The 203908-nt window shown below is 38.6% G+C and overlaps 1 protein-coding gene and 1 long non-coding RNA gene across 5 annotated transcripts; one reads left to right on the top strand and one right to left on the bottom strand.

The window, feature by feature from the left end:
• Nucleotides 1–41219: 41219 nt before the first annotated feature.
• On the bottom strand, nt 41220–50376 carry LOC130249506 (uncharacterized). 3 transcript variants are annotated; one of them, XR_008839808.1, is made up of 6 exons: nt 50231–50376; nt 49629–49697; nt 48391–48459; nt 47058–47162; nt 46178–46282; nt 41220–42107 (listed from the first exon to the last, which is right to left on the bottom strand). It is a non-coding gene; the product is annotated as an uncharacterized LOC130249506 (long non-coding RNA). The 3 variants fall into 3 exon arrangements; XR_008839807.1 differs by lacking the exon at nt 48391–48459; XR_008839806.1 differs by lacking the exons at nt 48391–48459; nt 50231–50376 and having other exon boundaries at nt 49629–49915.
• Nucleotides 50377–68971: 18595 nt separating this feature from the next.
• CDK6 (cyclin dependent kinase 6) lies at nt 68972–203071 on the top strand. Of its 2 annotated transcripts, none has more exons than XM_056483231.1 (8): nt 68972–69704; nt 72168–72642; nt 101034–101169; nt 126789–126956; nt 162715–162824; nt 185348–185398; nt 189248–189383; nt 190484–203071. In XM_056483231.1, the coding sequence occupies exons 2-8, from the start codon at nt 72410–72412 to the stop codon at nt 190628–190630; spliced, it is 981 nt and encodes a 326-aa protein (XP_056339206.1). In that variant the 5' UTR covers nt 68972–69704; nt 72168–72409; the 3' UTR covers nt 190631–203071. The 2 variants fall into 2 exon arrangements, with proteins under 2 accessions (XP_056339206.1, XP_056339207.1); XM_056483232.1 differs by lacking the exon at nt 68972–69704 and adding an exon at nt 70039–70258.
• The last annotated feature ends 837 nt before the right edge of the window (nt 203072–203908 follow it).

Genomic DNA, 203908 nt, shown 5'->3' on the forward strand with positions numbered 1-203908 from the left:
GTATTTGATTATATATTACAGAAAAAGACTGACAGAATTGCTGTTTACAAGAATTTCCTATTTTCCAGTATTCTGTAAGACATTTTTACATGATGTGTGAATTGATTGATCTTTGTATTTTGAAATCTAAGCTCTCCCACACCAAATATCTACCTCAGATGTGTTTCATGTTAATTAAAGCTAAAAGGCTCAGTAGCCTTCAAATGTGAGGTTGAGAAAAAAATATATTGTATTGCCTGTGTGAAACAACTCTACCAGCTTTCCCCAGCATGCTCAGGATTTTTTTGCAGTGTGTTCAAATAAGGCTTTATCCTGCTAAAAGAAAAAAGGTATATGTGAGGGGAAATTTGTCTGCACAGGCCTAATTTTGTCAAGTTGCAAGGCCAGAAAAGACTGCCATTCACATGCAGGCTAGGTGGGCATATGCAAACTCAGGATTTAAGAGCTATACACAGGTGACAACCCCACAAGTCCCAGATTTGGGCTGTGATGGGCCAGGTGAGTGCTGAGAGCTCAGCCCTGCACTGGGAAGGGAAGGGAAGGGAAGGGAAGGGAAGGGAAGGGAAGGGAAGGGAAGGGAAGGGAAGGGAAGGGAAGGGAAGGGAAGGGAAGGGAAGGGAAGGGAAGGGAAGGGAAGGGAAGGGAAGGGAAGGGAAGGGAAGGGAAGGGAAGGGAAGGGAAGGGAAGTTCTGGGAAGGGAAGGGAAGGGAAGGGAAGGGAAGGGAAGGGAAGGGAAGGGAAGGGAAGTTTCAGGGAAGGGAAGGGAAGTTTCAGGGAAGGGAAGGGAAGGGAAGTTTCAGGGAAGGGAAGTTTCAGGGAAGGGAAGTTTCAGGGAAGGGAAGGGAAGGGAAGGGAAGTTTCAGGGAAGGGAAGTTTCAGGGAAGGGAAGTTTCAGGGAAGGGAAGGGAAGGGAAGTTTCAGGGAAGGGAAGGGAAGTTTCAGGGAAGGGAAGGGAAGGGAAGTTTCAGGGAAGGGAAGTTTCAGGGAAGGGAAGGGAAGGGAAGGGAAGGGAAGGGAAGGGAAGGGAAGGGAAGGGAAGGGAAGGGAAGGGAAGGGAAGGGAAGGGAAGGGAAGGGAAGGGAAGGGAAGGGAAGGGAAGGGAAGGGAAGGGAAGGGAAGGGAAGGGAAGGGAAGGGAAGGGAAGGGAAGGGAAGGGAAGGGAAGGGAAGGGAAGGGAAGGGAAGGGAAGGGAAGGGAAGGGAAGGGAAGGGAAGGGAATACTTCTTGGACTGAAGACCCTCAAAATTGCAGCCAGAGCAGAGACAGTAGGACTCATGAGGTAAGACAGAACAAAAAGATTTTCAAGAAAAGAGAAATAGAGGAGAATAAAGTGTCTTCTAGCAGATAAAGGCTTCTGCAAACAAGTGGATAAAAAGGAAGGTAGAAAAATATTTTCCGTGCCCAAGGTGGCCATGGAGTAAGAGTAAAAACATACCATAGGAAAGATTCAAGCTATACCAGAATTATTAAAAAAGAGGTATCAGTGAAGGTGATAGACTGGGATAGGCTGGATATTCCTAGGGAAAGCATCCAAAAAGGACATTTCCTAGCTTTTCAACACCAGAGGATATTCTCTTAGAGGCAGAGGTGAAACTTGTGCAAAGAATGTGCCTATGAAAATGTAAATAATTCAATGTCCAAGTACATGCAAAAGCATGTCTTTTCTCTCCAGAAGCTATTGTGATTAGAGACTGTGATAGTCTTGTCCCCAGGACCTCTAGAGCTCCAGCTATCCATTTCAAAATTTTAGTATATCTCTGCAAGAGTGTAAGATTTGAGTAATGCATATTAATATTTTTATGGATATTTCTTTACAATCACTATCTACACTACAGGAAAAACCCTCTTTTCATAAACTTTAGGTGGGTAGCCACATGCACCACATGTGTTATCTGCTAATGCCTGAAAACTGAAATCTTAGGTCTGTCATTTAATCTCCATGTGACATAAGGGAAGCAATTTTATGGAGGTATTTCCGTCTGTGAAATGAAACATATTCATATTTGCTCATACCACACATGTAACAATAACTTGGTATTCGTATGTTAAAATTTTACACAGTGCTGCTGCCTAGTCCTCCCCTCACCTCTGCCTGGTGCAATGAGCAGTGTTGTACTCACACTCCACACTTCCATTCCAAACCAAAATCGCGTGGCCCAAGTTTTTCTATAGAACAAATGTACCTCTGATTATTGATGGGTTCTCGTGGCTTTTTCTCACACAGATCTGGGCAGGAATTAAAAGATGCGGGGGCTGGAACCACCTAGTACATCCACGGAAGGAGGAAGGAGTGCAGGGTTTTCGGGAGCAGCAGCGCCGCGGTTCCCGCAGGAGCCGCTCCGGGCCGGCGGCTGCCAGGCGCGGCGGGGCCGCCAGGGGGCGCTGCCGCCCCGCGCCACGGCCGCCTGAGGCGGCCGTCATCGCAGCCTTTACAAAGAAACGCCAATAAAAATAGTAGTGTTTTACTCAGGTCGTACACTCTTGCAGGGATATGTTCCAAGTGTGTGGCTGAAGCAGTGAGATGGCGAGACTGTCACAGCCTGTAATCACAATGGCCTCTGGAAAGACGCGCTCTGGCCACATTCTTCGGTGGCTGCAGCAGAAGACCCGCTGGCCCTGCGTGGGGCGGATGTGGAAAACGCCATCCCCACGGGGGAGTCCACAGCAGTGGGGAAACCGCTCCAGAGTATGCACAAGGGCAACCGCGAGCGAAATCCATCCTGGGGGCACAGGGCCCTCCCCGCCCCGACTGCGCCGCGAACCCAGGGGAGAGGAATTAGTGGCACCGAGAGGGGTCTGGGCCGGACCTGTGCCACCTGTGCCAGGGCCGTGGCACATGTCCCTCTCCATCGCTGCACAGTTTGGGAAAATGCTGAACAGGAGGACCAGAGACCGATAGGGCTGCGACGAACGGCATGGACTTTGTCCAACCACAAACATCCGAGTTGGGAAAATTCACATGGGGCCCGGTCCGGGTGTCAGTGTGGCAAGAGTTAATGCATCCTGAGTGATGAGAGTGGCTGGGCTCAGCTGGAGGGACTTAGCTTGTCCAAAGAGAATGAGGAGAGCCAGCACACCACGAGGAGTTTCTCACTGGGCTGATTCCAGCTAGAGGCATCAACCCACCATTCAGTGAAAGGAGTGTTGGCTGTGACAAATCCATATTGCTTATTTGAGGAGTCTGCTGCAGAAAGCTTTTTCTGGTTTCCCTTTCCCTATTGGAACCACAAATCTGCACTTTATATAACCTGTCACAAGATGACTTTTGACTTCCCCTTTGTAGGCCCTTGCTTGTTCTTTGCTGTTGCTTAAGAGTTCAGTATAAAAACCATTCTGTTTCCTACTCAGCAGCTGTGTTCCCTGAGAGCAGCTCAGGGCTCCACCACTTGCAGCTGAATTGTAGCACCAGCTTCAGTGCCACTATGGTTGCATTGGGAGAGGTCTCACTTCGCAGCACATGATGACAAAAGAAGAAAGTTGCAACAGCAAAGAATATAGTAATAGTTACGAATTAATAATGGTAATAAGAAGTGAGAAAAAGGGAAGAAGGGAGACCTGGTTTTGTGCAAATTTCGCTGCTAAGTTCACTGTCTTCAATGAAAAGTCCTGTGTGTAAGTCTTGTAACTAAGGGAAATGAGAAAAGAGCATAGACTGGTTTAGTACAAGGAGTCAAGATAGATCCCGTTTATGTATACAATGGGATGTGTGTGCTCCATGAAACAAAACCTTGGAAGGGTTACAAAACATACCTCAGACATTAGTTACCATCTCATGATAGATTGCCCAGTGGACTGCTGAGAACAGAAACAAGAAAAAACAGCTGAGATCCTTCATAAAATTCATATTGGCATCGATGTATAGATTTCAGGATAATGATGATCAGCAGTGATGAACATTTGTAAGTTACATGTTAGTTATATAGACCTGCTCTCCCAAAAGGCCACGTGAAAGGCAAAGGTAGAGCAGGTCTTTTAAAGGGAGGGTGTTTTAAAGTCCTGCCTAGTGAAGCTGTTCATAACTAGTCTTGCAAGTAGGGGTTTTATATTGTAACAACTAATCTTCATTTCATAATTTCTTCAATCTGCAGTTGCCACGAAAAAGGCCAGTAGCAAAAGAAATAAAATAAGCATAATAGCAAAGAGAAATCTTTTTTGAGAACAAGCTGAACTGTCAAAGACTTAGGGTCTATAGTGTGCGGATAAGATACACCGTTGTGTGAACTTTCTCTCCCAGAGCCATCCATCTCTATTATCAGAGCCTGGAGATGGTTCTGTGTCAACTTTACATCTGCATCAGTAACTCATTCTGTTCAGCCATCTGTTCCACAGACATCAAACTGTTAAGAAGCCCCAGTACGGCACAATCTAGTCCAGTAACACAGAAACAGAAAAGAAAAGATCTCATTACCATTTGAATTCACAGGCTCTCCTGTGATACACATACAATATTTTCTTATATTGACACGAGAATGGTAATTTGGTAAGTAAATTCTCAGTTATAACAAAGAAATTAATATGCAACAGCTTTATTCGGGGGCAAAAAAGTTAAACTAAGATTTAAGGAAGTTTTTTCTCATTTTGCAGATTTTAACATAATTAAGAAAACATTAATGTTAACTAGGATGATTATTACATATTGCCCATTTTAACTTCTAAAGATTTCACCACTAATTTATAATCTAAATTAAATAAGCATTTAAAAGCTAAGGTCTCAGAAGAAAATTAAGACAGTACATTACTGACAGTGCAATTTGAGATTGCTTATTTGTTTCTATTTATTCAATTCCATATATGATTGAAACTTAGTATTTTTAGTTTTGATTTGCCATGTTTTCTTTCTAAATTAATATGTCCCAAGAGCTTGTAAAGTTATATCTGCCTAATTCAGTTGCTTTTGATACTTTTTTCCTAGGTTTTTCAGTACTATAGAGCTAAGATAATTAAAGGCCAGAGAGCTGGATTCCATTCTGGCCTGTAAATCTTCAACAGAACTGGTGCTGGAGTTTCAATAACAAAATCATTATTGTGAATGATTACTGAGCCAGAGAAAACTATTGATTGACATTCAGATTCTTAACTGAATTTGCAGATGCTGCGAAGCGAGATTTGGTGGGAGGTCTGTGAGTCATTGAGACAGGATCTTAGTCTCACAGTTTTAGAGAGCTCTCCTTCAGAGACTCACTGCAGTCCAGCATTGCTTTTGGGTTTGGGGAGACAGGGACTGAAGAATCATGCATGAGCAACATGCTCAAGTCTCGTTCAAAGGAACATGAATGCTGTGTTTAAAACAGTAATCCCTTTCACTAATTAACGTGTGATCTGATTGGTAAATGAAGTTTTTGCTACCACAGCTCAAGTATTTTGAGGACCTAAGGGCTTTTATTTTTGAAAGGAACTCTCCCAGGAGAGAGGTAGAGATATATATGATTCCCTTCTAACTCTTAACAAATTATGAAATGTAATCATCTGCTGTGACATGGTTTCCACTGAAGAGCTGGATATACAGTCTGATACAGCTTGGGATTGTGCAGCACGCATGCCATTAGATATACTATACTCTAAGCCATGTGTTAAATTCTATTATGTTCTAAAGAATTAATAAAACCTTTTTGTTTTTGCACAACACTCTGATCTACTCATATTTTTAGTGCACAGAGCCTGTCTTTGGAGCTGAAACTTGCTCAGCCTTGTGGTATATCTTTCATTTCACCTCTAACTTTGTTTCATATAACTTTCCCTGCACTGTCTCTGGGGAAGAAATACACCAGACTTGTGTCCCCCAACAGAGCTGTGGTCTCTAAGGAAACTAGTGCATTAATTAAGGAATAGTATAATGGGTATGGTTTTGTTTTGTTAACCAGTGCCCCAAGGAGCATCGTTTCACTTACTTGAGTATTTTACCCCCTCCCCCCACTAGTAAATATCAGCATTTTTCTGTTAACTGTTCTGTGGCTATGTTCAAAACACAATACTTACAAGATAAAATTTTGTCTTTTGAAATAGCAAGCAAATTGGCACATGAATTTAATTTCTGTAGTAACTTGGCACTGTCTTCTCTGGTTACTGGTTGTTAGCCTCCCCCTCAAAATGTTCTAGTATTGAAGCCAACACCCATGGCCACACACTGGGTGTGCTTGGCAGCTGCAGGGCCCAGATGCCAACCACTGGAATGCATTCTATGTACCAGTGTCTCTGCCTGTGGCTTGGTTTCTTGGCCAGCCTTTAGCAAAGTCTCTTTTCTGGACTCATCTGACTCCAGCGCCTGCTGCTCTTGCAGCTGTGGAACTGAAGCAAAAGCAATTTACAGAAGATCTGTCTCACCGTTCCAGGAACCTCTTGCCTGCACCGTCTCCCAGCAAGATACATTCAGTGAGTCCTTTTAACATGTGAAAGAAAGATGTCCCACCTGCCTGTACTCATGGTGGAGGATTGTGTGCATGGATTGACAGGGGTCTGAAAGGACAGAGCACCCTGGTAAACCTGAGAGACACCGCTGAAAACTACTTTTTAATGTCTCACAATTTCTGTATTAAATGTCTATTTCAAGTTTCTTCTAACTAAGGCCCCTGAAAAGTACAGTATTGGCTCAGCATGAGATATTTTTCATATATGACTTGCATCATTTTCTCCATCAATTAGTGATTATCTAGGCATGAAGGAAGGAAGGAAGGAAGGAAGGAAGGAAGGAAGGAAGGAAGGAAGGAAGGAAGGAAGGAAGGAAGGAAGGAAGGAAGGAAGGAGTAACAGAGAAAATTATATTTTCACAGAAGACCAGTTGGTGTAGTAAAAATTAAAAATACTGCTTATTTCCATAAGTTATTTACTGAGTAGCTTTTTGTAGAATAGTTGTTAATGTTTTATATTTTGTAGTATTTTCAATCTTAATGCTTTCATTGTAGCATTCCACTGTGGTTTCTTTGCTACCCTCTACACTTCCACACTTGCCTGGAAAGCTAGCAGCTCTCTAAAGAGGAACCAAGCTGAACACTGGAGGTGTGTTTGGCTACACACCCACAATACAGAAATTACCTTAGCTGGATTACATGCCTCTGACTGCACTAGAGAAAGACACAGCTTCTGGTGAGAAGCTGCAGTAAGCAAATGAGGATCTATCAAATACTGAAACACTCACCAAGCTGATACTGAATTGCAACCATTGACTGAATTACTTTTAAGTATCTACAACACTACAGAAATTAATTTTACACCCCTAATTTGTGCTTGCTTTGATGTGTACAAGGATAAGTTCATTGAAGGATAATCTTAACTTCCCAGGCTGTGTTTAAGAATGGCTGTAACTTGAGAAAGTGGACAATTAGTTCCACTTTTTAATTGCATTTAAGAACAATTATGTTGACAGTAGAAGAACACGTTGAATACATACATTTTGGGACCTGTGTGCACACAGGATATAAAAGATGTACAAGACATCACTACATGCTCATCTGGGAGCTGTCCTTTAGGGGAAAAAAATAAATGTATGGTATAGACTTAAAATAGTGTTGTTCAAAAATAAAACCAATTATTATGGAACTGATTATTTTCTGCCTTAGCAGTGATACAACTATGTCTTGTAACCACTTCAGAGCAGTATGTATGTAATGTTGGTATTGGTGCCACTGGGAGCACCATTATCTACTGGTGTTATAAGACATCTTTGTGCAGATTTCTCAGCATACCTTTTTCAGTGACTTTTTTAAAAAAATCACGTTAAAATATTAAAATTGGTTAGGACTCTCTAGATTTTATTCTAAGTGAGAGTTTCTCTTTTGATATAGGAAAAAATAGTCTTGTGATTCAGTACAAGGATTGGTAAAAGAGGGAAAAGGTGCAGAAAAATGGCAAGAAGCTAGTGAAAACTTCAAGGGGAAATAAGAAAAAGTAGAAACATGACAACATAGAGAATTCAGTGTAAGTGTAGGTAAGCCAAGGAAATCAAATTACTTGTGCAGGTTGATGTGCTGTAAATCTGCTGAGAAAACCTGTATATTATTACAAACCCAAAGAAGATCCACTCCAATTTTAACACTAATTGAAAAGCAAGCAGTATATTAAGTCACTCTAAGAAAAACATTGACAATAATTTTGGGGCAATTTAGTTTAGGCAGAAGGGATATCAGAAGTGAAGGTGAAGTGTAGAACATAATGGTATAGAGAAAGTCACTTAGACATCTGTATTTTGCTTCTTATTTTCCAAAGAGTATAGCCAGTCAAATCAATAATAAAGAATGAGTATTAGTGAGTGATGTTTTCTATGTAGTGAATGCCTGAAGCATGCTACTGGAGTACCTGCTGAGAAAAAAAGCCTTGCATTTTTTTTTTTGTAAAATGGTTCAAACATTTATTTACTTCAGGCAGGACAAAATCCATCAGATATATCCACCTTTGTAAGAAACACAAGCTAGTTATGGGGTATATTAGTCAAAAAGGTCTGTTATGACATAGCTCTCAATCATCAGTGTTCTCATTCTGTAGAATTTGATTTTCACTATATGTAAGGATATTGCCAATATTGTGAACCTGTTTATCACGATTTATGTTACACACTTTCTCCTAATTTTAATGCCTGCAAAACAAAACTATAGATCTATATAAACATAAGTTTCTTTTCACCAGGTAAAAATGAGCTCAATATAAAATTACTTGAGGGGGCATTAAGTCTGCTTGAAGCTTGTGCCAATTGGTTCCCTTTGACAAGAAGGGTAAAAGAAATAAAAAACTGAATAGTGAATAATCTCAGGGAACTTTTTTTAATTACTCCCCAGTGACAGAAGAGTCAGAGTTCTCATTATATAAGCTTGTTGTGGTTCAACAGATAGGTTCTCTCTCATTTTGGTATTTCAGCTTTTTTTTTTTGAGCCCACTTGCATCTTCTCATGCACAGAGGCATTTGACACATGGTCCAGAGTACTTTACGCAGCAGGAGAGAAATAGAGAACTTATTATAGATGTTACAGAGAAAGGTAGGATTAGATTGCAGGTATATTCTCTTGATTTCTGATATTAGGAGAGCTCATCTCATAAGCAGACCTACTTAATATTTTAAACATAAACCTCTGAGGAACTGATATTCATGTTTCAGTGAGTATCATGACACAAAATATGCTGACATCAGGCCACAAGTGAGTTAGAAAACAGCTTCCTTGCTGATGATAGCCACTGTAATGTTCACGATGACATTTTCTGACTAGTGTATAGAATAGGATCCTAGTCTTAGATAACATATTAATAATGCAGTATTTCAACTCATTCAGAAAAGCTGATCTTCACTTATGGTGGTATCTTAACACTTGCTTGCTTACAGTGTTGTTTGATTTTTAGTACTGTGAAGCAGTCTTTCTGTTCATGCATTTGAAAGAATGAAACAAAATCCCACCAGCATGAAATGGCAGAATGAAGACTTCAGGGTATCCTTGCATTATTTTTACTTCTGTGAAGGTGCATTACTTCAGTGGAATCAATCCTGGTTTCATGCTTTGAATTAGAAAGACTAGGAAAAACAGGCAGTGCGTTTCAACTATATATAATAAAAATCAAAGTGGATATATATCTCTTTTTCATCTCTATTTTTCATACAAATTATTGAGATATACAGTACTGTTCATATCTGAAGGTGAACATTCTTGTTTCTTCTGAATGAAAGTGAAGAATCCCAAGCAACCTACTATCAGAGTAAAATTTTCTTGTGATCCCTAGACAAATTCTCATATCCCAGATGCACAGGTATCCATAAGCAGTTGCACATACGTGCAATGTAGATGTAAATATTCATAGATATTGTATATGTGATGCTCCTACATACACAGTTTCCCACTATGAGGATAGATACTATGTATACATATAGTATTCATACAATATAATAATTGTGTGTACAATATCTTGGTGCTATTAGCTAGTATGAACAGAACATCGTCTGTAAGTTGTGTAATGAAGGCATGGTATTACATGGTAAATATGGAATTTGTTGGATTTACAGCACAGTCAGTTGTAACAGTACAGCTTGGATCCATCTCCTGTTTCTTGGAGGCAGCAATAGTGGTGGGAGTAAATCTTCTGACAAGTCTCAGTAGACAGATTTTGTTCCCATCTTTCTGCTTCATCCCTGCTCATATGCCTCCACACTACTTAGACAAATTACTAGTTTTTCACTTGTCACTTTATCTATTCCTGCCCTGAATCTTAACTGGTTTTTCATCTTCTCTAGTATTCTTACCCTGGAATTTTATGCTGAACGTGCCATGTGTATGCATTTGTGTGCGCATGTGCAACTGCCACAAACTTTTCTTTATATTTATTACATTATTGAACCTTTGACATAAAATGCCTGTTAAAATTAAGGGGCCTTATCTAAGTGCAGTCTTTTAGAGCCCAGCATGGGTTTTACAGCTCACAGAAGCATGTGGTCTGACCCTCTTTTCCTTCTTTCATGGAGGAACATTGCCTAGCAATTGGTGGTATTGTTTACTGGACTCCACATCTCACAAAGCAGTTCAAAACAGAATGCCAAGGAAACTAATGTGCTAGCAGAGAAAAGAATATGAAGAAGTTAAATAGTTAATTTTTAGTAGGCACAAATCACATTTCCATCAAGTGCAAGCAGTCAGCTGTTATTGTAGGTCACTAAGATACAATGAATTATTTTCTGCAGTTCGTGGAAAACATTAGGCAGCTGTAATAAAGTCAATGGTATTTCCTTCCTTACTGAAACATTACTTCAGCAAATCCCCCTGTTTTGTTAAAACACCATTTCATGCTTGATAAAATTTCATTGATTTCTTCTTTAATATTTTTTAATTTCTTTTATTGATTGCTTCAGATAGAGAAAACACTGAGAGAAAAATATCAGAAGTGACTTTTCATATTCTGATGGATGACAATTGATCTAAACCAAAAAGATTGTAAATGGAAGGGGGAAGGGAGCATTTCAGTGGCCTTTATATAACATAGATATTCAGTCCAGGAAGCATACCGCAATATAAATGTCTTTTTAAGACATTAAAGCTTAGGTTAAGCAACAGTCAGATTATTTATACCATAGTTCACCACATTTGTTCTTCCTTACATCTTTATCCATGGGTTATCTGTAGTTACATACAAAGTTATATTTTCAAATTTGAGCTTGCTTTATAAGCTTCTGTTTAAATCCTGCATGAAGTATCTTTAATAAATCCCTTTTGACCAGATAGTAATACATCTTTTATTCTTATTTTCTTTTAAGATCTGATGAACACGAACAATTGAAGGGTTACTTGGAATTCTGAATGAATGGAATAAATGATGGTTTTCTTTTGGGACACTAATCAGTGGTGAATGTCTCACAACATGTGAAATGAAGAATAGACCTTGACTGTACATATGCAAAAACTGTTCAGCCAGCTGGTTGTGCATTATCAAGAAACACTTTTACTTTCTACAGGGAAACAGCAGCCTCAGTGTTTTAAAAATATGCACTGTCCTATGCATTGGCTCACAAACAGTAGCAGCTGGACCTCAAATTAGGTACCCACACTTCAGTAAGGAAACTAACACTACAGCAGAGGAATGAGAAAAATGTAGGAATTAGTAAGGGTTAGAGGGGCATGTTTGGACGAGAAGTTATAGCATTTTCTCTAGCTGGACAGGGACCAGCTTGGATAAAACCTGCAAGGACTTTTGTAAAAGGTTGTATTAACAATTTCATACTCACTTTTCTTCATAACACTGTATTAATAAGATGAAGTTTAACTCCTCTCCTCTCTTTCAAACTATTTTATCTACTATTTTATCTATGTATGTCCAACTGAATACTAATTTAAAAATGCCAGATCACATAGCAAGTCTTCCTGAACATTCAGGGACAGTGTCCTTGATTTTGGAGAACTAGTGACGTTTTATTAAAAAAATATAAAAAAAATCTGAAGTTGATAGTTGCTGGCCCTCTCTTAAGAGGGATTGGTTAATTTAGAAGATATAAAAAAATGGTAAATCATAGATTCTGGACTAGACATGCATCACAAGCAGCAGTTTAAGGGTATACCATCATATATGTACGCATCACATTCAGATATGTTTTCTTCTGATCTTTGTACTCACTGCTGAAATATTCATTCCCTATTACCAGAGTTCTGTTCACATTTATCAGAAGTGATAGTGGTAAGTGGCTCACTCTATATTAGTGCTACTTTCTGTGTTCAGTTCCTAATCTGTTGCATATTTTACAGGGCCTTGAAAGTATATGTGATGAAGTTAGCATAACCAAACATTCTCCTGCAAATCTTTTCTGCTTATTTTTTTCTACACACCATTCAGTTTCTTACTACCTCATTGAGCATACTAATGCAGCTTGCTGTAGTTTCTTAAAAAGAGCTGATCATTGAGAAATTCATCTGCCAGTAAAGCAGCCAACCCAATTGAACTGACCAATTTTAAGGTTGGAGAACTAATAGGAGCAGACTTGAGCCTAGTATGGGGGTCTGCATGGACATACACATACTCTGCTGTACCCTAAAGCAAGCTGAAGAGGTACAGCTGTAGCTTTCAAGGCACAATTGACAAAGCTGTGCCTTGGTAATACATTAATGCATTAACAATACAAAAGACTGCTTATCTATACCAAACATTTCCAGAATATAGGCAAGGGGTTACTAGTCAACTATTTAGTTAAGTCAAGCCAACATGGGAATTATCTGACCTTTGTTACCACTTGCCTTCCACTTATGGTCTAGAAATTATTTTTCTCATTCTCTCTTGTCTCTACCTCATAGTAAAACACTGTTCATGCTATAGCTTTAACACTAAGTATACCCACAAAAAACTGAGAAACTTACCTCTATAGAAAAAAACACTATTAAGTAATATACAATCAACTTTAAATAACAGGTTTTCAGCTTGTCTTAACTAATTTTATTTGCCAATAAGAATGCCTCCATTCTTATAATGAGAGCATTTCAATGTCAGAGCCTTATCTTTCCTGCAAGTAAACTGAGAAACTCATTGTCTTATCAAGGTTAAGATCACTAGAGGTCATTGGATCATTCAGTGTATCACTGATATTAGAAGGACAAAGACCATTGCTCTTCACTCCTTCACCACTGTTCTCTGTCTTGTCTTCAGCTAAACCACATATTCCAAGAAGATATCTGATTGTACTTCAGGCAGATTTCTCAATTTCCCTTAATAGTTTCCTCTCTGTTTAGCTACCACCAATGCATATTTTTGTTATTCTGCTTCTTCATTCTAAGAAGCAGTTTTTCAGCTAATCCAACCCTTTATATATTAATTTTTTTTGCTGTTTCCCAGTCAGGAGGTAGTGTTGTCATATCTTCTTCTTCTATGTATACTTTCTGTGTGATTTAACTGAGCTCTAATCTGGGAACTACAGAAGACATGCATTCTTTTACTAGCTGTCTGTAGCTATTTTCACATAAAATGTCTTTAGAAGCAACCCTTATGATTGGTCTTGGTTTTAGGGGTAAGCAAATGGTGAAAGTTAATTTACACCATTTTAAAAAATAGCCTCTAGAAAATACTGTGCTCAGAGCAATGAATATGAAATGAGCCTTTGTATATATCTATGTTGGATACCTAATTTTATTTATTCCTTTGAGAATAAAAAGCCCCAACCTCCACACACACATACTTCCACGCACTTCATTGTGCTTCAACAAAGTGCAAAATGCAAAATTCAAAATATTCCACCCCTGCTTACTCGGGGGTAAGCCTGAAGTGGTTTCTTCTTCAGTCACCCCACCTACAGAGATACTGACGTTGCTGTGATGTTATTTCAGTAATGGGTAAGCAGTGGTAGCTCCAACTGCACAAAACATCTTTGAAATGGGTTTATATAGAACTTAATCATACAAGATCACCATACACAATTAAAAAACAATAGTCATTTTTTCAGGAGTTCACCCACAAAAATCAGCTGTTAGGCTGGAGGTTCCAATACTTCACCTCTCTTGTGTTGTGGAGATTGGGTTTTAAATTCTCGTTTCAGCTTCTTAGGTACCTGGACAGTCTCCTAGGGCTTCCTAGCAGCTAGGAAAAGATATAAGCCCTCTCAGAGGAGTCAAAGCATGCATTTCAGTCACCATTCTGCTATGATCAGCTTCTAAATCCTCCCCTCTCATCCAGTTCTTGCTTACAACAAAAAAAAAACCACAAATCCATGGTGAGCACCTGCTTTGGTAAAGGTCATCCTTGGCCTGAGAGCAAGTCAGTCACAGCCCCACTCAGTCACATCAGTACAGATCTGATACTGGATAGCTGGAACTGGAATGTCCTCTGGAAAGCTCCACTAAGAGAGAGTGGCAAATGCCAGGGTTGGTATTTGTGGTCAGTACTCCTTCAGGCAGTTTGTTATCAGCAGTATAAGGTCATTTGGTCTAACGGGTCATTGTGATGGTTACTTAAACAAAAGAGAGAAAACAGCACGTCCCCGGTGTAGGAACAGACCATGCAAACAAGGTGTTTTGTTAGAATCAGTGTATGCTCCCCCTCACACAGAGCCTGCAGTCAACTCTGAAGGTATCAGAACACCTGTCAGCCAGGATAAATGCATTCAGCAAATTTAAACAGAGAGTGACTATCATCCAAAAGCAATAATAAGAACCTAAGGACTTCTAGAGAGCCAGAAAGTCTTTATTATTTCAACTGCTCCTAGAACACGATATTGACTTTTTAACAAAAAACAAAAGAATAATATACATTCCTCCCAAAAAGGCAATCAAGGCTAAAACTATGCCTGGTTAGGAAGCAGAAATTTTTAATATTTCTAAAACAAAAAAGTTTACTGTGGCAATCTTTAAGAGAGATATAGCAGCCCAGGTGTGTAAACGTTAGTCACACAGCCTGAAAAGTATTTGCTTACACCTGAAAAGAAGCTAACTCAGTACTGTGTGTTCCATCTTCTGTACAAACATTTTTTCTACTTTTTTTTTGTAGTTTTATTTTCTCCTTACAGTTTCTTTCTGAGTATATAACATAGAGGGGAAATAGTCTCATATACCAACAGAGAGAACAGGTACTTCAGTATAACAAGCCATGTTTTTAGTCCTAAGAGGATCTGGGTTAAAAAGATAAATGTTCACAAACAGCCTAATAAATATATACCTATATATATGTATATATATATATATATAGAGAGAGAGAGAGAGAGAGAGAGAGATAGCATTAACATTTTTGTGTCCTAGAACTAGGAATCAATCATGCCTCTTGGCTGATAGACTGAGTGCTTAATCTTGAATATAGGCCCCAGCAGACAGTTTAACTTCTGGATACTCTCCATTTGAGAGAAAGGCAGACTTAGACTCTTGCCACATGAGATCCTCCACAAACACAGGAAATTATTTTCTTTACAGCATTTCCACTGGAACTTTACACACATCTTTTCACTGCAGCTGTACTGGGTAAGGCTTGCTCAAAGTGAAGTGAAAGCCATACACCTATTTCAGCTCACATGTAACTGCAGAAACACGCCTCTGCCTATGACTTGAACAGAACCCTCATCACCACTATTGTGACTGTTCAGGAAGCATGTGGATACCATGCAACATCATAACACAGATGTATCTTATCCTATTTGTATGTGACGATTCTGTTTAGTTGTATAAATTGGGTCACTCTGCTTACAATTTACTGCAGGAGGAAGACTGGGAGTCAAAGTCCCCTCCCTCAGAGAACTGCTCCAAATATGTCCCAGTCTTTAGGGAATAGTCTTGCATTTAAGAGGTGAGGATCCCACAGCTGCAGCATTGACATGCTGCAAAGAGACGGGCTATCTCAAGGGAAGGGTGTGCACTGAAATGTGCTTATCCCAGCTGCAGTCTGGCACTAAGACTCTTGAACAAAGCATGGAAACTACCTCCCTTCTGCTCCATACTAAGACATGTTGCAAGGATTCTCATGGGTGTTTTTTTCTTACCTGTAAAGAGATACTTAGACCTAAGCTGTCCTTGTGCAACTTAGCTAACTCACATCCACTGTCTCAGATGGGGTATGCAAGAATCACCCTGAGCCAGGGGAATTTACCAAAACCTCCACTTGCATTCCTCATGGTTAGTGCCAAGCAACTAAAGCCTCCACTCACCTCCAACTCATCTGTACCTTCCAGTTTATTGCTACAGAAACCAGTTAAGCATTCAGGTCCTTACACAAGACATTATCAGAGCTGTAAAAATAAAATGCAACAGCTTAAACAGAAGTTCTGCAGAGATGGTTACCACAGCTTATGCCTTCAGTTGACTAGGTTAAAAGATTTTCATTATGCCATTGTAGAAGTGTTTAAGCAACAAGAAATAAAAGGTTTTGCACATGCTTTTTCACAGTTGTGTACATTGCACAGCTGTGTACATATATGTGGGAAATACCAAATTTGCAGCAGATGTAATTAAAAAATAGAGAACTTTTAGAGTTCAGAGAGTACAGAGATCATAGTTCCCTTACTCCAATGAGTGGACAGTTTACAGTGTTTAGTATAAAATACGGGTCAATCAGAGATTCTTATGTTCAAAGCTCATAGCAACAGTGCATCTTTTAAGAATCTGCTAATTTTCTTTTACCATGGCCACTTACAAGCTTCCTCACAAATGTTTATCATCCTTCCAATATGAATCTTAGAAATAACTGCTGCAAACAAACTTGTTGGCCTGACCTACCAAGTCTGCAGTATTTGGATTATTTTGTCTCTTTTTATGTCATCCTGGCAATCCGTATGTTTCATCAAACATGCCAGCCTGTTATTTCCAGTTATCTGCTCTTTCCAATTTGTTTTCCACGCTTTCCTCCCTGGTGTTTCCTATGTGTAATCTTCACAGGCTTTGTTCTTCAGCTGAGTCAAAGAACTTTTATTTTCTGCACTGTAACTCTGCAAGAACTGTTTTCAGAACAGTCTCTATATCTGTAATAATGTAAATTATTGAAAATAGCAAACCTGAGGAACACATTCTCAAAATTGTCAGGATGCATTTGATTGGTGTTATGGCTATTCTTTTTTTCCTGTCTCTTGAATCTATCTGGGCAGTCTTGAAAATAGGATACCTTCTCTGGTGTATGTATAGCATCCATGAAAACAAGTTTTTTTGTTTGTTCTAGTAAATATGAAAAATAAATAAAATAGTTACTATAAATAAATACACTACTGTAACAACCCTAGAAAATGCAAACTTCGTCATTTATATGGAAGTCATTGAAAAAATAGTAATTCAAAGCCTTCAGTTCCAAATGTGGTTTTATAGACTTCCCATATCACATTTTATTCTGAAAGAAACCTGAGCACCACACAGGATCAGGCTTTTACATGAAATCAGTGTGATAAATTTATGTTTGGCCAAATTTTGTGAGTGGAATTAGGCCAGATACAGAGTTGGCTCTGTGTCTCTAGTCCTAGCCTGCCTGGAACAAAAGTTAGAAATCATAACATTTCTGTTAAAGGTCTTGGATTTGTCTTACACGTATTCAAAAGCATCAAGAGGCTGCTATTTCTCTGAAATAACAAATAAGTGAAGTCATTATTAGCATGTCTTCCTTCCAAATATAGGTCTGGTGTAAGGATTTAGTGTAATGCCAGTTAATTATGTTGACTTCTGTAAATGACAAGACTTCAAAAATTATTGCTCTATTATAATGAAGTTATCCTGAACACTCTACTAAACTGAAATTTCATTGAGACACATATTGCTAGTTTATTTAATCTCTGTGTTATTTGATGCCAAATATTGACATTTATTACAGCAAATTTAATTATTTTTCATATGATCATATTTGAAAATATGAATATTTTCTGTGTCCATACCTCTTCAACAGTTTTAGTTTTCTAAATATTTTGTCTATGTGTTGTAATGTTAGTTTTTCATAGTAGATTTTTTTAACATAAAAATGAATTACACTGATAAAGAAAAATATCTTCCTTTTACATTGGACTTTAGAAAAGAATCTGAAAAATATGGCTGTAGTCAGATCACTTTTTCAAAACAAACAAACTGAGTCTAGGTTGTTCAAGTTCTTACTAATTGGCATATTTGGTAAGTTTTTTCTAGACTTTAAAATTTATGTTTTTCACACATCACTGGTGCAAAATATGACACTTGGATGTATTCATGAAAGCACTTTTAGGTATTTATAATGCAAAGATAATGTACTGCTGGTGAACTATATCTTGGAAACATCAGAAATGTTTCTGCTGCAACACAGACTAACCAGAATGAAACAGACGATGTAGATAGTTTCATTCCAGAAGTAATATTTTAATGAAATTGTTCACCACTAGTAGCAGTCTTATAAAGTGTCAGAATAACTCAGCTGTAGGTGGTGTTATTAGTTCTACCTACAGTGCTGACAAATATTGCTGTAGTTCTGTTTCCATTAAATACCAGCTAGACCTCATGACGTAGTGTCAAGAAAAATTAAAATACTGCCTCAGAAATATGACTTTTCAACTGCAATTCCTTGATTACAGAGATGATGAAACTTCTAATCTTTGACAACTTTTAGTACATTGAAGCTGAATTGCAAAACTGAGTAAGTTTCAAATAAAGCATTTAAGGTTTATGGTGTTTCTTCTAATTGTGCATTAAATTTCTATTGCTATACCTAAATCCAGGTGTAGCACATATCAATCAGGTCTGTAGCATATGTATAATAGTCATTATTCTTTTGTTAGTCTTTATAATCCCTTTATGAATGTTCCCTATTATGCAATATGTGAAGAAACTGAAGGCTAGATCATGAGAAAGCTTACATTGCTTCTCCGTCATGGGTTGTATTTGAAGAATTGGAAGTGACATGCAATTTTTAGGATCCTTTTAGAAGAATTTTGCGGTTATTCTCTCCATCTCTTTACTTTCATCTTCTCCTTTTTTGTGTCCATTTTCACTTCCCTTCCTTTTCATTTCTGTCTCTATATCTCTTTCCCACTCAATTCCAAATAATGCTAGACAGAGGGATAGAGAAGGAGTCTGGAAAGATTCATGTCAATAGACATGAAAAACTGAGGTTTTGTTTACTTTTTAAATACTTGGGCCATTCATAACAAGTTCATCTTGCAGAATCTTACACATTCTCTCCCAGATAGGAGTTTGTTATTAAATTGATTTTCAATATGACCTAGAGTACAATTGTTTATTTACTCAAGTTAAAAATAGGACTCGGTTCTGTTCTCTTATAGTGACAGTCACCCTGGAGACAGGCAGCCAGGTGTAATTCAATGGGCACCATCCCCGCCCCCTTTACCTTTGCTGCATCCTCTCTGTTCCCTTCATAGACCTGTGTCCATTTGCATCTCTTTCCCTAATCTCTCTGAAATCAGATCAGGTAAAGCAAAATAAGCCAGAAATGTCAGCCTGAGTGCCACCTGCTAGTTTCTCAGCAAAAAGCTCTCACATGATGAACAACACAAGAGCACTCTCAGAATAGATCCCTGTAGAAGAAAAAGTCATATTATATTCTTCTGCCTTTCCATTCAGAGAAACTTGAGAGGATCATATTCAGGATTTGCACCACGATGGCCAAAGTCAGAATCAGGGTTTTGCTGCACTCTTTGTAGTAATTATTGTCCTAGACTTGCTTTCAGTCTCTTGTGGAAGATCATTTCCTGTCCAAAAGCAGTTCTTTCTGTAACAACCCACTCAGCTGCAGAAGGAGATCTGAGTGTTGAAATTCACAGATTTTACTCATATGTGGCACAGAGGAATTGTGAGCCTAGTTGAGGGATTTGGCTTGTGGTTTAAAATTAGCAATAAACAGTAATAGGATAGGAGTCCATTACCACTGAGATTGGAACTGTAAAGGCAAAACAAATAAAGAAGGAAACAAACAAAAAATAAACTAAACTAAACTAAAAAAAAACTAACAAAACTAAAACAAACAAACATAACAAAACAAAACAAAACAAAACAAAACAAAACAGTGATAACATTTAAATATTACTCCAAACCACAAAACTGGGAGGTGTCATCTTTCTCCTCTTCCACAGTCCAACATCTAGTTTTAGATTCTGGCCTCTGAAACTTCTGGCTCTGCTTCTTTGATTTGTTTTTAAAAGCAGGAAAAGTGAAAGAAAGAATACAAGTTCATAGATACAATTTATTTTATAGTCAAATAGACATTTATTATTTGTGTCTTGATTTTTAACCAAAAAGCCCAAATCAAAATGTATTGCCACCATACAGGGTCTGGGTCAATTTATTCTTGTCAGGTCATGGAGAGTAAAAATAAGTGGTTATTGTTGGAGTCTCTGCAGTACAATGTGTCCAACACTGCACTGAGATGATGCAAGAAAATCTGCATTTTTTTCCAATTATGAAATTAATTATGGGAAGTTAGCTTACCACAGGCAGAATTGTTAAACCAGCTATTTTGGCTGATACACTGTTGTCCAGCCAGAAAACACAGGTGCTTTGGTTTTAACTTTTTTTTAAATACTTCAAGATTACAATGACCATCTCTTCCTCATGGTCTTCAGAATTTAACAGTAAAAGTCCGATATGTTGAGAAATATCTGAAGAATTCAATCATCTACTATTTTCTAAAAACAGATCAAAGGAAATCTACAATGCTCAAACAACTGGTAATATCTGCAATGGCCAGGGTAAATTTGTCTCTGAATGAGTTGTCAGTGTTAGATTTTAGCTAATCTTTTTAGTGGGAGATATGAGGTGTATTTCCTCCAGTTTGACTCACAAACTCCTTAAATACATGGCATAAGTTTGCCTAAACACCCTCAGCCATGTTAAGGCCACTGTAATTCCAGAGACTGAGAGACTGTGTTAAAGTTACAGCAGAGATGAAGTCCAAACTCATTCAGATGGTTTCAGATCAGCAAATTCAACTAGTTTCTGAAAAACTGGTGTACATATTCATTGAGTTATTCTCTTAAGTTTTTAAAAGTGGAATTTTTCATTAGCTTTAAGTCATCCTTAAATGAGACATCCGGGTTGGATTAATCCATTTTAGGAATTTGGTTAGCTCATCCATCTATGTCATTCTGAATCACATATTAGTAAAATATTCAGGGAATTTAAATATTTTGTTTTCATCAAGGAGGAAAGTATGTCCCAGTGTGTCTTTAGGTAAGGAGCACTGCGCCAAGTGCTCTGCTGCTTTAAATCAGCCCTGCTCAGGATCGATCCTACATCTCTGATTTGTAGTACCATCTCCTTCTTATCACTATCTATCACGCCAAATATCACAAAAAGAAAACAGAAAGGGAAGTGGTTGTCTCTACTAGCAGATGGTGACTGCTGAGGATGTAGGCTACAGTCTGAGACACCATTCTGCTGCCTCACAGTGAATGTAAGAGTGCACATACAGATATTATAAAAGAAAGACAAACTCTTCGATTTCAGCACTCTTCTGTCCTTCTTTAGTGTCTATTTATGACATGTGAAGATCTCTAAGAAAAAAAATTCTCTGACCCACAAGTGCTTCTCCAAAGAAAATCACATCTTCTGGTTGAGTAATCCGTAGGTTAAATGCCGCTGCTCCTGGGGAGAAGACAGTATCCTGGTCAACTGAGACACACTGGGCTGAGGTGAGGCTGCTTTTGGTTGCTGGTTTCTGCAATCTTGTTTTTAAAAATAGTGAATTGTCTAGTTAGCTTTTACCCTTATTTCCTTTTTCTTCATTTGGTAGTGAGTTTTTAGGTTATTGGTGGTTTTTTTTTTGTTTTTTTTTTTATTTTGGGTATTGTTTGTTTTTTGATTGATTCATTCATTTGGGATTTTTTGTTTTCATCTTCCAGTGACTCCAAATGGGCTGTATATTTTCCTAAAACTGTGCCATTTGTATAAATAGCATGTAAAACATCTGGTCATTCCCTCTTCACCTGCTCAAACATTCCTGATTCGCATTTTACTCTGTGTAAGTAGCACACCCTCTCATACTTGCCCAGCTCTTCCATTCCATTACAGTGAGAAATATGAGTCCAGCACCAGCCATGGGGCCAACTAAAAGATATGTTTGGAGAGAAGGAGTTTTATCTAAACTGCAAATTAACTAAAATTACCAAATGTAGTAACATCTATGAGAAGTGGGAGACTGAAATCAATGTAAAGCTTCAAATTTCCACAGGCAATGAACACATTTGATGTCCACTTGTAGGTACATACAGGATATGTTTTCTTACCTGCCCCAAAGAGAAAAACAGTGTGCTCTGCTTGTGAAATATGGAACTAGGTATCTGAATCCTAGCTCCTTGTGTTTTCCATGTTCTGAACAGGATATCTTGCTCTATCTGACTAATACGGCAGTCAGTTGTGGAATGAACTAAAATTGGAGATTTCTCAGATCCCTTCCCTGAAAAGATGATGGCTGAAATAGATGGCACTTGCCAATGTTCCTGCAGGGGGCATTCTAATACATTATTTATACTTTTCATGTAAGATAAAAGAAAGCCATGCAGAGTTCTGGTTTATAAATGAAAGCCATGCGGATTTCTGGTTTAAACCAGAAATTTAAACTCAAAATAACTTCTTTTTTTTACAAAGTGTAAATTAGTAAGAAGAAAAAAACCCTGAGAATTTTAAATCTTTCAATAAAAGTCATTTAAGTCTACAAACCACACAATCAAAGCCCAGATATTTAAATTCTGTTAGCAGGATCGGACTATTTTTAGATTTTGTCCAGAAACAACTCAACTCTGTGACTTTTTGGATTATAGATATTCCCCTAGTAAGACTGAATTAATCAAAGGTAAGAAAATAAATGAATACTTAATACATTATCTATGGAACCTACAGAAGATTATTGCTAAAAGGCAAAAGATTACAGTTAATTTACTTTAATTTAGTGGAATGTCCATGCTTAAAATGAGATTTAAAAATACCTATTGAATTAGGATATAGCTGAAAAGGAAAGGAATGAAATTAAAATCAATAAAGTCAGGAACACTTCAGACTATATGGGACTGCAGTCATTTTTTATTGGAGTTACAAATTTATGGTAATGGCTGTTCTTAGACAAATAAGCAAATCAATGTCAGATGATGCACCTTTACAACCTAAAATTAGAAAAATCTTAAAATCATTCTAAATACTGGAGAAATATTACTGGTATTTGCTTAAGAAAATATTCAGTACCATTAATAAATGCATACCCCAATCTACTAGCAATAATTTCACAGTATTTTAATATTCCCCAGTAGCTTTATTTATCTAAACCAAGTAGAATTAATTTATAACAGGCTGTTCTGTAATGCTGTAAAACAAATGTAAAAAAATAAACTATAATCCATAACTGTTGTTCCTTGATCCTGAAGAGGCATTTGAATGAGTCAGCTTAAAGTTTGTCTTCTGCATTTTACAGTGGATACACATCTTCTGGTGCCTAGTTTCTCACAAGAGCTTCTTTTATAGGATTGGGCTCCCATATAACAAGCATGCTCATGTGTATATGCAAAAAAAAAACCACTGAAGCCTTTAGTTCTTATAGAAGAACATGCCAAAAATGTCAGTCCTTCATTATCTTGCTTTACATAGCCATCTTTTACGTGTGAATAAAATTATTGACTGCAGGAAATTACCAATATATTTATAGCTTTGATATTAAAAGGGAATGTAATATAAAGGAGTAACATAGGCCAACAACATCTAAGAAAGTAGAACAAATATTTTCCAGAGAACCTGATGTTTACAAATTAATTAGACTGTATTAGACATTTTAGTAATCTCCAGTACTTAAAGATACAGATTCCAGCTCAGTTTGAAGCAGGTATCCAGTTTTTTAAGGTATCCAGTTTCTCAAAAATGATAAATATTTACTAAATTAAGTTTTTTTTAGAGGACTGCAGTAAAAAATACAAGGATCTGCTAAGGCAAAAGGTTTTATGATATAAATAATTCTTACAGAGGTGAATTTTTTCCATTTTATGATTCCATTTTGCACCAGATCTACACCTGGCTAATTTATATAGTCCCAAGTAGGCTGAAATCAAATCTCCTTTCATACTTCTTTACAAATTGTGCATTATTACATGAGGAAACTTACACTGGATCAAAACTTACACTGACCAGAAACATTGGATGTGGCAGCTCTGCTGTATAATGTGATTATAAAATTATCACATAATATTTTTACTGTAGATTGGTGTTTTCAAATGATTAGGAAATGAAACTGGACAACCAGTGCCTTTCATATTTACTTGAAGGGTTTCTATGAAATAACAGAAGTTAGCGATACCTTCAGAAAATCTTCTGTCAACTCAGAAGGAGTCCTAAAATTATCCTTGGGCTAACAGATTTTTTTCCTACTGCTAAAATTTCTAATGATTTGGCAAAAAATGAGCCAGATGCCAGTTGGATGTCCTGCACTACAAATTCCAATCTTGAATTGGCAGTCAGGCTCAGGGAGGGTTCTGCTGTGAAGAACACCAGGAGGAGCCTTTGAATTAAACAGCTAACTAAGTGGATAACACTTCTTGCATTTGTAATACACCAGGCCAGAAGCCTGAAACTGAAACTGGATAGAGAAAAACAAAACCCAACTTGTCTTTCAAAAAGAAGTCAACTCTTTGGAGACGGTTATGAACTTAATAGTTATTTTCTTTCGCTGTGATTCCTAAAGAAATACCTATTAGTTAAGTGACAAAGGTGGACTTTTTTTCATCAAACACAATCACTACCACAGAGATCTAAGATCGCTACATTCTTGTGAGAAAGAAGCATTCCTGAAATCGAGAATTACATTGCATCAGACAAACTACCAGCCAGGCTCAGTCATAATTTGCTTTGCTATAATGTCATGATGAGTGCAGTTAAACAGAATCAAAGCCATTTTCATGTATAAAGATAGGAATTGCACATGAGGAACCCCCTCTTTTCAACTGGCCTTCTCATACAAACTCTTTATATATAGTTATAAGCTTCTTTTTAAAGCTGCAGTCCTTGCTGATTTCAAATATCACTGCTCTTTCTCATGATGTTTTATCTTCATTCCTGCTGAAACACATCTAGCAGGATAGAGTGCTGCTGCTTTTGTTTTATGCACAGATGAGAAACTATATTTTCTAAGGCCGCTTAGAAACACCTGGAAAATTTGGTATCTGCACTTTGAATACAAGACTAGCATAGTTGGGAGCCATAAAATCAATACCAGAGACTAGACCATAAATTTTTCTCTCCTGCTTTATTCCAAAAGACATACATTTACCTGGCTGGTGTGTAAAGATTTCTATGGACTGCATTTGGAGCCTGCTCTATGGCATGGAACAGGGAGCACAGTTTTAGAGGGTCATCATAAGTGAGTCCCAAGGAGAATACAACAGAGTGCCTTGGATGCCTCCAGGAGATGGTGTTAACTGCAGGTTCTCGCAGGAGACGACTTCGCTGTCTCCACTAGAGTAACAGTTTTCCACGTCTAAAGTATTAGTGTGTAACTTTGTATCTCAAAAGTTGGAACAATTGCTGAGTTGTTTGGGAAAGCTGAAATAAAGCCAGTGCTTTCGTTTTGTGAATTTTGTTCTAGGCCTGTGTGCTAGAACTCTATACAGCTAGCAATTAGGAAGACTGAAGTTATTTTTTCTGGGCCTTATTATATGATACATTTAGTTTTAAGACAGATATTATAAATTAGTGGCAACAAAGCTTGTCAAAATTAAAAATGAGCAAGTAATACCTATCACTCATGGCTAGTCAGCTATTCATTTAAAAAGTAGGGCGATGTTTGAACTGCAACGATTGAGAGGTATAAATTATCCCTGGCTTACTTCTGTCTAGAACAACTACATTCAGCAAAGCTTGCAAGACAAGTGCAGGAGATCTAGCATGTAACTAACGCAGAGAAGGTAGAGATGCATTTTAATTAAAGATATGGAAGTATTGTTTGGCAGTGTGTGGTTTTGACAGCTCTGCAAAAGTGGCTACTGCTTCCAAATTCACACTTAATTTTGCTATTTAGCTGCCTATGGAATAATGTAACAGCATAATGTAACACTGCATAACTTGACTGGGAACTGAACACAATGGACTAATTGCTAAATACATGTGAGAAGAGGTCCGAAACTAAAAGATTGTCTACAGATATTTGACTTGAACTGTTTTGTATTTCTACTTTATGTTTCTTTAGCAAATGTGAAGTTACCTTAGGAAAAGAAAAAATCAGGAAGAATAGCCTAAAATAGTTTTTTAAGCTAAAACATCAGACAAGTGATGTCTGATGGACCTCATAGCACGTATACAGAATAACTCATTTACAACTATCAATGCATTCAGACTACTGAGATGAAAAATGAGACAATGTTTGATCTACTTGTAAAAAGTTTAAATAATGATGAGAGAAGTATCTGTCTCATATATCACTGTCTAAGGTGCCTCAGATTTTGCAACTCTTATAAAATAAATCAAAGAAATCTATCACCCTGTCTATGATGAGAAAACTGGTATGAAGAGTGAAAGAATGAACAGAGAGGTTAAAAGGGCCTGTCTGAGAAAAAGGAAAGGGAAGGGCAGACTTCTGTCTCATGGGATAGTTTTAGTTTGCCCCGAGAGGATCACCACAGAAACCTGGAAACCCTGATTAAAACAACTGCTACTTCCCTCCTATACCCTATTCCTTCCTATTTTGAGGTCCTTTGCCCAGAAATTAAAGTCTAGTGCCTGTCTATGATTTTGTGCATAATTCATTGGTGCACCCAAACTGATGAATACAGAAGGGCTCTAAGGGCCTCAGCTGGAGTTAGTCATCATACTGCTTTTGGTTTAGAGAAGTTTATTGGAAACAAGATTTTCTCCTTTTTTTGTTTTTTAATGTCCCAGAGAATGTGATTTAGCCAAATGTTATTTTTTTTTATATTAACTGATCTCAAAGTTACCCCAAATTATTTAACAGGTGTGATTGTTCCCACATGCTTTAGACACCTGACTGGTGGGGCACAAGGAATTTCCTTCTGAAGGAAGGACTCCCTCTCTAGGGAGTCAAAGAGTGCTTTGAGGACTTTCTTAAAATAGACACCTCACTTGGCCAAAGTCGGGTTAAATAAAACCTGCCCATGACTGTTGAGACACAGGGCAGTGAATCCATTAAAAGATTCACAGAAACCAATAAAGCCAGCAGGTCTACTTAAATTTAATCACCTGGCATAAGTTTTCATGGTTAATTTTAAAAGCAAAACTGTTCAGCACCTTGTAGAACCATTACTTGGTTTACACCTGAATCATACATAAAAATGTAAGTACATGAATATTTATGTGCTGAAGAAAGATCAGGTCATAAAGGCTTACAAGAAGAAGTGCTGGAGCCCAGCTGTCAGAAACTCCTGCTGAGCTAACCATCTGTCTGTAATCACACATCTATCAGTTTTCTATCTGTAATTACATGTCTGTCAATGGCCTCCTCATCTCAAATGCAGACTTCAAAGAATTCAGGTTTTTTCCTGAAAATCTGACCTTTCCTCTGCTTTCCTCAGCTCTGTGCACCTTGATTAGTTCTGCTTTTTTTTCTACTTGGGACGATTATGGCATCTTACAAATGGAGAAATCCGTATATATTCTAAGGATTCAGGATGCCAAGACAGCATTTATAAGTAAGGTGACATGGCCCAAAGGGAATCTGCCTTCTGCTTACAAACAAACAGCTATGAAAGCAATTCTCTGTATACTTAATGCCAAATTTTAAGTAGTTGTTTAGGGTTTTGTTACATTTTGCTAGTACTTTACAGGCTCTCAGATTCACATTAGTCAGAAATGTGAAGGTACTAAACTGATGCAACACAAAGATGAACTTGTGTGTACAGTTGTGAGTAATTAATGTAATATATACCATTCTAGTGCAGGGGGCTTGTGCCTTATAAGATTAATATTAAGGGAAACCATTGAAGATAATGAAATAAAATCCAACCTAGGCTGGTTTATTTTTACTTAAAATGTATACTGTTTGGAGACAAGATCTTCCAGAGGATTTTTCTTTTTCACCTGGTTATCTCCAGCTTGCTCAGTCAGAGTAGGTGGTGTCTTTTCAGTATGTCATTAATATAGCTGCCAGGGCTACTGAAAAAATCTGAGCTTGCAGTACTTACCATGTTTTCTCATGCTCTTGCCCAGTAGTAAGGATGTGATCTCAGGACTCAGTTTCACATCTCCCAGAAGACTCCTGCTGGCTTGTCCAACATCTTCTGGCTTTTTAAAAGAAATTGAAATAAACTACATTTCCTAATGATTTGTACAGGATTCACACTGAGAAATCTCATTTCTGTGCCCACCACTTGGATTCATTGTGTCTTCCAAGAAACACAAAAAATGCCCTACTTTCCTTTGATCAAGATCCACACCCTTCATCAGCTTCAAACTTTTTCAATGTCCTCTGCATGGATGCAGCCCATTCATTAAATGGCTGCAAATATTACTCTCTCCTTCAAGGAGTACCTTCAGCTCAAATTCCTCCTTCTTGTTAGGACCCTCCCTAACACTTCCAAGAGACACTTCAACACTTCTAAATAATGTGTTGAAAACTCAAAGAACTGAGGAAATAAGGGGTGGGGAGGGAAATAAAGAAAAATCTTGAAATGTTCAATATTATCTAGTTAAGAGTAGAAGAGCATTTAGAAGAGAAGCATAAGAAGCAAAGTGAAAACTAGAATGGTAGAGTAGTTTATTTAGAACAAAAAGCTGGAGGAAGTACATATCAGGGCTTTAGAGTGTGGTAATATGCTGAAAAATAACTGTTAAAAAGTTGCAAAGGATTAATTCATTCTTTGAACTGTAAAACTTTATAATGCTGCTTAGGAGATATGGGATGCAAGTTTATGCTGTGTACAATTGAAAAGATTCCTGTCCTTTTCCTTATATATTCTCTCAAAAGAGAAATGAGAGATAATATAATTCTATTCTTTACTTGGAGCTGCTCTTCAGCAATTTGAACAAGGAGGTACATGTGCTTGTGCCAAGTGACTTCTTCATCTACCCCACTGACAGGATAAAAAGGCGTTTTAGAGTTAGGCACTGAAAAGTCAGCATGTGGGTTAAAATAATTTTTGCTTTATGTAGGAGGGACACAATATGCTCCATACCTGAATAATAATGTTGTTGTTTTGTAATGAAGCTATAACACATGTTTCTGGTGCAGGAAAAAAAAAAAAAAAAAAAAAAAAAAAAAAAAAAAAAAAAAAAAAAAAAGGAAAATAAAAGGAAAAAAAAAAAAAGAAAAACCCTCCCAAAAAAAATAATAAAAACGGGGGGAAAGAAAGATTGGTAAAAGCACTTTGTAGAAGTGTTGTAGCAGGACCTTTTGGTTCCTAGAATACTCCTCCATCCTCCTAGGATCTCTCTGTCTTCTAGGATCTGAGGTTCAAGTAATGTTACTCAAAATGTTGGACAGTAATGTTGCAGAAAATGATAGAGACAAGTAAAATATCAACTCTAAGAAATTTTTTCTTTTTTTTTAAGAACACAATAGACCAAATACTGATGATGTTATGCTTTAAATCTCTCTGAGAGTGGGATTGTCTGGCCTAATTATTGATTTAGATAATGAAAACATTGTTTTGCATGTGTACATGGTCAGGAACTGCCAAATTACAAACTTGCTGTCACTCCCACAGAACAGAGGTTATTTTCCGTGTTTCCTGTCTAGCACTGCACCTCTTTGTCAAACTACCAAACTTATTGCCCTGACCCCAGATTGTTGCTTTAGGTTTGAATTGCATCAAACTTTTTAAATCAAGTTATTAACTGGAATGCTCTTGTTGGAATACATTTGTCTGGGTGTATGGGATTCATCACATCTACATTTAGCCACGTAGGAGTTGTGTTGAATCCAATCTCATCCTTATCACTTTCTCTCTGGTGAGCGGGGAGAAAGAAGCCCCATAAGGTAATAGTGTACGGTGGGCTGGATAAACTGCCTTCAGGAGCTACTCATGTTTGTGCATTGACTGTAAAAGGATGCCTCTAGATGCCTCTACAGCCAGGTACAGTTCTGAAATGGCTGAAGTTAGGCATGATAAATACCATCAATCTCTGCATGGTAGTTGAAATTCATTACTGCTGCTCACTGCGAGGGTGCTCACCTCACATTTTGCAGTTTTGCCTTATGATAATTACCCCTTTGGACCCCACTCCTCCTATCCAGAAGAGAAACAAACAGACAAAACCCTCAGAAGTGTCTGGGTAGCAGCACGAATAAATAGATATTCAGAAGGTAAAGGGCTCTGCACAAGCACTCCTTGCAGTATTCACTCAGCTCTGCTGCTATGTGTACATAAACTGACTAAATTGAGTCTAAACTTCTGTATTATGTTTTTAACATCCCTCACACCTGAAAGGTAGCGCTATCTCTGAGGAGTAAAACCAGATAAAATTCCATCCCTGTTTTTGGATTTTAACACAGAGAGGATTGCCAGCAAATGTATTGGTTTGTGATGTGAACACTTGGACTGAAACATATATTTCATTTTGCTGCTGTATGCTCATTAGATAGTAATAGCTGTCTATCAGTGTTGCACTGTGCTACACACAACTCTGTGACTGGACCAGGAAGTCTTCACAGCTGTCTTCCAGTCCACAGTCATACATCACAGAAAAAATTGATCTAAGCATGAAAAGGATCTTAAGAGAAAGAAACTGAAAAGATGCGTGTGCCTGTTTGCAAATTGTGCTTATTTGCAAAAGTGTGTTTTAATGTATTTGTGTTGCTATTCCTTTGACATTAAATCAAATGGCTAATATTTGTTAAGCTAGCCTTCTGTATTTTTGTCACAAATGGAAAAAAATGCAAACTACATAAAAAATGAGACAGATAATTTTAATTTTTATTTTTAGGTCTACCAGAAGAAATGTGTTTTGTCACTTACAAAATACACGGTAGTTCAATTTAGACTGGGGGAGAAAGCATTTTTTTATAGAAACTGGAGGAAGATGACCATGTCCAAAAAGCATGGTTTTTTTTTAATTGGCCAGTTTATTAAAACAGTTTATTTTTCTGAACCTTGATGATCTCGGGTCTGCTTGGCATGTCACCTCATTCTTTGTTCTTTCAGTGTATAAACCTCAAAGGTTTTAAATAAGTTAGTTCAAATACTCTATAATCAAACAGTTGGGTAGAGAAAAATGAGCTGAAGTGCTCTGCAAGTTATGCTCTTCTTGAAGCAGCTGATTTAATATCTGCAGCTGCTTCTAACAAAGAGAAAACCTGTCTCCTTTGTAATTCCATTTTATTGTATGTCAAACCACAACTGCAAATATTTTTTTTTAAGTAATCAAGTGCAATCTGATATGCCTGAGCAGCAGCACTTTATTGACATTTTATCAGCCAGAGTTCCTTTGAAGGGATACTGGTGACCAAGGAAATTAGTCAGTTCAAAATGGCTATAGTTGTTCACTTATTTAATCATATACTAAAACAATGCGTGTAATTGTATTGCCAGTTACTATTAACAAAATTTTTTTGCAGTTCTTCCTACTTTATTGATGGTTCTTTTCTATCTTAGATTAGAAATAGGAGTTGAAAGGAAATCTTACTTGCATGGATCAACAAATTTAAAAACATAAGTTGCCTATTTGCTTTATTGAACATAGTAAATCTACCTGACAGATACATCTTCCTTGCCTTTATGTGTTTCTGTTGACAGCCTTTTCCAGCCTCAGTCTCTCAGAGCCATCGTATTATATTGCATGTAGGTCGTCACGGGCTTTTGCAAAAGGTTCCAGACAGCAATGGACATTATGTTTTCACTTTCCCCTGTGATTTGATGGTCATACTGTAGAGTTACTATTGTGAACATGACGAGGGTAAAAGTGTGTTTTTTCTCTAGAACTTGGAACTATTGAGATATTTGAAAGAAAAATCCAACCACACCAAATGCATTCAGAACCCTCCAAAGCACAGTTCAGGTAACCTTGCCTCCAGCACAGCTATCTAGGCTTCTTCTCTGCATTTTAATAGAATCAGAATCATTAAGGTTGTAAAAGACCATTAAGATCATTAAGTCTTACCCTCATCTTAACATTACCACCAAGTTCACCATAAACCATGTCCTCCGGTGCCATAGCCACACATTTTTTCATACCTCCAGTGGTGGTATCTCTACAACTTCTTTGGACAGTCTGTTTCAATGCTTTTCAACCATTTCTGCAAACAAATTTTCTTAATTCTTGATCTAAACTTTTCCTGGCTCAGCTCGGGGCCATTTCTTCTGGTGCTGTCACTTATTATCTGGGAGAAGAGACCAACCAGCCAACCAACCTCCACCTGTCTCTACCCTCCTTTCAGGAAGTTGTAAAAAGTGATAAGGTCTCCTCTGAGCCTCCTTTTTCTCCAGGCTAAGCACTCCTAGCTCCCTCAGCTCCTCTTCACAAAACTTGTGCTCCAGACCCTTCACCATCTCCATTGCCCTTCTCTGAACTCTTCTCTGAGCTGCTTAATGACCTCCCTGTAGTGAGTGGCCAAAAGTGAACCAGTATTCAAGGTATGGCCTTGGCAGCGCTAAATACAGGGACACCGTCACCTCCCTGGCCCTGCTGGCACACTATACAAGCCAGGATGCCAGTGGCCTTCTTGGCCACCCAGGCACCTTGGCCACCTGGCCACATACATTTCAAGTCACATTCCCCAGCACTTCAGAGAAAAGAGAAAAAGCCCATCACAATGTAAATGAAATATGTGTATTTCATTACTCCTGTCACTGGAAAGTGACAGCGATATCTGAGGGATTTACAGGGAAGAAATAATTTCCTTGTCCAGAGTAGCTGTTTGTATGTGCTAGAGGTTACAGAGAAGCAGGGTAAGCAGACATTGAATCACCAAAACAGGGAGAATTAAGCAGGCTATTAACAAGCCTGTCTGGAGAATATGCAAGCTGGTGTGGGGAAGACCTCTGGGAGTATATTTTGAGGAAGGTTTAAATGTGAAGAGTTACTGGTATCTCATGGCTTTACAGAAGGACATCTAAAGACAAAGATTATAAAGATGGCTTAAAGACAGAGCTGGAACAAATTCTGACTTAAGGGAAGTGAAAAAAACCTCTAACAAGAGAGGTTAAAAAATTCAAAACTTGTGGAAGCACTAGTGTAGATTGCTCTGGAAAGTGTGAATCCCTGTTGTTGAAGGAAAAAACAGGTTAGACTACATCTGGTACTGATGAGACAAGTCTATCTGATGCTGCTTTGAAGAATGACTCTTTTTATTACTTTTTTATAAATAACTGCACAGTGATAAAGAGTCCTGGATGTAGGACTGGTTTTGTTTTGGATCTATTTCAATCATGTCTTCATAATGGAAGAAGTCAGTTAAAGTTTTTGTTGTACTTAATGTAAAAATATTTCTTATTCTAGAGCTAACAAGGTTTGATTTTAAGAACACATAAATAAACAAGATAATTTTGCAGCTTTACAAAGGCTCACAGTTCAAGAGGTTGCCCACTCTAAAGAAAAAAATTGTACTTTTTCCCAACTTTTGTTCATATCCACTTTTGAGTATCCTATGATCTACCTTCATATTACTTTGGAAGACACATGAGTTAGAAAGCAGGCAAGATGTTTTTCTTCTTTTTTATGGTATTGCTTCATTTTGGGCCTATCTAGAGAACAACAATCACATCAAGAGTGTCTAGAACTCTGTTCAGTGTTGGGAAAATGGGAAGAATTAGTTCACTGTTCAAATTCATTCTGAAAGTCCATTCTGTGTGTTTAATTGTTCATGTTCATGACTGTCCAAAATCTGTGTGTGATTTCAATCCACTGCTTCTGAGTGGTGCTCATTGCTGAATTTTGAAGCCTGTACAAAGAAAACAGAGTAGGCTGTCAATTCTTATTATGATTCATGTCATTCTAGCTGATTAATTCAGTGAAACATGGCATAATCACACTAGGCTAGACACATGTCAGCAAAACAACATTTGGGAAAAATACAGGACAGCCCCAGCTTTACCCTATTTTGGGGGGGTTTGTTTTTGAAGGGGGCTGGGTGAGCTTTCCTAGGAAATAGGAAGATAATTAGCTTCATCACTCTCTCCAGACTGATAATTTTAGTGAAAAATATTTGTTTCTTACATATAGCAAATTTTCTTTTAGCTATCTTGACCTTTTTTCTCAAGGCAGGTACAGGGCACTCCTTTTCCTAAAGCAAATTTTGAAGAGGGATAAATCAAAGAGACTTCAGGAGCCTGCCAGATTCTTTTTCAACATTCATCTTTCCTTCCTTTCCCCAGCTTACACAAGAAGGATGTCAAAGGTGACAGCTCTTGGAATTTTACAATTAGGTGCTTGTGATATGGGACCACCTCTTTCATTTCCAAGGTAGAAGATGACCATTTTGTTCCAAATTTCAGGGTTCAAAGGAAAATGGTGTTGGAGAATATTGCTGATGTCTGTTAGTTGAAGTCTAACATTAATGGTCAAAAAAATCCAGTCCAGAACCTGCAGATACTCATCTTTTCCATATAAAATGATGCAGAAATTGCAGGTTATTTGTTGGTTTATTCTGTATTAAGATCTATAATAACCATGTTTGTCCTCATTTTCCTATCTCCTCTACTTTCAAATTTAGTTTTAAAATGTGACCTTTTAAAAACCTCAAACACAAAAAACTTGTGTTGTTCTTAGTGCTTAGTGCTTAGTGCTTTGCTATGTAAGAACTTTACAACATTAGACTGTCTTTTGCCCTGTGTACAGCACAAGCAGTAGACAAACTGTGGCATGCAGCCATTAACATATTCAGGGAACTTTGGGTATGGGGCACTGCAGTGGTCAACAACGCAATGTCATTATGGAAATCAGTGACAAGTAGCATCCCTCAGGAGTCTGTGTGAGGATCAGCACTGTTTAATGTCTTCATCAGTGACACAGACAAAAAAATTGAGCACACCCTGAGCAAGTTTGCAGAGAACACAAAACTCTGTGGTGCACTTATGCATGCCATCCAGAGGGACCTGGAAAAGCTGGAGGAGCTCATGTGAACCTCATGAGGCCCAACAAGGCACAGTGTAAGGTGCTGTACCTAGGTCAGGAAAACCCCTGATGTTAATAAAGCTGCAGGATGAAGGAACTGAGAGCAGCCCTGCTGAGGACTCAGGGCTGCTGGTGGATAAGAAGCCTCATACACGAGTCATGAATTTGCACTCACAACCCAGAGAGCCAAACGTGCCCTGGGCAGCATCCAGAGATACATGGCTGATAGGGTGACAGAGGTGATTCTGCCCCTCTGTTCTGCTCTGCTCTGGTGAGACTCCATCTGGAGTGCTTCATGCAGCTCTGGGGTCCCCACCACAGAAAACGTGTGGACCTGTTGGAGTGGGTCCAAACAAGGCCACCAAGTTCATTAGTGGGTTGGAGAGCCTCTCCTATGAGGAAAAGCTGTGGAAATTCAGGTTGTTCAGTCTGGAGAAGAGACAGCCCCAGGGAGACTTTCAGTTTTTGAAGGGAGTTTATAAGAAAGATGGGGACAAACTTTTTAGAAGGGCCTGTTGCAATAGGACAAGTGCTACTCATTTTAAGCTAAAAGGGAGTCAATTTAGATCAGATATGAGAATTTACATTTTTTTTACAGTGAGTATGTTGAAACACTGGAAAAGGTTGCCCAGAGGGGTGGTGGATGCCCCATGCCTGGGAAAATTCAAGGTCAGGTTGGATGGGTCTCTTAGCAACCTGATCTAGTCTAAGATGTCCCTGCTGATTGCAATGGGGATTTGATGAGATGACCTTTAAATGTCCTTTCCAATCCAAATTATTCTATTACTGATTCTCTGATTCTCTGAATGATTCTCTGAATGAATCCTGCTTACCTTTTTGATATTATACTAAAGCCATGCTTTATTTCTTCCAGAGTTTTGTTTAAGCAGGTATGTTCTCCTTATTTGAGCAAATAACATTTTTCTAATCATTTTTGTGACTGCTTCTTTGCAGGTAACTTTCTGGAGTTAGATGCAGTCACAAAGAATGATTTACAAGGTCCTTGATAATCACTAAAAATTTAAGTTACTGGTGGAAAACTGATGAGATTAGAAGATTTCTTTTTCCTGGGATCTCTTTTTTGTGTACCCCGGATACTGAGATATTTCTCTGAGCCTCTGGATTGGTCTACATCTGCTTACATCTCAGAAGTAGAATTCTGAGATTGAATTGTTACTTTTTCCAAATATAGTATTATTTAAGAAAAAAACTTACATTTGGGTAACGTTTTCAAAAGCACATCAGTCACTTCGGAGTCTGAGAGGAAGTATGTCAAAGACTCGAGAGACATACGGGATACAATTCTCATTAGCATTTAACTGGACAGATATTTAACTTCTGTGCCTTCAAAAATATTGCATTAGTTTCACTTTCAGGAGGTCAAGGGGCAGAGGCAAAAGTGAACTAGAACATTGTATTTGCATATTCACCTACACAGTGTTCCCTGTCCATGGATTCAAGTATTTTCTGTTTAGACTTCCTAAGGGACCCTAGGTGAACCTGTAGTTTAGCTACTCATAAACTAGAAGTTTACAACTAAACTCTTCAGTGACCTCTGCTTTCAAAATTTAGTCTCTTACTTCAGAAATTATTTGCACTAAATTTAATCTCAGAGATAAACAAATATTTTAATCCTGCGAAGACAAATTCTAGTTTACCTCTACATCTTGGCCAGTTTCAGAGACATATCTGTTTTAACAATTAATTTCAGGGACAGCTTGTAGACTCCAGGTTTGGTCAAATTTTGATATATGCCATATTGGTTTTGCATGGCCTGGTTTTTGGTAGTGGGAGACCACAGAGGTGGCTTCTGTGAGAAGCTGCCCAAAGCTCCCACCATGTCCAGAAGAGCCAATCCCTGATGGCTCCAAAGATGGATGGGCTGCTGGCCAAGGCTGGGCCGATTAGAAATGGTGGTAATGTAGAACATTCTTATATATTTAGGAACATTCTTAAGTATGTTATCACAGAGGAGTTCCCAGCATTTCTAACCCTGCTACCAAAACCAGGCCATTCAAAACCAATACACATGCTAAGAATACAATTTAGCTTTGTGAAAGAAAAAGTTACAGAGCTTAAACTTTGCTCTGTTAGGTTTTAGTAGCTTTTAAAGACTAGCACTGGAACATCATAGATTAAAAGAATTCCACACATTTCAAATACTAATTTAGCTAAATTAGCTAATTTTCAAACCTTACAACATCTGAAAAGCAATTCTTTTACTTCCTGCTGAGGTGTTTGGCATTGTGGCAGTGGTTCTTTCTTACCATCAATGCAACCAGGAAAAACAGCAAACTAAGTTGCAGTGCATTACAATAAAAGTAATAAAGGAAAGAAGGGATTGATTTCTGAGGGGAATTTTTTTAATAAATAGAGCAGGAAGGATGATCTTCATTTAAACAAAAAAGGAATCAGGCTGTTGACACTAAAAATAGAAAAGGTCAAATGGAATTTTTTTTAAGTTTGAAAGAAATCTGGCAAGTGAGGGAGATTTTGGAATGCTGCATCCTCTAGATAGGAAGTTATAAATGCCTGTATCCTTAAATAAAAGATAGAACAGAAGTTAATGCAACTAAAGAAGAATGCAACAAAGAACAGCATTACGTAAAGTATTCTTTAAACAGAGGATGTAAAAACAGACATGCAAGCTAACAAGGAACTTATAAGATACAAGTCTAACAATGGATGAATTAGCTGAAATACAGAAGGAGAAATTAAGATATTTAAAAAGCAGGTAGAAGGCAGAAACTGGTGAAAGTCATGCGCATAATATCAGGTCATTCTCACCAGTCATCCAGCTTAGAGAGTAACAATGACTGTGATGCAGGAGGGAGACACAAGGGGGGCAAGGGACACAAGGGGAGCCAACAGGACAAAAAGCATGGTAATACCTGCAGAGCTTATTTATATTCATGTAGATTGTGTAAGAAAGGTTACAGTGCAGAGACTGGATTTTTTATAACCCTCCTAGATCAACTAATTAGCAACTGATAAGAGAAAAGGCAACTCTTGGAGTAGTTCTAAGCAATACAAAGAGGACCAATGAAGGACCCACAGAAGAGGAGGGATAATATTTTTAATTAAAAACCCTTTTTGCAGCAAAACTGCAAGTTTCACAGAATCACAGAACAACTTGGGTTGGAAGATATGCTTGAAAGATATGCTACCCTCCTCAATAGCATTTCATTAAACTGAGGGCACATCTAACAATAAAACCAAAAACTGTAATCTAAAAGAGCAAAATGTTTGCATGTACCATGAAGCTTGTTTACTGGCATCATATAATCTCAAGGTGATTGAATAATATCAATGCAAAGGGATTTTTGAACAGTCACACAAAGAGCCTGACTGACCCTACCCCGCAAAATCACTGTATTTAAACAGTAGATGAGAGTATTAGAAATTGAAAGAGAGCGGTTGATCCTGCAAAAAGTGAAAGTTGTGTTCAGGTAAGGAAAACCTTAGAATATGGAAGACTGGCCAAGTAAAGCCATAATAAATCAGGTCAGATAATATTTTGAGGAATAGCTAGTTGAGTGGATAATAACTAAGGCTACAAACTTTCTCAAATATATCAGAAGCAGAAAGCCTGTCAGACCCTGCCAAATAGGTGATCACAATTTAAAATAAGCACTTGAGAAAGATAAAGCCATGGCAAAGTTGCTAAATGAGTTATTGTACTGATATTCATCACAAAGAGCCTTAGGGAGAATCCACACAGCCTTTCTTCAGAAGGGAAGAATTTGAGGCACTGTATCAAATTGATGTGTCAGCAGAAGTTTCAAACAAATCTATCCAATAAACAGGAACAAATCACCAGAACCAGATGTTGCTGAACTATGAGATGTACTACTTAGCTATGTCATCACTTAAGTTCACCCAACAACAAACTAAATTAAAGGAACAAAAGCCGACCAATATGTTTCAATTTTTAAACTGGTTTTAGTAAAATTTTAACAAATCTTCCTTCATCACCAGAAAAAGGGCATGAAAAGATTGAATTAAAATATATTAGAAGCTATCAGAAGAGACTTTGACAAACCTTTTGCAGAAAAATCACGTCTTCTGGCCACTGAAGGTTTTGCCAGACTCTATTTTAGAAAAGCTCTGATAGCTTACACAGTCCAGTGAACTTCCAAAAAGCCTTGACTGTACTCCTCAACAGAAATTGTTGTAAATGCTATTGGAGGAAGCTAATTTCATTAATTAAAAAGGTAATTAGCAGTTAGGGGACATAGGTATAAGTAAACAGTCTTCACTACAATTAGCAGTTAGGGGACATAGGTATAAGTAAACAGTCTTCACTACCTGCAGTCTCTACAGAGTTATAACACAAAGAGGAAAAAATCATGTTCTTATTTCTTGATAAAGTAACTGTGCACTAAAAAGGGCACTGAAAATAATAATCTTGGACTCATTTTGGTTAATTCTCTGAAGATATTGGTTCTGTGCCTAAGATGTCTCAAAAAAATCAACACACCCATATAAACCTCTTGGGAAATTAGGCAAGAATAAAGTGGGAGAACATTATGCTACTATGTTATCATTCTGTGCCAAAAAAATATGAGTACTGTTTACTGTTCTGGGAAGTCTTCTCTAAATATTTATGACATAACTAGAAGAGGCACAGGGATACAATATTGATAATCAGAGTATGGAAAGACTTCTATACATGGAGACATTGCTCAGTTTGGGACTTTTAGACGTGGTGAAGAACAATTTATGCAGAGTGGAGTAGAAATTCAAAGGGTAGTGAAAGGAGAGGATACATAGGAACAGTAATCTTCTCATTTACACCTATCCTAAAAATAATCATCAGACAAAACTCTCAGACAGCAGATTTAAAACAAACAAGAGGAATACAAAGCACGTAATTACATCACACAGCTCAATGTCCAAGGATGCCTAAAGTACCAAAAGTCTAATAGGTTTCAAAAAGCCCCTACAGACAAACTATGATGAAAATACATCATATGGCTCAGGAATTTCAAACCCACAGATTTCCAAAAGCCATAGTCCCATTGTTTTTCACAGTCCACACCTTTGGCTATGTGTTTTGTGAGACCATTGATTAACCCAATGTCATTATGTATTTCTGAGGGATCTCCACACACCAGGATGTATACTGAGGTACATATTCTTTATTGCCTTCCATCTTTCAACTGACACTTTCTCACTAGAGACATTCTGTGTAGCTTACAAATCTGCAAGTGGGCTTATGTACTATCTTGGTGGAAAATAGAGAAAGGACTCCAAGGTTACTGGCTGCATTTTCAAAAAGGAAATTGATGCTACCATTATAAGTTTATCTTATAAATTCTTTGGAGCAATGGTTGCTTTCTTTCGCTTTTCCCTTCTTCCATGTAAGGGGAAAGAAGTCACCAAAATAATTCTTCAAGGTTCAGAGGAGATGTCTCTGCTCTTTCTCCTCCCAGGTAGCTGTGCAGAGACCTCTTATAAGCGGAGAGTTCCAGGCCTTAGAACTGTGTCTTCCTGTGCCATGGCCATACTGCTCAATGATTTCAGAGGTTGCCACACAAGCAAAAACATGTAGAGACAAATCTAAAAGCAGACACTCCTGAGTATTAAGTTCTGTAAACCTAACATGAGCTTTTCTTCTTTTAACCAACCTAATCTGCCTCCATGGGAGTATATTTTTCGGTTTTACGTTTGGCCTCCTTTAGCTGGCTGAACTCCCCCTAATTAAGCCAACTCATTGGAGGGACAGTATCTTACAGCTTCTGAGACATCCATGGCCAGAAAGTCATGTGTCTTTTCTGCTTGCTCTGACCTTAAAATGAGAGGAGAAGGATTAAAAACAAGCAAATTACTCCCCTAAGAGAGAAGGGAGAAAATCCAGCTGCTGGCAGGAACAGAGCAGCAGCAGAGCAGGAGTGCACTCCCCCTGCCTTCAGCCTGGGCCCCTTGTGAGCGCTCAGGGTGGTCCCCAGGGAGCTGGTAGGGACACCACAGCCCAGGAGAACAAGCTCACTGACTCTCCCACAGGACTGGCTGCACATGCTCAGCACCAGTGTGGTGACGTTATGGGAATGACCGTTGTCTTAGGTGACGGTGATTTTTATCACTGTGTCAAGACACAGCAGAGAGAAACCATTCAAATAATTTAATTAAAGCATTCAGCACTGAGAACAGGTGAAATTACAGGTTTCGTATTGCCACCTCTGCAAACATGTTAGAGAGAAGGTATTTCTAGCTACCTCCACACAAAGAAAAATCAAAATATAGACTCAATAATTTTGATTTAAATATATCTTTTTTTATTTTCTTGTTTAAGGAAGCAATGATAAATCTACAAGACAAATTCTACAAGACTTTGCCAGTACTATCATCTGGAAATATACATATTTGAGTATGAATCCAACCTTAATTTTTTCTGCCAAATAAGCATTTGGTACTGTTCTTTTAATCAGTTCTTCCAGAAAGACATACACAGGAAAAAAAAACTAATCTTATGTAGATGCACCTGCTTCCATGACTGATGACTTTGTTCCATTGTTTTATCTCTACACTTATCTTTATTGCAGCAATGAAATAATTCTTCCAGAACAAATTCTTGAATTGACTAAATATTTACAGTACATAAAACCACTGAGAAATTTACCTGCCGATTATCCCAATCACATACTTCAATACTTCTTTAGATACAACAGGCAAAGATAGATAGAATATAGCTTTTAATTCAAATAAGACATCCAGTGTTTCAAACTGTTTCAAAACTATATTTTTTCTCCAGCAACAACATGCTTTTGTGCCAGCTCCTAAATAACCATAAATTTCTTTTTATATAAACCTCAATGAATACTTGGCCAAGATGCTGTTGGCTTCTACCTTTGAGCAGAAATGGAAAAACTGCACACTGAGCAAAATGGAAAAAGAGATCACAGCAAGCCCAATGTTGCATTTTGCATTTAATGTGAAGGAAGCCTTGTTTTCATGGTGTTGCAGTTTTCAGTGTTTTTAATCTTAAAGTGGCTGATCAATTTAAGGTAAGTGGCAGGCATTTGGCCTAGTTCCCAGGCTCTGCTTTCCTCCCAGAAAAAAAAGGATTCAGTCAGACACACAGACAAGGGGCATCATCGGTGGCTCTCACATTCCAAGCATTTTAGCACAGATTAAGTTGGAATGGTTTTACTGTTTACTGAAATCTCCTAGGTGTTGCATTTTATCCCCCTCTGGCTGTGGTTATCCAGGTTGAGCTTCCCAGGTCAGGACCTCCATAATCAAAATGGCTTGTAGAGCCTTGAAGGGAAATACAAAGTACAGGTCAAGACTCCTTATTAAAATGCAATTTCAGCAGCTTATTGCAAAATGTTAAGTCCCCAGACAACAGGTAATTTAGCAGTGAACTTTTTTCCTAAAGCTTGAAGCAAGGCAAGAGCTGTTTTACATGCATTCCAGAGGAAAAAAGCGAAGATAATCTTCTTAAGAAGGACAAAACCTCAGCACTTTGTGAGTCTGGAAATAGCCAGAAGATAATTAAGTGTTATTTTTAGACTTTTTTCCCCTTTTAGGTGCAATAAAGTGCAGATTTCAGTGTTTAATAACAAATTCAAATTTGGCTTTATTATGTAACTGCGAAAATTTGTTTGGTTGTTTTAAGAGCTCCTATCTACAATCAATAACTGTTTGCAGTCCCAGGAACAGAGGCTGTTCCTGGCTGTTCCTGTGTGAGGCTGCTTTCTTGTTGATAGCTTTAGGAAAAAAAATCTTCAGCTTTTAATCTAATTTTTTTTTCAATTAGCTATGCCTTTAAAATAAATTGATCACCGGATTGAAATGGACAGTATTTCTTCCCAAAAGTGAACTAGTAGTTCTGAAAATTTAAGCAGAATAGGAACATGAAAATTTAGGGGCTACACTTCTTTTTTTACAAGTGAAGACATTTCTCAGATATACTCCAGCCAATTTGTAAACAGTTTCCCTTGAAAGTGTCAGCCTTTCCGCAGGCCAGGTTTTAATGATCCCTAATTACACATTTGAAGATATCCTGTTCCTTGAACCACTTATTGAAGACTGATGTTCTAGATGTATGCATGAGCATGCATATGCATGTCAGTGATTTAACAGGACTGAACTGACCCTGCTGGTGCCTCTGGAATCCCAGTTGCGCAGCAACACTCCGAGAGGTATCGACACATTGCAGCCAGGTGCCAGTGCCTTACTGGGAAGCATCATTACATAGTCATAGCTTCCATCATTTATGCCTTTTTTTCCCAGGTTCTGTCTTTAAATAGCAAGGAGTAAATTCAATGGGAAAGGCTGCTTGTTTAATCAAGCAAGTTAAATTATGAGAGAATATGCTCAGAGTTTTTCGGTTGGAGATAAAAAAATAGTGGTGCAGTGAGAGTTTGTGAAAGCTCAGATAGCCATGGAGAGCAGAGCAATGCCAAGGACAGTGAGGAGCCATGTACAGTCCACACACAGAGTGAGAGGCAGGGAAGGAGTTAACTGCAGCCCCAAGGAGGGGCAGGAAGCTGACCAGCTGTGTGCAATTGCAGCTGCTGCTATAAAAAGGCTTTGCCTTAGCGGACAGGGAGTCACAGTTGAAGGGAAGGAAATTCTTCTTGTGAACTTACAGTTTTAAAGGGAAGGAAGTGGATTCTTGATGATTGGCTACCTGGAATTTGTAAGATCTTGCTAGTGTGTGATGGATAGACTGAGTTTATCCACTTGGTCAACAGCTCTTGTTTGCTGTTAGTGCTGTCTAACCAATGTGTGTCTTAAGCCTTCCTCAATGTTCCCATTTGCCACAAAATTGTTGAAAATTGTAAAATGCTGTATCTCATACTGAATTTTTGTCCACTGCTGTGCAGAAGCCTGATGCTGACCCTTCTGCAAGGAGAGATGGTTTTATTATTGGACCATTTCTATGAGGTCTTTGAAATAGAACTAGGTCTGGGTAGGTTGGGAGGGGGTGTAAAATGCTAACTGGGTAAGTTTGTAGCAACACTCTCCCAGAACAAGGTTACCCTGATAGAGGGTTCAGCTGTAAAGGGAAGGAAGCATCTTCCTGACAATCCTTGAGGAAATGACTTAACCCTCAAGGGGAAGAGAGCAGAGGAAAAAGACTGCTTTATATAGCCCAATAAATACTTTCATGCATACAGGGATGTTAAAGCAGTTTTGGACTTGATATTGATTTATTCCACATGTTGCTGTCCTCTTCCTCCTCACAGTATTAATATGAATTTTCCTGTGAGGGATAACCTTTCCCGAACATGTCCTAGTAATACAAATGGATTCTTTTTTAAAAACTAAATAAAATAGATTAGCATGTTATCACAATCTCTAGGTGAGATTTTTCCGTCCTCATTTTTAAGGTGGAGGCATATATGGAAGTCAAGCAAAAACAACCACCATAGGTAAACAAACAAAAAAAATTGAACCCTGATGCTGCAGTTCAGTTCAGCTGCTGAAACACTGCAGGTATGGCATGTGGCACACAAGCCCCATAGCCATTCTTGGACAGCAGCTTTCTTCTGCTGGCTCTACAGGCTGGCTGGCTCTTACTTTCCCTTTGGCTGGTCTATGGGAAACAGAGAGGGTTTTATTAACCAGGGTTGCACTGCTTGGGAATGGTTTGTAGCTTGCCAAACTAATCACAGCAAAGTGTCACAAGATTAGATTTGTCCTGGCTGACTAATTCAGACTTGTGAGACAGCAGGAAAAAAGTAGTAGAAAAGGACAAAGAAGATCTAAATAGGAATTAGGGCTGGTTGTGCTGCAGGGTGCAAAAGAAATAGCAAATCCAATTCCCGTTTGTATTTGAGATCCTCTGATACCTGTAGAGGAGAATATAATGGAGTTGAGCACAAATGAGGTGCTGAAGTTTGCCTCCCAAATTGCTGGGATTTTAAGTGGTTGTGTTAGAGACAGCTTTCCCAGAGAGAGCTAAAGTCTTAGTTCCTTTCTCTTTCACCACATATGATTGCCCGGCAGGTATTGTACCCCTGGTGTCACACACAGTGGTCATGGCTGATCCTGCCTGTAGCAAGGCACAGTGCAATGGTAAAACTGACTCCAGCTGGTGATGTGCAGGAGAAATGCTGATTTCATGGGCACCATGAACCACGTGTGGCATGGTGGCCATTACTCAGCAGCTGACTGGCAGTTTTGCTTCCTTCCTCTTCTAGCCTAGATCATCAGATCATTCAGTCACATTCAAAAGAGGTTTTTGAAGAAGGCTTCTGTGTTTGCTTGCTCAGGGTTTGTCTACAAAAAGAGCTCTGCTTTATGATGACCCATGTATAGTACATGCATGTAACTGTTATGGAGAAGACATAGATAATTAATGAAACTGCTACACATCCCACATGAATACTCTTTATCTACACCATACATAAAGTATGAATTATTGGATTTTCTTAATTTAATTCAGTTCAATCATTAATCTAACTCTGGGCATAAAAAGACCTCTTCTTGTTAAACTTGTTCCTGTCCAAATTGCAAGAACATGAGGAAAAATTATATTGCCTTTAATTCATATCCTATTTTGACACAAATGAATATTCAGCTGTGGACCTCCTTGAGAACCTAATATTCCTATATTCCTATATTATGGAATACATAATTACATTTAATAAATGAGGCAGGAGAGGAGGTGTAAGCTCTCTTTAAATGGTTTATTTATGCTGATGTGGTTTATTATTTATTTATCTACCCAAGCAACCTATGCTGTGATATCAGGCTGTCTTGCAGACTTCATCTGAAGTTATAGGCTTGGTGAATGATATAAACAAAGCAAACATTAGGTCTGACATATGTCTTAATGGTTTGGTTGACAGAATAGCAGTCAAAAGACCTTAAATTAATTCCTAGTTAGGTCATTTATTATTATTTATTTCTCACAATAACATTATTATGATTATAGAGGAGACTCAAAATTTGAATTATACAGCCCAGACACTCACTGGAAGAAAATAAAAAAATGGGACTGCTGATTGCTAATAACTGAGCTGATCTCCCAAGATGATGGCATGACAGGCAGTATACTTCGGAGTTCATCCAAAATTTGCAACTGGAAAATCCTATGAAAAATCCCTTTCTCCTGTGAGGTTCATAGGAGCAATGCTGTATGGATAGCACCATTAAATGAGAAGGTCACTTATATATTTACCAAACTTCTCTATCGTTTCAAATTAGTATGTGAAAACTCCCTCAAAGATAAAATGGAATAAAATATATTGTGTTTGAAATCCATTACCCCTGCACTTGTTTAATAACCTATACCAAATATTTTAATAAATGCACTCATTCTCACAAAGTCTCTGTGATTAGTCACAAATAATTATACCTATATGTACACCTACCTTTAGGAGGACAGGTTCCCCTTATAGGCAGTTTTCCATTGTTTTAAGGCTGTATAGCCTGACATTTCTTATGCTCCAGGTGACAACGCACATTTTCTGAGGAATCTATAAATTGTATTAATAAAACTGCTTTTAGAAATATGTATCGACTTTCTAAATATATAGTGGTTAATTTTAAAAAAATTAAAGGTTTCCTATTAGAAAAGGTTTTCAATCAATGGCTGGAAATCCTTGAAATGTTCAGATGATTGAATGTCAATCAAATAGACCAGAATATTTGATAATTAATTTGCCCACCAAAAAGCAATGAGAGGAATTGTGGAATTCAGATGTTAGTTCTCTCACACTGTAACCATACCACATAGTGCATCAACTTTTCCAGATAAAATTTAGTAACCAAGTTTTAAAATTTTAATTAAAATTTTAAGCTAAGCCAAATTTAGCTTAGCTAATTCATTCAATGAAGAACTTCCAAGCAAATTTTTAAGCCATCAAAAACATGACAACGAATTTCTCTAGAGTATTCATAAAATTTTTGGTAGATCTCACCACTGCTTTAAGGTCTTGGGGCTTTATAATTATTATTTATTTATATTTCTTTTGTTTGTTTGCTTTTTTTTCTTCCTGATGAGTTTTAACATTTTCCAGGCTTCTAGTTTAATGTAAAATCAGAGCAGGGGAGAAAGGGAAAAAAAGTACTGTGACGTCCATTTGATAGATGATCTAATAAGACAAACCTCACTTTTTCAATAATTTTATTAAATTGATCCAAATAAACCTGTATGTAGTTTAATTGACATAAGCTTGAAAATTCACAAAGGATTAAGTTACTATGAAGTGCCATAAAATGACCTTCTTATTTTTTTTTTTTTTTACATACCATTTTAATAATATTTCCTTGTTGTTTGTGCAGCATGGAATGTCATCTTTATGTTCACAGTTCTTGAAAGAAGGCAGATAGCTTCTCATTGGTTTCCACATTTATCTAAAATAAATTACAGGTGCAGCCAATGGTACCTGGTCCTTCCTTCCCTTCCTTTCCCTCTTTCCCTTTTTTCCCCTCTGTCTTTGTTCTGGGTTATTTTTCCCTCCTTCTCTTTGGCCCTCCTCTAATGATAGCAAAATTCAGAAAACATTTGCATTTTCAAAGTTTTTTTGTTAATCACATTATTTGTAAAAAAATTCAATATAATTTATTAATAATTTTTCCTGCCTTAACATTGCAGATTTGTACAATGCACTCAATAGCTTGCTAGTAAAAAAACTGCATCATAAATGAAAATTTCAAAATTGTCATGAGCTGTTTTTCCTGCAAGTGACATTTTATTGGTTTTTTGAAAAAGAATCATCTGTTGTGCACTGTTGGGATTTATCTGGCAGGATAATCTTGGTCAGACAGTCTTTAAAGGAAATGGAGGAAAAACCCCAGCCAAGAAATGATGGATAATATAGAGATGAACAAATCTTCAGTTTATAAATGCAGATTGAAAGCTTTTGGTTCAGCTTGTTAGAATAAAGATCCCAATACCCTGCACGTGAGTGTGTAACTTAATCTTGTGCAATGAAAATAATTGATTCTCAGTCTCTTAGTGTATCTATTAAAAAAAAAAAAATGTTTTTGGTGAAAGTTGAAATGTAGTTGAACACAAGGTATTATATCCAGCACATGCTACGTGATACTCACTGTGATGCAGGTAGTGAGAGTAAAAAGATGTGGCTTGTAGTAAGAGATCAAACAAAGTCCCTGTGCCCCCTTCAGTTCCTAATGCCTGTGATTAAAGCATGTTAAAGCCCAGTTTTGCACTAATGAAAACAGAGAAGAGTCAGAACACAGGATAGTGTTCTCAATCAACAATTGGCAAAAAACAAGGTTATTGTGACCCTGTTTTAACTAAATTTCATAGGATTAATGGTCAAGACATCTAGTTCTCCCTGATTCAAAAGTTAATAGCATACCTCCTTTAGCTTTGCCCCAACAGTGAAGAAAAAGTCAGAGAAGTCACCACTGAAATATCTCTTTCAGCACCATAGCTGGCAGCCTCATGTTTCAGTTTTATCCTAACCTAACTGAAGACTAAGAGCATGTCAATGTATATAAATTATATAAATAAAGCCAAATTGAGAAGTCAGGTAAAATATTTCATATGAATATCAGAGCAGAAAATTCTAGAATAGTACTATAACAAAGGCACAAAGACTAATAATCTTCGTACCTTTTATCCTGGAAGACCTTCTGGGCAATCAAAAAAAATCAGCTGATATAACTCTCTGGAGTGGGTAACCTTAAGAAATTAAGTTGTGAAAAAGTTGAGATTTAAACAGTATAAACAATATACTCTTCAGTCATATCCAGAATCCTAAAAACTACTGCAGTGCTGTTATTGGATGTTAAAAAAATGATCAAAAATGGGATTTGGAACAACATGTCTACATGGCCTCACCAGAATCTGAAGGAAACTGCAAAGTGCAAGTAAACATTGTATAACCTGACAGGATCTAGAGAGGTTATAAACCCACAGATAAAAACAACGTGAGAGGTATAATTTATGTGGTTTTCAAGAAGTTTTGATAATAAATTAATAAGGAAGTCAAATAATTGTGGATCATTGGGCAAACGGCTTGTTTTTATCATTTTTTTTTAAATGATAAAATCAAAGTAACAATGAACAGGTGCTCTTTGGGGTGATAACTGGGGAGATTTCCCAGTTGCTGCCGTGGGCATGCTGTTGTTAGATACACTTAGAGTTCATGCCTTGAAAGAGGAATTTTTATTTTGAAAATATATTATATGCAAAGTTGAACATCAACTGGAAGAATAGGAGATTTAATTGCTTATTAAAAGCATTGTAGCTTTCAAAAGATTCTGATAACACCTGAAAAAGGAAATAAAATAATCTTCATTTTCCCAGCTGTTTTCTTCATTAGAACAAGATAAAAATGAACAAATATTGTAGGGAACAGCAATTTCTGCTGCACGTTCTCTAGGAATTCTTGTACCATGGCTAAAGGTGTTTGAATACTGGAGAATCCATCCTTTTTTTGATAAACATATGAGAAATAATATTTTTAAAATAGATTTTTTTCTCATTAAAAACTTAGATTCTTTTCAAAGGAAGATAAAGAACTGCAAAAAAATGCATTATTATTTCTTGTCAGCAGCTAATGTTAGCAATAGTCTTTTCTCTGTATAGTGGTATTAAATGCAATTCTGTCTTAGCTCATTTTAGGTTGCAGCAAATCTTACCCGCTGTTCAAGATATAGAACAAAAAACCTGGAAATTGTATGCTCAGTTCTGCTAAGGTGGCCTTTGTGTATTAACTTACCTTTACAGTCCTCTACTACAGAGTGAAATGATGGATAACACAGAGGATAAATAGTCTCAGGTACACACAGACCTTGTAAAGGTGAATAGTACTTTAATCCTAAAGAAAATAAAAAGTTTAAAGGTACCTGACTGAAATATTGAGAGTTCTCAGGAAAACCACAGAAACTCACAACTCATCCATCTGCTGTCCCCAGCTGTGCAAAAAAAAGAGAAATGCAAAAGCAGTGCTTTTCCAAGAAATAAAAGGAAATGTCTCCTTCAGCAGTATGCAGCCAGACTGAAATTCAGTAGGTAGTTGCAGGAGGTATTTGAAGATTGCAGTTGGATTTTGTGAAAGGTTTTTCATTTGTTGTTTGTTCGTTAATATTATAGCTTTCCAAGTCAATCCTGTGATAAGAGTGCACAAACTTCCAACCTCAGGGCATAGGCACTCAAGATTAAAACTCCCTGCCCACATAGTTTTTGAAAAGTATAGCATCATTTTTGTTGGAAAATACCTCTAAGAATCATGAAGTCCAACTGTTATCTAGCACCACCATGTTTACCATTAAACTATGTCCATAAAAGCCACATCCAACACCTCCAGAGATGGTGATTCGACCATCCTCCCTGGCAGCCTGTTCCAATGCCTAACTACCCATTCAGTGAAAAAAGTCTTTCCTGATTTCTAACCTAGCCCCTTCCGGTAAAACTCGGAGCCATTTCCTCTCCTCTTGTCACTTGTTACCTGGGAGAAGAGGCCAACCCTCATCTGGCTGCAACATCCTTTCAGGCAGCTGTAGAGAGTGATAAACTTTCCCTTAGCCTCCTTTTGTCCAGGCTAAACTCCAGCTCCCTCAGCCATTCTTCATAGGACTTGTGCTCCAGACCCTGGAGGTACCTGCATCACAGCAGTGTTCTCTAGGCTGCAGAGGAATCTATAACATATAAGTATGCCAGTACCCAATACTTAGATTGTGTGAGTCAGCAGCAAAATCTCAAGATGGCATTGGCTGCCCAAAGGATTGAGAATCCTTTTGCAGGTTCTACAGTCCTAGGTTAATGAGCCATCAGCATGAAAATACATTAAGAATTCATTTATCCTGGTGAGAGAAGATCCAGAATTAACAGTCTCTCGGATGTCCATAAGAGTGACAGCAGAAGCACGAGCAGAAGGATCTGTTTAGCGAGCCCTAGCTGAGTATTTCTTCTGGATGCTGACACCAGGGCTAAGAGTTTGGACAAATGTACATTCAGCATTAGCAGATCTTATGAAACTTTGGGAGTGAGCCAAAACTGAGCTGTGCCATCTGAAAGATAGAGAACATCAGGATTTTGATTTCATAATTTAGCTGGTCTTGAACAGATATGCATAGTTCCCACAAAAAGGGTTTTCTTGACTCCAAGACTACATTGCCACCAAATTTCCAAGACTATTTGAAAACCACAGAAATACGTGAACTTCTCAAACAAAATTAATTATATTTTAATGTGGTTGAAAGCATTAGCCATCCTAGAGATAAGGGGAACTCAAACTGCCCATGTTGTAGTTCAACTGTTTTAAAATAACACAGAGATCCTTAGACAGTAGGCTTGCTCTTTGTAGGCATTGTACACATTTTTTCAGAAACTGCTGAAATCTAGAAATAAGCAATCTATTATTGCAGTCCTGTTCCATGTTGAGAAAGACATATTCATGTAGTTCTGCATGCAGCACCAGGAAACACAGGTTGAAGAATTGGGTGAAAGGATAAATATATTGTTTAAAGCTCAGGGATGAAACTCATTTAAGCCAAGGACACTTTGCTCTCAGATCATTACTAGCAAGCAAATCAGGCAATGCAGAGGGAATCTGCAGTGAAAAGGATCCCTTTCAGTCTATATTTCATGGTTCTTTTTAAGGAGGGGTCCCCTCTTTTCTTTTATTTTGAAATCAGTGTCTTTCATAGCAGTCATTGTGCTCCCTGTCCTCCCCAGTGAAATGACAGGATGGGTTTCAGTTTATCCCAGTGGGAGCCCAGCAGCCTGGAAGCCAAGTGGTGGGATATCTTTGTAACTGCTTGGCAATTCTGATCTAGACAAAAGTTCTCCAGCAGGTTAGAAAGATGGATTCAACAACTACAGGACCAAACCAAACTGAAAAATATTGACCAAATTAACTCCTCAGTATAAGCTATTTATTGTGCAATAGCATGATAAACCAAAGAATTAATCTGGTACCTGATGTCTAGCAGTTCTGGCTTGAAAGAATTCTGACCTGATTTTCAGAGGTACCCACAGCCCATTCTGACTAATGTGGGAGAGTATGCTATACTTCCCACCAATCCCCAAAAAACTAGCTAGTAATTAACTGTAAATTTTCCCACAGCATAAGGGGCCTTTTAAAATGCTTTCTAAGGCACTTTTTTTAATTCTTTAACATTTATCAAATCTGTAAAAAACTTATTTGGAAAAAAACCCAACAGAACATGTGAGCTTGGTTGTTTAGCTTCTCTGTTAGTTGAAAAAAGTGACTAGAAACCCAAAACAATATACCATTACTAAAGCCTCTAGCTCTGTACACATATTATGCCCATGGGAGGGGAGGGAAGAAGGTGCCACACCCAAAACTTCACTTTTCCTCAAGCAGTGACCTGTTTTCTATTTTTTATGACTAGAGGGGGAAAAAAATAGGAATGCCCTAAGCCAAATATGCACCTGTGTTCTGCTGCAGCTTTAAGTCACTCCCTCTCAGACATGACCACGTCTTTCATTGTGTGTATGTTTGTCAACAATTTCTCAATTCACAGGTTTAGCATCTTTTAGGCTTCAAGGTAGTTTTTTATAATCTACTGGAGCTACTGTGGTAAAGGGACACCTTTTACTGACAAAGGAGTTACAAAAGCTGTAGAAGGATATTGGTTTAAGTATTTACTAAATCTAGTGCATTACAACTAAAACATTTATCATCTCTTAACATACTAAATATTGCACATTTACAAATAACTGAATAATTTTAAAATTTCTTTTCCCACCACACCTTACAAATGCTAAGCTTTACTCAGGATATCAATTTAATTCTTGAGCAAGAATGGAGTTTCTCTCACTACCCCAGTATTTCCTCTTTATTTCTTTGTATACTGAAGTAATTATTCAGTTAACAGAAACAAATACGATTCTAGCAATTATGCTCATTAGACAGCTACTAGTCCAGAGCCAGAAGAGGGAGCCTAGAGAGCAATTCCTATTCTTCTGTTGGCCACTGGCTTCAAGGCTGGGTTCTTGGGGTTTGAGGGCGGTTTTTTTGTTTTGGTGTTTTGGTTTTTTTTTCCTGTACTGGTTTGGTTTATCTTTTTTTAATAATTGTTCCACAATAGAGCTGCACATAGCAATGGGGATAATAACTTTCCTTGTCAAGTTTCTCTGTTAAACAAAACACCATCAAAAAGTATGAAATGACCTTTGATCATCGGATTTGGAAAGGACATAAAGATGCTATAGTGCAAAGCTCAGCTTTTTACTGTGGATCTCAACTGCTCCACTTGTCATAATTCCACCTTCTTTTGTATACACTGGCAGGAAATAAAAAGCATTTCTATTAATAATGTTAATATTCCCCAGTCTCACCTCTGAATCCTTATTACAGTGTGTGTTTTTTCTCTCTTTATAGTTCTTTTCCTTATTTGGCCACACAGAAGTGAGGAGGGGTCCTACCCGGTGCCATGTTTGCTCAGGTGTCCCTATCCTGTTTTGTATGGGTTCCAAAGATCACTCTTGTAACAAGCACAGGTCTCCTGCAGTCCCCAACCATCGAGAGGAATTCCCTCAGCTCCTCTGGATTCCATCAGGCACACACAAAGCCCTGAAGCTCTATTTGTGGCTCCAGAGCAACAGACTAGGTATTATTTTGTGCAGTGGAAGACTGTTCCCTCTTCAGAAACAAGTATCTTTAGACTAGAGGTGAAGTTCACTAAAATCAGTTTTCCCTGTATCTTGAGTCCATTAGGTCACCAATATCAATTAAACACGAAGAAGAGGGAACGAATCAGCTGACAATTCACAGAAGTGAGATGTACTTTTGCAAGACCTGTCAGAAAAAAAGGACAAAGTCTTTCTTTTCACCCATTTCTTTTCATGAACAAATGCTGCAGTTTGCCTGGAGAGATCATGGGGCTTCCACCCTTAGAGATATTCAGAAGCCATCTGGACATGTCCTGGGCAACTGGCTCTAAGTCACCCCACTTGAGCAGGGGGCTTGGAGCAGATGACTTTCAAAGATACCTTCCAGGTTTGACCATTTTGTGACTCTTTGAATAATAGGCTGTTGGGGGTTGAGTGTTTTTTCTATTACTGTGTCAATTTAAAGAATTTTTCCCATTGCATAATTTAAATTTAATTGAAACTAAAAGGTAATTGCTTTTTTTTCAATTTATGCTGGTTTATGTTTATAATGTAATGAAAATATATTCAGCTTTCTCTTGCTTTTTGTTGCATTTTTGCTTCCCTACTTCTTCATTTTCTTAGATAGATTCTCAGAATGCCACAAGAATGATTCTCTAACAATATTCTTGACCTAAGTAAAATTGTAGAACATCTGGAAGTCCTTATTTTTTTCTATACTGCAGCAGCCTTTCAGGACCAAAAGGGCTGAGAAGGAGTCTGGCCCAACTATAGCAAAACTCCCCTGGAAAATAGCTTCTTTCCCAAGCTGATCACAGGATGTGTTAACAGCTTCAACAGTAATTCAGATGCTCAAGGAAACTGACCTTAAGGTTAAATAAAAGAGTTTTGCAATTCCTAAGTTGTGTGTTTTAAATTACTACAATACTTTGAAATATTATCAAATTTTGCAGGACTGCCTCTCATCACCAACCATTACCCTGTAAATTGCACTGAAAAAATCCTGATTGAAGGACTTTGTTTTATTGGAAGTGTGACACTGACAAAAACCTTGAATTATGAGCCCTGTAGTTTAAAGACTCTATTTAGATAAGGCCTGTTCCAACAAAAAATACCTACAAAAAAGCAAATAATTCACACAATTATTCTAATCCAGATTTTTTTACAGAAATGGGTACAAATCAGAAGAGGTTCCCTTCTCATATTAAATGGAGCCAACTTTTGAGTTGTACTCATTCCAACTCTTATTGCAGTCAGTGGCTCAACCAAAAATGTCGTCAGTACAGATTTTGCCCATAGAGTGATGATATTCAGCTACCTTTTATGGCACACTTTCAGGCACAGTATTTTTGCTTGTTTTCTAACATTAATCTCCCATTCATTGATAAAATGAACAAACACAAAAAGAATGGAGAGTCCTGGCAGCCATTTCTAAAGGTAGTTAGTGGAACTAGGAGCTAAAAACAAACTTTTGATAAGAAACAAAACATGCTGATTTGAAAGAATGTTTAATATAATAGTACATTTCCTGTAATTCACAATCCCCACTTCCTTGAGTCTAAAGTATTTCTTTACCTTTTATAATTGTCATTCTTCCTTCTGAAAGAAGATACCGTGTATCATTATTTCCCTTTAATTAAAATCAGAAGCAGTCCAGAATTGAGAGATTTCTGAAAGAGTAAGAGAACAGAACACTATGGGAGGCTTTGGTACGGGATCCAGAGGCTACCTCAAATAACCTAATTGTAGACCTTAAGAAAAAATTTGGTTTTCAGGATTATAATCATGCATGCATCATTTCTTCAAGCTGTGTATTGCCAGCACTGAAAGTTTTTTCAGACTGAAGCCATTAGAAATATTTTGTTTGTACCAAGATAATAAGAAGTCTTCTTACTTGTCTTTTAAATCTTTCAATGGTCTAAATTCCCTTAAATCTCCTAATCACAGTTTTAGTTCTGATGCCTCTGGTATTAGAGACCTAGGGTTCAAAACCTGAGGATGTGGTTCCAAAACTAAACTGCTTAGGTTGATTTCCTGGTTTAAATCCTACCCCTGAAAAAATGAACTTGTTGCTTTTAACTACCACCACCCACGCCAACTGGGAGGGCACAGCATTCATGGTGTTTTTTGGTTAGTCACAATTCCCTTAAGGAAAGGCACATTCTCCTACACCAAAGAGGGCATGTATCTCACCTCCCTTTAGTGATCAAAAAGATAGGTGTTAAGTTTAGAAAGACATAGATACTTAGAGCATGAGTCATCTGGCCTTAAAACAAGATGGTAAAAAGCAGTAGTGTGACTAATTCTCAGGAAGTGCCTAGCCCCAAGTGACTATGGAGGGAAAACAGCTTGTTCACTTGGATAGCTGTCTAAACTTTAGACAGCTAGAATTCAGAAAGATAGACCTCTCCACAGTGTCTTTCTACTACGGGTGTCTCTCAGCACAGCAACATAAGCAGACAGCTCCTATCAGACGATAATCTGCAACTACAGGAAATGTTTTGGAGGTGTCCCTGCCTGATGGAACTGGTGTTTGTTACCATCATAAGGATTGACCAGCTCCTGAGTGTACAGCAAGCACAACTGCAGAACCATGGTAAATTCCTCAGTAGCTGGTGTATCTGCAGTGCTGGAATACATCTTAGAGATCCATTCTTGCTCCTTTATGCATCAAAATGCTTATTTAACTCATAATTATAGTTATTTATATTATATTTTCAAAACGCAAATGTGGAAACTGATGTTTAGGGAAGACAAGTTTGCATTTTTCTGCATTGGTTATTTTTATGCCTTTCCAAAACTTATTTTAATTAGCTCAGACTGTCATGTATTTCCAAGGCAACAAGAAAGGTCTAGCCTCTGACTCAGTGGACTTCAACAGAGCTAGTGGGAACCTGGCTCTCCAAATCCATTTTTTCTCATATGTTTACCCATGGATTCAGCTTTTGCAGTTACAGGCTTTCAGATGCTATTATACAGATTGATATTGTTTCCTATCAGCAGTAATTTGCTCCTGAATGTCTAAGCTGGTACAGATATACTGCAGGAGTCCTTATTAGTTTTCTTTTGCTGTCAAGTAGAATGCTTGAATTCAGAGTAACCTTGTTAATTGTGTTTAAAACTATAATTTTACAGATTCATTGCAATGGATAAATTGAGCAACAATTCACATAATCTTTTTCAAGAACAATGTGTATTTTCCTTTCCACTACAAGACTGAACAACTAAATAAAAATCAATTTCCAAACACCCACCTTGTAGCTTCATTTTAAGTTATTACATAGGTTATTACCCAGCAGTCAAAAGGCAGTTGTGTGCTTAATCTGATGTGTGCACCACTGACAGCTTATTTTGCTGAGTCAAATTTCTTGTTGTGTAGCTGATAAGAAATAACCACAGTTAGTGGTCTTGTTCCTATGGGTTTTTTTGTGATGAAAAATTAAGGGTTGATTAAACATTGTACAGTGAGTCTGTTGCAGCACTCCTAAATTCCCATCTTTTTAATTTGTTCTTTTCGATGACAAACACCAAAAATTTCATTGATGGATAAAAAATGAAATTAGTCAGTAATCTTTGCCCTCAGATCTCTTTCCTTTGGTGCATGAATAAGTCCCCAACCTATTATGGAGATATAAAACATGACTTTGAAAGCTGGAGCCTCAAGTTAGACATCTAAATAATAGACTTGTTTTTTAAAAACTTTAGAATCCTTGAAAGCCTCTGAGTTCCCAGCAGCTCCCCTGGAAGCTCTTGCAAGCTGCTGGATGGACTTTTGAAAACCAGACATCCCATTTACATGCTTTTCTCCCTCAAACCTTAATAGTTTTTTTAGAGAAGCTGTCACATCCCATACAAAAAGCTGTCACTTTTAATGCATCCTGGTGTCTATAGATTTCCAGTCAAGTCTGTGCCTTCTTCCCTTAATATGGTGGTTTCTACTTGGAGAAAAAAAATTAAACATCATAACTATAAATGCAAACAGCCCTGTTAACTAATTGTAGGTTAAGTCTGAAAAGGTACTGAGCCTCTTTTGGTGGTGCAAAAGTCTTGAACTTTCTTTGCCTTCAGTGAATGGTAGTTCAGCTCCTCCTGGCAGTCTGAGACTCCCCCTGAGCAGTTTTATGGCAGGCTGAACCCAAACTCTTCAAGAATGATCCCTTTTACTCTACTGCACCATTGTTGGGCTCTGTATAAAGAGCCTGAGACATACACAAGTACCCTTTCCTTTCCTCTACATTACTCGGCTGCTTTACTTGTTTTTATACTGTAGCTTCTGATACGTATGGACAACTTCTGTTTGGGGGATGACAATGCACTCCACACCCAGGAAATCATGTACATAAGCTAGAGGAATGGTAAAACAGCAGCAAGGGATCCCCATGACTGCAACAGAGGAGGGAATGGTTCTGTCAATAATACTTTTATTCCACAAGCCTAGTATACCACAAAGTGGCAAAAGGGGGAATGGGTTGTGTGCAGAGGGGAGGAATGGTGCAGCACTGTGTCTGTGGCCTCACTGCCTGCTTTGCCTTTGCCAGAAGATGGGGGTGCAATGGCTCTGCTGGTGCCCAAGCTGGGCAGGCTGGTCCCAAGCCTGCAGGCCTCCAGTGTCTCTGTTTATCCCTCCCCTTCCCTCCTGCAGTGGAAGCTGGATTTGGCTGAACTCAGCAGAGTCCTGTCCTAGCCCGTCCCTTAGCCCTGCCACTCCCTTTTCTGTGGCAGGAACAACCCACTTACAGACCAAGATGGCAAAATTTAGTTTTTCCTCCATTGTCTCTGCCTTGCACTAGTCTTTTTGGCTCCATTTTCCTATCCTTAAATTTCATGTAATGTCTTTCCTGAGTTTAGCAGTTCTGCAGGGCTTCACAAGGTCTTTATAGAGTACATTGAGATTAGATATGAATGATCATTACCTGGACCTCAAAACTCACTGTGTCTCTACCTAAAACTTCAAATCTATGAGCTTTAAGCTGTTTCCAAGTTCTTAAAGAGTTATGTCAATTTTTAAATTAACAACTGAAGGAAAACATTGATCTTCTAACTGCTTTCTCAACTGTAATATGGCAAAGAGGTCAGGGAATGCATCCTTCTCTGATGCAAAGCATGGTAGGAAAATCATCTGTCATGTGATCCCAAACTTTTACACCATTTTGAGGACAGCAAGTGAAATGATTCATCATTTTCTAAGGAGACTGAAGCTGATAGAAGGAGCCTTGTCTGAAGTAATATTTTCTGTGGTGCCACATGACTTTTTTTTTTTTCCTTTAGGCATGGTTTCAAGAGAAAACCCAGTCCTATGCAGCATGTTTGTATTTCAGCTACTGTGTGCTTATGCAACGCAATAAAAGAGGTGAAAAATGCAATAAGATTCTTATCTTGCAACAGAATCCTTTGAATAATTAGTCTCTGATAAACAGTAGTTTAAAGTACTGGGAAACTACTCTATACAATAAATACAAGAACACCTTTAGCTTTTAACTGCAACTATCTGGTTTTCTCTGAATGGCAGGTGTTATGGCAAAGCTGTTACTCATAACCGTTAAGAGCTTTCAAGGACTGTGGAAACAATATGTAAACACATACTTGGAAAGAAACCAGTCTAACTTCTGACTTCAGATAGACTTATGAGAAGCCTTTGTTCTTTGAAGAGTTTTTAAATTACTGTCCTAATAACTTTTGTGCTACATTACTACTGTACATTTCTGGAAACAGCTCTGTCCCCAAATGCAGAAACCTGAATTACTGAATTTGGTATGCTTCAGTTTAGGCAATAGGAGAGTGGGAGTTTTTGGGACTGTGACTGCAAATCTGTGATTTGTACACTCAAATTCCTTGTAAGTTTTATTTTGAGGCATTAGCCATTCCTGGAATGGAGCCATATATAAGAATAAACTGATACATTCAGTCATAAAATTAGTATCGAGAGGTTCACTTTTGAACTGTCAAGGGGTAGAGCTGGTTGATGTTTTCAGCTGTGACATGAAAACAGATCAGTGAAGCAGAGAGATTTAAAAATATTTCAATAGGAGTTATGCTAATAATCGACCGGCTGGATGAAGCAGGCTGTGCACACTTATCTCCTTTATTTGCTTCTGCTCTTGCCTTTGGTTTATTTTTTCTCTAAGTACTTAGAAAATATGTGCAGTAGATTATGACAAGGCAAAGCCTTTACAAAACAAAGAAGTACTACATTAAGTATATTAGTTGGGTGTTAGAAATCTCAAAAGCACATCTGAGCTGATCAGTAGTGAAGAACCCCAGTAAGTTACTGGGTTCTGGTGGAAAGTTTCCACAGTCCTGTCCAGCCCAGAAATCTGAGTTTACCTTCCACAGAAAAGTGAGGCATAGAGAATAGGGAAAGGAAGAGAGAGAAGGAGCTGTACACACCCTGGTCTTGCCCTGACATGGGAGTACTGCAGCTATCCCAGGTCTCTCAGCACAGGAGTCCAAGTATTCAGTACAATTTTGTTCATAACTTTGTCGTTTATTAATTCTGATTTCAATATATATACATTATCACAAAATATGCAATTATGTAGCTTAATAATAAGGTAATTATTTTGCCTTTTAATCTCATCTCTTTTGAATACCTGGTGAGGTTTTGTCAGCAATGTTAGATCTTGTCCAGGGAAAAATATTTGAGCTGTGTGTATACATGTATGTGCACCTATATACACCCACGCTTGAAAGGTGATGCAATTTTCCATTAAAGTTCAGAATATTCTTAGCTAGGGAGAGGTAAATAATGGTTTTACTTACCTGTCATAAATAATGACAGTGACTAATGACAGTGCTCTCTTGTGAAGGACCTTCAAAATCTTCACACTGTGAAACAGGGATAGGGGATTCATGTAAGCAGTGGCTGGGTTGGTGCATGCACTGTTTCTTATTTGCTCAGCTTTATGTGCTAAAGGCAGAGGCAAGGCTAGGAACTTCAGCTGTGGGGGTTTAACCCCTAGTTCTAGCTGTCAGACAATTTCCTTTATCTTGAAAGTGTTAATAGTAGAGTAGGGAGGTTAGAGTACTATGCTTATTAACTATTGTCAGGGATCCAGGGATCTACAGAGATCTTTGCTCTGACCCTACTACTTTCTTTTTCTTTTTTTTTTTTTTTTTTTTTTTTTAATGTTGGCTGCTGCCATTATCTGGTATCTGAAATCCCATGTTTACCTGCTTGGTTGAGAAATTAGAAATGCATCATCCTGACATCAATGTTGGTTTTTAATAACCACAGCACATTGTGTGCATCAGGCATGAAAACAAAAAGTAAATTTTCTGAAGCAGTTTCATGAAGGCCAGAATAGACACTCAGAACAGACCATTCTATAACAGTGGTCACACAAGTAGGGAATATTGGCAGCTATCCATTGTACATTATCTACTGCATAATTATATTTGATAGAAGCTTTCTGGTATGTGTGGATAATAAGCTCATGTATCTATGAATCTGGAATGTTCCTAAAATGAGTTAGTGCATGCTCGACATTAGTTTCCCAAGTTTTTTCATACTGCAATATTACATTACATTTACTAAATTCTGTTGCAGCCTTAAGGGACACAGTATTCCAGTGGACAAGCAAAAGGATTTATGGTAGGAATGCTGATTGATTGTAATAGAAGTTATGTGTGTAAATCTATGTGCAATGAGATCACATCATACTCTAGAGAATACTTATAGAAGTGTTTTTATCCTGAAAACACAGCTGCCCATATTTTCAAAGCCTAATTTACCTTTAAACAGTAGACAGCAACTTTTTATACCCACTATGGTTATCTACACGACTTCAGCATGCATTGCATTTTGTGCCTACTCTAGAAATATTGAGGTCTAACCAAATTTTTGCAGTATAGTAAAATCAATAACAGTTACAATTTGGATTCAATGACACTCTATTTCTAAATCTCTGTTATGAACAATATTAAAGAATTGTTTACCAGAAGATATCAGTTCCTACCCTATGGCACCATGGTGATATGAATAATCCTCAACAGCCTCCATTCAATTAAAAAAGAGAATTTTTTTTCAACATTGTTTAGATTGAAGAGCTGAGAAGGGATTCACAGCTATAATACAGTAATTTTTTTAGGCAATGTAACAAATGTAATGTAGAAAAATATATCTTTAATAGAGTTTCTAATGTAAAGTGCATGGCAATTTTAGATGAAAAAAGTCATTACTGGATACCCAACATGGACAAATCATACTGGCTGGTATTATTTGTGGTCATAACTACTAATTTGGATTTTTCTTAAAGTTTTATCTTCTCTTTATCCCACTTTTTAATCCGTTGAATTGTGTAAGGAAGACTGCGTTTTCCCCTTTGAAAATCACTGCTATGTATTTACCAAGTAACTGGAGAAAACAGAAGTGGGTGCACTGATGTGACACCATAGACAGAATGAACACACAGCATTAAACACTTGCTATTAAATGCCAGAGACCAGTTAGCTACAGGGTCTCCACATTCCCAGTGCTTTTCTAGAATACATAAAATTAAAAACCTTTTTCTGTCATGGCTGTTGTTGAAGATTAAATGCTCTTATTTTGTCTACACTCAGGAATGGTACCCTATCAGAAACACATACAGCTAGAGGGGAGACGATCTCAGAATGACCTAGTCCACCCCAGGTCTCTGGAGCAGAATTAGATCATTCCCAAAAGATGTTTAACTCCTGTGGTTGCCCGACCCTACACTAGAATACTTGTACTTAACTATATATTTGTCTTTAAAAAGTGTTTCTTAATAGATCTGTGCTGTAAATTAAGTCAATTGTTTCTGATAGGGATCAGTAACCAGCACAGATCTGATAGTCAGGTTGGATGGGGCTTTGTACAACCGGGTCTAGTGGGAGGTGACCCCGCCCATGGCAAGGGAGGTTGAGACTAGATGATCTTTAAGGTCCATTCCAGCTCCTAAGCCTTCTATGATTCTGCGGCAGATCAGCATAAATCAGTCAATGAGACAATGTAACCTTCAGTTATTTCTACCCAAGAAAACACTGCTGCCTGTTGCAGCTGCTGAGGGACAGCCATTCCTCATCCCCTTTATCACCTCACTGATAGGACACGATGCTGCTTCAGAGGTTTAGCGTCTTACCAGCTCCCAGCAGTTTCACACCATTCATTTCTTCTGCAGTCAAATGCTACGTAGTTTCAACTTAATATTCATTACATTTATATTTGCTGACTGACACCAGAGATCATATTTGATCATATTTCAGTTTAATTTTTTTGGTTAAATATTCATTAATTGACAGCGGCACCATACTTTGGGCAGGTCCCTTTCCCATACACCAGTTTTTATAGCATGCTATGAAAAATGCTACTACATTTTTCATTAAACAGAAGCAAACAAGCCATAATAGGACAATATACATGGCATACCAGGGTTCTGGGTGAACTGGCAATTTTCAGATCAAATTTACCTAATTTCCAAGTGCAACAAAAGAAAGGCTTATTGGCTATCCACCACATAAACACCATGTGGGCTCTGGGGTAAGGTCAGTTCTTTCTGCATGACAGAAGGAAGCCCACACTTGGAACATCCTTAAGAACCTGGTCTATGCATTATCCACACTCAAAGTCTACTCCCTTTCTGTGAAACATTGACAGAAGAAAAATACATAAAATCTTGTTTTAGTCACTGTTACCGATAGAGAAGACTAAGCTAATTTGGCACCAGATCAGCTGAGTAAAGTCCTGTTTTCTGTGACCAACTTTCCTGATCATAGCTACATTCTAAACTAAGTCATATTCTGAGTCATTTTTTAAGATGTGAGTGACTCAAAAGATTTAGGATTAGGGCGTACAAATTGAACGGGGTGTTCTTTGAAAGCTTCCACAGACAACAGTTTTCACAGCAAAAACTCTGTCTCTGCTTCTTTTCTACACTGAATGGAAAACAGAGATTAAGAGTAAGCATTCTGCAGATGGCATGAAGAAAGAATGCATGCAATGAATATATAGACACATATGTAAATACATTTACCTGAGCAGATGTAAAAGTCACTAAAACAAATAGAGCTGGAAGGAAGAGGGAAGAACATCATCCATGCCACCTCATTTCCATAAAGAAGTGTAGAATATAACACCAATGAGGAGCATCTGCAAATTAGGAAAAACACTTGGAAGCAAATAAAACGCAGGTCCCTTCTCCATCATGTCCCTCAATTTTTGGCTATTGTCAGCTTCAGGGTGGCTGATATTTCTGTCCCAATGAGCCCCCTTTCAAAAAAATCCAAATGTTGAGGCCAAGAGAGATAGACAGATACCCTTTCAGCTCTGGGCTGAAAGGAAGAGTGCTAGCGAAAGACCACAGATGGGAGATGGCATCAGCTCCTTGGGAGTTCCTCCTCACGCTTCATGCCGCAGGATCCCAGGATGAACTGGCAGTGCCCCCATTTCAACAGACTCTGCTGGCTCGTTTCCCCAGTGTCACTCCTGTTAGGGATTTGGATTACCTACAGCTTCCACAGTGGCACAGCCTGGCTGCCAGCCCTGTGGCATAAAGCATGCCACCAGGACCCCACTGCCTTTGACACAGTCTGCAGCGTATATACTGTATCTACCTCTGTGCAAGACCGCAGGATCAGGACTGCAGATGAAGATCCATCTTCTTGCTGTGCTCTTCCACTATTGTCCTGCAGTGTGATTGTCAGTGAATCTGTTCACTCCTCTGTCTGTCCTTCCATTTCCCTGGCTCTGACTGCAAGCTGTGTGCTGCAGACTGCCTTTCAGAATGAAGCTCCACAGTGTGGAGCCAGCCCAAGATGGGACCCAGTTCTGAGCTAAAGCTTCAGGGAACAAGGCAAATGCAGATAGCTGTTTTCTTTGCACTAGGTATACATTCTGCACTTGATCATCCATTGCACTATAATCCCCAGAAGTCAACTTTCTGAAGGCAGTCAAGGAAATTCACTGGCTCTTGCTTTAAGAGCTAGATGGCAAAATATAGATGATGGATTCTCTCAGGTGCATTCTTAGGAGTACACAGAGACTATTGGAGCAAACAGGCTTTTGTTAGTTGTAGGCATGCTCTTCACATGGCAACTTTCTTGGCCACTTCTGTCACCAGTGATTACTAAAGCATATACAAACAAATATGGGGAAATACGTGTACGCTTAAACCCTGACATTATGTTATAGTTCTTTGTACTGAGAAACAATAGCCCCACAGTATAGCTTATTACTGTAAAAACAGAAAGATACAATTTATAAAACAAAATTATCTGCTATAAACAAAGGCTCTGATTGAAAGAAAAATAAACGAAACAATCATACTGTAATTGGCTTAGATGCTTTAATCAGTGCCAATTATGCTTTGGCTTCTACATTTTACATACATTAGACAGTACTTTCTCTCACTTAAATTAGTTAAAACATTGTGTGAATGTTAATGACATAGTTAGTTAGTTAGTTAATAAGTAATAACTTATATGTTAGTAAATAGGTTAGAATTTTTATGTGTTCAATTAAGAAGTTATATATGAAAAATATTTTGATATTTCACAGTGGAATTAATTCTTAGTGTTCAGTTATATAATTTTTCTCATTATGCCTACGCTTCACTAAAAGTAACTTTTAAATATATATTTTAGTATATATTTATAATCCGTTTTCACACAGCTATAATAAGGCTAATGACAGGTGAGAATAATTATTTCCTGAGTTTGGTATTAGATGTCTAAAATATCTTTTCAGGAATAATTTTCTATGCAGTATAATTATTACTTTTTTTGTTTAGAGAATCTATTTTGGCTAGCTAAAGAGAACTTCTAAAAGGTCATAATTTATGGTAACATTTTAAAACAAATTCTAAATATTCAAATTCACAATAATTGACTGATGTATTTCTACTACAACAATAGTTTGTCTCTCATCAGTTCTGATGTTTTCTTGAGGATAAATGCCTAGAAAACTGGGTTAAAACTATTTTAGCTGTGAATGAAGATGCAAGTTAATAAACAAAACCCGACAATAACTCCCTAATAAAAGCAAACTATTTTTTAAAAACCTTTATGAAAATCTGTTTTTTGAAAAGGAAGTTTCATGTTGTTCTGCAGAACACTTCTTATAAGATCAAACTGTGAATCCCCAGCAGAACCTCAGCTGTTTCAGAAATACAGATAAAATGCACAAAGCAAAACAATGCATTGTGTCTCATCCCTTCTGAAAGTTTTGGTCTATTCATCACAATTCTTGGTATTGCCCACCACTACCAGCTTCTTTTAATCAACTGCTTTATACTCATTCTGGTAATTGCTTGTTATCCATTTCCACACCACTGGCTTATTCATTATTTCCAGCAAAACAGTACAGACCTCATTTTATGAGAGCAATTTGTATACAGCACATAACATAATTTCTTTTTAATTTTAATGGGGTTTGATTGAAGTTTAATTTAAATTCAAATAATACATTAGAATTTTCCTTTCTAAATTCGTTTCAGTATAAATGGATTATCTCTTTCTTGATTTCTTTGAAATTATAGTGATTTAAAAATCAATTGGAATTACAAATACTGAAATTGAAGTGCTGAAAAACATAATTTCACAAAGAAAAATTTGATGTAAAATCAGAAAATAGGGATACAGAAAGAAATTTCTTCCTCTTTCAATATACATTTCCAAATTTTTCTATTTCTAGAACAAAAAACACTTTAGAATTTCATAGGTGCAGAAATAGCTACAAATGGTAATCAGAATTCCTTTAATAACAATATTTAATAAGCTTCTTGAAACATTGCTTTCCAAAAATAGCTATAAATTTCTAAAAGTTAAAATATTGTCAATTTTTAAAATAAATAAGGGATTTCTTAATTTCTGTATGGAAAAATTCCCGTTGTTGATAAAAAGTAAATTTATACTTACCTCTTCTAAATCAGAAATGTTACAAGAAGCATGTTGTTTTCACAAACACAAAAGATTTAAACTTTTTAACGGTTGTTATGAAAATATCTATCATTCACAGTGTGCTTTTTCTGATTTATAACTATTCTAAAATGTATATTGTTTGAACCATCTCCTTGATTTTGACCTTTAAAACAAATGTAGTAGAATTTATATTTTCAAAGAACTCTAAAAATTCAGGTAAGCAATTTCATCCTCTACAACAAATTGTTTTTAATATCATATGTTTTAGCTGGTATTTATATTTAATCATGCTTGGAAATTTATTCCTGACATCACTTGTGAAAATTGGTTTAGATAATTTAATTTTAGAGATTTGTATAGCTTCTTTATACTTTGGGAGACAGAGCAGTTTGACTAATTCAGATGGGGAGGAAAAAAAATAGTCACATCTTTTTTTTTTTTTTAAGTCCCTCAAAAAACTCTGAGCAGCATATAAAGCCACATTAACTATGTGGCACTTTTCCGTTATAAATTCATTCAGTTTGAAAGCACAAGAATATAATCTCCCATGGCAATCTCTCCTGACATCACCACACAGAAAGGTAGAACACTTTTAAAGGACAGAACAATTACATATGCTCCCCAAAAATACTGGGAGAATTTGGGATGAGAAGGTGATCCTACATTGAATACTGTTTAGTAGAAGAATGATAAACCAGCACATTTGAGCACAGAGGTAAATGCCAGGGTGCTGCAGAAATCTCTTTTCTACCTTCACCCTGAATGTGAGGCTGCATATTTATCTGGCCAAAGGAGCCGGTGCCCCTCAGCACCTCCTGGGGAACTGCACAGTTAACAGAGCCTGACGGGAGTTTAAAGATCCAGAGATCTTCAGGGGGAGACAGCGACCAAGGCTTCATTCTCCCTCCAAGAGTGAAACCTATTGCATGTGAAGTGAGAGAATGAATGCCTTTGGAACCTGGGGAGGGTTTTGTACCAAGCTTGTTACAGCTCCCTAAATTTCAGGGAGAGGGATGGGGAGAAGGAGGGAAAGGAAAGGAAAGGAAAGGAAAGGAAAGGAAAGGAAAGGAAAGGAAAGGAAAGGAAAGGAAAGGAAAGGAAAGGAAAGGAAAGGAAAGGAAAGGAAAGGAAAGGAAAGGAAAGGAAAGGAAAGGAAAGGAAAGGAAAGGAAAGGAAAGGAAAGGAAAGGAAAGGAAAGGAAAGGAAAGGAAAGGAAAGGAAAGGAAAGGAAAGGAAAGGAAAGGAAAGGAAAGGAAAGGAAAGGAAAGGAAAGGAAAGGAAAGGAAAGGAAAGGAAAGGAAAGGAAAGGAAAGGAAAGGAAAGGAAATTACAAAACAAAAAAATGGAAATAGTGTACATAAGAACCTTATAATGTGATGTGATTTTTCACATCTTTTAAGAACAAATATTTGATCTGTGTATTTGAATCTGTGACACTTTCACATTTAAATATTATGGGGTTTGCTGTTAACTCCAGCATATTTTTCTGAAAAATCATGGACTTCAGAAGTTGATGAGGAATTTCTATGATTTAAACAAAAATATACTGTGAGTATAAATTAAGTTCTTGAAAAGTATGAATGGTCTCCTACAAAAACTCACATGCCACTAGCCTTTTCCTTAAAGGTGAGTGGTACCAGCTTCCTCTTTTCTCTGGAGGAAATCAGGGGTGTCCCTTCTGCCCTCAACCAGTTTCCCCTTGCTGGCCCTCCAGGTGCTGCTTCTAAACCTCTTAGAAATAGGAAGGGCATGTGGAATTGCTGGGGTCAGTTTTGAAGTCAGTTTCTATTTAACCTATAGGATTTCATATATGCTGGTTAGCACTGTGAGCCCAGATAGATTAATTATATGCTTCTTTCTGATATTAATTATCTTCATTTGTACAGTATTACATATATCTATATATTTTTAGTTATTCTAAATCAGAGTACAGCACCAAGTTCTAGACATACACTTTTTGTAGTTATAAAATCACTTTGTTTAATTACACTTCTAAAAAAGGGGATTTAGGTCTACTCCTTCCCAGTTAAACTAGTGTATGAGGTGGTTCATCCTTGAGGTCCAGAAGGTCATGTGCTAGAGGGTAGGGTACCAGCTAGGAGAACTGGGAACTAGGCCATATGCTTTTTCTCCATGGAGACAATTGATTAGTATTTGTTTTGTGATTATTTTTTTCCAGCAGTGAATTTCAGGATTTGCAGGAATTGGCTCCATACAGAGTATTCTCTGCAACAGAAAATGGGCTGCCCGTGCACCCTACTCCTCCACACACCCTGCTCTCCTTGCTCCCCTGCCTGTGCATCTCCAGCAGCAATTCTGTCGGGGCAAGGACTTTGCTGTGATTGGGGGCTCTTCAGCAACGAACTTTCTTGATGCTTCCCGAAAGCATTCATGAGTGCTTACTTCCTGCCGGAGCTGACTGTGAATGGAAAGCAGCAAATAAAAAAAAAAGAAAAAAAAATATAGAAAAAAAAAAAGGGGGTGGGGAGAAGGGGGAAAAAAAAAAAGAGCACAGAATAATTCGCGTTTTTCTGGAGGGGAAAAAAAATATTTCCCATGATGGGGGCGGGGGGAGAAACCGAAACCCCCAAAGGGTTATTTCCCAGCGCCTCGCACGCTGAGCTCTAGGAATGAGTCAGGGCTCTCAGTGCTGCCGCAGCCGGCGGAGCCCGCGCCCGTGCAGCCCGAGCGCGGCGGGGCCGGGCCGGGGCCGGGCCGGGCCGGGCCCTGCCGGGACCCCCCGGGGCGCTCGCCCCGGGCCATGCCTGGCCGCGGCGCTCGCGGCGACCCTTGCGGTATGCGGCTGCCTTTGGCAGGGGCACATGAAGGATTTCATTGAGTGTGAAGACAGAGAGCAGAGACAGAAAGCAGAAGGAGGCGGCTGCAGCCTTTGTAGTCGGGGAGGAATGCGGAAATGTTGAAGCACTATGTCAAACTTTTTTGAAACGGGGTCAAGTCACATTCAGCCAGCGTGGGAAAGCAAGGGAAAAAAAAAAGTTGAGGAGAGGGGGGGAAAAAAAAAAAAAAAAAGGCAGCAAGCTGCTGCTGCTCCCAGGCAGAACAGAGGCCGGGGGAGCGAGCGAGGAGCGGCAGCGCAGCGCCGGGGCAGCCGCGGAGCGGCGGCGGCGCCGAGGGCCGGTGCCCGAGCCCCGCACCGCAGGCTGCGGCCGGCGGGGCTGCGATCGTGGCGCTACAGCTCCCCGGGGGCCGCCGGCCGCGATTTTTATTTCGCGTTTTCCTTTTCCCCGGGCAGGGTGGGGGCGGGAGGAGCGGGCTGGGGGCCGAGTGCGAGCTCCTTCTGCGCCAAGGTGCAGCCCGGCGGCGGCAGGAGGATGCGAGCCGAGGGCGGCCGAGCCGCGGATCAGCTACCTGTGTGGCCCGGGCGGCCGCTGCCGGGACCTGCCGGAGACATCGCCATGTGAAGGGGCAGACCCCGGGCCGGCTCTCCACCCCGCCTCGCTCAATGGGAGGTTTGTGTTAGAGAGGACTCACCCCCTCCCTCCCCCCCCTCCACCCCCCGGGGCTGAGGATTATTTGGGGAACTGGTGGCGGTGCAGGCGGCCGTGGCGCACACCAGGTAACGCGGGGCGCCCATGTGCTCCGCGCACCCGGCCCCGCGGCGTGGCCCACACGCCGCCCCCTCCCCGCCCGGCCCGGGAGCCCGCACCGCGCACCTCCCCTCCCCGCGGGCGGCACCGCGGACGCGTCCCTTCGGCGGCCGGGCCGGGGCAGCGCGCCCCGCGGGTCGGAGCGGGGGCGCCGAGGGGCCCGCGGGGGAAGGGGTGCCCTCAGGGGGAGCCGCCGGGGGGGTCCCCTCGGCGTCCTGCCGAGCAGCGGAGCCGGGCCCCCCTCTCCGCCCCGTCCGCTGAGAGGAAGCGCGGGGACGCGGCTCCCCGCGTGTCCCCCGCCGCCGCCCCCCGCCGCCTGCGGGGCGCCCGCGGAGGGGAGCTCGGCGGCTCGGCGGTAGCAGCGGCGGCCGGGGGCAGCCCCGGTGCCCCGCCGTGCCCGGGGAGGGCGAGCACGGGTAAGTTTCCACGCGGCCGCGCCGGGGCAGAGGCCCGCCGGCCCCGCCGCCACGCACGCGCGGCACCGCTGCCCGCCGCTGGGGGGCGCCCTGCCCGCGGCGCGGGGCGGAGGGGGCGCGGGGGGTCGGGGCGGGCAGGGGCTCCCTGCACACCGGGATGGGGCAGGGGTTCCCCGCACACCGGGATGGGGCAGGGGTTCCCTGCACACCGGGATCGGGCAGGGGTTCCCGCACACCGGGATCGGGCAGGGGTTCCCGCACACCGGGATGGGGCAGGGGTTCCCTGCACACCGGGATCGGGCAGGGGTTCCCTGCACACCGGGATCGGGCAGGGGTCCCCGCACACCGGGATGGGGCAGGGGTTCCCGCACACCGGGATCGGGCAGGGGTTCCCTGCACACCGGGATGGGGCAGGGATCCCCGCACACCGGGATGGGGCAGGGGTTCCCCGCACACCGGGATCGGGCAGGGGTTCCCTGCACACCGGGATGGGGCAGGGGTTCCCTGCACACCGGAATGGGGCAGGGATCCCCGCACACCGGGATCGGGCAGGGGTTTCCTGCACACCGGGATCGGGCAGGGATGCCCCGCACGCCGGGCTCGGGGCGGGCAGGGGTTCCTCATAGACCCGGCTCGGGCAGGGATCCCCCGCACGCCGGGCTCGGGGCGGTCCCCGCGGTGGCCCACGCTCGGTGTCGCCCAGTGATGCCTCCGGCGGGGACGCGGGGCTGCCCGGTGGCCGGGGCCGTGCGGTGCCGTGGCAGCTGTGCTGGGAGCTGAAGCCGGCGAGGCACGAGCCGCCTCTGACTGCAGCCGAGGAGAAGGGATGAGCAGTGGGCACAGGTTTTCTTCAGATTGCGCTTTTCACCGCCAGCTAAGGTGTAAGAACAGCCTTAGTGTGCGGAATAGCCCTGGCGCTTTGTCCTTGAATTCCACTTAGGGGATCACCGACTCACCTATCTGGGACTCATTCATCCCAGCACGGTAAAAATGTGCTATAGGATAGGGCTACAGTCGTGGAGGTCACTGTATCACTCTATTAGAAAGGGTCATGGGGAAGGGAGGAATTGGTGTGGAGCTTTGTGAGGGAAGAGGATTTGCCCAGTCCTGCTGAAAGTGGATGAAACTGGATGCAGAATGAAGTGCTTCAGCTCTCCAGCCTCATGCACTCTGCAGGAGAGCGTGCTGTTCCTGAAGATGCCTTTGACCATGCTCCTTTGCAAAGAGCTACCAATGACACATGTAGCAGTATCCACAGCCAACACCCTTGCATGTTAATAAATTTGCAGAAGTGCGTATTTCTGCATCTGCTTCAGCACACAGTGCTTCTTAATATACTGTTGTCATCTAAATATGCATGTATTTTGCCTCTCCACAGGCGTGTTGTTTCTTGCAATGTGATCATGATCTGTTCATGAAGGACTTAGCACAGGAGAGAGCGGACCAAGGCAGAAACCTCCAAATCCTATTATTTACAAGCAAGTTACAGTAATACAGCAAAATACATACCCAGACTCCACCATTCAATGAAGTAAACTTTCCAGTCCTGAAATCCTGACATGGATTCTTGGGTGTGCACTTCCTCTCACACATGCCTAGTTAGCTCTGCCATCCCCATCACCCACGTCAAAGGATCATCATCTTTAGCCCATTCTCAGTAAAACCTCTCAGCGTGCTGCTGCTCTGTAGCCTTCTGCCTAGCCTTCTGCGCTGACCCTGATAACTTTATAGTGTATCAGGCACTTGGGGACGGTTGATACATATGTCACCCTCATGGTTCACATCTTCCTTTCCACCACGATTTTGCTTTGCGTATCTGTATTAGCTTGATTTTAGCAGGTTTTGAACAATGCAGAGTCATGAAGTAAAATAAACTAAACTCACTTTTCTTGCTTGGTTTGTCCTCCAGATTTGTTTGGCTTTACACAGGCAATGCTCCCAAAGACTGTATGATAATTCCTGGTGGCCGAAAGAGGAGGCACGTTCTGGCCAGTACAGAAAAGGAACAAGAACAGGAGGGCAAGAGCTTGCTACTGCCTCTCTGGCAGAGGTACCAAGTGCCTGTCTGCACCCAAGCAAAGTTTTCAGAAAGTGAGTGAGACCAAGAGCCACCTTGGGGCACTTGGAGAGGGGAAGAGGACTGGTGCCGACATGGATAAGGACAGCACAAACCTGGCTGACCAGCAGTATGAATGTGTGGCTGAGATTGGGGAAGGAGCCTACGGGAAGGTGTTCAAAGCCCGAGACTTGAAGAACGGAGGTCGCTTTGTGGCGCTGAAGCGGGTGCGGGTGCAGACCAGCGAGGAGGGGATGCCGCTGTCCACTATCCGAGAGGTGGCAGTTTTGAGGCACCTGGAGACCTTCGAACACCCCAACGTGGTCAGGTGAGGAAGTGGGACCACTGTCCTGATCAGTGGGTTTAGTATGTGAATGGGGTGAGCGAGAGTTTGAGGGGCATAGATGGAATGGACAGTAGTTTGGGTTTGTGGCTGAAGAGAGCACTAAACTGTGTGCATGAAGTGTGGTTTGAGGTTTCAACAGGCCATGATGCTGCCTGCCAGACCTCACCTCATCCCTCTGCATTGCCTCCCACACACACAAACACCCATCTCCAGAGGCATAGGTGTGTGATTTAAGTGTTGGAATGGATGGGCAAGGAGCCATAATATATATACTGTTTCCTCAGGCATGAGAGAAAATTTCAAAAACCCCAACCTCTCCCTGGTTTTGTCTGAACTACTAGTACTGCCAGCTGCTTTAGCAGTCTTTAGCAGCTCTGTTCATTATGGAAATGGCAAGAATGAGAGCAGTAGTGGAATGTGCATTCTGCCTTTTTAGGTGCTTTTATAGAGAGCTATAGATGATCGTGTTAAAGAGAGGCAACACCTTAACACTTTAAGCTTTTCAGGCAGCCTTATGGTTGAGTACTGTTTGGTACTGATTTTCACCATGAGCTGCTGATCATGCTACCAAGAGGGCAAAAGTAGAGGTGTCAGACCTTGCTCACAAAATGGTGGCAGTGTCCCCAGGATGTCCTTTCTGTTGTGTCAATAGCATAAATCCTGGATAAATGGCCTGTGCTCTCAATGATAAAGCTAGCCCTACTGTAACCTCCTACAGTTTTCTGTAGCTAGAAACCTTCAGCAGCCTGTGAACATCTTTTATTAAAATTATGGACTTCAGGAAGTAAGTTTCACTTTGCAGATACCCATATTGAAACTGGTCAGGATCTTGTTGGTGGTGTTATATTAGCAAGACTATTTCCCATTCTTTGTGTTACTTATGCACATATTACACAGCAAAAAGAAACATTTTTGTACTTCACTAACACCAAGAGTCTTTCAGTCTTAGAGAAATAGAGACTCTGAACTTATGGGTGAATTTCAAATTGTATTGCACATGTAATCATCCTTTTTTATAGGGTTTGAGATCAGGGGGTGTTTATTAGGTGCAAGAGGAAAGATGAGACAGAATAATATTTAAATTACAAGAGTCAGTCGCTAGAGATGAATTAACTTTTGTTCATTTCAAGGCAGTGTAATGTGACAGACTCCTTTATGTCAAAACTGAATAGGCAAAGTGAAATGCTGATCATGGAGTGCATGTCATTGGTCTCACTTTAGTGAGCAATGGGACACGTACAGGCTGCAGCTCACACTTGCATTGCTCATCAGGCAAATCCACAGTTAATAACCATTATTTTGGCTGGCACCTAGTAATGCCAGAGGCTTAGTCAGTATACTCCAAAATTGGGCATCATATGTTTAATCACTGAATCAAGTAGCTTGGTTAAGAGGAGCACACACAAAGTTCTGGCTTGGGCAGTAGAGGGATGATGGGGAGTTGTGAAAAATCTTTGAAATTCAACCCATTAGTTTATGGGAGAAAATGAGGATTTAGTTGTCCAGGTTTAGGTATTTGAAAGCTAAATCTTGTTTTGGAATAATCGAACATAATACTTAACTTTTTTTCTACCACTGACATCTTCCCACATGATGTAAAAGATTTTTTTAAGAGCTTTCTAATCTTGAATGTAGCTAAATAATGAAAATAGAATTCTTGTTTTCCAAAGAGCTATTTGATCAGCTGACTATGCAATTGCAGGCTTCTTTTGCCTGATTTAAGTGCAGTTGAATCTCAACAGAGCATTGCATGAATACATTGAAGCTTCAAATATTGTTACAAGCTTGAATGAAAACTAGTTCTCTGCAAAGCAGTGAGTATTTCAGGCAGCAATATGAGAATGTAATTTCAATATAAAAATCTGTGAAAGTGTTCCAGGTCCTCATAGTGGTGTTGTAAAGCCTGTCCCTTTTGCCATAAACAACGTTTCAGACACAAGGGGCTGGTTGGTAATGTGTCAGGGTGCCTGGGATATTGGTTACACACATTTTTCCACAAAAAGACAGAAGATAAGCAATTTCAAACATTGTATCTTCTAAAATGTAAGGAATGCTATTCAAAAACTCTTGTCTTTTGTCGATATTTTTAATCTGTAGAGCAGATTAGGAGCCCTTTGGAGTGACCAGAATCATATCCTTCAAATGGAAAAAATATTTGAAAACATTTAAATGGCATAGTTCTGTTACAAAATATGGTAGAAGAGTTTGCAATTTATTAAAATTAAACATCTATTTTTATATTATGTAAATATACTCAGAAAAAGAAATATTATAAAAGAGGTTCTGCAGTTTTAAGCTGCTGATCTAACTGTACTTATTGAACATATTATGCCCAAAATATTTTAATTGTTTGGGCATGCATTCTGGAAACTGCTATCATGACCAGGCTAATAAATAAAAACAGTTCCAAATGCATTGTCTGCATACTGGATTAAAAGGTACATTGTTTGCACAGCACTGGGATAACAGCACAAATATTTAAAACCAAATATTTTTGATTTGGAAAGGACATTTAGTTTTTCTCTGAATATTACAAGCAACTAGCCTGAGAGAGCTATGCTGGAAGTGCAAATAATGTGTTGTATCTGTTACCTCTGAGTAGGGGCATGTGTGATCCGTGAGTTACTCAACCACACCAGCAGCCATTGAGTGAGTCAAAATTTAGACAGACTTTGTACAGATGAGCTGCACAGGCCCTGTGCTCCTCTGTGGTACTCAGGCATCAGCTAACAACAGAGATCTCAGGCCACATGAACTTAAACTGAGAGTCATTTTCAACTCAAATGGTAGCTCTAGGCTTCTTCAGAGAGTGCAGTAAGAAGCCCAGGGCTTCTCTGTTGCCACAAAGTGATGCTAAATGTGAAGAACAGTTTGGTAAGGAAAGACCCAATACTTTCTAGGCATAGGTAGAGCTCCATGGCTTTGCTTGTCATAGAACCAAGATTCAGGACTGGCATTGCTACTCCAGCCCAGGATTGTCATAACAATTGTAGATTCACTTACTCTGAGGAATAGTGCCAAAATTGGTTTCCAGTGCTTGGCACTAGGATTGGAAGAGAATTTTCTCTGTTAAGGGAGAGATGTCTAAATAGCACAGAATAATTTTAAACATAATATTTATCATATTTTTCCACGCTACTGCTTGCTAATGATGAAAGCTTTGTTTTGTATTCCTTTGTTCCAAGTCTGTAATTTCCATATTTGTACAATGAAGAGATGCATTTTTCGCAGCAATTGTGCTTTCCAAAGATAATGAAATTAGATAAGACTTCACTGCAGAATAAAGCAGCACGGGTGCAAGAAAAGAATCAAAGGGAAATACAATCTTCATCAGAACAGTGATGGGAATGCAAATCTCTGTATTGTAGTGGGAATAAGGAGAGCTGATCTCAATTTTTTTAAGAAAGGCATGGGGAAAATGCAGTTAGGATAATTGCTATGTGCTTAAAATCCTTTGCTGTTTGCATTTGCCCTTTTTATAGAGCTTCTCTCTGCCAGGACACCTTACTCTATTCTATTTATTTTCACAAAACAAAGTTAAAAATAGAATCTTCAAGAGTAAAGCTTACTGTAAATCAATCTGAAAATAGCTATGTTGTGGGCTTGGAAAAGTCCCTTGTAGCTGGTAGGATGATCAAGGTGCTCCTCTAGCTCACCTTTCACATAATAAGATGTAATGCTTTAATAAAACTTCTAATACATACTGTAGGTAAATATGGCAAAACTTGGTCCGGCAGTTAGTGCTGTTCTAGTTGGGAAAAATGAAATATATGTAGATAAAGAACAGACTTTGCCAGGAATAAATGACATATTAGATTCAGGAAATTCCTGTGTGTAAAACCCTGCTACAAGATATCTGTAAAAATTCTTCTTGTGCTTATAATGCTAAATTCAGCTGTATCTTGCATTCATTTTATCTCTCTCCTGCTGGTAATCAGATGAATCATTTTCGCCATCTTCATCATCATCAAACTGTGAATTTGCACTCTGGGAAGGTGATATGCAAGACAGACTACTGTAGTTCTTGGCAAGCTTATTTTCTATCATATTTGTATTTAACAGTTTAAATAGCACTAAACCTTAAGCAAATTGAACAAAAATGCAAAGCTGTATATTTTTGTTTCCTATCTCATAGCTTTTCTTTTATAAATACAACTTCTTTAGCATTTTCATGGTTTAGTAACTATTTAATTTTAAAATAACTGCCATTATTGAATATAAGCTATTAAAATATAATCTAGTCTGGGTTGCTATTTCAAAGGTGTCAGAGATCTTGCCATTCAAAGTGCTCATAACCATGTCAGAATTAAAAATCTTGATTCTCTCCTTCCTGTTACTTTGCAGAATATGTGCCCCAGCTGATTGACTTAGGTTCAACAGAATGATCCACCTAGCTGGAAGTCTAAATCTATTCCTCATTCTTTCCTGTATACAAATCAGTGGAGGGGAGAGCACAGTAACTATGACTATTTGCACAGTTATGCCATGTTCAAGTTTTTATGTTATTTTATATCCATTGAACTATAAATGTCACTGTAAACTGCTGTGTGTGGTACAGCAGTCATGCCAGGCTGCTTTCCCTGCCTTTGCAGTCCAGTGGTCCAAGCTGTTGTCTCTTGGCTTGCACTTGAGTGCTTGGTGGAGCTGATGAACTGATTGCATTCAAGGCCATCTGAGTGCTGGGGAGAGAGGCTGGTTCACAGGTCACTCCTCCATCCCTGCATATGCTGATGTAAAGACCAGCACTTTCTTGACTTCCTCAAAGGTCCCAGAAGTGTTTAATTGGCTTGGGGCTTAAAATTTCCTTATTCTTAGAAGGTCTTTTTATAAGTGTCTTAAAGTTCCCTGTCTAACCCGATAGAGCATTCAGAACATATCAGTAGCAGATCATCAATGCCTAGTTAACCTTTTGGAAGACAATTTGAACATGTATTTGTTTTGCTTTTTTCTGTTTGTTAAACTGAAATAATGGGGAAGCATACGGAGGGAAAAAAATTCAAGAGGCTGTAGCTAGTTTTATTTCTTTTTCTAATTTTTGGTGATGCTGATGTTTGCTTCTGCCTTTATTACTGTACTGTTAATGAGTTGAAAGGATGATCTTCTCAAAATCATTGAGATGTTCCATCCTGTCAAGTGAAACATTTCTATTTTAAGGGGTGTTTGTCTCTAGTGTATTCTGCTTCCTTCCTTCATTTTTCTGCCAAGCTAATGTTAAACTTCCAGTCCGTGAGGTCATTCTTGCACATCAGCAATGTTCTGTATTGTGTGATACAATTTATTTTTGTGTAGCATCACTCAGTATGGCACTCGGCAAGCCCCTAGAGACAAAGAAATGATCTTTGCATTGCTAGTTAGAAAGATTGTCTTGTATGCAGAAAGAGTAAAATAAGATACAGGGATGGAGTGGAGCAGAAGAAACTGAACTTGAAACTTGCCATGTATTCATGTGGCAGATGAATCTCAGCTGAGGTAGAAATGGTGGATGAGTAATGGGAAGGAAAAACTGAATGAGCTTGAGAGTCAGTTTTAGTCTCACACAAACAGGATGGTCTTCAAGGCAGATGTGAAGACGGGAAGTGCCTTGGCAAGGGAAAGGCATTTCCAGGCTGGAGAGCAATTTTGGTCAGAAGGCAAGGGAGATCATCCCTGCACTGACTGGCCACTGTGAGGGACACTGCTGAAGTCTTGGGGAGGAAGGAGAAATTTGTCAAGTGGTCAGAGGACACTGGATAGAGAGTGGGCATGAATGCTGGCTTGTCATCATCTGCTTGCAGCCTTACAGTACACAGAATGAGCATGTACAGGGAAAACAAGGATACTGTTGCCAATCATGATTTGTTTGTTAGTTATGGATGTGATAGTTTAGTTTTAATATATGATCTGGAAGAAACAGGACAAGATAAGAGCATTTCAGGAAGGAAGGGTTGAGTATGGAATGGACTTCAGAGCCTTAGGAAATTCAGTTTCTGGAGTGAGTACAAGACCATTTAGAAAAAGTATTTTATCTCGTTCTAAATCTAAGTTTTTTACAAAAAACATGTTTCCAGTCTTTGTATGAGTAAATACTAGTCATTTTAGCTTACGTCTAGTGCTCTCTTCCTTCTTTAAATTTGTGGATGGTCATGTCTGTGCTTGAAGACATTTGGACTTCCTTGGGTCCTGCCTGGAATGGAAAACCAACTTCTTTCACAATAACCATTGCTGATGGCAGGCTGTGACTTCCAGGCAAGGGTGTGGAGTGGGATCCAGGATTCAAAACTGAGCTTTGAAAAGGTTTAGAATCCAGGAGAGTAGATAGTCCACACTTACAGACAGGGGCCAGAGTAGATTTATTGGGACTTTGCAGTTTGCTTCATGGTACTCACTTCTGACTGGAACAGAGCAGTGAGAAGAAAAGTTGCTTGCTTTCCAGGGTTTAAAAGAGAGCAAGCTGGACCTGAAGTCAATGACTTAGCAAAGCATTAAGTCACTCATGTGGGCTTGGTAGGATTTAAGCCATTGTTTGAAGCTTAGCACAGGTCTAAATGCATTTTCAAATAGAAATAGCTATGATACTAAAAGTGAACTGAATTTTAAAACATCTTTCTGGATAGAGTTCAGGGACAATATACATCAGAATATCAATCACAGATACTGATTCTTATTCATGTATTAGACTAAAGCCTTATTTCTTGAGAATATTTCTATTAAAAATGAATCATGTGGAATAAGTAATATAACTATCCTGACAAGAGTAGTAATATGAATTTGACATCAGGAGTGGTTTTCATCACTATAGGTGATGTTCTGAAGTTTAAAAAGTATTCTATAAAGTAATGAACAGTGCAGTTCATTCCTAAACTTGGCTCTCTATAGAGGATTTAGTTTGCTTGGTATGAAGTCTAGTTATTTTCCAGTATTGCTGAACAAGTTACTTCTTCATGATCTAACAAATTATCAGAAGATACTTGTTCCCATATACATACATAACTAAGCTGTGTTTTTTCTTTTGAAAGAGAGATTTCTCCACGTATGCCTTTTCTTCATATCTTCTTATATTCTGAAAAATACTTCTAATTATGCAGGCACAATTATTTAACAGGTATATATTTAAACTCTAAAGAATTTGTATTTAATAAATAAAGCACTTCAGAATTTTCCAAGGAGTACTTTTTTTGATAGTGTCCTTTGACGTTTTCTATTTGGGAAACTGCCATTTAGGAAGCTTTTGATGTGAAATGATTGTCAAAGAGTGGAAATGTGGCAATTAATTTCTGAACTCTTTTTAAAATACCTCATTGCATCCAAATTATTGTATTGAGTTTTGCATTTATTTATTTGAAAATCTGTCCCATCATTAGAACAAACAAGTAAGTAGTCTGCTAAATAATCCCTTTCAAATCAGATCTTAAATTTCTAACAACACGGTTGTGTTTTCTTTAGGTAGAATAAAGAACATTAAATGAGTAGTAAGAAACTTATTCATTTGACACTTTAAATGTTTTTTTAGCGTTTCAGAAGAAGAATGGGTTTTTATCTGAAGTATCTCGCATAATGTTTGGGATGAGGTGAATGTTTCACACACCTAAATACAGGATATGCCAATTTGCTGGTATTGGTAGAGTTGTCCTTGAGTGGATTTCCCATGACATACCTAGCAAATGATCTATGAGCTTATCAAAAAGTTCTGTACTGTTTTAAAAGGGTTCATACCAACACTGACTGCTTATTACTCTGGATTATCATTCACAGCTGGCCGATCTTCTCTTGATAAAAGAAAATAAAAAACTAACTCAGACATGAATTCATCTTTACAGGAATTTCCCATATTTAATGATAGAAAACTCAGTTCTAGTGTAGATGAATCATACTGAGTTTAAGTGAAACCTATTGAGTTTGGACTTTTGAAACATTAGTCAGTGCAGAATATTACATATTTTGATAGAAACAGAGAAATGAAGTGAGAAATAGAATGGAAAAGCCTGTGTGATTTTTTTCTTCTCTCTTTTATGTGAAACTTTGGCTAGTCTTTTAATATCTATTTGAAGTGTGGTCAGTGTGATAAATTGCTGTTTAACAATGCCAGAGAACTCCCTTTTCCCTGAAATCAATTAATTATAAACTGGAAATTTCAGTACTTTGTTCACTGTTTCTTAAGTTAGCATATTTCTGGGAGCTTTCTGTGATCGTAATTCCTAGCTGCACTGTTGCTTTTGTTTCTCTTCATCTGTGGAGCCAGGGCTCTACTGTAAGGATAGAATTCTATCACTTTTTTTTTCCACATTTGATGTGGTATTTTGCATACAGCTGCAGAGTAGACAGTTACCTTTGAAAAGAACATTTGGCTGGTTTAATTTGATTAGAGCAAACCACCTCAATCATTACTGAACTAAGACCGTTTTCACTTCAACTTGGCTGTAGGAGTTGGGAATGTACTGACTGTGCTTAGATGTTTGGGGGAGGACTCGTTTGGATACACAGCTACCACTGAAGTGAAACAACCTTAGAGGACCTTGCATACTCTGCTCTTTCCCAATAAAAAGGGAGGGCTGTGAAGCCATTGAATGTCACATTTAACTTTCCCTCATTGTGACAAAGAATTGAATCCTTTTTCTACAAAAAATTGAAAGTGTTTAATGCATAGAAGTACAGAAGCATACATTTCTTAAAAACACCATGATACTAAAAACATACATAGGATAAGAAAGTCTTATATTTACAACAGATGTAAAACATGCCTAGCAACAGTATTTTGAATAAAGTTGTAATAAAATCCAACATATAAATAGAAATATGGCGGGATTCTAATAGATACATTATATCCAAGTTAAAATTGAATCCCTTTTAGTAAGTCTCAGTAAGATTCACTCATTTGGTGTTTCGATTTTCTACCCTTTTCCTCATTATATAAATATATTGGGGTGGTTTTTTATTTAGCATATTAAAGATCAAATTAGATGCTTAAGATTCACATAGAATACTATGTGTTCTGTATGATTTTTGCTTTTCAGTTTTCCTCACCGATGATAACATAATTTTCCTAGAAAAACTCTCATCGTTGTCTAGAATATAAATATGTCTTAAAATAATTGACAGACCTTCAATAAATTGTAGTCAGCTGGTATTCTCTATAAAATACAGTTCTGATCTTTAAGTGCCCTGACTTCATGGTAGTGCATCATCATATATACAGTATTTTAACCAGAGGACTGGTTAAAGCTGAAGGAAGAGTTTCTGCTTCTTCATGCATTATGTTCCAAAAAGCAATATGCATAGTTAACTGTTCATCTGTGTCATCAGTCTAACACTTGCTGCTAATGGCAGAATTGCCTACGTATCTTCTAACTAATCCAAGAATCAAGTTGCACCTTTAGGGCTTGAGTTTCCACTGGGGAGTTGAAAAAGCTACACTGATTCAAACAGCTTTGGCTGTTCAAATCATAGGGTCCTAATGTTAAATGAACAATAATGCATTAACACAGGCAGACTGTGCAGAGGTGTCCCATCAAGCAGGCATATTTGAGACTTCACTGTTTAGAGTTTAGATGCTGCAACTATTGAGTTCACCAAACTTGAGGTGTATAAAAATTAATTAGTTTTTCGCTGAAGTAGATTTAACATTTCTGTTTCAGTCCTGATTACACTCCCTTTTTGCAACACAAATAATTCCTCTCTAACTCAGTATGTATCCTCTGAAATACTACGTCTGCTTCTGTGTGGTCACCTAAGCATCTTGTACGTTTTCTCTCCAACTCCAGGTTGCATCACAGATAGAGTCATTTCAGTGCAGTGTCCATCTTCTTCAAGGGCAAATGCTTCTAGAGCTACAGTTAGAGACTTTGCTGTACAGTCTTGAAATTTATGTCTAATGTTACTCACTAACACAGCACTAGAACCTTTATTACTGATTTCCAGGTTCCTTCAGGACAGTGAAAGTCAATGACCTGTATTACTTCTCTGTGCTAGGAAGTGGATTATAAAGTGAATCTCGTTTTGCCGACTTTATCTATCAGCATACTTTGTATTTGTGAACTTTATGACATAGAGATTAGGCAACATCTGCAGTTTAATTAGTGTGTTGTTTATCCTTAGATAACCTTCTAGATTGTTAATGGAGATAGGCCTACCCACTGATCTTTGTGGTTTCCTCGCAGACATCTCTAATCAATTTGTTGCCTCACTGTTTATCTCTGCGTTTTATAAAATGCTGAGCAACAAGTTTTCATCGAAGCAGTAATACCCAAATCCAGACAGGTTGGAATCAATGACTGTATTCTGAAAATTAGAATGATATGTCTCATTAAAGTTAAGGCAGGGCCTAGACAAGTTAATACTTTTGCAGAACCAAGCACTTCTATCTCTTCATTGCATAGAATCCCGTTCATCATACTGCCTTCATGTTTGTAGCATCATTTAAAACAAAAAAGGCGTTTCTGAATTCTTTGCTGCTTATTATTCATATTGGTTCTATTCTTAAGAACTCAGGAAGGTTTTATTACTTTTAAATTTTATTTGGTCAGATTAAAACATCATTTAGAGATGTCAGTTATTTCAGAAGCAAATATTTGTGCAGAAGTGAAAAAATACAAACAGAAGTGAGACTGCAACTGAGGATTATGTCAGTACAAGAACAGGATTTAGGATTTGCACAGAAGAGTCAGGTAATCTATTTGACTAAAAATGAAAGGTAATTTTGGATATAGATAAATGGCAGACAGGTAAATGACGCTGATGAGGGAGTTTTCTTAGAAGACATTTAAAATATATTGCAATATCCCAAATCAAAAGGGTTTTGTGATGTTTGTAAGAAAATGAAATTCAAAGACTGCTTGGTTTCCAGTAAACCAAAGTTGAGAGTGAACAAGACTATCCTGCAGAAGCAAAGCTGAAGTAATGAAAAGCAAATAATCTTTTCCTGTCCTGTACATCAACGCAAGGATATTGAGCCTATGATTCTGGAAGAAGCTATAAACTAAACTAAATTCACAAAAATACTCAAAAAGCACAATTTAACCACTGTTCATGGTAGACAAGTTTTAAAGACAAGTAGACAAGTTTTAAAGACAAAAGTTATGGATAAAATCAATGAAGTAGCTCTTCCTCTTCCCACAGAAAAGAGAGATCACTCTCAGCATAGCCTGAAGTAACTTGCAACAGCTGATTTAAGAAATTCTAATAGTCAAGACACACAGTCATAGTGGCCATAATAATTAAGTCTGACATTTTTGGAAAAGGGATGGTTCCCAAACTTGACATAGTAACAATAGGCTTTAGAAAAGAGAGATTAAGAAACAACAAGTAATCAAAAATTTAGCAGTCAAGAGGAATGATATGAAAAGGCTTAGATTTGAAATGGTGGGTACTTAAAACAGAAGCATGGGTTTTGTCACTTGGGTCATACACCATTCCCTGACATCATGCTCTCTCCAGTCACTGAAATCCTGGCTACTGTTTTGGTCTATATCCTCTTCCTGGGTGCTAGATGCAGCAGGACAGTTTAAGAGTATTGGATTCTTAAACTCTCTGAAGGAACCGGAGATATTCAAGGGAGACAACTGACTTTCTCCACCCTTTTTATGGCTGTGCTCCAGTATATCCTGATGGATTCACAGAAGCTACTCATAACCATGCATAGCAAGATAGGGGTGTGAGATAATTGTGAGTAGACACTTTAATCATCTGAATATTAAAAGTATACTCCATCCTAGTCATTTAGGGTCCTCCCATAGTGAGTGCAGAGTGAGCATGTCCTTTAGGAAAATAATTCATCCCACTCACCCTTGGTGCCCATGCTGGAATACAGTGAAATGCTCTCTGGAAATGCTCATTTTAACTGTAGAGGGAGCCCAGGTGGACACGCTTGAGAAAGTGGGCCCATGGGAGTCTCATGAAGTTTACAAGACCAGGTGCTGGTCCTCCAAGTGCTGGTCCTGCACCTGGGTCAGGGCAACCCCCAGTGTCAACACAAGCTGTGGATGAAGGGATTGAGAGCAGCCTGTGGAGAAGGATGTGGGGATGCTGGTGGATGAGAGGCTGGACATGACCCAGCCATGTGCACTCACTGCCCAGAGAGCCAAATGTGCCCTGGGCTGCACCAAAAGCAGCGTGGGCAGCAGGGCAGGGAGGTTTTGTCCCTCTGCTCTGATCTGCTTTGGTGAGGGAGACCCCACCTGGAACACAGCACCCAGCTCTGGGTACCAGCTCAGGAACGACATGGACATGTTGGAGAGAGTCCAGAGCAGAGCCCCAAAGATGGTTAGAAGGATGGAGCACCTCTCCTGTGAGAGAAAGCTGAGAGATTTGTGTTTGTTCAACCTAGAAAAAAGGAGGCTTTGGGATGACCTACTTGTGGCCTTCCAGTACCTGAAGGGAGCCTGCAAGAATGAAAGAGGGAGTTTTTACAAGGGCTTGTAGTGACAGAACAGGAGGGAATGGCTTTGAACTGGAAGAGGGTAGGTTTAGATTAGATACTAGAAAAGAATTCTTTACTGTGAGGGTGGGTGAGTCACTGAAGAGGCTGCCCAGAAAAATGGTGGGTGCCCCATCCATGGAAAAGTTCAAGGGTCGACTGGATGTAGCTGACCAACCTGGTCTAGTGAACGGTGCAGGGCAGGGGGATTGGAATTAGATGATCTTTAGGATCCCTGCCATCCCAAACTATTCTATTCTAATGCAGGGTGGCTGCCTAACTGTAGCTTGCTCCATCTCAATGAGATTAATGCCAGTCAGTAAGGTTTGAAGGTGAAAAGTGCTAGTAGGATAGAGGAAGTGCTAGTAGAGCGTTTGTACAGTAAATAACAGATGTCATAAAATCAAATAGGAAATTATTTTGGGTGTGAGAGAACGAAAAGTTAGTATTGAAATCAGAGGGTACTTGTACTGTGAGAATTTACATGGAAGACATGAGAATTACAGGGGAAATTTTTTTTAACCAAAGTCTGTCGTACATGGATTGTTGGTAGTCAGTCAAGGCTTGTTCAAGGCACTTGTTCTTACCACTTGGCAAAAATTAGGCACTTTCTCTAATAGGAGAATGTGGGTTTCTGTGACATTTAATGGCTTCAGACAATCTGCTTCTAGTTTGTGTTTGGCATTAAAGTGCTAAAGGGAACTGATAGTAGCTGGGAGGGATGGGCATTGCCTGCTTACCCTGCACCTAATTTTAAACCCCAGCAGAAGCCATTTTGGTCAAAAATAGTTCATGCTTCACAAGAGGAAAAGTAACTGACAATGTGTGTTGGAGATGGCTGCTCACGCAGTCTACAAGTAGTTTAAGGCACCTTTCAAAACTTTATCAGTTGTGGTTTCACTTTTTGTCATTACTCTTCACCCTGCCATACTGATCTCATACAGGATTTGCCCTTAAGTAGGTTTATTATGTCATTATTGAAAAAAATTTGATGCTGCACATAGTTTCATTGCCTCAATTTAATTTTGGGCAAATTGTGTGATTGTACAGTTGTAAATAGTTGGAAAACTCTGGGGTCTAACTTACATTCCAGTCTTCATTATCCAACACCTGAGTTTTTGTAAGGGAGGGGAGCTATATCTTTATTTCTTGGAATAATTTTGGTGGAGTTTCTATTTTTCAAAACATGTGAGCCCACATTGCTCAGTAACAGCTTTCAAAATTAAAATCAGTGAGTCAATACTGCTAAAAGATTCTGCTCCATGATTTTTTATGTTAAGTGTCTGTTTTATAATTTGATATAATATGTTTGAAAACAGTTTTATTATGGAACTACTGAGACAATATAGTAGTAGTGAAGTAAATAATCTGCTCTATTAAGCTATTTGGATATGCATATTACACGTGGGTATATGTGGAAAGTCATGAAAATGTCAAGATTTGACTGCATTTAGCTTCAGAATTATTATTTTGTAATATGGATTAGTATTGTTAGACATACAGGACTGCAGTTAGGTCATTGTCTTTGCTTTAAAAATGTGTGAGCAGTTTTCTATTTAAAAGTTCAGAAAAAATGGGAAGGGTATGAGAACAAGTCAGGAAACAAACCATCCCAAAAGCTAATGGTTTTTAAAAAGTTGCATGATGTTGAAAATTGGAAGATGAAACTGAAACTCCATCTCACTCTTAATAAAATAGTACATTTTATTCTGGAAAGAGTAAATAAAAATTATAAATCCTAATGTCAGTGGCAGAGAGCCCAGGCATCTTTTGGCATCTATTGGCTTAACCTCACCTGGGCAGCAGGTGACTCAACAGGGAATGTCAATGTCTAAAAGCAGCATAACCAGGTTTTTTTGTAGATGGCTTTTCTCTCCTCTTGTTTGTAGTACAAATATATATTTTCAAGGGATTTAGAGAATATTTAGATGATGTGAGTATGTGTCTCCTTTGTTGATTTTTTTAAAGTTTTCAGATCTTGCAAAATTCAAGGTCACTTTAATCTTTCTTCTTTCAAGCATGAAATTGCCATCCCTAATCAGCAACAGTCACTCAGTTCAAGAACTGTCATCCCAGACCACATCCTTTATACAAAAATATTGCAATAACATTTGTCAGCTTTTAAATGGAGGCTTTTTTTGAAGTCTGTTGAATTCTTGAAATAAGATTAAAATCTTCTGAATGGATGTGGGGTATCATGGCTTTCCTAATATACTGATTACTGTTATTTTCACAAGCCTGAAAAAGTGTTCCTTTGCTTTGAAAGATGTAAATCCATGTTCCTTCTTTGCCTTCAGTGGTGAAATTGTGTGAACAATACTGAGTTTAGATCCTTAGTCATACACCATAAGTGCTTGTGTACAGAGGCATCCATAGAAATGAGGACTGCTGTGTCAACCTGGATGTAGCAAAGAATAAAGCTCTACTGTGTATGTTTCTTCCAATGGACTTGAGACAGCTATTGGTTAGTCAAATATTTCCATAATTGAAACACAGATTCTTACATTAGAACATCTAGATGCCAGTTGTGATGTTTGAAAACCAAGATATGCTTGCATGAAAAGTAGGTAAGGGAAATCACCGGATAGTTTGTCTTTCTTCACAGAAAATTACTTCACTTCTTTGATAACTCAAGAAAGCAGCTGAATGGACCTTTATAAAATATGTGAACTAAGTCACTTCTAAGTGGAGACAGCTGGGGTCTGTTTAATATCCTATGTAAAATGGTAGAGGTCAGCTTCCTGGAATAACTTAGGAGTTTCCTTTCACGAATATCCTACTGCTTCAGGGACCCGGGTGATGGTAAGGTTCTCAGACGAGTGTGCGCCATAAGGAAAAGCTCCAGGGCTGGAGCTTTCCTAGCTCTGCATTTGCTGTGGAAGAGTGGGAAGCATCTTGTGGCCTGCAGTATCTACACATTCTTAATGTAAATGTCTCTTGGGAGAGTGCTTATTAATGCAGGCAACTAGTCTCAGTTTTTTCCTTCCAATCATGTATTGTGATTTAGGTTTTAGGATGCTAATCGAAAATCATTGAGAAGTCATTGAGAATCTTCAAGACTTTGGACAATGAGTGATTCCCAAATGTACTGATTACCCTAAATACATAGATTATTTTGTAATTTGGGGCATTTGTTCCTAAATCACTTAACCTTACCTTAAAAGTTTTATGATTTTTTTCCTCCATGCAATTAATGGAGGAACATCTTTACTACCTAAGATCGTATATTCCCTTAATGTTTTCCCTGTATCTATTCCATTTAATTAGTCCTTGAGTTTAGAATCTGATTTTATTTCCTGTCTCCTGCTATTCTGTTGTGTGTTGGACATGTCAGTAAAAGAAATTATCTTTGTAGGCCAGTATCACTGGTAACTGTTCACTCACACAAAAATTCAGAAGTTATATGGGTACAGCAATTGATAACATTGGTAGTTCAGTGACACCATAATTAAATACCTGTGGTGCAGTAAGCCTGAAGATTCACATGAAAAACTGATAATGCCCAATATGATTACATACTTTTCATATTTATGACAATTTGTCTTTTCCTTGACTGCTTTTTAAGGTTGAAGATAAACAGAAGCACTGAACTAGAAGTAAGAGGAGTAAGTGTTTCTGTTAGATGAGGAAAAGCTGAAGATTAGGAAAAAACAGTAGTGTCACTGGAATGGGCAGGCTTACCACCGTAAAGGCTTTTGTAGACTGTGGTGGTTCTGTGGGGCATGTTGGTGTGTACCATTGCCTGTTTAGTCAACTCTACAAAGGCTCAAGACCATCAGCTGTGGTATTTTTGTGCTGTTTCTCCCAACAGAGGTAAATAGGGTGATTGTGGAGTTTTAGGGTGGAATATAGAAAATAATGAGGAGCAATTCCTCCAGCCTTCATTGTCTCTTGACTTATTCTTGAAATGAAAATATTTACATTAATAAAACAATTAATATATGGATATAAAGGGTTAGAACAATTTCTGTCTCACCCAGTATTTAAATTCTGAAGTGAGGAAGGTAGTTCATGGTGTACAGAATAGTGTAAGAGCGGGACAGACCTGAAGCGGTAATTCCTGGCAAATTAAGGCTCTTGATGACTTCTCTATGATCTCAAGTAATCTATGTCCACTGCTTTGTAAGTCCTTCTAGCATTTGCAAGCAGATGGGAGCCAGCCCTGCCTCCCTCCCAGGCAGATGCCTCCCGAATCCACTGATGGTGAGAGCTGGCTGCCAGCCACGAAGCCAGGCTAGCCCCAGAGCCTCAGCCATGGGCTCTGCTGTGCTCAGGCCTCCCTCAGCTCTGTCTGCCTGGGCATCGCAGAGCACACCCTGCTTTGCTGGCACCACCTGCATACATGGACCTTGTTTTCATTTGCCTAGATATAAAAATGTTTTAGCTCTCCAGGAAACAGACCTTGTTTTGCAAGATTTATTAAAGTTTGCTCATTTCTTTCAGAATGTGAAAGATGATGTATGCAAAACAATAAAAATGCAGTTTTGCCGTGTGTTTACATCTGATGTAAACTGTAATTTACAAAATGCTGAATTTATTTCAAAACTACCCATACATTAAAAAGTAAACCTTCATCTCATGCTGCTGAAAGACGCCCCAAAAGAAATAGTTGCCTTTGCCCTGTAGTAATAAAAGTCAAATAAAATTTATTACCAACTCAAAATGCTCCTAACACCTAATTTTCATTACCATACTCTTCAAATAATCTTTAATTTGTTTTCTTTTACATATGTATGCAAGAGTTTAAAGGAAATACTTAAAGAGCTGTATAGCCTGTGGAATACTTCACTCCATGTGCATTAATCTTTAAATGGTTGGCTTACTGTGCCATGTAAACTGGCTAGAAAGGAAGGAAGCTTGTATCAGACATCTACCTTAAGAACTGGAGGAAAACAGCACCTGAGAATTTTAAAAAAATAGGTATTATTTTTTACTTTGCATGTGCTATAAATTAATTTTTAAAAAGATGGCTTGATAGAGGAGGTGACAGGACAGGCAAGGAGCTTGCGTGGCAAGATGTGAGTGGCTGTGAATGGGCAAAAGACCACTATGATGTCCACCTCTTAAAACACTTGAAAGATGTAGTTCTGATGAAACATGTAAGGAATTTGCATGCTAATGGAAGAAAGGATCCCTTTTTATGTATCGAGTGTTTAAGAGCAATTGCCCCCAGCTAAATTTATTAAGCTAGAAGAATCTTGTAAATTTCTATTGAAGATTTATTAGTCCCATTTGTTTTTGTTCTTCAAAACAGGAATATTAAACTCAATCCTGCAAGTTTGTCACAGGTGAAACTCCCTTTCAAATTAAAGGAAATCCTGGACCTGTGCCAAAGCAGTTAAATACATACATTGACTTCATGAGGTCTAGGTAAAGGCTCTTGTATGCTGAGCTGTGTAGGATTGAATCTTGTCTTTGATGGTTGGGTGGACAAGGCAGAGGTGTTTCTTTATTTCTTTTGACCTCTCTCATTTTGTTTTAACTTCTAGATGGAAGAAATATTTTAAAATAACTTCAGAAATTAACTGAACAGAATCTGTAATCCAGCCAAGTAAAACCGATCAGTTACAATCTTTCTGGGGAAGACTAATCTCTTCTAAATTCAGTTAAATTAAAGCACCTTATCTTATGTAGTCATTTGGGCATCTTCCAGAGCAAGCAGGGAGAGACAGTACCCTCCCCCAAGTGATTCAGTCGACTTACTTCTTTCCTCTGAATAAATTAAGACGTACATGACCCATTCAAACTAACCACCAGTTGGTGAGTAGCTCCATTACAGGGGTTGTATCTCTTCCATGGAAGCTGAGAGAACTCGTTGCTTCACAAGCTGTGCAGGGCTGTGATACAGATGGATGGCATTTGACCTGTCTGATGATGGGAAGCCAAAGACTCCTATTTTTCGTGAAGTTAATGGTTTTCTTACAAGCTTTAAATCTGCTTTCTGCTGAATTTAGGTACTTTGTAGTCCCATAGTTTTGATACTTTGGTTTTAGAATAAATATAATATCATGCTTTGCTTTTTCTCTTAAAGGTATCTATTACCCTGCCACTCAATTTTTAGTTTACAACACAACCTAAAAAGAGGGCAATGTTTATGTGTGTAGATCTGGTTTTTTCACAAAACCTGGCCAGATCCTGTTTGTTTTTCTTACCCATGAGAGCAATTGCCTTTGTCTTTTGATTTTTGGAAATCAGCTGAGTGCTGTTTACTTTTGGGCAGATGGGATGTCATTCATAGCACGTGGAGTAGTGGTGACAGGACACAGTACAGTGCTGCTGGAAGGTTGCTTGAGTTCACAGTGCTCCCTTCCAGGTTTTGCAGAAGTAAATGAGAAATTCCCTTTGTCTGAACTTCATGGTGCCACTGGCATCATGGCACACAGGAGTATTACTGGGAATACATTTGGCATCAAAGCCTGGTCTAAGTCACTCTCCTTATCATGCGTATACCGTGAACTGCATTTCTGTTTTTATGTGATATAACCTCACGCAGGACAAATCTGTGGAAAGCAGCACACGAAGTGTAAGACACCTTTTGTATTTTCACTTGACTTAAACCTGAATGTGGCAACTTCATTCACCACCTAACCTCTTGTGTTGAAAGTGGACAGATACGTCTGATCCATTTTCAGAAAATTTTGAGCAGTTCTAGTGAATCCATAAATAGATTCTTTCATCAGATGTAGAGTTTTTTTAAAGTTGTTTTCATGCAGTTTAAATATCTGGTGTTAAACTGCTGTTTCTATTTTTAAGATAACATGAACTATTCACATTTAATGCTGTTTTCTAGTCCTCCTGGTTAAGGCTGGGAAAACAACAGTCCACACAGTTTGTTCATTTCAGAATTTAAGGACAAAAAAATCCTGTGATGAATGCCTTAGAATACATCATGACCACAATTTTCAGAGAAAAATCAAATTCAGGAATTGAGTACTTAAGGGTAACTAAAAAGTTAGGAAGGAGAGATTGTGGTATAGATAAGGATTCTTAAGTGCTAGAAGGGGAACATGTTGGGCCCCAAGTTGTAGAGTTCTCACTACACGGCTAAAAACCAGATGGGGGTTTAAATGGAAGACATTGTTCTATCCAGGTAATGACTGGCTGAGTATAAGAAAGAGGAAAGATACTAGGCAGATAGGGCAGGTGAAGCTGTAAGTGATGTGTATACTTAAAAATCACCCAGGTGTTTTGCATGCTGCAAGTTTAGTGCAGCTAAGTTCTTTGGTAGTTCAGGGCTGGTGGATCATGCAAGGTCAAGATCTGTGACAGGTTTACTCTGCACACTGGTACTCTGACTTGAAAAATGCATTCTCCTACTGACAGGTCTACAAAATTTTCGTACAGTACTGCTCAAAGCTTGTGTTGTCATGTCAACTGACCATGCTGTCATAGCAATAAACAGACTGGTAGAAGTTTGCACCCTATTTCCCAGTGATGTTGGTTTCATTCTCTTACCAAGCATTTCCTTTTTATAATGTGATTTAGAGAGACAAGAACTTTTTACTTAAGAAATTATACATAATAATAAACCCAGATATAAACGAATGGGCATGAGAGTGAACCATGCACTGTTTTACTGTGGTTTACTCCCTTGTCTGCTAATTGCTTTCTGTTTCATGCATGGATATAGAGTGGGTTACATTAAAAGATCTATAGATTCCATTAGTAATAGTATTCCCTGAATACATTAGAACAACACAATTCAAATAATTTAAAATATTTAATTTCATTTTCTTATTAACATATCTTTTTACTAACATATATGCTGCTGATTTTCTTTGTGCAGGTTTAGTATTGTCAACTGTAGCCAATTTAGCCTTTTGTTTTCCTTAAGGCTTTGTTTTTTTCTTCTGTTTTGTGCTCTTTTGCATTATCAATGGAATACATGTTAAACTGTGGAAGTTTTCCCCTTCTGAAAGTCACCTCTTGATCCTTCTTTGATAAAGATAAACTGTTTGGTCCCAACTCTACCTGTGAAACACAGAAATGTATTTTCTTACAAGGCTTTAATGTGTCAGTTTCTCACAAATCATTACAACAATACTTGATGCCAGTAAAAGAACCACAGAAAAATATTTTGAATGTACTGCTCTGCCTCCCCTACTCTTCACCATCACCATCACAGCTCTGAACTCCTTTCAAGTGCTGGCACTGCTGGTCTGTCCTGGGAGGTGGTAGCAGTGCTCAGATGTATTTGCAACCTTTAGCAAGGCCCCTTGCCTTGCATTTTCAGTGTCTGACAGCTAGGCCATTCAAATTCCTCTCAGTCAGGCTGCTGCATTTCAAGTTGCTTGTATTCCCAAGGGCTTGGCTTGTGCTGGGTGGTTAATCAGGGCTCAAACAGCACATGAGTTTTCAGTGCATCCACCATCATCCAGAATAATTGTGGCTGTAGAGTAACCTGGAGGTCTTTCAGGAGCAGCAGCCGCTGGATTGATGATAAACATCAAAACAGAGGACCTCTTCTGTCACCTTCTACAAGTAGCTGCTTTGTTATTCTTAGGTTCTCTCTTGAATCTTTAAGAAGCAAGAATTTGTGCTCAAATTTGCATTGGAATTATACACCACTTTTAAAAAGCTGAATTAAATACCTCAGGAACTGCTGTGATATTGCAATAATTTAAAAAACTATGTAAGACTGTACAGAGTATCAAACTGTACTTTTTGATTTCTTGCAATTAATATTTTTCATGTAGAGTGAAGGGTTATTATTTCTTCGGTTATTTTAGATTTCTTGGCATAATGATTAAATCTCATGTGTAGATAGATTATTAAACCACTGAAGAATGAGTGATAATTTATACTGTGGTTAAGAATAAATTTTGAAGATTAGTTGTTTTTACTTAAATGTAGAAGAGAGATGTTCATCTTAGATTTAGATCCTGTAGGTCTGGCACAAGCATGAATTCAAAATGTAAACTGAAATGTGGAGTCTGTAACAAGCAGTTTGTGAGCTACAGTAAAAAATGGCTCATCTTGCACCATGTGTAGCTGGAAGCCCAGAATAACATCTGGGCTCCTTTCATTTGAGTTAAACAAAGTCAATATTCAGGCATAAGTTTTACTTACATGTTGAGCAAATTAGGGGATCTGAAAAGGAATACAGCTGTTCCCTGAGGAAGGTATTATAAAGAAAATCTAAAAAACTTAGCAACAGATGCAAGCACACTGCCAATGAATGGCAGCATCTTTCATTTATACTTTGAGCTGGAAGCTTACGGAAGCTTACTGGAAGCTCACAGCACTGTATAGCAGCAGTGTACATGACTTTGAAAGGCAGTGTACATTTGCTTGTTGAAGGATCACATGAGAGCACTATGAATAGGTCAGACAGCTATTGCTGATCCTAAACAATCTGTCAACGACTGTCTTCATAACAGGCCATGTTATTTTTCTGGTTCGGGGGTGACTTGGCGTGTCCCTCGCCTGCCCTTGGTCAGAGCGTTTGCTGCGGCAGCGCACAGACGTGTGCTCAGGCACCACCAGCTGCTGCTTGCCCTCCGTAATGTCAAGGGCTCGGTGTGTGACCCGTTTGGATAAAATCAGTTGCAGTGAGATTGTTCATGGTGAGGAATTAAGCATTTTAAACACTAGTGGGATTGTAGGATATGTCCTGCAGAGGTATTCTGCAAGGCAGGATATAGTTTGAATTACAGAGTCTTATGAGATCCTTTTCTGGTCCTTGTCTGTTAATTTCCCTCTGCAAAGAAGGTGAAAGAGAAATGACAATGTGAGGGCTAAAATAGACAGCATGCTAGAATAAACAAAGAAAGGTGTAAAGAACATCTTGTCAGGTCTATTTTTCCTTGAAGTAAAACTCTAACAACTGCATCTTTTAGTGGCTTGGGTGGCACACTGAGAAAACGTACTTGGCTTTTTCATCCTTTGGGCACAAATCTTGGTTTCTGTTGAAAATGAAAACTAGTTTTGGTGGTTTCATTGGAGCAGACATTTGTCTGCATCACAAAACCATTCAGTCTGGCACCGGAGCTCGTCACTGCTTGAGTGGGGCCCAGCACAGGAGAGCAGGGGTGTTGCAGGTCAGGGCTGCAGTCGGGACGGAGCGTTGATCGCTTGCCCAGTCAGCCCACTCTATCGGACTTTAGCCAGTGCTATTTGCTTCGCTTTCACGAGCATCTATTTCTCTCTGTCACTTTCTCTGTCTCCCTTCCTCACGCACACTTCAAGAACAAAAACCTCTTTTATACAGCTAAGCATTTAAAATAATTTTTCCAAGTTAGAAAGGGAGAGAGACTGGAAAAAATTACAGCACAAAGCTCAGCTTGCAGATGAACGATTGCCTTGTCATCCTAATGTCCCCCTTCCTTCCCTTAAACCTCACTGGTGAGTGGGCTGTAAGCAGCAGTATTGGCGGGGCTCTGCTGGAGTAGGTCTCCAGAACAAGACATTCTGCTGCCTCTCTTTCAGTGTACAGATGCTTTTCTGTGGTAGCTCTTTCTGCTCTGTGCACACCAGATAATGAGTGAGTGACTTCAGAGTTAAAAATACCTATTTACAGAACATCTACCTGTCCTAGATAAATTAATTTGTTTTACCTGATGTTCAGTTCTGCCTTTACTGCTGTTTGCCTGAAAGAGATTTCTCCTGGAGACATAAGATGATCCTGCTACTCTTTCCTGGAAGGGTAGCATAGCAGGAGAAATGTTCACTCCAAACTCCAAGAACCCAGTGGAAAGTAGAGAATAAGGATTTAAGACATAAAGTTGCCATGAACACTGTAGACATACCCAAGCCTATTTTATTCAATTGAGTTTGGCTCTGGGCATCTGGCTGCTGCTGGCTGGAGCTGACTGGGCTTGGTGGCTGTGCTGCAGGCAGTGGTGTGCCCTCACACTGTATGTTTCCAGTACCAAGGTGGTTCTGTTGGGCACAGTCAAAGTCTGTGTTGCAGTCTGCTGTGAAGGCATACCTTAAGCAGTGATACGCATTGGGGCAACTGCAGCTTTACAAGTGCATTGTGAAGCTCTTGAAGACCCCATGTACTTCTGAAAATGGAACTTAGGTCTTGCATTACTATGTGGTTCTACAAATGTTATCCCAGGAAAAATCCAATTTAAATACTTTGAATTTAGTAGTCTGTTCATCTTCATGTGCGCTTTTTTCCCATCTAAAAGTGTTTTACTAAAACTCCTTTAAGCAAGAAAACTCTACATCTGAAATACCAGCTTTTAGAGGCATGGAGAAGTGTGTGATTGCTGATTAAAATGAGACAAAGCAGTATGTCCTGAACAGAGGGAAAGAGCTCTGTCATATGTTTTAGAGTGGGAAGCTCTATTTCCTGTTTTGCTACATGAGACTTGGTTCTCCTATTGCACATATTCCACTCCAGTTGCCCAGCTATTGTCTTCATCTGAAAGATGACCCCTTTGTTCCAATACATTGGATATTTGTGATTCCAAGTAGAGGCTGGTTTCTGTCAGCAGTCTTTTTTTGCATCAAAATCAAGAAATGAAAAGGTAGCTATTATTAAAGTAGGGGTAAAAGTGGTCTTCTTTTAAGGAGTTCCTAGTTTCTAAAGCTGGGTTGAGCAAATGGCTTGCTGCTGAGTGACTTCTTGAGAACACAAGAGTCCAAGGCTGCTGCTGAAATTTGGACTAAAAGGACAACTGTCGTTCTTTAATACTGCTAGATATGAGAGGCAGAAATTTTCTGTACATATGAACTTCCAGGATGAACCTGAGCCAGAGACAGTAAAAGCAGAAGTTGTTCAGGTCCTCCTCCTCTTATTTCTCAATAAACCTTGGTACCCCAATCTTGTGGTATTTATATAAACACTTTCAACACACAAGTTCTGTGCTGGTTTTCTGTCATGCAGATAAATACCTGTCAGAGTTAGGTTGATGCCACCAAACTCTTTTCATCTTTATTTTTGCTCAGACTTGTGAAATCTTAAAACCGTAGCGTATTATCGTGCCACTATTTACCTAACCACAGTCTTCTAAAGCTTTTCTCCTACACATAATCAAAATTCTCTTCCTTTGTTATGCATAAGCTAGGAAGTCTTCTTTCAAGGAAGACACTGTTCCAAAGAAGATGAAAGTTAAATCCATGTTATTAGAAATCTGCAGGTGGTGAGGACTGGTTTCATTCAGTGCTGAGAGTGACTGTATGGGGATAGATGCGTGTTCATGTTGGATTAGTCCTACTGCTGTAAAAATAACAGTAAGCCCTTGGATGCATTGGCAGCAAGAATCTAATTCTTGATCTTCTTTGACTGTGATCCAGTTAATTTTCCAAAAGCACCTACTCATCTGTTTGACAACAGCCAAGAGAATTTTTCAGGTCTTATAGTCAGATCTGGCTTTCAGTATTTCTTGTGGTGGTTTGGGATGATGGACCTAGTCTGCATCGCTGTTATCTCAATTTGCTCAGGAAAAAATGTTTATGCTACTTGAAAGCGAGAAAATTCATAGCATTTCTCAGAGCATCTCAAAAGCAAGTCTAGTAACATTTAGGGACTTTCTGGGATCAGTTAAAATATGCCACTCAGAAGGTGCAATAGTTTTCAAAGTAATAACTGTCTTTCCTTTAAAAACATTAGGTATTCATATTGTAAAATGGTGAACTGAGGTTGCGTTTGTCAGATTTTGTGTTGTAAGAAGCTATGGAGACTTCAAGGTGCATCATCTGGTTTTCTGCATGCAAAAAATGCCAAAGTGTTTTTGTAGGAAGGCGAGTATTCTGCTATAGGAATTTCTATTCTTCTATTATAGGAAGATCCACTAGGTACTAAACACATAAAATAAAACAGAGACAGAGAATTGTAGCTGATAAGCTTCTGCTTTAGTAAATTAACATTAAAAAATGGCTGCATTAAAACCCAGGCTCTCCATTAGTGTCTCTTCAACAGTGTCCCAGTTCAGATCGACATGTTGGGCGGTGTATGACTCCCAGCCAAACATCTTGTTAAATACTTGCAGGATTTCCCACAGCGGATCTTACTTTAATCAAATAATTCAAAGGTTTCTTTTGTAAGTACAATAGAAGGGCAGGGCTTGTGTTTACAAAGTATTCGGTATGGAAATCCTGTATTAATTGAGGTACGTTTACTTCACTTAGGACAGTGTCCACATAATAATTCTTTAAATAAAAGGCCTTTTGCTGTTGTCTGTTCCAGAGAGGCAATCATGTTAACCCATCACATACAGAAAATCATGAGGAAATGCTTCAGAGATGTGCAGTGTAGGCAGCAGAGATGTTCCTAATTAACAAAGACAATTTTATGGGTGATGTTCTCACAGTGAATGTAAAAGAGTAGTTTTATCCCTGTGGAAACTACTAAATAAAGAGGCTGTGTCTTTCTCTGTCTATTTCAAGAATGATTAGCAGGAGCAATACCAGATGTTGTTTTTTTGTAATACGGATTCATATAACCTGTGATTTAAATTATTGTCTTTCTAAGGTAGCAGCTGTATTTTCTGTGAGTAGACACAATGTACTTCTATCCAGCCCTGTGCACAATCTGGAGCTTTTATGATTAACAGTAAAGCATTTAGAGTTTCACATAAAGAGTATATAAAAAAGATAATATTATTACTCGGTGATAATATTACCACTCAGTAAAAGGTAACCAGAATTGTCCTTCTCTGAATTCCTTATTTTGTTGTGCCAGAAAATGCCAGCATCAAAATAACACACATACAGAAGAAGTAACAGAGAGTCAACATTTTCCTCAGCAAGTTGGAAATTACATGTTGCTTCTAAGTTTAATACAGTGAAATCTTTTTTCCTTTTTTCATTGAATTATAACTCTATGGTTGAAAATATATTTCTGCCAGTATGAAATACCTGGCAAAAGGGGTGTTCTAGAACATTTTAGGTGAATGTAGGTCAACACAAAGAATTATACAGATGGAAATATTTTCCAGTGTTTATGTTCATATGTTGAGACCTGTCTGGCTCCTCTCTATTTGCATGTGTTGGGGTTATAGGCAGTCCGGCTACATTCCACGTTGATTTATATAAATATATTGCAGATTATTAACCTCCAGCCAAATACCAGCAAATTTCACTTTTCAGGAAGGTTTGGGACTTTTCACAGAGCTTATTTACTGTGTACAGGGCATATACACCCCATTAAGGGAATCTTAGAAAACGGTATTTGTTTTTACAAGAGATGTGCCAACACATTTTCTCTTACAGTCACTGTGTTACCGTAATAATTAATGTTTGTTTGTTCAGATGATGATTAGAGATGAAGTACAGATTAGGCTTCAAGTATAGGTAGGATGACAGTCGTTCCATATTCTGGAACTCTGGTTTCTCATTTATTGCTCACTGAAAAGCTTCCTTAACCTAAAATGAATGTGCATGTATACATTTTCAAAATACAGTGGCTAATAAACAATTTTTCAGTGTCAGACCAAAGATTATTTTAAAAATGCTCTCAAATGGGAGCACAGCCTTACCATGGTAAAAGTCAAGTGAAAAAGACTACTCTCTTAAACCCGAATTACATTCTTCCCAGGTGGTTATGCCAATTCCAGTGTTTCCTTTTCTTGTGCAGTACATTGAGATTTAAGGTAAGAACTAAAATCTCAGTGCAAGATCTCATGCACATGTTGTCCCTCTCTGTCAGATGTCCTCTGGGAAAAGAAGGGACCCCCAAGGCTTTGTATGTGGTCAGCTGTCTTCAGATCTTACATATAAAGCTTTCAGTCTTTGAACAAACAACAAAAGTATTACTTGATAATGTTACCAGAAATCCTGCACTTCTTAATTCTAAGAAAGTAATTCTAAGGAAGAGTACAAAAGATGAAAGTAATACAACAGCATCACTGATACGATGTTGGAAAAAATAAGCCATAGTATCAACACTTAGTTTGGTCTGTTATCAATAAAAGATTCTTCAGTTTAACTGTCTAGACTTTTTTTCTCAGTAACTCCATTCATTTTTTAAATCTTCTGTCACCTGTAAAAGTAGTGAATCATTTTTCTGCCTTGCCTCAGAAAGAAATGTGATCTGATCATGTAATATAAAGTTAAACAAAGAAGCACATAAGTAAAGTATGTGAGCAGGGAAGAAATGTCCTTCTGGCTGTTTAGATGGTTTCCTATTAGGATTTTGTAGAAGTGGGACTTGAGGAAGAGTAGTGAAAATCACTGGTATGGCTGTAGGTGTGAAGCACAGAAGGACGGGCAGATGTTTTTGAAAAAGGTAAAACTCTGGTTAAAGCTGGCATGGTAGATGAAGTGGAGAGGATGAGAGAAACCAAATTTAAAAAGAGAAAACAATGGAAAATAAAGTAATCAGATAGGAATGTGGTACTGTGAAGAGCTTTTGGTGTTGTGCAACAAGGTGAAATGATAAAGAAGTTCCAGTAAAAGAATGACCAAAAGTGATGAAAGTAGGGATGAAAGTAGAGACTTCTTGTGCACAAAGCTTTTTTTCCAAACTGTATGCTGACTCTGAAGGTATTCCTTGTGTCCAGGAATTTGCAAGGGGAATCAATGAAAAAATTCTGGTTCTGCTGAAGGAGATCTAATGATAAAGCTGTGTAATGATATATGTGGGAATTACGTGGAAGGAAACTGAAGGTGCATGCAAACACTGTGTATTTTTTTTCAAAAATATTTCATGCTGGTTTGTTTTGGTTTTTTTTCTAATAACTATAAGTACCAGAGCCTAGAATTTGGATAAATACCACATAATTTTCTGTATTAACGCAGGTTTCTATGTCAAAAAAGTAAATTCTTTTAATGTAATTATTTTACATTCAACAGCTGATGAGTTCTTAATAATTAATCCTATTTCAGAATTCACAAGTGAAAGACTGAGATGGTAATTTTGATAAATCAACTGTTACCTGATGAATCAAGAGCTCAAAGATTGGTCTACCTTTGGAAGGCTCTTTTCCATTCTATACACTGTAAGGAATTTAAGTAGACATGCTTGAGATGCAAGGTATGTCTGTACTGGTTCCTGTATACTTACTTACCTCTTCTGTTCTTTTCCTCTTCTCAGATTGTTTGATGTGTGCACCGTGTCACGAACAGACAGAGAGACAAAGTTAACATTAGTGTTTGAACATGTGGATCAAGACTTGACTACTTACTTGGATAAAGTTCCAGAGCCTGGAGTGCCTACTGAAACTATAAAGGTATTTAAGGAGAAAGATTTTAGGAGATAATATTTCAGAGATTAAATTAGAGAGACAAACTATGTTGTGATCCCATAGGATTTTGTTGCATCAAAATTGAGTAGTGCTCACTTGGGACATGAACTGCAGCACAAAGTAACAGATATAATCTCTTTGTGAAAAAGCTGCACTTGTGGTTTTATTCCTCTTTCAGAATTCTAAATTTACTGAATCTCTACTGTTTTACCAAATGTAGCATTCAAGCACAGGAAGGACAGGGACCTGTTGGAGCAAGTCCGGAGCAGGGTCGCCAAGTTGATTACAGGGATGGAGCACTTATCTTAGGAGGAAAGGCTGAGAGAATTAGGATTGTTCAGCCTGGAAAAGAGAAGGCTTAGAGGTGACCTCATTGCAGCCTTCCAGTACCTGAAGGGAGTCTACAAGAAATATGGAAAGAGACTATTTACAGGGGCATGTAGTGACAGGAGAAGGGAGAGTGGTTTAAAACTGAAAGAGTATGTTTAGATTAGATATTAGGGAAGAATTCTTTACTGTGAGGGTGTTGAGGCACTGGAACGGATTGCCCAGAGAAGTCATGACTGCCCCACCCCTGGAAGTGTTCAAGAACAGGTTGAAAAGAGCTCTGAGCTACCTAGTCTAGTGAAGGGTGCATGGCAATAGGATTTTTAAGGTGCTATCCAATACCAGTAATGCCATTCTGTGATTCCATGATTCTGTGAAATCAGTAAGAATGACCTTTGCTTCCAGCTGCAGGCAGATGGTTCTGTTACTATTTAGGCAGAGACTACTTGAATCTTCCCTTAAAGGTGAAGTGCTGGATATTGTTAGAATGGATAAAATAAATCCTGTGCTCCTTATCCCTTTTCCTTTGTCTTTTATTTCCCCAAGAGACTTTTGTTTTATGTTCTTCTTGCCAAGAAAGTTTATGTACATTCTGAGAGCAAGAAATGTTCATTGTGGACCTGTGGTGTGCTCTGCAGGGAATGGGCTGAAGGGTGGAGAGAGTCATGACCAATTGTTACAGAAGCTGGGAGGCTCTCAGTAACTGGGAGGACAAAAATGAACTTTTATTGTCATGTTATCTCATATTCTGCATCTGTAAGGGAGGACCCCTACCTAGGATGGAATGTACTTGCATTATTATTAATGAAATGCATATACCAACTCCTCTGCTTTTCTGGGAATTTCACAGCAAAATGCCACATTGAGGATCATTGGTTGATGTGTTTGACAAAAAGTGTATACCTGGGAAGAGAAGCAGAGGGATTGATGTTGCTACATTTTGACAGTGTCTGTTTACCATTTCTTTTGATTTTTATGAGGAGAAATAATTTATGCTTTCAGAGATGCATTATCTTTTACTTATATAAGTACTTTCTGGAAGTATGTTGTATCATCTTAGTCTGGCAAAAATCCCCAGGGAGGAAAAGAAAACATTAAAACTATTGAAAATTTAGTTGATTTAATAACTTTTTAACAGCTTCAAACTTAGGAGGTGATTGATCTTTCAGTATAAAATTAGAACTAAAGTGGATAAAGATCTATTCACTGGTGTCATAGTCCCATATGTATAATATCGGTCAGTTCTAGCAACCATGTTTTTAACCAACTGTAGTAGAGAAAACAAATTTTTTGAAAAATGGATGCAGCTTTGATTCGTTCAGAAGAAGACTGGAATATATCTGTCATATTGTAGAACTATTTTATTATAATGCTATTAAGGTTCTATTTTCCTCCTAGGACTTTGAAGCTACTTAGATGAGCTGTATTTCAACTTAAATAACATTGTGAAAATAAGATGCAGGGTGACTGGCATATTATCTAAATAAATATATTGAAATTGATGGGAACCGAAAGACCAAGCCTCTTAAATATCAGTTTGAAGTATCTTTTGATCTATGTTTGATTTAAAGGAAATCCAAGACATGAGCACTGTACTAAAGTATTTGTGATTTCCAGAAATTCTGTTCTGAAATTGCACTACGAGACTGTCAAATATATGTTTGAATATACATTTCATGGATATTATATAGTAATGAAGGAAATTATTGTGCTTACATTCAAAAAGCACTATTCTGCATACATGGTTTACTAGTGAACCCAGTTGCTATATCTGATCGTTTGGCACAATAAAGTAGAAAAGCCACACAGAAACAAAGAGGAGCAATTTTGGTCTTTTATGTACAGTGGAAGTTCCACTGCAACCAGTAAAATTAGTAACTGTAAAACTGAACTTGTGGTACATAATCTCTTTTTAAATGGGTGAGGAAAAATGTAAAATTGCTGCTTACTTGGTCATCACTGTTGATTTCAACATTTTCACAGTAGCTGATGTTTTTTTTTTCTTGAATCATGTTTGGCACAGGAAAAGAGAGAGATTTGGTTAGCTTAAGCTGCACCCTGTTGCTTCATGTTTGTGTCAAAACACCCAGTTTATGGAGGTACTTTTGCTGATAGTCAGGGCTGGTTACATGAGGAAGGGTCTCAAGGCTTATTTTTAGTATATTTCAATACCTTTGTAATTATACGATCTTTATGAATATTCCTGATAGAAATTGAAGCAAAACATACTTCTGGCTGCAGGGAAATACTACAATTTTGTAGCACCTGAGCATTTAACCTAGAGCACATACATCATTAAGTGGCTAATCTGACTTTTTATAGTTTGGCTTTTGAGGTTAATATGGATTTGTACTTCATTTATTTTCCAGAATTGCAGACAATTTGTGTAGAGTATTTCCCCTCACCACCAGCACAGTACAAAACAACTGCCAGTATTGTAAGACCATCTGTTAAAGTTCTGCATGTGTCAGCAGCACAGAAGTGCCAAATGAGCCAAGCTCTGGATAGCTTGAAGTTGAAGGATCTAATATACCTCTTTGGCACTGTGGTGTAAAATCAACAGTTGTTAGTGGACCTTGAATGACATGAAATTACTATGAGAGAGGTGTCAACCCCAAAGATCTTTTCTGTGTGAATTGACTACCATCATTGCATAACATTTAGGGAAGGGAGGCTCAGCTTTTGCTGGTTTGGGGTGTGCTGGGGTTTTTGGTTACCAGTTGTCAAGAAATAAAAGTGACATCAGTACCATTTTAAGAGCTTCCTTTATGTTTTGCAGACAGTCATCAGACTGTAGCAGTTTAGAGAAATTAACCTGTTGATCACTTAAACACAACTAGAGCTTTTGTCTTAATGCTGCTCAGCAATGGCTTTCTAAAGCGTAAGACCCTGCAGTAGGAATCACCCCAGAGGGTGTTTTAGGAAGATACAGACTGGTGTCCATAACATGACATCCTATGAGACATTGCCTGGCAATGGGAATACACACCCAGGATGTAAAGCAGACATGCTCGCTTCCCTTTCTGTCACTGGGAGTGTGAATGCTCTTGTCCATTTCTGTGACTCTGGCTTCTGAGTTCCAGGTTATTCTGGACAGAGGAGTTTTAAATCTTTTCTGCTGAAGCCCTTCCATTATTACTTAATGGAGTCTACTTGGAGCTAGAGGGATGGTAAACACTACTCCAAATACTTACTGGACATAGTGCTGACTTTTGAAAGAGAACTATATTCAGCCTCTAATCTACTTAATAAACCTTTGTAACTGCTGGATTGTAGTCACACTCACACTTACTGGCTCCCTCTGTCAGACCTAATGAATATATGTTCCTTTTGGCAGGAATGACAACATCTTCTTTCTTTCCTCTCTACCTGTCCTCTTGTCCCTTGTTTTCTTCAGGGATACTCTGACTTTAGGGCAGTTTATGTGGAAATTGAAGGTACGAGTTCAGTTACCTTTGGACATACCTGTTAGTCATGCACGGGTCTTTGGTAACATTAATGGTCTTAGCAGTTGAGCCTCTGAGAGATTTGGCTCACTGGGAGCTTTTTCTAGTTGACATTTGAGTATTGGAAGTGGGAATGACACATCTGCCACAGAAAGATGATTTTCTTTTAAACAGTTAACTGACCACTAAAGCATTTTGATGTCTTAGCCTTTAGGACTGAAGCATGTTTAAGCTGCGTGGTCACATTTTGTTCTGATGCTTGTGAGACTGGCATATTTTTTTTTTTTTGCTTGTAAGTAATTTTGATATGGATATGGTTATTATAACACTAACTACATTTTTCACGTGGAAATCATTCATATGCAACTAAGATGGTGTTTATTAAGATACTGCAACATATTTAATAATACTTAGCTTTAGATTAATCTATGCATGTGATGGTTTAGTATATAAAGCTGTACATTAAGTAGTTCCAGAACAGTTCTTTGGAGTTCCTTCCAGTCATCTTGTGCTTCTGGACCAGAGTCTGTAAAACTGAGAGGGCACAACAAACTGTTACTGGGGCTCTTTAATTTTAGTAATGAATAAAGTTAACTTTGCTAGGAAATGTCATTATAAGTAGACTTGTGGCTTCTTGCAGTAGTTTTCGTCTAGAAATTTAGAATTTAGGCTACATGTGCTAAGTGGGCTGTGCGTGTTTCAATTTGACAGTCAGCACAGGAGGGAACAGAACAAAGGTTTCCAATATAGCAGGTGCATATGTTATCTATCATGGAATGTTGCAAAAGCTGGGAATGTCCTTCTACCCAGATCTGTGATTCCTGAATCTTCATGGTATTCCCTCCAGCGTTGAACAGGGCAGACAAATCACAGAGTGAACAGGGTTCAGGGCATATGCTTTTCTTTGTTGTGTCCTAGTTCCTCAATATGGATATTTTTTGGATATTTACTTCTTTGCATAGAAAGCCAAGATACCCATCTGATTTGGGTATACAGATTTTGGTATTCAGATGCCCGAAATTTAGAAAGTACAGCAGCACTTTGGGCTTATCAGATAGTAGCCCATAAATTGGATTTTTAAATATTAGCCTCAGTCATGGAATACATGTTCTTGTTGTATCCCTGTGCATGTCCTTAGCTTATATTACCTGTTATTAAAACAGGCAGACTGGTCACATCTTTGCAAGACTCTTAGAAAATTAATATGAAGATGCTGTTTCTCAGAAAGCAGACCAGTGTTCACTGTTGTGAGATGACTCAGCCATTGCCATGGTTGTACCTCCTCAGTTGATCACGTATGAGATGTGAAGCAGATGTCACACAATCAAGCAGTTCTGAAAATAAAGCAAGATATTCCAGGAAAACAGATTCACCAGTACTGAGAGTGTTCAGAGTGTGGCTGCATTTAACAACATCAAAGTTAAAAACCACTAAAAAAAAAAAAACCTGCTCAAATTAATATGAAAGATAGGAACAGAAAAGCTGTTATAATCGTTTTCCTGTCCGTACTTTTATGGTAAAGAAAAAAGCAAAACTTAGTGAGGAATTTGGAGTGTACAAATAATGGATCAGATCCCCAACTGATACTAACAAGTGTAAATCCATTAGCTTCAGTGAAATGATGCCCATTTACACCTGCTAAGGATTTCATTTTTGTGGATTATTTTGCAAAAAATTTTGTTCTGAATCCTTACTATAAATTAAAGAAGAGTTGTCAGTAAAAATAAATTAAAAACAAAAGGGCTGAACTGATATATCATTGTGGGGTAAATCTTTTTATTTCTTTCTCTGTTTTCCTGCTATTAGGGGTTAGACTTCTGCATGAAAGGGTAGGAGAGAGAGTAAGTGTCCTGCACAAGCTATGAAGGAGCTGAACATTGAAAAATGGATATTCTCCAGAGTGGTTGCTACCTCTGTTGTAGGTGGTGTAATTTCTTTCTCATACTATGTTGCATGTAGAGGCAGAGCTGCATCTCCTCTGGCTGGTAGCACATAGCCATGGACCAGCTGACCAAAGGGTTAGGAGTCATGGTTCTGTGAAAAAGGGACTGCAGCTCACAGGATGCTATACAATATAGTCTGGTATCTTTGCAGTTACTTCTTTAGCTTGGACCTTTTACTGTTAGTGTACAGCTACTGATTTTTGTTTTGGTGGTGTTAAATGTCTTTGAATACCTACAATTTCCAAATTCAAATGCAAACCTTTTCAATCTGATAATAATGTATAGTTAATTTTTGCAGTGCTGTAGCCTAGGACTGCTCAGACCTCCATTGCTTGGAAACTGAGAGCTCATAGAAATGTGAGGCACTCCAATAATTTTAAATCACTCTGTCCTGACAGAGTGATTTAAAATCATTGGAGCGCTTCGCATTTTTTCAGTTGTTCCAGTTTGGAAAGCAGTCAAGCAACACTGCAGCATAATGCATGAAAGCAACCTGTCTGAAATAATAATTTTGGTCTTTCAAAACAATGACACTGAATTAGAAATGTCACTGTGAAATGATGTCTATCAAGGGTTCTGTAAATAGACATCTCAACCTACTTTTCTTTTGTAGTCCCTACTCTCAAGGCAGTATTGCAGTCCAGTAGGGCCCTAAGGGACACATCCTTTTTGAAGTCAGAAGGAAGCTATTGTTTTCAGTAGATGGAGGGCCAGAAATCATCTTTATTCAGAAAGTCAGAGGAAATTAAGAAACTGAAGAGATTCTGAATTGTGGGCAGGGAAGGAGATTGAGCCTTGGTAGAACGGATTTATGATCAAATCATTGCAAAATTGCAGTATTGCAAACACTGGAAGTGAAATGTTGCTATCAGCTCGTTTCATTTCTGTTAATTCAGCAGAGCTGGACATGGATGTGATGCATAAAAAAGTTTATGGGTCGTACTGCTCTGCCTTCCCTTGAGATGCTCTCAGATTATTAATGACACTGGTTTTTTGCTACTGGAACATCAGCTTGGTACCAGTTGCTATGTGAAATGCTTTGATGACACTGAAAGAAAGGGAGCACATGGTAGGAGTAATGGTAAATCAGGTAAAGAAGTGGGGCTGAGCTGCCAGGCAGCATGTAAGGGACAGTGCCACACTGTTCTATATCCAGCCAGTGACAGTTCCTCCAAGTGGGGAGTATTTTTGAGATGCTTTCCTTTGTCTCATGATGGTGGTGCACAGGCACAACTTGCTGTGCAAGCACATCCTGCCTCAGTGATCAGAAGTGTAACCCATGTTTCCAGAGTCTTTCTTTTCATCTAACACAATATGCCACATTTAAAGCAATTAAGAAAAAGCTGTTGCAGCTGACAGTGCATGTAAAGCAGTAGCAGAAAAATAGACTGAAATGTTAGGATTTACCCATGTTCTAAATTTGCTTACAATCCATAAGCTACTTTTGACAAGTAAATTGAAGGTTGGACTGCAGCAGGTGTGAGGTAAAGAGAAGACATTCTAAGAGACATTCTTGATTTTTGCGGGGGCAGATAAGAATCACTTTTTTAATAGCAGTTTCTGCATTGGAAGGAAATCAGTCCCCTGTGCAGTACACCCACAGAGCTGTACTCATCCCCAAACAAGCACACAGAGTTGGGGAAGAGTAGACAGTAGCACAAATTGTAGATACTTGGGAAAACTGGGCAACATATTTTTTCTTACTGAACTCAGGATTCTAAGGGTTGAACTCAGCTGATCTGGGACAAGAAGCATTGTAGCAGAATATGTTTACCATCTCAGTCAACCCAAGTTTTACTGCAGCTCAGATTCTCTAAACTAGAATATTTACAAAGTGTCTGTATTTACTCACGGCAATTATAGAGCCATAGGGTAAAACAATTCAAAAGTTGGCCACAGACAACTCATGCCTAATAAAAGATAATATAGTCATCAAGTAAGTTATTTTTCCATATAACTGTTTTCTCTATTCCACCCCAAGAGTAATTTAATACTTTTGGACTAGCTGTATGCACTGGTTTTATGCCAGTGAATAGGCAGGTTATTGTATCCAGTAAAAATTAATTTGAAGCATGTTACTTTAGTGGCATACTGATTTAATCAAGATATGTTTTGTTTGTTTCTTTTCCTCCATAGAAGATGTATTTAGCTTATGCCAGAAAACAGTCCATATAAATGGACAGAGATTGAATTTTTTTGTATTACATGTTTTCATATGTAGAATATAAAGTCAGTTTAAAGAATTTTCAATTATTTATGAATACATAGACACGTAAACACACATACATATATAAATGTATGTAGTAAAATTCCTGTAAGATATTTGCAGAAAAAAAATACTGCTATTTGAGAGAGAGAAAGGGAAAATATGATCATCACTCTACTGTCTCCAGAGTTCATTTTCTCAAAATAGGTGTGGCCCAGAAAAGGCCAGAACTGGCAATTCAGATACTTAAAGAGTGCACAGATACTTGAGGGTTAGCACCAGTTCTCCTGCTATGCCTAGAGAGTGGCTTGGTGTGTGTTGCCTTTATGCGTACACACATGAAAGCACACTGCACATACGTCTGCATGCACATACACGTGTGTGTAGGTAGGAATAGATATATGTATGTGTGTGTATATCCAGACATGTACGTGCCGATTGCCAGAGTCCATCCGATAGCTCTTCACCCAGGACAGCTGAGCTGTTACATTCACAGGGAAGGAATAAAACCAAACCCAGCTGAAGCTGTGCCTCTCCCTTCTATTCAGTGTGTCAGATGAGAGACACATGGAGAGCCCCGTCCCACCCGCCCCTGTGGATACCAGAGCAGACACGGTTCCTCCCTGCTTCCTGTCCTGGGGCCATCAGGCACGAAACTGCAGAGAAGCACCCGCCAGGGGCATCAGCCAGCTACATTCAGCTGCTGGAGCAACCAAAGCCAAAACCTCCTGACACTCAGAGCTGCTTTCAGTGATTTCAACTCCATGTTCTCTGCCTCTGCAGTTCCTGGCTTTTGATCCCTTTTCTCTTTCATTTCTTCTCTTTCACCTTAATTTTTTCACCTCACTTTCACTCCGTATTTACACAGTAAAGTACTCTTCTGTTCTTTCCCTTCCTCCTGTTTTTTCTCTCCATCCCTTTTCTTTCTGTTTTGCCTCTGTCCTCCTGACTACTTCTATGATAATGTAGCATCATGGAACTGTCTCACTATTTCTCCACCTGGGGTCTGTCTTGTCCATTTTATTTGTGAGCTTTTAATGGAAGAGGCTGTATGAAAAGCCTTGACTTTGGTGCCCACCATAATAGGTCCTTCTTTCTGACTGATCTTTACACAATACTTTGCTGAACATGATAGTCAGATGCTACAACAGCATTATTTGTGTGAAACAGTGCTTCTCCACTGCATTGTTGTTTCCTGACCAGAGTCACTTCACACATTTACACACCTGCTTCCTTTATATATCAGTGCTCTGTAATCAGCGTATGGTTCATGTTACAGGTTTCTCAGGTTTCAAAGTGAAATAAAATGAACTTCCTTCCATTTTGAGGGTATCCTTTTTAAGAAGTCCAAACAAAAGACACACATTATTGGTAAATTCACAAGAAGCTGCCAGAAGACAGAAAATTCAGAATGGAAACGTGAGTGAAATAACAGAAATACCATTTGTTGTTTGTTCTTGGTGCAACAGCAAGGGAAAATATTTAGAAATTTTAATGATTAATTTATTTGTAGTTTTAATAAATCAGATGTGGTTTTGTAGCATTTGCCAATGTCAGTACTCCAAGCACAAATCTTTCACAGAGGGTCAAATCCTTCTGTGTGTAACTGTGGGTTTCTCAAGGTTTTCCTCTAGGAGCAAGTTTGGGGCAATGCTGTTAGGAGCAGTGGGCAAATAGTCTTTAATTGGTTTTACTGAAAAGCCTGAATCTGTCCTTCGTTTTTGGATTGGAAACCTTATCCAAAGACTTAAAAACATCACTATTTTAGGTTCTTTTTACTTCTCCTTTACTGTTACAGCTATACAGTACTAACACATCTGTACACATAAAACATTTAAAATCATCCTGGGACATATTCTTGCACTTTCTGGTTCAACTTCAGTCCCAAAGGAAAAACCCCCAAAGGGAGCAGAGGCTCTGCTTCAGCAAAACTTTCAAGTTTCTACTTAATTTTATGTCAACAGATTGCTCCACTATTAAAAATGAGGTTGAAAGACTGAATTAGGGGAGCTAATGGAGGAGAATCAGTTGTTATCCTGTGCTACTGACCTGGTGAATTATAAGGTTAGAACAAAGAAGAATTGAAACCATTGTTTCCTTAGTCTCAGATTAGTCATAAAACATGTGTTTTGCTTGTGTTTAAATGCTTTGTCAGAGTGAAGAAGTAGTCTTCCCTCAAAACTTAAGTGCAAGCAGTGTCTGTGCCTTTGGAACCAGACTCCTGACTATTCACAAAAATGTGTCATAGCATGGTAAATTGACTCAGTAATGGCAAAGGGCTCCAAGGAACACAAGGTTTGGTGGACTGCTTGTTTATATCTGTTTCTCATTAATATCATAGCTGTTGTGGCCACAGAATATCCTATTTTCCTCCTTTGAAAATAATGACCCTTGAGAATTCCCATTTCCAGGAAGAAGCTGTATTTTAGCATTGTGACCAGTTCAACAAATGCCGTCGCATTCTGTCTTTATTAATGTTGAGCAGTGTCTTATACCTTAAAGGGTCCTTTGAAATTAGTGGCTTAATTGTAAATAATTTACTGCTTAACAGTTTTCACTGTTGCTAAATATATGACTTGACAGACAACGCCATAAAATTTATAAGTATTCCAAAATGTCCTACTTCTTTTGTCTATACAATAGGAAGTGTTGCACTGTAACTTTAAAATACCAAAAATAACCAAGAGGACATGTTAACCATCTCTTAAGAGTGCTTAATTTCCAAGCCAATAAACTCAGCTGCTGAATTTTTGTCCTTTGTTTTAGGCTGTGATAGTTCTGTTGCATAACTGCAATTAGGAAACTTCAGAGCACTCCAAAATGTTACAATATTTTGTGGATGGAAATGCAGGGTTGTATTTAATTTAGTTTTACAACAGGGAAGGGGCATTGGAATGGCAGTCTGTTACCTTTTTTTAACATCTAGTTTATGATTCATTCTAAAATACTCTCTTCATTTGAATTAATTTCAGATATTCCTGTTCTGACTAGCAGGGTAAATATTTTACCAAGGACTTTTTAGAGAGAAATTTTGACAGTAACATACTCCTCCCTTAGTGTTACAAAGGAAATATTTGCTATCCAAACCTAGAGTTGGCATTTTAATAGAAATGGTTCCAGAAGAATACATAGAACATTAAAAATGTAAAGTGCAGTTAATGAAAGAGTATACAGATGTCTTCCATGCATTTAAATAAAAATGTCTAAATTGAATTCTGAAAATATCAACAGTGATCTCTGAGCCATATGCTTGTTATTACAATAGTATGTTGTGTATAGCTGTCATTCAGTGAGAAACAGACCAAAAAGGGAAAATACATACAAAAACATTAAGTTAGAGGAGAGACCATGTTACAAAGCATTTTGTATTATGTTTTTGCCTTTACCACTTTTTCTTGCTTTTTGTTTGCTCACATAATTCCTGCTGATGTCTAAAACACTTATTGAAGACATAGGAAAAGGAGAATAGAGGCCAAGCTGCGTGGGCTATAGCAAACCAAAACTGCAGAGATGCATGCTTCACAGAGAGTTTAATATGAAAATAAACCACAGTTTCTTTGCTTGGTTTCTGGAGCAGAAAGTCGCAAAACAAGCAGAAAACTTTTGGTTCTTGATGAAATGGTTAGTTTAGCTTCCTTGCATCATCTACTCTGAGTGTTTCAGACCTTAACTTCTGTTTCAGTTAAAGGAATTTACACCTAGCTTGACTTAGGTTTATCTCTTTGAAGCTGGGGCCTTGGAAAATATTTCAGAAGTAGTTTTAGCCTTATGTTTGCATTTTGTTCTTCTGCAAATGTGGTAGAGGTAACCTTGATTTGCTAATTAGTGGAGTCACGCTTTATTGTGACAGAAAACTAAGAACAGTCCTTCAGTGAAAATAACAAAGACCTACCCCATGGTGATTGATGAGAACGTTGTACAAGTGAAATGAGCTGGAAAGTCATCATCTTGTCTTTTCCTTTGCCACAGGAAAAGCATAACAGAGAGATTTCTTTTCTTCTGGTCCTGATAAGGAATCTAACGAAGCATAAGGAGAGGTTACAGAGCATGGAAATGTGTCACACCCAGCTGCTCACTAGCTTGCAAAGCTGCAGTAAATAATACAGTTGCTATTTAATAAACAAAAGAAAACAGAAGTCCTTTGATAGTGATCCCTAGCCTCTCTCATTTGCCCTTCTCATTGCCCTTAATTGACTGTAGTCTTGGAATAACATAGAATTTGATATTGGATTGTATGATTTGTAATTATTTTGTTGTTGTTGAAAGGGAAAACAAAAGACTTAGGTTTCTGGGACCTGATTCAGGCATACATAGTCCAGGTCATCTGGATCATAGCTACTTCTTTTCTCATAGGTTCTCTATGAACAGTTACAGTAAAGACACACAGCAATACATGCAGTTTTATTTTCCAAATTACGTAATTAATAGCTCACTTTACTGCTTGTCACAGGTTACCCTTCTGAGAAGCAATGTTGCGTTTGCCACAAGCTGCATTTCTCACGTGCATCATTTGTCACACTTCACTTTCAAAAGACATACCTTTGAGGAGGCAGTTTCTTCCATTCATTGGATCTTTTTGTGCACTAATCTCTGACATACCAGTGGCTTTTTATTAAAAATGTCTTAAGAGTTTGTTTTGTTTAGTATTTGGGGAGGTGAAGGGAGGAAATATACTTTACCTATGAAACATCATAGGCCATCTTTTCCCCTGCCAAGAAGACTGCCCGCTCTCATGTTGCCCCTTTCCTCTCCCCCCAAAGTAGAGCTGATTCTTGTCTATTGTGTTAACATCAGGAAATAAGTAGTGTCATCGCTCATTGTGTCACTGTAAGTTGAAGATACCTACTTTGTTGTAGAATCAGTCAAGTGCTCAAAAGCAAACAAGGCAAGGTTTACACTGATGTGTGCTAATATAAATCAGGGTCATTTTGCTCAGAACTGGAGGGGTTGTGGCACATATCACTTTGGAGAGGCTCAGCAGACGTGTGGGACCATCTCCCACTGCTGCAGTCACAGCAGACATCACAGTCACATCACTGCCTTCTGCAGTTTTATGTCTGAAACCCAGAGATGGCCTCTGAGGAATGCTTGTAGCTGGCATCTTCCAGTGACCTGCCTTGCCTGGTTATCATCTGGGCTGTGGGAGGCTGCAGCCCAAAGAGATGGAGTAGGGCCAGAGGCCCTGTGAGTGAGTGTAAAGTGAAACAGGGTGCAGTGCAGGCATGACGAGAAGGGTCAGAAATGGAAATGCGGAAGGAAGGGGCAACAGGACTCTGAACGGAGGAAAGAGAGATGTAAAGGAAAAGGTGAGAAATCAGAAAAGAAGGGCAAAAGTGATTGGCCATGTAAATGCAGTAGATTGGGTAGCCATTCCCCTAGTCTGGTGCTGAAAAGCAAACTTCTCATTCTTTCAATGAAAACAAAAGTCTTCATGTATATGCTCTATTCCTCTTGCAGAATGTCTTCTCTTTGCCTTGTCTGTAGGATGAGGGGCTTGCCTATTTCTTTTTTAAAGCTGTTGGTTCAGGAGCCATTAATTCAAGTTAATGGAATAGCAGATTAATTGCTGCTGTAAACATGGAGAGCAACTCGATCTGCTGAGTGCTTCCAAGAAACGATTATCTTGTTTCCTACTTTTAACTTAGGTGTAGTAAGGCATCAGTAAGATGCTCATGCTGAAGACTATTTTGAGAGCTCAAACAATGCTATAATAGCATTGCAAAACTATATGTAAAGTTCTTAGATGGGAATCCTGGGCAAGCTGATTCCAGTAGGCCAGTGCTCCCTCTCAGGTTTTTTTTTTAGCCTGTTTTTTCCTGTGAATAGTGTAAAAATAAAATCTTTCCTCTTCTATATACCTTTGATTTTCTTCAAGCTTGTTAGGCCTTTTAACTGGAAGCAAAATCTAGTTCTTTGGTGTATTTAACAAACATTAACTAAATAATCTTTGCAACGCTCATGAATTAGTTGACCGTTACCCCTGAATTTATAATATGGAGCGAAAGAAGCAGCAAAGTTAAATGTACTCTAGTGACTAGAGCTGAGGTAGTGATAGACCCCAGTGTTGAGCCATTGTACAGCACTTAGGAGCATCATGATTCTTCTGCTGTGCCAAGTACTCTACAAGCAAAAAAAAAAAAAAAAAAATTGAAGTGACTTTTTAAAAGTCACACAGTTGAGCTTTATTTATTATGTATTCCCTGGGCAGATTAGGAAGAGATTGTCTTCTTACTTTCCTCTGTGTTCACATCTTTAATAAAAGCTGTTAACTATTTATTAAAGGAGTGTCTAACTTTAGAGACTAGTAGTATTTTGAATGCCTGGTGTCATGCTGACATTTTTGTCTCGGTGAACGTTGGTTACATCTCTCTGAAGATGCTGTTGGTTCCAGTGACTGTGGGAGGAAATTGGAATAATAAAAAGCAGTGAGATCAGCTTAGGTCTTTGAAACTTGATGGGTAGAGTCATAGTAACTTCATTGGACTTAATTGTGCCTGATATGAGGCCATCTTCTTCCTCAGCATGCAAGTACCGTTCATGACTACACTGAATTCCTTAAAGTTTCTACAATGGAAGCCTCAAAATTAGGTCCAAACTCTTCAGTTACTTGATTTTCTAATCTGAGAAAGTGACTCTGCTGTCCAGCCACATCCTTTTACCATGCCTTGACCCCTGATGTATCTGTATAAGCCACAGATCTGTTTCCTTATATATCAGGAGATTGATCAGGCCTGTGTTATCGTAAGTTTAAACAAGATTTTCATCAAACAAAAATTGCTGGAATGGATTTATAAGTGTGGAGGAGCCCTAGAAATTAAGTACCCAAGTCTTACTGATTTTAAATTATGGTTGTGTTCCCAGTCTCTAGGATCCTATTGCCTGCTTTTTTCTCAGTTTTAAAAAAGCGTAACTTGTTTTCTTGTTGCCATCAGGTGTTTCATCAAGAGCCTGTGCGCTTTCGGTGGCTACTATTTAAAAAAGCAACTGAAGAGAGAAAATAAAGGAACAATCTTGAGCCTTTTGTGTCTAGCCAAGGATCTGACAGTTTTCAAAAAAGTCTGGGCTGCAAGGTACAAAGCTGCCTTGGGTGTATGTCATCTGATCGTCCAGATCCCTTGGGATGCTTCTAAAGGCTCATCCTTTGTTGTTATGTATCAGCGTATAAAAATCAGTCTAAACACTGCAGACAGATTCAATGAGACTTTCTGCAGAAATGTCAGTAATGTTGCCAAGGTGTTGATAGACTATTAGGAAGAGTAGTCTGTCATAAATCTCTATATATTTACACAATTTGAGTGCTCCTTTGGACCAGAATCCATGGGGTCTGAGCTGTTTGCACATGATTTTGAGCACATCAAGATGTTAGTCTTTGTTCTGAGGTTAGTCCTTCTTGCACTTAGGTGACAACATAGGCCAGTCATCTTCCAGGGCCTTCTGCATTATTTCTAGCGTTATCTTAAGTTAATAGTCCCTGAGATAAATTTACAGGTTTACTCTACTAAGATGCTTTACCACCTAAGTCCAAAGCTGCTTGTAAAGCATTTTTCTTGATGTATGTGCACAGCGTTGTTTGAGCTTTCTAATCACTGACCAGCTGGCTTGTTAGTGAATAGAGCTGTGGGCCCCTTGCCACATTTCATGTGAGGTCTTGGCTGGGTGGCCAAGCAGGCAGCCTGCAGCCAGTGTCAAAGCAATTCAAGAGGTATTGGCACAGCAGTGTCCCCATTAATTTCTGCTTGTCACATGCTGTCATGCAAGTTACACCAGAGAGGAAATGACCGTTAAAAAAAAAAGTACACTTGTGGCACTTGGTCCCCTCCAGACGTTATCCCCGAGGTTAAACAAGTGGATACAATTAGCTGCTGTCCACAGACAGCTGCAGGGAAGGAGAAGCTGAGATCTGGGCCCCACAGCAACGTGTCCTTCCTGTTAGCAAGGAGCGTCGTCTGTCAACATCTGCCATATTTTAACCCTTCCTGGAGTTTGAGGAAATTAGGAAGAGCTGTTATGGCCAATGGCATCAGGAAGGTGCTGGTAAAGAGCTGTAGTGCTGCTGGAGCAGCATTCTTCCTAGAGAAGAGGCTTTGTTTGTTGATACCTTTCCTCGTCAGGACTGGTGTGCAAGGCATGGGGGGACAATCAGCTCATCAGTGATTGATGGTTTACTGTAGTCTGTAGATTGTGGCAGGGAGTGAGACAGTGATTTCTGTGCACTCCTCCACAAACATTCTGGAGTAGTTTAAGGGAGTCACATCCAGCTTCGTGGATTTTTGGGGTGGACTGATTTCTCTGATTATATCAGGAGAGCTTCCACAGGGATTGCAAGTAGTGATGTCCCAAAATACAGATGGGTAGTAATGCAGAAACAAAGACTCTGAAGAGGAAGGAGCAATGATATCCCACAATGAGAGAAGGAAATACATGCTATTAGGAGCAATCAAAAATCTGTTTTTAAAAACTAAAAGCACTTGGGTGATAGACGTAGGGATGTATAGACAATGTTCCAGAACAGATTGACTTAGTCAACCTAAAGTCTGGATTTTACCTAGGATGAAAGAAGCTCACAGCATCAGCTGAAGGAAAAATGTGACTTATCCTGTTGAGAAACATAGTTAAAGAAGCTGTAATTATATGAAAAGTGTGCTCCAGAATTCAAACTGCAGTGTGACCTGCTGTGATGCTTAGATACCAAATTGTGCAGGTGTCACTCCCTAGACATGTGCTAGAAGTGTCTTCACAGCCTGTGCATACAAATCACGGGTGCTATTTCAAGTCCTTTGTATGGAACTTTACCAACTGGGTGAGGCAGTAAAGAATTTGGGGGATTTCATTGTACATTTTAGTCCTCATCTCTTTTTCAGATTGTATGAGGAATAAAAGAACAGAGTAGTAACAACTTGTCAAACCAGGAAGCTCTGTGAGAAACTGCTATTTCCAATACAGTTATAAAAAGCTTGTAATAAAAGAAAGGAAGTTTCCCAGAAGGTATTTGGGGATGTACAAAACTGTGATTTCATCATCCAGAGATACAAGAAAGAAACATGAGTGTTTTGCTTATCCAGGCTCAGATCCATAAATCCTGTTAAAAGCTGTGCCTTGTGTTTTTCCTGCAGGGCACAAAGAGTAGAAGGGTTTGAGCACTGAAAAAGACTGTTAATCACAAAGTTACATTTACCTGCTGGAAAATTTTCCCATACAGGACAAGTCTTGCTAACAGTGCCACATTTGCCAATTTATGCCAGAATGTTAAAACAAACTTCTCCTCTGTTCAGTTCTCATGTATTTTATCTGACAAATACCAGTAGCAAGATGGGAAATGCTGTGTGTTTCATTTACATGTCTGGTAATTCCACTTTGACAGGAATTTTTGGTACACTGAATGACTGAACATAAGTAGAGCAACAATTATTATTCTAGGTTTCTTTTCAGTCATGCATATTCTTCTCATAAAATATGAAAAACAGCAGATGGAAAAGTAAAACTTGAAAGATCTAGATTTCAAACTGACTTGACAGGTGTTGAGCTATAAAATTAGAAATTGATGTTGGAAGGTCTTACATGAACTCAAATAAAATGCATTCACGTGTGTGCTCAAGCATGTGTATGTACATGTGTCCCCCAGAGATGTCAAGTAGATGTGTTATATACTGAATATTTCTTTGGTTCACAGCTACTGAGATCAGTATGGGAATCTGTCAGCATTAAGGTTCTGGTAAAACAGACATGTACTTAGATTGAAACTTCTACAAACCCGTAAAATATGAATCCAGGTCCTTATTTTAAGGAGGGTAGACGGAAGGGGTAACTCAGAGCAGTTCCTTGAACACAGTCAGGTGCTTCTGTTGTCATAGTCTAGTCCTACCTAAGCTGCCTTTGCTGCTGGTGAGCTCTGGTGTTTGAGGAGTGTTTGGAGCACTCCAAAATATGTTCTCCTGTGACAGTACAAATTCAGCAGTTCTGATATTCTAACTCAGAAGAAACAGTTGCCAAGTTTAAGCAAAGGGACTAGAACATGTTAGACCTGCTGTGATGTTAGTCCTGAATTCAGTCTATGTACAGGTGCACAACAAGGGAACACAGTGCCTCTGTACTGAAAGCTATGATACACATTCATGAAATTCAGTCATAAGCTTACAGCAATGCAATAGCATTGGGGACCCTCAAAGTTTTTCAAATACTATCATAAACCTTTGTAATTCAGTTAAAATTCTGGTTTTTTTCCTGAATCTTATGCACAGTTGCAGTACTTTTGATTGGGACTGACATATAATGTTCATAATATACAGACAAGTCTGTGCATAGTAGTTAACATTTGCCATTTTTACTAGGCTGCTCTAATTGACCAATTGCTGTATTTCAAAGTAATTTATTTAGGACTTTCTAATCTTGATTCCCTTCCTACTTGCTACTTCCAATAGCAACCAAAACAGTGTTTAAAACAGTGTTCTGTAGACTCCACTCTTTCAGGTATTTTATCTATTAAATTGCTACACAAATAATTCTAGCCATTTAAAAATTAAAAAAAAAAAAAAAAAACACACAGAAAACCAACAAAACACAAAACCAAGCAACACAACTATACTCATTTTAGTGTTTATTGCAGTGGACTTCTATAGATAGCATTGTCTTCAGTGGGATTATTCAAAACATTATAATGTGTGTATACATACATGCATACTTTTGTGAGTGTGCATGTCCATAGGGTTCTTCATCCTAAGAATTGGATAATCCAAAATCCCTTGTATGAGCTGTGCTTTCTTTCTTACAAAAGCAGTTTAAAATTGATTAGAGGCTGTTTATCAGAATATATTTTAATATATCTTTTCATCTGTTTTTAAGTCCATTAAAGTACCTTTTATCTGATTAAAATAGTTTTACAGTTCAAAGATAATTACACAAGTATTTTACTTCATGTTTAAAAATATATGTAACTTAATTTTTTTCAACAAATTATTTACCTTTAGGGTATCAGCATAGAAAACACTACCAATTCCTTGCATGTGCTTATCAGGTACTAATAATACACGAAATAAATTGAGTATATGTTTCTCTGCACAGTATTTTACTCTATGAGCAGAAAATGAATATGTTATCGTGTATAGTAAGGCTTAATTAATAAGCCTAAGTGAATAGATAATTTGAATTTATTGTTCTCTTATCAAAACAGTAAACATATTTAAATTGAACATGCTGTGAAGTTCACATTCTCTTGGTACTTCCTAGTTAATTGACAGGAGTATCACAGCGGTCTTCTCTTCTGAGGAATGACCCTTACCCTGTGAATACTTTTATGGAAAGCAGTAGGATTACTCTGAGATAAATAGTTACCCAGTGTAAGAAAGATGAAGAGTTCTATGTCCTGTATATATTTGGTTGGATCATGGATGAGTGGCTAGGAGAAGGCAAAGTCAGCCTCCTCATCCCCTTTCTGAATGCCCTGCAGGGAGACTGATCAGAATAGCTTTCTTCTGAGAAAAGGAGCAGGGCACAAGGGCAGGGATCTGTCTGCCTCTTACTGTGTCCCAGCCCCTGCATCCAGCCAGCTGCATGGAGGAGAGTGTCCTGCAGCTCCACAGACAGTGGCAAATTGCATCTGCCCCCACAATCACAGGCATGGCATTCTAGATAGGCTGGTGATGGGTTCCCAGCCAGTGCGAGGACAAAAATTAAAAAAGAAAATCACTGCATTTAACAGGGAATCACTACATTATTGCTAATGCCTTTGGGATTCAGTGTAACAACATTAATCATGTCTTTTGCTATTCATGTATCTGTACTGTGTAATTCCTCAGGAATGCCATTGTTTTTTTGGCATTAATTAATGTTGACTGTTTGTTACAAAGTATAACCATAGAAGGGCTGTAATTATTCTGCTTCAAAAATAGGCCTCAGAGAATGGGAAAGCTCTTTAAAGTTTCATTCTAGCATGTGTAAAATCACCCTTTAAATTGAAAGCAATTCAGTGGTTGGGGATTCTGTATAACTGAGTAGGACATGAAAGAAGCCTCATCCCGCTCCCCTTCTGCTCTGAGAAGGTCCTATTCCAATGAGAGGCAGTGAGCCTTCTAATGAAACTACCTTGCCTGATTCATCACATTGCTGTCTAAAACTCATCCCCTTTGTTTACACTTGTGGTTGCCTTTTACGCAAACACTCCTACAGGAAATGTTCAGGATGAGTATTCCAACACCTGCCATGTAAAATAGGGACATTCCATTCTGCTCAGCAAGAAGAAAAATGAGTTGCAGATACACAGAAACTCTGGGTAAAGGATCCAAGTTGTGAAGGTGCATGAGATACTCACAAAGAGTAGGAGAAGTGTTAGGAGATGCCAAAAGATTGTTGTGCTTTGCAAAATGTTACCATAGAAATAGTGCAGGAGCAGGAAAATAGGCAGGTTTACAAAACCCCAAAAACATATAAAACCTGTATATTATTACAAATTTGGGGTCTGTTGTAGTTTGCACAGCTCTGTAATGTGTTGCTTTTGTTTGGTGACACACTTGAGTATATTTGTGGGCTTCCACTGAAGTATTCTCTTTGGTATTAGGAACTCCTATCACTGTAACAAAGGCCAACCTGTTTCAAGTTTTTTTTCTCCACACTGTAGCCAGTAGAGGAAAAGCATGAGCTTCAGTTGATGAGCAGCCAGTCGTAAGTGTATGCTATCTCAGTGTGCATGTGTTTTCTGAAGGTACATTACATTTGGTGTTTTCCTTCAGGTTGCATCTCACTTACCAAGACAAAGCCTAGCATCCATACTTTACCATGGTGGTGGGTTAGGCTAATCCAGCAGATTCCCATCCAGGCACTCACTGACTTCTTCCACCTCAGCAACAGAAAGCAGAGAGCAGCAAGAGCAAGAAAGATCATGGGCTGAGATAAGAGAGGAAGATTGCTTACCAAGTACCATCATGGGTGAAATAGATTTATCCTGGGGAAAGTTAACTTAGTCTAATGCCAGTAAAGGTAGATACCTGCTAGTTCAAGTGGTGGACAAAGAAAAATGCAGATATTCAAATAACACCTTCTCCTGCCTTTTTCCAGGCTATACATCACTTCTGACTCTCCCCAGCCCAAGCAGCATAGGAGCAGCTCCTCTCTCCTACTCATTCCTCCTCACACTTCGTGCCTTCTCTATCCTAGATCGTCTCCACAGGCTGTAGTTCCTTTAGGAATATCTGCCTGCTCCGTGAGCTGCAGTGTGGATACCTTCTCCTTCTCCTCTATTGTCTTCCTCCTCTCTCACCTTAGTGTTTCCCATGCAGTCTCTCACTCCTTTTGTTCTCTTCTCCTCTGTCCCTGCAGCCATTCCTGCCCTTGCCTGTGTCTCGGTGGCGGCGCCTCCGTCCTGGCTGCCGGTCCCGGCCGTGCGCTGCGGTGGGTCCGTCGGAGCCGGCTGGAGCTGAGCGTGTCTGGCAGGGCACAGCCTGGTGTCCCCTGGCTGAGACCCCTGCAGTCCTGGCTGCTGGAGCCTAGGCACCGCCACTGAAACCAGCTCCATGGTTTCTTTTGTCTTTGAGTGGCTACTGGAGTGTTTTGGTTGACAGCCATGCCATCCTCTTTCGGATTAGGCAGGCGGAGTCCTCCAGAGAATCTGGCAGGTCTTAAACAAGCAGTAAGTTGCTGCAGATAATTGACAGATATTTTTATTGGGAGTCAAGATGGTGGGTGACTCTTAAAGGATCAGAGTGGTATTTGAAAGCCAATGGCTTGGAAGGAATTTATGGATCAGATGCTGGAGGAGGGTTAAGAGGGGTCAGTGAAGCATAGCGTCAGGAGGGGATAGCACAAGGTGGAGACAAAAATGTGTAGGAAATCAGGGCTTTCTGTTCCTGCTGCCTGAGTCGGAAAATGTGAATACTGCCTTTGGCACAGGCAGCTGAAGCAGCTGCTCAGCCTAGCCCAAGCCCAGCCCCATCCTCACTGATGACAGAGGAGGAATATGCAGGATATATTTCTGTCTGTTATTGAGACTCATGACATAATACGGTGTCGCTTGAAAAGTTGATCGTAATTTGGTCGTGACAATCAGAGCTGATAAATCAGTAGATGTCAGACTGAGCAATCATCATCAATACCTTATATGGTGGAACAAGCAAAGATGCAGAATTTGCATAACAAATTTTTCTCCTGTTTTCATTATGAGACTTTTACAAAATTAAAGCTACGTATTTTCCTCTAAAGAAAGTGTACTTTTCATTGCATCCCAAAATAGTTCCATTTTCACTTGAGTTACAGGTAAATATTTTATATTTGCACAAAGATGGCATTGAAAATGTAGCCTGAAAGGAAAATAACTGTGAAGCTGTCACTGTCCGAAAGTAATTGCAGTGGGATAATGTGTGCCTGTAACCTCAACTCGAGCAACAGCCAGCTATCATAGGTTTTGTGATACTAGAGCATGGCAGAAATCTCCAATCTGAAACAACAGGCACATTCTGCGTCTTTGTTTGCAAACATACAATATCCAAAGAACACTGATAGACATCAGTAGAGGTTTGGTTAGGACTTATTAGTGCTTGTTCCTTCTATCTCCTAAGACAAAAAGGTTCTTATTTGTTAAATAGAATTGATAATTTTTCAATTAACTTTTGAAATACGATTCTCTCTGTAATTCCGAAGTAAGGTATGCCTATCTACCACAGAAAATTTCTCAGGGAAAAGCAGAGATGGAAAAAACTAATCCTTGAGGCACATGAAAACTCTCTTGCAGTTATTTCTAGATCTTGGTAATTGAGATAATACTGGGTATTCGTCACTAATAAAAATGGATGCATTTCCGTTAGATGAGTGAAATTATCCTGATTTAATTAGGTAGTGATCTGGCTTGTGCATGTTTACAGCCTTTATCCAATTTGCTAGCAAAGGTTAGTATCTTCTGATGTTAGTTACAGTGTCAAAGAAAGCACAGAGCCAGACCCTGCCTTATGTTTCTTGCAAGTGGCTAACCAAGCGAACGAAATCATTTTCCAAATGCGAGGCCTAATGGCTTTTGACTAGGCTTACGTGCAGCACAAAATTTTAAGCTGCCACATTTGTTATTCTGTACTTAAAGTTCATAATAGTAAGCCTATGTTGTGATTTTAGCTTCTGCTCTTTTTCTAAGTTGCTGCAAATTTAAAAACAGGGCACTAATGAATCACAAATAGCAAACAGTCTTTTTACATCCAAGGGCCCTTCTTTACACACACGAAACTTTGGGCTGTTCTTCCAGATGATTTTTAGCTGAAATCTGTTAATACCTATCATAGTGAGTAATAAGTGTAATCAACGGTCCAGCCTGAATACTAGAAGATGGCTTATATGGACTAACCCTGAATTTCCAGGAAGAGGAGATGCAGCACCTTTTTCCCTCTAGTTGCTCTTCTTTCTCACACCTTTTAAATTTGCACTTTCCCAGTACACTTTTCTGCAGCAAAAATTGTTTTGTGTGTGTGTGAAGAGAACTTCTGTAAATGATATTCATCTTTTGAGTTTGATGGGTAGAAAGGAAGATATATCAGTTTCCAGTTTCAAATATTTTCTTTTTTTATCTGTGGCTGGGAGAAGACTCTGAATTTAGAACCTGAAGACATTACTTGCAACTCAAAATGAGCAGAGCAGAATTGTGTTGTGCTGAGCTTGAGGAAGAAAGTTGAAACAAAACCAGCATCAGTTGTTGGAAAAAAATGTTCTTGATCTGTTTGGTAACTGCCTGAATGAGTTTACAGAGTTGATAAATGAATAGGATACATAAATGTCACCAAAAAGGGACTTGCCAGGGTCTACTGACTAATACTTCAGTTCTTTAAATAATTTTCTGGAATAAAAAAGAAAAAATAGGCCCCAATTCAGTGAAACAAGTAAGTTCATATTTAAAACCATATAACCATATCTGTAATGTTGTTGGCATGTTCTTCACATCTGCAAGACTGATCCAAAGACTTTTGGGATTTGGTAAAAGTTGAAATGGCACAGAGTGACCAGATATGACATATATTAGTTCTACTGATGACTGAAACCTGCAGAGCTGGTAGCCCGAGTTCTTGCAAACTTCTGAACTGCAAAAAAAAATTGTATAAATACAAGAGGATTCAATATCCTTTGTGTATTTCTTTTAAAGGTCCAAACCATATTATACCAGTTGTCAAAATGACCAGTTCCCAAATTTTTCTGGGAAAGCAAAGGAAATAAAAGGCATCAGATAGCAGGAAATGGAGTTATCAGTTCACTACCTTCCTTCAGAGGTGATAATAATGTAATACTGTCACAGCATCCATAAGTTCATGGTAAAATCTCCATCATTGGGATCTTCAAATAAAAGCTGATTGCTTTATGAGCTGGCTGTATACATAAATTGCCTTGTCTTACCAGAGGTCAGGTGAGAGCTTCCAAACTTAATATCTATATATTTTATAATATTTTCTATATAAATGACCAGGAAACACTACAAGAAAATAATAATTTTGTATTAAATTATTTAGCATATCTCTGAAGCCTATCTTAAAAATGCATCCAACTTAACCAGTATTATCAAGCTGAATATTATGTGCTATTTTTACACCCATGTTCAGATATAATTCCTTTCAGAAGTGTACCTTGAATATTTACTTGCAATGTGCCCAAGTCCATAGAGAAGATCAAAAGCGACCAACCTAAAGTTAACCTCCTTCCCTTTTCTTTTTCATGCCATGCCCTTTTCCAAGATCATTTTGGTTGCTAACAACAGGACTGGAGGACACTCTGCTGCATGGATTATGGAAAGGGCATATGACACCAGCATATACAGAACTGCAGTTTCATGAGCTCAAGTTAATTGCATGCAGAAAATAAACTTCTTTATCCATTTTATTTTTCTTCCTTGTTGCAGCATCTTCTTGTAACAGCCTGTTTGGCAAATACAATTTTCAAGTTGACAGTATCCTTCTAATTTGGAATGCAGGGGATTTCTCATATTTGGTTTTGAGTCTGCTGGTTCATTCTTTTCACATTACTAAGATTGTCAAAACATGAGTACAGATAAAATAGTTTCTTCAGCTGTGGAAATGTTGTAGAAGATTATATCACTATAACAAAATAGAAGAACCAGAGTTATGATTATTACACTGTTTTAGTGCTAGATTTTCATCTATAGGTAGTTTCTGTCCTTTTCAATAAATTCTATAAGGCAGGATATGCCAAGTGAACCTTTTACCTCTCTAACATTAAATAAAGTTAAATTTGTCATTTAACCAGTTTTTCTGTTTGAAACAGATCCTTGTGCCTGTTGAAATGAATGATAAAATTTCACTGCACCACAGCAGGACTAAGCATAAGCTAGTGAGAATGCAAAGTGGCGTGTGGTTTAGAGAGCAAAAATGTATTTTTCTTACTTGGATAGCATTCTTTTGAAGTTGTCCAAGGATTTAGAGACACACTTTTGATATTTTTAAAAATATATTGATTAATCTTTATACTACTGTTAATCAACCTCACATAATTCAACTAGAAACCATACATTAACTTGATAAGGACATTGGTTCATTTCCACTCGTTCTTGCAACATCCTGTCCATTTTGTATTAATAGTTGGTTTTATCTCCTGTGCACATATTTAAGTCAGTGTTTATTAAATTAGTATTGCAGGTTATAACAGGGGATTTACTTGCTTGCCTGCCACCTTGTCGTGGTAACTGCATATTGATTTCTTCTTTATGTATAGGATATGATGCTTCAGCTGTTTCGGGGACTGGATTTTCTGCATTCGCATCGTGTGGTGCATCGGGATCTGAAACCCCAAAATATCCTTGTAACCAGCAACGGGCAGATAAAACTGGCTGACTTTGGCCTTGCACGAATCTACAGTTTTCAGATGGCTCTTACCTCAGTGGTAAGTTTCTGAAGGCTTCTGTTTTTCTGTTAGTATAGCAGTGTGAACCATGCATACAACTGAAGTTACTTGTGTCTCTGAGAACAACTGCTTTCCAGCAAGGATTGAAGTTATGGTGATTTACATGGTACAGGTAATCAGTTACTGACTACTGGCTCTAGATTAAATTGTGACTGATTACAGAGGGATAAGTGTGTGCTAGTTTTCTGAAACTCCCACCAGGCAAGCTTCTGTAGTGATACTGGCTTGCTTTGTAAATTAAGTCAGACAGGTGTGGTTAAAGTTTCTGAAGTATCCATTTTAAGATAAAGCTCTTTCTGAATCCCAGGTATTTTGCCTGAAAAAACGCCCACAGATATTTGCAAAAATGCCATACCATTGTGCTCTGATTTTCCACCTCTGGGAATATGCATTCAGTGGTTCCTTCCATATGTTTCTGAGTGATTCCAAATAGGATTGCGCTAGAGGAAGTTCAGGTGGACCTGGCAGCCAAAATCACAGCTGTTTCCCAAGCCAGCTGTTAAAGAGCACCCCCAGTATCACCAGGTCTCCTGCAACTGTTGCCCCTCTCCCACCAGCTCTCCTGGCTGTCCTTGGCTCAGACATGAGCTCACTTGCAGATTTAGCTCTCTCCTCCATTAATGCTGGAGAAACCCTGCCAGCTTCTTGCTTTTTGACCCCATTTCCACGCTTTCTGGCTCTGCCCCCAGAATCAGCTGCTGTAGCTTGGCACAGCATCTCTGGAGCATATTGAGGAGCTGCCATGCTGTGTGCATGTTGGGTATCTTTGGGTTTTGTTGCCTGCTCATGATTTTTTTGTTTCCTTTTTCTATTCTGAGTATCCCAACTGCCATGACAGTAACTCTTCCGATAAAGACAGAAAAGGCAGAACTGCTGAAAAGAGAAACTGAAAGGATCCACTTTGCATTTTACACCGTATTGTAAAAATTAGCCTGGCTCATTGATAAGAAGCAATTAATTTTTATTACTAGTTTGTGCAAGGGTTTTCCTATTGTCATGTGATGTAATTATGGACATCTGGCTTCAGAGTGAATGAAGGCAGGAAACAACAGAAAATTTTATCATCATGGTAAACATAGGGAAGCATCCTTGTTACATAAAATCTATGTAAACCTGTGTTTTAAGCCTAGTTTTTTCACTGTCTGTAAGATGTAGTCTAATCCAAAGATGAAAGAATTTGGCTGCTGAGATCAGGTAAGATTGGTCGTGTAACTCAAAGCAGAAGGAGAGAAAGGTTCTTCCTTATTTTGTTTCCCAGCTACCGGTCAGCAGCAGCTTCAATGAGTGTTTCTGTTGATGCATAAAATAATTTAAGCTAAAATTGGAAATCTTACAAGGTTCCAGCAGGACATGTTTAAAAAGTTCTACATGAAATGAGGAAAAAATACCTACAGAACTGAGCAGAAGTTTTTCCATGATCATGCAGCCTTCTTAGGAAGGAAGTTTAAAACGCCCAGAAATCTACCACAGCGAAACAGAGCATGGCCAGGATTGCTTTGTGAAGTACGTACATTTGCTCAAGTAGCTAATACTTCCATGCTAGAAATCATGTGTTAAAACCCATGAGCTGGTACTCTTGGCATGCTGTGAACAAGAGGTGTTCAGCTTAAGGGATTATCCACATGCAAGTTTGTACTGTGTTCAGATAAGCACCCAAGCATCATTGCAGCTAAGCTAAAGAGTATTAAAATAGTTGAAAATTATCCTGTGATCAAGGATAAATCAAGTATATGGGCGTAGACGTAAGTAATGGCTTTCACACCTAAAACTTAGTGCGTCATTATTTTATTAAAAAAAAAAAAACCAAAACTAGCTATGAACATGGCCTTTTTAAGTTAAAAAATTAATAGTTTAAAAGTTAATTTAAAAGTTAAGAATGTTTTAAAACAGTTTTCAATATCTTTGAAATAAACTTGTGTCTGGGTATGTAAGGGGTGTGTTGCTCAGAATGTGGTATGGTTTTAAATGTAAGTGTTCCCTGCTCCTACAGACTGATTGCAGGTTAGAAGCTTTCATTAAATGTGTTTTAGCTATCAATTTTCCTTCTCTGATTTTAACTTTTGCCTTTGGCTAGCTGCTTAGGTGTGCAAGTGCTGCTTTTTTTTAACCTCCATTGAACCTTAGTACAGGAAACGCAGCTAAACAAAACAGCTCCAAACCCCCAAACTTCTGGTTTTTGAACATAAAGGCATTCTTCACTTTAAAAACCCAAAAGTAGTCTAAATTGCAGTTATTCACCAGGCAGTGAGTAAACTTACATGGACTTCAGCAAGACCAGCTTGTTTTGAAGCGTTTGTAGAAAAAAAGTGTTGCATTATAAAAGACAGAATATATCTATACATGTATCAATTAATAAAAGTGACAGCTTGCAAAGATTTGCTTTGGATAGTGATAGTGCAGGCAGCCCAGTGATAAAAGACTATCATTGTGATCAATACAAGGGCTGTGCAGCGTTTCCTTCAGAGGAGAAGCTTACTGCAAGATAAACTACAAGAACCATCTTTTGAAGTATCAGACCATTCCCAAGATGCATCCTCATTCATTGCTCACAAAGAAACTCTTCAGATGGGACAAAAAGAGCTTGCCATGAAAGTAACCCTGTAAAAACTGATCCAGCCCAAGTGCTGTGGGTGCTGCAAATGGTAACTTCAAAGCAGTCTCTCTAACAGCTGGTTATTTACACAATGCTGAAGAATCCTTCTGGCAGACCGGTAGTCCAGGCATCTTGCTGTCATTTAAAGAAACCTCTTGATATTTCTGTCAGTGAATGAATGAATGAGTGAATGAATGAATGAAAGATTCAAACTAATGTTACTCAGGCTGGGGGGCAGGGTGGAGATCACTGCTCCCAGCTGTGTTCAAACTGAGACCTGATACAAGTCTGAAATAAGAGCACTAGAAAGAATGAGGTTGGGTGGGAGTCTGAGATGGTGGGTAATAGGGCATGCTTTTGGTTTGTGCAAAGTTAGACTCTTTTCCAAGTGTTGGTCTTGGCCCTTGGGGAAATTTTGAATAAGCTTTGTGATAACAGAGGTGTTCCATAGGACAGAGGAGGTAGGTTGATATGAGTGTAACTTTAGAGTTGGATAGCAAAAGCTAATGAATGTCACATTTTTGCTGGTGCAGAAAAATGGGCGCTCAGTTCTAACTTTCTCTGAGCAGAGGAGCAATGGGGTGTCTGGAGAATATGAAGTTGCATTATCAAAAATGATTAATCCATTTATCTATTTCTGATGACTCTTAACTGCATTAAAGAAAGGAAATGAAGCTGAATCATGGCATTCAAGAATGTTTAGTGAGATAAGTGCATGCAGTTGTGATCAGAGCATCTAGGTGGAGCTGAGACTATCCAGCTCTTAAAACCTGGCCTGCATCAGGATCTTGAGTAAAACTGGCAAAATGTTAGTGTTTGTAACGCACTTATAATACTTTCTTTGAAATATGTGTGCTTTACTTTAGATGTTAGCACTACTGAGGGGTTTTTTTCCCCCATGAAATGTCAATAAAATAGGTTTATGTCTTCCTTTAAAAAAAAAACCAACACTTGTTTTCAGATTTACCCAACACAGAAGGGAAAATATGTCACTTTCTCTTCAGATGCTGTAAATTGTTGAGTACTAGACCCAAGAAAATAGATTTTCTGAAAAGAGAGGACGCAAAACTATTCTGCAGTTACTTTCAGTAAATAATTTTAGATTATGCTAGCATTTTATTTGAGTATTTCTTCAGGATAAAAACTTTCCATCCATTTCTGGCAGTCACTTCAGCGCAAATGGTTTACATGTCACATCATGCAAGAATTTGGATTTCATTTTGTTGGTATAGTAGCAAGGAAGCATAAAATAATTTTCACTAACGGGGCTTACTTTGTAAAAACAAATATGTAAGTTACTTACAGCAACAAAAACAACACCAAAAATGACAGAAAACTCTCTTCCAAAGAGGAATGAGTACTTCCTGCCCACTGTTGCATTGTAATTTTCCAGTAAATGCTCCCCATTAGTAAATAATGTGAATGTAAATGCTTGTATGAGGCAATATGATTGATGAGAACCTAGGCAAAGAAAGTTTCTTGCTTTGCCTTGCTTTTTGTAGTTTTTTTCCAGTTTTTTTTAATGGCCACCTCCTCTAAGTCTCTTGCAGTGCAGCTTTAACCTGAGATCCATTGAGGATCCCTAAATGGACCTGGTTCAGCAATCTGTTTAAAGCTCACAGTTACCATCAGACATCAGAGCAGACCTATGGAAATTAAGCAACCACCTGCCACTGGTTAAACTAAGTGTTAAAGAGTGTCCTAATGATATCAGTACAAATCAGTACAGTGATACTTGATTTTATCTCATGCATGATTCAAGAAGATCATAACTCTTCCCCCTCTGACAGGTGGAAGTTGCACTGTTTCAGTATGCTCTTCACTGTTGTGAGGAAGCAGGTCCCCTGAGATCTGGGCCCTCATCTCCAGTTCTGTCATTATGATGGTGCATTTGTCTACTCCACCCAGATGTCCCTAAAAAGGAAAATGAGATGCAGACAGACATCCAATGGATCAAAATATGTGAGTTTGAGCTTGTCAGTGCTGCTGCTGAGATTTTGTGTGACTATTTAGAAGTGCAGTAGGGTCAAAATTGTTGTTTTACTTAATGAAAAACTGTCTTCCCTACTAATACACAGTTCTGCATAAAAAGTCCATGTGTTGTGCTTTATGGAAAAATTAGTGAATTTTTCTGATATTTTAACATCTGTTGGGATCTTTATTGGATCCTCCCAATACCCTCCAGGAAGGTTATTTCCATCACATGAAATGAGTCATTTATCTCTGGAGACATCTTAAGAACAAAAATCATTATTGGCACGTTGACTGTAAGGTCTGTAGATGACTAAAAACATTTTAAGATATATTTATGATGACTTGGCTCAGATGAGATCAGATTTATAAGAAAATAACGATGACAAAATAGATCGTTCCATATCACATTATTAATCAAAGGGCAGTATGGAAATACACATTAAAAAACTTAGGAAATAAGAAGTTTCTTGTTCATCTACATTATAATCATATAAGATAGTTTTCAAAACCAACTTAATTTTTGTTGTTCATAAGAACCTTTAAATTTTTAAGGCTTGTCTGGAAGAGTTATACTCGCTGCTGTCACAAGAGACAGAGGATTTATGACAAGGTTGTTACTTCTAGGGACGTGTTCTGTAAATAATCTGCAGGTGCTGTTTCACATACATACATATACAATACAGTAAGTAGATGTAACATTTCTACTGCTGCTGAAAGGGTGGCCCTGCTTTTGACTGCACGCTTCCATCACTTCTCTTTCTTTGGCATTAGTGGTTGCTCCCTTGCAGTCTGACTGAAAATGAACCCTGTATAAAATAGTTACTAATTTTCAGGTGGCTTAGCAGATGCAAATCACTGCATGGCCACATGACTGAAAGCACTGACACACGGGAGGGTGAGCAGAGAGATGGGGCCATCCTCTCCCTAGACCTCACCATCTCAGATTTGTTGGAGTCAGTTATGAAACCACATCTGAAGCGTTCAGCTGAGGCCTTGAATAACTAAAGTAACTCAAAGGCAGAAATGTTTTTCAAAACCTTGCAGCTCATGCTGATTTACACTGTTCTGAGGATGTTAGATGAACCAGTCAGCTGGTTCATTTAAGGCTATTACTGTATCTGACTGTAACAAAACTTCTAAGGGCATCTGTATCAGTGTTTGAAGTATTTTTTACCCCCACGGTGCCAAGACGTGCATTCATCGCTCTGTGCTGTTCCTCTGCAGCTGATGCCAGGACTCACCCTTGAGACCTGTCAGGAATGCAGGGAATGCAGCCCTCTGCTCTGATTCAGACCCAGGTTTATCATGAACCATAAAAAGCCTATCTTTTAATCTTTCAAAGAAAGTAAATTATTTCACAGTAAACAAGCAAATTGGCTTCACATCAGAATATTTTCAGTGCCCTTTTCCAGAAAACCCCTTTCCAGAGCTGCAGACATTAGAATATGTGAGGACAGAGGTTGTCCACACTGAGCTGAGCATGTTTTGCAGCCGTGCAGCTGTACCAGTGCAAGCCTGCAGAATAAATTTACCTCATCCTGGTGAAAAAAAAAAAAAAAAAGAAAAAAAAGCACAACTTTGAGCACAGTTTATATCAGAACAAAGGAAGTTTCTGCTGGGCTGGACCAAAGTGCTATATTAAAGTGGAGTGTTTAAGAGAGGATGCTTAGAAGGGAGAGAAGAAACAGCTTTCAGCAGTCAGAAATGTAGCAATTTCCAGTGCTGGAGCTTGTATCTAGATCATTGTCTATAAAAATTACTGAAGTACCCATCTTTCATTAACTAATCTGCTTACTTTTTGAACCATTTCTACTCTGGGCTACAGTTAGCTTCAGCACTGTGAAAAAAGCTTTTTATTTTGTTTTAAATCTGACACCTGATATTACTTAGGTTCCTCTTCGTTCTGCTTTTGTGAGGCATTGCCTTTTCACCCCAGGGTGAAATTTGGTGTCATTTTGCAACAGCACAGTTCCATTGGTGCAAGAAAAATGTACTCAGTGGAAATAGTTGATGTGAAGATAAAATGACATATTATCTCTTCTCCTTCTCTTCTCTTTCTCTTCTCTTTCTCTTCTCTCTTCTCCTTTTCTTTCTCTTCTCCTTTCACTTATTAAGCTACACTAGTATTAGTAATGGTACAGTACTGCATTAGAGGTTTCAAAGAAATATCTGGTGAACAGACTGTAGGATGTTGAACTGACTTTATAAGTCTGTACTTAGTCTGCTAAAAAAATCAGAGGTTGTAAAAAGGAGAAAGGAAGGGAGAAAATTACTACTGCGTATTTTCTCTATATTATAGAAGAGCATCCTGCTTTTGTGTGACCGTACTTCTTTCTTCTGTTTTCAGATGTAAAAATATGTGGTACATTTCCCCCACCCAGTGATTTACATCTTCTTGGTGCTATTTTTCTGTTGTTTTAAGTGGCTCTGTTTTTACATCTACTCCCAGAGATAATTGAGTGGGTTGGATTGTAAAAACAATTAGATTATTTGACAAGGTCTCTCCCTGTGTATTTACAAAACTGTTCCCACATAATTTCAAACACTGAAACACTAAAATACAGCCTCAGGTTATGCTCTTATCAGAGCACATTGAATAAACAGGCATGGACCTGTTTGGTACTTGAATGTGAGACATCCAAAGAAGAGCAGAGCAAACAGCATACTGTCCTTGGAGCTCTTGCTACCCAGAGTGAAGGCTGGTGTCTGTACAGTGCTGACAGAAGTGCTCTTAGGGCTTAATGTGTAATAAAAATGAGTCATTGGCACTTTTTTCAGTGGCAGGGAAGTAACTGTAAATGTTCTCTTCACACTGGCCAAAGTCTGGCTTTAGAGGGCATTTCTTATTGAGAATTCCCTTGTACAGGTACAGCTCAGGAAATTCCTTTTAGCCTAACAATATTTAGTACTTGTTCAGTGTTGCTGCTGTGGAATTCTTGAGCTGAGGAGAAGAAGAGCTGAGAAATCATCTAGTCCAGTGAAACAAGTAAGATTGTTCTCTGTTGCATTTCTGAAGTTTTGCCCATAACTTTAATGTGCCCAGAAATAGTGTTTCCATCACTTCCCATGGAAGCCTGTTCCAAAACCTCTATATAATCACTTTCAGAAAGTTTCCTTGTTGTCCAGCCTTCAATCTCCCATTCTTAATTTAACTCCATTATGTTCCTTGTTACTGTATGCTCAGTGGTGGTGGTGATGACCAGTGCCTTGTAGTTGCATTAAAGAGGTCAGTTATCTAGAGCCATAATACGTTCATCCTTGCAAAATGTGGTAAGATAAATTATTTGATAAACAGTGGAACTATATTAGCCTTAGACTTTCCAGATTTCAGTAAATTACAGGGTGCCAAAGAATTCAGATTTCTCTAGCTATCCCATTTTCAGCATTTCAGTGGATAAATCCAGAGAAAGATATGTTACACTAAAAGAATTACTGAGCTACAAGATTAATTCCTCAGTTTTGGGACTTTACAAATAGCTTGGTAGCAAGCTGCAGAGATCAGATACGGACTATGAATTATCATTTAGATACATGAGACCATATGAAAATGTATATTGTTACATGTAGGATAATTCATAAGAAATAATAAAATACTGACACCATAACAGGAATTAGTTGATCATACCTCATCCAGAATAATGTAGATTTGATGTGCATTATATAGTCAGCTTTTTCACAAATATACTTCATGTGCTCCACTTATCGTAGAAACAGCCGTCAGCATGCCAGAGGGATTGGCATAAATGTCAAAGCCAAATTCATTTTCCAAATAAAGAAATCATGAAACTTTATTAAGATGAGACAGACCAAATAATGGAGATGGTCTCCAAAATCAAAGGAGGGTACAGTTTAAATAAGGGCTATGGAAAAAAAAAAAAAGAAAAGTAGATGTAAAAAAAGACCCTTCACTAAAGAAGCAAAAATACAAGCTGAAAGTTTCGCAGGTGGGGATGAAAGATGACCTGAAAGCAAGAATTGAATCCTTGTTGGGACAGCAAGTTGAAAAAATTCATATCGCACTGGGAGTGGGAAGTCTGGTTGCAGTGTTCCCCATCTGGAAATGGGATGAACCTGGCAAATCACATCAATAAATGACAACCAACCTGGTCAGACCTTCCATGAAGCAGGGGATGCCAGAAAAGCTTGGATAAACTTGGAAGTCGTTAACAAAAATAGCCTTCAAAAAGGACTTGAGCAGAAAAATCAGCACACACAAGCAGGAATGTAGACTACTGTGGAAGTAAACACCTGGACCTAAAAATGGACCCATCAGGAGACTGTTTATAATTCTGTTACTTCTAGTGCATCCTGTAGACTTACATTTTCAGCTCAAATAGTAGAAATGCCTACTGAAAATCCCAGTGAAGCTTGTTTCAACATTGAACACTATATGTATGGTGAGAAAAGGAGCAGAAAGGAGACTTCTGGTAACCTTTCTAAGTAGCCCAGCTCTGTTGGTGCTTCAGAATTTATACTTGGCTTCAGCTGCTCAGGTCCACTCTAAGGCCATGATATAATATGTCAAGGACAGCCATCAATCCAAGCAAGATTGGATACTGAAAGCTTCAGAGAGGAAGAGGAGAGAGACACCCAAGGACACTTGCATTCTTACAACACACAGATACCACAGAGGCTGACAGTGGTGGGGGTTTTGTATTCAAGGTAAAAAGCAAAGAAATATTTGAAAAGGACTCTGGGGATCCGTAAGATTTGCCATGGAGATGGAATATTTTCTTAATGAAAGGAATCAGAAGATGATACAGTTATAACAGAATCTGCTTCTCTAAAACTCCAGAACAATTCTGTGTTTAAAAGACAATGGAAAAAAGAGATTCTGATAAGATAAGCTACATTTGTTTGTAAGTAGTAAAAATACTATGGTTTATAAAACAGGAAAAAGTCACATAAGTACCAGATTAAGTCATCATTCAGTTAGATAGAAATGTCACGAAAGATGACTGCAGAATGCTTTTCAAAAGTATAAAACCAGCCAGGACATCTTACTATACATCAAAGACTCCAAATATAGTGCAGTAAATTGCAGCTGACTGGAAGTTGGACCTTGGAGCTACAAGCAGGGGTGTGAGTTTTTGTTCAGGTCTGTCAGAGGAGTAGCATTAGTTAAAATTGGTCTAATAAAATGTATAACTGGTTCTATGAAATATGCAAAACTGTCATAGATTAGTTACTGAGCGAGACATGCTAAAAAATTAAGCGGGATTTGAAAACAAAACTTACGAGAGTTCTAAAATGCAAGAAGTTACAGTCTGCTGCAAAAATCTGTAGAATTCAAGTGTGAATCAGAACAGCTGAAGGAGCAGATGCATTAACCATTGCATTGGATTTCGCCATTTCTGTAATGAATGCAAAGAAAACTTGTTCTACAGATACAGTCCATGAAAATGCCCATTAAACTTGTGATCAGCATGGAAGAGCTGATCTGTGGATAATTTGTCTACAGTCAGCAAGTTGTTCTGTTCTCCAGGGCAACTATCGTAATGACATCGGCATCTTGGTAGTAGCTTTCCAGTAAAGAGGAAAAAAAAAAATTAATAAATGGAATGACTGCATACTATTTGAAGACTCAGTACATTTTTGCTTTTAAAGTTAAGAGTGATTTGAAACAGGTTCAGAGTTTTCATCATTTACTGGGCCTGAGTGACAAAGAACAGATGATAAAAAAACAAAACAAACTAACATTAAGAAATATGAGCAATTAATCTGGACAGAAGCACAGAAACAGGAGAAAACTGATGTTAAAAAAAAAAGAGGGAAAACAACCACCTGCAAGTTCATGCTGATTGAGTTCTGAGGTCGTGGGTTTAAACGAGGAATAACGAGAGTAGGGACTTTCTGCTTAGGAAGCAGGAGATATTTTTTGATTCAACAAAGATATAGGTTGTACCATGTGGGCCCCATGCAAGATTATAACCATGGAAACCTGCCTTGTAAACAGCTAGTTCATTGTTCACCAGCAGGAAAGAAGAAATAAGTTTTGAAGAAATATGTAGAGAGAGAGATGTGCTTTCAGCTATTCTTGGGTTTTACCCTTAGCTATGATTCAGAAATGACAGCATCATATTTTTCATGGCTATTATCATCCAAAATTAATACCCTTATCTTAAAATAACTGTTTATTACAGTGAATAAATAGTACCCTTAATGCTGTACTACTTGCTTTGCACCATAACTGTTACAAGTATGTAGTCTCAAGCAAGTCCAAAGGATGGGGAAAAAAGTTCACTATTAAAAAACCTTACGAGGCAATTCAGAGCAAGAGTTCTTTGGCTGGAACAGGAACAGTTGAGCAGCTAGTGGAAAAGACAGTCCACAGTATTGCTTTTTCCTGTACTGCACAGATTCTCCTGCTATACTTAGGGTAAATGACCTGGGTTTGGAACAAACATTTTGAACAGCGTTATTCCTAGCAAAAAGGATCTGCAAAAGTATATATTCTGTTCTGTGGAACAGGAGGAAAAATGCTTAGTGGACAGTGAAATGCTTCCAAAAGAGGTCTTTTACTTTGCATAGTCTGTGACTGGGGGAGTTTCCACTGAAGCCAAGAAACTTGCAGCTCTACAGAACTGTCAGCTCAACAGACATTCAGCTGTACTGGATATAAGAGAACATTTCTTTATGCATTCCAACATTGCAAAATTATTTGAGCTGAAAAGCTGTATAAGTTAGCAAAAGTCAGAGTTTTTAATTTTCAGTGTTGGAAATAGTTCTTATGAATTCTTCTCCCGTCACCTATCAATTTTAAAACCCTTTCAGAAGTGTTTCTGTTCAAATCATAGAGCTTACTCTTCCATGGAAGTCTTGACTCAGAAAGGCCACAAGTTTGTATGGTGATTATATACACCACTCAACAAAATCCAGACATTAAGAGTTGCTTAAGTCTCCAGTATCTTCCCTGTCATTTGTGTGAGAGAAATTTTGAGGACAGAACAGACTGAGCATCTTGGTGAAGTTCTGATTGCAAGTGCAACAGTAAGTGGAACCATGAAAAATATATTGGCAAAATAAAAACATCCTCCAAAGATATTTATTTCTTTTTACATGTAGTTTATGAAAGGATGGATGTTTATGGTTTATCCAGGGTCAGCTGGAATGATCCTCTGCTCTATGAGAAGCCTTCTGCGAAGATGAAAAGTTTTTTTGCATGTGGAATTTAAAGTCGTTTTTGGATAACACTGTTATGATAGCAGATGGTATTAGGCTGGAAGTTAAAGATGAGATACAGAATGTATAAGGAGTGTGGAGAAACATCAGGTGATAATTACAGGTATCAGTGAAAGAAAGATTCAGCTATGCTTGTTAAACTGTTCCACATTTTTGGACTGGGAAATCTCTTCTTAACCTAGAGGAAGAATTTTATTCAGGGGAGGGCAGGGAGAAAATGGAAAACAAGTGCAGAATATGTATGCCATGGTTAAGCCAGAATAGCTTCCCAAAAGACAGATCCAACTTGCTTCTGTATCACTGAGAGTCACAGTGAGGCACAGGGCTGCTGATGTGTTTGGACGTCAGAGTGAGGGAGTTCATCAGGCAATGCTAGATGGTAGTGGTACACAAATTTTTGAGATGGCTGAAAGTGCACAAAAAATGAAATCAAGAGGTTTGACAATAGCAGACACTGTAATGAGTTCATTCTTCACTTGTTATGGAATCTCAGGCAACTTGCACACAAACATAAGGGAAAACTTACGTCCAGAATTTGCAATTTTGAAGCTTTTCATACAAAACGGGAGTTTAGTTGTGTACCTTTGTAGACCAGCACAAAAGGGACTGGAATCAGCATCTAATATTCATTTTGATAGCATATAGAAGTCATTGAACCTATAGTGTGCCTCAGCATTCATTTTGTCTAGGTATGAGCTAATAATCTACATTTACATCATGTACACCGCATGGATCTGCAGGGACCATGATTTGCCTTGCAGGAATTAGATGATGAACTTCCCTGTTTCTGAGGAAAATTCGGTGAGAGGAGCAATGGGAACCAGTGCACAAATGCAGACACTGAAGTCACAGACATCAACAGGAACATATACAGCAAAATGCTGAGAAAGTTGAGAGCTTTGGGTGGAGCACTTGGAATAAGTCCTAGAGGAAAACTCTATCCTCCTGTTAGATTTTTTTTCAGGGAAGCAGGACTTTCTAAACCTTTTTTATGAAATAAAACAAATGCATGACTTCAATCATCATTTCACATCTTCTTGCCCCTCCTCACCTATCCTGTAAAAATTACTAAGTTCCCTATTTTGACTAAATTTTCAGGCAAAAGATAATATAAATTAATACTGCCTGAGGATGTTGAGTCTTTGAAAAACAGGGAAAGTTATGTATATATATATATTGTGAAAAGACATATAGGAGAGATTTTGAATTCTTTTTGATTGGTCAGGGAGAGGGGTGTGTATATTTAAGATGCTCTGTTGGAATCAAATTATAATTGAGCACACTTTCATGTACTATGTTTTTAAACACCTTCAGTATGAATATTTGAGTTAATTTCTTCTAAGACTCCGTAAGAATGGTATCTACTTCTTATGTCCAATTGAGGCAGAGCAGTTTTTCTATCTTGAAAGTCTATTGCTGATCACTTCAAAGAATGTTCCACCACTGGTGCTGTAATTTCATGGGCAGTACATCTCAGAAAAAAAGATGTAGCTGATGCCTTTTAATTTTGTTTTATTTGTATGTACATCTTTCCACACAATTCTTCAAGCTTCTGCTTCATACTGCATTTACAAGGACAGATCAATCAATTAGTTATTAAAATGCAAAAGAAGATTACTGGAAAATCTGAAAATCTTGCTGTGAATTTTAGTATGCTGGGTTGATCTGGATGCCATGATACATTAAGAAAAAACACAAACATGCTCACTCTAGCATCTAAACAGAAAGGATTGTAGGTAGATATGTATCTTCTCAATATAATGGTATTTTCCTAAATTTTGTTTACATATTTATATTCTTGCTCCATAAAATGAAAACTAGCTTGGAAGCATAGCTTTACTGGTTTATATTTTCTTATGACTATTGCAGTAGGTCATAATAGCCACATACTTCAGCTGATGTAAATCAGCAAGGCTTCAGTGACTAAGACAGTTTATAAGGTGAGTAAGAAGGCCTGTCTTTACATCAACAGTGAATTTTGCATTTGGTTTATTTTTTTTATAATTTTTTTTATTTAAACGTCTTTTAGTTTCTTTTATTATCTGATGGTGCTTTGAAGTGAATGAAACTATTTAAGTTAAAAAAAGCACGGCTGGCACTGTAGATTGATAGATTTAAATTATTTGGGACACTGAAGACATCATGCACCTTATGTAATTTAATCACTAAAAGAATTAAATAAGGGGGGGGCCTGTGCATGGTATCAGTTCTTGTGGGAAAATATGCTTCATTGACTTACTGGCACTGTTTTGGAATGTGGCATTTAAAAGTACCTTTTTACAGTGGGAAAGAATTTGGTCAAGAATAAACAATCTGACCTTGTTAAATGGACCAAAGTCACTGTATAACCTAGTTCCAGAAAACTAGTTTTCACCAGTCTGTGAAAAAAAATCAGTTTATGAAAAATGCAACTAGATTTTCTAGAGAAAAAATCATGTTGATTGAACAGAGTGGCTGAAACCACCCCGTTTTTCCAATATGGACTTCCTGATTTGTTGGAAGTTGGCTTTGAGGTTTAAACGTGGTTTGAACTGTGATTTCAGAGGACATTAAAAACACTTTATATTGTAAAGTTTCTAGCCAGATGAATTCAAGTAGTTTAGGGGATAAGTGAATATTTTTCAATGGAAATCAAGGCCATTTGTATTACTATCAATATCCAAAAAATGTAAAAACTTTGAGTTTGTAGGAAAACTGTATTTAAGCTATGAACTAAGTCTTAAATACAAAGCTTGGTATTTGCAGATATAGTAATTTGACTACCAAGGACCTTTAAATACACATGAAGAAGAAAATCATGCCACTTTGGTTTTAGCTTCAATTTTTGCTGATGGGAAACTGGCATGGTAAACGGGTACAATAATAATGAATCTCCATGCTATGAAATCCTAGCTTCCATGCAGTTGATGGGAAACATCCTTTTGACTTCACAGTGGCCAGAGTTACATTCCAGGTTTTCATAATCTGTTTGAAAAATAGAAACACATTCTGTGAACAAATATCCAAGCTGCTTTGGAGGAGTGGAGTATACAAAGAACAACAAGGACTTTGGGAAATGATATTGATATAAGTGCCTGTCCAGTCCGTGGTTTTGGGCACAGAATTCTCATTGGTACATTGTAGAACACAACCCTCTTTTTCTTTTTGACATGACAGTGACAGGTTAACATATTAAAACTCTTAAGGTCTGGCCAATGATCCAGTTTTTTTTATTTCAAAAGAGAATGAAAAATCTTACGATGGCTCAAAAATGTGAAATAACATTGAAAGACATTGTTGAATAATACTTTTGAGTGTATAATTTAAAACTCTAGTACCCAGTTGAGAATTATTGCTACATAAAAATGAAAATGTATCTCTAACTTCAGTTATCACAAAACTACTAAGAGCTATAGTTCCATGCTATAAAATGAAATTTGATGCAAGCAGTAATTGATGCAACTGTTAAAAAAGTTTACATAGAATGAGTGAATTTAAGAAAAAATAAATGTTTTTATCAAGTAAATTCAGATTAAAAATTAGGTGTATACATTAGGTTTTGATAAGCTTGAATAAAGAATCTGTATTAAACTCGAAAAGAAGAAAGCCAGTCTCAATGTAAACACCGTTTTCAGTTTTCATAGTCAATATAAACATTTTCTGAAGTTAGCCTGAGTTTCCTGAAGTCTGTCTTGCTCTACTTGGTGTTTACAACATCAGCTATATATTTACCCTGCAGAGATTTTTTGAGGCCCTCGATGGGGTGAGTTCCCACCCTGCTGTGAGGAGGCTCTGTGCATTTTCTATGTATAGTCACATGTGACACTGCCTTTTGCACTCCTTCAGTATCGAACCATCGAGTTCCGAAAATGTCATACACAGCTGGGTGTGTGCACACATTAGCCCCTTCTGTAGTTTTGGACTTTAACTCAAAAATGCAAGGACAAAACTACAGCTGTTCTTAGAATTTACAAGCAGATACTTTGATTTTTATTTTTTTTTTACTTTATGCGTACATGTTATTGTTTCCCCTCTGTTCTCAGAGCTGTTTGTCATCCAGATTGATCCAATAGCTCCAGCCTCACCTTTTTAGAGACATTTGGTTCTTGAGAATGGATTCACCAGGAAAGGATTAAGGAGCTATTTTTTGCCCTTGTCTACGTCATTAGTGTGCAGCATAGTGTGCAAAGACCAGGTTGTCTGAGAGGGGATCTGCTGTGCTTATGTAGAACTTACTTTTCCTGTGGCTGATGTACTGCAACTATAATCTGACTCTCACACTCTTAGATCCATGCTGAACTAAGGAAGCTATTAGATTGACTAGAAATAAAAACTAGAAAAAAAATTAAAAAGTGGATGCTAATTCTTGTTTATGTTGAGTACTGCTGGGTACTCACTAGTAATTTTTCTTATTTTTTTCATGCCAAGGGATGAAATAAAATTTTTAAAAGAGGACTATTAATATCTTCCCATATCATGGGCGGTCAAAAATGTACAAAATGCCTGAGGCTTTTGAAGTCATATTAAAAATCAAAGAGCTTTTATTTTCCTCTATGCCTTCAGTAACTTCACATGGTCTAGTAGTATGCTACAGCACAAAATAATAGAATTTAAAAGTGGAGGGTGTTTCATACTTTATCTTGAAGAACAGCTAAAAGTGAAGGGATGGAGCCATATATTTTGTATTTCATATGCATTGAAATAGGCTCTCTGGTCACTTACTGCTTCCTTTGAAGCAAGTAATGGTTGTTATGCAGTTGATACTCAGGTCTTACTTTTCTTTTTCCTTGTTGCTAGTCAAATCATCATGACAATGAAGGTTTCACCTTGTACCTTGAGAAGATCAGATTATGTTTTGGTGCTCTGCTTTGCAATGGTGCGACCTCACTTTGGGTCCTGTGTGCAGTTTTGTACAGCACAATATAAAAAAGGCATTGAGCTGTTAAAGAGAGTTTCTTTGGTAGTGGAAGTCTGTGGAGGGGCAGTTTTATGATAAGTGACTGAGGTCACTTGGGATGTTCATCCTGGAGGAGAGGAGACTGAGGGAGACCTCACTGTGGTCTTCAACATCCTCACAAGGGGAAGCAAAGGGGCAAGTTCTGGTATAGATCTCCTCCCTCTTGAGAACAGTGACAGAACTCAAAGAAATGGCATGAAACTGAGTCAGGAGAGATTTAGGTTGGATATTCAGAAGAGGTTTTTCTCTCAGAGGGTGGTTGTCCCCTGGATCAGGCTCCCAGGGATGTGGTCAAAGCACCAAGCTTGACACAGAGTTCAGGAAGGGTTTGCACAATGCTGTCAGGCTCATGTGTGACTCTTAGGGTGTCCTGCATAGACCCAGGAGCTTGACTCAATGATCCTGATGGGTCCCTTCCAACTGAGCATATTCTGTGATTCTGTGATAAACATGAACAGCTCCATTAACAGTAGCTGCAGTTAAGCCCAGAAGTCTGACAAAACAGCACGAGTTACTAAACTATTAAACAGACAACCATACCTGTTGTCATTTTGTTGTCATTTTCTTCTGAGAATTGTCTAGGTGTCCCTTAGGTTCTAAACCCATTCAGAGGTGTGAACACAAACCACTCAGTAGTTCCTGGAGCATGATAAAATGGAAAAGCCTTTTCATCCTGATTGAACATTCATTTCAGGACTGAAATGTCCTGCTCTAAACGCTGCTTTGGGTATTTACAAAAATTAGTGGGTCTGCAGTAAGCACCTTGTTCGGGTGAGAAGCTCAGCAGAATCCTTCCTGCATGCTTCCACCACAATTTTCAGGTAACACAGGGCGTTTTTTTAGTTTTATAGTTTTTACACTCTAAGGGATTTCAGATTTAGTTGGTAGAATGGGAAGTTACAGCACTGTCCTGTCAGGCTGTGGTCGTTTGGAGAAACTATGGATTTTTGTTCTGACATCAGAAAGAACTTGTCTGCAGTTAAGCTTTTGCATCATAATCCCCTCAGCAGAGACGATTCCTTTGAAACTCCATCATCATGGAATAGAACATAATTTTGGTACAAGCTGTACAAATTTGAATCAAGATATGGTTTTATGTTTGAATGAAGATCTCTTTTCTTTTTTGAAGATGTTTTACCGGATTATGTATTTATGGCCAAGCATTGACTTTCTCCATTATGATAAATTCCTAGTTAATAGACTAATTTTTTCAATTAATCAACATAATTATTTTAATCAAGGGTTTTAACATTGTCTCCTATTTTTCAGAGGAAAGAAGATTTCTTTATGAGAGTGTATTATTCTCCTTTGATCTTTGTAAGCAGCCAGGTGTAGTTATGCATATAGCTTTTTATTCTCATGGTTCTCTGAGCAATGTCATTAAAATTCTATAGATTTAAATACTGAGTTGTTACATTAGTATTTAAGCTTATTTGCTCAGGAAGTGAAAATAGGGAAGAATCTGGAAATCCTGGGAGGAACTTGACCTCCGTTATATCTTAAATGACTTTTCATAAGTATACTGCAATTTTTTTTTTTAATTGTAGAGTTCTAGCTGTAGTACAGGCTATCCTAGCTCTTTTTTTGAATCCAGCATCCTACCTCTTCCTTTGAATTCAGCCTAGCACAGTTTGTAACATCTTTCTTTCCCACAAAAATTGTATATTTTATAGCACACCTGTAGCAGACTGTAGAGTACACTGAGGGAATTGGAAAAGAGAGCAAAAAGAAATTGAAGACGCATAAAAAGACAGTCAATGCATTAACAGGAAAAATTAGGCCATACTAAGCACAATGACAAGGATTTTTTTGTTGTATTATACTTGGTTGGGTTTTTTTAATTTCTTGTTGCTTTAGGCCAAGGAGTGTTTGAATTCACTTTTATTTCTAGTTGCTGCTTTGCCTTCTGGACAGAAGATGCTATTTTTTTTATATGCAAGCAGTTTAATTTGACACATAACTGGAATTCTTTCATAGTGAATATGTGAACTATTATGCCCTGAATATGTAATTAATATGAAAAATGTCACCTTTTTTGTTATGTTCCCTGCTAAAGGTACTGAACAGGCAGAATTGTTCCAACTCAATAAAGTGGTATTTTATTACTAAGTGGAAGACTCTTCATTTTTCAGTCTTGCCTTCATCTAAAACATTCTGACTTGTTACATTATTTTTTGTGAAGTGACCACAGCAGAAAATCTCTTGTGCTGCTTTCCATTCCTCTGATGGGTTGATACATGAGCTAATCAAACCACTAACATATATATTCATCACTTGCAGACTTAACATGGCAGTTTACCTATTTAATAAAATAAAAAATGAGTGAGGTTCAGTAACAGTTCCTCAGTTGCCATAGAAACCATTGCATCTTGCACAGGATACTTGACTGTGTTTGGGCCCCCATTCTTTGATATGCCTAGTGGCTGTGAATCCTTAATGTCCTCATCACTTATTTAAACTGCAATCAAAATCAGGCAATAAGAACTTAAATGCTGCCTTGAAGACAGGCAGTTTCTACTTTAGTTTCATTTACTCAAATTATAACCTACTGCAATTGGATTCCTTTGAATGGGCTGTGGCAACTAAGAGGTGAACTACCCATGATGAATTTAGGGCCCCAGTTCAGTGTGCTCAAATTAATGCATATGATGGGACCTTAAAGAATCAGATGCACTTGCAAGCAAATGCACTTTTGAATTGTAGGGAGCAAACTTTTACATCATGTTAGGTAGTTCAACATTGGTCTAACCTAACATAAAAAATGCCACTATTTTCCAGGAAAGCAGAACTGACTAAGCATTGCCTATACATCTAACCCTGCACAGCCAAAATCCAAGGTGACACAGTATTTTGAGTCATATGCTGACCTTACTGTGAAAGGGAACTTCAATTAGAAGTCTATTGTGTTTTCAAATACAGAAGAATGGCTTTGTGTTCAATGGATTACCCCACTGATTAAGACAAGGAAGCAGATGCTGCAAGGGCGTATAGAGGAAAGAATTTAATTTCTTCCATTTTATTATAATTCAAAATCTATTCCATGTACCAGACCAATTAACACATAAACCAAAAGCCTGCCAACATGTTCAGGCCATGCGAATTTCCCAATGGACAGAAGTACTGATACCTATGTGTAATGAAACCAGCACCTTCCATGTCCCAGAAAGCAGATAGAAAGGATGGGGGAGGGAGGAGAATCATGAAGGGAAGTCTTTTTATTTTCTTCTTTTCACGTGAAGGTTTATAATTAAAGGGGAAAGTAAATTAATTACATGAATATTAAAAGGTTACTCTTCTATTCTAACATTTGGTCACAAGTTGTCTAATGAAAAGGAATGCAGGCTGGAGGGCTGCCATGCCTTTGCTTCTTTCTGCAGAGGGCCACAGGCTGAAGCAGTGATTGTGCGTGACAGATTCTGGGAACAATGAGCCTGCGCACAGATCATCCAGATGGAGCATGCTTTTCTAAATTACACCAACAACAGGGTGGCCCACAGGCAAACAAAATAGTTAAACAATACATAATAAAGTTTTTATTTGGTATTTCCTGTGAGCCTCTGCCAGTTGCCAGGGAGTGTACTGTATTTTTCTTTTGCTGTATTAATTGTTGACCACAACTGGCAAAGACCCAAACTAGCAGGGACAGATAAGGGGGGGAAAATGGCATCTGGACACTAAAGCCTCAAGTGTACTGGGAAAAAAAAGCACAAAAAATTACAGCATATATCTGGAATTTTCCAACTAACGATGTGCGGATGTGGTAGCGCTAGGGAAAAAGAGCCAAACTGAGCCTGCTTTGTTCACTAAGAGAGGCCCCCCTGTAACATTCCTTTTAGCTGTGCATATTTTGGCTTCAGTTCTGCAGTTTTAACTATATACTGTGTATGGAGCAGTTCAGTTGTTGCTTCATGAATCTAATGATTTTGTTACAAGAAATAAAACTACATCAATGCACATGCATTGTTATTGTTGTGAGGTGTTTGAACAGGAGCTGGGTTTAAAATGTTAAATCATAGGTGTTAAGTTTTCAGAGGGAAGAGGGAGAAAATTTTCATTAAATGCAACCCATCACAGCAACAGCTGCAAGAAGGAGACCCTCAGTAGCAGTGAATGCTGCCTTTTTAAACTCATCAATGAAATCAGACCTTACAGTTATCTGGTTTAGGGAAATGCCCACAGTATAGGATTAACACTTGGGTAAAAACAAAAAGCTACATAAACATGCGAGTTTGATAGCATTTTTCTATTTTCTTTGTCTTTATAAATAGTTAAGGTGTTGGCATCTTTCTAAGGAAGTTTCGTACTCCTGTTTTACTATATGCAATGTCCTAAGTCATTTTGCTCTACTAGTACACAGCAGAGAAAAGAAACAAGAACGAGAGATTGCGGGTGTTAGGCCACCTCTCCATAGAAGATGCAAGTTGGTGTGAAGGCTGCCAGTTTGTATGGAGAGGAGAACCATCAGCAGTGACAGGGTTTGCAGCTACAACAGGTTCAATTGATGAGAAATAAGTTACTGTTATGAGCTTAAGTTTTCGTGTTTATACAGCATTTTTAGATGTACTTGAACCATCTTCCATGACCAGTGGCACTTAATGCAAAATTACTTGTTTTTTACTAGTGATTGTGGTGTTTCCTATGCATGGATGCCTTTTTCATACCCTTATAACCAACCATTGTGTATCCTGTCATATGTGGAAACAGATTCTTACCCTCTTTAAAGACTCTCCACACATTATAGTCCCTAGTGAAATCTATATATGTAATTTGTTCGTAGTTAGGGATGTCAGCTGGAAACAAGCTGTCAAAGTGGTGTAGAAGCAGTAGATGAAGAAAAGAGTCAGATCTATGGGAGGGATAAGTACAGCTTGCTCTTGATCACTGGCAGGCATGAGTCTTAAGTCCCCTAAGTCAGCAAAGTTCAAGAGCAGGCCCATGCTTGCCAACGTAAATGTACTGATACCAAAATCACCTTCCAAATTACAGATTTGCCCTTTTTTCCTCATAAAAAATAAAAATCATATATTTGCATGTAGTGAGATGCTACCCATTACAAAATAGTTAAAACTTCACAGGAAGTTAGATTAATTAGAATAGGCTTCATTTCTTATTAATGCAGTGATTCCTTCTGCAGAAAAGGACAATGAAAGTCTTTCAAACTTTGAAAAATAAGCTGATTTATAGATCACTTATTATGGGAGTGGTATGTAATCTACTTTGTATTTGCCTGAGATGTAGTTGATTAAAATTGCATTTGTGCCTGACACATGAGGTACAGCACATAGATAGCATTTCTTGTGTACAGCATTTCCCAGTCAACTGTTGTTCATCCCAGGTCCTCCAGATAGGAATGGCGGGATGGTTAAGATACATCATTTCCAGTACTCTACATTATTTTTCAGCCTGAAGATCACACCCCAGACTTGTATTAAGAAATACTGTTAGTCTCCATGTAAGTGATTTCAAGGCATGTTGCTAGGCTAACACTTCAGTTATTCAGAAGAAGCACTAGAAGCTTCTTTTATTGATCTCAATAACACCTTTGCTCTAACTAAAAATAATACTTTTTTTTCATTAGTTGTTCTGTTCACGTCTGTTTTCATTCTCCTGGATTGTGCTCATGGGTTATTTTAGTCTTGTTCCTATTTCTTTTCAAAGAAGTTTCATTTTCAGATTTTCATGCAGAAGCCCAAAACAAAACAAAGTTTATCTGGTGTTTAAAGATGCTTTGTAAATAAAAAAACTTAAGGAGGGGTCATTTAGATCCATGTTTTGTAAAAGCTTCATATTACAAAAACTAATTTGCTCTAAATTGAGCCTGAGTGTATCCTTCTAAAAACTGTTAGCTCTTGAAAACATTTACTTTCTGATCACAGGGTCATTAGTGATTTTAAACAGCAGTAACAAAACCTCATATTAGCAGAAAAGAAAAATATTCCGATCAAAATATGTTTGCTATCATCAAAAGTTCTTTTCCTTGCAGGATGCCATTTGCCTTGGAAAAAAAATAGTATTTAATAGCTGCAATTGTATATTCTTTAGGAAACATAGTGTATTTCTAATTTTTTGTTCCTGAAACTGTTTTCTAAAGTATTAACAATTAAAAACAAGCATAAATCTAAATATCAATGATTTCACTGCCTGCAGATGTCTTCCTCTAACCACTCAGAGCTTCTGACTGAAATCGCTGGGAATTACATGCAGATCTGGAGTTAGGTTGGAGCTTTTTATGAGATTCTTTATTAGGTTCTTGGCACAACCTAATAGCATTGGACTTCTCATGCAAAACATTTTTTGCCTCAGAAGAACATCTGAGGTCCTGTTCCTCTTTAAGTGTAGAACCTTAGACAATGCAACAGCTCCAGAAGCTGTTGATCCATGTCAGTCTCAGAGCTGCTGATACTTGGGCTTGGTATCGCTGCAGAACTCTGGCTTCTGGTCCTGTTTCTGTATTCTCTCCTCCTCAGCATCCATGGGGCCACACATGGATGTTACACAAGTATTTCCTGACCACATGAGGATATTATTTACAGCACTTCCTCTAAAAATTCAAGGAGGGGATAGATGCTGCTGTCTCTGTGTGGCTGTTAATACTGTGAATGTCTTCTGGAGATGGCATACACTCTTGTTCCCTTTCAGGTAATATGTAAAGAATTTTTTACATGCAGCGATTTTTTTCTGAGAGCACGTCTTTGTGGGGACGGGCTTAGACAAGTGTCAAAGATGAGGGGAAAACATATTCCAAGGTTAACTGGTAGTAAGGTTGATGTTTTCACAAGAGCACTTGACTGTCGCTCTGAGACCATCAAAGCATCTATGCTAGTGCTTGAATATTAGTTTTCATTGGATTTATTCTCTTATTTTCAGAGTTGAGTATATCTTGCAATAAGCATTTTAGAAGGCCTTTTTTGTAAGTCTTTTGTTATCTTTTTTATAAGGACTCTTATAAACTTATGAACTGTTAGGAGCCATGAGTGATTTACAGAGCAGCAAAAGGGATGTGACACAAGAAGAGATCTCCTAAATAATGTATTTTACATTCTCAGGCAGAAGAGGGGCAAAACCTTTTTAAAGCAGTGTATCTCCTTTCCACACTGGATGCTCTGTTATGTATCTGCAGTGCACTAGTGGTAGTCTGTGGTTCAGTCTGTGTTCAGCTTTTAGTGTTGTTCCTCTTTCCTCAAGAGGAGACCCCTAGAGAAGGTGTTGCCAGTACCAGCAAACAATATTGCTACTGACTGGCCAGAGAGAATTAAAACATATCTCTATATATAGAATTTTTCCTTCTGTCCTGGAGACTCATTATGCTCAGTGTTTGGCAAAACCCTGAGCCTGTAAATTGATGTACCTTCTCTGAAGCTGAGAACATTCACTTTGTATCACACAGAACACAGCTAAGCCCAGTTCTGGACTACTAAAATTGCATCTCAATGCCACACTCCAACAGCAGATGCAGAGTACACATATTAGTCCACCCTCCCTCAACTACTGCTGAAATTGGAGTCTGTCACACAGATGCCTCAAAGTGGGTTTGAACTCTCAGGGAAAGTGTTTCCTCTCTAAGGCCTCTCTGCACGCAGTGTTCAAGGAGTTAACAGGGGAGCTACTTTGAAAATAGAGGCAGAAGGTCATTGTCGGCAACAGCAAAGACTCCTACAGCCTGCCATGGAGAGCCTTTCACCCGTCATTTCCCACCCAGGGGATTGTAAACATTGGCTCGCAGCCATGGAGTCCTACACAACTTCTCTTTACTTTCAGCATATACATTTATGTCTCCTAATGGAAATTGAAGCACGGCAAGTTACTCCTGCGTGTCCAGAAGGAGAGAGGGAGCTTCTGTTCATGTTAAAGAGATGGGAGAAAGAGCCATTACTCACGCTGGAATTTGAAAACATAGAGATACGCTTGTTTAGTGGTGCTTCACATGTAACATAGCTGCTGTTCTCAGGCAAACTTTCTCAACTCGCAGGAATGTGTAGAATGCTGTCACTTAATCAGAATCCAGAAGAGGTCTTTTATCTGCCATTTGTTAGTAACTAGCAATATTGCTCTTATCTCATTGTCCTTTAGCCTGATGCAGTGCCCTCAGACTTGAGAACTTGTAACATGAAAGTACTTATTACCTTGAACATTCCTGTTTGTATTGTCTTAAGCTGTTATCTCTTTGGCGTAAATAATTGATGCTTTGTATCAATTTTGAGAGTGTTATCTATAGAAGTCTGATCCACAACATTATTTTCACAAATAAAACATTTTATATTTTATAGGTCTGTCACCACTCTGGAGTAGAGTCTTCAGTGATCTAGACTAATTAAGGTCTTGTTTATCCAACACAATGTTATCTATATATAATTTTCCTTGTAATGTGGTTTCTTGAAAATAACATAAATTAATCAAACAATCTTTGATGTTAAAATTGAGAAATTAATGTCTATCGAGGTCTAGTATTGGATCAGCTGTAACATTCTGGTTATCTGCTGAATCTTCAGAGTGTTAATATCAGTTCAGAAAATCCTATAGCATTTATAAGTGGAGGAAATTTTCTTTTGGTTTCTTTCAAAATCTTGGGCTTCACTTAGTGATGTGAACTCTAGTTTTGGCTACTGAGTAGTGTATCAAGCAGCAAGGAAGGAGATAGATGTTGCTTCTTTCTCCACAGAAGAAAGCAGAGTGCTGTCTTCTAGAATTTTTAATAGTTCCATCCATTAGAAGCAGAGAGGTGGAATATAATCTGTCTAGATACAAAGTAGAATCCAGCCTGGTTAATGTAATTAATGCCTGCTTTTATTTTTATCCAGTGATTGTCTTAATGTAAAATGCATACACATTCCAGAGCAATATCCAGAAACTCGGCTCCTTGCCCCTTCCAGCTGATTGTTCTTAAGCATTCAGCTGCTTTCAGACACAGTCTTGCCCCATGACTCATATGCTCCTGGCAGAATAGTGATTTGGCTTCAGCAAAGGCAAGGAAAGAGCTGTCACCCAAAAAACCCCTAGCATAGTGGTCAAAGAATGTGCTTGGGTGTAGGAGGTGCCAATTAAATCCCCTTCAACTGAGTTTCCACTTTGAGATTAACCTAAGAACATTTGCACAAGATGTTAACATAGATGCAAACATATATTGCTTCTACCACCAGTCTTGGTTACAGGCTTCACCAGGTAGGGCTCCATATGGACTTCTTTTGACAACATCCATTTACCAAGGGTATCTGTCTACCAAAAAGGCTTCACTCACAGCAGTGCTTTAGCTCCAACACAGCTGCTTGTTTCTGCAGCACAGGTCTTTCTGATGTGTGCAACCACCTGCACGTAAGACCCACAGACACTTTCAGAGTAAGAAGAAGAATTTGATAACTGAAGATGTCTAAAAAGAGCTTCGAAACCTCAGTGGATTGTGTCCAGCATTTTATTGGTCTTAAGCTCACAAACCCACTTAAATGTGAGATTTAGACAGCCTGAAGACCCCTCTTGTTTTTGACCTTTCTCTCCAGTCCTTGCTTTTGGCTGGAAATTACATGTCTATGGCAGGTCTTGGTCCTGGTGATGTTTATTTCAAGCCTGATTTCTAATGACTGTGGTGTGTTTAATTATATATGAATGGATACACCTATGCATATATTATATCTGTATATGGAAAGTTCAACTTTTTCTTATTTTCTTTGTGTGTATTTACAAATCTCTTTTCACCTTTGTTTTTAGAAGGATGTTTCATGAGGGTTTTGTTTCCCAGATGTAATTTCAAGGAATTCTTGAAAGGTATTTCCTAGGAGTTTCGTCTCTGTGGTATCATATACAATTTTGCTTACTTCAATTTAAAGCCAGGTATTTATGTAAGGCCATAGTAAATCTAGTGCATTCAGTTTCAAGTGTGGAACAGATTTGCAGTGTTCAGAGTTGCTCAAATTCTTTATGTAGGTGTAGGAAGGCCCAGCTCTGTGATGGTTGCCGTGATCAGCCAGTTGAAGTCTGCACTTTGTGAACTAGTGAGGTACATCCTAAGTGAGACTTCTACTGGAAAGAACTGACTAGTTTATGACCCTGGGTTGTCTTAGAGCTTTGCTGTAATAAAGGAGTTTTTACTCTAAGCTATTGCTTCACATGACCATCTCTGACAGATGTTGTTCCACCAACCTTTTATCTATTATACCAGGCTCTCAGTGAAATTGGTACTTTGCCTTCAGACACAGCATTAGTTTCTAAGTTTAATTCTCAACTGAATGAAAATAGAATCTTGTAGAATTCATTTGCACCAAGTTTCTGCTGTCTAGACTCCCAAGCTGTCCACAGTAAAGCCTCTCACCTAGGGAACTGGCCCAATTTAATCCATTCTTTGTGGCTTTTCTGTGCATGTCCTCCTTTTGTTCAAGATGGCTTGACAGAAGTAGGCCCAAGTTCCATGGGAGAGAGGTCTCTGGTGGCTTTGCTTCATTTTGGCTTTTTCTGTTCAAGACTGGAGTCCAACACAGCACCCCAGGAAGTGGGAACACTTTTTTCTGTCAACCAGACTTTGTTTTTCTGGTGGCAGTGGAAAGCTGGTCATCATTATCAAGTCCAGCTGTAGGTGGGAAGGCTCAGATTCTCTGGTCTGATGAACCCAAGAAAAGGCCAGGCTGTCACTAGAGCAACTTTGGGGGATCTTGGCATGGTGACAGCCACAGTTTGGTCCTTGGCACAAGTTAGAGCTGTGTGTTCTCCTGCTCCCAGGGATAGGGCATAAGTGATGTGAGAGACTGTATAAGAGGTAGATGCCATCCAGTGGGAATATGCAGGCTGCCAGATCAGTTGATTTTGTGGCTTAAAGATTTAGAGGAGCTCAAAGCCTGAGATGTGCTTCTAGAAGTTAGGACTGTTCCCTGGGCTAGTTAATGCCAGCAGGTGACTGAGCAAGTGGAAACATTCCAGATTGCTGCAGCCAGACCCATAACAAGGTCTGTATTCCAAGGCATGATCTAAGGCTGCCACCTTTTAGGTGTTTTTAAGGTTTTTTAGTTTTAGTTTAGCTTGGAATTGTGGAAGGAAATGTCATCTTCCTTACAATAAGTGTTTGACTTGATGTCAAGAAGTGTAAGAAGACAGTGGTGTTTATTTCTTTTTGCCTTTGCAGGTTTTTTTTTAGTTCTGAAATAGATTATTAGAATTTGCTGGTTTGGTCTACAGACTTGATTATTGAGTCTTGAAGCATGATTGAAGAATGACTACTTCTATTTAAAATCTGTCACTCTCATTGTTAAGTATATCTATCTGTAAATACTTGGCAGTAATAAGCACAAGTCTCACTGCATGCAAAGCTGACCATTTTTGTAAAGAACTGAGTTGTGCAGCTCAGAGAATAGAAAACCATGGGTTTGATTTCAAGACATGACAAGACCTGCCAAGTCTTGACTTTTGTGGGATCTGGATCAGGTAGAGTAGTGTTGCTGATACTATTTTTGCTCATTTTCACCTGAAGTCTCAGGTACTCTTTCAGAAATGTTCTCTACGTTGTCTATGTAGGGAATTCTGTGAAATACTGTGCTTTGTAGAAATATATTTCCTTGTATGAGTTTTGAGGTAAGGTCTGAATCACTAGTGGTTTAAATATTGTCTCATGTTAAGAGCCAGTTTTTTCCTTTCTAGTAGCTGTTCCACAAAGATGTTTAGTGCACAAAGACTTTCAAGGTAAAACCCTCTGAATGTAGGTAAAGTGTCTTCAGCAAGCACACGATGTGCAAACACACACGCACACACGTTCATGCCTCCTGACAACGGATGTACCTAGAAATGCTCTTCAGCAGACCTGTCACACTGAGTGATGTGGTTCTTCCTAGAAATAAAAAAAGGAAAATTCTGGTTAGTTTTGTGTGTGTAGAACATCTGAGAAATGAATGGCTTCTTTATTTGTCATGTTATCTTACAGCAGATGCTAAACCATGTTTCCTTCAAATCACAAAAACAGGAGATCCCATTCTACTCGATAGTGGGTGGTACATGTGATCAGGATTTGTGTCTTCTATAAATAAATAATCTTTTGCTTGATGATCTAACTCATGGAATGATAACAACATTCATTCCAGTTTTCATAAAGCAATTCATCAAGCTTGTGCCCAAAATGGAGACAAATATGAATAAAGGGATAAAATTAGTATTACCATGTGCACTTCATGAGACCCATAGCACTAGAAAGGATTTAATGTTTTGTATGCTAAATCTTTTGTCAGGAAGTAAAGTGCTTTTTAAAAGTCACTAGAGTAGTTTGATACACACTTGCTTTAAAAGGGAAACTATTTTAATGTTTCTATAAACAGACAAACTATAATAATCTTTTTCTAAGAAAGAAACATTTCTCTTTAGTCATACCTATCTCTGGGATGGAACTGAAAACAGTTAAATAACAGTGAAAAAAGCACTGCTCAAAAAAGATATTAAACAAGTAAAAGTGCTCAGGCAGATACTATCCCTGGAAACTAAAGCACATCATATAATGTAGCAACTATTACCTTCTCTATCACAGTTAGGAATAATAATGGATTAAATAGATAAAAAGTATTTATTATTAGGAATAAAAAATAGATTAAGATCCTAGATTTACTTTATAAATACAAAATGATGCTCAGTGAATGCTCTAAGGATAGTGATAGGAAAACACAGTAAGACAATTTGCAGCAAGGGAGACACACCCCTTTTCCAAACCAGAGATGAAAAATACAGCATTGTACAAAGGCTAAAATTTAGCACATTCTAGAATCCCCTATTTTGCCCTCATTACACCTGTGGGACAGGTGGGTTTTGAATGTGTTCTCTGCCTGTGCTGGAATTGTTGTGCCTGGTGCTGCAGGGTGGAATGGGGCATTCATTGTCTCTCCTCCCTTCCTCACATCTTTTCCCCTTGCTTCTGCCTCCACACACCCCAGACTGCCTCCTTCCTTATTTCCTGGAACTCATGCACCCAAAAACACACACGAAATCATGTCCATATGTGCCATAGGTGTGATCCACTTCCAGAGGTCTTTGGAGTGTTCCTTGAGGGCATGGAAGTTGACAGGGAAGTGGGAAATACCATCATTGCTGGAGCAGAGCAGGGCATGGTGAGGGGTGGTGGTGGATCTGTTACACAAGAGGGCTGGGAAGTGGGGCCACCTTGGGCTGTCAGGAGGACTCAGAGCAGCACACAGGACAAGTGTAGAGCCCATGGTCCTGCAGAAATGCTGTCATGTCATACTAGTGTCACCAGCCCTCTGGATTGCCACTTCTGCCCTGCTCAGTCTTGACTGCTGGTCCATACTCCAAACATTATTAAACAAATACTTTCTTTTCCTAAGCAGTTTTTAATATTACATTGGCTTCATTTTAAACAATTTACTCTGTCAGACCAGCAAGCCATTTTAGCATATTCAGTTCAGAAATCACATTTCTTCTTTTCACTCTCTGTGGAGTCTTTTCAGTTGTGTTTCTACCAAGTGAGAGGGAGGTGGATTAGGCAGAAAGCCTCTCTTTGCAGTGGGGATTGAAGCCAAGCTTCAATGTGCTTGTCTGTAATTCTGTCCTCCCCAGCTAATCTGTGCTAAATGTGTCAAGTTCAGTCATACAGCTGAGAAGACATTTTTTACAAAGCTTCAAGAAAATTCTTCAAGTTGTTTTGCAGTCCCAGACCTGAAGAACAAGCCATGAAGTATCAGGTTCATAGTGAATTTGCTAAGATTACACTTTGAATCCTCATGAACAGTTTGAAGCAAAAGATTTTTTGTGAAATTGAAAGACCACAAAGCTACACTAAAGAGCTTGAGTCTGCATACTGTACCATATATCCTGTAGCTATGATCCCTCATTTTACTCAAAAAGAAAGGACAAAAATAAATTAAAAGCAGTCAGAAGGATGTCCTGAAGATCATGTGAGAGCCTTGTTAGTGAGAACTGAACAAAAAACCTGAGTTTAAAAACCATCGTAAGGAACATAATAAATTTAGAAGTAATCTTTCATTAGATTTAAATGCTTTAACTAACAAGATGAACCAGCATCTAATCACCAATATAATTAACAAAATCATACAAAAAGAGCATGGAAGAAACCACAATCACAAAAACAAAATGTTTACAAGAAGAATTTTACTTGAATTCAAGGGTACTTTATGTGAATTTAAGCATCCTGCTAATTTCTTTTGTGACATGATTTCTGTGAAAGTTAGTATTTTGGAAGGTTTTACAGTCCTTTTCCAAGTCCCTTCAGAACTAAATAGCATAGGATTAGTCTCATCTGGCTTTGGATGTCTGAAAGGAAGACGTGGGCCAGTCAGATTCTCCCCATGGATGCAGTGTGTGTTCATCTGACCTGTGCAACACATTTAGGATAAAGTACGAGCAGTTGCTGGGTGAGATGAGGAGTAGGCCATGGCTCCCCACCCCATCACTCTTGTGGAGGCACCTCTGAATCAGAGGAGATGAGGGAAGCGTAGCAAAATGCCTTCTTTCTGGAGTGAAAGGAAGACCCGGGGCCACAGCGTGACTCACTGGCTGGTGGATTAAACAGTGCCAGAAAACATTCGTGGGTACTGGAGCTCAATTGTCCATACTGTTAAATTATTAGAATGGTTCCTGGCATGAGCTATTCCATCCAGCCCTTCCCCAGACAGTTCCTAGGTGCTGGCAGTTAAGCATGGACCAAGGACCATTCCCAATAAGCAGTTTGCATGCGGTCACCTTTTTTGGGAGGCTGAGAATTTAATAATATGGACATAGGCCACTCTGTACTTTCTGGTCTCAGTGCCAAAGGAACATTTCCTGTCCCATTTAATTTCCTAGCACAGACATAGCTGCTGTGTTACAGTCTGATCCCTGCTTTGTTCGTGTAGCTGTGCAACTGGGCACTGGTCTGTACTTAAAGTCTGTGGCAAACTGAAATGTAGTCTTTTGTGTCTGTGTTACTCAACCACATCCCTAAACCACTGTTTGTCTTCTTTGAACTGAATGCAATTCAGACAGCAACTATATTTGAGAAGGCTGTGTATTGTGGAGATCTGTTTAAATTAAGGAGCTATGCAAAAATGAAAATCTGTTCTGTAAAGTAAATGGAAATGATACGAGACTGTCACAATGACTAGATCTTCTGTAGCTAGTGAGTAGACGCTTCCCACTAATTTGATTTTTCATCAGGAACAGGTAACATGAAGTGAAGGGTTGAAACTCCTTGGGCTAGGCAATGCCTGATAGCCACATCTGTCAGGCATAGTAAGGCAGAAAGCTTTATTTCAAAATGAATTCCTCTTTCTTCATCTGACTCTAAATGCAGCTTTGCCCTTGCTTCTCACTGAGAACATTTCCTTCTTCAGAGAGTCAGACAGAACCTCAGTCAACTTTTGCAGATGTTCTTTTCCTTTCTACTACCTCTCATATACATACATTATTTATTTACATATGTTATTTTATTTATCATGAAGTCCTGCCTAAATCTATTAACTTTTGAATAGTTAGAAGTAGTGATCTGCAGCTACTGATACCATCCAATCTTATCTGGATAGTAGAAACATAGAAGGAACTTAGTTACATCTTTAAGTACTTAATTCTTCCAATGTGTGAATGTTCTTTGCATATGTAGCTGGATCTATTAAATACAAATGTTACAGGGTGTCTTCAGGACATGCAGAGTGGACTAAGAAGTTAAAGTGGGAAAAGGAGATAATTTTGCCCAGGAGCATTTGGAGGAAGTTGGGAGAGGACTTGGTGTGAAATCTAGAGGAACTTGGAAGTGCAAAGGAGCTGATGAAGAATATGAGGGAAGGCAGAGCCTGTGGGATACAGCAAGAGCAGTAGGCTGTGTCCACCTGGGTGTTTGCACAGGAGCAGCAGGGATTTAGGCATGTTTGGTGATGCTGTCAGGGGACCACTGTGTGTGTGACTGGAAGGCAGAGGAGAGCAGTGGAAAGAAGCCAGGAGCTCATGGGACGTGGTAGAAACGTGGCTGATGTAGGAGAGGAGCTGAAGAGACCAGCCAGGGTGAGCAGAAGCAAGGAGAAGGCAGTGGAGAGAAGTTTCTTAGGATAGAGGACTAAAATGCATGGTCGCTAAAGTCTACAAGCGCCAAAGTATTTTGGAGTCTTGCACAATATAGGATCTTCATCTGCATGTGAACATGAATCCTTTTCATACAGAGCAATCATCATGTGTGTCAGATTTTCAGGAGAGACAGAATTTAAGTGAGATGTACTGATGCAGGTACTGATCCTAAAAATGGGACTTAATCAAGCAGCTGTTTTAAGTGTGCTGTTGCTCAGGGAGACCTTGTCTCCCTGGTAGTGTGACATACCTAAGCAAAGCATTTTTTCACTCAGAACCACGCTAAAGAGGAAGTGATGACCTGCTTGTTCAGCCTCACTGTATCCTGTGTTCAGAATAATTTTCATTTCTACTTCTCTGCAAATGTTAATGGAATGTCCAAAAATATTTTCTTGGTTTCTATGGTAAGAAAGAGTGTGAAACTGCTGAAACCACTGCATCATATGCATCATCCTGTGCTTTTCAGGAGAAGACCCTGACCACAGAAGGAGTCATCTGTGGTGTTACTTGTGTGCGAGCTGACATTTAGTACATTTTGATCCCTTTCAGGTTGACATTTTGAAACACAGACTTGCATGTTACAAACCATAAAGGTTATTTGATCGCTTTTATAATGACACATGAATGACAGAGCATATCAAATCAGCTCAACTTCCTTCTTCTCTGACTATAATGCAGTCAGGCATTAGCTGAAATTTAATTACTAGTCTTTTGGAAAACATATCTTTTACAGGTTTAACTTTCCAAATTACTCAAATGAAATCTCCTGGTCCCCTGTGTGTGCATGCATGGAGCATAGCAGGGTGCAGATGCTTGGGGAACTTGTCAGTAAGGAGTCAGAGGGGAGAAGCAGCCACCGTGCTGCACACTTCCGCAGCTGGCTGAAAGCAGCACTGCTCCCCTGAGTAAGCACGGACATCTGCATTAGGAAAAATAATGTGTTTTAGGAGGAATTATATCTGATTCAGACGGCATTTCCAGAGAGAATCCCTGACCTCCAGTTATATATGTCTTCTTTCATTGGAGTGAATTTCTGAAGAAACTTTTCTGGTTTTTATGGAGAGAAGTATTTCATAAAAGCATCACTGGTATGGTACCAAATCAGGAACAAGATAAACGGAGCTAAGTAAAGACCAGCTTCCACACAGGAATCTGTTTCTGAGGGTGGGTATCTGAAAGTGTAGCTTGCCAGTGCAGTGCTTTGTACTGTGTTATTGAACTGCTTCATAGACAAATTTTATAAATAAACATCAAAGTTTTTAAAATAACTGTTCAGCAAATATGACCACTCTTGCAATTACCCATGAACGTCCCTTCAGTAGCCATTCGGTGGTTCCAAAGGCTGTCAGGGCGTGTAACAATTGTAATAAATGTTGTATTTGCCTGTTTCATCTGGCTCTGACCAGCAAATTCGGCTGATTACTTCCATTGTCATTTTTCTTCAGAAGATAATTACACTGTTATCATAAAATCCCCCCACTATTCTTACACATTTCTTTGTGTTGGTCTTGAAATTCAGAACTCACTATCCTAGTTAACATAATTTTAAAATTTATTTTCATTCTTATACTTGACTTTGTTTCCATTTTCTTTTTTCCAGAGTTTTGGTTTGGTTCATGCTCCTCCTGAGGGTTACATTTCCCATCTTCATGTTTGTTGAAGAAAAAAACAGTAATTGTAGAGACCCTGCCAGCCCCCATATCAATAGTCAGAGGTTTAAATTATAGCACAGAGTAAGAAAATATTGGCACTTAGCTGATGGTTGTATGTTGTTATGGCTGGATTATATATGGAGTGTTCTAGGGTGGAATACTTCTGTGGCTCTAAGATTATATTCTAGCAGGGTAGAAGCTCACACAGAACTGTGCAGAAGCTCCTTGTATTCTTCTGGAAATATCCTGAAGAGACAGTCAGCCTCATCTGTATTTGGTCTACTTGTGGGATACAAAAGGATAAATATAAACTGTCCCATCTCTGTTGTGGGTCCAGTGAGCAGGACTTATCAAAGTACATTGATGGAGCAGTGCCAGTAGAATTCCCACCAGGTCCCTACAGTGTGTTGTGACATAACCACCAGGACAAGAACAGCCTAAAAGCAGGTGCTTTACGTGGCATCTGTCTGTGGGAAACAGTGTGTCATTTGAACATACAGTGTGAGAAAAGTTACTGGTGGTCTGACCAGCAGCACGTAGGCAGAGATGGTCACACACCTATAAAGCTCAGGAATCTGCCAGGAATCCTTGTGCTGTGTTGCTTAGCTAAAAACTGATAGTTCAGTGTTCCTTTGTGTGCAAGGAAACCACAGTAGACAGCACTAATGCCTTTGGTAAGGGGCAGCTTTGAGAAAGGTTTGACTTAATATGTAGCCAAAAAAGTTAAAATCGCTTCATTTTCTTCAGACTTCTGATGCAGGTCAAACATGTTTACCCTGATTGGCCCATGCACTTGAGTTAACCCAATTTCTTTTAAAGAAAATAATGCATAAACCATAAAGGGCTGAGAACAGGCATGCTGTAGGTTCTGATATGTCCTGTGGGTAAACCCACAGTATTCCCTGTCTTGTTTTCTTTCACTTTGGCTCTGGTGACTACATCTATATCCACAAAAGGTAGGAAACCAAGGCCTTGTTCAATTGACTAACATTTACCCAATGGAGAGTCCAAATCTCCACTGGAAAGTGTTTGGGGTCTGTAAGCTACAAAAGCTTCAAGGAGTTGCTGGTAGTGTGGTGTTGTGCTGTGATTGTCACACCAGTGCTGTACTCCAAAACTATAGTTTTTGTTGTGCCCTGAATTGCAATATTCTTAACAAGAAATGGTCACACATCCTGAGTCATCATCACTGCAGCTGTGGATACTGAGATTTTCCATACAAGGCCCTTTTCTATGTGCTGGCTAAACCACTTGGCCCTAATATGTGAGTTTTTACAATACAGATTAATCTAAGTGGAAGCTGTACGTACAGCACTTAGGAGGTTGTAATTCTGCAGCTAAACACTCTCTTTTCTGTTCCTTTTTGTTTTGCAGGTTGTTACTTTGTGGTATAGAGCTCCTGAAGTCTTGCTTCAGTCCAGTTATGCAACAGCAGTTGATCTTTGGAGTGTTGGCTGCATATTTGCAGAAATGTTCCGTCGAAAGTAAGAAATACGGTTTTATTTTCTTCATGATTTTCATTTGAAAAAGTGTGCAGTAATGCCTGTTACAATACATCATGTTTATATTGGAAAGGCCTGGTAGGATGTTTTATTTGCAGTGCAAATATAGATGCCCATTGCAAATTCCTACTTGGTGCTATCTTGGAGTCTTTTGGTGGGAGTCTCGGCTCTTGGTAAAACTTGCATGAGCATTGTTGTATTCTGGTTGAAACTGAATCCAAATTCAGATTAAACTGGGTGAGAGAGGCTATTGATCAATTTGAGTAAAGATGGATTGTGGAAAGGATTTACCCTGAGGAATGCAGGGCACTGTGGTCAGCAGTCTTCTTCCTCTGCAGTTTGTGCATTGAAGCATCATGTATTTGCTTGTAGTCTGCTCTTGGGATATTTGAGATTTAAGAAGCCAATGTAAAGTTGTTTTCTAGAGTGAGTTATGTAGCCTGTGGGTAGGGTAACAGATATGTTAAATGTAGTCAATCCCATCCTTCCAGATAACTGTCTTTTTTTTAGCTGATTATATGAAATCAGAACTATCTCACTATAGAGTATTGCAGCTGGATGCAGGAGAGCTGTGAGTTCAAGAGTCCCTCTCGTGTTCTGGTCTTTGCTAGCAGAAAGCCACTGATGGGCAGGTTTTACCTTGTAGGGTGGGGAGAGGAAGAAACCTTCAAGAATTTTAACGGGATAAATCTGTCTTGATACTAACCCAGTCACTTGCATTTTGGTTGAGCTGAAGGCAAAAACTGCATGTTGACATCACCTGGGTGATCTCCATGTAGAAACTGTATAGCATTTTGTAACACTCATGTTGAAGCCAAAGGATATACAGAAAGAAAATGTGAAAGAAAAATACATACTGTGTGGCCTAAACCCCAGAATCAGTACAATTTACGAGAAGATGCAATGCTGTAAGGGCCTTGAGAAACAGCTATGTAATTTTTACAATGAGTTCAAATACTAATTGAAGTCTTGTAAAATAACTTTGGGATATTACTACTTTTTAATGTTGTATGGAAAAATCATTTTTCTTGGGCTTCTTGCCTGGTCAAATGGCCTGGGTAGAGTTATCCTCCACCCTCTCTAGTCTCTGACTCAGAAATGAAGTCAGAAAATTAGAGAAAAAAAGAATGAGGATTTTAGGAATATCACTTAAACTCTCAATTGCAATGTTTTAAAGATTCAGTCTTGGCCCATATACCCACATATTCACAATAGTATAGTTTATCGGATTCAAATAGCAGAGTCAAAAGCTTCATTTTAGCATTTGCAGTAAGAGTGATACAGGCCGAAAAATGAATGCAGAACTTTATTACATGCACAAAATTTTTTTTCCCTCATTTAATTTGAAGCATTTTGACAGATAAGAAATACTGCATATACAAACTCCACCAGTTTAGCTTTTTTTTTTCCTTGTAATAGTGTATGAGCTTTTCTGACTCTCCAAATCCTCACAGTAAGTTAAATTTTATATATAAATGCAAATATTACATTAATACTACACAATCAGTATTTTTTTCTTACAGAAATGAATCTGATTTGAACCAGAGTTCAATAAAACCAGTACTTCTATTTTTCTTGCCAGATGTGGGGTCAGTCTGACATTCTCAGTCTTACATTTGGGAGACTGTCAAAAACTGTAGAGGTCAGGAATCTGCCAAGTCTGTATGTACTATGTTCTTTCATCACAAACAATATGACTTCTACATGCTTCAGTGAACAAGCATGGTTTGGAAGACTGTTCTCAAGGTTCTTTGCCATAAAGCTACAGCAAACAGCCCTGAATGGTGGCTCTGTGGGTTAGCATTGCAATACTCTCTGCATGATCTGTGCTGTCTTATGGATTCTTCTGATGGATTGCAAAAGAAAGCCCATGCTACAGTGACCTTGGTAGCAATAAAATATAAAATTTTGCAAACTCCGTGGAGTATATCCAAAAGTCTGAAAAAATGCCATAGCAGTTTTGCTGGGAAATGGTAGTGCCCTTGGGTAATCACCAATCTGTATTTCCACTGGTGTTGGTAGGAGAGTATGAGAATGCATCTAAATCTTTGCATGATAGACATGGATATTGATATTGATAACTTTTTCATTTTGCTTTCCTACTGAGTACTTTTTGCCTTGTTTTCCTACTCTCTTCTGCTTTCTCTTAAACATCTTAAAGGTCTGTTTCTTAGAAAACATAAAGGTCTTTTTCTTAGAAAACATACTGAGACTTCTGTAGGTATTTTTATATCCTAGGGACTTCACTGGAATGGATTTCATAATAAAACAGTATACAGCATCACAAAACATACCAGAATTCTGTTTTTGTCAAGGAGACATTAGACAGTTTGAGTTTGCTTGAATAGAATTTTGTAGGCTGTCACAAACACAGTGAGGGTGCTTTAAGCCTGGAGAAGTGCAGGAGAAAAGTGAGCTCTGTATGAATGGTCCAGTCTGTATGTTACAGGTTACTATGTCTTCTAAGTGGATGGCACCTCGGTTTAAATCACCCTTAATCTAAAAACAATTTAAGATAAATGCAAGCCAAGTATGTATTTAAGAATTAGATCCAAAATACAAAGAAGTGAATAAAGGACTTGGATGCAAAAAGAATAAATAAATCTATCTATGTCTAGACACACCTAGAGTAGATTTGAACATTTCTCTTGTCTTGGCTGATTCAGCTGAACAAATTACTCTTTTCAGGTCTGTTCCTCCCGCCGTCTGAAGTTTATATAAAGTCATAGCTATTTTAAAAAACTGCACATTTTAATTTTGGTACAGATTTTTAGGCTTCTGCAGAGATGAATGCATAGAGTTTGTATCCTGAAATCCCTCAGTTAGATTCCCAAGGATCTTATTCTGCTTACAGATCATCAATAAAATGCTCAATACTTAGGTGTGCATGTTATGTACACAGAAACTATTCTGCTTTGAGTGTCTTTTCTGTCCATGTGCACTGCTGATGACAGCACTCCCAAAATAAAGCATTACTTCAAAAATTCATTGTATGACAGCTCCAGTATTTAAATTTCCTGTGTAGTTAAGCAGTTTGCAGTGACTTCTAGACATTTGGATGGAGTGTCATTATGTAACAAAAGAGTAAATGTGTTTGTCATAGTGCCTGTTTCCTTTGTGATTTATTTAAAAGCTCTGGTGCATGGGTAGTAAAAACCAGTAGGGGAAATTGCAAGAAAATCTATGGCTTGCTACCATATCAGAGTCCTTCAGAGATACAGCTGGCAGGATTGACGGGCACCTGAGGGCATGGGGACATCATTTGGCTTCTTAATTAATGTTTAGGTAAAGATTTGAATTACTTATAAAAATATTACACTTTCAGACTGAGCATTTTCCAGGCCAGTAGGAAAGGGGTTTGTACCTTCTAATTGGTCAACATCTCGTTAAAGAGAAAGGCAATTATGAGATCGTGTCCATTTCTGTCTGGATACGTAAAACTCCCTCAGCTGGCTCAAGGAGTATGGGGTGGCTCCTAAGCAGGAAGCCATGACCAGTGTTCTGGGAAGAAGAGAATGTCTTGTTGTTTCAATTAGGTAATACTTAATCCAGGTGAATGAGGGTGAAACGGGGAAAAAAGTGGAAACCCAGATTCAGATCTGTGTGAAATGCTCTGTAAAAGAAAACTCGGATTGCCAATCCTGGATTCTCTTCTGAGTAGGCAGTCTTGAGAACAAGCATCAGAATGTTTGGTGCTTCATTCTTAGTGCATCTATACCTGCCCAATTTTCAAAACCACGTACCTGTATGATTTCTATGCTTTACAGTGCTACAGGAGGTTGGTAGGTGTGCATGTGGGACTCAGAAGTCAGGCTGTCTATGTAACAATTCCAGCTAGGCACATTTAATTGTAATATTAAACAAGCGACTGAATTTGTCTCCCTTTGGAATAAATACAGAGCTAAAAATCATCAGAAGAGACTATCAGTTTTTGTAGCCTCTGTTTTGTTCACAGCCCAGTCAAGCTGAAAAGTCATGCACTGGAGGGTGGCCATATGACTGCATGTTTACAGGCACCAATTCAAACCCAAAACTGAAAAGACAGTCCTCTCTCAAAACTGTTTTCCACCTCCCCAAACCAAAAGTGAAACAGTATTATCTCAGTGCAAAAAGCTTCATCTATCCAGGAGGGAAATTAATTCACATGAGTTTCTTACTGAGGCAGTTTGTGCACCAGCTCCATGGTGTTTTAATCAGCCTGCTGTTGGTAAAATCATCAGACCCAGAAATTCATAAGCCGCAAGATTGGCACAAATAGTATGAGATTATTATTTATTCATTCTTAAATATGAAATCATGTTTTTAGCATTTGTCACATTTTTCAGCCTACTCTGTCAACTCCTAATATATATCAGACAGTTACTGTATTACCAACTGTGCTTGGAAATTGTAACAGCAGATAAGAGATGTGAGCCTCTACGAAAATACCTATGGTGAGCCAAGTTCCCTGGTGGATGCAAACAGCAGACACAGGGAAACAAGCTATTGGCATGTAAGTCATCTTTCAGTGGTATAAATTTGTCCAGTTAGAGGAGTTACATCGTTGTGTGTAGAAAAAGCTTGAGCTTGGGACTTTGTTGTTCTAGATAATGTATACAGATGTGATAATATCAAAACTCTGGTGATGGGAACACTGGATTTGGGACCTAGAGGCTGCCTAGAATCATAAAACATCATGTTTTAAAAAACTAGCAGTGCACAGATTCATTTTTAGCTGTAATGTCTTAGGGTACTAAGTAATTGTAAATCATCTAAAGTACTAAAATGTGGTAAATCTTTATTCCCCTTTCCAAACAAGCCATAAATTATTAGTACAGTTTGAAGTACAGTCATCAGATCATGTGCTTTCCTGTGTCAACTACAGAACCAGGTAGAATGGATCTGTGGAAGGAGACCACAAGAATTGTGTGGCCAGCAGGACTGGGGAGGTGATTGTCCCTCTGTAGTCAGCACTGGTGAGGTCACACCTTTAGTGCTCTGTTCCATTCTGGGTCCCTTACTTGAGAAAGGACATTGAGGTGCTGGAAGGTGTCCAGAGAAGGGAAGAGGAGCTGGTGAAGAGTCTAGAAAACATGTCCCATGAGAAGCAGCTGAAGTGAAAGAACAAGAGGAAATGGCCATGGGCTCAGCTGGGGAAGGTTCAGATTAGGTATTAGAAAAAAAATTTCAGTCCAAGAGTGGTCAGGCATTGGAATAAGTTGTCCAGGGATGTAGTGGAGTCACTGTCTCTGGAAGTGTTCAAGAGATGGATGTGCCACTTGGGGCTATGGCTCAGGAGTGTTTATGGTGGTGTTGGACTGAATGATCTTCACGCTCTCCTTCAACCCCAGGTGTTCCTGTGATTCTGAGAAGGAGGACCCACTCAGAATATGCCCCTCACTTCTACCTCTACCTGACTCATGAGCAAAGAAGAGCAGCAGAGTCAGCTCTGCAGCTGAAGTTTCAGTTAATGCTTTGTGGGATGATCAAGTGATTGCAGAAAGAAATAGCCAGGTGTAACAGCAACACCTTTTTTTAAGCTATCTGCAAAAATTTAAGTTGGGAAGTTTGAACTTCTGCCATTGGCATTGAGTGAAAAGACTAACTTTTTGGCAGGATCATGTGATAAAGTCATGGCTTCATTGAAATCATTGTTGAAATTATCCCTGACTTCAGAGGGGGTTGTAACCTCTCCAGAAACAATTCAGTGTGACAGGGTGGCACAAAGAGTGGCAAAACTATTCTACACAGTACAGCACTTGAAATGATTGCTGTAAAAGACAGTGCTGCAAACTGGCAAGGCGTAAGAGGGTGTTGTATGATGAGTGTCCCCAGCCTCCATGCCTTGCACTTCTTTCAGTGATGCTGTACAAGCTTTCAGCTGTCTCATCTATGACATAAACCCAGGACTGTGACACTTCTGTTCAAAATAAGGGTTGCAATATATGTGGGAGCTATGAAGAACTGTCCTGTCAGCTGAGAGTTGAGGCGAAGGGTGGAATTCGCAGTCTCTCTTCTGGGCTTCATGAGGCTGCCTTGCACAAGCAAAAGAGCGAGTCTAAATTAAATTTGCCCAAATTTAAGCCACTCTGGAAGTGTGATCATTGTCACCTGTCTTCTAAAATACCACACACACAAACACATGCACCAAAACGTAGCTACAAAGGAGCTCAAGCCATGAGTATGTGAGCTACTGTATGCATGTCCTTATCCAGAGAAAGATGTGCAACTCCCATTTGTTACCAGAGGCAACAAAGTGATAACTTGTAACAGAGCTTGCAGTTCCCTGGTGCTTTGAACGGGACAGACAGCTTTTCTCTCGGAAGAGATCTGCAGTCCAGTTCTTCCTTGAGTCTGTCCTAACTAGCATCACTTCCATCGTGTGTTCCTTTGGTCTGAATTAGCTGTTCTGTAGGTGCTAATCTCTCACAGATACTGGCTTCTAACGTTGCACTTTCAAGAAAGAAATGAGGTATACATCTGGCAACATATGCATCTCTCAACAGAGAGCCACAGGTTCTCAATGGCCTTAGTGTGTTCTTCATATGGAGATTGAAATAAAGAGGACAGTGGGCTTTGGGGAAAATTGTTCACTGAAATGCTACTATTGCAGAGAATTGCTTGGAAATTTAAAAGTATTGTGTCCTCTACTCCTGACATAGCCTGGATTAGTCTTTCCTTATGATGAGTTGTTTTGCTGTTGAATGGTCTTTGAGGAATCATCAATCTGTAACCTTGCAACTGCATACCAAATGAGGAGGTTGTTTATGACTGCTAAATGACTCTCAATTCCAATTAAGAAACAGTATGTGATTACTTAAATTTTTATTTCCATTAATATTATTCAATTATCCAAACCATTAGGAAAGCAGAAACTTTGTTTAAAGCCTGTAATCAACAGTAAAGTATCATGTCCTGAAACATTATCAGCAAAATACTCTTCAATTGAATATAGAGCTTGTTTTTCTAAGTATAGAACATACTCCTGCTGCAGCCCAAGTGCATCACTGGTGTGACTGCAGCTTGTGACTTGGGTTTGGACAGGAGCAGAACAGAGAGACTACATATTCACATAAACCACCATAAACAGAACTGTCTAAAACTGAAATCAGTTGATAAACTTTGCCTGATTTCTAAAGGGAAGGGTTATACTCCTTGTCTTTTTAAAATTATCTTTATTTAAGCACCATTGTGAATTGTCAACAGACTGGTATTTTAACTTCTTGGTGTGGGTAAGGATATTGCAGATGAAATCCTGGACATACTGAATGAGAGAAAGAGAGACAGCTCTGATTGATAGTAGTGAAGGCTTCAGTTTCATTTTACCTTTCTGCAGATACAAGAACAGTACTATGAACACAGCCTGAAAAGAGGCTCTGAAGATAATAAAGAGCCTCTAAAATATGAATCCTGCCATCGCAATGAATTGTGAGGCATATTTCTGTGACACAGTATCATTTCAGATGATGATAATTCCTTAATTCCTTGTTAGTTATTCTCATATCTGATCATTTAGTCCTCACTGTTTTAAGTGGGTACAGTGGCTATGCAGCAGTAGGAATATTTGGCATTGCCTACTAGATCCTGTACTCCTCCATATTCTTAGTTTAACTTCTCCTTCTCATGCTGTGTTCTCTTATTTTCAACACATTTCTGAAATGTCTTTCAAAAGCAAAGAAAAGATCTGTAATATATTTTCAGTCTTCTTTAGGTTGGAAAGAAGAGAGAACTAGAGAGAGCAGCAGAGGAATCTGTTAACAAAAATAAAAATAGGATGCATAAATGGATGTTGGGAGGGAAGGTATAATAAAACCAAGACAGTAGAGACATGGCAAAAAGCAACTGAATAAGTACAGCCATGAATGCTGCTTATAAGTTAGGTTTTCCATATAAACTGCCAAACATTTTAGATGTGGTTTAGGAGAGAACTGTTCTCTTTATCACGCAACAATTTAAACACAGACTTTGCAATCACATTATCTGGTGTTTTCCAGTGAACCTTAAACCAACCTATCTAGTGGACCAAGAGCTCCAAAGTGTAATCATTCACTTGTGTGCTTGTTTACAGTTAGATCTTGGTAGCAGAAAGAACTAAAATAACAACTTTTTTTTTCTGTTTTGTCTTTTGTTCTAACAAGCAGTGGTGGATGTTGCAGTTTAGAACTGTAAAAGCTACACAACTTAATTTGCAACCTTTGAACCAAAGTACTGTATGATTCTGGCCTGAGTTTGTTTCTGCCATTTTTGGAAATTATCTTGTTTTGTTACAAGAATGATTTAAGTTGCAAGTGCTGTAAAAGTTCAACACAGTCCAGACCAGCTGTACTGGGAGAAGGTTTGTTCCTTAGAAAGATCTTGTCAGCATTCAAAATTCTGTACTTTGCACTTTTCATCCTTTATTCTTCTGGCATTCATGTGCATAGGGGTGTGTGGGAGGCTGATCATTTTCCCAAACTAGAATTAATAAAATGGCATATTTTTCTTCCTCCCCAGATAAGTGGCCAGCCTGTTAGAAATTTTTTTTTCAAGTATTTTTAAAGCTTAATGGACATAAGCCACAGTTTAACTTAGTGACCTTAGTGATCTGATGGAACAACAATGACATTCTGCTTCACACTTAAGGAATCGTAACATAAAAGGAAGCAGAAGACTCCACTTGTTCATGTTATTCCAGTTTTTTGGGTAATGAGGATTGTTTTCTGTTCAACCTGACCTCCAAGGCAGAACTTGCATTGGCTTTAGGCAAAGAACAGACACACCTTAATAGAGAGAAGGGCAGACAGTCAGAATAAAGATGTTTCCAAGACAGCATCTCCTCATTAAAAGTAAAATGCCATGTTGATTTTTAGCTCACATTTTCCCTCAAGCCTTTTCTAGTTGATATCTGTTTGTCTGCAGTTGGGGTGATTGATAGCCGTTAGTCAAATCCAGTAACTGTATGGGTTTGTGGTTGGAGATGGGTGGTGAGTGCCAGGCCATTCACTTGTGGTTTTGCTTCTAGTTTCCAGCTGTGCCAGACTTTCAGTCAGAGGAATAGATCTGTTGGTAAGGGAAACCGTTGATAAACCATAGAAACCAAAAACTGCCACTACCCCTGACGGAAAAACAGAAGGGAACCCTGAAGCAGTGGTACAAAGCCCCACAGAAATGGTGTTAGCTGACCAAGTTTAATTTGACTATTTGGTTCAGGTATGGGGTCAAGGGACTGGGACCAGGTGGCTCTGGACTGGCAGCCAGTGGCTGCACACAGTTCAAGCCCAGGCACCTCATGAGAGAGGTCTCCTCCTGGAGAGCTTCCTGTGGCTTCTTCACTGCAGGTGGCACAACATTAGTCTGAAATCCCCCTGAATACAAAGTCCTTAAAAATATATGCATTCCTTAGAGGTGCAATATTCCAGTCTGTGGCAGTCTGAATTAGTCTGGCCATGGGTCAGTGGAAAAGAGCTTGTGGTTAAGAGAAAGACCACAACATGTCAGTCATGATGTAGGTATTTGTAAGTCCTTGGTATTAACATCACAGCATTTTCAATGGATATTTGGAAATGCAGCTGGCAGCAGAAACATCTGGATCTGAGCTGTGCGGGGCACAGCTGCTGGCCACTTGCTGTGAGCATGCACCCCCTTTGTGTCCTCTGGAGCTTCTCAAAGACAAGTTCATACCTGCAATAGGCCAGAGCAGCCTGAGGGCTGCCTTGGTGGGATCCCCAGCTGCAGATTGTTTTTAGCATTCACTCCACCAGCCAGAGAACAGGAGAGAAGCAGAGCAATGCCATCCATGCCCCTTGCTCTCTAGCCTGAAGAGGGATAGCCAGCTGTACACTGCCCAAAGACTTTCCATTTGAAAGGATCTCCTGGCTCTTTCACACAGCTTCCCTCTGCAGGAACTTGGCTGGGAGAGACTTTGCTTTTTGCCTAGAGTTTGGCCGGGGGAATCTCTGTGTACTTTCGTTTGACTCGTAATACAACTAAACATTGTTTTTATTTACTTTTCTCTTTCATAGGAAAATGGCTACAAAACGGTATTTAAATTCCTGGGATCCTTTCCTGGACACTGGTGCACTCTGGAGAGCGGGGGAAAGGACTAGACTTTAACTGTGATTCATGTTGCTGAGCTCCCAAGTGTGGGAGTGTTTTTTCCAAATTGAGTGTCTAGTCAGACATTTTGATTCAGGCCATCTTTACTGAATTTTCTGTGTTTGATTGTCCAGAAAAGGAGTCTAATAATTACCTAGCATTGGTCAGTCATAAAGGCAGTATGTACTAGTTAAGAAGTATATAGGACAAATACATGTCATATTTGTGTTTTTCAGCAGCTTCAGATTAGCACTTCTCCACACATATTGGTCACCAAGGCTGTTAGATGTTCTTTATATCTAATAAAACACCATAAATGTGCATGAGAGAGGCAGAAAGCATATCTAAAGGAACAGACAATTTCTGGAGATTTAAAAAAGCTAAGGATAGCAGAGCAAAACATAACTGAGCTTTCTGAGAAGTTGGACTATTTCATACCAAGTAAATAATTGGCTGTGAGAGGAGAGCTCAAAATGTAAATGAGAAAGCAAGAAGTTTGATATGCAGATTTCTGGAAAACAAAAGGGAGTCACAGTGTCCAAAGGCAGGTCCCCACTGCCTCTGTAGAAAAGCTTGCCTCCATTGCAGGGTTCAGACTGCTGCAGAGAACTTGCCAGTCTGTGCATTGCAGATGTCAAAGACCTAGACAGAGTCCTAACTTGGTGAGGAAGGGAGGTGACCACAGCCTCTCCTGTATGTTCAGGTCACCTGCCACAGGGCAGCACGTGTTAGCCACGTGTGGCTGGAGCTGCCTTTGCCATCAGGGGCTTGGTGTTAGCAGGATACAGCTCACACTTTCACAACAATTGCTGTCCCTTCTTCCTTTGAAGCCATAGTTTGCCTTGTGATATGAAAGCACGTGTTGTTGCCTTGCTTCTAATTTTTGTTTGCACACAGACTGTGGTACTGCCATTACATTTGCTCTGCCTGACCTGCTGGCCCTGTACAAATGAATCCATGTGAGACACAGCCACCATGGTGTGCTGACTGCTGAGGCAGAGCCAGGATTTGACAGGCTCTTGGTGCCAGCATGTGACCTGCCTGACTGTTCTCTTGTGCTTGTGGCATGCTTCGTTTTGCAGTCTTTTAGGAACCATCCATCTGGCATGGTCAAACCATGTGACTTCTTCCAGAAACTCATACATAATCTGCTCTGCTTTCCTTTTATAGATGCACTGAATGGATTCCGTCCAGATGCAACTCTTAAGACAAACTCTGAGAAAGTATTTCTTCTTTTACTTAAATATTCTCCATATTCGTAGCTTCTCTCCTAACATAGCTAAGTTTGCCAGTAGTAAGTGCTTTTGGAATATAGACATTTGTCAAATACAAATTTCATCCAAGGGATTACTTCATTTCCACTCATTTATGCAACTGAGCTGGAGTAAATTGGCATAAAGATTCAGTTACTATTGATTTTCACTGAGTCTGAATCAGTTACCTAAAGGTACATGACTCAATGAGCTATATCATCCAGAATTTCACCAACTACAGTGAATTATCAGATTTTTTTTATTAGATTATGTCCATGAAACAGGTTTTATGAATATGTCAGTACAGCATACACACTGTTCTATACAATTTAATAATTTTTAAGTGCTCTTTATATCCAAATAATTGGGAACAAGCTTTCAGCATCTAAAGAAGTATACATAGCAGGAGATCTTTCTGTAATGTTTCTATCTGTTAAATTAAGCCTATTTGGTGGTGATGAATCATACTCTGCTGCTGTAAGAATGAAGATACTCAGTTAAACCTAGATCTCATCAGACCATTAGCAATGAAAGAGTACATGTACAGAGTCAGAACTGTATTCTAGGTGGGTGTCCTACCCACTCAAGCACAGAAACAGACTTGCTTGCTTCTCTCCTGCCTTGGAATCATTTTTCCATTCCTGTGAAGTAATTGCAAAAGGAGAGGTGCATGTTGCTCATCTCCTAGATCTTTTAAGAATTTGATTTTGAGGGCATTTTGCTGGAAGGTGTGAGTGGAGTTTAAAGAGGACCTAGACTTTTTAGCAAACCCCCTCTCTTTTCGGCAAACATGCCAGCCACAACTGTATGACTTACTAAATGGCTTAGCATGGGAGGAGGCTTTTATTTGATTATTCACTAGCTCCAGAAGTGGATTCTGTTTTTTTCTTTATTTCTGAACAAGTCAGGTTGGGTAGTTTTTTTTTCAGAAATGACAGCCATCTCCATCTAGATCTTGAGGAACTCCTTGTAGTGGACATAAAGGTGGTGAACACTGTGGTGATGTGGGGACAGAAGAGTTCAGGATATGGGGTGATTCAAGGAGCTACATGTGCTTGCTATTTCAGATACCGAGGGAATGTTCATTTTGTAAAGATGGAGTTGTGTGCTCTTCCCATTAAAATGATGTCAAAAATCAGCAGAGCTGTGCCACAGCACAAAAGGTTCAGAAATGGCAAAGCAGAGATAATAGCATAAAAATAGTTGGAAAAAAAAAAATCTAGGGAGTCTAGTAACACAAAAATCTATTGCACAAAATGTGCTGCAGTTGCATAGGGGAGGCTGACATCTGAGCAGTGTCATCACCTGGAAGTTAGGTTTTTGGTTTTCTCTTTGACATGAAAATTAACTTACTCTTTCTTCTGGTCAGGGTTCAAGTGGAAAAGAAGATTTTATGTGAAATCACTAAAAACTGAACAGGATAAATAACAGAGAACTCCTAATAGTTGAACTCAGAATTCTGTTCACTGTCATGGGCCAGTGAGTGTAAATCTCACACCTTCTCTGGCCTTAGTGTATTGCACGGGACAGTGTTGCTTAGGGGAAAGTTGTATCTAGTTTAACCGGCCTTTGAAAACTGTATCAGTTTTCCTTGCATGGTTGCTATACTAACTTTCTACTTTAAATGCTTATCTCAAGCTTTTCTGCAGGTGTTTATTAATTCACTGTAAGCCAGCACATCTGCTAAAAATTAAAGTATTTTCTTCACACCATCCTCCTAATCCACTTTCATGTCTTTTGACACTCAGACTCAGCAGCTGGGGAAAAAAGTTGAAATTGAAATATAACCTCTGCTCACATAACAGTTTGCCATTTAGTACTGAAATGTTTTCCCTACCCCTCTTGTCTGGAGGGCTGTAATCCACTTACAAAATTTTTTTCTGACCACGAGTGTCTTATTACAGCTGAGGGTGATGAGACATATTAGTTGTGGGTGGGCACAGTTCTGATGTTTCAGGCTTATCTGAAAATTTAGAGAGGCTTACAGCAACAGGTGCCATTAACACCTAGTATGGGGGCAAATAAAGTGATCACAGATCAAAACATATACTTGACACCACACAGGAGCAGCTGAAGCCCAGATGGAGAGAAAACACAGGGATTCTCTCTCTTAGCCTTTAATCTTTTTCCAGTAGGGAAAAAAAATTCACTTTTCCTTAGATTGCATTCTGCATTGAGAATCTTACATTCTGTATTGTGAGAATATCTTTGAATTACATGTTTCCCTTCAAGCATGGGAATTTGACATCTCTTAAAGCTCCTTTTTCTGAAGTCTCACAGAATGCCTGTGTGCAGCCTCCTTTACCTCACTGTCACTGTCACTGTTCTACTGCAGCTGACAGAAGATTGACTTACAGAATTTTTCTGATGCTCTTATAGTCAGATACTTGCTTTTTTGCCTTACTCTTCCCAATTCTAGAGTCTGTTGGTTGGGTTGGTTTTTAAAGTTAGACTAGTAATTTAATCACATAGATGTACCATTTTCTATGTTGCTCACAATGGTGAAAATAAATTATCATTTATGACATTATCCTTTCACATTATTTTGTATTAAGTATTTAGAGTATAAGCTCTTTTATCCATAGAGTATACTTTTGTCTGTGAAGCTCCTTGCTTAGCATTACTAAGATAGAGATAAAGCCCAAGAAAATCTGGGAACACATACTTGGATGTTGATTTACTCAGTATCTTTGGGGAGATCAAATGTAGTATGTAGACTGTATGTGTTTGTGACTTTTTTTTCCCTTTGATAAGGAAGAATCACAGGTTGGTAAGAGTTAGTTTCCTTTGGGCAATAGTCATTATAGTCTTTCACTTGATAAAAAAATGATAACAAAGTTAGACATTTGGTTTAAAAGAGTTTACTCCAAGAGAAGTCAACCTAATGGCACAAAACCTTTTAGCCTAAAGCTGTTCTATGAAAGCAATCTGATTGAAAATATATCCAGTTTGTGGAACATTATTGAATTTTAATTAGAGGGCCTCAGATTTTAAAACCTGTTCTATATCCATCCCCTTGATTAAAACTAGTCCAACATTAGAGGCACTCTCAATAGAAGCCCATTTTAAAAGGGGTTTTTATACCAGTAAATATGGTAAATGTCCAACAGATGAGCTTTCTTGAAAGTCATCTTGGCATTGCAAGAAAAATCGTGGAACTACAAAAAAATTAATTCTGTATCTCTGAAAACTGTGGTTTGAAAAGATTTTCACAGTGAAATTTCATACAGGATAAAGGAGTAGATACTTCATGTAGAAGACTGCTTTCATTTTATTTACTTAATTGATAAAAACTAGGAACAGACTGAAACTCCTCTTGCTTAACTTGAAGGTTGGTCTTTTGCTGTGATGTAGATGTTCTAAACCTTTGTGTCCAATACAGCATTAAAGAGCATCTTCATATTCTGGCTAAAATGTGTAATTCTGGAGTGCTGTCTGCTAGATTTTTAAGTGAGGAGTAAATTATGAGTTAAATTAAAGAAGTGGTGAAAAACAGCTCTGATATGCTCTGGAGGAAGGATATAAATCTGTTCAGAGAAAATATGGGCAAATTTGTTCACAGGCATGAAGTTCTCTGCACAGACACACACACTGCCTGCATGGTGTCCTGCACACTGATTTGCACTATTGATTGTTTGAATGACCAGGAGAGTGAGGAGCCCTCTTGGCTCCTACCCTTCCACATGAGACAGCCTTTATCTAATCCATACCTCAATTACTGCCTTCAAACCCCACAAGTGAGTTGCAGAAGAAGGGCAAAGCCGTGTGACAGTTTTAAAGAGTACACATTTAAAATGGGGCTGTGAAATAAGTTCATGGGAGAGAAGAGAATTCATCAAAACAGGTAGGTGAGTGTGGGAAGACCATGACCGTATTGTATATGTTATATCAGTGTTTCTTTCAGGCTGCTTTCAAAAGCAGAAGCCTGCAGTTTAGTTATGTCATTAAATTTCAAACTGCTGGTGGAGAAGTAGATGTAATTTAACTGTGCACAGTGACGAGGTGAGTGTTTAATACACAGACAGAACTGGTAGAACTGTCAGTACAAACAAAAGGAGTGCTTCTTTTTCCATACTGAGCAGAGACAACACTTTTTTTTCCCCTTCCCTTTTTCCAAGGTCAGTTGTGTATCTATTTACAGAATTTGCTTCAAACATTACCACGGTTTTCAAGGTGCCACTATTATATCATGCTTCCTGAGCTGAGATAATAACCCTTAAAGCCCTAGTGAAATAAACCTACAAATCTTGTGGGGAAACAAATGTCCTGAGATAAGAGAACTGTGACGTGCGTGATGAGAGAGTAAGTGAAGGACGCTCAACCTATCAAGGCTCTTCTATTTCAGAAAATAATGTTCAGTGATGAATTCTGAAGCAGTTCTGCCCAGGAACAGATGAGATCTGCCTATGTTGCAGCATATTCTGGTCAAAGATTATATCTGCACTTATCTTACTTTTGGGAACTTTATATGTATGTGCAAACATATATGTAATGTATGTATCCTTCTCTTGAAACATGATTTTTTTTCTTCAAAAAGATTTGAAACCAGATCTCAATTGATTTGAATCTGGGGTCATTAATGTCTGTGGTAAGGCTTCCTTTAATGTCAGTGGTGGGGGACTAGGCTCATCATTCTCTTCCAAGGCCACTTGGAATTATGCTTACCTGAAAGATATCAAGCAAATTTTAACACCCAGTAAAGATCTAGTTTGCCAGTTCTTAAGGAAGCTTTGAAGATGGTTATATTTTCTCTTATTTACACAGATCATTGTGCATGTTGCATAAGCTTCACTCTACACAGTAGGCTGGCCCTGCTTTGGTTATAAAGCTACACGATGCCTCTGTTTGGTTTCACTTTTACTAACATTTCCCTTTCAGTTATGCATGCGAAGGGAACATGTGAATTTGAGTCCTTTCTTGCTGGCTTGTATCTGCACCCAGCTCTGAAAGCTCTTTTTTTTTCTTATTCAAGAGATCCCATATGTTTATTATGAACTAGGCCATATGTGCTTTTTGGGGTCAAAATATTATCTTTATTTCTAGAATTAATTTGCTTCATTTTGAATAGCAATGGAGACCAAATTCAACACACAACAGAACTGGAAGTTTGCAAAGCTACCTCTTTGTTTTTAATCTGCTTCTGTCTGCTGGGTGACATGAGAAACTCCAGGGAAAGTAATAATTGTTGTAGGTTTTGATGCATTAGATCTGTTTCTAATAATAGTTCAATATTGACATAGCCCCATCTTAGAGCTCTTATTCATGATTGTGATTCTATCATACTTGATAGATTTTTGAATGAAAGAAATTGGGCTTTTAAAAACTAAAATGAGAAACGCAAGATGGCTGATCTGGTTTCTGTCAGATTTTAGCTGAAGAGTATTTCCTCAGTCATGATGTTTATCTATGTCATCTTTTTTCTTACATATTGGAGGAGAGAAGATAAGTGTCATAAAAGTTTTGAGCAATTTATGATCGAGTATAATAACCTCTACATGAAGTAACTTCTTCCTAAGTAGTGTCTGGCACCCACCCACACAGAGATATTATTAAAGGAAAAGGAGAGGGAGAAGTACAAGAAAATGTTAGGTTTAAAATGAGAACTCTGAATTACACAACAGCTGAGGCAAGTCACTTGTGACTGGAAGTGGGTAACTGTCCAGAGTGTGAAATCTTGTCAGCATGGCCTGTTTTCACATTAAAGTTTCATATTTCACCTTTTTCATCTTCCATACCAGAAACGCCAATGATCTTCATGTTTAAAAGGTGATACCTTTTTTTCTTGCTTTACTTTCTCTTTCCATACCTGTAGTGCAGACTTGTGCAGGCAATTTGTCAAAGAGAAACAGTGGTAGCAACAAGAGTGGCTAGGAATCAGCTCAGAAATAATCCCTCTGAATAAAGGTTTCCACAGGACAGTCCAGATCATATTATTTCTAGTCATCTCATAATTTCAGTTTTAGGTCATGTATGGTTTTAATTCTTAAAATAAAAATATTTTCTTCATAACAAGTAACTAAGAATCTGACAAAATTATTTACCAGCTATTCACATTTTGTAATATGAAAAGAAAAAACCTAGCCCATCCTTTTAATATATCTCTGACTATATAATTTGGCAGGTTTCCCATGGTATGATGCAGGATTCCTTGGCAAATGTTACTTGGCTTTAGCTTTCTTAATTTCTTCACCATCACTTCATTGCTCTTATACATACAGACATAAAAACTCCTAGACTTAACTGCTGCAGCACTATCTGATTCTAAAATTTCATATACAGCTTCCAGGTACCCTTGTTATACCATTTCTCTTTACATTTTTTTCTTCACTATGTCAAATAATCATGGACTTGGAACACCTCCCTCATTTTGTAAAATGCCTTCGAAGCTGCTACTACCTATTCTGAATTCACTGGTCTTCTTCCCAAAACAACTTCTTGGCATCTTCTCAGCCAGAGTGTCTAAGCCTCACTCAATTTACCCAAAAATCAAGTTTGATTTTACCCTTCCTACTCTTAAAGTTCTTCTCATTTTAGGGAGTTCTTGTAGGATTTCCCTGAGTACACATGGATCACCAAAATACAGGCTTTTCACTAAGAATATTGTATATATTCAAGATAGTAATTAAGAGATTATCCTTACCATTTTTCTGTGATAACAAGGAATAGGATGGAATTCCTAACTACTGTTGTCACCACAATGAGCAAATGGACTAGCAGAAAAAATCTAGGTAGTTACTTTGTTTGCTATTTCTTACATATCTGGAAAGAGACTAGGCTTGTCTAACTTTGGAAGCACTTGTGTTGGCAATTCCAGGACTGTCATGAGAGCTCAGTAACGTGTTTTGGTTAGAAAAGGAATTTATTACCTTTTTTTCACTCTTCAATACAGTCTTTCTTCATGTGACCTTTCTTCCATGTGTCCATTTTACCAATGTCAAAAATGGAAAGATAGTTTCAAATCAGAATGTCACTAATCAGTTAAAAATGTCAGTCACTGTAAAGAAACCTGCAGAAATCTTTGCCTGTTCACATGCTACAATGCATGTGGTTTTATTAGGTTTTTTCCTTGTGTCTGCATTATAGTTTGACTAGAACAGTGCTTATCAATGTCTTTAATTCCAATCTTTATGAAAATTCTTTCTTTATGAACAGCTTTAGATTCTCTTTGCTTTGTAGACTAAAGATGGAAGATAAAATCTAGAAGTAATGTGGCCAGTTTACAGTTAAAACTCATTTATCTTTTGCCTGTCATTGCATTGTCATTGTATACAATACTTTAAAAATTGCTTTGGCATGTCTGTAGAGTTGCACCAGGGAAAATTCTTTCATGGAGACTTGCTTAGGAAATGTTTATATCTCAGGTTTTACTGAGTAGTACAGACATGAAACACAGTGTCTATAAAATAAAGTTCTCAACTTTTCAGACACTAATATCCAGTTCAGATAGAAGGTGAGTTCAGTGAAAGTGAAACTCGGCATGAGCGTGAGCAAAAGCATGAGCTAAGGCATGGACAAGTGAAAAAGAGCCTGAAGTTGGTAAATGGTTAAATCTAGTTTGTTCAACTATATATAAGCATGAGAGCCTTTTGGCCAGAAAACTAGTGGTGCAAGCCCTTTTAAACTATAAGCAGATGGTAACATTTTGGGATTTGTGAGGTTTTCCATTGCAACCTTATGTTGTGGTCTGTATTTTTATTTTTGTAGTATCACAAAATCACAGAATTGTTGAGATTGGAAGGGCCTCTGGGTATCATCTGGTCCAAGCCCAGCAGGATCACCTAGAACTGGTTGCCCAGGACCATCTTCAGATGGCTTTTGAATAACTCCAAGGTGGGAGGCTCCACAACCTCTTCGAGCCAGTGCTCGGTCACCCTCACAGTAAAAAATTGTTTCTTTATGTTCAGAGGGTGTTCTTGTGCTTGTGCTTTCACAGTGCAGACTCATAGCTAATACCCATTTAATTGTTCAGCTGCACATTTTGTACCTCAGGAACTGAGGTACTTGCTTATTGGCTCAGGAGGGGTTTATTTTAGCAGGACAGGGTAAGTAATACAAATGTCTCCATCATATCTGGAGGCTAAGGGAATTCTGGTCCTAGAGTAGACACAAAAAGGCTTTTCCTTCATACAGTGATCATCATTCCAGAGGCAGTGGAAAATGGCCTAGCTCCAAGGCCAGGAGAAGGAGTAGCCAAACAAGATGGACACTTGCGTTTTCCCTGTAATGTTTTCATCATTTTCTTGCCCTGAAAAATCAAAGAAGCAACAACCAAGAACATGGGAACCATCTAAGACTTCTTGAGCAAACAGAGAAATTAAATGTCATAGGTGCAGTCCAAGTATTTTTCCCATCTTCTTCCCTACTTGGTGTGTGTTCAGTAACAACAATGGTGTTGGAGCATTTTGTAGCAGGCAAAGTCAAGGATGTTTGAGAGGATTGAGGAACCACACAAAAGACAAGTACATCCCCATAGATAGTTCTTTCATCCATGGGAATGTCACTCTTTCCTGAGATACATGTACTCACAGATATTTTAGGTGTTTTTTGAAGCCAGAGGACAGATTCACATCCCTTGCCATGGACACAAACCCAGCTTCATGCCTTTCCTGAAGAAAAAAAGGAGGAATGCCACAAAATCAGGCTCTAGAATTTACACAGATTATGATCACAGAGAGGAGAATATATGCTGAAGAAAGGACTTCTGGATCAAGCTTGCATAAATAAACCTCAGGGAGTGAGTGGGTGTATGAGTCAAGTGAAAGATATCAAGAACAAAGGTGAAATTTTACTTTGCTGTGGCTGCTGAGTGTTCTCAATTCAAAGGTGGTGGGAGAGCTGGTGTCCACCTTTGAGAATGTTTTAAAAATTGTCTTGACAATGGAAGTTTTTATGTGTACTGGACTCGCAGAGCTGTCAAGTCATTGCAAAAGAGTAGGTAGTGCCAAAATGTGAAATAAGAACTTCATACAGCTGCTGATTAGGTAAATTTATTTCCCCAATCATCTGTCTGATATTCCAATTGAGCCTCGAGCCAAAATTCGTGAGGCAAATTTCATTATATTAGTGATGCCTAACCTGGAGTTGGCATCCTGTTGTAGTCATGATGGTGGGGTGGATAGGAGGCTGAAAGATGAACTAATAACACTTCATTATGATGAAATATCAAAGTATGTTGGAAGGTCACCTTGTGTTGTATAATTATACTTTCAAAAGAATTTAAATTCTTGCTTCAGCCCTTAGTGAATTTGAGACAGCAGCAATGATGGGAAAAACCTTCCTTAAAAATCCCAAGAATTGTACTTGTTTTGGCATGACACTGCCTAAGGTGATTTGCAAACAAGGCTGCCTTTGCCAGGCTTTCACATTAATGCAAGGTTCAGCATACATTTAAAAACATTAAATCAGCTTTCCATTTGCATAGATAGGATTATTTGAATGTGTAGATTTTGTTAGTTTAAAGGGCCCCAATAATCTAATGCTGGAGCCGAAATTAAAAATTCAAAGTAACTGTATCTTAATAATTTCAAGCCGTAGTTAAAAAAAATGTCTTAGGTTGTAATATTGCTCCACTTTGGAAGATACAGAGTGTGTCTGGTGCCACAAGCAGTGCTAGGATTGTAACTATTGAATATTCTGAAAATCAGGCCCCAAACTTAGGAGAGATGCTCCTGTCTGAGTGGGTTAAGCTTTGGGTTTTTGTAGAAGGCAGTATTGCTATATACCTTAAAGCTTAAAAAAATGCAGAAATCCCAAAGTATGAGTTGCAATGAGTTTATTCACAATCAAAATAAATGAAGTAACAGGCTGGACAAGTAACAGGCTAGCACATTTTACCCTATCAGATCAAATCTCATGTCAGATGGTTTCAAATCAGATTTGATTAAATTTCATATGGTCAGTGAGAGGGGAAGGACCATAGCTGACTATTCCTTGTTCTCCAGTCCAGATGGGAGAGATCTTCTCCTATGAAGAGCACAGTGAAAGGATGCCTTTGGCTGTCACTGGTGTCTAGAACTTGTGTCAGACAGAAGAGGAGTATGTGGAGAGAAGCAGGAGGATGGGTATTTCTCCATAACCAAAGGCTGCCGGTGAAAGCGTGGGATTATGCATTGTTTGTAAAGTCACTGTGTCTCTGCTGAACACTTGTAGAAACTGTAACGATGAGTTTACAACATACTCTGTACTTAGAGAGCTGAGATCTAGAAGAAAGGGCAGCCTGGCTATCAGTCAACCCAAGTTACTATCTCAGTTTGCAGCGTGTGTGTCGTGTTTCTTGGAGTAATCTCCCATTTGTTGAACCAAAATGGTACATGACATCTGTGGCCTGATCTTCACAGATCCCTCATTCTTGGCTGGATCCTTACTCATCTGTCAGTAAAGTGTTAGAGTATCTTGGGAGTTTCAACATAGAATTGCACTGTTGTTCACACCTTACTGGGTTCAACTGCCATACAATTGGCACTGTGGGGTGATAGCATCTTATACGTGACTAGTAAAAATATTTTAATTGCACTTTGAAAAGAGAGAGTGTGTCTGAAAGTATTTTTAGTTACTGTTGTTTTTTTTAAAGCTTTTGGACATTCAGCCTAACAATTTGTTTCTTTCCTGAATGTATCTTTATTTATGCAGCAGAAGTATTCCTCTACTTCAAGGTAAATTCTGTACCGTTTCACACCCCATTGTTTACAGACCTTCATGAATCCATTGTCATTTATTTGACCCCTTAAACCTAGGAGCACATTTCCAATATACAGTGTGCAAGAAATTTAATTTTCAATTTATATTCATAATAATTAATCTAATTTTATTATGTTTTAATGAGTTGCATGGCATTCACTCTGTTTTTATCTCTCTTAGCAGCTATTTTATTGTTCTTTGTACTGAAAACTATTTTGTTAATGATATAATTCATAGGACAGTATTAGTTGAGGGAAAATTATTTCATTCATGCAGAAGGGCATGATTAAATTTTCAAAAGTAGTGTATTCAAAATATGTATCATCTGTCCCCTTTTGTTACCAGTTTTAGTAGAAACTTGAAAGGTTTACTCACAGACTGGATAAAGCATGGAAGCAGAAGATACGAAGTCTCAAAAAAAACCCATGTTTTCACCCTACATTGGCAACTGTCAATGACATATATAAATTTATATTAATTAAAGTGAGTCACATCCTAAAAACATTTTTTTTATTTTTTCAGACCACTCTTCCGTGGAAATTCAGATGTTGATCAACTAGGAAAAATCTTTGAGTAAGTAATAACTAGTTGCCTTATGTCAGTATCTGTTTAACATTGAAACCCTATGAGATTTCTTTGCCATGTTTTTATGCAATAATGTGACTAGAACAAAATATTCCTAGAACATATTTCCTATTGCTACCATATGCAACATGATATTTCCGTGTATTCTGTGTCAGAGTGGGAGGAGGAAGCAACATGGAATATAGTTCTACAAAACTGATAGCCATCATCAGGAAGTTATGAGACTTCTGGGTTTGGGCTCTTAAACATACTGTGCATGTACCATTCTTACATATTCTTAAACAGTTACATCCAAGAGATTCTCTTTATGTAAACAAACATGGAGGTTTTATGTTTTTTTGCTTTATTTCTTTCTGCATTGCAGAAAACAGCATTAGAATACATTAAAAGGTGAAATCTCTAAAATTATTACTGACAGCGTCTTTGCAGAAAAGACTTCCAAGCATACAAAAATATATTAGCTTTTAAAATATGTTGTCTAGCCTGTTAACAGTCCATTTTTTGGTCTGGAAGGTAACTGTGAGAACTGAGGGAATATCAGCATTTTAACATGTGCTCTCTCAGAGATTAATTGACTTTATTTTAAAATCAGTTTACAGTTCTAGGAGTTTGTGTTTTTCAGATATGTCAAATACATTAAGGAGGCAGGTAGACTCTGAACTCTCTGAGGCAGAGTATTTCTCATCCAAAATCAAATTACTGCTACTACCAATATGATAATTAAGTAGGATTATATTACTTTTTCTTGTAAAAGCTCTTCAGAGTAAGGAACATTTTTGTCTTTTTAAGAGGCTTGTAAATTTATGTTCTGGTGTGCATCTAATGTAGTTAGGAAATCAAAGCCACACAGAGATGTTACCAATCCAGAGAACGAATGCCAGTTTGCCTCTGCACTTTCCGTATGGATGGGCTGCAAGGATTCAGGGATCTGGACAAAATAAAAAGTAGATAGCACAGAGAGAGAGAAGTATTATTCCAAAACATTATTTTCTTGAAGATACTCCAAAGAAAATATAGTAAAATTTCTAACAAAAGCTTAAACTGAACAAATAATGAATTTCTCTGTTTGACCATTTATCCAGTTCTCAAATCATAACGGATCTGTTTCTAAACATTTTTATTATTTAATGTGGGGTTCCTAAATTGCAGGTCTTGATTTCACACAGTTGACTTCCCTTTCCTGCATACCATACCATGAGTATGTGACTCATTTGTGTGGTTAATTTGTCATGCGCTAAATAGCTCTTCCTGCCCAATCCAGAAAAATCAGTCCTTAAAGTTTACTTTTTCTTCTTCTGCCAAAACTAGTACTTTAGTCCTACAATATTCTGCTTTATTAAATGAAGACAGCTTTGATACATATAACATATTTTACGATTTAAAAAGTCATAGCTGTGTTTTCTTTCATTTATGACATTTGAGGGGAAAATGAAAATGAACTGGGCTAGGATTAAATTGCATAGCTGCTAGTGGTAGCCTCCAGCAGGGATCTTTTCCATCCCTAGGGGCTGAGATTACCTGTGCAGAAAAGAATTCACTAAGAAAAGAAAATGCCATGCTAAATTTAGAAGAAATTCCTTATTGCACATCGACTTAAAGAGAAAGTTTGGGTTTGCTTTTTTTGTACGGTTCTTCCTAAATAGTTGAGAAGTTTCTGTCTTGGGTTCTGAGGGTTTATGCCAAGTAGTGTTTATTTTGTGTTTTCACAGCTGGAGAACCCCCTACAATTAGGCCTAGCTCTTCTTGTAGGAGGGTTGTTTCTTTCTACAGTAGTGACTCATTCTGGAGATCACTTTGGGCAGAAGGAACTTTCAGGATTTTCATGCACTTTGGATTGATGCATTCTTTCAGATTATGGGGCTGTGGTCTGCCTTTGCTTGGCATGTGCATTGTGATTTATGTCAGTAAAATTCCACTGTATATGAGGGTAAATCCCTCATACATGGCTCGAAACATTTTCCTGCTTTCCCAGGACACTGCCAGCATGTGGCAAATCCTCATGTATTTCAGGCTAAACTGCAATGGTTTGAACAGACTTGTCTCCCATTGTGATCAATGGGAGTGGAAAGTACTGAGCATTTCTCAAGATCAGGCCTGAACCTTTGGCAGGAGGTGAAACTTATCCAAGCTACTCCCAAACTTAGTCACTGACATGGTGATGCTACCAGACCATTAGAGTGGGAGCAGCTACTCAGACATTCAGTGTTACAGGGTTTTGAGTACTATGTGTGTGTAACTAAAAATGTCTCTCCTTTCCACTCTGTCTTGTCCAGCCCACCCCTTTCTGACAGGCTGTGCCTCCTGGTTTCTTGTCATTATCTTTGCCTGTGCCTGTGCTTGCTCTGCCCTGTACATGCTGTGAGATGCAGTGTTAAAAACAGTAGGACTAACCAAACACGTTTGAATGACAGGTTAAATGTCACTGTTATTTAAAACACTGAACTCTCCCATCTTTGATGCTATTTGTATTGTATTTAATATGGGGCCAGATCCTGAAATATCTAATCAAAAGGCTTTGACTGCCATGGCCAAGGGGCTGCCCTGTAGCCACACTGCTTCTGATGAATGGCAGGTGTGATTCTTCATACAGATTCAGCTTAGTGTCTTAGTGTTTTCCAAGAGCTGTGATACGACCAGATGTAGGTTTTAATTGTCTTGAGATTGTAATTGCTTTGCCTTTCTGGCCATGCTGTTATTTTGAGGACATATTAATATTGAGAGGTATTTTAGGTGAGCCAAATTACAATCTAATAGGTAGAGGTGGGGTAATGCCATTAGGTTGGCTGAGGTAACCTGATTTACCTCTGTGTGGTTGGCCCACAGCCTCACCCAGCCTTGCAACAAACTCAGTGAGAAAAAAGGTCAATGCTGCTCCCTAGTGGCACTGGCCTTTGTGCAGGCCCAAGTATTCAGTGACACTATTTTTTTTTGGGTCCTTTCTTGTCCAACCCTGTCAGCCTTTCCATTGAAATTCTCAGTTTACAGATTATAAAAAATTTATTTTCCCTGAAACCAAATAATGTATTTTTTTTCCAGAATTTCCATCAGAAAGTGGTTTTCAACCCCAAAAATATTAACAGACTAAAATGTGAAATGTATGAGACATAATTCATCGTTGTGGTTTACCTACCATTTAATTTATTTTAGTTCTAGAACTCAGCATAATTATTTAATAAGTAAAGATGTCTTTTATAATTTAAAAAATAAAGAAATAAATATTTAAAGAAATTAAAATATTTTTTTAAAGAGTGAATAAAAACTAAAATACAATTGAAAGCAAAACCACAAAGATAATCAAGTGCCTTTCCACTTCCAAACTGAGACTTTAAAACCTGTATTGTGAAGCAAATAAATTGTTTAAATTTGGGCAACAATTACTGCACGTAGCTTTGAAGCATTATGAAACATCCCTTTTATTGCCTTACCCTCATCTTGACCCACACTCTTCTCTCAGTCCCTATTCTTGTGAAAAAAGATCCTTGCACGCAATTCCCCTTTGAAACTTACTGCTTTTAATCATCCTGGAGTGACATATGTTGCACCATCCAGTCATGAGCTAAGCAACTTTTTCTAAAGCATTCAGCCTTTTTTCAGTAAAAAGACTCAGAAAATTGAGACTTAGACCAGAAAATTGTGCTACCCACAAATGATTTCTACCAAGCACATTGAGAGCCTGTGTTTATCAGCTTCTATTCACAGAGATTATTGCACTACTGTACAATGAAACATTTAAGCTCACTTAAACAAAAAGACTTTAAAAATGCCACTGAATGTAATCAATATGAAGGGAAAACTGCATAAGTTTTCAGGCCTAACATTATGTTTTTCATTTCACAGTGTAATTGGGCTCCCAGAAGAAGAGGACTGGCCTAATGACGTTGCCCTTCCAAGAAATGCTTTTACTTCCAGACCCGCACAACCTATTGAAAAATTTGTACCAGATATCGATGAATTAGGCAAAGACTTGCTTCTTGTGAGTTTCTGTTTGTTGTTTCCTACCTCACGTGACTGATAGCTCCCACTGTGCCTGCAACTTGCCAAGAAAAAATGAAGTTTCCATTTAATGGAGTTAGTAAGAAAAATGTCAGAAATAGATAAGACAATTCATGTTAACCTGTGAAACAACAGCACCAAGACAATGCCTTTGGCTCAGGAGGTGTCAGAGATGAAAATAGCTCAAGATTAGGAAACTGGGTCAAGGATGTATCTGTTTGACCTATTGTTAGACCTTATGATTAGATCCTCAGCACTGTAGTGCCACTGATGTAGTGCCATTCTTACAGTTTGGGCCTGATGTGAGAACAAAAATGGTGGGACAAGATATGGGACAAGAATTAGATTCTGAAAACAACAAGGAATAATATATGGCTGAGGGCACAGTGAGTGTGAGGCATGATGGGAGGGAGGGAGAGAGGAAAAAAATAAATATGTCTGCATAGAAGGTGAGGTAGGAAAGAAATCTGTTCCTGCTAGGCAAAGAGATAATGACTGGGAGCCACAGATGAAAGGGGAGAATAGAACTGGAAGTCACTGAATTAAATTTCAGAAGTTAAATGATAGAAGTTCTGATACAAGAAAAGAAAGTAGGACTAGGAATTGGTTAGAGAACAATATTAGGAAGAATAATACATGGAGGTGAATGACATAAAAGAACAAGGTATAAATGCAAGGCTGGGGTAGAGATTTTAGTGCTGGCTGGACAAAGGCTGGAATACAGATCTGGTAGGAAGGCCACCAAAGTGCAACTAGGAAGAAGAGGAAGAAACTGAACACACAATGTAAGCAGGTGAAGGCTGTCCTGTGCATGTAAATTCAAGAAAACCTGTATTCTGGGATTTCATAAACTGTGAATACTTGATTTTTCTATCATGTAATTTCTGAGGTAGCCGTACTCTTACACTGTGACCCCACTGCTTGTTTTAATATGGATGGTCATTGTGCACCACCTTCTGAGACCCTGTTTTGTCTCATACCAATCATAAACTGAAGGTGATATGCATTAATGGGTGTATGCAATGATAGCACTGTTAGCTGTACATTTTAGTTAAAACTAACTTCTTTTCATACTTTCAGAAATGCTTAGCATTCAACCCAGCCAAGAGAATATCTGCATATGTTGCCCTCTCTCACCCATATTTCCATGATCTGGAGAAATTCAAGGAGAATCTGGACTGTCACGTGTCATCCAGCCAAAACTCCAGTGAGGTGAATGCATCATAAGTGCTGACTGAAGATGAACCATAAATGAACAAGACATGTAGCTGACAAGGCCACTGTCCCTTCAAACCACGTAGCTGTCCTAGTGAGATCATTATTTGGAGGTTTTATGCACTTATCTTTTATTTTGGGATTGTGATGTGCTTATCCATGGAAATGAATCTAGTTTACTTTTATCAGATCAATGCAAGGGCCAGGGCTTTGACCTGCTCCTGTTGCAGCTTTATGTTTGTTTTGTTTTTGTTTTGTTTATCTACCTGGGAAAACTCCAGACGAAGAGAAGCTGCTGACCGGTTTTGCTGCCATTTTATCCTTCTAATATTGAATGCTGCCAGTGTTTGATGATCGAGTCACTGCCAAAATATGATGCAATCTCTCTCTCTCTCTAGCTGCTGAAGCATGATTTGGTACTTTATTATTATTATTCTGTGACATTTAAAGGATGGCATTGAAATACCAGATCTCTGCAGCCTACAGTTAACTGATACATGTGCTAACACATCCAGCTACTGTTCATTCATAACATAAATGCAGGTGCTTCCCCACTTGAAAACTTGGATGAATTAATTTATCATTTTGTTGCTCTATAAAAATTTTAACAGTGATGATGATGATCATAATAAACGTCTCAGCTTTTAGGTTTTTTCATACACAAACTAGTTATTACCTAGCTGTGTGTGCATGTTTCAAAGAACTGTCCTGTTACTGTTTCAATTCCCAAATGGTCTTTCTGTGTGTTTAAATGCAGACACATTCTAGTCCATCGTCTAACCCATTATTCCCTTCTGGAAACAGCTGCAAGCATATTTTCTTCATCTCATTCCAAATAATTTTCTGATATCCAGCTCAAAGACATGAGCAGAGCCAATGAAAATCAATACAGATTTTCACCTTCAACCTGTTCTCATTGTTGGCCAAAAGCAAAAACAGAAAAAATATTTGTGGTTCAGAAGCAGAGAATCCTATACCTGTAATAAGCACGGAGAAGTATTTGTGCTGCATTGTACTCTATACTGTGCTGCCTTACCTGCAACACCCCCCAATGCATCACAGGTGCATAACATTAATGCTCAAAATCCCTCATATGTTGCTTACTAAGCAGGCTTGTATTCTGTGCAGAAATGCATGACTTTCTCTCCTAAACCACCATGTGGGGATACCAGCACATGCCTCTCCACTAAGGTTAATGTGCCGTTTTTGAATGTCAAAAGAACCAAGCAATTTAATTGTCTTTATAGCACAGTTATTTTAAATATTACCTGAAATTTTTATATTTAGTATTTTTACCTTAACTAAAATATATTTTCAGTATTTTGAAAAGAAACTTTTATTTTTTTAATACTGTACTGGGAAAAAAGAAATATTTTAAATCCATCAAAGCTGTTCCCTAGCATGACTTCAGTGCATTTACCTGAACATGACTTGGGGGAAAATGTTGGTCCAATGAGTACAACTGATGTTAAGTGAGGCAGCCAGCTTTGCTTACTCCTGTGACAGTCCCTTAGGCTTCTCTCTTCCTCATCTCTATTTCATCTTGTCTAGGTGGTGAGCCAGCATTAAATCCTCATCCATGGCATGCTTGGCAGAAGCAGGTCCTTAGCAGTGAGTTGGGCAATATAACTGTTCCAGTTGTGACAGGGGAACTTGTAGCCATTCTACAGGCAGGTCTCTCGCTCCTGTGGTGAACTTCACTGTTAACTCCATTTCAGGTATCTGCACTGTCTGGGTCATGTCCACTGCTAGGATAGTAAGTGGATCTTATCTGTGTCCTGCATAAGCTTTTTGTTACTGTTAGACATTTAAGTTTGTGATATATGGTTAAATTAGGTCTGCTTTAAACAAGCCAGAATTTAAAAGGACCACTTGCATGCTTGCATGCAGTGTCCTGTGCTTTTCTTTAAGCCAGAATGAGCCTATGCAAAACTTAACCAGCATGAACAGGCAAGTTGCAAATTAGGCCTGGCAAGAGCAGGCACAAAGCATCTGCACACAGAGATATCACAGATCCGTAATACCAGAATTTTGGAAGCTCTGTGAGCAGGAAGCTGAAGGCCATGGAGCTGTCACAGCAGCAAACCTAATCCTGGCTTTGCCTTTGTGATTCTCTTTGTTCCTACACCCAGGGAACTGCAGATCCACTGCACTGGTGTTGTCCCAACCCTATTCCTTGTATGGGTTAGTGGACCCAAGTGTGAATAATTTTTAACATTCACAGAGAAGGATGGGCCAGAGTGAAATTTATTGGTAAAAATTTTTAAACACTAAGTAGAACAACAAACAGAGCCAAAAGTCAGGATACTCTTCCAACAGTAGCAATTAGAAAAGTTTTTTAGGGAGTTTCGCACTTTCAAACACATTCCACATTTTACCTAGCGTGGAGCTGTCTATCATATGTACCTTATCAGGGCATTCAGCTGGTGTGGCTTCCCAGCAACTGCTCAGGGAACTGTCCCAGAGCTCTCCACCAACTAATATAGGGTGAAAATGTAGAGGAGGAGATGATATTTTCTAAATCAGGCTTAAAACTCTCAGATAGAAATGTGCATCTGTTCCATGTCAGAATCTGTTCTATTAAGCTTAGCAAAGCTAAAGAATAGAGAATATGGTTGCTGAATGTAGATACATTATTAGGGTAAAAACAGTAAAGGAGGGGAGAGAATAAGCCAAAGGTTAGTGTTGGCCCAAAAACTAATGAGAATGTGGAAATCATCAAGAATTGAACTACTGGAGCTGTATTTCCCAATCATAGTATCAAAGAGCTAAGCAAGCAGCAGAGAAAAATAGGGGCTGGCTTATGGAGTCAGAAGCAGAGCCCTCTGCAACATGGTGCTGTATGTTGTCTAATATAGTAGGATCAGGTTATAAATGAGAGTATTCAGGAGAACAGTTTGCAAAGGGCTGCATTAATGGTCACATTCTGGAACATCTTCTCAGTGGAAATGGCAGGAACAAAACCAAGAAATCTAAGAATCTTGGCACGGTTAGAGAAAATATTTCTCTAATGGGGTCCTTGTGGTAGCAAGGGCCTGCATTTAAAGGACCAACAATTTTTCAAATTACCTCCTTTTCCAGATCTCATGAGGAAGAAATTCCATTTGACATGCCATAGGCTTAATCATATTCCAGTCTTCCCTGCCAAACCATGTGGGGCTTCACCTACACTAGTAAACTGAGAAAGCTTGTTCTCTGGCTGGGCAAAGCACTGTCATTGGCTAATACCATGCCAGGAATCATATTTATAATTAGACAGCACAGACAGCTGTGGGACTGTGCTCAAACCCATGCCCTTGCTCTTCTTATATTACTGGTATAGCTCTAATATTTTAGTACCTTTACTCATTACTGCCGTACATGTAGGATGTAGGACTTGTGTAAGTGAAAAAGAAAGTGCTGTGATGAAAATTCTTTGTACAACTCTAAAGAAGACTTCAGAGTGCAATTCTTCTTAGTGATATCTAAGCCTGTATGTGTTCTCTTCTACAGGAGTGGTTCAACAGCAGCTAAAAAATGCTGAATAACAAAAGATATATTAAGTACAGCTCCTAGAACACCCACAGCCAGGCACTGTACTCTTCTTAGCAAAGAACAGAGTGTTCTAAGTAATGAAGGGAGAAATTTCTATCTCCCACCAACCTTTTTTTTTTTTTTAACCACTACTACATAATTCTGCAGAAAAAGCAGACCCAATAGCCAAGGAAAAAAGTCACCACAGCCAGCTAGTGAAGTGCTAATTGCTGAACCATAGCAATCCATCTGGTGCAGCCCTTTCCTTTTCCCCTGTCCATGCTCACAGCAGCCTTCCCCTTCATCTCCCTCAGCTCCCTTATGTAAACAGGTTTCAGTGATGCTCACAGGTGCTATTTCCAGCAAGATTCTTTCAAATTTACTAGCTACACAGTGTCAATGTCCCCTCCATTCCTATTACTAATGTTGCTTCTTTTAGTCCCACAGCCTAAACCAGCGGTGAGACAAGAACTGTGCACACCTCCTTGCTTAGCCTTAGTTTTGTGTACCCCTGTGTTGCCATCTGTGTGGCTAGTAAAATTCTAAAAATAGGATTTGTGCATCTTTCTGTGTAGGCTGTGCCTACACTCTAAGTTTCTTTCAGCCTATTAGTTCACAATGATCAATAATAGAGCATCTTTTCCTGTTGCTTCTGTCCTAAAACACACCAAAAAATTATTGGTTTTCATTGTTGTGTTTGCAAAAAAAAAAAAGAAATTTAGGGCTATATTCCTTTTGATGAAAGGAATCATTAAATTGCAGCATTTGACCATCATCTGCATAGGGGAGGGTTTCCAGCATGGTAACTCTTATTTGTTTTTATACTCAGTGGTTATTCTGGTGAATAAGAAGAAAATATTGTGCCTTGCTGCTTTTCACAGGCTTGCTCACTGTCTTTGAGAAGCATTTTTTATTGTACAAATAATTCTTTCTGCTGTTAGGTATTAGACCAACTTTAATATGGACAACAAAGAGAAAACATGCTGTTTTGGTCTCTTAGCCAGCAAACTCGGAGCACTTACCTGACTCACAACTGAAAACACATCAGTTGTCAAATACATACATGAATCAGAAACCACACAGTTTGGTGTAAAAGGCCACATTAATTAATTATGTTCCATGTATAAGACACATTTGAATAATGAGGAAGTTTATTCTAAGAACTCTGTTTTGTAGAACCACTTGGCTAGTATTTTTCATATACAGTAGGTTTGGGAATAGATTGACTTTTATATACAATGTGAATTAGAAGTTACTAGGCTATTTGAGTGATTTTACTGTTTTATGCTTGAAGCTTGAATTGATTGCAAGCTTAGGAACCTAACATATTTATTTTATTGCTTCAAAACTGCTTCTGAATATCAAGATCTTCTGTGATGTAACAGAATTTCACACTTTTTTTAATGTGTAAATTATTTTCTTGAAACTAGTATGTTAGAAAAAGCATTTTTCCAAACTGCAGTAGTGGAAGGAAAATTTAAGAAATATATTTTTACTTTCACAGAGAGGTGAACTCTTCAATAACTGACTATCAATAAGCTATACTTTTACTTCCTTTTGATTCGTAAGCCTTGAGTATACAGGTTACTTTCAATGAAGAAAAAAGTCAGAAACAATCTCTAGAAAATTAAACGGGATTTTATATGTTTAAGCTTCCAAGTTTTATTTTCATATCCATTTTTTTGTGCAAGTACAGTTCAGATGTACAAAAACATGACTACAATTTTAACAGTCTAACAGGCTGTACGACTCAAATGGAGGTTTTATTTGTGAGCTGTTTTACTATCTATCTGCATCTTGCAAATTATTAGATAATGGCTGTAATATAATTCTGGTTTCTGGACTAGACTCTGTAACCATGAACTCTCAATAATTTGTGTAAAACAGAAGTTTTCTCATTGATTTTAATTAACTAGGACATTAAAAGAAGAAAGATGTAGACATACAAACTGACAAGTATACTTTTGCCAAGTGTTGATTCTTCCCTTTAGTTTGAAGTTTAGCAAGTATTGCATACTGATATGCAATATACATATACAATGTAAGAACCATAAAGACCACTTAAGAGTAGTGTGCACAAATAATATGAAAAGTGGCTCATTAGACTCTTGGAGAAACCAGCTGAAAATCATTACTTTAGCTGTAACACTCAAAATCTTGAAACTCGTATATTTTTCCATTAAAAAGTATTCCTGAAAAATTATGTGTATGTTTTTAATTCAGTGATAGGCACCCAAACAGAAATGAATCAAGTGGGAACTTGTTCTCAAAAGTGATTTTTCCAGGCTGAGTAGATACCATCAGTTCTTCATGTACTCACAAGAAACTAAAATTAACCAGCACCATTCTTAGATGAGCCTTTTGCTTTCTGGGCAGAAAACCCAAGGTCACTGTAAGTAAAGTTAGTGACTTAAAAGTCCTGTGGAAGCTTCTGTAATATTCCGTTTTCCAGCTTTCACTGAAAGACTGTGCAAAACAGAAAAGATAAATTGAAACTCCTTAACCATGTAGTCTTTCCCTTCACATTACATATTTTTTCTGTGTTGGGATATATTGATGGGTTTGATCCAGCCCATGTTAGACTTTTGCAAGGCCAGAGAAAGTAAAAAGAACTTCTGCTATAGTATTTGGATTGTTGATGATTGTAGTAGAGCAGATTTTTTGTTTCAAGAAAGGATGAGACTGCCTTCTTTGAAAAAGAAAAAAAAAAAGGCACCCACAAACAGCTGACACTTAGTAAGGATTAGAAAGGAGATTTTTAGGGAACTATGTGGAAAATATTGTCAGGGTGAGTGAAAAGGAGCATATTTTTGATGTGAGAGATGTAAATGCAAACAATGTGCATTAAATATGCATTGAAACTGATACTTTTTCACTGACTTTGCAAAGTTTATAGGGTTTTATGAAGAAAAGTATCCATGTATGAATTTATTCAAACTACCACTTAAATGTTCATTTGCACTAAAGCAACCTGTACTGTTTGAAAGGAGATGGGAAAACACATCATGTTAAACTTGTGATTTACTTTGGTGTCTACAAGGATGTGTTGCAAAGCTCTCAAGCTCACTGTCCATTTTTGAGCAAGCCAAATTCACATTCATACTGTTAGCTTTCTGCACCTTAAACCCATCCACATGCCTGAAAAAACCACATTTTCTACTGTTTACATGGATTCTTGCTTGCATGTTAAAGATAGACAGAGGACTGTCTCTGTCACTGAAGGGAAAATGAATTTTCACAGACTGACAGATTCCTTTGTACAATTACTCCTAAAGGGTTTGAAATCAATGTTTAACGATATGGAGCCCTTCATTTTATTTCATGTTTTACACATACATCATGTTATGCTAATTCTCATCTCTTTTAAAAAAAAGTAAAACCCCAGTTCTTTAATGTTGGGATCAATTTTGAGTAGCCAGATAAAGGAGGAAAATCGTGATGTGGTGGGAAGAGAAAAAGTGGGCAGAGAGTAGGAGAGCTGGCAAGTGAGTCTGACTACATGGAAAAGTTACATATAAACATAGGGGGAAGACTTTTTTCCAGTTGTTTTGTTTTCTCCTGTTATATAAGATGATAAAGCAAGACTCATGAACGGGATTTTGGTTCCAGATACTTAGGCCAACTCAAGTTGTGAGTTCCAGTGCTCTTCTTCATCATAGCAACAGCTCTATATTTTAAATTTTGCATAAGCTTGAGCTTTTTCTGGGTAGATATAAAAAAAAGCCTTATGAGACAGCTTGACAGCAGATGAAGCTGTCCAGAGAGACAGTGCCTGTAGTTCAGCTGCAGACATTGGAGAATGTACAGCTCTGCTGCAGGAGAGCCACTAACAGTGTCTATTAGTGTGCAGTGTTATGCATTAGAAGTTGACTCCTCCTGCAAATTGAAAATCGACAATTACCTGTCATTTATATCTGTATCTGCTGGTGCTTCCACTACCACCAAAGTGCCTGTGAGCTAAATTACTGCCTTGTCACTCTGCAGCTTCCAGTCTTGGCCAGCCAGTGATTCGTACTCTAGATTTTCCCTGCTTCTCATTAGGAACAGGGAAGTGGTACAGTAGAATATGGCAAAACATGTGCTACTTTCACACTTTTTGGTTCAAGTAAAGCAATAGCTAGAATATATTAAATTGAACATAATGTTCAGCTGATCAGCCAAAACAATTTTGAATTCAGAAGATCATTTACTAAGTACAGATGATCCCTGAATAGCTGTCTGTGATGCACATTTTTACAAGAGCACACAATAATTCCCTATTACACAGAAGGTGTAGATGGATACAAGTCTAGCTATGCCAGCCTCCTACCACTAAGCCCACTTCCTCTTGCCTTGTCCAAGATCACTATTCCCAGGAAGAGGATTCCTCCCAGCATGAGGTGGAGCAACTGTGAAACAGTCCCCATGCTGGTTAAATAAATGTTTTTCTAGCAAGACCAAAACCTGCCATGATTTCTTGCAGAGATTTTTATCTTTGAGTCCCTTTTAAGAAAGGTGGCTGTAACCATGGCTTGTACCTACAACAAAATGTACATCAGAAATTGGATGCTGGCAAGAAGTTTGTGGATGTGAGGCTGTAGAAGGTGGCTTATGTAAGCTTAAGGGGGATGTGCTTGTGTGAAAGTATTGGTTGCCATGCATATTTTGAACTGAAGTTACCTATCAGAACATGATAGAAGGATTGCAGCATCATGGGATTAGAGGCCTTTTTTCTTTAGATGTCTAGCAACCCTGTGGTATTCCAGCTTTGTTTTGTTCTGATTTATTTCACCTTCTCACTGCCATTGTCCTTTCTATTGTGTGTAGTAAGTTGAAAAGAAAAGCATTACCTTATAGTTCACCATCTCAAAAAGAGAGAAGGGCAGCACTGTCTGAAAATTTTGATCACTCTGTGGTGGTCAATATTAAGGGAATCATAAAATATACTGAGTTGGATCATTGAGTCCAACTCCAAGAATCACACCGTGTGCCTAAGAGTGTTGTCATCAACATCTCTGTCTGAACCAGGCTTGGTGCTGTGACCACTTCCCTGGGGAGCCTGTTCCAGTGCCCAGTCACCCTCTGGGTGAAGAACCTTTTCCTGATGTCCAACTTAAACCCTCCCTGACTCAGCTTCGAGTCGTGTCACTGGTCATGAGAGTGAAGTTGTCTCTGTTTAGTTCCAACAAACAGAATTCAACATCCACATCCACGGCATCTGCCTTCCATTAAGTGCTGTTAAAAACCTGTCATTCTCCACAGTGTTCAAAATCTCTTTGCCAGGAGATTGAACTCACTTCCTACAACCCGCTTGGAGTCACAGCAATGTGAGCAAAGTTTACATTGTGATGGTGCTTTTTGGTAAGAAGTGAGAGCCAGTTCCAGTTGACACATGGACTGAAAGAGTCTCAAGGACTCTAAGCCAGTCACCATTCATAGGTAAGGGCATTCATGTGCTAGGGCAAGAAACACATTTTAAAACACTTAAGATAGGGAAAATATAGAGGTGCCAATAGAATCTGTTTTCTGCACAATGCTGTATCATTTTGGCACTGAAACCAAGCCCACAGATAAACATTAATTTGTTCCTTGTAGCCTTTAATTTCCTTATATTTACAAGCATTCAGATTAATGTATTTATGGTCCATTTCATTCCAGTTCATTTAAGTGGTCTATATCTGCCCTTGAATCTCATGTGAATTTTATTGTTAATATAATATTTTGCTGCATTACTTTGAACAGCTTTAAAAGTATGTCTTTGAATGCTCTAGTTAAAGGAAAAATATATCCTCAAAATGCTGTTGTTACAAGTTGGAACTGTATACTTTGGAAATGATGTTTATATTATAACTCCCAAAGGCATCACAGGGTGCTTTCATCTGTATGTCTGTCTTCTGCTTTCTATGTTACAGTGTGTATTTGTACTTCCTCACTAGCTTGATACACTTCAGTCTGAAGGCCTAAGTCTGCAAAGACAGGAATACTGTACCTCATCTGAGCAGTCCCACAGAGTAGAGAGGGCTTACTCATGTGAGTATAGTTGCTCACAAAAAGTATTTGCAGAAAAAGGCTTTCCTTTAGTAACTGACTGTAATTGTGAGGACACATGGTTAATAACAGCACCAAGACACCAGTAAATGGGGTCTGTGTTTATTGAAAATGTGGACACATTTATCTTCAAGTTATTTGACATTAATCTAAATTATTGCTATTATAATGTAGTATAATATTTTGTATGAAAACACATTAGTCCTGTGAAAGGGTAGTTGCAAAAAAATGTGTTGAGTCTTGCTGCTTTATTGTTTATTTGCATTTAGTATACATTTTGGTTGTTGAAGTGAAGCTAGATTCTTAGAGAGGCAGGAAGATAGATCAGTCTGAAAAAATCATAAGCATCATACTGTGCATTGAGTTTTGCAACCAGAGTAGTATATGTGTTCAGATTTAGTATTTTTTATGCTTTAGAGCATTTTTGTTTGTTTTAATATGTAAAGGAATAACCAGATTACTCAGAAATGCTATTGTAGAGCTAATTTTACACATAGTGGGGGGATGTTGTCTGAAAAACTAAAATTAGAAAACATTACATAGGCTGCCTTTGGCTTTAGCTTGTTTGTGGATGGCCTGGCAGGTATCTGTTGATTCCAGATGCTTAAGCCAGAGGTCAAGTTTGTGCAGCATCTTGTAACTGAAGAAAGTTTTCTGCTGTGATTAAGTTGCCCATCTGGGCTTGAAGTAAGATTGCTACCTAAACAAAAGCATAAAGGCAGCAAATTTAGGTGGTGGTTTGTTTTGGGTTTTTTTTTGTGCGTGGACAATTGCATGAAATAGGGTTGGAATTCAAAGTATTTAAAATCATTTAGCATGATTTACTCTCATTGTAATTTCACTGACTACAGTTAAATTAAACGAAGAATTTGGCCTTGTAAGTCTGCAAATTTCAGTGTTGGGCAGCTCAGGTATATATAAAGATACTTAAGCTTAGTAAATCAGCAAGAATACTATGTAAGTTGTAATGTGTGATAAAAATCTGAACTCTAGTTACATTACTTCTCTAAAAATTTCTATCCATTGCTTTTTTTATAGAAAAGGTCAGAATTGCACTTCTTAGTGGCATTGGGATATGTGGAGAAAAGCAGGATGCTGGTACAGAAATGTATCAGAAATAAGATTCAGTTCTTATTGCTCCGTGTGTGCCTATCTTACACATGACAAATCCCACTGAAGTTAATTAACAGAAGTCATATAAAGTTAAGCCTGTTTGTAACTCTCACAAGATACTGGTTTAAGAATCTTCAAGATACGTTATGTTCTCAAAAGGCATTATTAAACTCGTGGTTTCAGGTTTACAGAATACTTTGAACAGTGACGACAGCTTCTGAGACACATCCGGAGTAACTTTATTAATTGATATTACACCAGACCAACATCTGTTAGCAAATCAAAATCTCTCTCAGTACCTTCATTTCTCAGTATAATTTCACAAAAAAACCAAAACAAATAAACCAAAATTAACAACACAACCAACAAAAACAAAAAACCCTCCCCCTCCAAAAAAAAAAAACCCGGCCTCTATGCTGTTAGGATTATTTTTTTCTCTCTTTTTTTCACCACTTTTGTCATAAAATATCATTTGCTCTGGAGTTGTCTAGGATTCCATAATTCAAGGAAAGCATGCAAAGCGGTTTGCAATACATTTCTTCATTCACCTTAGGGCATATATTCAGCTGGTGAAAATCAGCATAGTCCTGTTGACTAATAAGGCATTGTATCAGTCTATACCAGTGCAACAGTTAGCATGTCAGGTTTTAGTATTTCAGGTCACTTTACCTACATATGCAGTAGGATTCTGTTTTGCAAGATGGAAAATTACTTAACAGTGCAAACTGTACTACCTAGACTACCATTGATACCTATTCACAGGACATGATTTCACTGTATCATTTCATACTTGAAATTCATGATGTTCTTTTAATCAGGGTACAAACATGAAAAGGTGCGTGTGTTACTGTTTCTTTTAAAGGTGCATCATTTTGTTTTTTATTCTGTGTGCTTAATAGTTACTAGTCAGTGTTCTTTACATTCTTTGCATTCAGCATTAAAATCATCTATGTGTAAAATACAGTATCGCCTGCAGAGGTACAGAAAAATGTAACAGCAATTTCTTGAATTGTTACTCAAATGTACTGGTTTACCTTTTAGTCATCAATATGACATCAAGGGGCTGCAGCATGTGAACTGTGGTATGTAGAAGTCTTGCACCATTGCTGTACAGGAAATCTTGCAGACTCTCTCCTCTTCTTGCACAGCTGCTGATTACCATATACACATTGGGAAAAAGTATGTTTCTGCTGTACAGAATGGTTGGGAAGTAACAGACACTCTAGAGCTCCCTTTGCAAGCTTTCAAACAAAGCCCTTTGATCTAACTGCATGCCTGCTCTGTGTCCCAAATTTCACCCTATGGGGCTTTCTGCTTTAAGAACACCCTCAGCTGGGGCTACTTTACGTTGACTGCATTGAAGTTCATCGGAGCATGCACCTTACCGTATTAACATATTCTTTAGCTTTTACAGGTTTGTAAAGATGGTTGACTGCAAAACTAATGTGTCAATACAGCAGAATTAAATTAAGGCACACTGAAAGTTATCAATAATGTATTATATCAGAATTACAGTCCTTTGGAACTGAACGTTTTGCTGCTGGCAGTGCAAGAAAAGCAAAGTTGTGTATTTATTGTTGGGTGCTGAGGGTTCAGTATGAAAATCAATATAATAAAAATTTTCACAGTGTCTAGTTCTCTTTAGTTCCCAAATTACTGAAAAGTAAAAAGGCAAAAAATTAGTTTTGTATTTAAAACTGCTTCACCCTTCTAGTTATATTTTTCTTTTATCTAAAAGTGTAAAATGAATAAAAATGCAGTAAGTATTGTATATTAAATACAGAAAATTAGCAACATTGATTTCTAGTTTTTATGTTTCCAAGTGTATTTCTCAACACCCTGTGTATTCTAGAAAATCAACAAACACACACAACCAGACACAGAAACATAAGCATATGCACACCCTTTCCAGCATCTTACTGTGTATCAATTTTATAAAAAACTAGCCTCATTTATCCCAATTATTCATTCCTAGGTATTTTGTTTACCTACGATGAATTCCATTTTTAAAAATTAGATAATCTTAAGAGTTTACTTTTTGTTTCAAAGGCAAAATATTGCTGCAATTGCTGGGGATGCTGTGTGATTCACTGGTCTGTTTTTACTGAAATCTTTGTTTTGGTCTAGGCAAACTGTGCTTTAATTCAGCTATAATGGCTCTCAGTTGTCCATGAAATGCACTGTTTTTCCCAAATGTTACTTGATCCAACTGTGGTGCTAAATGTGCGTGGTATTTTTGTATTCTCTAAGATTCTGCTGTTTTCATCTTTTAAGGAGCTCAGTGCACTTTATTGATTGAATGTTTTTTCCTGATTGGTTATTGTAATGGTTTGGCACTGGCCAAATGCCAGGCACCCACAAAAGCCTTATCCTCTTCTTCTGCGACATTTAGGCAGAGGAGAGGGAAAAAATGGACAAAGGGCTCATGAGTTGAGATAAGCACTGGGAGAAAACACTACAAGGGCAAAACAGGTTCAAATTTAAAATTGTATGTTAAATTTATTATTAACAAAGTCAGAGGAGGATAGTGAGAAGTAAAATAAGCCTTTAAAACACCTTTTTTTCTCCCCTGCCGCTCCCTCCTTCCAACAGTGCAAGGATACAGGGCCTGGGGGTTTGGTCAGTTTGTCACCAGAG

This window comes from Oenanthe melanoleuca, chromosome 2 (assembly GCF_029582105.1).
Source record: "Oenanthe melanoleuca isolate GR-GAL-2019-014 chromosome 2, OMel1.0, whole genome shotgun sequence".
Lineage (NCBI taxonomy): Eukaryota > Metazoa > Chordata > Aves > Passeriformes > Muscicapidae > Oenanthe > Oenanthe melanoleuca.

What these genes read in the sequence shown, in the direction of transcription:
- CDK6 (XM_056483231.1), top strand. Translation starts at nt 72,410, where the DNA reads ATGGATAAGGACAGCACAAACCTGGCTGACCAGCAGTATGAATGTGTG. An exon ending in GAACACCCCAACGTGGTCAG is followed by an intron (nt 72,643 to 101,033) that starts GTGAGGAAGTGG and finishes TCCTCTTCTCAG; the next exon opens with ATTGTTTGATGTGTGCACCG. An exon ending in CAACTAGGAAAAATCTTTGA is followed by an intron (nt 185,399 to 189,247) that starts GTAAGTAATAAC and finishes TTCATTTCACAG; the next exon opens with TGTAATTGGGCTCCCAGAAG.